The sequence below is a fragment of the Odocoileus virginianus genome, chromosome 26, assembly GCF_023699985.2.
Source record: "Odocoileus virginianus isolate 20LAN1187 ecotype Illinois chromosome 26, Ovbor_1.2, whole genome shotgun sequence".
Classification (NCBI taxonomy): Eukaryota; Metazoa; Chordata; class Mammalia; order Artiodactyla; family Cervidae; genus Odocoileus; species Odocoileus virginianus.
In genome coordinates, this window is record NC_069699.1 from 28709618 (window position 1) to 28997975 (window position 288358).

The following is a 288358-nucleotide window of genomic DNA, read 5'->3' on the forward strand; positions in this document are numbered from 1 at the left end:
AGTATAAACACAACTGGAGAGAAAATAACAATAACCATCAAGTGTTGTTAAACGTGGAAATAACTATTTTTTTTATATTTTCTCTTATTAATCTTCACTCCAGCCCTCTGAGATGGTCTAAAATTATTTGCCTGAGAAGCTATTACATATCCCATACCCTTAAAAAATGATGAGGAAAATGGCATTTTAGGCTTCTTTCCCCACAGTGCATAGCATTTATAGTTTCACTGTATAATTCTCGATTTTTGGCAATATGTATATAGATAAGATGTTCTCTTTTCAGGGATTCTTCATCTCAAACTAGATATGATTAAATAAAAAGTTCAGGAGACAACAGAAGAAATAAATACTCAAGGCTGTTATCGAGTCTTGTATAATAATCCTGATGAAGAGATTAAATTTGCCACTAGTTTTCACTAACCAAAGTTAAGATACGCCTCTCATGTTTTGGTTTACTTTTCTTTTTTCTGCCTACTGTTACAAAAGAATAACTCTCATAAGCCTTGTTTAGGAAACACACAAAAATCCTTAGATGGCTTTTAAATTCTAATTCAACTATCCTCATCCAAGCTACAAAGAGAAATTTAAATCTGTTTTTGCTTAGGTAGGAAAAAAAATGCACTGATTTACATTATTTGAGTAGTAGGCCAGTAAAACATTAGTGAAAATCCTCAAGTAATGTCATTAAAGAAAAGAACGAAGAGGAAGAGCAGGGGAAAAAAGGAGAAGGAAGAGGAGGAGAAAACACTGCTTCCTTTCAATAAGCATATAGTATGTTTTCGAGCACAGCCAAGTAATAACAGAAGATTTCAGACTACAGACTTTAGAGGAGTCCCTTTCTTTTTCACATACGGTCTGGCTATGAGAGGTGCAGGGCTGGAGGACGCTGTGCCACAGTCAACGTCGGGCAGCTGTCTCCCGGTTCCAAGCAGCTGTTTCAGCTCTCCCTCTTTTCCAGCCCATAGGCAGTAAGACATAGAGGGCTGCTCACATCCTATTATCCAGGATTCAAGGACATGGTCTCACCTAGTTGCAAGGGAGGCTGGAAAAAAAGGAAGTGAGCAACGTGGCTAGGTGCTGAGCTAAAATTCAGAGCATTCTATCATTAAAAGGAAGAAGAGAAAATAGAGACAATTATCCGTCTAAGTCAGAGACCAGAGACTGGAAATTATGGCCCGAATCTGACTTACCACCTGCTTCTGAACAGCCTGTGAGGTGACTGGCCTTTACAAATGAAGATTTACAATCAATTTGATCAACATTTACAATCAATTTAGTTAGTGTCAGGAAACACTAACTTCAAATTCCAACTAAGCCAAAAGTTATTCCCCTCAAAAGAGAACTCCTTTCTTTTCATGAGTAGATCTGAGCTACAAACACAATACTCAGTTTTTACTATTATACTTTGAGGCTCACCAATAAAACATCTGTGGTAATTCATTTTCTCTCTTTTTATACAAGTGGTGACATACTTTCCTTGATTTTGCCTCTTGACTTGCAAAGTCCACAGTATTAAATATCAAGCCCTTTAAAAAAAAAAAAACTCTGTTGACCCCAGTCACCGTCTGAGCTGGACTAAATTTGTGGAATTCCTGCAAAGTACAGAAAGAATGGCTTACCAGCGGCAGAGCAAAACAGAACCCCATGACCCCAAGGAGTCTGGCCTGTGTTTCTAATCATAGTAAAACCTCTTTAACCAGGTCACCAATCCGGGAACTTTTTTATAAGCCAAAGTCCAACGGTGGGGGGGAGGAAACTAGGGGAGAAAAAAAAGTTTCTGTAGAGCCCAAATGAAAGCAACGAAGTTTGCACTGCACACGCAGAGAACACCCAGATCTTCATATTTCACGTGTGTCTTCCTCATGCAAGACACACTTCTGTAAACTGATAATGACTCCAGTGGATTAGCAGCTCACCTGAACCCACTGCAGAGTTTTAGCAGTAAATTTGAAGGGTTGGGGAAGAAAGAAGACGAGGTAAGAACGCTGCTCTCTCAAGGCTTTTCATTTAAAGCCCGCAAGCTCCATTCCATCTCTGAAGCCCCAAAGGACACCACTGTATCCCAGCTCAAGGAAGTAATGACCTTAAAGATGGCCTGTGCCATCAAGCACAGGTTAACATTACATTCCTTATATTCTGTTTCAAGAGAGAGAGAATAATACGCGAGAGAAAGTTTACCATCAAAAATGATGAAGATGAACTTTCCTAGTGGTCCAATAGTTAAGAATTTGTCTGCCAATGCAGGAGACAGGGGTTCTACCCCTGGTCCGGGAAGATCCTATGAGATGAAGAGCAACTAAAGCCTGGTATGCCACACTACCGAGCCTGCACTCTAGGGATGGAACGAAGCCGTGGAGTCCTCAAGCAGCAGCAACGAGAAGCACGCACGCTGAAAGGCGGAGAAGCCCCAGCCTTGCCAGGACTAGACAAAGCCCGCACAGCCACCAAGACCTAACGCAACAAAATAAATAAATAAGCACTGGAGAGAAATTTTGGCCAATTAGAGAGACTGGTTATCTAGAATCAATTCATAGGGGGCTTTTCTTCTTCCAAGAACTCATGTAAATAAAACATGGTAATGTACTTGTAAGGGCTTCCCAGGTAGCTCAGTTGATAAGGAATCTACCTGCAATGTGGGTGACCTGGGTCTGATCCCTGGATTGAGAGGACCCCCCTGGAGACGGGAATGACAACCCACTCCAGTATTCTTGCCTGGAGAATTCCATAAACAGAGGAGCCTGGCAGGCTACAGTCCACTGGGTCACAAAGAGTTGGACACGATGAAGCGACTTAGCACAGCACAGTACCATGTGCTTATAAACAGGTATTTCCATAATCCTAGCTAACAGTTGATTTTAACCTATAACTTTTTCCCAACGTTACGTTTTTTCGTTTTAAATAAGGCTGTATTTTTATTGACAGTATTATGGCAAGACTTGCCAGTCCTGGCCTACTAGTCACAAATATGATTATTTCATACGCAAGTGACAGGAAACAAGTTCAAATTGGTTTAAGGAAGGAAAGGGGAAGGTGACGAGAGGGAGCAGAGAGGAAGGGGGTGAAGGGGAAGAAGGAGAAGAGGAAGAAAAAATGGAAGGAAATGGGGTGTTAAGAAAACGCAAGTGGAGCTTGCTTTATGTCAAGTGGTCAATACTCTCTACTCTGAGGAGGTAAATTTTAATCTGAAATGTAAATGATAAGGAGCCAATTGTCAGAAAAGCAAACATTAGATGATCACAGGCAGAAAGGACATCTGAACAAGGGCCACAGGAGGCCCACCTTTCAGCGTGCAGGGTTGCCCGTTTCCACTCAAGAGGGGCGGAGGCCACCTGGCTCAAGGCGGGAGGTACGTGGCCTGCCTATGTCCCCTGGCCGGCCAACAGTCATTGGTCCAGGAAGATGCCTACTGGCCAAATCAGGCCAAGGAGACTCTGGAAGGACGGAAATGCCTTTTCTAGGCTGGGTGATAAACAAGCAAGGGTGGTTTGGGGCCACTGGTCATTTTTCAATCTCACAGGGAAAGTCTAGTTAAGAATGAAGGCCAGAGAAAGGAGAGCAGAAACAAGAAAGAGAGCCACTGACTCGGAGGTTTCGTTTGGGCATCTGAAGTCACTACTGCAAGTTTCACTCCTGGAGTTTTTCTGTATGAATCAGTAAAACCTCCCTTTCAGTTTAACCCAGTGGAGTTTGGCTTCTGTCGCACATAACTGAAAGCAACATCACAACGCAGTGGGCTTTGGAAATGACAGAAGTAAGAGTCCCTACGTATTTAGAGGACTGTATACTTCATGAGTCCCCTGGACATCTTATTGAAAAGCTTCGGTCTTAGGATATCCATCTGGCAGAGGATTACGTGATGGTAGTTGTTGGGGGTGGGGGCTGGAAAATAATTTATGAAAACCTAGCCATGAATGATGAAGAGGAGGGAGATACAGATATAGGAATTCAACACCTTCCTTCTCTCCCTTCCCCTCATACTGTGGTTAAGGTAGAAGGAAGAAAAATCCTAAACTGGTACATCTGGGAGGAACAAGAGTTTAGAAAAGGGAGAGTTTGCCCAACCCCTCCAAAGGTACAGTGATGAGTATCTGTTGTTCTGCCTGCCTAAATTCCTCTCTGCCGTATTTTTAGAGGAGCATCACCATCTGGAATCTGGGTGAATCTCACCTCCCTTTCTCTTGGTTCACATAGTTTAGGTGCTGACCACTGAATCTACTGGAGTGGACCCACATGACCCAGAGCTGTCCATTTGGCATGTCCCATCCTTGAGCCACGGTGGTCATGCTCAAGTAGGCCTCTTCAGAACTGACACGGGGACTTGGCCTTAGCAACAGGGAAGAGGTGTTGGCTTTCAACTGGACTTTGGAACTCCCAGAGGAGTGCTCATGGAGAAGATTCACCTGCAGAGAGGAGGGCAGAGTCAAGAAAACTATAGAGGGCCTTCTCTAGTAGTTAAGACACTGTGCTTTCACTGCAGAGGCATGAATTCGGTATCTGGTCAGGGCATGAAGATCCTTCATGCCATACTGCACAGCCAAAACATAGAGAACAAAACCAACAAGCACAAAAAACTACAGAGAAGCAGAGAGATGCCTTGGTTAAGCCCTTGAACTCTGGCACACAGGAAATTACAATCACCGTTTAGACATCTTGGTGATGGGAGCCAATAAATTCCTTTCCCATTGGATAGGAATTCCTCTGTTCATCATTTATCCCCAAGCGAAGAATGGAAACTGAACAATATGAGTAAAATAAATTTCCAATCTCATTTGTAAGGAGTGGAAAAGATGTGTTAATGTGTTTTCCCTCAGACTTTGTAATACTGGGCATTTCCATTCTAGAACAGTCTTAATAAGTTAACATAATATACTTCAGGTACCTGATGATTAGTGTAGATTTTCTGGGTTAGCCTACAAGCAATTAGTAACTGACATTTTGAGATTTAACCTACAAGATTTGGGGCTTCCCAGGTGTCCCTCAGTGGTAAAGAATCTGCCTGCCAATGCAGGAGATGAGATGCAGGTTTGATCCCTGGTTCAGGAAGATCCCCTGATGTAGGGCATGGCAACCCACTCCAGTATTCTTGTTGGTAGAATCTGTATACAGAGGAGCCTGGTGGGCTATGGTCCATTGGGTCTCAAAGGTCAAACACGACTGAAGTGACTTAGCACACACACACACACACAGGATTTGCCTACATTAAAAAAGAAATCATTGACAAGACTGTAAATTCTGAATTCTTCCTAACTTCCTTCCACCAAAAACCAATGAGCAGGACCTAAAGTTATAAACAAATTGCACTGTGACCAAGACCTCCACCCTCTTTCCCAAATTATCAGGTGTCTCTGTTTAAAGGAGTGAGAAACATGCATTATAAAGGCCTTTAAAAAAAAAAAAAACACTTATAGAAAGGGTACACTGAATATGAGCATAACCAGAATTTATATATTCACTAAAAATCAAAACACATATTACTTTTTGAATCCAGGAATAATGATATCTGAATGGCAATAGATTCCTTAACCAGAATTTTATATTTTCATTGGAAATGAAAACCTAAGATAAAATGCTTACTCATGAATAATAATGTTTTAATGACAGCATTTTCATCCTACAGAACAATAAACAAATGTAAACACACTTACCTTAGGAAAACAGAAGAAATTTACCTTATCAGCTCCATATAATTTCTGCAAAATCTCCAGAATTTTCCAAATGACATTCTCTGGAACTATTAACAAGCATTTTATACACATACATATACACACACACACAGAGTCAAAAAGATTAGGAGACGTTACATGCTATTTCCAGTCCTGAAAACCCTCATGCACATTTTCATATTTCAGAATGTGAAAAGTCTTGCAGTAGATAACTATTATAATTAGATTAACACGGTATTGCCCAAAGTCAACTTTCAGAAAATTAACTATAACATTTTGCTTCCTACCACCACCTCCAAACTCCTATTCCCCAAAGCAACTTTTGGAACAGCTTGTGGAATGAGTTCCATAAAGCAAAGTTTGGGAAACACTAGTTTACTGGCTTCTATCTACACAGATTTTGCTGTCTGAATAATATGTAAGGAACTTTGAGTGACAATTGCACCCATTTGGTTATAACTTTAGCTGACTCCATAATTAGAAATTTAAAATGCAAATTTTTCAAAAGCAAACTGCCTTTACCATTTAGACATGTTGCTGAGATTTATTTGGACTTGGGTACAGTCATATTACTTTCCAGTGTATCTGGTAGAGGTAATAGGCTCCAAAGATCTATAAATATTGAACACAAATAAGATTAGCCATGTCTAAATTTCATATATAAACAAGTCTGACAATTTTAATATGGTAAATGTACTCTGTATTTGGTGGGAAGGGGGAGGTACGTGGCTCTTGGGAAAACTGGGAATGGAATGGAAGCTTTTTCATTTATATTCTGCACAAGCTGTATATGACAGAGATTCATGTTAGCATGGGAGAGGACATGAAACCATGGCTATTGGGCTTCAGAGGTGGCAGCAGAGAATTAAGACATCATCGCCATCTCTCTCTAAATATAATGAAAATCTAACTTTACAACACTCCTCTTAAATGAGCTTTCCTCATGCTACTTGGCTATGCATTAAATCTTGGCATACACAAAAAAATAAAAACACGGTGGTTCTAAAGGTTCATTTATGTTGGCTGGATTAGGAAGATTAACTCCTCAGATGGTGTTCTAAAGAAGTCATCAAATGTAAGTATAATTGAAAATAAAAACCTGAAAAACATTTACATACTGATAGACAAGTGAACAGATAGGATTATAGACAAGATATCTCTCCTTAGATACATGACACCTGTGTGTATCATAAAGGATTAAAAAAATAATTCTCTAAGGAATACAATAGAGATTCCAGTTTCAGTAAGGTAGATTTTCTGGAAATAGCATTTCTCACAGCAGAGGCATATATGCAGAGCAGAAAGGTTTAAGACAAGTTAAATTTTAGGTCATTTGTGCTGAAGATGTTGTTACAATGTAGTAAATTGGATTTATTGCTAGTGCTCTAAAACATTTTAATCCTGGATCCTAGAGACAATAACGTCCTCTTCTCCAAAGTAGCCTGTGGGTTCCGTCACCTTGCCAATTCACACAAACATCAGCCATATACTAAAATACAGCATTTCTCAAAATGTGCATGCTGCTGTTGACACATATGATGATTTTAGGTGACCCAGGAGTATTCTTCTATTTTAATAATGAAAGTGGTTATGATGATAAAATACAAATAGCTATACATATTGAATATTTACCATGTGCTGCCAAGCAAAAATTCTAGCTCAATGATTTGAATACTCTTCACAAGACTACTTTGTGGTAGCTGCTTTTATTATTTCCAATGAACAGAAAGAAAATGGAGGCACAGAGAAGCTAAGTAAATTGCTCAAAATCACACAGCTGGAAACAGGCAGAGATTCAAAATGAGTAAATTTACCTGAAGTCTATGCTTTGCCATTTCATGGATCAATCTGTTTGCTTTTTAAGTGGGTTTGCTTAATAAAGATTTAAGAAAGGTAAGTCTTTGGGTATGAAGTACAATCACACAAGCTGTAGGCAAATGTCTGATGTTAAGATAACAATTTGGGATGGGGAGGGGTGCGCAGAGCTAGAGACTGAGGATCCTTATAGACTGTGAACTGAGTGTGTACGAACAGGTCAGAAATTTGGGTTAAAGTCTGGGTACAGACTCTCTGAGGTGAAAAGCCCAAACTTTCAACTTACCTGCTTTCATTGTGGTCCAGGAAATTCTCTTGTTCAGATAGGAAATCTTCCTACTTTATGCATTTTTAAAGACATCACACAATCACATGTCTATGGAAAATATAAATGAGTCAACTAACTCTGAAAAAGAAAAGGCTCAATTATTGTATATTACAATTTAAGGGGGAAAAAAAATCAAGCTTAAGAAAAAGCTGACCATCAAATTAGAAACATTACGGGAAGTTTCTTGCTCATTTTCTCCAGAGGTTAAACCAGATGATTTTTTTAAAAGGGCAGAAGTTTAAGGTCTAGCTAGGGAATAGAGACATGTTTTGTCTGACACTTTCCAATTCAAATTCAACATTTATCAAGTGATTATTAAGTACTTAAAAAAAAAAAAAAAAGCCAGCCAGGAGCTGACAACCTGGGTATACCAAGCTTTCATTATCACAAATTTGTATTTTAAAAACCCAATACCTTTTTTGTAAATATGCAAGAGTTTCTCTGACAATTTCTCTCTTTGTAAAGTCACCTTTCACTGAAACATTTAAAATAAGCTCCTATATCTAAATGAATTCATGGCATTTGGAACTTTAAAAACTCCCCAAATTCAGAGTGGGGAAAAAACTGGATAATTACAGTTCATCTGAGTGCAAGTCATAAAGTAATCAAAAAGTAGTATCTTAGAGAGTGGTATTTAAAATTTAAAAAAAAAAAGTGCTTACCGGCATTTTAAAATTTTTCATGCAATTTGTTATTCATTAAGTCAGAAGAAATTGTGCACTATTTTTTTGATAAGGCAAACAATATTCAAAATTGGCATTAACCAAACACAACTGGCCACCACTATGTGAAAAACCAAATGCTTTAATGAGGCTATCAAGAACAACAGTTCAATTATTTCATTGGATACATTAATATTGATCCATAATATACAGTGCTATGGACCATACAGAAATTATTGCTGCATCCAACAGCAGGTGACTAGTATTAACATTACAGTACCAAGCGTCCGCAAGAGACAGTCATTTGTCATTTATTTTTTCAAGAAATAGGGTTTTTTTTAATATACTGTTATCAACATCAACTTTCCCCAGTGCATTTTTAAAAAATATTAATAAGTGCATTCCTTTGTGCTTTATTTTATATCTTTTAGCTTCCTATGTATTTTATTTGTTCTTATTGCTTTAATATTTTAAAACAACCAGAAAGAACTCTGTCATCCTATGTATGACCAGGTTGGTTGTATGGTTTTTTGGCAAAGTCAGAAGGTTTGGTATTTCCATTGCCATACTCAGAGGCAGGTGTACAAGTTTGGCATTTTGGTTACTCCATACGGAGGCCCAACCCCGAGTCACAATTGTGCACTCAGGGATGGGGGGAGTGGTGTGGACCGTTCTCCTTGTCACAAACAGTGAGCCCAAACCACCACCTCTTGGCTTAGCTAGTCCCTAAAACATATGCACACTCTATTTGGCAAAAAAGAAATAAATAAAACCACCCCCGAGGTTGCAGCATTCCCCTGAGCTTGCTCACCTGTTCCCTCCCAGAAACTGTCTGTTAAGAAGGGGATGGAGAAGCAGGCGATGGTGAGCTCGGGAGCTGCGAGTGTCAGGGCAGTGGTGCAACATGCCATGCTTTCTTTCAACAAAGCTTTCTATAAGTTGGCTTAACCCTGGCCAAATTCCCTGGGCCATGGGTGAGTCAACCTTGTTCTATTTTTAAGAACTCTCACGATCAGCTAAGGAAAACTAGCATCATACCATTGCAGTCTTTGACTTTTGCACCCAGCTCCCCTCCCCCCATATAAATATGAAGAGAAAAAATAGACAATGCTATGATTGTATCAATGAACACTATGGTACAATTAGCTGTTCATGCAGATTTGCATCACTATTCTAGGAAAAGAGCTATACAATTAAGAGGGGTTGAAAGAATGGGAACTAATTTTCCCTACCCCCTTAAGTCATAAAGCTATAAAACTGATAGCATCATCAATGTTTCCAAGGATTCTCATTGCCCAACGTGCATGGGAACTATGCAGTTGATTATTTTCATGTAAGCCATCCATTCATATATCTGACAATCACTCCTTCCCCCTGAACCCTCCAATACCCATCACCAATTCACATTTGACATTTAAACTGTTTTTCTTAAAACAAAAACAGAAACAAAAAAAACCCTCCTGAATAAGGTTTCCTGATGAAAGAAGTTGGCACTCTGTCACTAAAATTTATCTCATATTAAAAATATCTGAAGGAAAACTGGAAGCTCTTCTATTGTCTACATAGGCACCATGCTACACGTCCCTCTTGATTATAGATACCATCTTGAAACTTTCTCCTACATTACAGTTCAGTCAGTGCTAGAGACTACTGCTATATTTAAGGCACTTCATTCTGAATGGATATGCTTTATGCCACTTGCTATTCAATCGTAGGCTGCTACTGAGAAATTCCATTCAACAGCCTGCCTCTTAACACCATATGTCATCTGTATAAAACATCTAGGCCTGATAGAATATATGTGACACTACTGTTATTGCATAGGACTATACAAGTAGATAATGCACTGAAACTAACTTTACAACATTGCTGTTTGTTAAAACATTGTTATCAAGTAACAGTAATTGGCCAATACAGTATTTCTCTCTTTAAAAAACATTCAGGTTTGCTGAAATAAACCCCAATTTAAATGACCATAACAGGCATATTAACGCTATGGTTATCATTCTCCAAGAATATTGCTAGTTTTATATCACTAAAAATAAATATGTAAGTTGTTTCTCTTTTGAAAGCCAGTTTTAGCCTATTTATACTACACCTTAAATGTGTGGAAAAACAGTTCTGAGTGAGACTGTAATATACAAAATATTCACAAAGCTCTCTTTAAATGCAAGACCTTGCATAAAAGTTTTCTTTCGTGTGTGTACAAAGAATGCGGAAAACCACTAGTGAGTTGTAAAAATATTGAAAACTTGCAATTTTAAGATGCATTTTCTTACAAATTAATACAAACATAATGAAAATAACAATGATAATAAAGAATCTGTACAAATCAAATGAACAGTAAAACATAATTTAAAAATAAAAAGAGTAAAGCCAATTAGAAATGTGCCCAGTTTGGTTTTCTTATCAAAAGTGAAATTGAGAAAACAAAACAACTTTCAGTGCTCCTCAATATTTTGCTTTGAGAGGACATTAATGTCCATTTCAAAATAAAATATATCTCATGAAAAACTGAATCACATTCATTGATGAGGAAAACTGTAACAGAGCACAGAGTGAAGAGGAAGATGAGACTCCATGTTTCAGAGCCTTGGTCTATATCTCCTTTCAATTCAGTTGCACCTAAGGTATTGGTTGTTTTCTAACCAGACAATCCACATGAAAATGGCTGCATTTTTTTTTCTTTTACAGAATACAGTATTTTTTTAAAGAATTTGCAGTATAAAGACTAAATGATGCTAAAACGGTACTGTATCTTTAAGGCAGTACCAATGAAACAATACATTTACAAAATGGAAAAAGGTTAGTACCGATTCCTTTTTTCTTCTTTCTTTTCCCCACCCCTCTCCTCTCTGTCTCTTTCTCTCTCTCTCTCCCTTTTTCTCTCTCTCTTTTTTGGTTGCTTTACATTCTTTCAATCAAACTTTACATTTCATTTCCAAGGAAGTTACAGGCATACAGATAGCAAACCAAGTTTCCCCTGAATAAAAACGGACAGAAATTTTTCTGACACAAAAATCCTCTTGCTCTGAAAGCTAAAGTCTGGGTATAGTCAGTTCACAGATACTGTACACTACCGTACAATACTTTGGAGGCATCTGTAGTTGTAAAATAGAATATACAAGTCTGTTTCACAAAATTCTAAAAATAAAATATATCCTGGGCTAGTGATAAAGCATGAAAAAAAATTTTTTTTTTCATATTAAAAGAAAATGATCAAGAAAAACCCCTTTCAGGTAAATTATTAAATCTGCTGATCAAGAAAGGAAGCAGTTTGTGAGAAAGCGGAGCGGGGAGAATTTGCTAGCAAGCGTGCTCGGTTTCCTCCATGCTCATACTGCTCCTTCGGCTGCTGGTTTTGGATGCTCCGGGGGACACCGAGGATAGAAGTGGATCAGTTATGCCAACAGGAGAAAGGGTATCATCCATGAGGATGTCTTCCAGTTTGGACCCCATTTTTGTGGGGACGCTGTAGGCTTGGCTGCTCTCGGTCCCAGCTCCAAGGCTGTTGCTGAAGCTGATGGTGCCGTCCGTGAGATCCAGGGTGGTTGTGCATGTGAGGTCTCCGTGATGCTGGAGGAGGTCTTGGTTGCAGTTCTCAAGAGCGGGTTCCTGCTTGATGAGCCGACTCACCAGATCTGGAGAGCAGAGACCCGTGGATGGGACAAGGGAAAGTCCGTGAGCTCGAGCCTGCATTTCAAGTTCCTAAAAGGAAAACAGAAATCAGACGCTTGACAAGGTGGAGCACAGGGGATTTCAGGACAGTGACTATTGAACATGATATTACAATGATGGCTAGCTGTCACTATGCATTTGTCCAAACTCAAAGGATGTGCATTGCTAACAGTCAACCCTTAGGTCAAGTAGTGATAATTCTGTGTCAGTGTAGATTCATCCACTGTTAGAATGTCTCACTCTGGTGGAGGGTATTAATATCAGGGGAGGCTATACACATGCAGGAGTATGAGGTATATAGGAACTCTCTACAACTTCAGGCCCATTTTGCTCTGAACCTAAAATTGCCATAAAAAGTAAAGTTGTTTTTCTTTTTTAAATCATATTCTTGGAAGACAATAAATTGTTAAACATTTTTTTCCTATTTCAAATTAATAAGTGTCATATTCTTTTAAAGTACAGAGTATCACTGGTAACATATGAAATGATTTTTAAGGTGGTATATGGATTTTATTATATATTAGGGACAGTCTCTCATACACGTTAATGTTCACAATGAAGATAAGTCAAAAAATATAAAAACAAAATGTGAGCTGATTAAAGGAAAATATTCAGTAAATAATATAGTCCCACGGTCCCTAAACTGTACAGAGATATCCGTGGGTACTACAATAAACTCCCAGGATATTGGGACTATTTTAAAGTTTCAAGGGAAATGCACCTTACGGTGAAAATGATCAAACTCGATATAGTTTTATAGGTCCAGTATTAGATTGTGCTACATTACTTCCCTCATATCACATCAACACAGAGCCAGGTCTCAGATGGTTACTGTGACTAAAAAGGAAAACAAGCAAACAAAAAAACCAAGTCCTGCATGAAAATTAATGTGGAATGGGAAAGGGGGTGACAGTGTCCAAAATGACTCCAAGGCTGGAAAAGCCATGCCCCAACAGGCACACACATCTCACTGGTTGTAACATGGTTATTTAAAAATAAAATGAAAATATGATTTTTCTTTCAATTTATACATTTTATCTTCTCAAATGGTTACTAAATTGTTAAGACCTAACAATGGTAGGTATTTCTTTGGCTTAAGGTGCAATGAAAAGGTTACTATGATACTAAGGGCACTGGGAACAAATAAAGATTGGATAATAATAGCAAAAGGTATGACAGTTCCATACAAGTAACTAAAGTCACATCATTTAACCCATCTCATCAAGGCAAAGGGAGTTATTTTGTTTTAATTCCACAAGAAAGTTCTTATGTGTAAGCGGAACAATCTCTTCCTACAACTTTGTCACATCCTTCCTATTATAGACTGAATTGTGTCCCCTCCCCAAAATGACTGGAGAAGAAAATGGCAACCCACTGCAGTATTCCTGCCTGGAAAATCCAATGGAGAGAGGAGTCTGGTGGGCTCAGAGGGTCATAGTCCATGAAGTCGAAAAAGAGTCGGACATGACTCAGTGACTAAAAAACAACCCTCAAGTCATATGCTGAAATCCTAACCTCCACTAACTCAGATGTGACAGCATGTGGAAATAGTGTCTTTAAAGAGGTGATTAAGTTAAAATGAGATCTTTAGGGTGGGTCCTCATCTAATATGCATGAGGAGCTGCAAGGACACAGAGACACAAATAGGAAAAGCCTTTCAAACAAGCTCCTTCCTGTCTCCCTTTCTGAGTATCCTTAAGTGGAAGTCGCTCAGTCGTGTCTGACTCTTTGCGACCCCATGGACTATGAATCCCCATGGGACTCTCCAGGCCAGAATACTGGAGTGAGTAGCCTTTCCCCTCTCCAGGGGATCTTCCCAACCCAGGAATTGAATCCAGGTCTCCCACATGGCAGGCTGATTCTTTACCAGCTGAGCCACAAGGGAAGCCCAAGATACAAGAGTATCCTTAGATCCCCCATAAAATGAGCCATATAGACAACAATTGACCCCAAAGAGCATCTTGCTCCTATGTGCCAATGCTATCTTCCTATGTTTCATGATGCAATAAATAGAATAAATATCTGAAGCAAGTCACCTTGCATCAGGAGAGAAGGCAAAGGACACAACAAGTCAAACCTCTCAACCTTTTCCCACAAGCCTAGAAACACATGTCATGTTCAGCCTGTATGAAAGGCTGTCTGATCTGCAAGGGCATCCTCTAGATTCAGTACAAGTGAGAGACAGGAGTCTGAGATGTCACAACAGTATCTGTATGTTCCTCCACGTGATTTCCAGACACACAAGTGTCCCTGGGCATCATTCTAAAACCATGAGCTGTTTAATAATAAAATTCCAGTCCCAGTGATATTAAGGATTCATGGTCTTTCTTCTGTGAACATTTTTGCATGCATCACTTAGGGTGAAAATGAAAGGAATCCCTTAGGCTCAAGCTGAACACATGCACTACTGTAAATCTACACCCACATGATAAAAGCAGTGCCCCCACACTTGTAGTATGTCTTAAAAAAAAAAAAAGTTGAATGAATAGAGGCACACATCTTATTCTAATCTTTTGTTATTTAATTTAAAATGTTTACCAGCCAATTAAACTTTTACTTAGATTGTTAAATAGTGTGACAAGTCTCATCTAGAAAATTCAGGTTCACTGCATGACAGAGCTTTCCTAATTAATAATGCTTTCCATGATACACAAAAGTCCTAAAGGCTGCTTCACTGGCACTGGAAGAAACCCAAGACATAGACACCATGCAATCTACAATTCATACTTTTCACAGTATTTGTATTTTACATGAATGGATATATTTGGAACCTAAGTGACTAAACAACCACAATAAAGCATCTGGGCACAACATTTCACCAACCAATCAACATGTAACTTTGTTTTATATGTGTTTCTGTTTAAAGACACCTTGTTTACAATAAAATCATTGATTTGTTAAACCTAGCCTCTTTTTCAGAATAGTTATTATATGCTAATATTTGTATCAAGATGCAGATGGTGACTGCAGCCATGAAATTAAGAGACAAAAAGTAAGAAAAGTAATGATCTTGGAAGAAAAGTAATGGCCAACCTAGACAGCATATTGAAAAGCAGAGACATTACTTTGCCAACAACAGTCCATCTAGTCAAAGCTATGGTTTTTCCAGTAGTCATGTATGGATGTGAGAGTTGGACTATAAAGAAAGATGAGCGCCGAAGAATTGATGCTCTTGAACTGTGGTGTTGGAGAAGACTCTTGAGAGTCCCTTGGACTGCAAGGAGATCCAACCAGTCTATCCCAAAGGAAATCAGTCTTGAATATTCATTGGAAGGACTGATGCTGAAGTTGAAACTCCAGTACTTTGGCCACCTGATGCAAAGAACTGACTCATTGGAAAAGACCCTGATGCTGGGAAAGATTGAAGGCAGAAGGAGAAGGGGATGACAGAGGATGAGATGGTTGGATGGCATCACTGACTCAATGGACATGAGTTTGAGTAAACTCCAAGAAACTCTGGTGATGGACAGGGAGGCCTGGCATGCTGCAGTCCATGGGATCACAAAGAGTCGGACATGGCTGAGTAACTGAACTGAAGTGAATACTTGTATAAAGAAATAACACATTAGTATGAGTTGCTTTTAAAAATGGGTATATATACGAAGTGTAAGAGACTAAAGACCTGTGGCTAATTATTGAAGAGATGGAACATAAAGTAAGCAGCAAAAGCCAAAAAAGGAAAGAGGGTAAGGGGGATTTCCAAATGACACATAACCTCTGTTTCACTACCAAGATTCTAAAATGTTCTCCAAAGAAGAAAACCATCTTCTGCCTCTCTGATCTGGGACTGAGGATCACTGCAGTGAAATGAGAGATGTGACATCTAGAAATGTTGAAAGTGTTGTGGGGCATTAACGAGATCAGAGATCATAAGTAATCTGCTCTGTTAAGTAAATTTAATATTGGGGTATAAACACTACTAGATAGCCTTTAAAGTGCCATATTCTGCATTGCTATTCCACAATTATTTGCACTGGAAACATGAAAAAAAAAAAAAAAAACCATTGCTATGTGGCAAAATTGGGTACAAATAAGTCCATCTACTCAAGAAGAAGATAAAATGTCATTCACTCTTATTGGTTGGTTGTGTTCAAAGTAAGCAAGTAAAGTAAAAATCACTCTTGCCAACTCCTTTAATCATAAGCAAAAAGTAAGTTTTTCTTTCTCCAAGACAGTTTGAAAGGAAGTTGCATCTTTATATTTAGCATGAAAAGCCAAGCAACAAAAAACCACCAGAAGCTGATATGAAAGGGGTCCCTCATCTCATGCTTACACTGGTATGTATACTCCCTCAATGGAATGACATAAGAAGCCCATGTATTATGAAAATCATTTTTCTCCCTTTAAGAGTAAGTTAAATATATATATGGGAAACTTCATTATCTGGAACAATTTCTGAAATTTATATACTGATGATAAAATTTTCAAGGTGTCCCCAGGTTCCCTATAAACATGAGCTTTGACCACAGACTGCACCTCCTCCAATACGAAGACACCTTTGTACTTAACAACTACTGTGAGTTGTCATGATTTGCAGTAGTTATAGCTATGGACTAAAATCTGTGCCTCCCCCGCCAAATTCATATGGTGAAACAATTCCCAATAGGATGGTATTTGGAGAAAGGGTTCTGGGAGGTGATTAGGTCACAAGCAGGGGCCCTTCACAAATGGGATGAGGCCCTTATAAAAGACCCCAGAGAGATCCTGCAATCCTTTTGTAGTGTGAAGTTATACCAAGAAGGCAGCTATCTATGAACTAAGAAGCAGGACCTCAATCCCACAATGAAACGGCCAGCATCAGATTTCCCAGCCTCTAGAACTGTGAAAAATAAACGATGTGTAAACCTCTCTGTCTATGGTGCTTTTCATCACATGAGAATGATTGGTCAAAGACAGTTATGTGCTCCAGAGTTGCTATGAACACTGAATTAGTGAATGCTGAACCACTGCTCCTGGTGAAAACAGAGGATTACTTTCCTGCAAGCATCTGAACATGAGCTCCCCCAGTGGTTCAGCGGTAAAGAATCTGCCTGCCAAGGTTTGAATCCTGGATCTGGAAGATCTGCTGGTGTCGGAAATGGCAACCTACTCCAGTATTGTTGCCTGGGAAATCTCTTAGACAGAGGAGCCTGACAGGCTACTACAGTCCATAGGGTCGCAAAAAGAGTCAGACGTGACTTATCAACTAAACAACTATGATAAAGCATCTGGGCACAACATTTCACCAACTAATCAACATGTAACTTTGTTTTATGTGTCTCTGTTTAAAGACAACTTGTTTACAACACATCACTGACTCATTAATATTAAACCCAAGGCCAACAGGACCACAACTCATGCCTAAATGAAATAAATCTCCCTAAAGCACATCACAGCCTTGCTATGCTCAGAAAGATGAGAAAGGACTTCAGGCCCATGCTCACAGGCCACCTTAAAGAGCGAATCACCCCAAAACCCCACAAAATGTGAACACCATGACACTGAAAACACAGCAAAAAGGACGCCTGTTTATCGTATGAGCTTAAAGAAGAAGACAGAGCATTGTTCAACCTTAACTTGGAATAAACACAACAGCTAAGTCACATTTGCCACTCTGCCCATCTGTGAATGAGCACGTAAGTGCCACAAGAGTCGTATCTGGGGTTTCAAATAACTTTTTTGCACGGAAGCAAAAACACAAAATAGAATCCACAAACAATGAGTACAGACTGTATGAGGATCACGTTAAGTCAAGTCCCTACGGCTCATTATACCCCATCTTCGCCATCTTCAAGTCACCTTCACCCTGCACACGCCTGGTACCTGTATTCTGAGTAACAAGTGCCGGTTGGCGTGTTCCAGCTTCTTCTGTCTGTTTTCAAGCTCTTTGGCACGTTGCTGTTCCCGTTGCAACTTTCGGATATAGTCCACGGATGCTTTTAAAATGGTTCCCTTGTTCCAGCGCATGTCTCTGGAAAGAAAATGGAAGGTAACAGAGAGTTTCAGTGTTGGATGCTCCATGAAAATTCAATATTCAGAGCATTCAGTTTCTCAAGATGAAATAACAATTAGAAGTTGAGAATCACTATCAAGGACCAAGTGCTAGTCCCGTGCTGGACACAGTCTACTCCCATCTTCTACCTCATCTTACTTCAACCAGACAGGCGCCTGGCGAAGGAGGACCACTGCGCATGTGCTGAATCAGAGACGATTCAAATAGCCTTCCGTCCGAGAGCTACGGGAAGCCAGAGTCAGGACTGAAACTTAGGTCTGCTGATGACGACGTCAATATTCTTAAAGACTATATTCAATAGTTATAGCTTTCTAGGATTATAAAATTAAAACAGAGTAATATACAGTTAAAAAAAATTCTACGAGATCCCACTACTTAATTGTATGCATCATAAAAGTGGCATCCTTGGGTTTTATCACGAATATTCATACGCTGGTTATAAATTCTCTCAGTCTCCATGTCCTCATCAATAAAATGGTGATGCTATGCTTTGGTGAGCAGCCCCATAGGTATGTTGCTAGAATCAAAGTAGACGCTGTATACGAGTATGCTGAGAAAAGTCTAGAATACAGTTCCAACAATGCAGCAGGCTCTGTGCTAGGATTCAACATTGTAATTACCACAGCTACCTTTAAATAACATTTACTGACTGACAGGTACTTTTTAAAGTGGTTTTCTGCTCATTTAATCATAACAACCTTAATTGGTAGATATTATCCCCATTTTATAGACTGGAAAACAAAGACACAAACAGGTTAAGTAATTTGCTCTAAGTATACAGCTAGGAAATGGTCGAGCCAGGAAGCCTGGAGCATCTGGCGCCAGACTCCATGCCCTAAACCACCTTCCTCTCAAGAGACTGAGTCCTCAAAACAACTAGACTAGATAGAAATAGAATACTTGGGGAGAATTTCCTCCCCAAGTCACACATCTAACAGGTTTTCTAATTCAAACGCAGGCAGCCTGAGCTTGCTGCCTTTTGGTTTTTAAACACTATAGCTCTAATGCATTCCTATATGAGAACGTTAAAAATGCCATTAAGGTGTAGGTAAGGTGGTGGTTTAGTAGCTAAATCATGTCTGACTTTTGCGACCCCTTGAACTGTAGCCTGCCAGGTTCCTCTGTCCATGGAATTTTCTAGGCAAGAATATTAGAGTAGGTTGCCATTTCCTTCTCCAGGGGATATTCCCGACCCAGGGATAGAACCCATCTCCTGCACTATAGGTGGATTCTTACCAACTGAGCTACCCGGGAAGATGTAGGTAAAAGTGAGTTGAAAAACTTACAGCACCCCAGAAAAATCATTAAGAATAAAATTATAACTACATAGTAATATTTCTATAGTGCTTTAAATTAACCTGAGCTCTTTTATAGAAAATATCCATGCTAATAATGACAATGGTAAAACCAAAAACAATTTTATGTATGGAAAACCTCCTGTGCCATAATCTGCAGCTGCTAAAAGCAGATTGGAAGTATCAGCTGGGACATGGGAATGGTGGTGGTTTAGTTGCTAAGTCATGTCCGACTCTTGCAATCCCACGGACTGTAGCCTGCCAGGCTCTTTGTCCATGTGATTCTCCAGGTGAGAATACTGGAGTGGGTTGCCATTTCCTTCTCCAGAGGATCTTCCCGACCCAGCAGTCGAACCCAGGTATCCTGCATTGCAGGCAGAATCTTTATTGACTGAGCTATGAGGGACACCTCGTAATCTATAGCTGCTAAAAGATCAGAAGCATCAGCTGGGATATGTGAATGGAGGAACATTAAAACAAGCCACCAAGTAATTGATCCTCACATGGGTTAGATGGAGAACAAAACAGAAGCTCTCCCACGACATGCTGAGTTACAGCCCCTGGAGAACCCCCTGGGGTTGATCCCTGGGGTCTGGGCACCAAAAATGGCAACCCAGAGAGGTGTCCTGAGATGCTAAGAGTGAGTACAGAGCCAACCTGCTCAGGGCTACAAGGAAAACAACAGACCTGCCTCAGCAGCCAGAGAGAAATCAAATCATGATGAAAGATGCCTTCACTAGGCCAACAAGGTGAGAAACCCGTAATTAAACATGAAAGCAGATACTCTGGGTTTAAGAGGTGATGATTCTAATCACTTGGGCTTCCTTGGTGGCTCAGATGGTAAAGAATCTGCCTGCAATGCAGGAGATGTGGGTTCGATCCCTGGGTTGGGAAGATCTCCTGGAGGGGGGCATGGCAACCTAATCCAGTATTCTTGCCTGGAGAATCCCTACGGACAGAGGAGCCTGGCAGGCTACAGTCCATGGTGTCACAAAGAGTCGGAACAACTGAGTGATTAAGCACAGCATTAAAATCACTTACCTTGGGTTTCACTTCCTTGTGAGACCCAATTAATTAATTATGCTTTGGGGTTTTCAATGTTGTTTTTTTTTGCAATGAGAGCAATTTTTTTTTTTCACACAGAAGTGTAAACAGATCCCCAATACATAAGTCACTAAAGGCAGACCTAGTCTAGGGTAGGAGAGGGTGTGGGGCTGAGACTGTGATCAGCTTGACTATGTCTCTATAGCAGCCCCAAGGTCTGTGCCAGAAACCTGGCATAGGACAGAACAGATGCGGTCTGCTGTATCTTAAAACAATGCCTACAATTAAAGATTGTTATCAGTTCAGATTATAAACACATAAGTATTCTAATACAATAAAGAAGATATGCAAATAGAGGCTTTCACTGCAGCCCCATAATTTCGTAATATGTTGCTAAAGAGATCCATGTGCTGCAGTTTAAAAGAATATGCTAAAAAGTGAAAGCTGATAAAGAACAGGAAAATGGGAATTCAATTTCAACTATCATGCAAGACTGACTATAGGAAATGAAGGTCACAGCCCCTTCGTAGGATGCATTTGTGCTGCAGAACTGAGAATTTGAATGTTTTGAGTTTCAAAACGGCTTTCCTTGAAACCTGGGAAAGTGAAATGTTGATGACGGAGACTTTGCTTGAACATTCATCAAAACCACCTTAGAATGGGCAATGGTTTTATTTTGTCACAAATTCTCTGACAATAATGTGAATAGCAAATTTAATAAGCCTTGCATGAATAATGCTTGATTTCATCTTTACATTTTATTAGGTAGCTAAAAGGTCATATTCAGAGGCTAATTTCATAGAATGCCTGTGGGAGCCATTAAAATGTATACATCTTTGAGCCCTTTACTTCAAATGGGCCAATTTCTAATGGATAAAAATTGTGTATTTGTTGTCCTATTTGCTGACATGGCTGGTAGGAAAATTATCTTTACAACCGTTATCTCTGAAAGAGCGCATTAGAGACTGGAAGCTGAAATCCAAATTAGCTGACCGGTGCTTATAAGAAGATTAAAAATTTCTTTTTTTCCCCTTGATTGGTAAAACAAACAAAGGGCATATAATTTGGGGGGGGGGGAAACTGACCTTTTATCTACTGAAGATTGTTAAACTTGAAATCTCCAATATCAGCTCTCAGTGCCCATATTGTATGAGTTTAAAAGCAAATAAATAGCCAACAAATCCTCCTTTATCACCTACTGAAATCTCTGTCCAGTATGAACTGATAAAATAATTTTTTAGTAGTTCAGGGTTTGTCAAAGATTCTCAGATTTCACGAAGTCACCTTCCCACCTCCAAAGTTGAACAGCTCACGTCCAATAATCTTTTTGAACTCAGTTCACTCCTCTTGAGATTTTAGTTTGATGAACCAACCAAAAGAAAGGAGCAAGTGGTATGCATAAATGAAACCAAAGGAAGAAGGGATACTTCTTCAGTTTTATCTGCACACTTTTTGCAACATATGAAAAAACATTAAGGTACGAAAAAATATATGATGCAATTGTACTCACGGATCATTTGACTTGGGAATCAAAGTACCTAGTTCCTTAATGCGGTCATTTATGTTAAATCTTCTTCTTCGTTCAACTTCAAGAAAAGAGCACAGGAAAGGGCTATTAGTAACGGTGCCATATACGCATTTAGCACATCTCATTAAAGGCATGTGTGTATTATCTCTGCTTGGTTGGGACAATGGAAACCTGAATCTATATTTTCCATTTACTTTCCTGTTTTTGGTACTGAGGTTAAAGCCTTTTAAAAGATATGCTACCTTGGCACAGAACTGTATCACTTATGAAGCCCTGAGATTATAATTTCTCATTTGACCCTAGTAACCTCTGAAATTGGAGCTACCATCCTCAGTTACAAATGACAAAACTACCTAGGTCATATCAGAGAGCTGACGAGGACACGGTAAGTGGAGAATAGCCTGACACAGTAAGTGGAGAATAGCCAGTACTCGACCCTGATCCTCCAGATGGGGGCAGCAAGTTTTCCGCAAAGGGCCAGATAGTGAGCTCTCTGTGGCCAAACAGCAAAAATAAGCACATAATTAAGTACCTACACAGCAAAAGACAAAACAGATTTCCATAAATTTTGTGTTGAAAAAATTCAAAATGTACTAATATTAACTGAATATGATTTTTGATGATGCAAGTTTACTAACAAGAATCACTGGATATTGAAACTTGGATTTTATATAATTTTCACATATCATAAAATATTATTCTTTGGACATTTTAAACCATTTAAAAATGTAAAAAAACATTCTCAGTCTACAGGCCATACAAAAACCCTTCCTCCAGCCCAGGAATACCCAACAGAAATATAATGCAAGATTCACATGTAGTTTTTAGTTTTCTAGCAGTCTCATTAAATGAGTAAAAAGAAAGAAGTGAAATCTACTTTAATATTTTTATTAAACTCAATATATCGAAAACATTATAATATCAACATGTAGACTATATAAAACTTTATAAATTAAATATTTAACATCCTTTTATTTGTACTAACTTTTCAAAATCCAGTGTGCATTTTATACTTGCAGCAAATCACAATTTGAATTAGGCACATTTCAAATGCTCAACAGGCAGACATGTCCACTGGCTACAATAATGAATAAAGTAATCCTAGAAATCAAGCATCTTCAACTATACTATGCATCTTAACAGCATTCTTCTTTTATAAACCTAGTTGTATGTTCAAATGAATAATCATCTTCTTGGGGGAAGGGGGGTGAAATAGTAGGCATATGACTTAATAAATGTTTTAAATTTACCTAGTCTGAAAATAAATTCCAAATAACTTAAAGTCTAATAAATTGGATTAAAGGTATTAATATTTTACTTTGCATATACAAAATCTAATATATATTTATATTTGACTTACTAACATTCTGCATGCTTAATAAATAGTATTATTCACTACTTTCTCAATAAATATTACATTTTTTTTAAGCTGAGTGATTATTTCTATGATTAAATTAGTTATGCATAACATAGTCTTATCATCAGACTTTTATAAAATAGAAATAGTAAGGGATAATCACTGGCTCTGAAGAAGAAATTTTTGGACCTCTGATCTAGCTAACTTCTTCCAAAACTCTGAAGCATGACATGTTTTCTTTTTCCAAGTATATAACATTCATAAAAAATCAAACATTACTGAAATACATAAAATGAAATAAAAGTCTCTAATCAGCCAGATACCACCACTGTAAAACTTGTTACATATCCTTGGTGATTATTTTTATGTTCTAAGAACAAGCACACACGTGGCCTAGGGATGCACCCAGGAAATAGATCTTGAGGCTCTCCTTGATCTACATCCACTTCCTGGTAACCTCATTTAGGATTATGGTTTTGAATACCACATGTACAATGATGACTATCGTATTTGCAGCCCAAACATCTCCCTGGAACTCCAGACTCATTAGTCTACTAGTAGAGACTTATGAAGGTCATATGGAAGTCCTCCATAGGAAGGTCCAGTGGGCAGCCCTGACACTCCAAACCTCAGCCCCTGATCTTCCTTTTTTCAATAAGAGTCACCCACGGGCTTCCTCACCTCACTGTAACTCCATCTTTACAGTTGCTTAGGGCAGAAACTTAGAATCAATTCTGTAGCTCTATTTCTTTCACACCTATATTCAATCCATCATCAAAATCTGCTGGCTCTCTCTGAAATACTTCCAGAAGTCATCCATTCAAATCCCTACTGCTGCCTGATGGAAACCATCAGTATCTCTCACCTGGATTATTGCAGTCCTCCAAAGTGGTACCTCTGCTTCACCCAGGCCCTTCATTCCCTGCCCCCATTAGTCTATCTACAGTGCATAAGCTGTGAAAACACGAGTCAGAGCTTGTTAATCTCTTGCTGAAAACCCTTCAATTGCTTGCCCTTGACGTGTCCTACAGGATCTGGGAGTACCCATCCCTCTGATCTCATTTCTCTTCCTCTCCTCCTCTGATCACGTTTTACTGTGACTCATCTGTGTTCCTCCTATCCTCAGCTTCATGAGCTTCTTGGTCTTCCTCAACCAACTGAGACACACTCCCCACATTTAGGGCCTCACATTGCTGTTCCCCCTGCCTGGGACACTCTTGCCCCAGATAACTGAAAGGCTCTGCCCTCGCCCTCCTCCAGCAGTGACTCAAATTTACCCATGAGCCCTCCCTGACTGCCTATTTAGAAGGGACCCACCTCCTCTCGTGCCCATCCCAACACTCCACTCCCCTATCTGCATTCTGCCTCCTCATAGGACTTTCTGACATTTAACATCTACATATTTCATTCATTCATTCACTTAATCACAGAGCTCTCTACCATCTAACATTTGCATGTTTCTATTTATTTAAATATGCTTAGTCATTGATGCCTTCCAAGTACCCATAGGAGCCTAGCACACACTAGGCCTCCAACAACTATGAAGCGAATAAAGTATGACATCACTACAGCAGAATTACACAAAAACCCATTCTACATCTATCTTTTCGCACTTACCAGTGCATTGTTGACACCTATTATCATCAACATTTGTATGTACTACATTTTATTTTTAATTCAGTGCCTCCCTCCCAACTATGTTTTTACTATAAGTGATATCAGCTTGAAAAAAAATGGCAAAATATGTGAAACTGTGTAAAGAAAAAGTAAGAAATAACTCTTCACACCATCCAACATCTATATGCCTGAATGCCAATGATAAGGCTGACTCCTAGATTTTCTTCTACACGTACACACACACACACACACACACACACGCATACAAGTGTGTTCCTTTTACATAATGGGATCCTAACACATTACTATGCTGTTTGCTCTCCTCCCTCAGTAATTCATTGTAGACAGATGAAACAGACCAACACCATTTTTCTTAAGAGCCACAGAGTGTCCTTTAATAAGGATGTACCATAATTTATTTTTTACAAATCCGCTACTGGTAAATATGTAGACTATTTCCAATGTCCCCCTTCTTTTTCAAAGGTCTAACGACTATTTTTGCTAGTGATCGCATGTACTTTTTATTCCCCTCACAGTACTTAGCCTATGCGGAAAACACCATCTGCATGAATCTGTTTGCTCATCCATTCTGTTCACCTCTGACTCACATGTAAGCTTCTCAGGGTAGGAGACAGATCTGTCTGCCTGGTTCACCTCTGTAGAAAAGTGCCTTATACATAATGGGGCTCAAAAAGTAGCTACGCATGAGTAAACGAATGTAATCTTTAGCCCATTTTGGCAGGAACTCTTACAAGACAAATTCCTAGAAGAGGAAAAGCCAGTGGGCAACTGAACCTTGAGTATTAATTTCTAATGGTTCAATGACATCTTAAGACTGCTTTATTGCCCTCAGAGTTGGAGCTGATAATGTTTGCACTTTACAGACAACCCTGAACTTGAGAGTTCAGGTGACGAAGTAAAAGCAGATACTGTTTTTGCCAACATCCAGCTTAGTTTTCCACATTTCAGTTGAGGAGACGCTTTAGAGACTGCCTCATTATCTCATTTCTAATGTACCTGAAAATAAGAAATATCTTAGAGTAAAGTTACTTGGAAACCAGAGGAGACTTTAGAAATATTAGTCAAAATCTCTTGGTTAATAGGTGAGGAACGTTTCTTCTAAGTGAAAGGGTAACTGGGAAGAGCAGGATCTGTTCAAAGAAAACACACAGACACAACCGCCTTCCCCTAAGGACTTAGCAATTCCATTTCCTAGCATCCACCCTGGAAAACTAACTCCACTGTACACAGAGAGGCACGTCTGCAAATGTTCACTGTGGCATTGTTTATAATAGGGAGAAACTGGAAACAGAACTAACACTTAGTAGTAGGAGGATTACTAAATATCACAAGTCACATGTGGAACACCATGCAACAATTTTTTTTTTAAAGTAGATAGATCTAGATGAGTAATAGCAAAAGGTCTTTAGGACACACTGTTGAGTAAAAAACCAGGCATCAATATGAGACTGTTTGTGTTAAATCACAGACAAAATCATTCTATTACAATCTCTGCGTGCATAAGGGTGTGTATTCTTAAATACACAGGAAAAGGTTGCAAAGACAAACAACAAATTGAAAAAAAAACCCAACAATGATTATTTTTAGGGCTCAGAGAAAAACTGTGAGCTTATCCTATCATTTTTACATGGACAAAGTGCTTATACATAACTTCATCCTTAAAAATCAATTTAGGAAAAAGAGGACAAGGGATCTTGAGATGAGAAATTCACACAGACACAATTTTCTACTTCCAAGTTCAACCCTTTTTTTTTTTTTTTTGCAGCCTCTTGAACTTGTTTATGTAACAAAAATCTTGACTTTTCATAGGAAAAAGCATAAAGATATGATCAAGAGTAAAGTAAGCATGTAAGAAAGTAATTTTAAACATTAGAAGACTTCTATTTTTTCTGTTTTAATGCTTAATTATTTTTATTTTACAGTACTGTTAGACTTTTAAAAATCACTTCCTTATAGAAAGTTATACAACAAATGGCAATTCTTCTACAGATAGAAGACCTTTTTTAAATTTTTTTAATTTTTAATTTTTTCCCATTTATTTTTATTAGTTGGAGGCTAATCACTTTACAATATTGTAGTGGGTTTTGCCATACATTGACATGAATCAGCCATGGATTTAAGAAGACCTTTTTTTAAATCACAATTGAAGTCAGAAATTTGGAAGGCTACCACACCTCACTCAATGACTCTAGATGTTTCATTTTTTTCTTTTAAATCTCACTGGAGAAGGTGATTCCATAACCCACTTTTGTTAGTTAAGTTCCAGAGTGAGCAACTTATAATTGGGTAGTCAGGGATCAAGATTCCCTCTTACAAAAAAAAGAAAAAAAATCAGTCCTCAGGATACTGAAAACAAGTGTGTGTATGTGTGTGCATATAATTCACTTTAATCTGAGATTAAAATAGGAGACAAATTATATACTTGGGTCTCTTCAAAAAACAATTTTCTTCCATAAAATATACCTTTAATAGGCAAAATCAATTTCTCTTCAAAATGCCTGGAAACTTTTTGATATAAGGAGGAACATCAACTCCAATGTAATGAACATAAAACCAACTTACTCAAGTTGTGATTGTCCTTTTTCTGTCTCTCTTTGGCCAATGCTCTCGCTTCAGACTCTGTGGGGAAAATACATGTTGTGCACATGAATGAAGTCATTAGAAATCAGAACCTTTCAAGGAACACAGTGGTATAAACTAAAAAACATTTCATTGTCTAAACAAATGGATGTTTATCTGACTTAACTATAAATAAAAAAGAGTTTAAAAATTTTTAACTTTGAATCAAAGACTTCGTTTTTTTTCCCAAAAGCAATATATATTCAACAAATGCGAAAACTTAGCTTCTACAAAATGGTAGAAGATCAGTTACAAAGATGTCTGACAGGCTGGAACGACAGGTATGAACAACAAAAAAATAAACAACCAGAGATTATGAGAAGTTGCTGTCAATAGAGGATTGTCAGCAGTCAAATTTTCTTTTCAGGCAACAGCACTTTTCAGTCTTTCTTTGATGTGTTAACACTGAGACAGAAACTGAGGCAAGAAGCTCCTAAACTGGATCTCTAACTGGTTCACGGAAATGAACTCATTATTTAAGAACTTTGAGCCAGGTTCCATCAGAACCTGTTAGAACGAAATGATTCAATGACTTCTAGGGCAACTATTTACTAGTCTGAGTTTATAAAAACAGAAATAGGCATTTGGGACAGAGGCATTGAGTGACAACTCCATTTGATCTGTTTGCATAGCAACTCTGGTGCGATCTCTGCGATAAGGGATTATTTGCTGCCTTACAGTAAAACGAAACAAAGAAAAACAAATCAGGTTGCTGGACTAATCCTGGGGATTCGGGACTCCTCTGTTACTTTCCTTTCAGAAGTGATATAAAAACATGACACTATCATAATTCAGAATTGTATTTAAAAATAGATATCTTTTTGGCATAATTCATAGCCAATTATAATTCATTATTATAATGTATAACAGATTAGGAGGTCCGATTTGCTGACTCGTAAGCCTATTTTTTTGTGTCTAGCGTGCTGCGTCCCAAGCTATCAGTGTTCAGAACCTCATTTCTTTTCCCTTTACTCCTTTTCCTGTCATTTTACCCTTGTCCAGACTGGATCGGTCATTTTCTAAGATACCAGTGACTCTAGAGGTACTGTCTGTTATACCTGCTTTTTAAAAAATTTAATAAATGTACACCCTCTTCACCCATTTCTTATATCCTCTTTCCCCCTGCTGCTGTGGTGTTCTTTCTGAAGAAATAATCATATACATAATTCAAAACCCCATTTTACACTCAAGAATTTTATGCATGTCACTCTAACCACGTTTTATCATTATTTAATACAAGTTTCATTTAGCTATGTTTTCTAAAACTTCATCGTATTATTACTTCCTGATACGATATCTATGTGTTTGTTGGCTTTTGATGGTTTTTATGTATTTATTACTCATCTTTTTAAAAACCAAATCAATGTCTCTCTTTTTTTAATGTCTTTCTCCTGCCACAATTTTCTGAACTTTTGTTTTTGTTCTTTCAAAGACACACTTGAATGGAACAGGAATTTTTTTGCACCAAATCTATATTCCATAGTCTCAGTCCATTCAACAAATCCTGTAGGATGCAAGGATCAAATAATAAAAAGGGTTCAGATGAGCTGAAGGCCATAAAATCCAGCAGGGTAGAATGCCAGTTCTAATGCAGTTTCATCGTGTTTTAATGGCCAAATGCCTTCCCTAAAGCGTTAAACAAAAGTGGCGAAACAGGTAATTTCACACTTGCCTCAAGAGCAAACGATACCCACTGCTCCATTTGATAAATTATTTTTTCAATCTGTGAGTGAATCTTTTGCACGTGATAGAGCAAAAGTAACAGGAAGCATCTTAAGAGGTAAGAAATACGACCTTAGTCTGTCCCAACTGTGGGTCTGAACGTGTGTCAAAGGAAAATTCAGACCAGAGTTCTGAAACTCAGATGCTACTAAGGGCCAGGAAAAATCCAGACACTCATCCTAAAGGGGACAGCGGCCACAGACACAATGATGGCAGTCATGGAGGAAGGCGGGGGCCGATTCCCAGCATCTCAAGTAATACTGGAAACCAGGATTTCCAAGTATAAATACTCCACACTAAAACATAGCTCAAAGTCTTAGCAAGACCTAAAAACACATGTGTGTGAGTTGGAAATAGTTCTGGAGGTCACGACTTGGATAACTTTGCTGAACAGAACACGAACTGAAAATCTCCAGTGAGAGGCACATTTGCTGAGTATTTACCTGTGAGCTCCCTTTTTATGTTGGGAAGGTTGGCTGGGCAGGAGTTACTGATGGTGAGGCCTGGGGGTGGCAGGCCTTGATTTCCATAAAGGTCAATCAAGTTTCCAGAGACAGGTAACTGGAAAGAGAAAAAAAACAGGAACAGAAATGAATCATTGAACGATTCCTAAATTAGTCAGCTAAAACCCATATCCTATTCCAGACTGTATTTACACATATATGCCATTGATACTAGGTATAAAACAGAAAACTAATGAGAACATCATGCTGACTAGCCCAGGGAACTCTACTCAACACACTGTGGTGACCTGAGTCGAAAGGAAGTCCAAAAGGGAGCGGACAGATGTACATGTGCAGCTGGTTCACTGTGCTTTTCAGCGGAAACTAACACAGCAGTGTAAAGCAACTATACTCCAAGAAAAACTAATTTAAAAAAAAGAAATGATTTCATGTAAAAAATATTTGTTAATACAGGAAATGAGATGTTTACCATTTCATTCATTCGCAGATATATGGTCTCCTTAGGGGTTCCCTTAGAGTCAGGAAAGGAGGCAGAATCTCACACACATCACATCACTATACAACCCACTGGATAGGTTTATCACGAGCATCAAGACAAAGGATAATGTGGTGAACTCATTATCTATAGCATCAAGTAGCTTATGGTAGATGTTGAGTAAATACTGGCTATTATTATAAGTTGTGTCCTATGTGGCATAGCTTTGTAGCCAAGTCCGGTTTTGCATCAAAGTCAACTTTCTTCCTTCCTTTTCTTCCTCTCTTTCTCTACAAAGCAAAGTAGTGAAAAGTGTCTTCTTATTGGAAAAGAAATGGTATCCGTACCATTATACTAAAAAGGTATTTTCCCTGAAACTGAAATCTTTCACAAAGCCACAAGAGGGAGCCCATTGACTTTCATAAAAGAACAAAATGTTAACACTTAAAAAAAAAAAAAAAAAAAAGAAATACTGAGCCTTTCCAAACGAGCTTAAGAGTGTTTGTCTTAAGTGTGTTCTGAATTTAATATTTTTCAAGCAGTGAATCTGTTTTATCCCAACAATGACTTCCCTTTGTCACGTATGCATTTCCCTGTGACTACCTCTCTGCTATGAGTTTGATGTACCCAGTTTTATAAACATATGAGATCCAAGACATTTCTTTTTCCCAATCCCCGAAATAAAGGTCTAAGTATTAATTGTTGGGAAACAGTTAAGTGATCTCACTACTTCCATGACAGAAACTTCCCATTTCCAGCTTAACTCAAATAATTTCTGAAACTATCATTACCAGGTGAGAGTTTATGTCTTTCAGCTCTTCCTTTACTTGATTATACACTCTGAATTTTTTACTGAGAAAAGTAAATGCAGATAGCATTTAAGTATGATTAAAATACTCAGTAACGCAGATGTACCTGGTAGAGGCTATATCACAATTTAGCATGTGTCATTCTTTCAAATAACCACTAACATACAGATTAAAAGATACCATGAAATAAAGATAGAATCAAATGTGCTTCCTCCACTGGCACCCACCAGGTATCGTATTCCTGTCATGACTTCTAAATAAACACTCTAAGAGCTAAACCCCTAGCTAGAGATGGGGGAAGACTGCAGAGAAGATGATGTTTTCCAACAGGTTAACTTGACACTTGCTCTAGTATGATTGGGGTTGGGGGCTGTTCCAACAGACAGATCAGCAGAACACATCTCTCTTCTCCACTCAGTCTTCTGTTCCTTTGTGAAGACAGCATCTAAATTATGCATATGAAATGGATTACACATATCTCACTATATGAACATATGAAAATGTGATAATGTAAAATGCCCTTGAACCGTATTTCAAGGTCCTCGAGTTAAGGAACTGATAAAAAAGTGACCGTGATTACTAGCTGTCTTTTCACTTAGTGGTTTTATATGAAACAGGTCATCTTCTCAGGTCAGCCTTGCCCTGTGAGTGTTTAGTTTTATTCTTGTCCAACTTAATACAGCAAAGTGAAAGAGGCTCAAATGTCTCAATATAGCACTGCAGAGTCAGAGAGTCAAAAGTTTAAAGCTGGTATGACATCTGGTAAGACTTCGAGATTCCAAAGCTTTAACCTCCTCCTGGTTGTTGCTCAGTCATGTCTGACTCTTTGAGACCCCATGGACTGCAGCACTTCAGGCTTCCCTGTCTTCCACTGTCTCCTGGAGTTTGTTCAAGTTATCTTCCTCTCCTTCTGGAATTTCAGATTTGGGAAGAACTATCGGGTATTAATAAACCAATAATGTGACTTGAGATTCAATGCCACAAACTAAAAACAATTATTTCCATGGCTTGAGAAATAAAGATCACATGTGCAGACTGTGTGCAAAGCATGCAACTGTGTTGTTATGATAATTTGTTAGGAACAAATAATGGGCAAGTGATAAATACAACTAACTTTAAAAAAACCTCTAAGTTAGCACTGGATCAATACTGAACAGATATGTTCTATTATAAACTTCTCCAGGATAAGAATATATTTTCTAACCACAATCTAAAGGAAGACATTATGTGTACATATACTTAATAAATGTAGACTCACAAAAAGAGAAAGAGAGGGTGAAAGAATTGAAAATTGGGATGAGACAAAGAAAGACACAAGGGGACAGGTGGAAACAGGAAGACAGAGACACAAACACAAGACTGAGGGAGAGAGAGATGGATGAACAAGTCAGGTGAAAGTGGCGAGAACTCAGAAAGAAACGGATTGAGCAGGGGTTAAAAACTACAGAGAAGACTGTGTGGACGGACAGCAGGGCTGACCAAAAAGAGAGATGAATTAAAATCTCTGGAACAAGACGCCTTATCGGGCAACTCCACTGAGGTCAAACATCATTACTTCCAGTTGAAAAGGCAGCTTATAACCCTCTGGAGAGTTCTTGAAAAGATTTCTCGCTTAGGCAGCTTTTCCAATCTTGCTGGTTAGGAGTGGGCATCATAGAGCCTGCTGGGATATTTTGCTGAGGAAAACTTAATTTTGTGGGTGCCTACTCTGAGCCAGGCACAGAGGTTAAAAGGCACTCTGTGTAACTTATCATGCTGACTTTACAAAAAGGAACATCAAGGTTACTCTGAGTGCAGGTTTTTGATAGGAGGTTCACATCGCATGTTAATTGTATTATTGGGAGGAGGGCAGGCTCAACCTGCTGATAATAATCAATTAAAAACTGCAATTTTCAATTAATCTCCAAATGAACCTGAGCAAATAAAAACCCAGTTGCTCACTAACTGTGGGTACTCAAATTTACAAATGAACAGCGCAGCCATTTACATCCTGGGCTAAGGAGCCAGTGACTCAGGTTAGAAGCCGCCTGTCTCTGACCCGCCAAATGATATTAAACGCTGTGAGGTGAGATGTCCCTCTCTGAAAAGTAGCAGTCATATCATCCATCTCACAGGGGTTTGTAAAAAGTAAACAAGATAATGTGGGTCAAACAGGTGGTGCAGTGATCAAGAATCTGCCTGTTAATGCAGGAGATGCGAGTTCTATCTCTGGGTCGGGAAGATCCCCTGGAGAAGGGAAAGGCAACCCAATCCAGTATTCTTGCCTGAAGAATTCCATGGACAGGGGAGCCTGGCGGGCTACAGTCCACGGGGGTCACAAAGAGTTGAACATGACTGAAGACGCAGGCACAGTGAAACAGAGTACCTGCTTTTAAAGTGACTGATAAACTGTTTCGTTGTTCAGTCACTCAGTTGTATCCAACCCTGTCCACAGGGATTCTCCAGGCAAGAATACTGGAGTGGATTGCCATTCCTTTCTCCAGGGGAACTTTCTGACCCAGGGATCAAACCCGGGTCTCCTGCATTGCTGGCAGCCTCTTTACTTTCTGAGCTACCAGGGAAGTCACAGTTTTTGGGCAGTCAAACTAATTTTCACTTTGATTAACAGAACTATCTGCCATATGAATTGCCAAGCATCCCGTGGATTGCAATGCAGATCTAAGCACAGAAATGAGGGGATGTGTGCAGCTGAAGTGACCACTCCATATTCCAAATATTTTTCCATTGGGGGTGATTTTGCCCCTTTTTCCCAGGGGACATTTGTCACTGTTTCGAGACATTCTGAGTTGTCACTGTGGGATGGCAAGGTGTGAATGGCCTCCAGCGGGGAGAAGCCAGGGATCCTGCTAAACATCCTATAACAGACAAGACAGTCTCCATAACAAAGGATTATCCATCCCAAATGTCAACAGTACCAAGGTTGAAAGACTGTTCTAAATGATGGCTTAGGGCTCTTTATATTAACAGCCGTTACTTATGAAAGCTACTCAAAGGGAGGCTGATTAAAATAATAAGGATTTCTAACTAAAAATCAAGTCTCCTAGCCATGCAAATTTATGAAAAGACACAGTGGTTCCCTTTATCATTTTGAAAAATTCCCCCATCACCACAGTTAACTTCATTACTAGGTCAAAATAACACTTTTAAAGCTAAGGAAGAAGAAGCACACCTTCTGTTAGCATGAATATATTGTGTCTTTACGGGGTTTTTATCCAGCACATTAACCTGATGGACAAGATTTCACTTCCAGTGCCCGAGCTATACAATGGACAGATAAAAGACACAGTCCAACTAGGACAAATAAAGAGAAGGTAGACACATGTGCATATGTTCCCTAAACTTTGTCTGAATCAAGTTCTTCAATGTCCTGCTCCACCAAAATGAATATTTTTCCAAGTAAATGATAATTGCAAAATGTTATTATTTTTTTCTCCCTGGATGGTCCCCTTCTCTGAATATCAATTAAGTACTGTAAGCACAAGTAAACTGGGACTTTTATTCTTTGTTTGTGATGGTACAAGAGGGCCCTTGTGCTCTCAGAATAGTTATTTCTAGACTCCAATTCCCTTAGGATAGTTCCCTCTCTAGGATAGTTTCCTCTCTAAGTGTTCCTTCCACTTTATTTTTTAAAGCAGTTAACTTGAAATAGACCATTTCAAAGAATCAACTAAAAGGAAAAAATGCCCAACATAAAGAATATTAAGTTTAAACTCCACTGTGGGGAAAAAATTAAAATGTTAGTAAGTTGCAGTAGTTCTACTATTTAATTCTAACAACTAATACCCAACTTTATCAAGAATAAAAGCTAGTAACTAACATTTAGTGACGGCATAGGTTCTGTTGTTTAGATGCTATTATGATTCCCATTTTCCAGCGAAGGAAAGTGAGGCAAAGATAAACAACTCACTCGAGTATGTATTGCATTCAGATGTCTAGCTGAGAGTCTGTGTTCCTAACTTCTGTGTTAGAGTGTCTTTCTGCCAGTTGTAAAATGCCGCAATAGTTCAGCGTGGGAAAGCTCTGATATGGAGACCACAGAAGAGAAATGGGGACCAGGACAAAGTCAGTAACGCCTGAGGGTGCTGCAGGTTATTCTTCTCTTGACTGGGAATTCATTAAAGTCTGCCCTGGGGATTCCTTCTTATCTTATCTAACTCCCCTGAGACAGTCTCTCTGCTTCTGAATTCTCCTTCCCCTTTCACAGGCTGAAGTGGTCTCCTTTTCTAAGCTTGTAAGCCCAGTGAGACCAGGAAGGAGACTTGAGTCATCTGCATCCACAGCACCGCACCCGGTGCTGGTCACATAGGAGGCATCTAACAAAGGCTACATCAATCTTAAAGTGAGTTCAGGAGCAATCGGACTAGGATATCTATTCCAGGGTAGACTGACCAAGGAGACATCGGTATGCAATCTAAAGGTTATGTCTTCAGAGGGTTGTCACAGGGACAGATTCTCCACGGTGCAAACTGGGATCCACATCCACAGAGAGACTCACTATGAGAAATATTTCCATTATTGAGCATGATATTATTCTAACATAGATAGAGTTGACATATTACAGGTGCTGAGTGAATATCACCCAGATAAAATACTATCAAACTTATTTAAACTATAATAAATTATATAGAATAATTTAGACATTGTTCAGTACAAGTTATGTTTCCAATGCTAAATGCTGTACATACTTTATTTAGGGTTTCCTGGGGGGCTAGTGGTAAAGAGTCTGCCTGCCAATGCAGGAGACAGGGGTTCGATCCCCGGATTGGGAAGATCCCCTGGAGAAGGAAACGGCAACCCAATCCAGTACTCTTGCTTGGGAAATCCCATGGACGGAGGAGCCTGGTGAGCTACAGTCCGTTGGGTCACAAAAGAGTTGGAAAGGACTCAATGATTAAACAACAACAATTCATGTCAAGGAGAAACAGTGGTCAGTTCCATTTTACAAATAGAGAAGTGGAGCACTTCAAGAAACTAAGTAATGTGCAAGGTCAGGCTGTAAATGGCAGACTTAGGATTTGAATCCAGGTCTGATGGTAAATCTTCAACTCCCAACCACTGTGTTACACTGCTTCCCTTATAAGTGTGGATTTGGAAGCTTTCAAGAAACTGAAAGCCTGATATTTCGGAGGGGAATACAAAGGACATGCAAGAGGAAATTAAGGCAGTGAGTACTAGGTTAAATCAGATGACATCTGAGGTCCTCATCACTGGGGAAAATTTTTTAAAAAAGAATAATTTAAAAGAATCATGTCAATCCTATAAGTTCTCCTGAGTATGCACAGGTATCCATTTGATGCCACTGGAAAATTACCACCCTTGTCAGCAAAGTTCTTCTGAAATGACTTGGCCATTGCTAATTAGTGCTGCAAGGGGACTGCTGCTGCTGCTAAGTCGCTTCAGTCGTGTCCGACTCTGTGCGACCCTATAGATGGCAGCCCACCAGGCTCCCCTGTCCCTGGGATTCTCCAGGCAAGAACACTGGAGTGGGTTGCCATTTCCTTCTCTGATGCATGAAAGTGAAAAGTGAAAGTGAAGTTGCTCAGCCATGTCCGACTCCTAGCGACCCCATGGGTATATTTAAAAATTATAAATTCCTGAGCGCACGCTCCTCCAAGGTTTCTGCTCCTGTTCGTCCTAGGATTCTGACTACTGACAAGCACAGCCTGCCGCACGGGATGCATAAAGCTGAAAGCAAGAGGGATCCACAGAAGCTGATCCAGGGCTCAAAGAAGGTGGGACGAGTTTGGCATGGAAACATTTGTTAGAAATAATATTTAGTTCTTTCAAAATGGGGGGGGGTGAGTTTAAACGGGTAGTAAATTGACAAAACTAAGCAATCGAGAAAAAACTCAGAGGTTTTGAGGGGAGTCCTTACTCCTCAAGACTTCAAGAAGGTGACTTAAATGACTGGATCAAAAAGAAAATGTAACTATAAAAAATTGGTTTTCTAGGGATTTTGGTAAAAATAAGTAAAAGCTACCATGTTCCCTTGCCAAGGAAATTGATCATTGGAATCTAGTCTTTAAAAGAAATTCTGTGGCTAAAAAAAAAATATGATCTAAAATTCACCATTTTTAATTAAGTGTACAGTTCAATTGTGTTAAGTATATCCACATTGTTGGGCAGCACATCTCTGGAACTTTTTCATCTTGCAAATCTGAATTTCTATAACCATTAACAACTCCCTTTCACCCTCTTACCACCATGGAAGTTAATCTTTTAAAAACCAATTACTACCCTGTTTAGGAAAAGCATCTTAGGAACTTGTGTAGAAATTAGTGATTTTTACAAGATGACTGCTCTCATCTACTGATCCTGGACTTCAACTGCAACATTTCCATCCTCCAACCAATCTTGCTTGCTTCAGACTGGCTCCCACAATCCAAACCAGCTCTGGCCAATCTATCCTGTAACTGTCCTGAACTCACTGGTTTGTATATACTGATAGATTTGGTCAGTTTGTGTCAAGTCTGAAGTCAAGGGGAGATTCTGTCAGCAACCAGAGTCCTCTGTTTAGTCCTGAATGGTAGGTTCTTCCTCCAATTCCAGGTCTTGTCTCCTAAGTGTATAGTTACACCACCCCCTAGATTGTCCAGCTGGTGAATATATTATGCAGTGTTAAATATAATGCATCCTTAAAACTGTTTGTCCATTTTATTTTCATTTCAAAAATCTGAACAGAAGGCTAGCATATTCTTGAACTCTTGGTAAAATTTAAATGTTAATAAAAATAGTATGCCCCCCAAAACATACTAATTACTAAAGAATATGACAGTCTCATGGCATTGCTTGCATAGAAAACAGAAAAGGATGGGACTAGGCATTCAAAGACGTACCGTGTCCCAGCTCTGGCACATCTAAGCTGTCAAACCTAGGGCGACACAAGCTAACCTTTCCTAACCCTGAAACGGAGGGCAATGATAGCATCCCAACATGACTCAAGGAATTCCTGCAAGAATCGAGTAAGACACAAATGGAAGGAGTGAAAGAAAATAAACTCTACAGGCAAGGCTCCAACTGCAGAGAGGAATACTTAACAGAGAAGAGCAAATATGACCCCTGCTTAATGAACTAAAATTAGAATAAATTTGCCATTGAAAAGGGGCAAACTGAACGTCACTTAATCACCTGTCAGTAGTAAGGGATCTCCTTTAAAAAGTGCATTGTGTTTTCAGGCCGACCAGAAAACCACTGTAAATAAAATAGCACACGGTATCTCCCTTGGCAGCAGTGTACTAAGTTGGGCATCAGATGTCAAGGGGAGTTAGAAAACCTAGCATGTTATTGAAAGCGAACTTGGACTCCAGGGAATGTAGAGCTTTATTATGGGGTTACTGATAAACTCACGAGAAATTCAGAATTTCTAATGTCTGAGTCATTTATCTGTGATCTTGAGATATTTCTCTGCCTCATGAATTAACTTCTCAATGAATCACTTGCAAAGAGAAACTGAAAATTCAGGAACAGGGAAAAAGTACTGGGAATAATATCTCAAGCTTTTCTTTTAGAAAAATAAAAAGATCACCAATACCGTATTTGCCATTTGCAAGGCGGGATCCATCAAGCCCAGGATTTCTTCATTATAACTTGACTCTAGGCTAATGATGTCATCAATTACATCATCCATCTGAGGGAAAAAGGCAATGGAAGAGAGACAGATTTAAGCAAAAACTGTGCAAAGCAATTCAAAGAGAGATCCACAGTCTTTCCTAATCTAAAGAAGTAACACTCTTTAGTTAGCGTCTAAGAGATAACTGTCTTCTTCCTCTCCAAAGGAGTACATTATTGAAGACCATTAATGCTAACGGGCGATGAGGAGGATGATACATGCAACCGGCACATACTGAGTGATTACTAGGTGCCAGCCACTGCGCTCGGGGCTTTTTACGGACTAACTGATCTACCCTGACAATAACCCTACCAGAGTAGGTGCTGTTATTACAGCAACTTTTCAGGTGAGATACATGAGAAGCAGCTTGTCCAAAGTCACACATCGAAGAAGGGTTAGAGCCACAGTTTGAACTATGCTTTCAACGGTTGTATAAAACTGCCTGCCCTAAACAGGAAAGAGGAACCAGGAAACTTCATCTTGAATGATAGCTGCCTTTTCCTTTTCTCATCTAAATTTATATCCAATACATTTCCCACACCTTCCTTGGAGTAAAAAAAACCCACAGATGGCTATTCAACCTTTTGTTCCCATAGGGGTGTGTGGGACACTGTGGCTCCCAGGCCGCTGGTTAGCCCTGCACTAATCTTACAATGACTTGTAAGCTAAGTCTCTCCTTGTATGCCTGCCAGTGAGCTTGGCACTCCCGGAGGAGAGCAACAGGACAAGGTTATCATTACAGTCGCGGAGCTGACGTTCCCTCTAGATCAATTTTATTTCTGAAGTACCAAAACATCAGTCACGATAATAAACAACAGTGATTACACGTGTATTGCAACAGTTGCAAAGACTAGCCTGTGAAAACATTTCTTCATAAACATCTTATGTATTTGATCTACTTGGTGTGTGTGTATGTGTGTGTATGTGTGTGTGCACACGTGTGCGCGCATGCAAACATCTGCTTGGGTCTTAATAGTGCTTCACAAGTACACAGTGAAATCCCAGAACTCAGAGGGATGCTCCTGTGTGCCTTTTTGCCATAGTTAAAGAAGACAGGCTTCAACATCATGGGGCTTCTCAGAACCCTGGCTCTCCCGCTTTCTGGTTTGGATCACTGCCCCTAATCTCTAAGAGTCACAGTGTGCCAATCTGTAAAATGGGGTTAATAATACTCATGCCCTTATTGGATTCTTGTGAGATTTCAGGAGAAACCATATGAAGTGCTCACAGTGCCAAGAATACAGCATACATTCAAAAAATGAGTGTCACTGAGCAACTCCAGAAAAGAATAAACGGAGGTCAGTTTTGAGTAACTGCCAGTACTGTTTCCTTTCCAGGTACACCAACTGTATGTCCTGTTTAAGAAATGACTTTGCAAGTGAATTGGTAAACTGGAAAATGGGCCGGAAGACTTATGAGCAACCTTTCTTTATAAATGTTTAATCTTTTTTTTTTTTTTCAGGGAAAGGAAATTAGTGGCTTTGGTGTGGGAGAATTTTTTAAATAATTTGTTCTCTTATGAAAAGAGTCATACATGTTGATAAAAAGCAAAAAAAAAAATTCTTCCTCTTATATATCCATGCACACATTTAAAATATACAAATATAATTAATATACGGATGCAACATAATTTATATATCCATTAAACAGGATGTCACAGAAGAACTTTTCATTGCTTGGGAAAATATTCATGAATTATCATTAAATGAATAAATAAAGTTTCCAAATATATTTTCCATGAGATTTCATTTTGTAAAACTATGTAGATCTCACACATACACACATCTTGGTTTTACAGATATTCTGGCCAAGTTGCTAACCCATAAATTTGTATAACATACTTTGATGATGGTATCTAAATGAAGTACAGCAGTTTACATTTTATTTATTAAAATTTATGTATTTTAAGCACTGTTTAACACCTTACGGCAACTCAGGGGAAAATACATTTTAGTATCATTTCCCTAGTAGTTTTTAAATCATGAGACATAATGAAGAAAACAGCACTGTTCATAGCTTTCTCAATTGAAAAAAAAAAAAGATCAATGGGGGGTGCAAAAATCCAAAGTCATTAGGAAGGTGTGATTAGCCACAAATATAGATCCTCATCACAAAGTGTTATATCCTTGGGCTGCCGAGTCATTCAGTACCTGCATGCACGATGCTCGTGAATGTGTGTTCATACTTGGGCATTCGCTCTCCGCCCTGTTTTGCTCTTCGAACTTATAAAATCCCTGCAAAAACATAAGCAAAATCAGCCCATGACTTGGATTTGCAAATGACTGTTCAGTGACATATTCACACGAGGTTGATGGCGTAGCAACAAGATGAACTAAGCTCTCCAGTAAAGTGGAATGTGACCAAGAAATGAAATAAGGAAGGAAGAACTTCCATCAAATCAGTCTGACAGATGACAAGCATGGACAGAGAAAAATAAGATGGTTGGTTTGGGCAAAAGGGAGAAGACAGTCCCTCTAGAAATTAAAATCAACCAAACTTTAGAAGGGTTACCTCTGAAGTCACATGAACATTTCAGAGGACAGTCAAACTCCATTAAAATGATGCTCATCATCTCATAATTTGGAAATAACAGGCATTAAGTCACAACTTGCCTTTTAGGTACACTTCAAATTTTGGTGCCACAATTAGCTTTGAGGTATGTTTGAGTCTTGTCTCCAACCCAGCCTTTATAAAAAGCAGCTTTCACCAGCAGCAGCAATTTATTAAGGAAACCGAATTCACCCAGCAAGGAAATCTTTGCTTCTCTGGTAGATTCTCATGTACTATATTCTTCCAATCCAGCCATGCACACTCTGTGTTTTTTTTTTGTTTTTCCTTTCCAGCTCAGGGAGAAATAAAAATAATATTCTAGACATTCACAGCAAGCGGAACTTCTAAACTGCCTGTCCGACACCTTTTCTATTTTTACTGTCCCTTTTCCACCTTCCCTTCTCTCCCTGCATTTTCAATGCTTTGTAAATGGAAAGGCATGGAAGAGAACACTCAGCTGATAGGAGGCAAAGGGTCCTCGCCTCCGGGTTCTGCTCCGAGGGGGCCAAGTCCCCTGCCCGGAGCCATAACCCAATAAGCCAGTTACAGTGACGGGGAGGAGAGGCTGGGGGATGACAGCTAGCATGGGGAGTCTGGGACAAAGGCCGGTGAAGGTGGCCACGCGGACAGACTAGAGTCCACAGTCAAGTGCAGGAGGGAGATCCAACAGACAGTCATTCAGTGTAAGAAAAAGGAGAGGGGAGGAGACATGAATTACCTCTTTTTCACAGTTGGAGTTAAGTGTAAGCATAGCCATGGGGCTGTTGGGTGCGCTGCTCCCCGGCACTGGTGGCATGACATGGTCGCCAGGCTGGTTTGGACATGGCAAGCTCAGGACTTGGTTGGCATGTTTATTTGCTAAAGTGGTAGAAAGGTACTGCTTTACCTGCTGCCTTTGGGCTTGCTGTATGTGGTACTTGGTGGGGTTTTCGAGGTGGGTCTGCACCTGAACATAGCCACGGAAGGAAGAGAAGAAAGTGTTGTTATTGGTGAGTTTTGGACAGCTCTTCTTTTCAGGCACAAACATGAGACAGGCCAGTCCGCCAACAGAATAGATTATTAAGCCCCTATTAGGTACCAGGCACTGTGCTGATGGATTTTGCTATTATTGAAGTTTAAAGGCTAACTCTTCGGATTTGGGTTAATACCCTGCCTGGTTTCATTTCCCTGCTAATTAACGGTCCATCTCTTTAAAATCTTGTGCCCTTCTTCTCATGCGTAATAGCTAAAAATCTGCAACTATCTGTAGGATAATAATTTTCTCAAACACACCTGAAAGAGTTTATTAAGATCAAAACAATAATCCAGAAGAAGGTGTATAAACTTATTTCAGTTTTCTTTGGCAAATATAACAGCTTTCTGTTTTGTTTAAAAAAAAAAAAAAAAAAACCTCCTTTAGAAACAACTATAAAACGGTTGTAGAACATAAACAGAAACATTCTGATGATTAAATCAACCAGTTGCAGATTAATTCTTCCCACTTTCATTTGGACATGAGTATTCAACATTTTAATTAAGACCTTAAACTCAACATAAAAAGCAGTTCCACATGAAGTAGTTTCTTTCAAATACAGAAAACACTTCTATAGATGTGTTTGTTTTTCTTTTTTTTTTTTCCTTTGGATGTGTTTTTAAAGGCATGTATATTAAGCCACCCAAATATTTTCACCTGTTTCTTATAAGACATTAATAGAGAATATGAAGCTTTTAAACAAAATCAATGATACTCAATATAGTCACTTTTTTCTTGAGAAACACAATTTAATCTTACGAGCTATGAATAGGAGTCATGGGGAGAATACAGCCACACACAAGGGGGAAAAAATCCTACTAATATTTACCCTGTTCACAACTACATTGGATCATTGCTTATGGCATCAAACGATAAACAACATTACATGGGAAGACACGTACCAACTGAAAACTGTGTGTCTACAACAGTAACACGAAAAGGTGAAACACTCGATTTATTAAGTACATTTCAGAGGCTGAATATAAGAATAAAGCTCACCTGATAGTGATTATATTCTAGCATTTCCAGCATAACCACGTTTTAGGTGGCCCCAATCCAACGAGAAACAGTAGACTATTCGTTCCCTCTACTCTCTATAATTCCGATTCGTAGGCTGGCATAGAGAAAGCACTACAAACGAGGTGCCCCAAGACACCACCGGAAACTTCATCACAGCAGCCCTGCTTATAATAACCTAAGCTAATTAGTTATGCATGTAAAAAAAAAAAGTTCACACAAAGGGCTTTTTTTTTTTGGAAGCCCTACGAGTTTGCTCTTAAATATTGATATCAACCCCCCCATCCCACCCAGCTTGACGTCATGCTTTTTTTTCATAAATATAAAAGAACCTTTTTTAAGGGATGAGCTATCAAAGTCAAACTCGCTGTCAGATCAAGGCCAATTCACTATTCATCTTTAGTTCCAGTAGTATTAATAGACAATGCTATTTCTCTTTCAGCAATAGGTTAAGAGCTAGATGCCCTCTTTGGAGAACACGGCCTAAAAGCTACACAGAGACTTTTCTGATGGTTGAGTAATTCGGCCCCTTCCAAACACGGAAAGACTGGCATTTATTATGTGGGAGTCCCTGATGAAGTTTCGAGTTCAGCAGTCTCACCTTGCATCCAGGTCTCAAGGTGCATCTTATTCTTAGCTGGATAGATAAATAAATTTCCTCCTGATCTTGCATCAGGAAAAGGGGGAGCTATTCTAAATAGAAAAGGAAAAATACACATATCCACAGAGGCACTTTCGGATATATATTTACATGGAAAATAAGAAATACACATCTTCCCAATTTAGTCCTCAAATTAGGAAGCATGACAATTTTCACTGAAAATCTTGTAATGTAATTATTGGTGCTAGAGAAGAATAACATTTATCATATACACAACTGGTGTATTTGTATATTTGCTCATTTATTCATTCCATTATTTAATGTTATTATGTGCTAATCCTGTTCCAGGCAAAGAATGAACATTATGAGCAAGTAGATATAATTGTCAGCTTTATGACACTGAGAATCTGGGGTGAAGCAAAGGACGAAAAACACAAACAGATATATATTTAAAATTGTGATAATAGCTGATAGGCACTTGCTGAAATGGTGAGATACTTTTAAGTACAAGAATTTGAAATTCAATAATTTTGTCCAAATGCCCAGGCTAATAAAGTCCTTTAGTTGACAATCTCAAGTTGTTTCAAATGACTGATCTAACGTGCACAGAAACGTTTTAAGTTTCATAAAGGGTCCAGACATGATAATGATGAGGACAATAGACATTACTAAAATAAACATAAAATGAGGGCAATGGGTGTAATGTGCTTATTTCACTATTACACTTAAAAAAGAAACGGCTGCACATTTAAAAATAAATGTTAATTCACTGGCAGATCCTTATTCTTTAAATGAATCAGAATTTCAGGCTTTAGTAAGGAAAAAAGCAACTTGTTGTCTTTCAGCACTGTCAGGAAGGTCTTTACTATAACCAGGTTGGGGTGCTCAGAGTGGGTGCTCAGTATTGTTTCCCTTTTACTGTCAGTTTCTTTTTAAGTTAAGAACAGACCAGCTACAAACATTATGGAGAGGACAGAACATCCCCAGACATCACCAATCCAACACCTAAACAGGTAACATAAAGAGGTCATGATCTGTGGGGTTATACACAGACCTCACAGGACTGGTGAGGTCTATAGCAAACTAGAGCACACGGGCTTCATGTAAAAAAAAAAAAAACAAAAAACAAAAAAACAGCTGACATAATCTGTAACTGACTGTGGCCCTGTGGGAATACCATTCCAGTTGAGTTACATTTTTTTCCATTTTTCAGTTTAGCCTGCAACCTGAACTTGTTTTTTCAATGAAAACTCCAAGATTATGAAAATGACACCTAATTGTTTGATTTTTCATACTGTATAAGACAAACCAAACACACTTGTTGGTTGGACTCAACAGAAATGTGGTCTCTGCTCTATGCTGTCCACAAGGAGACTCTTTCTTTCTATATTCTGGAGCCCAAGAATCCAGGAACACCAAGGTTCTTAAAAGTTAGTTCTTCTTCTGAAAAATTAGTATCAAATATAGGCCATTCCATACCTGGTGTTTCTCTGAGAGGCACATCGTGCGTGGTGGCACAGTCAGCAGAAGAATTAAGTATTAGAAACTTGGGATCACATTCAGACTTCGCACCTTACTACTTATGTGACCTTCTGCACATTAACCTTTCCAGGCCTTTGTTACTTCATATGCTCAAGAAGGGTGATAACAGAACCTGCCTGCTAGAAGTGTTCTTGGCATTAAATGAAACCACACTTCTACTAGGCTTAGCAATCCATCTCAAACAACAGTTTTCAAATTTTCTTTTTTGCCTTAGAACGCTTTTAAACTCTTGAATTTCTTGTGTTTATGTGGGTTATATCTATCTGTATGTATCATCTTAGGAATTAAAACAGAAATTTTTAAAACACAAGATAGCTCACTAGCATATAGTCCGCTGGACATGAGAACAATGATACTGTAATACATTATGTAGCCTCTGTTAAACTCTTCTGTATAGAGTTATCCTTGGAATCCACAGGGATGGGTTTTAAGACCTCTGCAGATAGCAAAATCCAAGGATGCTCAAGTCCCTAATATAAAATGGCATAGTACTCTCTTTGAGAGATGAGCATTAAAAAAAAGGAAAATAACATTTTGTTATTATTATAAAAGTAGGTTTGACCTGGTGGAATGGCAGAAGTCTTGGACACTCCCAGGGTTCTCGGATGACACTTTGAGAAGCTCTGATCTACCTATAGCGTTGTATCCACCCCATCCTAGCCATGCTACTGCCCACTGTGTTGGTGGTATATAACAAAGCCACTGTGTGTTTTGCTTGCCTCAATTTAAAAACACTAATTACCCTAATTTCTTATAGCATTGCTTTTGTTGTTGTTCAGTCGCTAAGTCATGTTCAACTCTTTGAGACCCCAATGACTGCAGCACACCAGGCCTCCCTGTCCCTCACTATCTCTGAATTTTCCCAAGTCCGTGTCCATTGAATCAGTGATGATATCTAACCATCTCATCCTCTGACACCCTCTTCTCCTTCTGCCTTCCATCTTTCCCAGCATCAGGGTCTTTTCCAATGAGTTGGCTGTTCGCACCAAAGTACTGGCCAAAGTATTGGAGTTTCAACTTCCATAACATTATTATGAGGCTCTATACTATGGTCTTTTGACTGCTTTATATGGCCACACTGTACATGTGGGATCTTCATTCCCTGCCCAGGGATCAAATCCTCGCCCCCTATTAGAAGCGCAGAGTCTTAACCACTAGACCACCAGGGAAGTCTTTCCTTTCTCTAAATTAAAAGCCATATAAATGTAATGTTCTGTCTTCAACTGTCCTAAACCATAGATTTTTAGTTAGTGATTTCCCTCTCATTCATTTTTAAACAGCCAAACAGGGATGCAAATGAAAACACATGTGGCATTAAACATTGGTATGATTTCCGAATTTTTGTAGGTTTTTGTCCTTCAAACTAATTGTATTATAGAATTCAGATGCCAAAACTTGGGTATTGTTGAGAAGTTGAAGTGCAGACCACAAAATAAAGCTGGATTACTTCTCACTCTATCAAAACACCATATTTTATTGACATAACTTATATTTCACATAAGTAAGTATGTGAGCTATCCGGGTCAAGGGCAAAAATCCAATGGCTTTGAAACTTAACTTTTCTGTTATTACTACTGTCTTTTTCCCTTTTTCCTTCCTTCATTCAGATCCTGAACTGATAGCAAAAGAATGGGAATGAATCACTTTCTAGCTGTCACAGTTTAGTTTCACCACTTCCCAGGTGACACTGACAGGCTATTTCCCATCGGTTTCATTCTAAAGACACCCTGGAGCACATCAGTGTAAGATGGTGCCTGCAGATACCATCAAATTGGCTGACAAAAGAATTCACCAAAGGAAACAAAAATCCCCATCTGATTGATATCCACTGCCCTTCTATTACCTCTACTATTTGTAGATCAGAATAAAAATAGAATTGAATGAATAGTCCCATAATTCTTTACTTTATAATGGATTTTACTTTTTGAACAAGTCAACAAAGCTTTTAGATTTCTCATTTTGTGTTTAGACAGAGAATGTGTTCTTTTGTTCAGTAAGTAAAAGAAATATTAAAATGGATTAATTCAATCAGATGCTATCCACTACCACCCCCAAGGGCTTCCTTGATCGCTCAGCTGGTAAGGAATCTGCCTGCAATGCAGGAAACCCTGGTTCCATTCCTGGGTGGGGAAGATTCCCTGAAGAAGGGAAAGGCTACCCACTCCAGTATTCTTGGGCTTCCCTGGTAGCTCAGACAGTAAAGAATCCATCTGCAATGAGGGAGACCTGGGTTATATGCCTAGGTCGGGAAGATCCCCTGGAGGAGGGCATGGCAACCCACTCTAGTATTCTTGCCTGGAGAATTCCCATGGACAGAGGAGCCTGGCAGGCTACAGTCTAGGGAGTCTCGAAGAGTTGTGACGAAGCACACGCAGCACAGTACCCCCCAAACCGCTATTCTCTTCACACTATTTTTAAAGGACAATGTACAGAGATGGTCACTAATGTAACCATCATCCCTTAGAACACGATGAAATGGAGAACATTCTGAAACAGCTAGCATTCTGAAATGACTCACCCAAAGTCTTCCCCAGGGTCATGTATGAGAGGTGACAAGATTCTTTTCAGTCCCACAATTATAATATTACCATGAATGAAAACAACGGCCCAGAACGCAAGATCTCATTCAACAATGTTTTCACTGCAAACTGGACAAAGTTCTCCTTAACAAAAAAGACAGACAACAAGCATACAAATCCAGACCTAAGACAGAAGAATCAAAACCATATGCAGACAAATGCAAATGCTAGAAGAGGGTATGGAGAAAAGGAACTCTCCTACACTGTTGGTGGAAATGTAAATTGGTATACACACCACAAAGAACAGCATGGAGGTTTCCCCAACAACAACAACAACAACACCCCTAACAACAGGGTGGCCATAAGATCCAGCAAAATCACTCCTGGGCATATATCGAGGAAAAATGAAAATTCTAATTTAAAAAGATACATGCACCCCAATGTTCATAGTAGCACTGTTTACAATAGTCAAGACATGGAAGTAACCTAAATGTCCATCAACAGATGAATGGATAAAGAAGATGTTGTATATAGACTCAATGTAATATTACTCAGGCATTCAGTTCAGTTCAGTTGCTCAGTTGTATCTGACTCTTTGCGACCCCATGGACTGCAGCACACCAGGGCCCCCCTGTCCGTCACCAACTCCCAGAGTTTACCCAAACTCATGTCCATTGAGTCAGTGATACCATCCAACCATCTCATCCTCTGTCATCTCCTTCTCCTCCTGCCTTCAATCTTTCCCTGCATCAGGGTCTTTTCAAATGAGTCCATTCTTTGCATCAGATAGCCAAAGTATTGGACTTTCAGCTTCAACATCAGTCCTTCCAATGAATAATCAGGACTGATTCCCTTTAGAATGGACTGGTTGGATCTCCTTGCAGTCCCAGGGACTCTCAAGAGTCTTCTCCAACACCACAGTTCAAAAGCATCAATTCTTCGGCACTCAGTTTTCCTTATAGTCCAACTCTCACATCCATACGTGCCCACTGGAAAAACCACAGCCTTGACTAGACGGACCTCTGTTGACAAAGTAATGTCTCTGCTTTCCATATGCTGTCTAGGTTTGTCATAACTGTCCTACCAAGGAGTAAGAATATTTTAATTTCATGGTTGCAGTCACCATCTGCAGTGATTCTGGAGCCCAAAAAATAAAGTCTGCAACTGTTGCCACTGTTTCCCATCTATTTGCCATGAAGTGATGGGACCAGATGCCATGATCTTAGTTTTTTGAATGCTGAGTTTTAAGCCAATTTTTTTCACTCTCCTCTTTCACTTTCATCAAGAGGCTCTTTAGTTCTTCTTCAATTTCTACCATAAGGGTGGTGTCATCTGCATATGTGAAGTTATTGATATTTCTCCCAGCAATCTGGATTCTAGCTTGTGCTTCATCCAGCCCAATGTTTTTCATGATGTACTCTACATATAAGCTAAATAAGCACGGTGACAATATACAGCCTTAATATACTCCTTTTCCTATTTTGAACCAGTCTGTTGTCCCATGTCCAGTTCTAACTTTTGCTTCCTGACCTGTATATACAGATTTCTCAAGAGGCAGGTCAGGTGGTTTAGTATTCCCATCTCCTTCAGAATTTTCCACAGTTTGTTGTGATCCACACAGTCAAAGGTTTTGGCATAGTCAATAAAGCAGAAATAGATGTTTTTCTGGAACTCCCTTGCTTTTTCGATGATCCAACGGATGTTGGAAACTTGATCTCTGGTTCCTCTGCCTTTTCTAAATCCAGCTTAAAGATATGGAAGTTCACGATTCACGAATTGCTGAAGCCTGGCTTGGAGAATTTTGAGCATTACTTTACTACTGTGTGAGATGAGTGCAGTTGTGCAGTAGTTTGAACATTCTTTGGCATTGCCTTTCTTTGGGATTGGAATGAAAACTGACCTTTTCCAGTCCTGTGGCCACTGCTGAGTTTTCCAAATTTGCTGACATATTGAGTGCAGCACTGTCACAGCATCATCTGTCAAGATCTGAAATAGCTCAACTGAAATTCCATCACCTGCACTCGCTTTCATCGTAGTGATGCTTCCTAAGGCCCACTTGACCTCACATTCCAGGATGTTTAGCTCTAGGTGAGTGATCACACCATCATGATTATCTGGGTCATGAAGATCTTTTTTGTACAGTTCTCTGTGTATTCTTGCCACCCCTTCTTAATATCTTCTGCTTCTGTTAGGTCCATACCATTTCTGTCCTTTATTGTGCCCATCTTTGCATGAAATGTTCCCTTAGATTCTATAACTTTCTTGAAGAGATCTCTAGTCTTTCCCATTCTATTTTTTCCTCTATTTCTTTGCACTGATCACTGAGCCACTCAGGCATTAAAAAGAATAATACAATGCCACAGGCAGCAATAAGGATGGACCTAGAGTTTATCATACTAAGTAAGACAAACACCATATAGTATCAGTTATATGTGCTAAGTCACTTCAGTCATGCCTGACTCTTTGTGACCCCATGGACTATAGCCTGCTAGGCTCCTCTGTCCACAGGATTCTCCAGGCAAGAACACTGGAGTAGGTTGCCACTTCCTCCCCCAGGGGATCTTCCCAAACCATGGACTGAACCCATGTCTCTGACATTTCTTGCATTGGCAGGTGGGCTCTTTACCACTAGGACCACCTGGGAAGCCCTTATCACTTATATAAGGAATCTAAAAAAAATAATAATAACACAAATGAGCATATTTAAATGAAAGAAAACTGATTCTCAGACATGGGATACAAACTTATGGTTTTCCAAAAAGAAAAGCAAGGGTCGGGGGGATAAATCACGAGTCTGGGATTAACAGAAACATACAACTATACATGAACCAGATAAACAACAAAGATCTACTGTACAGCACAGGGAACTATATCCAATACCTTGTAATAACTGATAATGGAACAGAATTTGAAAAAGAATATACACATATATTCTTTTTCAGATTTTTCTTTCTTGTACAGCTGAAACTAATACAGCACTGTAAATCAACTATGCTTCAATTTTTAAAAATCATATGCAAAAAAAAAAAAAAAAAAGACCAGTACTTAAATAAGTGACCACAACTGATACAGCCAGGTCCTCTCCCCTATCACAGAGATCTGCCCACCAGCCCAATTAGGCCTGCTCTCTGCTTTTGCATGGCCTAAACACCAAGGATAGATTTTTACAGTTTTAACTGGCTGAAAATCATGAAAAGAAGAATGATATTTCATGATACATGAGAATTTTATGAAATCCAAATTTCAATGTCCATAAATAAAGTTTCCCTGGCACACAGCCCCGTCCATTCGTTGACATGTTGTCCATGGCTGCTCCCACACTACAGCAGCGGACCCACGTGGCTCCTAGCCTAAAATATCTACTATCTGGATTTTTAGAGAAAATGTCAATCCTTGCTCTGTAAGAAAGTTTTACCAATCTAGAATTCAGTTTTCCTACCATGGTGAAGTTTCAGCAAGATTTGAAGAATGAGGTGATTTTTTCAAAAGAGAAACACAATCTGCATAGATAATTTTATAGTTGTTTTTCCAAACAACTGGACAAAGGAACAGAGGATATGCTTAATTATCTTTATTTTAAAGGCTATAAAACAAAAACAAACTCTAAAAGGAAAAGTGAAAAGGCTCGCCAGGTTTAGAAAACAAACTAAGGGCCCTGACTCCTGTGCCCAGTAACAAATGACAGAACTCCTTCACTGCTGATCAATTTCCATCAAGGACTTTAAATGAGTAAAGAGACAAAGATAAACTACATCCAGGAGGGTACTCCCATATCCTATGCATGCTAAAATATGCATGAATTTATATTGCATTGTTTTTGATCTGCAGAGTTTAACACCATTTCCTGTCTTACTACTTTGCAGAGTCTCTGAATTCAGACAGATGCGTAGGAAATGGGCACATGAGGAAAAGAAAGCCAATCTATTTTTCTAAAACTGTGATGCTGTAATAGAATAAAGTAGACGGTGCTACCAAAAGTTCCTAGCAAGCTTCTTATCCTAAACTAATGACCTATAAAATAAAAGACTTACTATAAACTGCAAAGTGGACATGCTTGGTATTTAGGACAAACAATATTCAGCAGTCTTAAAAAAATAGGTTGTGGGGGAAGTATTACTGTAAGAAAACTCATAGTACATATATTATTTGTTCTCTCTCAAACTAAAATAAACCCAAGGTCTGAGTATTAAAAGAACATCAAGTGTTTATCTCAGCCAAATAGAAATATGAGAGATTAAAGGGTGGCAGCCATCTGCCTGCAGAGTATGAATAATCCCAGGTTAAAAACACCACTTACAGAATCAAATTCCTATAAGAGGAGCAGCAAGACCCAATAAACTTAATCCATTATTCCCTTTAAGAGAAAACCATGCATTTACAGGTCCTGCATTCTGAGGACCATATAAATCATTATGCACGGTTATATCATATTAAATATAGCAGGATGTTTTTTAAACACAGAAAACAGAATTAGCATTCATTCAATCAAAACTGTATACCATGTACCTGATGCTGTGCATTTTATATTCACTCCCAGGTCAGGTCAATTTAAAATAAAGCTAAGAAATCACTTGGATGGCTTATAAAGTATTCTTTTGAAAGCCTCTTCTCACAATTTTTTAAAATCATATGATGACGACTGATTAAATACAGAAGGAACTATAGACTCTTCAGATGTTCATAGGTTTAACCTCTTATATTGAATTGCTACTATTCAGAGTATACCCAATTGTCCTCTTGCCAAACACAAAAAGAACTAAATATAGGGTTGGGTGCAAGTCTTCATGTCTAAATAAATCATTTAGGATGTTGTTAAGTGCTGTGTGATTCTGTAGGTCTGGGGTAGGGCTCAGGATCCTGCATTTCTAATAAGCTCCCAGGTGAAGTCTCCCCTGCTGGTCCATAAACCACACCACATCCTGAAGGCGAGGCTTTAATACATTTTCCCTTCAGCTTCTGCTCCTATCAAGAGTTATATCTTCACCATTCTCTCACCAAATACTGTCTACCAGCCAGATGCCAGGCAACTGTTTTCATCAGACACAGGCTGTCCAGGGGCAGGCCTCACCCAGAAGGTGACATTTAAGTACAGGTCTATAGTTGGGGAACGAGAATAAGCTAGGCAGGAGATGGGTGGAAAGAGCAACCCAGCAAAGTACAAACGTCCTCAGGTATGAACAAGCCTCTCGTGTTCAGGGAAGAGTAAGGAGGCTCTTCACACGCACTTTCCTTGGATGCTTCTCGACAGGGTTTGACACTTGCCTGGGTTTTCTCCTGCCCTGCCTCTTTCATCATTTCTTCCCAGTGGCCTCTGCTAGTTTTCTCCTCTTCTGTCCTTCTTACATGTCAGAGCACCCTAAGGTTCAGAGCTTGACTTCCTCTCTCTGCAAGCACAGCCCTGGTGCTGAGCCAAGCTCCTGGGTTTAAACACCTGGTTCAGACGTCCTGAACTCCACAGTCACCTCCACCGGCCTACTCCACTGGAAGGACTGCAGACACCTCCCCTCCCAATCAGCTCCGGCCATGCTCTTCTCCGTCTTAGCAGATGGCAATCCCATTCTTCCATTATGTTGAAATGTACGAAATTAAAATAAATAACAACCTTCATCTGGTTCAGCCTAGTTGCTCATTTCCAAAACTGTGGTCATCTTTATCATCTTCAATTCATTTCTTTCCTTCACATCCTACATCCAATCCATCAAGAGGCACTGGTTTTCTTTTCAGGATATATCCCGAATGTCACTAATTTTCATCATCTTTACTGTTACCACTTGATCCAGGCCATCATCATTTCACATTTGGGTGACTGAAAAGCCTCTTGACTCTTCCACCTACTATGTGCTCTCTTGCAGCCTATGTTCAGTATACTGTGTGATCCTTGTAAAGCATGTCAGATCATACCACTCCTGTGCACAAAAAACCCCTCTCCAATGACTCCCTATTTATCTCTGAAGGAAAAAAACTCCTTACAATGGCCTACAAGTCCCTAAACCAGAGCTGTCCATGGGCTTGTTAGACATGCTCATTCGTGGGCTCCACACCAGAACTGATGCATCAGAATCTCTGAGTGAGGATCAGAAATTGATGTTTTAACAAGCTCTCCAGGTAGATTCTTATCCACAACAAAGTTTGAAGACTCCAGCCCACTGTGCTCACCTCCCCCTCCGTCATGGGGTCCTCTCTCTCTGATCTTATCTCCTATAACCATCCTAAGAACTTAGAAACCCCAAACCCCTCCCTGCCAGTATCTCCACCCACCGCTATCCTGTTCTCTGTGTCTAGAACATGGCCTGGCACATAGTAGGAGCTCAGCAAATATGTAGAGAATCGATGATTGAGTGGAGGCAGTGGGGCTGAAATGCATGAATGAGGGGAGAGACTAGAAAACTAAGGACAAAGGGCATCAGACTGTTTAGGGCCTTGGAGAGGTTGGAAGTCAGGGTCCTGACAGATTCTGGAAACGTCCTGAGGGAATGGAGAAGTGGTAGACTGACTCTCTTCTTGACTAATTCAGAAAACCCTGGAGGAAATGTCTCCAAGCCAGGCAGATGATTCACAGTGCAACTCCCTAATCTGAGGTACAAAACGTCCTTCTCTCTGAGGGCAGACCCAAAGACTGCCAACTTATAGCTCTTATTCATGATGCTTAGGGCCCTGAGGGTCTAACACATGTGGCCAGCAGCCTGGACACTTGTCTCTATCTCTAGCTTCCCTCACAGCTCAGTCAGTAAAGAACCTGGCCTGCAATGCAGGAGACCCCAGTTTGATTCCTGGGTCAGGAAGATCCACTGGAGTAGGGATAGGTTACCCACTCCAGTATTCTTGGGCTTCCCTTGTGGCTCAGCTGGTGAAGAATCTGTCCGCAATGCGGGAGACCTGGGTTCAATCCCTGGGTTGGGAAGATCCCTCGCAGAAGGGAAAACCCTGGAGGAAATGTCTCCAAGCCAGGCAGATGATTCACAGTGCAACTCCCTAATCTGAGGTACAAAACGTCCTTCTCTCTGAGGGCAGACCCAAAGACTGCCAACTTATAGCTCTTATTCATGATGCTTAGGGCCCTGAGGGTCTAACACATGTGGCCAGCAGCCTGGACACTGCAGTATTCTGGCCTGGAGAACTGCATGGACGGTATAGTCCATGGGGCTGGAAAGAGTCGGACACAGCTGAGCGACTTTCACTACACTGTAGACCTCTTGATCAGCCACAGTTAAAGCAGAAGTCCTCAAGCTGGTGGCCCATAGGCACAGTCCACAGGTATGTCTTAATGGCCTACAGAGTATTTAATTAAAACTTGGGAGTTTTCATAGCAAAATTTTGGATGTCTGGTTTCTCTGAATACAAAGCAAGACCAAGCAACAATGAACAACCACACAGTGGGCCAGCAGGGGCAGAGTTGAGAAGCAGCTGCCTTCCTTTGATGCGACTCTTGCTCTTCATTTTGCCACTTTCTTGTTGTTGTTCAGTCACTAAGTTGTGTCCACCTCTTTGTGACCTCATGGACTGCAGCACACCAGGCTTCCCTGTCCTTCACTATCTCCCAGAGCTTGTTCAAACACACGTCCACTGAGTCGACAATGCCACCCAACTATCTCATTCTCTGTCGCCCCCTTCTCCTGCCTTCAATCCTACGCCCAGCATCAGGGTCTTTTCTAATGAGTCAGCTCTTCACATCAGGTGGACCAAGTATTGGAGCTTCAGCTTCAGCATCAGTCCTTCCAGTGAATATTCAGGGTTGATTTCCTTTAGGATTGACTGGTTTGATCTCCTTGCAGTCTAAGGGACTCTCAAGAGTCTTCTCTAGCACCACAGTTCAAAAGCATCAATTCTTCAGCACCTCAGCCTTTTTTATGGTCCAACTCTCACATCCTGTATATGATTACTGGAAAAACCACAGATTTGCCTATACATACATTTGTCAGCAAAGTGATGTCTCTGCTTTTTAATATGCTATCTAGGTTTGTAATAGCTTTTTTCCAAGGAGCAAGCGTCTTTTAATTCTGTGGTTGCAGTCACTGTCTGCAGTGATTTTGGAGTTCACGAAAATAAAATCTGCCACTGCTTCCACTTTCTTCTCATCTATTTTCCATGAAGTGATGGGACCAGATACCAAAATCTTCATTTTTTGAATGTTGAGTTTTAAGCCAGATTTTTCACTCTCCTCTTTCATTTTCATGAAGAGGCTCTTTAGTTCCTCCTTGTTTTCTGCCATTATAACCTTTGTATATCTGAGGTTACTGGTATTTCTCCAGGCAAGCTTGATTCCAGTTTGTGATTCATCCGACCCAGCATTTTGCATGATGTACTCTGCATATAAGTTAAATAAGTAGGGTGACAATATACAGCCTTTACATACTCTTTTCCAAATTTGGAACCAGTCTGTTGTTCTATGTCCAGCTCTAACTGTTGCTTCTTGACCTGCATACAGGTTTCTCAGGAGGCAGGCAGGTAAGGTGGTCTGGTACTCCCATATCTTTAAGAATTTTCCACAGTTTGTTGTGATCCATTCAGTCAAAGGCTTTCAGCTATTCAGTGACACACAAGTAGATGTTTTTCTGGAATTCCATTGCTTTTTCTATAGTCTAACATATGCTGGCAATTTCATCTCTGGTTATCATTCATTCTGATACTTAAAACGGCCCTGATTTACTCATTAATCTGCTTGACTCCTAAAGGCATTTAAACTGGCAAACTGCCTTAGCCTTTCACATTCCATATTCCAGGAGGTAGTTCCAAATCCGATGCAACGATGGTAGCATAAGTGGGCCTAGAATACGCTAAATGAACAATCTCATATGATACAGGTGAGAAAATAAATTGATACTAAGTTTTAAAAAGTACATGATCATCTAGCAATTCACACTTCACACAACTTTTCTAAGGTAATCATCAGATATAAGGGCAAAGATTTAAGAACACAGAGGTCCAGCAGAGCATTACCTAAAAAGAAGAGGGCAAATTACTACCTTAGGATCCACTGCCTATTTTTGTAAATAAAGTTTTAGTGGGACATAGCCACACTCATTAATTTATATATAGTCTACAACTGTTTTCAAGCTATTACAATACTATACTGGAGTTGGGTAATAGACCTTACATCCTCCAAAGTACACGGTATTTACTACCTGGCCCTTTATAGAAAGTGTGCCAACCACTAATCTCTAATAACAAAATACTGGAAATTAATATCAATACAAAGCAATGCATTCAAGTAATTATGAGGGAGCTATATGAGTTCAAGTTTCCTCAACCTCAGCACTATTGACCCTATGTCCAAGTATTTCTTTGTTGTGGGGTTGTATGTGTATTACAGGATATTTAGCAACATCCTTGGCCTCTGCCCAGTGTATGCCAATGGAACCATTTCCTCAACACTGGTTGTAACACCCAAAAATGTCTCCAGACATTCTAAATGTCCTTAGGGTGAGGGGGGGGAATTGCCCTCAAATAGTTGGACACAATATAGACAGTGAAATGTGTATTTTATAAAACTATTTAATGAGAGGAGAAGTTTATCATATAAGTAGGTACACAAAACAAGTTAGAATCACTACATACTCTGTGACCCTAAACTGAATTAAAAATGCTTTTCATACATATGCACACACACACACACACAAACCAGTTACAAATCATTCAGCAGAAATCTTCAACGTGACTATCTCAGGATGATTAAAGTATAGATGACTGTTATCTTATTGGTTCTTTTAAATATTTTCTATAATGTCACAAAGAGTCAGACATGACTTTGCAACTGAACAACAACAATAATGTATATGATACTAATTTTGTAATTAAGAAAAAAAAATCTATAAATTCCACAAGAATTAAAGCCTGTGGATCTGGACAAATAAAAATATATCCAGGCAGAATTTCTCTACTAAAAATTTTGAAAACCAGAAATAAACTCATGAAGGCATTATATAATGATGAAATCTGCCTCATTTCAATTTTTTTTCTTTAAATACTAGATTAGACTAAAAAGACCCCTGCTACTTTTGAACTTTTTGGTCTAACAATCAAGCCCAGACTGTTTGAGTTTGTACAATGTCTGACACATTTTTACGGTTTTGTAAAGGGCTGCAATTACGTGATTCCGTGGTGTTCTTATAATAAGAGCTCATTGTAAGGACTGGCCAGCTGCCCCCACCCCAATGGGAGTTGTGAGTGCAGCATTCCACGTGCTATAACTTTTTTTTATGCCCCAGTTTAGCACTGCCTCCAAATCGCAGACGCCTTTTTGTTTCAGCACTTCTCCCCCCAAATGCCCCTATTGTTTGCAGTTTATCGGGTATTAGAGATCATTATGGCACAAGCAGCAAAACTTTTTCAGAAGGACAGACACTCTTTAAGAAACTGGCAGTGGTCAAGTTTGACAGAGCTGAAAACATTGCCCTGGGCCTAAGCAAAAGGTCAATCAGAAATCAGAGCTGAATGCTGCCGGTTTGAAGGTCAAGTCCACACGAGCTGAAAGCTGGCAAAAAGCAGCCGCCTCATAATAACAAGGACTTCAGGGCCTGGATCATGAGACCAAGGAGGTCCTCCTGGTTTTTGAGGAAATGCACTGTCTCGGGCAATTCCCAAGACTGCTTGTACACATTATGTGATAAGCGAATTCCAGTCTGGAATGAACAACTTCAACAATTAATAGCAGCAGCTCACAACTACTTCTGACTGAGGGTTTTATGTGCAGGTGCATTGTAACTACCCCACCGAACAACCTAGCCATTCGTTCAACCAGCATTTACAGAGGCTCAGAGGATAAAGCAGCCACTAAGGCAGAACTCCTGACCCCACAAAAGCCATAGTGAAGCTGGGGAGGCAGAAACAGACACGATGGCATCAACAAAGAAAGAAGAACTTCATACAGCAACACAAGTGCAAAGCAGAAAAGAGAAAGGAAGCCACTGGGAGAAAAGAAGGCTACTCTGCAGTGGGCACATTCCAGCCGAAACGCAAATGATGGGAAGGAACCAGGTATGTTGAGAATCAGAGGCGCTTAAACCCTGAGCTGGAAGTAGCTTGGCATCTTGGAAGAATGAGAATAACATCAATAAACAAGACCGAAGGGCTGGAGCAGTGGCCAGGTCAGCGCATGAACTGAGAGAGGTGGTCGGGGCCATATATTATAGAGCTTTGTAGGCCTCAGAAAGGAATTTGATTTTTCTTCTCTGCTACTTATAAGAAGGTTTGGGCAGATTTCAAGCACAGAAGTGACAAGGCTTGATGAACATTTGTAAAATATCACCCATGCGGTTAGATGGATGTAAAGGAACAGTGAACACAGGAGGAATAATTAGGGGGCTCCTACACCTACAGAGCCTCTTGATGAAAGAAAGTGAAAGAGGAGAGTGAAAAAATTGGCTTAAAACTCAACATTCAGAAAACTAAGATCATGGCATCCAGTACCATTACTTCATGGCAAATAGATAGGGAAGCAATGAAAACAGTGGCAGACTTTATTTTTTTGGGTTCCAAAATCACTGCAGATGGTGACTGCAGCCATGAAATTAAAAGATGCTTGTTCCTTGGGAGAAAAGTTATGACCAACCTAGAGAGCATATTAAAAAGCAGAGACATTACTTTGCCAACAAAGGTCTGTCTAGTCAAAGCTATGGTTTTTCTAGTAGTCATGTATGGGTGTGAGTTGGACTATAAAAGAAGCTGAGTGCCAAAGAATTGATGCTTTTGAACTGTGGTATTGGAGAAGACTCTTGAGAGTCCCTTGGACTGCAAAGAGATCCAAGCAGTCCATCCTAAAGAAAATCAGTCCTGAATATTCATTGGAAGGACTGATGCTGAAGCTGAAACTCCAGTATTTTGGCCACCTGATGCGAAGAACAGACTCCCTTGAAAAGACCCTGATGCTGGGAAAGATTGAAGGCAGGAGGAGTAGGGGATGACAGAGGATGAGACGGTTGGATGGCATCACCAATTCAGTGGACATGAGTTTGAGTAAGCTCCGGGAGTTGGTGATGGACAGGGAAGCCTGGCGCACTGCAGTCCATGGGGTCGCAAAGAATCGGACACGACTGAGCAACTGAACTGAATACCTACAACAACAAATAGCCACATGTCGGGCTTCCCAGGTGCCTCAATGGTAAAGAATCTGCCTGCCAATGCAGCAGACATAGGTTCAATCCTTGGGCTGGGAAGAGCCCCTGGAGAAGGAAATGGCAACCCACTCCAGTATTCTTGTGTGGGAAATCCAACAGATGGAGAAGTCTGGCAGGCTACCGTCCATGGGGTCACAAAAGAGTTGGACGCAACTTAATGAATTAACTACAACAGTAGCTACCTATATGAAAGTTGATGATGCCTTGGATTCACTTACTAGGATATAGTTGGATATGAGATATATGAGCTACTAGCTCTTGTCTCTAGCTGCTTTTTGGCTTCCATCAAATCTAAGAATAAAGAACTTTCTTACACAATGCTATGAAAGGTCTCATATCAACACCAAAAGTAATTATACATGGTGTGCATGGTTGCAGAATACCCCATGTACATGTTTGGAACACACAAGCTAATGTATGGCCAATTGTCAGAGTGCAATGGAGAAAGGCAGCCTTGTCTTATATCTGGCTACAATCTCAGAGAGATTCAACCTCAAATCCTAAGCAAGTTGCTTAAATGCTGTGAACCTCAGTTTTTCTATCTATAAAATGGGTTCACAAATACTACCTACCTAGTAGTTGATCATTTTGTTGATTAGTTGAAGTGGTAAAATGCATGAAAAGTGCTTAGCAGGTAGTAAATGCTCAATAAATTAATAACACCCTCCATTATTATTAGTTCTGGATTTTTTGTCTTCACATTCAAGTAAATCAGTGTTAGATCATTTAACTCATCTGTCTCAAAAAAGAAAGAAAGAAAGAAAGAAAGAAAGAAAAAGCCACCCTGAAGGAGAAGTGAAGTGTTAGTCACTCAGTTATGTCCAACTTTCTGTGACCCCATGGACTGTAGCCCACCAGGCTCCTCTGTCCGTGGGATTCTCCAGGCAAGAGTACTGGAGAGGGTTGCCATTTCCTTCTCCAGCTGGAGAGGGCAAAAATGAGGCGGCAGCTCAGCCTGTTTCACGTATCCTTTTATCTTTTTCTGACTCAAATATCACTGATGGATGCCAAAGGTAAGATTAAAAGAGAAGAAACAAGAATCTGGGGGCATTGGACATTTGCTGACTGGAGTATCATACAGAAGGCTCTGTGAAATCTTTTTTCCTCTCCCACTTCCAAGTAAGTTAGCTCAAGTACTCATTCTTAATTGGGGCCTCAGGGAAAGTGGAAACCCCTAAACATTATATGAAAACTTTTGGCTATGATTTTTCTAGAAGAGGTTTAACAATAAAACATACAAAGATGAAATTACATATATAATTTGCAGGTAAGAAGGAGATATATACAGAAAACAAGATGACCCATTAGTTGCAAAACTGTTGAAGCTAAGTGATGAGTAATATGAGGGATTCATTATATTAGTCTCTGCTTTTATTCAACTTTGAATCAATCTCTCTGCATTCATACAGCACAAAGAAATTGACATACTTGATATTATCATTTGTATTCATTTTCTATAAAAACAAAAGTCCTATGGTAGCCTATTTACTTAGCAAGCACTTGGTCAATCTAGTAATCAGTCTGGTATACCACAAGCTTAAATGTCTGCTTTTTTGCTTGCCAGTCTGGATCTCTGCCTGAAGCTTTCTTCAAAGGAAGCTGACACTCCACATTCAATGACTAGGTCACGGATTCACCACGTCATTCCTCTGTAGTGTTGTTATCCTGAGCACCTCTGAGAGAAACATTTTGTTAACGGAGCAAGCTGGATCTGCCTGGGTAGTATTCTCACTGATAAAATCAGGAGTATGTATTTCAGCCAAAAATAAAATATTTTAAAATTAACTTGCGGGTGTGCTCAGGTGTGTCTGCCTCTTTCTGACCCCATGGACTGCAGTCTGCCAGGTTCCTCTGTCCATGTGATTTTCCAGGCCAGAATACTGGAATGGGTTGCCATTTCCTCCTCCAGGGGATCTTCTCTTAACTTGTGCAGAGGGAACAAAGCTCAAACCAGACCCTTTTTAGTCAAGCTTAGGACTACCTCTTTCAAACCAAATGGCCAATGGTCTACATTTGTGTCACAGAAAAAAAAATAAAAAATAAAAAGTCAACTGAAACTTGAGCTATAAAGATATTTAGGAGGAGCTGTATTTTCCTCATTTTAAAAAAGTTCATTTGCCAAAAGAAAAGATTTATCACACTCTACAATGCAAACTTTCAGAGGGATTTAAAATTTGCTGCAAAACCATAAAAATGTATAAAGATAGGACATATCTATACAAAACCAATAATGTAACCAACATAGCCCAATGTAACTTTCTTTGGGTGACAAAATAATGGATAAAATGTATAAAGAAGAAAGGGACAAAATACTTCTTTCAAGAACAGAAATGGGCATTTTGAAAAGAGGAAAGAATATGAGAATATACTGGGGTTTCTCATAACAAAGAAAAACTATTAAAAAGTGAAAATGAAGTAATTATTGAGCACTCATACGTGGTGGTTTGGTCACTAAGTTGTATCTGAATCTTGCGGCCCCAAGGACCTTGTCCATGGGATTTCCCAGGCAAGAATACCGGAGTGGGTTGCCATTTCCTTCTCCAGGGGATCTTTCTGACCCAAGGATCAAACCTATGTCTCCTACATTGCAGGTGGAACTGAGCCACCAAGGAAGCCCTATATATCACATATATACCAGGGAGCAGCCATATACCAAGTAATTTTCCTAAAATTTTTCAACAGATTTTCTTATTTAATCTTCACTACAACCCTATGAGATAAGGGCTGTTGTTATTCCCGTTTTAGGGTTAACAGCTACCCACTCCAGTATTCTGGCCTGGAGAATTCCATGGACTGTATAGTCCATGGGGTCACAAAGCATCGGACACAACTGAGCAACTTTCAGTTCACTTAGGGATGAGAAATCTGAGGCTGACTCCCGACCACTACACTAAACACTACTATGTGATGAGGTATCTGCAGAATTTATATTTCAGCATAGTAGCACTGATTATGAAACTGTAGTATGTGAAACTGTAGCTTTGCAGTATGCTTTTCTCTTGAAAACTTGATTTCACACTTTCATTATAAATAAGCCTCTCTTTAACATATGATGATCGCCGGCATGGACACTAGGCATTAAACCAATGTTCGACCTGATTCCTAAGTGAACAGAATGAAAACTGAATTTTACAACATAGAATCAAAGGGAAAATTTCTTATGGGAAAGTTGCCTCAGTACGTGGAATAATTTAAGGGTTGATGCTTCTTCCTTTCTTTCTTCCTTTTCTGGTGGGAGGTGGGGGGATGTGTGTGGGAACGGGGGAAGGAGGGGTTGGCAGGCAAACAGAATCTTTCAGACTCAAAAGGAATTTTTGTTAGTCCAAAGCATCTGTATCATGGGATTTTTAAAGGAAAGGTTAAAACAGTGTACAGTATAGTGACTGATGTCTTTTATAAAAAAGAAAATGAGCTACTGTTAACACTAAAATGCCAGTTGCCATATACCTAATTATAAACCAGTATCAGGGGAAAAAAAAAGTTAGGCAAGAGAAGTGTGCAGATTACTCTTTGGTTAAATGGCCCAATGCACTATCTGGTTTGGGGGGAAAAAAAAAAATCAAAGGCAATGGGTTAGTCAGTTCCCCAAAGTCTTATCTTACATGTAGTAGAGAGAAAGAGGGATCTATCCCAATGTGAAAGCAGCCCCCTCATTCCTCTCCTTAGCTTACCAACGGAGGCTTAGGGTGGGGACAGAGGAAAAGCAAACTCACACACAAATGTACACATTTTTAGATGGTCCAACCCTTTATAACAGTGGTTTTCAACCAGAGGCGATTTTTCCTTTCAAGGAATATTTGGGAATGTCTGGAGACATTCTTAGCTGTCACAGCTGGACAAGGGGGTGGCTGCCACTGGCATCTAGCAGGTAGAGACCAGGGATGATGCTAACATGCCGCAGCGCACACAACAGCCCTTCACAACAGAGAATGACCCGGCCCCAATCCCGACATTGGAGAAGCGCTATGCTAACAGATGCTGTGTCGATTCACCACCCCAAACCTCTTTGAGGGTAGATTTCAGGAAAAAAAGGCAATAAAACCAGTCAAGCCAAAGGAATAGTGTATATATGGCATAAACAACTGATGTGCTTTCTTCTTGTATCTGAATTTCAAGCATGCATGGGTATTACGTCGCTTTAATTGTGTGCAACTCTGCGATCCTATAGACTATACCCCGCCAGGCTCCTCTGTCCATGGGATTCTCCGGGCAAGAACACTGGAGTGGGTTGCCATGCCCTTCTCCAGGGGATCTTCCCAACCCAGGAATCAAACCCATGTTTCCTATGTCTCCTGACTTGGCAGGCAGGTTCTTTACCACTAGTGCCATCTGGGAAGTCCATCTGAGTTTCAGAGTCAACAGTTATTTTATGTCTGGTCATAACAAAGGACACGCAAAGGACACTTTTCAGTTAAATGGAAGGAGGAAGAAATGCTATCATCCCTGTGAAGAACTTAATTCAAAATTCGAGACTTGAGCTCTAGACAGTAACGGAGTGGGGTGGGGAGGGAGAGGTAAAATGAGAACTATCAATATCACACAGTAATGATCAACTATGCCCAAAAACTACACAGAATGAAGAAACATTTGTAATGATTCAAAAAGCACACTGGGAGTTGCTTAGGCGTCTCTGAGTGCACTGGCAACTGTGAGTGCCTTGGCAATATCACTTAAAAGTCTTTTCTATCTGATAAATGCTAAAAGAACATTACTGCACTTGCAAACAAAGTCAGAGTCCATCAGTTGTTGGTTTTTACAATGTTTCACACAAACCCTCCTTACCCTCCTAAACAACAATAACGAGAAAAAATAGTTTTCGTTTATTCACTTCCTATATACTTAAAAAGGAATTATTTTTCAATATATTTTTAACAACTCCTGGGAATTCCCTGGAAGTCCAGTAGTTAGGATGCCATGTTTTTACTGCCAAGGGCCCAGGTTTGATATCTGTTCAGGGGACTAAGATCCCACAAGCTGCATGGTGTGGGCCAAAAAACAATATGTGTATATATAAATAAAATAACTTTAAAATATATTCATTTATAATTTTTATATGACACATAGATTTTTATTTTCTAAATGCTTTTAAAAGGTCAAAATAGAAGTGATGCAAACACTGGTATCTTTTAAAGCTAAATAATAGGGGAGAATGAGGCTGAATATGCTATTCCTACTTTGATGTATCTTAGAAATTTTCCTTCAAAAAGAGTCATAAAAAGAGAAAAAAGTTTAAACAGCTTTTAGACATTTAAACACACACACAAATGCTGCCCTGGATGTTTATTAGAAAAATTAATTCTAATGATTTTCAATTTCGGTCTTAAAGATTTCAGCTCTAGTTTTATTTTGCTATTTGCCTCCTCTTCCTCTACATTTAAAGAAAAAAAAATTCTGTAAAATACTCAGAAGGATAAACAAACAAAAAGCTAAACTGGAAGAAATTGCACTCATTAAACTATCATCTCCAAAATCTTTTGTCTCAAATGATGCCTGCAACACATAAATGTGGCTCTAAATGACCATAAATGGACTCTTAGCAAAATAAGTGATCTCAACTGCAAACTGAAGATGCCGTATATTGTCTTTTTTATCTAATTAGCACTCTAGAAAATTCTTGCGTTGCAATGCCTGCATTTGAGTGTTGTCTCCTCTCCCTTTAGCACTGAAATCTGTAATGATGCAGTTATATTAATAACTTTACTACTGAATATGTTTGCAAAGTTATCATTTGATATACAATGATGAGAGACAGAGAGAAGGAAGGAGGGAGGAGAGGACAGAGGGAAGGGAGAGGGACATGTTTTCTTGAAAAAATAGAAATGATTAAGGAAAAGCATGTCACGAAAGGCCAGATAGTGCAATATTTTTTATTGGCTTTCCTTTAGATCTGTGTGTGTTTGCAATTGTGTGTGCTTAGTTGCTCAGTCATGTCCAACTCTTTTGTGACACCACAGACTGGAGCCCACCCGGCTCCTCTGTCTATAGGATTTCCAGGCAAAAGTCCTGGAGTGGGTTGCCATTTCCTCCCCTAGGGAATCTTCCTGACCCAGGGATCGAACCAGCGTCTCCTGCAGCTCCTGCAATGACCCCTGGATTCTTTACCACTGAGCTACCTTGGAAGCCTTTACAATACGATTATTTACTTAACAACAAGCCATGCAATGTTTCACATTCAAAATGGGAGAGGGTAGGAGACTGAGTTTTAACACAATTTTTACCCTCTCGGCTTAAAGAAAATTACAGAAGAAAATTTACTTCTGTGAAGCATCTCTTCTATATAAGGAATAGGCGCAGGACTTGATAGACGAGAACCTTATTTGATGCTCACAGCAATGGTCAGTGCTTTCACTGGTCTGGTTTGCAGATGAGGGAGTGGAGAAGAAAGGTTAAATAACTAGTCTAATATCACTCACTTGCTCTCACACAGTCAGCGATCTAAACCCAAGTTTGCTGGGCTCCAAACCAACCAAAATAAGCAGGATATATCAAGGGTTCACTTCTCAGGAGTCATCAGTACCCTGCTACAAGTGATGTGGAAAATACACTTGTTTAAAGACCTCCAAAACTGTCACCACAAGAAGGAATGTATCAGAGAAAAACCACTGAGGGGACTGTATTACATTTATTACCACCCTCAAGACTAGGGAGGAAACAAATATTTTATCACTTTCATTATTAAAAAATGTAACGTATATATTTTGAGAAAATTTAAAACATAAAGATGAGAAAAGGGAAGTGGAAAAAAAACCCCACAGAAGTAATTCCATACAGAGAGATAAATCCTGACAGCATTATAACATTTATCTTCCTACTGATCAAGGTAGAATTTTAATGTGGTCACAGTCAATGTCAGTAGGACTGGAACAAATGCTATCGTGGTCAAAATGACCAAGGCTCCATCTTCCCTAAAGATTTCTCCCTGGGCTCTTAACCCCTAAATCCAATATCCAGATGTAAAAGCTTTAGATATGAACATATTCACCTTATTATTTTTCACAATAATGAAAATGTATCAGTGATCTCCAGCATGAGAAGAACACAAAATATATTCATTTTTATTATCATGCAATTATTTAAAATGATACATAAGGGATGTATACAGCAACACAAAAACACACAATATTAAAAACAAAACGTATACGTAAAACTATAAAACCTATAATTGTACTGACACAAAACCTTGATTTTTTTAAAAAACTAAGAAAATCACATTCCACAATACTTATTATATATGAATAATGGAACATGATATTTTTATCTCCTCTACCTTTCAAACTTTCTGGTATGATTATTAAAACAGTCAGCCACGTTCTTTTGGCTGCAGGGCCAGCCTTACACTAGAGAAGTGGGGAATCATAATTCTTTTCTGGCCTCTCCTGCAGCGCAGGGGTGAACACGTGACTCAGGGTCCACCAATCAGATGTCCTTGCAGAGGACTCAGGGGCCAGAGACAGATAAGCAGTAGGCCTTCGTGGGGATGGCCGTGGTGGGGGAAGACTGGGTTCCTGGGCCCCAGGGGCAACAAGGCAGGCTTCAGTGGTTGTGATGCAGACCAATTCCATGCTGTGGTTTGAGGTACTGCTGCAGCTTCATGGCTCCAAGTCTGGTTCTCTCATCTACCTAACAACTCTGCAGGAATCCCAGTGTGCTGTCAACACATTTCTTTTAAAATTAACCAATGTTGCTTAATGTCACTAGCTATTAAAAACTCTAATACAGAGCTACAGTTTGACTCCTTTCATAAATACATATGTGTAGATATGTTATAAACACATATAATGAATACAGAAATAGGTACATCTGTATACAGGTGTATTTATTTACATATATATAAAGGGGAATATTCACTCGTTAATGTTTAAGTATTAGGAACTTCTCATAGAAACAAGAACTATATGGTATGACTCATTTTTATTATGCCTGGCTGTGATGTACACTTCATGCATTCAAAGGAATATAAGCTGTGGTTTTAGAAAAGAATTCTATAGTATGGAAAAACCACAATTGAATGCATTCCCGAATAACTTCTTCCTGATGGAACCAAGTGAAATGAGCTGCTAACATTTCTCCCTGGGCTGCATACTGTAATTAAATGTAATCTGTGGAAGCAGGTAGTAAGTATCTATCCAACTTCATAGAGGAAAAAAAAAAAAAAAAAAGAGCAACTGATAATGTTCAGCAACCACGCTTGGATCTATGTGTTGCATAGCATTTGACCCATGGAATACAAGCATGGTTTGGATATAAGGAAAGACACTTATTTTACGATGTTTCTGTTCCATTAGAATCTACTAAACTAGAATTTACATCTCCTATGCCCGGTATAACACATTGCTCATAGCAGGTATCCAATAAAACTGCAAATACTTAATGGATAATGAACTATCCTGAACTGCTCATAATTTTTACAGGTTAAGGCCTCTGTTGTTGTTCAGCTGCTCAGTCATGTCCAACTCTTTGCGACGCCATAGACTGTGTAGCTCATCAGGCTCCTCTATTCATGGATTTGTCCAGGCAAGAATACTGGAGCGGGTCACCATTTCCTTCTCCAGGGGATCTGCCTAACCCAGGGATTGAAACTGTGTCTCCCACCTGGCAGACAGATTCTTTACCACTGAGCCGCCAGGGAAGCCTTTAGCCCCCAGGGAAGCCTTTAGCCCCCTAGAGGAAGACAACCTCAGGGTTCCTCTTAGTTTCTTATTTAAACAACCAGTCAACTATTACAGTCCACCCACGCGAAAACATCCAGCCTTTAGCAATCACCCTCGCTCATTTATTTTCTCATCAGACACTGCACAGTGATGGCAGTAACTCAATGCTCCCGTGGGGCCAGTAAGTGTCACTACTGCCACCTCACAAGTGGACAAAGCACCCCTAAGTCAGAGGAATTGATCACTTCTACACAGACAACAAATACAGAAAAGAGTGTCAAGGTCATCTACTGGAGGGTGTTCAATATGTGGCCCAGTTTATGTATCTTCTTCTGAAAGGCAAAATCTGACTTTGAAAACAAAATGGTTCAATTCTGGTAGCAAGTATTGATGAGTATGAACTGTGTGTGCATGTGGAGTCCATCTGTCTAATAAAGGAGCAGGAGGGAGGGTAACCACAATGGAAACAAACGGAGAGGGTCATGATGACACTTTCTCCCAAGAATAAGTATTTCGTTAATTCACATTTCAAAAGGAGGACGAATTCTGCTGTTTAAAGTGCCCAAATCCATCGTGTCACAGTCAATAAAAAGTGCAATATCAAATCTATATTGCATCCATGAAAGCCGGTTACAGCCTTCTCATCGTCCTGGGTAGAGAAAGGCTGAAGAGACAGCAGCACCAAGACATTTCAAGGGCCTGGATCCCATCACGCTATTAGCATGTTTGTTAGGATGATATAAAATCACCGGCTCAGTTTACACGCCAGTGACACTCGCGGAACTGCCGGCTCTACCCTCCTGTCCAATGAGCTGTGCTATTGTTTATATCCCAAAAGAGTTGGCTACATTATCGTAAACGAGATGCAGTTAATCCCCACACCTTTTGCTCAACTACCTCAAGGGCTGAAAACTGAGTCACCTTCATGCAGACTCAACCATGTCACTGCTCCAATACCTCGGCTTTTCTTTGGAACCTTAGAAAAACCTTACGCTGCAAATGCAGGGCAAATTAGAGCTCTCGAAGAAGAATTTATCTCCTCAAGAGAAACAATGGCATAAAACCTGAAAGCAACACACTTCTTATATTCAGGCAGAAATGTCACTCAAACACCGAGTATGTTGCTCATAAAACAATGATAAAACAAGCTCAGTAAAAATCTGAAAACAATAAAGACAAACAGAACCCACCATTAACATTTACTAAATACTTTATTTGCTTGCATAGGCATTATCTCATATCTCATATTGTATATCTCATATCTCCTTATTATTATTATTGCTTGATGGCATTTATTAACTACAGTGATAAAGCACACTCAGTTTCACCTCTCTAAAGATTCCCATCACATATTTTCCATTTTGCCAATGGGACAACACATCTAGGACATGGAGAGGCAGAATTCCATGCAATCTGATACCAGTGTTTTTTGCTCACATATTCCTGAAACATCTCCTACACCAAGGCAGAGTTAGGAGCTGTGACTTTTAGAAGGAAACAGAGTTTCTGAATTCCAACTCTAGTCAATGGAAAGGATCACTGTGTCTCAATCAATGGCAGTTCAACACCACCACTCCATTAACCATTGACTTCCCCCCAAAAAAATGTTAAGAAAGAAGCTTCCAAAGATAAGGCTGCGGCTTGACGTAGTTAACAAATGAGCTGTCTTCAGAGAAGAGGACCCGATCTGCCTCATCATCCATGAGTGGTTCATGGTCAGAAGCAAATCTCAGGTCACAAAAGGGAGTAACTACAATCAATAGGCTAACAGACCAATCACATTCATGACTTTGAATTCTTGGACCCAGTGTTCTAAACCAGACTTTGCTTGTCATCAGAAACCATGAGGGAATTTAAAAAAAAAAATAAAGACTGAAGGGGTCCTTCCAAAGTCTAGGTCTAAATATAGCTATATTTATTTTTAAAAGCTCACCAAGTTATCTCAATGATTAGCTAGCTTGGAAATCACTACTCTCAACCACAAACTAGATCCACTTCCTAGGGAAAGCTGTTCTTATGATACACATTGAATTTTCATCTCTATGGCTTCAAAATAATTGAAACTAAAACCCAGAAAATGTGGTCGACTTAAAAGGAAATCAAATTTCTAAACTCTTTGAAGACTCAGAGATCATAACTTATAACCTCTAAAACAAAATTAGAAATGATGAAACTTCATAGAAAATACCATTATTGCATTATTTTAATTATTCTGTACAGTTGTAAAACAAAAAAGTAATTTTAACATTCAAAACCAAATCCATTTAGATTGAGGTTTTTTGTTTTGTTTTTTACCTGAAAACATAAAGTACATATTAAAATGCTACAGACACAATTCCAGCTAAATATGATGAACTGCCAATAAACAACTCCAAAGGCAAGATCTTTAAAGGCAAAGACTTGAATGTGTTGCCATTTTGGTGTTCCAGAGGTTATAAGTGTAACAAAGACTGCACAGTAATTAAAAGTAGTATTTTTGTTAGAAGATCAAGCCAGTGTGTACTCTATTAAAAAAAAAAAAAAGCCTCAGGCTGGTTTTCAAAGGGGTCTATTTTATACCAGAATAACCTATGAGCTATCTGTTTCACCCTTCATTTAGAGGAAAATATAAATCATCCTCACAAGCCCATGGACAGCTAGATCACTCAAACACAAAAATCAAGAAGTAAAGACTGAGTCATGGATTAAACTGCAGCTTTTTTCAGTAAATATTTATTGAGTTTATGGTATGACCCAGTACTATTTTATATGCTGAAGCCCCAGCATTAAGCCAAGATCCATGTCCTCATGCAAAACTGAACTTTAAGAAGAAACACATTAAGTATGAAAAGATCATGAACTTATATAAATGGAAAGATGAGGATGCATAAGAAAGAACCCATCACTGGAGAAACAAAAGATAAAATAAGAAAAAGGAACAACCACACAACATGAAAGCATTTCTCCCTCACAGATATTATAACTCTGCTGTAAAAGGTTTCAATTTCACCAGTGGCCACCTATCCACTTTCATTTTCACCAACCATGGGCAACAAACTACCAGTCAAGGCCCTTCTCCACTGCCAGCTGGACTGGGGACGCATCTCAATTTCCAATACAAACAGCTCCAAAGCAACCAGCATTCCTACGGCTTGCCCCTACCTTGCCAGACTGGGCCAGAGATCCATTTCCTTCTATTAGGGTCTGCCTGGTGGCTTCAATGGTAAAGAATCTGCCTGAAATGCGGGAGGACCCAGGTTCAATCCCTCGGTCGGGAATATTTCCCAGAAAAGGGAATGGCAACCCACTCCAGTATTCTTGCCTGAAGATTTCTGTGGACAGAGGCTACAGTCCATGGGGTCACAAAGAGTCCGACACGACTGAGCGATTAACCCTTTCATACTTCATGTAGACACACGTAGGCACAGACGGGCCTACTCCAAATCTGTAATGCTTGCATTTATAAGGCTGACTCACACTGGGATAAATAGTCAGCTAACTGCCTACAGCAGATGAGTTTTTTTTTTTAATTTAATTTTTATTGGAATATAGTTGATTTACAATATTCCATTAGTTTCAGAAGATGTACAGCAAAGTGAATCTGTTATACATACACATATATCCATTCTTTTTTTAGATTCTTTTCCCACATAGGCCATTACAGAATACTGAGAAGAGTTTCCTGTGAGATACAGCAGGTCCCTGTTGGTTACCTATTTTATAGGCTAGAAAGTCAACTCAAAATACACTGTGTTTTGAAAACTCAAAGTGCTACCCAGGCTTTTCTGTAACTCTCCAAATGAGACAGGTGGTGACAAGCAAATGCTTGTTTTCACAGTTTAGTTAGTTCATCTCATTACAACTTATAAAGAAGCATGAAGCAACTCACAACAGGACCAAGTGTCCTAACAAACACGTGATTAGATCATGAGCCACCGGCAGAAAAATAATTAGGTGATAGCTAACTTTCATGGGCTCATGCACTATTCACTCAAACTGCACTGTGACAAAGCCATTCATAAAGATACCTGAATCATGCAGGTTGGGAGAAGGATGGAGGATGGGCAGAAGAGTCGAATCAATGGCATAATGGCTAAAAAATTGGGTTTGTCAATAGAAAACTGTGCTCAAAGCCATGAAATTTATCTCAACTTTGGAAAAGTGGAAACTGTAAAAAACTGTTATAAAAAAAACATAATTTAAAAAAAGAGCCAGGATACTTGCATTATTAATAACACACTTTTTAACAACACACTATTCAATATTTAATAACACACTATTTTTCTAAGGAAAAATGCTGAAATTAAAGTTAAATATTACTAAATCACTCTGATTCTCATAGCAGCATTACGTACAACTGCCAAGATATGCAAGCAACTTAAGTGTCCATCAAAAGCTGAATCAATAAAGAGGGTGTGGACACACACACACACACACACACACTGGAATACTACTCAGCCATAAAAAAGAATGAAAGCTTGCAAACTGCAGCAACATGGATGACTCGGAGGGCATTGTGCTTAGTGAAATAAGACAGACAGAAAAAGGCAAATACTGCGTGATATCACTTACATAATAAAAAAAAGTGCAACAAATTAGTGAATATAACAAAAAAGATGCAAACTCCCAGAAAAACTAGTAGTTACCAGTCAGAGGAGGGGAGGCAGGAGCAGGGTAGAGCAGTGGGAGGTATAAGATAAGGGGAGTAATATAGGCTCAGAGCGTGTATTGCGCAACATGGGGGACGCAGCCAATACTCTGCAATAACTGTAAACAGAGTGTAAACTTTAAAAACTGTATTAAAAAGAACAACAAAAAAAGACTGATCACAAGTTTTTTTTTTTTTTAATTATTTTGTTTCCTACTACTGCTAATTTGGTTAAAGAGCTATTTCTTTTATCCAGCTGATCTAAGAATATAATGCTTGAAATTACAATCAAAACCCAAGTTATAGACATAAACTTACACTCTAACAACTTCACCCAAAGATCTCAATGTACTTCACACATATCTCATTCCATCCTCACAAGTTTTTTGTTTGTTTGTTCATTTTTCCTTTTAATTGAGACAACTTTTCTGGGGAGATGTGCAAAACGGGACTTCTAGTGCCTAACATATTTTAAATTCCCTTTTCCTATGTAGGTAATACTTTCCCAGGCAAATTCTTCTAATTTCAACAGTAACAAATGCAGGACTCCCAGAAAGGGCTATCTCTGAAGTAGACACTGTATAATCACTTTTTACTCTATCTGTCACATTTTCCCTTAGGGAGCATTGCCCCTCATCCTTTATATGCCTTAATTATGTTCCTTTTGTTCTTAAAATATCTAGTCAAATATTTCCCAACTATTCAGAACGGTAACTTCCTATTATTATATTCACCTAGGCTGCTTCTTCCTTAATGAAGAAAGAGCTGGCCGAATGTTTCCATCCACCCTTTTTTATCCTTTTCTATCAGTTTTTGTCAACTTTAGCCCAAAAACAAGGTCACTGGTTTACCAAGTGTCAGCCAGTGTCGCCTCATGAGTCAACCAGGATAAGCACAGAGAACAAAGCTGTGGGAGGTGTTTGGATAAACAGCACCAGGAAGGATGACAAGAAATTCAGATAAAGAAGGCACCACATGTATTATGCAAAACTAATTAAGGAGGAACTCTTGGGGGAAAAAGAGAGAAAGAGGGTTTAGAAACAGGAGAAGATAGGACAAGCAAGACAGGAAGCATCACATTTTTTACTTTTGTGGAGAAAGGCTATCTATTATTGATGCAAAAAATAACACAGGTGCAACAGGGCTGGGCAAAGTGAGCCTTAACTGAGATCAGAGGAAGGGGTCGCCCACTTACTGTGATCTGAAAGGTGGCAGAGAAAGCCCCCACCACTGCCCGCCAGGAGCTTCTCTGAAAATCCATCATTCCTCCCCTCCCCCCATGCCAGCAAAAGTCAAGTCCTGTTAACACACAGACGTCTTGGAGGAAATTATGTTAAGTTACTCTCAACAAGTCTTTCTTGATTCATCAGGTCTAAAAACAGAAGTAGAGAAGTGGGCAAATCTCTGAAAACACAGGTCTGCTTTGAGGTCATGTCCCCAGTCAGATCCCAAGGAGGGACACCACCCAGAGGAAACTCAAGCCTAAATAAAGCCAGTGGCCCTTAAAATCACTTCTGTCAGAAGTCACCTGCATTTTTACCTTCTTTTTGCCTACAATTGGCTGATCCAGAAATCCAGGCCTCCTGAACTGACACAGTCAACAAAGGCATTCTTCTCTTCAGGTGATTCCAAGAGAAACTTGGATGCTGTCCTGCCAACGCAGCAGGGCTTGTAGAAGAGCCGTGTTTGCCGGAAGAGCTTCGGTGCACACACTCTCATAGGGTGGACTGACCCCTGACCCCCACCCCAGGACGAGACCCCCTCTAAAGATTACCTGCCCGTGATAGCTCAGGAGGAATAACAGGATCACGTTCTCTCGACCAACAGGAGACAACACTTCCTAAACTTAAGTCTGCTGACCCTGGCCAACACCCTTCCACGGCTTCTCACTGCTCCTGGGATAGACATGAATCCTAAAGATGGCCGGTAAGGCCCCGGTGGCTCTGCCTGCCTTTTAGCCTTGGACGACACAATGCTCAGCCTCACTCTCTGCCCACAACCACCCAGACTTACTTTCTTATTTCCTGGAGCTGCCAAGCCCTCTGGAACCACAGAGCCTGGCCATAAGCGTCCCTAGGCATCCTGAAATGTTACCTCCCCACGTGAGCTCACAGAGTTGACACCTACGCTTCCTTCAGCTCCAGGATCACTTTTAGGGAATTCTTCCCTGCACAAACTCTTCCCTGCTGTTTGGCTGTATATTCTCACAGAACATTCTTTCTTTCCTTCACACTTGAGTTTTAAATTGTCCATTTGTTTTTTCGGAGTGGTGCTAGGAGAACTGTGTGACTAAGTCTATTTCCACAACTTTACAGTAAAGCTTCAAGTTGTCCCGAAGATTCACAATGGCTCCTGGCCAACCAAGTTATGTGCCTAAATGTTTTAATAGCAAAGAAGGAGTGGGTGTCTTGGGAAAGGGGTCAGCCAACCAGAGCAAAGGGTCTGAACAAGGGAGGGAGGAGAACAAGTCCTATGTGTGGTTTTCATCAACACTGGATCCCTACTACACAGATGCTCAGTAACTGTTTGTTCAGTAATTGAATGGATATATACTCATTTCCCTTTCTCCTCTGTTCATCCTACAAATTGACAGTTTCATCTTTCTTCCGCCACTCCTCTCAGTCTATTTCTTTCAAAGGTCACAGTTGACCTTCCAGTGGAACAATCCAATAAACATGTTTCAATCCTTCACTTCTTGGACACCTGAAGACTTGCCCAAGTGTCTACAACTGATCAGCTGTTCTTCTACCTCAAAACTTTTTTGTGACATTAGGTTCTTCAAGTTTTGCTCCTAGTTTTTGCATCTCTTCATAGGTTCTCCATACTTTGTCCTTCTCTAGTTGTGTGTTCCAGAGTTCTTTTCAAGGCACACATCTTTCTCACAACACTCTCTCCAGTGAGCAAAAAACTCTCTCAGGATAAAAGTACTAGACTATAGACTACTACATATATATGTGTGTGTATACACACACACACTACTGAGTCTCAAAAGTCTCAAGTTGAGACTTGGCTCTAGAAGTAGAGGGATACCTGTATCCAGATCACAAGAACTTTGCCCATCTCTTCACTCTCACCCCCAGCACAGCTATCCTTTTCTATGCTCTTTGTTGGCTCTCTGCTGCCACGGGGCCTTTGCACAAGCAGCTCCTTCTGTCAAACTGAAATCTATTCACTCTTCAGATCACAGACAAGGTGAAGACAGGAAAACTTTCTCTGACTCTTTACACCAAATCTTCCCAGCTCCCATAGCACCATGGCCTTCTCTTGTGTGGTACCTCGTCAATGCTGCATCATTCCTGTGATGTGATTTACCTTTGCTAGTTTTTTCATTAATTTATTCATTCATTCAGTAAGAGTTGTTTAATGAGGTTTTACTACATACTGAATATAATGTAAAATGCTCAGTTTAGTTCAGTTGCTGAGTCATGTCCAACTATTTGCAACCCCATGGATTGCAGCACGTCAGGCTTCCCTGTCCATCACCAACTCCCAGAGCTTGCTCAAACTCATGTCCATCAGGCTTGTGATGCCATCCAACCATCTCATCCTCTGTCCTCCCTGTCTCCTCCTGTCTTCAATCTTTCCCAGAATCAGGGTCTTTTCCAATGCTCAGAGGTGAACAAGGAGATAAGATCTCAACTCTAGGTTATATGAATCCTAAGTCTATCACTTAACCATGCACAGAGAATAGCAGTCAGCAAACTTTTTCTCCAAAGACGCAGACAGTAAGTATTTTTAGCTTAGAGGGCCATGAATTCTCTGTTGCACTACTCGACCTTCCATTGTAGAATGAAAGCAGTCGTGGACCATATGAAAACAAACGAGCCTGGCTGCATTCGGGAAAGACTTTACAGAACTGGCAGTAGGCAGAACCTGTCCGGTGGACTTCCTGTAAAGCAGCCCCCTGGTTTAGGCCAATTTCTTAATCTCTGCTCAGTTTCCTTGTATGTAAAATGGATATAACACTAGGTTTTCTTCCTTCTCCTTTTTCTCTAGTAAGTTTCCATTCCCTTTATCCTTTAATTTTTTTTTAAACTAATGCTTTCTTCCTATGTCTCCTAAGGCTTCTAGAGTCAATGCTTTCATGATTGATTCCCCCAATTATTGCAATAGCCTTCCCCCCCCCAAATCATACTCCTCTAAAACTGATCAATCTCCCACCTCCACCAGTGCCCAGAGATATCCACCTGATATCCATCCCTCTCTTTCTCTAAAATGAAAACAAGTGAAGAAACACACGAAAACAAACACCAACTCATGTCATCAGTGCCTACCCAAGACCCGCTACACTGGATCCAACCGCCTCAGGCTTTTATCACGTGGCCCCTGCTCACCCAAACCAGCTTCGCTTCTCAAAGCCCTCTCAGTCTCATCTTTCACTATCTCTCATGTCACTGCTCCGCCCCAGAATCCAGAACGTATACTGTGGGTTCATACTTCTCCTCATGCTGGGCTCCCTTGTCCTAAGTCCTTCTGGAATGACTCTACTTGTTCTTCAAGGCTGCCCTCAACACAAACCTCTCCAAGGATTCTCTCCTCGCCTTCTGAGGCAGGACTGCAGTCCCTCTGTGTGCCCACGGCACCTCCCCACGGGCAGCCTGACGGGCTTCATCCCTGGAAAAGGGAACACTGCAGCGTTCGAAGGCTTGGAGGGCACCAGCTCATATTTGTGCAGAGTTCTTGCCTACTTGTCCTTCAAGACTCCGTGCAAAGGCAATCACCGCAGGAGCTGTGCTGTGTACTTCACATACGTTAATTCATTACATGATCACAACTCTGACGTCGATTCAGGTGTTCCTGCTCTAACTCCATCTATAAGTCCTGGAAAAATGTCACGTTCTGCAGAATCACACACTATGAATAACATGGCATATAGGAGAAGAGAAAATGAGGGGCAACTCCTCGAAACCTCTGGACCTTTGTAACCAGAGCATGCGTAACGACAATCAGTTAACTGTAATTCCACACTAGCTGGTTAAATTTCTACTGGTGGTTGCAGCCAGCTTCACAGACAGTTTTCAACCTTGAGCCTCCGGCTTCCCTCCCTTCAAAAAGGTAGATCTTGGATGGTAAGTGCTTCTAATGTAGATCATTTCTTCAAAAATGAAAATCTGATCCTGGCTACAGCCTTTGTTGTGAGTGCATTGAGATAATACAGAGAGAGATGTCTCTACGGTCTGCACTCAAATCTTCTGCAGAGAATGCAGAACCATGGAAAAGCAAGCAGTTTCTGAAGCCTAAATGCTCCTAAAACTGCAGGATGCTTTGTACTGCACAGATACCTGGCTTATTGTAAAGTCTTCATCGACAGCTAAGGCTTTCTCTTTACATATGATTAAGCTTACCCTGGACTGCTTCAAATATTTACATGCTGTGGAAAAGGAACAAAAGGAATTTCGTGTTACAGCAGAGTGAGTTCTTTATCTGCCAAAAAGATGGGAGCTATTCACATTAAAAAAACATACTGCAACAAAATAGGATACACCGACACTATGCCCATATTCTAGATGAGGAAACTAAGGTTTAGACCAGAGACTAAATTACCTGCCCCAAATTAACAAAGCTTAATGACAAGGCTGGGGATTCAAAGGCAAGCCGTGTAATTCCAGATTTGTGCATTTAAGGAAAGGGAGAAGGAAGGAAGGGACAGTGGAAGGGAGGGAGGAAGGGAAGCGGAGACAGGGAGGGAGATTAACATCTACAAAGTTATCCTCCAAGGGCAGGGAAATAAAAGACTGAAAAAAAGCAAAGCTATTGAGAGAAAAAAGTCAATTCTTTCTTTCTCTCTTTCTTTCTCTCAAGAGATTAAAATGAGTATTAGTATGTAAACTAAAAGAAAAAATAACCAAATAAATATATGTATACAGAAGTGAAACACGCGCTCCTGCCCTGGTGCTCACTCATCAATCATGGACACCTTCAGCCTCAACTCATTTCTGCTTAAAGTAGAACTCAAAGCAACAGGACATTCTGTAACCACAAATTATGTCAGAAATGGCTTTTTGTGCTACAGATTTTGGAAACCTAAGAATTAAATATTTAACATGGATTTTAAGATGTCTGTATAAAAAACTCGTGGCAGTTTGGTCAACTTCCTCACCATCTATTTCTAATAAGTCTATGCTCAGAGTCTCTGCTTAAAAGGCCTTCAGGAAAGTCTCAAAGATGCAAGAAGTGATATTCAGGATTATCATCACCATCATATTCAAAACACACAAAGACAAAAATAATAAAACAACAAAGTAACAACAAAAGAGGTTTGCCAAGTGACTCTTTGCCACCCTCAGGGAGAAAAACTACTGTGAAACTCTAAGCAAAAAGACACTGGAGGGTCTTTATTATGACAACTGTTCTGTGTATCTATTATTTAAAACAATCTTAATGTTTCTTTCTTTTAAGGACTTTTTAAAGTCATCCTTTGTGATCTTCATCTTAATGTGAATGAAATTTCAGTCATCTGTAGGCGGTCATCTCTCGAGGAAAAAGTAGAGACAGTTCCTGGATGTCAGTAAGGCTCAGACCAGCTAGTCAGATGGGGAGACTGGGGCCCAGAAAGCAACTTCTCCAAGGTCATACTATGGATCCACACCTGGGCATGGATACTATTCATGGATGTTTGATTTTAGGCCTGAAGTGTCGACTGTTAAGGAGTCAATGTTGTAAGATAGATTGAAGGGAATGTCCTTTCTTCTTATCTCAAGATAGTACATATCATAGAAATAAGATAAATGGTTTAAAAACAAAAATAAAGGTCAGCAAGCAGTTAGTAGTAAGTACAGAATACTCAAGGTGACATGCTTCTGAAAGGTAAGAAACAAAAAAGATTAAAATTATATATGTTATAAGCAATAGGAACTGGGACAGCAAGATCTTAGACTAGGGGGAAAAAAAGGCAGATCATGTAAAGAAGAAGCCAGGTAATCCCAGAGCATACGAATCAAAGCACTTACAGACTATATAAAAATACTTATGCAATTTGGTTAGTGATGAAAACTTTCTGAACACAGATAATGATTCGCATCAGTTGACTGGCTCTACAAAGTGGGCCCTGGGGCTCGGAGATGAGAGGCTGTGATTAAATGTATTTTGAATCTCTAATTGCCTAAAAATAACAATGCTTATAAAAGTGAACAGCTAATAAAATTGTATATGATGACTTATTTTTAACCAGAGTTCCAGATCCAAAACTGATGACTTCTCAACCTATAAGCTGAAGCTTAATTTCAGAATCAGAACAGTCTCACAGCCTTTGACACCTATTAATATTTCTTCAAAATTTAGCCTCACTTTTAGCCACTTTTCCCAGAATTTTCTACAGGTAGGTATTTAACTGTTGCCTAACTTGGCTATCAATCATCAAATCAAATTCTAAGAATTTTAAGTAATGGGTAAAATCTGGGGAGAATTTAAAAACTGTGGTCAAGCATCACACTGCCCTCCTTTAAAAAAAAAAAACCACTGTTAAGGGAACCTGCATAATCAGGTGATTTTTAAGAACAAAAATTCCTTGCTGCTAAAATGTAACTCAATAATCATTGGCCAAAAGAAACTTTATATGCCCCATCTATGTCTAGAGAAATTAATTCCAGATCAACTTCCCTCATTTTTTGCTAAAACATTAAAGTTTTGAGCATTTCTCAAGAACCCATTGGTGGTTCGATCACCAGGGACTTAGTGTGTGACTGTGGTGGAAATGCTGATGGCAGTGACCAAAATTAATAAGTACTGTGCTAGACATAGTGCTAAGTGCTTTGCAAGCATCATGTCACTTACTTCTCACAGTAACCCTATGAGGTAGGGACTTTTATTATCCTTTTCATGCAGACAAGGGCACTGTGGTTCAGAAAGGATTTGGGCGCTGCCCATCTCACTCCAGGGCTGAAGCCTTTAAACATGTAGACAGCAACCAGAGGGCAGATGTGGCATACAATCAACACCTTGAGGCAAGAGTTCTTTGAATTTTAACTGAAAAATGGAAACCCTAACAGAAAAGTAAAGTAGGTATGGGAAACAAGGTTCATGATCAGTGCAGAAGTTCCCAAGAGGTATCTTTAGGTTACTTCTGATTTCCTCCTCCTACGAGAAGGGAGGTAAGAAGATAATACATGTCTTTAGGTGGAAGAAAAGGGCACTGCATGGCTTTTATGTGAGCCATGCTTCTTCTAAGGCTGGACTTCGCTCCACGTGCTGGGTGTGCAAATTAAGGACTCCAGTATTAGAAAGAGTTGGTCTTTCCGGTGGAGCTTCCAAAAATGAAGGTTTGTTTTATTCAAAGCCAGGGGGCAAGCTGGCTTCATGTACTGGATATACTGCCTTCCAGCAGAAAACTAATACTGAAAACAGAAAAAGAAGAGGAAAATACTTTCTGTTGATGTCAATGGTCCAGTGTAAAAGGCCAAGTGAAGACTATGGCCACGTCAGTAAAGACCTTTGATGTCAGAGACTGACCATCAAGGGCCTGCTGCTTGTGAAATGATAGATGTTAGGGTCCCTGGGACTCTGAAAAGGGCATTCTGTGTTACCATTAACTACATTCAATTTGAAAAAGAGGAAAGTAGATTCCAAAGTAGAGCTGAAGTGACACTTGAGAGTTTAAGAAAGTTTCCTAAAAAGAAGTAGCTCTTAACATTTTTTTAAAAGTCAAATACTTCCAGGCCCTGTTTTATTAGGAGTTGTGCTTTCAGTTTTTGCTGATCAAGAAAATGTGCAAAAATAAAGAATAAAATGAAATATATAGCCTTGGTATCAATTTCTACTTTGTTCATTGTGGTGGCATCAATGTTTGTTTGAAAAAGAGATGTCTAGGTAAGTGAGATAGATAGTTTATTTATAAATGTTTGTGGACAAATGGATTCATTCATGCCTCAGAGTTCCTACAAAGTCACAATGGCTTCTAAGGCTTAACGTGGGCACCACTGTATAATTTTAGTTTCTTATTATTGTTTTATCCCCAATTCATCTCCCCAAGATTTTGCATGATTAACCTAGTTTTATCAACCTTGTGAAAATATCTGCAAATAATGGGATGTACCCCATGTACAAAAGACTCTACAGAGAGCTACTGGATGTTTTGCAACTTCCGCTGATCAACTTGACCGGAGAGAAACATTTCTTTTGCTTGTCTTCCTCTTCCCCTCTCTCCTCAAATGAAGGGCCTACCAATTTTACCACTGTTGGAGATTTTCCATAACTCTTTATATGTTTACTTTAAGTCTAAGAGGCTGACTTTATTTGCATTAGCATTTCTCAATTTTTCTTATGTTTCTTACATATTAACTTCCAGGTTTCTATAGCAGTGCTTCTCAAACATGAGTCTGCATTAGAATTTTCCAGAGGGCTGGCTAAGACAAGTTAATGGGCTCTGTCCTCAGGGTTTCTGGCTCAATGGGTTTGGAGTGAACTCAGGGAATCTGTGTTTCTAAAGAGCTCCCACATAATGCAGGAGATCCAGATTCCAGACTACATTTTGAGACCCACTGAACTACAGAAAACTTTGCTGGAAACACCTTTTAGAGTTAAGTTCTATACACCTTAGATTCACGTCAAGCTGAATAAGAATTTTACATCAAAATTAAATGTCCTCCCAGAATGTCCTAACTCTCCTATCTATGAGACATTAGGGGTCCCAAGTGTCGGTAAAAATCAGCACGACATCCCATACTCTTAACACTGTATTATGAATTCTATCAGTGTTTTGTAATTAATGAACTGGAAAAATTCTTTGGGTATGTGATATTAATATAAATTTGGAAAGCTACTGAGAAAATTGAAATCAACATTACAGTGGCATGCATGTTTGTTAACATATTACTTTTAAGATAATTATAAAATTAAGATAATAATAATAATAATTAATAAATAAATAAGTAATAAACATTGAGAAATATGTAACTCCAAACTCAGGAAATCATAACTTCTGACAACAGAAAGATTTTTCTTTATGAAACTCATTGCATGGTTAATATTTTTACTTCTTTGATTTTCTCACTTACGCAACTGAACAAAAATGCAACTTGACAGGCTCTTAGTTTTTATATGAAGAACACATCAAATCTTTCCAACAGAGTTTACTAATTCCAGTATAATCAACTCATTATTTGCATTAAGAATGACAAAGTATATAAAAAAATATAAATTATCATTTCAGATGTGTTTTTTTTTTCTGGTTTAATAAATGGTCAGAAACTAGTACCAAAACAGAAATCCTGGGTGCCTGGTAAATAAGAAAAGGAGGAAAAACCGTTTCATGGGATTATCAGCTATGCAGAAAATTCCTAAAAATATACTGCAGGTTAACTGAGAAAAGAAACATCCTTAGCAAAGTTAACAAAAGTAAAAATCACTTATAAAACTCCTTTAAAAAAAAAAAGTAGGTTTCAATATCCTACTTGTTCATTCAGCTACTATGTAATATATATTTAAAGAAGAACTAGGATTAATTGATAGCCTTTTCCTTCAATGTCTCTTTTTGTATCACGAACATTGATGAGATGTTTATATGTTCCTGAGGCTTTAGTCAGCTTGAACACACTGCACAGGTGCTATTTCAGTGTGATGTGTGTAGGTTTGAGAAGAAACTGGATTGAGAGTATGAGTAAGATGTGTGACTAACAAGTTAAGAGCTGTCGCGGCTCAGGCCTGAATGGAAGGTGGTTGGCAGAGATGGATCCAAATGCCGTATTTCCAAGCGTGACTCCGCTGTGCCCTCCTGGGAAAGGGTGTTCTGACAGGAAATATCAACCACATCTGAGATATGTCAGCTAACCTGGGCTCCAAAGGGTTGTTGTGAGAATGAAAATAATGACTAAAAATGGTTTGATCTTTTTTGGTGGGGAGGAAGGCAGTGGGAAAGCAATCGTGCTGCATAGGTATAATGGCAGCAAATAAAGATGGCAACTTGGAGTTGGGAGTGATAATTACTATACCAATATTATTCATTATTAAACAACAACACAGCAGAATCCTTGACTGAGCATTTTCCATCTACCCAGCTACACAGGCCACAGCCATGTGGGCTACTGAGCACTGGAAATGTGGTCAGTGTGACGAGGATTTTAAAAATTCTTTAAAAAGAAAAAATAAAAAATAAAATAAAAATTCTTTAAAATTTAAAGAATTTCAAATTTTTTAAAATTCTTTAAGAATTTCATTTTAATTTAAAGATTTATATTTACCTTAGTTATTGGAAATCAGTGCGTGGACAGGAATCTAGCTTTTCAACTGTAAATCTCATAAAATCAAAACTGATGGGAGTAATTCAATGAAAATTTAGCATCTAAATGGCAATGCTTCTATAGGTGTAAAATACACACTTGATTTTGAAGACTCAGTATGAAAACTTAATATGGAAAAAAAAAGTGTGAATGCAAAAATCTTGTTAATTCTTAAATTGATTATATGTTGAAATGATAACATTTTGGATATACTAAATTAAATAATACACAGGATTAAAACTGATTGCATTCCTTTCTTTTTACTGTGGGCTACAGCTCACTGGATCGCAGAGTCAAGACAGGAGATAGCGACTAATCAACAATTAGAAAATTTAAATTTACACATGCAGCTCACATTCTATTAGATAATGCTGCTTTAGGTGAATTATCTCATTTAACCCTCACAAAAATTCTCCAGGTCAGACACTATTACTTCTCTTCACAGATAAGGACACTGAGACACAGAAAGATCAGGAAATGTGTCTAGGGTCACCCAGTTAAGTATTGTGGACTATTTTATCTGCTTCAGATGCTCCAATTTTGAGTCATCTAATCTAATCCCAGATTTTTCAGCAAGGATGCTGATTATAGTCACATCTCAAAGCATAATGAAGTACATCAACTGGCATTAAGGGGAATCTGGCATCCAGAGAATACTTTAGTGCAGTGTTTGGATACCAAGGTTACAAGGCTGAAGTCATAAGGTTCTGTACTTCTCATAAATTCAATCTTTTAAGATTAACCTGGCTGTCATAAGTATCACCAAACACTTAACAATGCAGGAGGACCAAAGGCCATCATGACAGCCTGTCTTACCAGACGAAGGATTCAAATTAAATTCCATCAAATCACACTGAGTCAATATACTCTGACAAGCACCTCACATTCAAAACCCCTAAGAGCCTGGAATTTTTTTTTCTAATTTGCACCCCCCTTTTCTTCACCAAGAGACAAAAGAAAGCCCAAGAAAATGCTGAATGGGGTAAAAGAAAATGCAACAAAGTTAATAGGGGACTTCAGAATTTGTAAAAACACAAAAAACAAGAGGGCGCGTTTCCATCGCTGCACAATATTGCTTTTGTTAAGAGCCAAGTCTCAGTCTTGAAACGTGTTGGTAATAAATCAGCAGGCATTATTTTAAATCAACTGGTTTTATGAAATAAGCCAAGAGTTGAAAGAGGCAGGACTAATTACCAACATTCCTTGATGAATTACTTAGCGGCGTGTGCTAAGTCAATGTGCGTCTATGTCTTGATCCCCAATTTTATCCCGTACTTATTTCCCAGGAGGTAAAAAGAACATGTGGCTAATTAAAGCACCGATCTCCACAGCCAGAAGTACTCAAGGTAAGATTCCTTTCGGGGAAAAAAAAAAAAGAAAAGGTTCTTTGCTGGTACTTATTAATCTAATTTTTACTACTTCACTAGAAAAACAGACCTAATCTTGTCACCTTTAGGCAGTCTGAACTACCATGCAGTGTTCTGAAAAAAATGTTACATATTTGTAATTTAGCCAATAAGAATTTCTTAAGCCTTTCCTAACCAGCAGGAATGTCTCTGGTTTGTCGCTTCTAATTAAGTCTCAACAAAATTTCTAGCTCCTAAATTTTAATTATACAAAACTCCGGCCAACAGGGGAGATTATGACAAAGTTATGCGTGGTGTAAGGTAGTAGAAATCTGAAGTTTGCTTTTCATGTTGGGCCTCTTAACTTTTTAAAATTATTCACAAACTGGTGATTCAAATCTTTTTATTAACTTTTAATTTTCGGGATCCTCACACCTTGCTATTTTTCCTTTAGGGAAGACCATGTAACAGGGAGTTATGCAATGTGCACATGTCTAGTAAATTCACCTAACAGAAGAACTGGGCTGCTCAAAAGACTTATAGGCCAAGAAAACTTCCCTAAGACTCCTAATAAAATGCATTCAGAGAAGCCCGCTTAATTATATTAAGAATGTATGCATATACTCTCCTGGTTAAAAAATAAAGCCTTGACCACCAGTATCTCCAATTCCAAAAACTCATCCCGGATATAACAAGTAAGAACAATTTGGTATAGAACAATCTAGGTCCTTTTCTAGAATATTGTCTAGTTTTTAAACCAGTGATCACAACTCTTTTTCTAAGACCATTCTCTACTTTAGTAACCTCCTATTTTATCTGCTTCACATGCTCCAATTTTAATTCATCTCATTTTTGCACAACAATAAATTAATAGGAAAAAACTTTATAAACAGGGTCTGAAAGACTAGTGTATTGTTGGGAGTTAAATTTCCCTTAAAGTTTAGGCTGATGCTCAAAGAAGTCAATAACAAGAGACATATTCAGGGCAAGAGCCAAGATACTAGTACTGATTGCAGCTCTAAAATTGTGCAAAACCACTTACTAATTTACATATTTTTAAACACTGATCCCAGTCCCTTATTTTAGTAGGGCAATGTTAAAATTAGATTTTGCTTACACATGTCCACAATCTCTATTATTCAAGAGCATACCTATAGAAGACAGTCTTTCAAATCTAAGTCCCTTTTTTAATTGTTAGGATTACGTAGGTAACATTTGTGAAGAAGATTCATGACCTTAACATACAGTAATATAAAATTTATGACAGCTAACATTATTCACTTAAAAACAAAGAGAAAAACAACCAGAACTGAAATTCCAGTTTTAAGTGCTAAAATACAACAGAAGTAATAATACTGCAATGAGGCAGGGGAAGAAAAATTGTAAATGCAACCATAATCCCAGGAGAAAGTTAATATTAAAACACATGTATTGACTCTACCAAACTGAGTATTTCAAAAATCCTTTACAACAATATAAATGTATTAGCAATACACACAGAACTATGAAAGATATGAATTAGGCCAATAAGATAAGCCTGGCCAACAGGATTTTTTAGAATGCAAATCATCTTGAGTTTTGGTTTCTGGATGTTGTTATAGAACATCTCAATATTCTGACCAATAAAGATGACTATAATGAAACTATAAATTACCACCGTGGTCAATGTGGCTAGGCAGTATTTTTCTATAGTCCAGGTCTTCCATCTGGCATATAGTGGCAATTCAGGGGTTCACTTTATTACCCCATATGGATGTCCCCTTACTAATTTCAGATGCTTGAGATCATGTGTCCTTCCACTAAGCCTGTGAAGACTCTCTGGAGTTCTCTCCGACCTCCCACCTGGTTCTAATAGTCCATTACTGGTGACTTTTTGAAATGTTTAGAGATTGTTCTTGAACTCCACAGGAAACAGAGAGGAAGCAAGGCATGTGGTTATAAGTAGATAAGGGAGGCTGATAAGTAGATAAGGTGGGCTTCCCTGGTGCACGGTGCTAAAGAATATGCCTGCCAATGCAGGAGACTCAAAGAGACACGGGTTTAATCCCTGGGTCAGGAAGATCCCCTGGAGGAGGGCATGGCAATCCACTCCGGTGTTCTTGCCTGGAGAATCCCATGGACAGAGGAGCCTGGTGGGCTACAGTTCACCAGGGGTCGCAAAGAGTCAGGCACGACTGAGCACACACGCATGCAACATAGGCTGAGGAGTCTAACTGTGTGACCTCAGTGACAATCTCTTTTTGCATCAGTTTCCCCATGGGGAAGATTGGGCTTATCCTACTTACCCCACAGGGCTGCTACAGAGATACCTAATATAGTGGATATAAAGGATTCAGCTTACCATCTAATACAGCCGATAATTAATGTCTGTGCAGTCACTGCTTGTCCTCCTCGAAGTTGTTTTAGGCAGTACCAGTTACACCAGTAATTCCTATATTTGCTGAAGGTACCAGGCTACCATGTCAGTTGAGAAGTTAAACATTGCTACTTCTGCCTCCTAAACTTTTTCAGGTCATTCACTCTAGGAGAGGAACAACCATCAATGATTAAGACATTAGTGCCATGAAATCCAACTGAGTTCGAATCCTGACTGTACCACTTGCTTCATCCAATTCCGATGAGCTGTTTGACCCCTTCGCCTCAGTCTCCACGTCTGTGAAATGGGGACACTAGTAACGACTGCCTGATGCTGGACATGCCAACCATGACTACGAGTCTAACAGTTCTCTGGGAGACACAGACGAGCTGGAAGGCAGGCGGTACAGCCGTAAGAGCCTAAGTGTTTTCTAAACACAAAGAGGGGAGTTAAGAACTCAGCACAGAAACAGGAATGTTTCTCAAATCCTTTTTGTTTTTTTCATCACCACCCCCTTAAGCAGTGATTTTAGACCTTCTTGTTCCCCCTAATTACCTCTCTCCTAATCCCCAACCAAGGAAACTGTAACAGGTAGATATATCTGCTTATGTACTATGCCCTTTTAGAGCAGCAGTCCCCAATCTTTTTGGCACCAGGGACGAGTTTTGTGAAAGATGATTTTTCCATGAATGGGAAGGTGAAGGGGAAGGTTTCAGGATAATTCATGCACATTACACTTATTGTGCACTTTATTTCCATTATTATTATGCCAACTCCACCTCAGAGCATCAGTCATTAGATCCCAGAAGTTGGGGACTCCTGTTTTAGAGGATCACAAACCATTATAACAGCTTCTATTTTTTGCCTTCCAAGAGCCAATTTTTGCTGCCTTGGGAGACAATATCGCCCAGTTAAGAATGCATGTGCTACACGTCACATCATATTGAAAAGAAATTCCCATTCAAAGGTAGATTAAAAAAAAAAAAGGCCCACTCCAATTTTCAGTTCTCACTCCAAGGCCCTAGACCTTAGCACTGTCCTTAAGTGCTACCTGGACCTCCAGTTTTAGGATTATGAGAACTGTGTAAATTAGAAGAGATTGCACCTCTCAGTATGGCTTCTTTTATCAGCAGAAAGAGAGGGGCTGAGCAGCTGCCCTTCATGTAAACCCACAAGGTGACTTCAGTGATGGCAAAATAGCCCACTGAGATAAATCCCTGACCCTAGAGAGAAGGTGACCCTCCCCCCAAACCTGCATGGCTCAGATGTCCACTGACCACGGTGGACCCGACCCATGCCCTGAGGAGATCACACCACCCAGATTCTATGGTACCCCTCAGCCACAGAAAAATGGCTGTGTGCGCACAGTGGAAGAAATCACTTCCATCTTGTGTACCAATATTACCAAATGAGGAGCTTTTCAGGCGGTGCTAGTGGTGAAGAATCTACCTGCCAATGCAGAAGACGTAAGAGACACGGGTTCAGTCCCTAGGTTGGGAAGATTCCCTGGAGGAGGCCGTGGCAACCCACTCCAGTATTCTTCCCTGGAGAATCCCATGGACAGAACAGCTTGGTAGGCTATAGTCCATAGGGTCACAAAGAGTTGGACACGACTGAAGCAACTTAGAATGTACACATGCATGCATGTTACCAAATGAATATGGAATTACAGCTGATATTTCAGTGTTTCCAGAAAAGTGGAATTAATTCATAGGCTTAGCTATATCAAGGCTTACTATTTTGCTTTACATAGTTGCTCCCCACAGGGCTGCTTTTTCAAGTGGGCCAGGCCCAAAAATCTAAACAAAGATGATTTTCTTTCAGCCAGAATTCACTGCTCCTTCCTAGTTACTAAAAGCAGCAGAGGCAGAAAAGATATCTGAGATTAATGAATGCACATATACTGAGATGGGTGCCCTACTTAGCCTGGGTTAAGTTAGATTTAGATTTCCCCAATGTAAGGCAACTTCATGGAGAACTTTCTTGTGCCAGCCCGTAGATTAGTAACTCCTTACCTACGGTGGTATGGTGTGCATTACATTTGCATGGGAAGCAAATGGGTCGCCAGTCACTGCCAAGGCAAATGAGCACACATATCACCAGAATGATCTAAGTGTTTCCAGTACACACGGTAAGAAGTCCCTATTCTGCCTAAAGAACAGAAAGCTTTTTTTCTTCCCCTTTATTTTTCATTAGTTGGAGGCTAATTACTTTACAATATTGTAGTGGTTTTTGTCATACATTGACAAGAATCAGCCATGGATTTACATGTGTTCCCCATCCTGAACCCCCCTTCTACCTCCCTCCCCATCCCATCCCTCTGGGTCTTCCAAGTGCACCAGCCCAGAGCACTTGTCTCATGCATCTAACCTGGACTGGCGATCTATTTCACACTTGATAATATACATTTCAATGCTATTCTCTCAGATCATCCCACCCTCACCTTCTCCCATAAAGTCCAAAAGTCTAGGAACAGGAAGTTTAAAGCAATATTCTCAAAAGTACAGACAAGATATTTCTCTTTCAGAAAGAAAAGAAACGATTTGTCTCACTTCACTTGAAAAGGTGAACAAATAAAGATAGGGCTTACATCTACCTGATCAAAACTGCCTAATACATTTCTTCAGACCTCGCTCCCACAGAAGGGAACTGTAGGCTGGAAAGCAGCAGAAGTCAGGAAGGCTGCGCCCTGGACTGTCAGCAGCTAGTGTCCTGCTGGATCCCCCTCTACACTGTTTAGACCAGTTCTCAGTTAACAAGGACTGTCTATAATTTTTGTTTTATTTTATTGGAGTATAGATGATTTACAATGTTTTATTAGTCTCTGGTGTACAGCAAAGTGAATCAGTTATACATATACATACATCCCACTCCAGTGTTCTTGCCTGGAAAATTCCATGGACAAGGAGCTTGGTGGGCTACAGTCCATAGGGTTGCAAAGAGTCAGACATGAGTGAGACACACACACATACATATATCCACTCTTTTTTAGATTCTTTTTCCATATAGGTCATTACAGAATACCGAGTGGAGTTCCAACAAAAATGAGTTTTAAAGGGAAAGAAAATTACCTTATGTGTGACATGGAACACAAAGTGATAACGATCCAGAGATTCAAAGGCTCTGTAGGGAAAGAAGGTCTGTAAGAGGATGAAAAGATGTTTGTGAAACCTGGAAACAGAATCCCTTTGTCCCCGAGAGAAGATGTGGCCTTGTAGACACAGTGTTTGATCCAAAAACAAAAGGACACCAAAGTTCATAAACAGTCCTGAAATTGAAACTCACAGAATGTTCATGTAAGTCACACTGACCGGTAACAAAAATATATGCTGGCCCATGGACTATGGGATTAGAAGAATTCTCAGGTTTCCTTTCTTATGTGGTCAGCACCTCTAGCAAGATTCCCTAAGGGGATAAAAGGCAAGCCGAACTGAGACACACTGCATCTCTTCCCACTTCTTTTGGTCAATAGGATGCTAATAAGGTTCTATGTTCCTGCCCAAATAAATCCGGAAGAAAATCAAATGCTTAATGGGGCCTGGGAGCCGTTCCTTCTTCTAATATAACCTACCAACTCACTCATAACTCCACACACGTTCTTCAAGTTTCTGTATTATATCTAAAGAATAAGCCATACCTTGACAATTCAACACCAAGCAGCAGATTTCATAAATTACAGAGAAAGGCCAGCAATTCAGTCAGCCACCTTTTCCTCCATTAGTGAAATTTCCTGGAATATAGGTTGTTGGACAGGGTAACAAGAAAGCAGAACACCCATCCATCCTGGGTTGCTAGAATCACTATCTAAATGAGATGCCATACCGTAAGCCATCCACCAAAAAAATACCAATGTGAATTCAGTTCACAAGATAGAGGGCCCTGGCAAAAATGTGTTTTAATACCTGATGAATAGCAAGCATCACTTCTCATTCTGCAGTAATCTAATTCCTTGGATTATCCAAGATGATTTGGAAAAAAAGAAAAAAATCTAAAAATAAATTTCTTGAAATTATTTAAAAGAAGATATTCTGAAGTTACCAAAAATATCTATTTTTTTTCCTTCAAATTCATATAATCTTTCTCCTAAGGAGAACAGAAAAATTCAATATACAATTTATTCCCAAGAGAATACCTTGGCTTTAAATTTTTTTAAGTCCAAGGAGGAAAAAAAAAAAAAAAGGAAAGGAGGCAGAGAGGGAAATCCTTGAAAATTTCCTATACATTTCTAAATAGATAAATGTTTTCAAATTATAAACTCTTGTTTTCAACTATACACTGTCAGAGTCAGGGGGAGCAATTCCGCTGAACCTGCCAGTTCAAGATCAGAGCAATCAGGTATTTTCATAATCAGTCAGAGTTAGAGAGATGACACAGGGAAAATGCATGCTTGATGGATGTGCGAATGAAGACGCAGAGGTTGGTATGCGATGCTTCCTCAGCCATGAGACTGTGTCCACAAGGCCAATCCCAGTTCCTCTGTGTCTAAAAGGATCCAGGTCAGATTTCAGATCTCAGGCTTGCTTGTCAATAAAACTACCTGTGCAGAAACTACTTCCATTAATGGTTCTTAATGATATACTTTGTTAATTCACAGTGAGAAATACAGAGTGCATATTTTCACTATTGTGAAATATATATTGTGCACTTCAGATACTGGTTCATTTATGACAAAGAAACATCCTTAAATTACAATACCCAACTGAATAGGGCTGTTCTTAAGAAACCTAGAGGATATATCCAATATGTGAATACATACAACAATAAATTAACCACTCCAAGTCACCTAAAATAAAAACCAATAATAGGAATAATAGGAATAAAAAAAAATCACAAATTAATTAAATCAATGTAGAAACCAGAGGCTAATCCTGCAAAGTTTCATGAATTTACGGACTGAATGACAACCATATGAGAAATAAGTAATGCAAATTTCCAATCCCTATGACTTCCAAACACTAGTCCTAAATTTACTAGAAACGGTCGACAATTTAAAACATGCTTTATAAACCTTCATATTTTAAGTATAATTCTGCAAAAGAAAGGGGATTAACCAGAAAATACTAATTGAGCTTTTCAAAATTATTCAACGCACCAACAGCAAAAATGTTCGTAACATGAGTTTGTGTGTGTGATTTTTCTATCAAGCTCTTGTAAACCAGTGAGAGACGGGAGAGATTTACCCAGGATTCTCTGGCACACGCTAGAGAATGTCTAACTGCACACATCTACCTCCACTGAGAAGCAGGTATGTTCTGTCCTAGCAACTTAAATCTTTAAAAATTAAATGATGAATTTACTGAGACTATACAATTAGAAAAAAATATTTATTCAATATCATCTGTGTCATTATGCACAAATTAGTACACTTGGTGTTACTCCTTGAAAATGCATATTCATAGAAATGTGGGTCAAGATTAAGCAAATTAACTGCTTTTCTATTAACCATTTACTTCATAATATATGCTTATGATTTAAAAAGTATAAAAGAGAAAAGAAAAAATAACCATCTTTCTCTCACTTACCTTTCTGTAATAAATGATTCATATTTCCATCCACAAAACTTTCAAAAATATGCAAATTATTTTTATAAAGTACTAAGTATTTAAGTATTTGAAGTAATCATGTATATGATACTCTCCTTTAAAATGTAATTTGAATCTCTTAGAATGCCACCTTATATGGAATCATGTTTCTGCTTGGTCCTCCACATAAGGACACTATACACAAAATCTGTCTAAACAGCTACCAAACCTACCCACATTGCTATGCCCTACACCTCTTAATATACTTTGCTACTTTATATAACTGAAGTATAAAAATGCACAAGTTAGAGATAAACTAAATATGAAATATACATTTACCGTTTGTTGATTTTTATTTAGATTAAGTCTCTGGGTTCTAACAATATATTTGTGTTTTAACTTTGGACATATTTCTAACATAACTAAATAGGGCGATAGAGTTAGGGCCAGTGTTACCAGGACATAGTAACATATAAGGAAAAATGGTTATATTATTAAACCAGTTAGTATAGATTTTAATTTTAATCATATCACAATTACATATTTTAAGTAATAAAAACTTTTAAAAATGATGTCCATTTTTAAAATGAAATAGAAATAATGTTTCAACATACTTGGGTAATTTCTCTTTCATCGGATATAATTGCCTTAATAGGAATATAGATTTCAAGTAATATACTTTAATAACATTACCTTTGATTTAGACATAAACCACTACTAACACAAACCTGTGTCATCTCTTCTAAAATCTGTTCTTCAGCTTAAAAAAATAGACTACTAAAGTAAATAAAACAGACATTTCTCTATAACTTATTATTACTTAATTCATATAACTTTAAATAATCTAAGATATAGCTAAAAAAAATTATGACTCTTGTGAACAGCAGACTTAAATCTTAAATAAACCTTAGATCTGTAAAAACCTGCTGGTTGCCAATTTTCACCCAAGCAGAACAGAAAGTTTAATGTACAATCTACTTCCAAGAGAAAAACTTGCCTTTACTTGGAAGGTGGGGTACATAAAATATACATTAGGTGTGGCAATATTCAGAACTTCAGTCATAATAGAGTAAAATTTTCTGCTAAACCATTTCAATCATTTTCATCCAAACAGAATTTTAATATCAGTTTCTCTATGACATAGTTTCAGTACTCCATCACTACATTTCAAGAGTCTTTGCAAATAATAAAACAACTGGATTAAAATTTGTTTTTAAAGAATCTCTTTCCTTCTTTCTGGTAGAGATGATAGATTGCTTCCCAATTATCACACAGCATCCCATTTGCTTTCACAGTATACTTTAAGTAGTAAAGATGTCCTTTCTGAGCATAGGAATGATTGCAAAGACCAACAAAGAATCACCGGCGGGTAAAGTTCACTTTGTTTAATGAACAGTAACACTCGGGACTCTTCAGGATGGATCAATTAGGTAATGGGATTTTAAAAATTAAGAAGTAAGGAAGTCCTACTTTTCTTTTAACTTCACTTGCATCAGTCACATTTAAGAGTTGGAATGTTTAAAGAAGGAGTACCTCCCAATGTGATTGCAGGACCCATGTGTGAGATGGAATTCTATTCTTAGACTTGTTACAATTTTCCCTAGTAATTAGGAAGCTATATGTCCTGGATAGAATGATGCTAACAAGCTCCTGCAGTTTCTACTCTAGCAAGAAATCAAAGGGACCCAAAACAGACAACTCACTTCAGCTAAAGGATTATGCAGTCTGGTTATTAAAGCTAAGCTCTTCTACCATTTTCTATCTGAAGAGACTTTCTAAAAGAGTCAGATTCTACAGCCAAGATTATTTACTCAAGAAAAAAGAAAACTCAAGAATGGTCATGGAATGTATTTAGGGGAAAAAAAAATATATATATATATATATATAAGTTATTAGAAGAGGCTCATTTCAGATAACTTGTACATTTTTAAACTTTCCCAAAGAAAGATGGGAAGATATCATTATAAAAACCATCTATAACCTCCTGGTAATTTCTCATGGGACATCAACACTCTTCCCCCCATTTAGAGAGGGTTACTATTAAATTTACAGTTAGTTGGAATCTTTCTTTGGAAATACAAAGCCATGTAGGAATCAACGGAGCTGACATTTACAAATATGTTTCAGATGGGTCAATATAACCAAATAAACATGATGAGACAAACAGAACACCTAGCAAATGGAAAATGCAGAAGAAGAGGAAGGCTTGGCCCAGCCAACAAGAGCGACACGCACATACCTTAAGGACTTCCATCGGCACCTGGGTGGCAGAGGGGAGGGTGGCGGGCGCGCTGACGTTTATGGCTGGAGTCTGACTCACAGGCACTCTCTGCTGCATGAACTGGGCCGCCTGCAGCTTCTGCTGCTGCTCCCTGCGTTCCTGCTCCTGCATCTGCTCACGCATGAGTTGCTGGCGTAGCAAGATGCGTGATGTCATACTGGAGGAGCTTATCGGAGGCTTGGAGGCCCCAGGATGCTCCTCGGAACTGCTGTGGGGAAACAGAAAAACACATATTAAGTTCCTAATGAGAACTTCCATTTGCATTTTGGGGTATCCTAAATTGCACCAAACTATGAAATGAGCCTGTGCAAAATATAATCAGATCGCAGAGTAGTATTCCACCTAATTGAAAATCAAGAGCTGACAGAATTTAGGTTATCAGTAGTTGAATTAAAATAAGTCGGCTTGATTGCATCGAGGCATTTTTATCATACAGCTTATTTTTTTTTTTTTGACATTTTATATCGCCTACTACTCATCACCACCAAATATAGTGCTGCCATATGAAGTGCCAAGAAGCAAGGCATCTTAATGGTACCCGGAGTTTCACATTTAAAAATAATTTGCTTGATTTCCTTTTATAGTTGAATCTAGCCAAATAACAACTCCTGTATATTATCTAAATTCCTTGAAGATATCTAAACTGTTTACTAACACACAATAGTTCAAAGAAAAGGTGAACTCTGTCATGGGGAAATTTTTCTACAATACAAGAAGTGAAGTCATTAAAGAAGCCTTTGGACCAGAATCTTAACACTGAACTCAACCTCAGTCTTTAAGAAAGAGGGCAGAAGACAAGTTAGTTTGACAACTCCATTCTTCTTTGCCTGGTTTTCTTTGTACAGTCTTTTCTTCTGATTCTTCTTGGCAAGTCCTATCTAACACGTATTCTATGAGTTCCCTATGAGGCCTGCCTCTAATGGTGCTGGTGCTTACTCTACCCAAAATCATTTAAGAAGCTTAAATACTTGTCACAAGTCAAGAAGAAAGGACTTCTTGATTTTCCTAAATATAGATTCCTATTGTTTATCTTGCTAGCTCTATGACATCAATAAGTAAATAAATCTCTCTCTGCCTTAGTTACCATGTCTGAAAAAGAGGAATAACAATATTTTAACTTATTTACTCAGTTTTCAAAATGGGAGATGCTTTTTAAATGTCTTTTGCACCATTTATACTCGAAAGCCCTACCTCTTAGGAATTTTGTGAGGATTAAACAAAATAATGAATGAAATAATGCACATAAATCCCTTAATATAATGAGTGCTATGCAGTACTGCCCCAATAAATGTTTGTTGTTGCAATTACTATTATCTAGAAACTTTCATTGTTTCTAGTAATATCATTTTCTTAAAAAAAAAAACAGTTTAGGGCAAAGAATATAAAACCTTATTTAGCACCTGGAAACAGAAAGAACAGTAATATTTAGGAAATATTTATATTCACATCAAAGTTATTCTTCCAGAGAAGTATCTGTACCTTTAAGCTTCTTTCCTTGAACATAAATCCCAATATCATCCTTATCTTCTAACAAAGGCAAAATAAAGTCTTTAAATTACTGACAAGTCTCATAAACTTCTTAAAGCTAACAATCTTCAAATTCTTCAGGTTAAAAAGTACTAGAGAATAAAGAAATGTTTGCATTTCACCTTCACATAATTCCAGAAAACTATATAATAAAAATTATACTAGCACTTAACTCATTACTTAGCACAGAAACCTGGTTCAATAGCCTATGAAAAGTTCATATAAAATAATGCTGTTAATATATAGTCATAAAAAATGGTATAGAGATATGGTTGTGAATTAAAACTATATAATACAGTAAACTTAGGAAATCCTGCTATTAGAAAGGTATGATTAAACTTAAAAAAATGTTTACTACAAGAAAAATTACAAAGATAATGCTACCCTGAGCCATTGTGGGAATATAATACCACAATCCTCTAAGAAAACGACAATATTATCAACTGATTCAGAAATTTCACTGATGGATAACTTTCCTAGGAAAATAATTCAAAACATGCAAAACCTGACATTACAAAGCTGTTGACAAATTGCACAGTATTCTGTCCACTAACATGGGCATGATTACGTAAATTATGAGGGGAGGCGTGGGTTAAACAATACAAACTTTCAGTTACAAGATGAGTAAGCTCTGAGGATCTAAAGCACAGCATGGTATCTATAATTAACAATCCTGCATCGTACACTTGAAATTTCTGAGAGAGCAGATCTTAAGTGTTCTCATCACACACAAAAATATGTAAGTAACCATGTGAGGTGATTAATGTGTTTCACAATGAATACATGTGAAAAATCATCCCACTGTACACCTTAAATAGTTTTGTTAATTATACCTCAATAAAGTTGAGGAAATAAAACCATTCAAAAGATTTAAGCATAAAACAGGTTAAAAAAAAAAAAAAGTAAATTATGGACTTCCCTGGTGGTCCAGTGGTTAAGATTCTGCATTCCCAATGCAGGGTACACGAGTTTGATCCCTGGCTGGGGAACTAAGATCTCCCATGCCACATAGTGCAGCCAAACAACAAAAATAGTAAATTATGATACATATAGATTTGATAATATACCTTTTTTAAAAAATTGCTCAGCACACAGCAAAGTGCAGAATCCATGTCCTAAGACAATTTAAAAAGTAGAATCAAAAGTGGATGTCCATTCTAATCTAGAATAAGTAGAGTGTATGTATGTACACAAATACACACATGACTAGCAAAAGGATGAGAGTTGCCAAAGTGGCAGTGGGATTATAGGTAAATTTCTTACTCTTTACTTTTCCCCCTATAAACCATAACGTCACCATATTTTTTTCAGTGGCAGGATATATGTCACTAATTTCAAAACATGAGGAACATGAATTAACTTATAAGCATGAAGAAGTGACCTGAGTGATCAAAGTCACCGTTTGGCTAGAAGAGACTAGATCCATCCTAGAGAGCATTTTGACAAACAGGATGGGGAAGTGCTGACTTGTATCCAGCACACTGGTTCTCTTGGAAGTCTTCAGCATCCCAGAAGACTTAGACCCTCTTTCCTTTATAGTTTCCTACAGATATACAAAGACTGAACAATGCTAATACCCAGTTTATTACTTTCATATCATGCATTCATCTACACCATAAAAATACCCCATCATTCCTCAGAAACACTCCATTCACCTGCTCAGGTTCTGCTAAAAGAGCACCGAAAGAAAATGCATTTTTCCCACTTCTGAGTATGAGTTCAGAGCTCAAATATACTTTCCTAAACTCAGAAAAGAAGGCTATTTAAAAATAAATAAATAAATAGATGGTCTTGCTATTCAAAGCCTGTCAGGTTAAAACATTCCCAGAGAGACTGATCCTTTTGATAAAAACAGGAGCAAACCTTTGTGCCTTGGCAAATGCAGCTGTGGAAAAATCGCACTAATTAGCTGCTCAAGACAAGCCATTGGCTGTGATAGCAGGGGAAAAAAATCCTTTCAATTAACAGTAAAGCATTCTTGAGACGTCTTAAGTTAAAATTACTAGTCATCAACCTCTAAGGTTGCAGACTTTAAAGTCAACAACAGTATCATTTAAAACATTTACTGAAATATCCTATTAGGAAAAAAATTACATATTTATATGGTAGACCCATATAAATAAATTAAACCCACACACAAAAAAATCTAGCAAGGCTCAGCTAATTGACATTTGAATAAGTCTTCTCAAAAATAAGGAAAAAGAGTCACTTCACTGCACACATACCCTACTGGATATTTCCATGTTAAAGATGACTCTCAGATTCTCAGCTTTCCTCGATCTGTTAAACATCACTTCCTCTTAGAAATAATTGAATCTGCAGTTATCACCCTATTGACAAAAACAAATATAACTACACATCAAAATGTCAGCAGGTCACATGAGCAAGTTTTAAACTCAAAGTCGAGTTTTATGTGAGAACATTACAGATGGCCAAGAGCTTATTTTTAAAATGAGGACCTGATGCTTCAACTACTAACAATAAGACGAGTTGTCTCAATGTATTTAGTTTTAAAAGCTGACCGAACTCATCCAGGGCCCATGAACCTCCATGTGCATTAGGTGATCCTAATTTCATCAGTCTGATTCCTTTTAATCAGATTATGTAAAGGTCATTTATTCAACAAATAGCTATTGAGGGTTTCCCCTGTGCCAGGTGCTGGGAATACCTGGTTTCTAATCTCAATGAGTTTAAAAGGCAGGGTCGTGTAATTTTTTTAAGATGCCTTAAAATTAAGTCAAGTATCTAGACTATTGGACTCTTATCTAGTTCCATGTGGGAAGGTGTACATCTCACCACAGGAAGTCACCCTTTGAAAGCCAACTGAAAGGGAGGCAAATGCCTTAACTGGCACTTACCCACATCACTAAGAGCAGGCAACTTCCTGGAAAACTGGGAATTGCTCAGTGGTGACTCAAGGAGTATGGCCATCAATTGGGACACAACTTCTAGTTCAGTCACTGCTGACCAATCTGATCTTTAACAAGCCACTCAACCTCTCTGAACCTTTCCAAAACCCACCTCCTAAATGTACAACAATGACTGAGGGAGCAAATGCCATCTAAGTGATAGTGATAGCACATCAGCTAGGATATGGGCACTTAGATAAGTAGCCATAAACATGACCTGGGTTCCTAACTTGATGGCTGAATTTACATTTTTAACCTTCAAAGTCTGACCCTTCTCTGTGATGGTAGAGATATGTGGACATGTGCTCTGTGAATCACTGGTATATTCATAAATTCAAAGAGTTAATTCCTTTGCCTTCATCAGTGACTTAAATATATCAGAAATCTCATGAAATCCAGTATCTTACCATCGAAACAACACTTGCCTGACCAATCCTCACCTTTCATGGTGATGCCAATACCCCTCCACCAGACCTTAGGAATCAGTCTTTGGTCTCCAAATCACAATCATCCAAGACATGAATCTGGTTGTCAGCTGCAACTTAGCCTCTAGGCTCAAGGAGCTGATGCACTTTCCCCTGCCTTTCCTCTCATCAATTCCTCAGGAAGAATACAGTCCTGGCCTTTACTACCTTTACTAACCTGTGACCATGGCCAAGTCAGTCAATCTCTCTGAGCTCTGGTTTTCTTTATTTATAGATTGTTTAATACATTTGCCTCTTGGCATCATAAGGAGGATTAAAATTTGTAATAGAGGTAAAAAGCTTAGCAGAATAACCAAAACACAATTCGGACAAACTGGAAAAGAGTTAAAACAAGTAGTAGTCAGAAAACACGAAACCACGAATAAGCTACTTCTTTTTTATGCAAGAAAGTGAATTTTTATAACCTGTATGCAAGCGTGGATCATAGAATATCTGCTTTTTAAGGTTTAGGCAATCCCTTTTTGATTCAGAGAATTTGACAAAGTTTGAAGAGGTGGAGAGAAGATAATCTATCCTGAAGTTCACTCACAAAATATAAAGTAAAACTCCTAGTATTTTTCTCCAGGAAAAAGGAATCTTCATTATAATCAATCAGTTGATAGAGCTCAAAGCCTATCATCTGCCTGCACTGGATACAATGTAATTACGTCCAAGAAAGCACAGTGGCTGATGTTCACATAGACAGTGAAGACACAGGAGGGCATGATAATTAACCTTAAGCACAGGTAAGAAAGCTATGTCAGAGACAGCTTAACCTACTAGGGTTTCCAAATGCAGAAGGCTGACTGCCACAGGATCAGCTGAGGACCCCGCCTAAAGTCAAAATGCCCAGGCTCCATCCCAGGAACTTTTGACTTCAGGTTAGGTAAAGCTCAGGAATCAGTATGTCTACAAAAACTATGCCGCTGATTCTGATGCCAGGTTTGGAAACTAGGACCCCAAGATCATCCATTTGTTTGCTACAAGTGCCGGGACATGAACCCATATCTTTGATTCTTAGACCACAACACTTGCTTCCATGTCTGAGGAAATGCACATTCCATTCCCAGCCTCTGATAACTCCGACAAGAGCTCTGAAGGGTCCTTCTGATGCTGAACCCAACATGTTGAATGGAATGAAATGGGAAGGACCACCCACTCCTGCCAAATGGGCTATAAAGCCAACGAGACAAAAAATCTGTCCAAATACTGCCAATGGATCATTATGGTTACAACACAACTATTCTATCATAAGGGACACTACATAAGAACTTACAGGCCGAATCTATAAAACTGCTGTTCTGTCAGCAAACAGAGATTTTTAAGAGTCTTTAGAAAGAAAGTCCAAGTGCATAAATTACCAAAATAAGAGTCAGTAAATAGATATATCTTTTTAAATGGCAGTCTGGATAGCTAACATTTTAATATTTATTTATTTAATTTACTTGGCTCTACTGACTCTTTAGTTGTGGCACGTGGGATTTACTTCCCTGACCAGGGATCAAACCTGGGCCCCTGCACCAGAAGTACAGAGTCCTAGCCACTAGACCAACCAGGAAAGTCCTGGTATTTAACGTTGTCAAAGGATTAGTTATTTCCATTATCTTAACCTTTCCATTCTTTCCAAAGTCATTGCTCTATAAGTATAAAGATGACTTTTGATGAAAAGTATAAAGATGACTTTTGATGTATGGTAGAAGCAAGTACCAATAAGAATATATATACATAAATATAAGAAATATATGGTGTATCTGATATATGATATATATGATAAACATATACCTCACTTAAAATAACTGAGAGTATAACTCATGTAAATGTGAAAGTACCAGACTTCACACTTTGGCTTCAAAAGTGGAAATCTTGTGGACTTCAGCCATCACCAAACTTGGTTGCAGCGGTCAAGAAAAAAAAAAAAAGAAAACGTGCCAAACGTCCAGCTTTTCTTGGTAACGCTATCAGCTCAGACAATAAATGCTACAGGTTTCTGGCACAGAGGAAATAAAAAGGCTTGCGAAGTGCAGCTTGTCTTTCTCCTCTTCTTTCCTTCAGCAAATATCTGAAGGTCTTCCAAGGGCTCTGTTCTGCTAGACATGAGACCGGCTTGGTGTCCAGAGTGGACTGCACACCCACCCTCTGGAGTTCTTTACTCTTTGTTGTGCCTAAGGAGGAAGGTGTTCTAAAAAAGCAAGAATCGCCAAGTTAAAAATATGCAAGTTAAAAATCCTACATCGTCACTTTTCAACACCTGGAATCCAATTAGTTTGAAAAAATCGTAGGCTCTCTGTATCTATTCAGGATTAATACTCTTTAAGCTGGACCTTCGACAGGCACCAGGAAGAGTATCTTCAATAATTGATGATATCAAAATCAAAAAGAAGCATAATAAGATTTATATTAGTATTTTTCAAAGAAACATAATAAGACACCTAATATATCAATACATTTCAAAAGAGGGTACAAAAAAAGATACCCTGGAGTATAGGAAGAAAAGATTAAAATTTATATAAAATTTATTCATCATTTTTATTTTCTATTTTTATACATGTTGTATATTATAATATCGGGCTTCCCTGGTGGCTCAGAGGATAAAGAATCTGCCCAGGTTTGATCCCTGGTCAGAAGATCCCCTGGAGAAGGGAAAGGCTACTCACTCCAGTATTCTTGCCTGGAGAATCTCATGGACAGAGGAGCCCGGCGGGCTATAGTCTGTGGGGTTGCAAAGAGTCAGACTCAACTAAGCAGTGAACACACACACATTATAATATAGCATCAGTATAGTGACACAATTATGACATTTATAAGTAAAATAAAACATGTTGAGAGAGCCAGCTTGAAAAACCTTACTTTAGGAGATATGACCCCAAATGTTTGAGACCTCTATAATATTAGCCCAGTGTTCTTCCAGGCAATATTTACCATCAGATTTTTAAAAATCTGATTATATGCACCCCGCCCAAATAGATTTTCTTACTTCTATGCACTCCAACCAAGGAGTATCTGTTACTGAGAGCTATTTTCAAACAAGGATATGAGGGCGCCATTTCCTTCTTTTAAGGCCATGACTGTCCTCCATTTCCCACAGATGCCACCATGCCTTTCCACACTCTTCACTCTCAATTCCTTTCTAGGAAATTATTTCTGGCAGCCTACTATCAAAAGGTCATAATGCAGATAAAGTAGACAGCCCCACACTCAAGCTTCCTATCTTTCCTATCAAGCTGCATTTCACTAGATCACATTCTAGAATTCCTGTTTACACTGTCCAACTGTGGAATCTCATTCACATCTAGATGCCATAATTTAAGACTCAGAAAAATCCATTCCTTACAAGGTATAAGCAATTGATATGGCATAACAATATATCCCATTGCTGGTGGGCTGCCGTCTATGGGGTCGCACAGAGTCGGACACGACTGAAGTGACTCAGCGGCAACAGAGCAATTTAAAAGGAACAAACTTTTATCCAAAACTATAGTTGGTAAGGAATCTGTCTGCAATGCAGGAGACCCACTTTCTATCCCTAGGTCGGGAAGATTCCCTGGGGAAGGAAACACAACCCACCCCAGTACTCTTGCCTGGAAAAATACATGGACAGAGAAGAGCCTGGAAGGCTACGGTCCATGGAGTCACAAGAGTCAGACACACCTTAGTGACGAAACCATCACACCACCATGACAATCTAATGAGAGAATTCAGACATGAGTGTAAAGTAATTGGAAGGATCTTTTTAAAGACTGAAAAGCCTTCTATCTCTACTTGAACAATCGCCCCAGTCACGGGTGTGCTCTGTCCACGTGTCAAGATAGCATCACAACAGGTGAGAGAAGATTCTGAAGCCTTAGACTGCCATCACCTAGCAATTACTACATGTCTAGGACATATCCTGGATGTGAGAGTTGGACTGTGAAGAAAGCTGAGCACCAGAGAATCAATGCTTTTGAACTGTGGTGTTGGAGAAGACTCTTGAGAGTCCCTTGGACTGCAAGGAGATCCAACCAGTCCATCCTAAAGGAGATCAGGCCCAGGTGTTCATTGGAAGGACTGGTGCTGAGGCTGAAACTCCAATACTCTGGCCACCTCATGCGAAGAGCTGACTCATTGGAAAAGACCCTGACGCTGAGAGGGATTGGGGGCAGGAGGAGAAAGGGACGACAGAGGATGAGATGGCTGGATGGCATCACCGACTCGATGGACATGTGTTTGAGTAAACTCTGGGAGTTTGTGATGGACAGGAAGGCCTGACGTGCTGCAATTCATGGGGTCGCAAAGAGTTGGACACGACTGAGCAACTGAACTGAACTGACTGAGGACATACCAACCAAGATGCAAAGTTTGCAAAACTGTGTGGAAATCAAGGCAAAAGTACCAATTATGATCTCAGGAGCAGTGAGTATATGCACTTGTCATGATCTAAAAGCCAGCCTTACAAATAGTGGTAATGATTTATGGTGGTCACATGTTACTTATGCCTGCTCACCATACTGTCTCATTTCTTTGAGAAAGTACCCTAGTTTCATCCTGAAAAACCAGCCCCCTCACATTCCATTTATGAGGCAGGTTATGGTGGTGCTACTAACTCCAGACCTAGAAACACAACGTGGGTTTGATCAATCAACATACCCATCAAATGGGCCTGTAATCTAAAATGATCCAATAAGAGGTAGCCCAATGCCTTTGACTAGAACTACTGGGATAAAAGACCTCTAATTATACTAAGGTTTGAAAAGATGGTAGGATATAAATCTGGAACTTCCTGGACCTATGTGGAAAGAAAGGCAAACTAGAAGAAACAGTGATATGAACTGAAAGAAGGAACAGAGGCCTAGAGAGAAGGAAGAATGTAGAAGAAGCCAGCAAGTGGGTGACACAAAGCATCTGGGTCAAACCATCCCTGAAGCCTTATAACCCTGGACTCCGGATATAGTGATTTACAAGGGACTCTCAATCTCCATTTCTGTTTAATCCAGTAGGATGCGCTCTGTTAAACCACAGTACATTTTTGTGTCATTTTAGAAAATATCAGTTATTTGTTTAAAAAAAAAAAATCAATGTTTTGGCCTAAGAGCTACAACTCAAACAATCTAGCTATCCATTCTATTTTGCCCGTGTTTTGGCTGGTACACTGCCACTCACATTTCCCACCTTTTCAAGGGGTAGACTGGCTTCATGCCTAAGTTTTGCTAGTGAGACTTCAGCAGAAAGATCACGTGGTTTGTTCAAAAATTCTTCCTAAAGAGATACTCATTTTGCCATCATGTCTCTTAGAATTTAGTTGTAATGGCTGCAGCTCTAGCAGCCACTTTGGACCATGAAGATGAGACCCAGACTTAAGGATAGAGCTGGAACGTTCCTAGCCCCTCATGACCAGATAGAGCTAGCTCTATGAGAGCAGAGATTTCTATGCTTTATTCACCAGCACCTAAATTCCCCATCACCTAAAAGAATATTTAGCACATAGTGGGATGAAATAAATATCTACCTAAAAAGGGAAATTTGGTATCTCTATCCTAACAAATAACCCACCTCTTAAAATCAGGTAACACTAGAACCTTAATGCTGGACGACCTTTAGTAAAACCATTGCTCAAGTCATCCAGTGACAGAGAACAGTCTTTTCCCAAAAATCTCAGTTCTAGAGACCAACTGTATTAGTTTAATTATAAGACAAAGTTTTCCTCCATATTTTAAGGTTTCTCAAGTCAGAATAGGTCATATTATATATATACATATACATATATTCAGTAGAGCTTTCTTCTTTCCTAAACAGTCATCTTATAATCAATAGTAAATCAGATACAAGGAAACCCATTTGCTAGACAAATATTGTGACACTGGATTAGTCATAGCCACTCAAAAGCACAAAGGAGTTATAGTTTGGATAATTCAGAAATCTGAGCATTGGAGAAATACAATTAAAAGGCCACAGGAAGAAACATCAATTCAGTCAGTATCTGAAATGAAAATCCATAGAATGGAACAGAGAAAAACAGAAGCCACGTACCCAGAATACCTCTGTTGAAATTCCAGCTCTATCGTTTCTCAGTGATAAGACGTGGCCAGAATCTTTCACCTGCCCAAACCTGAATTTTGTCATCTACAAAATGGAGGTAGGAGAAAAGTACTTTTGTCAAAGAGCAAGTATGAGAACCGAATATGCTAATGCAAGTAAGATTCTTAGAACAGTGGTCAGCACACCCTGCAGAAAGTAAGTAAATGTTAGGCAATGGATTCTTCTGTGTGTGCTGGGCTTCAATTCCCAAACTGGTACTCTCTGAGCTTTCTAATAATTTGAATCTATTGAAAACTGACAAGTTATTTTCTAGGAACCCAAATTCTTACAATGCTGCCTTCTGCTATACTGTCTCTTTGCTTTCTAGAGGCAAATACAAAGGAAACAATAAATTCACAGAGTGTACCCTCCCCAAAAGAAGAGGCAACAAGAAGTTAATGAGCAGCTCAGTGAACAAGTTTTGTCAAAGAGATGAGCTAAGAATTTCATTCTGAGAGTTTATAAGGGAAGCATGATCCTATGGCCAGTATTTTAGTCAAGCAGAAAAAACCAAAATCAATTAAGCAAAAGTAGTTGAAATTAAGCATTACTTTGGATATAAATTCAAGGATGACATCACTACTATCCTAAAGCTAAATGGCATGTTTTATCCATTTGTAACATCCATTAATTTGCTTAAAAATAATATTTCAAAAATTACTAAGTTATGGAGGACATTCTTGTGTGATATGAACCACAGAGAACTAAGTAGTATCTGATTTACAAAGGATAAAATTGTAACATTTCTAACCTGATGACATTTTAAATACAGAATTATGTATATACACTATTCATAAAATGTTCTATCATTTTAGAGAGATGAGTAATTAAACTGTTTTAATGACATATACAGTTTAAAAAATCTATAAAAGCAAACCATACAGCAAAAATAGAACAAGACACTAGAAAACAATTTAAATAATTATCAAGTCTTTTAAAGATGTATCCACTGAACATTAGGAATTTTACCACAATTACATTTACAGGAATTTTATTTTTTAAGAATCAAATTCTAAAAATAGTTCTGCTACTTTTAGTATTTTTCCATTATTCTTGCCGTCTTTAAACACACCTTCACAAGCTGCTGAACATAATGCTTTTCTGACTTAATCAGAACCTCTCTCATGACCCAGGAACGTTCAGTAAATAATTATTAAGCTCCAGAGGTGGCTTTTGCTTAAGTTGATTTGCTTGAATGCCTATTCACTTAGGGACATGGCTTTTAGTATTGTTTTCAAATCTTATCACCTAACACTGAAAGTAAATATTGAAGGAAATGGGGGGGAGGGGGGGGCGGGGAGGGGAAAGCTGTGATCCATTTAGCATTTCTCCATCTTTCTTTGAAAAGTATTTCTTTGAAAGTGTCAATTTCAAACTCGTTCTACATTTCTATGCCAGAGAGATGATTCTGATGTTTGGATGTTTTCTTTTCCTCTCAAAGAGGAAAAAAAATAAATAAATATAAAGAAATGCAAATGAAATGTTTATTAATGCAAGTATACTACTCCACAGTGTGGGGGAGAGGGGAGAAGAGAAAGCAAAAAATCCAAAGTGTCTGCAAGGGGACAATTCTGACCAATGTCACTGAGCACACTCATTTTCCTGAAGAAAACCCTTTTACAGTCATCGCAAAGCCCGGCTTCAGACTACCTTAGTAATCATAAATCAAGCTCTGCTATCACTCAGATTTTTCCAGCAGTCATTTTTGGGGCATGATTAATTTAAGACCAACATTCCATTTCAAATGAGAAAGCAAGAGCTAATGGACTAGCATTTCAGTACCCCCACCCCACAAATTACTTGTTATCCTTGTCCCAGTCACCTACCAGAGGTTACAGCTGAAGCCGATTAAAGCCACATCACAGAGTAACAGTCCCAGAATTTTTAACTCCCGATAAAACCTTCCCTTTCTCTGTCCTCCCCTTAAAAACACAAAATAAAAAAACAAAACTCCTGCCAAGTGGTCCCAGGATTATTTCCAGAAGGAAACTTCACTTACAGATAAAAGCTTCCAAAGGAACAAGGCATGAACATCTGAACTCTAAGCGCCTCCATCTTTTTCCTTTAAGGTGTTCTCCAAGCCCTTGGCGAGAGTGAAAGTCAAAGTTAGTTCTGGCACTGGCTGTGTCACTAGGGGTGGCTCCTGATAAGGCCCTGGAAACTCCAATCCAAACACAGCTCGTGCTACAACGGTGCCCGGTGTCTGTCTGCAACAGCAGACCTGTTTAATCCAGTACCTACTGTACCTGCAGGACAAAAAACTGCTGCCTCACCCTGCAACAGGGGCTTCACGAGGACCAGGGCACCACCAGAAACCCAAGCCAGCAGCCCGGCGACACCCGGGATGCTCACTTAGCCCTCTCGGGCACCGGTACGGGTACCGGTGGGGGCTTGCAGGGACTGCGTGTTATTAGAGAACGGGAAGGCAGAGGTAATGTTACATCCCGATGAATTTCTAACACGGAAAAGAGCCACAGAATCCAGGAGGGCTGTGGGACAGCTCATGTCCCGTCTCCACTGGGGAGACCTCTGGCATCAGCTCATCACACAGCTCTAGCTGCTTTGTATCTGTGCAAAAGCATTTTTGGAACTGGAGGTTGATCACTGAACATGCTTTCCTGCTGACAGGCTCAAGATCTGGGCAGCATTCCTTACCCTCAGACCCCAAGAATATAAGGAGTGCTATCCCTTGCTCAAGTCTTGGTGGAAATCAGACACAATCTGCTTCTTACCGTGGGCAGTATCTTTTAGGACATCTTTAGCCCATACCTCTGCATATTCTTAAATTGTCACCCAATTAAACTCTGAACTCACTGCAATAATAACAGATACTCTCAAAAGACACTTTAAAATTCTGAAATGACAGTGTCAATAATATCAAATATTGATGTAGCTCCTACAGACTCAGCACATCAAAGATGTCATGCAAATTTATGAAAATGTCTGTTCCTCCCTACACACAATTCAAAGGTCAGAATAAAGACATCTGATATGGACTAGCTGTGTACCCTGGGCAAGTTACTTCACTTCTCTGTGCCTGAGACTGTCTTCAAAGTAAATGGTGGGAAAACAGTGCAATCTCTATAAGCCATACTCAAACTTGAATTTCATGTGATGAAGTGATCTTTCTTTAGTTTCCCTTTAATAATGGGCAATATCCAGCCAGAAGTCTCAGACAAGCTATTCCTGGCCCTTTGTATTCTTTGTTCATTTTTCTTTTTTGTTGAATAAATATTTATGGAACACCTACTACGTCCCAGGCACTTTGCAAAGTCTTGGAGCTTCAAGTCTAATGGGACAAATAGTAAATAATCACCCAAGTATTTAATGTAACATGATAAATGTGACAAGGAACTGGGAAAGCTTAATATGTAAGGGTCAGGAAAGGCTTCCCGTAAGCAGGGACCTCTGGGCTTCGATGTGAGTGGGGGGTAGCAGTTATGGGTTATGGGTGTGAAGGGGGGTTGGGGGAAGAGTCTTCTAAACAGTGGTAAACATGAGCAAGAATCCTGAAGTGGGGAGTTAGAAGGAAGCTCCACTGTGGCTGGAGGTCAGACAGCAAGAGGAATCATGGTTATCCACGAGACTAAAGCAGTGGCTACGATCAGACCATCAGGACCTGGGAGACCAGGGAAGAGTCACTGATCTTCCAAGATGAACAGGAAACCATTGAGAGGTTGTAAGCAGGCTCAGATGTGTGTTTTTAAAAAGGTCCCTCTGGCTGCCGTACTGAGAACCACCCAGAGAAGCAACAAGATTAGCTACTGCCATAGTCCTAGTCAGAGGTGACAATACTTCATGGAGGTGAGGGGAGGAGATGTGGGGAAAATGGACAAGAGTGGAGAGAAGTGGATGAAACAGGTAGATTACTCGTAATGCTAAAGACCAATACGGAGAAGAAATGTGGGTGGGGTGGGGAAACCAGACCCCTGATGAAAATAATCGTGCTCGTTATTAACAAGTTATTGAGGACTTTCTACATACTGGGTATTGTACTGAGCTCTAGCATTAACAGATGACTAAGATGCTACACGATTCCCCTCACTAACCTAGTCCACACCTTGCTTTTCCTGCCTCTAGCACAGTAGAACATATAAATCAAAAACACAAGTTTTGGTGTCAACTTATTCAGATTCAAATCCCACCACTTACTAATCTGTGACCTTGTGCAAATTTACCAAACTTCCCATGCCCCAGTTTCTTCACCCGAGAAAGGGGAAATGATAAACAGCTATCCCATAGGTTACTGTTAAAACTGAAGGAAATAATATGTGAATATATGTAATGTGTATGGTACAGTCTAAGGAAGCAAGCTGTACCCTTGCTCTCTGACCTCCAGCCACAGTGGAACTTCCTTCTTCGACACATTAAGATCTCAATTAAAAAAGTAGCTCTTACGATTATGATTATGGTTTAAACTGTCTATTCTGGATGCACACTGACTAACCTACAGAACCAATGGAAATTCAACAGAGTTGGGGGAAAAAATAGAGAAATTTGAAGATCAAAGAAAACAGAGAGGTTAGGAAATTACCATATCAGAACCTTTAAGTGATGATTTTTTTTTTTTAAAGACCAAGCTGGACTATCTTCCACCTTGGACTCTATTTGAAGCTGAATTAAGTTACACGGTTCCCGGTAAGTTTTAGAAATGAAACCCTGATTTATTACATGCTTACACACAGGGAAAATTTGTACCCTCCACAGGCTCTCAAATGTTGATCATGAAACCAATGGAATCAATTCCAGCCATTCCAACAGGGACAGTGCGCGGTGCCAAATTCTCCCCTGGCAGGTTCTGCCAATGACATCGCCTGATATTTTGTCCTGGACAATCTACCAACCCAAGGAGGCTATCCATTGACTGTTTACATAGTTTTTAAGTAAAATTACTTTCAAGGGGCATGAAAGTACTTTCAACTTATTCATGGTACCTTCAGAAATATCTATGTCATGCAAATGTTCTTGGGGAATCTCCCTGAGCATAGCAATGAAATACCCACCAGCAAATGGAATAAAGTTTGACATACACCTCTGATAAAAGCTATAAAATTCATGAAACATTACATACATTTTCATAATCCTGTCCCTCAAGCAGTCACACAATCATTTAACAAATGCCTTCTTAGTGGCAAGAAGCAGGTCTGTTCGGTTTACTGTTGTATCCCTAGAACCTAGTAGAATATACAGTCCACAATTGATGTTCAATAAATACATTGACAATGAATTAATCTATAGTGTGTAAGCAACTCTCTTATTCATATTTCTACTATTCAGATACATATCCTAAGTGCATATACACATATAAATGTATATGTATGCATACACACAGACACATAAATGTATATATACACGCAAACCCTAAAATTTAAATACAAAATATGAACTGGTAGAGACAAAGGAGACAAAGGAAAAATAATACTTTTAACATGAAACACTGAGTGTAGAATAAAAATACTACCTGTACTCCAATATAATTCAAATCTTAACTGCTATTCCTTGCCCTAAATTCCAGCAAATCAACTAGAGTCATCAGAATTCTTATTGACCTTTTCCAAAGAAAACTGTAACAAAAATGGAACTTAAAACTATCAAACATCCAAGTGACAGCCATTTTTTTTTTTAAACTAACTTTGGGCCTCAATCTTTTTGGAAGGAAAAACTCAATCACTATGTTGAATGAGTCAGAGAAGAGATAAGAGGTTTTACTTGTTATCCTGTCCAAAACTCAGCTAAAGAAAAGTAGAACCACTCTTTTAACACAGTCAGAATCTTTCTTATTTTATTTGGATATCATATGTTTTATTTTCCCCAAAGAACATCATTGTCTTACATCTTTCCTTCTGACAGCTACTGCTTTTTTCAATAAACTACTTCTCACCGTCCTAACAATAATTAACAGTTGAAGACGTAATACATGCCAACCACTATACTGACTTATGAACTACATGCTACATACAATTTAGGAAGCATCTAGACATAATGTTTCATTATGATCCCAGCCAACGGTTCACCAAACCTGCATTTCTATCAGAAAGACCTAGGGACCATTCTCCCACTACCATCCCTTTAAAATCAACTCAGAAGCATTAAAAAATACAAATGTCAAGGATCTTCCCCCAAATAAATGACTGAATGGGACTTTTCAAAGCATTGTTTCAAATTACAATCTTTTAAAAAGATTCTCATAAAAGACTAATATGAAGTCAGGCCTGGGAACCACTACTCTATACCATATTTCAACATACATAATTATATATAATATGTTCTATGAAAATTATCTCTGCAAGAGTGACAGGAAAATATCCAAGATTCTCAAGTTCCCTTTATCTTTTGAAATAAGAAGTCTTTATTTGTATAGTCTAATGTTGTAAAGTGTCCGCTTGGAATTATTATACAATGGATATGCTTTGAATGTTAAGTGAAAGTCTTATTATGAGGTAATTAACAAGTATCGTGAAAGTGGCTGCAAAACTCAAAAATTTCTATCCAGAGTAACAAACACATCTGGCTCTTTCCCCACATGCCATCGTGCTCATGTTTTGGAAAGTCAGATGTCACCAAAAGGCCCTTCTACTCAAACATTCACTGATGTGCCCAGCATTTGAGAGATGTTTCTCAGTGCTGTGGGGAAGATAAAGAAGAAGATGTGAGAGCTTCTGCTTCTCTGGGGCTCACCCCAGGGAAACTCCAAACTCACATACACAGGCCCATGGTTAAGAGTGAGAAGCTGGGGACAGACAGAATGGCAGTTTCAGGGGTTCCTCTCCACCTTTCAGATGCAGTCTCATTGGTTTTGTGCTTCTTCCCCAGGGAGGGCTTCCTCCCCCAGCCCATCCTACCTAAAGAAGGAACATCCACTTCTGCTTCTTACTCTCTCAGCAAATGCTTCTTTTTTTGTAGCACTTAATCCAACTCCTAATCATCTCTTTTGTTTGTTTGTTTGTCTTTTATCCTGGAGGGCAGGGTCCTTCGTGTGTATTGCATTCTCAGTGCCTGGCATAGAATAAGTGCTCAAAAAACTTTTGTTCAGTGAACGATGGATGAATGGATGAGTGAAAGGAAAGGTGAACAGGTGGAAGAGTGACAACATAAAAAAAGATCAGGAGAGGAAGGAGCTATGAAATATAATTTGATGACAGCATTTAATTAATTAGGAAGTCAACAGGCAGTAGTGGGGCTCACGACTGTAAACTTCTCATTTGGAAGCTTTCAGTTGCTGAACACAACTCATTTTCAAGGGTCAAGTAAGAGGATACAGAGCTAAAGGAACTGGCAACCCAGTAGTTCTAATTTGAAAATACTCACAGCAGGACTGAAGGAAATTTTTAATGACTATGTAGCTGCAGAAATAAGTGTTCAGTACCACTCAATCACATTTATCTCTTTCATTCTGTTTCTTTTTTTTTTTTTTCTACTACCAAGAACATAATCTCCCTATAACAATGATGGGACAGCATCTTCTGAAACACTGCTCATTGTAGCCAGCTCCCAAAGAAGCCCTTTAAGGGTGAAAAGGAAAATGCAGACAAGACCAAGATGACCCCAGGTAAATTTAATCTAGGGTCCTGTTGACATTACCAAAGAACTCTTTAGATTTAGAGGAAAAAAATAATGCTTTTTAAAACTATTTAGAAAACTCTGTCCTGAGAATACAAATGTAATCTACAAAAAGAGGCACTTCAAATGCTGGCTGAAGTAAATTTTTAAGCAATTAATGAAGGGAGAAATATTTGAAATAATAGTTGGTCTTTCATAAATAATCAATACAAGAGATTAGTTCCTTACCTTGAGCTCTCTGATATTATCTGTTAGAGTTCACTTCAAAAGAAATACTTGCTCTCCAGTAAAGGCGATTCAGAGGCTGTTTCTTTGCTATCTATCAATGGCAGTGGGGTATTTGCAATAAGCAGAACATAATCCACAAAAAAAGCCAAGTTCATGAGGCAACACAAACTTGAGGAAGGAAACACGGATGGAGATTATGCTGCTTTGATGGCATTTTCTCAAAAAAGAAATTTAGTAAAAATGCAATTACTTTCCTTATCAAGTAAATAAACAGAAGAAGATAAGGCTGTTGCCATGGAGGCAGGGATGCAGTTATTCACACTAAGACTTTATAATAAGTCAAATCTCCCACTTCAGGACTTTAAAATCACAGTGTTTTCCTCTCAATTCAGTGGTGAATTCCTAACTTATTTAAAAAGAAAAATACAGATTTCTCTTTCACTGTAGTAACTTTTTTTTTAATTAAGTAATTAAACTGAATAGCAAAGAATCACATAGAGTCTCTGCTATCCTAATGGTGTTGAGGATGGAAACCGGAGGATTCAACCCTGTGGTCATCATGAAAGACATCAGTTTCATTCTTCTTCCAAGAGTCAAGATATTAAAATATTTTAAAACAACACAAATTCAGCTATGATAAGTGGCCTCCACACACCCCCTGTGCTGAGGTCCTGGCTACCAAGGCAGGTGAGTCCACCCTTCCCCGGATTCTCACTCGACATCAACAACTGAAAGAACCACCTGATCCTTTACGGCTCAAGGGGAACTGGAAAAGCGATGAAGACAGAGAAGAAACAGGCACTTTGCCGATTAGCCTTTCTGTTCCATTACGTAGGTTTCATACTTGTATTATAAAAACTGAACTCAAGGTAGAGATAGATTTTCTCATGGACAGTTACAACACTATGGTGGAAGGCGGTATGAAAGTGCGCCAGGCGTGATAACTCTCATCGATACAACGTGTGGTTAGAATCCAGGGCAGGGGCTTTAGCCTGTGAGGGGTCCACTATTTCATAAATAAGTGAGTAGTTGTTTAAGTCTCTCTTACTTAACAATATAAACTTGGCATCATCTTTCAGCTGGAGACAGCATTGTGTGGTGGTGTACTGTAGACACACACACACACCCCAGGCACTGTGCTCACCTCGCAGCTTTAGCCTGGGCAACTCACTTCATTTCTGAGTCTCGAAATCTGCATCTGTAAAATGGAGATCTCTATTACATCACCTATTTAGTACGGTATGTGACTAAATGAAGTGAGGTATGAAAAGTACCTAGCCAGTGCCTGCAAAAAAATCACACTCAATCAATATTATGCAAGGGAAAAGGACATTTTCAGAATACTAGGGCGTGAGAAGTGAGTCCGTGGAGCCTCAAAGAACGTCAACTTGTAGAACAAATCGAAGTTATTATTGAGACAAAAGTGAAAGGGCGCCCCTGGTGATTCAGTGGTAAAGAATCCACCTGTCAATGTAGGAGACACAGGTTCGATCCCTGGATGGGGAAGATCCCACATGCCACGAAGCCAACTAAGCTTGTACCCCACAACTACTGAGCCTGTGCTCTAGAGGCCGGGAGCTGCGACTACTGAGCCCACGTGCCCTAGGGCCCGATCTCCACAACAAGATAAGTCACCACAATGAGAAGCCTGCACAATGCAACAAAGAATAGCCCCTCTCTTCACAACTAGAGATAAGTCCCTGCAGCAACAAAGACCCAGCACAGCCAAACGTAAATAAATCATTTATTAAAAAGAGACAAAAGTGAAAGTGTTTTTGAAACATGGAATTTGAAGATGATGTGCAGATTGAAAACAAATGTAAGCTCAGAAAAGGTCCAGAGATATTTGTGGATAACATATTCATTATAACAAATCAAACTTCTGTGTCCAAAAGAAAGATCTCCATAGGTTAAATTTATGTCAACAGTCAAAATTTCCCAAACTTCCAAAGCATCTCAATACTTACCCTTACACTAATGGCATCCTGTTTCAGTTATGCTGAACAAATAGGATTTGAAATGGGAAAAATAATATTTGCACAGGAATCCTTCCTGTATGTTGATTAAATATAATCAATCACAATAAACTTGATACACAACAGCATTCTGCATCTAATTTACACTCTAAGGAGTCATTCCTATAATCAAAGAATATATTTATGTTGATAGTAAAATGTTAAAATAACCAACATTTTAAATTAACAGCCTGTGTAATTTCAAGTAATACTGCTATGTAGTGACACAAAGGAAAAAAGACATCTTTGCTGACAAAATTCAGTTCAGTTCAGTTCAGTCGCTCAGTCGCGTCTGACTCTTTGCGACCCCATGAATCGCAGCAGGCCAGGCCTCCCTGTCCATCACCAACTCCCGAAGTTTACTCAAACTCATGCCCATCGAGTTGGTGATGCCATCCAGTCATCTCATCCTCTGTGGTGCCCTTCTCCTCCTGCCCCAATCCCTCCCAGCATCAGGGTCTTTTCCAGTGAGTCAACTCTTCGCATGAGGTGGCCAAAGTTATATGTCTTTAAAAAAAAATAGTGCCTATCAGAACGATCTAATTCTCGCTTTGACATTTACCATGTACTTATTACCTGCCAGGTATTACAGATGAGGCCGGTGATAGAGATTCAGAGAATCACCACCACTTTCAATCAAGCTTATTAATAAGCTCCTCATATCAAGAAACACTAGTTCATTTTTAAAAGATAAGGATATAACATTATAAAGCAATTACACTCCAATAATAAAATTTTTTAAATTTCAGAACAAAAAAAACATACATATGGGCAAAATGATGAATAAAACCTAGAAAAATAAAAAAATTCTTATTAAAATTCATTTATTCAACAAATCTTTACTGAGCACCTACTTGTCCCAAGCACTACTGAATATGCTTGAGATACATTAATGATATACCATGGTCCTTAGATTATGAAGTCAGAAATGTTTTGGAGTAATTCTGAATGCTCAAATCAGTTATTAATTTAAATAGGTAATTTGGAAATTGCATGAATTTACCATCTTAAAGTACCATCCACAATGACATTTCCATTAACAAAAACATTTGCTTTCTAATACTAGATCAAGGATCAGTGCATTTTCATTTCCTAGTGTGCCAGGCAGAAAATTTGAAAAATCTGAAAAAATCATGAGATCATATCTCTGCCTCTTTTTTTAAAAAAGAGAGAGGGGAACAGAGAAGGCAGAGAATTCATCCTATCATCACACTGATAACTGTACCTTTTATTTGCATATCATACCTCATGTTTATTTAAACGAAGAAACAGAGGGAAATGGAGTGAGGTCAGTAACTTGCTCAGAATCAAGAGGTTGATGAACTGCAGATTCAGGGTCTGAAAACTCCAAAGCCCACAGGCTTCTCACTATGGTTCTCTGCTCTAAGTTTCTGTGAGCCACTCAACAATCACAAAAGCAAACTAATTCTAAAATTAGAACCTTGCAACCTGGAGTTGCCACTTTAGTTGCCTGTTCCCTACACCCTACACTGGTGTCTGAATTCCAAGAAGTTCATTCTGTTTAGTTCCCTCTTCATTCTTTAACCAGGCACAATTCCAGACCCAATGAAAGAACCCAATAACTAGTTGTCAATGGGTTAAATGAATAATGAATTGACCATGGTGCATTTTCTGATCACTTCTGACTATGATCTACCTTTTAAAAAAACACAAGCAGGACATGAAGCAGGCTTCCCTGAATATTTACACCAAGCGTTGAGTTAAAATAATAGCATTCACTAGAAACAGAAAAGAAACACACACTGCTTGTCCTCAATTAACTTAAACTAGTTGGAAAAGAGAGTGAGAAAATATGAATATCAGTACAATTTCTTCTCGTTAATAGGAGAAGTATAGAAGTGTTCAGAAAAGAAAGAATTATTGAAAAAGGGTTTTGAGGGGCAGACAAGCTTTGGACTTTGGGTGAGCATGACAAACTCTTCTGGAAAAGATGGCAAATTGTGAGCAAAGTTTCTCAACATGTGGGATACAGGATGATCTCAAATGGAGACACAAAGACTCCACATTAAATGACCATGGAATTACCCAGAGAGAAAGGCCCTTTCAAATTTCTTCTCATCCCACGAAAAGTGTCTGTTTGATGCTAACATGTCTTCAATCTTGCAATACTTGCCCTTTTTAACAAAAAGAGTTCAGATCTCAGACTCAGGCCCTTCTTGAAAACACATCCAGTAAGGATCTAACTGTTTTCTTCCAATTTCATTATATTTATTTTACACATGCACCCATCTGTCATTGCCATTTATTACAGAATTTCCTTTCAATATGTATTTTTAATTTATTTAAGCCATCATATGGAATGTGGGGACAAAGGTCATGAAGTTAGGATGAGTATGGCTCAAATTTGGGAACCCTGATTAAGAGAAATGAAGACTGTGCCAGAACCCTTCCGTGGAAACCAGATCAAACACAGCCCACAAATAGTGGCTACTCTATTGCAGTGAGAAGCAAACAGCTACAAAGAATTCCAGTCTGATAAAGAAAATCATGTAGGGCTCTGAAATCACAGTACATGGGCCTAGCCCTCATTGCTTCCTAACTGTGGAAAATGAACATGACTGACAGATAGGATTCCATACAGGAAAACCAGGGGCCAGGCCAAGGAGGACTGAGAATATCACAATGGAAGTGGACAAGCCACAATTGTTGAAAGTGCCTGTATACAAGACCTCCATCCAGAAAAAGAAAAGAAAAGGCTATTAGAACAAAATGTCAGGCATGCTGGATGTTGATGCTTCGATATATTACAACCTCTCCTCTTCACACTGTGAAGGTCACTTTTGCCTGCATTATCTTCTGGGGCACAAATATAGCTTATAGTCCATCTTTGTTTTAGTTTAACTTTTTAATCTAATTTCATCATGAAGTACCAAAGGAGATCCCCAGAATGGAGTTGTTGGTTTTATTTTTTTTTTCCCCCTCTAGCTGTATAATACTTTCATACACTAGATGGAGCCAACTTTATAATGCTTTGGGATTCACACACAGGTTTGTGCTGGACATGAAAAAATATTAACGCACACATATGGAATCTAGAAAGATGGTATTGATGAACATACTTGCGGGGCAGCAATGGAAATGCAGACATAGAGACACATTGTGGACACAGTGGGGGAAGGAGACGGTGGGATGAATTGACTGTAGCATGGAAACACATATATTATCATATGTAAAATAGATAGCAAGTGGGAATTTGCTGTGTGACAGAGGGTGCTCCACCCAGTGTTCTGCGACAACCTAGAGGGGTGGGATGGGCAGGGAGGGGGCAAGGAGGGTCAGGAGGGAGCGGACATGTGTATACCTGTGGCTGAGTCATGTTGATGTATGCCAGAAACCAACACAATATTGTGAAGTCACTATCCTCCAATTAAATAAAATTTAAAAAAAGAAGGCATGGGAGAACCAAGTACCACCTAAATATATTTAAAATTTTAGATCAAAGTTTTAAAGATCAAAAGGTCCCATCATTTTACCACTCTGCCTATCTCCCGTAACTCTTAAGCCCAAATTAATATCAAACTATTAACAAAGCTGTAAAAATATATCCGAAATATGATCATCTTATAGTTCACCGGCACTTTTAATTTTGGTTTACTAACAAGTATTTACTATAGTTTTTTAAACTGATTTAAAAAAAAAAAAAGTTTTTTTCTTTGCTTTGGGAGAAATGGAAGCAATTTATAAATGCAATAAGCATGACTCATCAGACCCATAAAGTCAACCTCTAAGATAGGAGGGGTAAGAGCTAGGGAGCGGCAAATACACAGATACTCCTTCTAGGCTGTCACAGCCCCTGAGCACAGAGAAAGCACCCGCCCACAGGAGGTCGAACGGCCAGGGCACTTGTAAGAGGAAACGGCTGATCTCCAGGACCAGGTCCCCTGCCAACAGACTAGAATATTCCTCTATCTAACCTGGAGCCAGGATGGGGCCACAGGGAAGTAAGAGGAAGGTTACAGTGATGATCCTCACCCGTCAGTCATGGAAATAACTCAATGCCTTTGCACTGAATCCTAATTCTTTAAAATCATGGCTCTCCAATGAGACCCTTTTGTCCCCAGGGGACATCTGACAATGTCTGGAGACACTTTCGGTAGTCACAAATGGGGACCCGGGGACTTCCCTGGTGGTCCAGTGGTTAGGACATCACCTTCCAAGTGCACGGGGCAGGGGTTCCATCCCTGGTTGGGAGTTAAGATCCCACATGTCTCCTGGCCAAAAAAACTAAAACATAAACAATACTGCAACAAATTCAATAGAGATTTTTTGAAAACTAGGGTGCCGGGTGCTATTAGCATCTAGTACGTAGAGACCAGGGATGCTATTAAACACCTTACAGGGTACCGCACAGCCCCCACGATGGAGACAATCCAGCCCTCAATGTTCAATAGTGCCGAGGCCGAGGAACTATTTTAAAGTAAGCAGCTCTGCCAGACAGGAGACAAAGGAGCTCCAACTCGTAAACGTTAAATAAATAAACCAAAATTTCAGGGTGTTTACCAGACAGCTTTTAAAGCCAGTAGGGCAAAGTACACTGACACAGTGGACTTACACTTCAGACACTCCTTGGGCAGCCCGTCTGGGGTCAGAACAACACCCAACCCCAGTCCCCCGAAAACCACCTATTGTTCCCTTCCCGCAGTTTTGTCTTTTCCAGAATGCCAAATAAATGGGACCATTTAAAACACAGACTTTTGAGTCTGACTTTTTTCCCTTAACAAGTATATTTGAGTTCAATCCATGCTGGGGCAGGTACTGGTATCTATTTGCATGTTAATATTCCACTGTATGGATGAACCACGGCTTACGTGTCCTTTAACTGGTGAAAGGACATTTGGCCGTCTCCAGTTTTTGGTGATTGTGAATAAAGTTACCATACTTCCTAAGACTTTTTTTTTTAAAGAGTATTTGCAAATAACTCACTGAAGGTCATACAGTTACCAGAGATGTAAAGAAAAGGTATACATTAAAAAAAAAAAAGAAAGAAACTATGGGAAGATAGGAGTCAAAAATGTTTCCCCTCATGTCAATGCACCCAGCTCATGATACATTTTCTGTAAATAGATTTCACAAACTACTTTCTCTATATTTAGTGACCATTAATGGGCCAACTAAAGCACTTTTCTAAAGGCTGCTTTTTGCCACCGTGACCCTATGGCCACACTACTATAAATAACACGCATGCCGGGATCTGTATACAGGTACTCATCGGTGCTATACGCAGACTAGTGGCTATGCCCTGCTGGTCTCTGCCTTTCATCTGACCTACTGGACTTACCTGAGACCCACAGAGGGGACAGTAAGTGACAGGTCTGGCACTCGGGGGTTCCAAGAACATGCAAGGAAAACGGCTACTGCAACAATTATGCAGAAGGGTGGCTACAGCTGCACTTTTTTCTGTTGATTTAAACACAAAGAAGCATATGTCCAAATCCTCGGGGGGCAGAGTGCCCACATCACAAATTTCCATTAGCTGGCACTTCATGAACCTAAGACACTACACAGCCAGGGTTGAGGCCAGGGGGAAAGGAAATGCCCAAGAGCAACATTTCAGGGAGGTCTCTGAGTTGAACCTGTCACCTTGACTAGAGAAAGCATGCTGGTTTTAAGCTCTGAAAACTCAAAGTGGTATGATAAACATTTTTGTAATATCACCACGATAGTAACTAGAAAAATCAAGAGAAACTCATCCTCTAGCCCATTTCAAAAGTTCTTCAGTAATAATAGTAATAGCAGCTAATTATAGGTAGTATGCAAAGTACTCTTGTGCTAAGCATTTTACACACCACACCTTGAGGTATTCCTCAATAACAACCCTCTAACAGCAACACGATTATGATGTCCCTTTTACCAATGAGAAGAGTGAGGTTTTGAGAGGACTGAATCACTGGCTAGACTGTTTGCAGAGGAGAAATTCAGTCCAAGGCACAGTCTGGCTCTAGATCCTCTGTTCTTAACCTCCAGGCCAGAACCCCCTGGTCCTACTTTTAGAGACATTCATCTATCCAGGTACTTGAAAAAAAAAATGTATCATTACAGCCATCCAAGGAAATAAATACAAATAAGATATGCTCCTCCCCTTTAGGTGCTCATTACTTGGGAGGAGGACAGAGAATCCTATAAATAGTATCTTAAACTTTTTGGTCAAATATTTTTCTGATGCTCATATGAAAACTATGGACTGTCTCAAGAAAAAACATTCACATAGGCACAGACACAAAACTGAATGCTGGGGGCCTAGGAATCCCTGGAATACTTAAGTAGCTGACTACTAGCTGCAAAGTGTTTTGATTAAGAGAGGAACAAAATATTATGAGAACTCAGAGAAGAAAGCTCAGGATATGGAAGTCCAGAAGATAAAGAATTCACTAGCAAAGGAAGGATGGAAGGGGGACTTCAGTGAAGAGGTGCATGCATCAGAAGGCTGGTGGCAGAAAAGAGACCTAAAAAGGAAAGAGGAAGAAAGCAAGGAAATAAGTAGCAGATTGCTAAAATATTCCAGGTAAGAGTTTCCTATTTCTAGGAAGGATGTGGTGAGAATGAGCTACCCGACCAGGCTCTGGGGTCAGAAAGAACTGAGTTCACATCTTAGAGAGAGATAGAAAGACAGAGAAAGAGAAGAGAGAGAGAGAGAGAGAGAGAGAGAGAGAGAGAGAGAGTGTGTGTGTGTGTATATGCAATGGAATACTACTCAGCCTTAAAAAAGAGATGAAATCTTGCCATTATCAACAACATGGATGGATCTTGAGGATATTATGCTAAATAAAACAAGACAAATGGAAAAAGACAAATACCATAAGATTTCACTCATGTGTGAATTTTTTTCTAACATGAACAAACCAAATCAAACAAAGGTATACATACAGAGAACAGAGTAGTGTTTACCAGAGAAAAACGGGGTACAGGGGGAGGCAAAATGGGTAAAGGGGCCAACAGTATGCTGACAGATGGAAACTAAACATTTGGTGGTGAGCACACTGCAGTGTATACAGAAGCTGAAATACAACACTGTATATATGAAAGTTATGTTATAGACTAATAAGAATATACAAATACAGGTAGACCTCAGCAATACCTTGGGCTCGGTTTCAAACAACTGCAATTAGGCAAATATCACAATAAAGCAAGCTACATGAATTTTCTGGTTTCCCAGTGCATACCAAAATTATGTTTACACTATGCTAGTCTATTAAGTGTGCAATAGTATTATGTCTAAAAATATATATACAAACTTCAATTTAAAATTTTTTATTGTTAAACAATGCTAGCCACCACCTGAACCTTCAGTGAGTCATAATCTTTTGGCAATAGTAACATCAAAGATCACCATAATGAGCATAAAATAGTGAAAAGGTTCAAATATTGCAAGAGATACCAATTGTGGCATAGACACAAAGTGAGAAAATGCTACTGGGAAAATAGTGCTGATAGACTTGTGTGATGAAGGTTTGCTGCAAGCCTTCAGTTTGTTAAAAAAAAAAAAATATATATATATATATGTGTGTGTGTGTGTATGTATGTATGTATGTATGTATCTGCAAAGTGCAATAAATAGAAGTACAAGAAAACGAAGTCTGCCTATCAAGTCCCCTGCAATGAGAAAGAAAGAAAGAGGGAGGAGGGGGAAAGGGAGAGAAAGAGAGAGGGAAGGAGGAAGAGGAGAGAGAGGAAGGAAGGAAGGAAAAAACTGAGTCAAAATCAAGGTCTGCCCCCTCTCATTAGCTGTATAGCCAGGGGATAGTCGAACCCCTCCAAGCCTCAGTTTTTTTGTCTGTAAAATGGAGACAAGAGCCCCAGCCTCACAGGTGTTGTAAGACAATTCATGGAACAATGTGCCTTGTGTACTTGACACAATGAACATGTGTGAGCATTCAATACAGTGTAGCCTTTATTATTAACAGCATCATCACTGCCATTTTCCGCCCTGGCCTGATGCAAACATAGACTCCCACAGAGAACTCCTCCAAAAAAGTGTCAGAAATGAACTCCCTGATTCATGTTTGGGACAATCTGCTACATTCTTAAGACACATGAAGCACTGCAGAAGAATTTCTACCCAAATAAAGCCCCAGTGCAAAAAGTCACTAGTAAAACACTGTCTGTATAAACTCCTTATACACTTATACTCAATTACTCATTCTCGTTAATCACATAAATACATGAGAAGCACACTATAGAGGAGGGGGAAAACAAATTATGACAACTGTTGGGATAAATCGGGGGAGGGAGTTGTTTTGGTTTTTAATATCACCAGTGTTGGCTTTTTTCTTAGGTGAGAACAGAGATTATTACAGCTACACACAGACATTACATACTATTGTTAATACTATCATGTCCACAACAAGAGTATGAAGACATAAATTCTTGCAAAGCCTTTCTGCACACAGTTCACCCATATCACCATTCCTGGCACGGCATTACTGTATAGAAAAGGAAAATGGTACAAAAAATTATACCCTACTCTTCCTAATCAATGTGTTTTCAGTAATATTTTATTTTAGATTCTTCACACATAGAGGAGCTAACGTAAAAGCAATACACTGGAACCCATCCATGAATGCTCGAGGAACTGTGTGGAGAGTATTTTGTTTTGATTCCTCAGCCATGGTAATAGACAGAACATTTATTAAACCCTTGCACTTAAAAATGTTCCACGGCCAGCCAATATTTGCCAGAATGATATTGCCATACAGTCAGCACTGGAAAAATAAAGTCATGAGAAAACACAACCATTCTCCTCTTCCCCAGAAAGCTGGCCAGGATATCTGCTTCCCCTTGCCATCGAGGCTGACACCTGCTACAAAAATCACAATGTTCCCCTCATTTGAAAGCACACGTGCACAGGAAATCAAAACAGAGGGGTTTCAGTGGTCCTCCCCAAACTCAGCAGATGGTTAGAAATTCACCAAGCTTCCTTCCACCTTTAAATCTGTTCTCCTTCAAAAGCACAGTAATAAATCATTTCACACCATTGAAAATGGAAATAAGCAGTAGAAAATCTAACTGTCCTAGAATAATACTAAAGTAGAAAAGTTTGCTCATGAATTGGGGACAGAGGGAGGAATCGAGGCTGACAAGAGGACCGTGTTGCTAGCACATCATTAAATATGAATGTGATAGCGAGAGCTGATAGGTTATGAAGCAAGAGGAATGTAACCATCACACTTAGAAATTGCCCACATCTTAGTAGAACAAAACAAGGATTCACGTTAGGAAGGGGTTTCTACACGGCTTTCAGAAAACCTGATCAATCCTCCAGAAACTGCACGAATGCAGTCTCTGAGGCATACACAAACTAGACAAGTGTGAGTTACAAAGCAGACCCTTCTCTCCATCTGAAACCTGTCATATATGAAGCTTCTAATAGCATTAAAAGTCATCAGTTACTGATGCCAATATAGTGGAACTGAATTCTTCTCTACCTCTGTTTCTGTATCTGCTAGTTATTCTTCCCTATAAGCGACACAGTCCATGAGGAAGGACACAAGCCCTGGACTCACACTCTTGTATCTGCCACTAGCTCTAAGCCTCCATTTCCCAGCTGCAAATGAAGAACATAAGTAAATGAGTTGAAGCAAGTAAGACATTAATGCTCAGTCTGATCCTGACACCACGGTGGGTCTTTCTTGGGAAGAAAACAGGCAGAATGCAGTGTGACTCCAACATTGCTTTATCAAAGAAGTGAAAATGTATGCCGGCTTTGATTTTATTCACTCTTTAACAAATGTTCATTAAGGTCCTACTATAAGCCCACAGGGACTCTGCTAGGAGTCAGGACATACCAATGAATAGTAACAGATACAACAACAAAGACACAGTTCAGACCCCTTTCCTCCGTCATACATATTCCTCAGTGGTACTCATAGATGCAGCTTGCTGAGCATAAAAACTGTGGAGTCACCATTCAAGAGAAACTCTCAGCACATATGCTTCAGAGCTGCTCATGTTCATTGTCATTAATATGTAAGCCTGTGACATACACTTAGCTAAGACTATGCTTTTGAGATCCTTCAAATCCTTCTATAATGACTTATGTGTCCATCTGTTAACTGCATATATATTTACTCAACATTTACCAAGAGTCAAAGACCAGATCTGACCTTGGGGAGAGACTAATGAGGAAGCCACAGTCCTTCTTAAATGCAGAAACTTGCATTTTAATGTGATTTTTTTCTATTGAAGTGTAGCTGATGTAGAATACTGGTATTAGTTTCAGGTGTACAACATAGCAATTCATTTTGTGTGTGTGTGAGGATGAGATTGCATTACTGGGTATATTTCCTGTGCTATACAGTAAATCCTTGTTGCTTACTTATTTTACATACAGTAGTTTGTGTCTGTGAACCTCATATAGAGTCTTGCATTTTAGAGATGAGTGCACAGATGTGGTCCAGAGGGTAAATGCAACTGACCCTAATTCATACCATTAGGAAGCGCAGCACTGAAGCAAAAACCATGCCTAACACCAAATGCAAGTGTGCCCCTCCTCAGGGATCTTACTCTCACTGCTATCCCCAGGGTTTACAAGGTCTTTCCCAGAGAGCCATATGGCTCACTCCTCAGCGAGTGAATTCATCTCTTTATTCAGAAGGGACCTCAGAATCCAGCTCTAGCCTATGAGCCCCAAATGAAACAGGAACTCTTCCTGGCTTTCTTCTTCACAGCACTTACCACCACCCCTAACAGGACGTAAACTCCAGTAGGTATGTATCTGCGCCCATTTCATTCACTGGTCTATGCCTAGCACAGGAACATCACCTGGCACACAGTAGGTGCTCAGTAAATGTGTTGTGTGCACAAACACAGCGATCTTTTGAACTACACTTTTAGGCACACCCATACCATTCCTGCTGAGGAAGCCTGCAATTCTGAGACTGGGGAGAAGAGAGACAGTGGTCAAAAGTCAATTCACGAAACATGAATGCCACGGAAAGAGCTGAGTGGCTTGGGAAGGTGACTACCGCAGCAGGAAAACATGCCACAGTGTGGTTTATGCTAACAGCAGACGAGTTAGGGCGGTGCATGGACAAGGCCTTAAGCAACAACAGTCACATACAGAGAAATGGAGGGACACGGGGCATATGGCATTCATCGTCAGAGTCACCCAGACAAGAGAGAGTGGGACGGTGTGGTGAACTAGACCTAATTCCATGCAGGCTGAATGTTGGCCCATATGTTTGGGTCTCCAGATTTTTCAAAGGAATATGTAAACACTAAAGAGAGTACAAAAATTAATTTTGATTGGTCCAGAATTGTTTTCAACACTATGCGAGCTACACGAACATCTAACAGCCAGATTGAGAACAGGAGGTCCCCAGACTAGCAAAGACTACTGACTTCTCTGACCCTGTCCCCGGAAGTCACAGCAGTGCCCCATGCACCTTCTCGGGGTCTTTGCACTTGGCAGATAAACTCTAAGAAGGTTCATGGTGGCCTAATCTTCCCTCTCAGAACTGCATGAACAAATATTCCGACTTACCTAACTTTTCAGTTCTTTTTTAAAAAAATTTTATACTGAAGTTAAGATGATTAACAGTGCTGTGTTAGTTTCAGGTGTACGGCAATGTGATTCAGTTATATGTGACCTGTATCTATTCTTCTTCAAAATGTTTTCCCATTTAGATGATTATAGAATATTGAGTAGAGTTCTCTGTGCTATCCAGGAGGTCTGTTGCTTACCTCTTTTAAACATAGCAGTGTGTACACATCAATCCCAAACTCCCAATCTATCCCCCCAACACTTCTCCCTGGTAACCATAAGCTTGTTCTCTGGGCCTGTGAACCTGTTTCTATTTTGGAATTTTGGGAATCTTAAAAAATGATACAAATGAACTTATTTACAAAACACAAAATTTTCAGTTCTTAATGCATGATGATGGGAAGCCAATGCATCTTAGGTACAAAACAATGCTTTCTCAGAGTCTCTGTGCACAGTTACCAAAGCGAAACAAAACCCTATCAAGGAACTGCAGAGCTCTGCATGGTACTAGAATCAAGGAAATTCTAAAATAGGTCAGAAAAGAGCTGAAATTGTTTTAAATTCTTACCAGGCAAAAAATAATGATCGGAGGGGAAAAGTCACTCTTTTACTTTTCTTTATTTATACCTTGTTTCTTCCCCCCTCAAAAACTCAAGGCAGCTTACATAAAAGCACACAACCCCCCAAGATAAAACAACAGAAAACTAATGTGCGTGGGTGAAGTAAACAAGATGAAAGAAAATTCAAAAAAAAAAAAAAAAAATTAAATGACCCTAGGAATAACATTAGTTCACAAAAAGCAAATAGGAGCCTGCATATTTTCTAAAGGTAAGTCACAAACTGCTTTCTAAGCCACTAGGCACCACGTCCGAGGTCTACACAGGCCAGGCAGTTAAAGTAAGGAGGTAAAACAAAGGTAAGAGTGCCCACTCTGTTGTAAGGGAAATGGCATTACTTTATTGGATCCCATGGTTGCCATAGAGACACGTGATCCCAGCACTGCTAGATCTGATTTTTCAGTAAATGCTGGAAATCCAAACACACTTGTGAGAAATCTCATTTTCCAGCGTTGGCAAACTAGTTTTTCTTTTGGTTTGGGGAAAAAAAAAAGTATGGGTTAAAGAAAACATGCCTGTGGCCATAAAGAGGAAGAAGACATGATCAGTTACATGACTAACTGTATCCATAAAACAAAACCCTAAGTTGAAGAAGTACAGTCATTTGTGGTATAAAAACCAGAGAGACACTTCTTCCAAGAATCTTTATAAAGAAGACACTGGAACATCCATCCACAAAAGAAGCACCCCATACAATCAGGATTCATGGGTTATATCTCATGATGACCTTCCAGGGGGGTTAAGAGTATAATACTAAGTGTCATGTAACAAAACTAACTGCTGAGGTTGAGGGGGAAATCAGGGCAGGACAGATTCTCAGGTTTAGAGATTTTGCTAGTCTAGATTATTTCAGGTATAGGTATTACAGTAGATTGCTCTTACCTACTTTTTAACCAATGAATCCTACTGATAAATATACAACTCTCATGCTTTTCTTTAACGTTATTTGACAAATCAAAGTAAAAGCTACCTTGCGAAATGGCTTTTTTAACAACACTGCCCTCCTTCCTCATTGTTTCAGAGGATTCAGAATAACAGATGAACCTCTATCCTTCAGACAGTAATCCATAAGTATTGGTTTTTCACAGAAGCAATCTGAGAAGCATTGAGTAGCATCATGTACAAGGTTAGATTCCCTGATGAGGACCTGGAATGAGGTGCCTGTTAAGTTCATTTGCTTTACCAGATAGTCTATCTAGTAGTAGGACTGAACTTTGTGAATGTTGAAGAACCTGCCAGTCATGAGCCAAGGAAAGATACAAATGTAGAACCAAATGTTTCCACAGGGAAAAAAAAAAAAATTGTCCTGTATCTCTTCCAGGTCACGAACAAAAGGACACACAATCTCTAGGCCACACAGTGATGGTCCCTGGAATCGCTGGGGTGCTAAAAGGGCAGTTGGGTTCCAAAGTAGGCTCTTGACATGCCTAGAACTAGTGCAACTTGATTTTATCTATTTCATATAGAGCTAGTTCTGTTCTGATGCTCATTTTGAAAATGCAAATCTGCTCAAACATGACCGATACATTAAAGGGCAATTTGAGCATAACCCACATGAACTTGGTTTGGTCACCAAGGAACAGTGACTGAACACAGAAAGCCACACCCCACTGAATCAAGCAGTGCAGAAAGACACAAGATGTACATACTGCAAACATCTGCCCGCTACTTCAGTTTACCATGTGTATGACAGACCACAACCACCCAGCACTTTGCTACAACTTCCCACCCGATTTCAGACAAGCCTACTTACACCACTTCACCAGAGTATACAAGCTGCAACCCTTCCCACAACTCCCTTCACAAAAAAACACTAGATCTTTTCAAGGCAAAGCTTGAAAAGTTGTGTTGTATTTGCATACTGCTTAACCATTCAGGAAGTGTAAACTCTTTTTTTTCTATGGTCCTATCTTCCCTTTATGCTCTTGATGAAGTTTTTGAGTATTGTACACCTATAGACTACAGGGGTCCCTATAGACTCTGTACTATCTATTGTATGATTTCCCATTATCTAGTAGTTTTTGTTTGCTTAAGTCTTTTTTAGAAATGTGTATGTTTTGCTAAAGCAGACGATACTGGGATACTAAATGTTATTCGAGAAAAATAAATGATTTCACTAGAATATAAGTTTTCCTCGAAGCTGTCATGTTGCCCAACTCCAGGGAACACCACTGACATCTGATGTGTATCATTTCCATTATAAGTTAACTCAGCATTTAACAAATTATTATGGAAGGCCTAATATGTGCCATGAAAGCACTACATTTCAAAGGATGCATGTGCTCACTTTGGAAAAATACATGAAAGCAAAAAACTGTATAAAAAATAAAAATCATTCATTGTCAAAATACGTAAGCATTTTGATGTTCTTCCTTTCAGTCTTTTCTCTTTGCACATATAAACACCACTATCCTTGCCACATGCACTATTTTGCCTGGCCTGTTTATCTTAACTAGGCTTTAAAACTGGCCTGCCACTTCTTAACTAAATATGTTTACATTTCTTTAAAAAAAAAAAAAAAGTGTTGCCAAATTGACTCAATCATTTAACATTAACTGAGCATGCACTATCTGCTGAGCAACGTGTTACATACAAATTAGAATATTCAATAGATTGGGCTTAGCCACCCAGAGACTTTCTTAAAGTTTCCAAATCTGGCATAGTTGCAACATTTCTTGCCCTTAAGATTAATTACTATTTATGTTCTAGTTCTAAGATTGGTTAAAAATATAAATTATATAAATAGCACATTTGGAAAAGAAAATGGACTTGTATTATCAGCCGCTTGAAAATTACAGCTTCAAGAATTGCATTCTGCCCTTGTATCTGTCACCTTTTCAAATATTGTACCACCAGAATTAATGATACAAAACAAAGCTGTATTTGAATATTTCTAAGTAGTAAATACACACATTAAAACGTCATGAAGACTGCCTACTAATTTTCCCTCTTTATCTCTTCCAGGAAGGTTATTTTAAGATTTTATTTTGCGCGTGTGTGATGATGGATTTAAGAGTTGAGTAAATTATGAGGAAGATAAAGATAGATACAGATACACCTAAATAAATGTGTGTGTATAAAAGACTGGCTCAAATATGCGCACGTGTGTGTGTGTGTGTATTTTCTTGAGTTTTCTTTCCTACAAACTGTGAAATATATATGTCATTCTATATATTTAAGTTAAATTCGCTAACAAGCAACTAGGTGTAGAAAGCTGTTTGGGGTTGCATCTTATCTTGTCAGTTGATGAGACGCTGAGAAAGACTAAGAAATGAGGGCAACAAGGACAAAAATCAAAAGAGGTGAGACAATCCAGACACATAATGTGCTCTGAAATCACTAACTGATTTTACTCCTCTCTATAAAACATTTTAAAAATAAAACAATTATATATTTTTTAAAATTAACTACTTAGTTAAACCACTATTCAGGTCCCACACCAGGGGAGGGAGGGAATATTCGCAAAGGTCACAGGGTTACATCTTCAGAGGCCATTCAGGTGCCAGCCTTCACCACACTTTATGCTTCTCTGTCTCTCTCACTGAAAAAAGACCAACGTCTTATTATGATAGCCATTTCCAGGTGGTAGTGAGCTAAGCCTCTAGCTAAGATTTCTATTCCTTTTAAAGTACCTGTGTGTGTGTGACATGATGGATTAAATATTCCAGCTCGCCCCCAGGCTTTTCTCAAACGTCATACCAATTCACCTTGAGGACTCATAGAAGCAGTCCTGGAAAGACTGCATTTGCAAAGGCACAAACGTGAAGCCCATAACTTTTCCACCAAAGCACGTTTCAGCTGAAGAGTCACATCCTAGCAAGCCCTGGAAGGAAGGCCTAGGAGAATGGTCTGAGTTCACCGTCAGCAAGGGAGAGGTCTCCGGGCAGCCTCACATTTTATCTCACATTCTATTCTCTAATATCCCCTTGCTTTTATCAACAGGAAACAGTTCTTACATTACTGACTAGTTGAATTACTGAGGCTTTTGTGCCTGTATCCCAAATATTCAAGAACTACAGATGCTGTGAAAAAGATGGGCCATATTAGCCTCCAACCCCATGCAGACCTGGTCACTAGGTTTCAGACTTCCACTAAGAACATAAATGCTTTGATTTTTTTAAAGCTCTAATGTGCATGTTTAAAAAAAATTCAACTCCAACCCCCTTACTCCTTTTTATCTATCAGTGTTTCTTGAGGAAGATCAATATTCCCCATCATGGGTACTAAACATTAATGGACAGAAATCTTGAGGCACATCCCCTTCTGAGCCCAAAGAGATGTCTCTGCCACTCGGAAAAGCTCTCAGCCCCCGACATGCCCCAGCGCTCACATCACAGTGACCTCCTCCAGCCTGGAGAGGAAGGGACATGGGCAATACAGCCAACAAGCATGCCGGGCAGAGATGCAACTGGGCTCCTCCAGCCCAGGCTCGTCGGTACCCTCTTCCATACAGAGAGCTACTCAGACCCCATCATTCACCAGAGTGTCCTACAAAGATACAAAAAAAGATAAAGTCCTTAACTGTGCTAGATACCGGAAGGAAAAAAAAAAAAGAAAGCAGCCACAAAATGAAAACTGCCTTTTTAAAGTAGCTATGGTTAAACATAAAAAAAAAGGAAAAATCACATGCTTTTGCTCCCCATACTATAGCTGATGAAAAGGGGCATTTAACATCCAGTGGGAAAAGCAATGTTTTATAATTTCACCAGCAACTACTACAAAGCTCATTTGTAAGAGCTTGGCGAATCCTTACTTCTTCTAACCTCGAGAACCAAAGCTTCTCTGAGGTCAGAATCCAGGGACTTATTCTAATGTTGAACGTTCTCCTGAGTCCCTTTAAAAGAGGAAAAAAAGGGAAAAGTTAACTTCACATTGACTGATGCATGACATTGTTTTAATCCAAAAAAAATGTGCAAGTCCAAACCATTATAACATGTCATAAAGCATCAGTAATAGCCACTCAGCAAGAACTGAACCATTTTTAAGGTCATAAACAGGCACATAGAGCACGCTACACTAATTTATTAGAAACATCCTCTTGAAAAGAAAGGGTCACTGAGGGCTCTGGTTCAATCACACTGCTCTCCACACGCCAGCCGCAGAACTTACATATGACCTTTGCAATTCCCCTTGCAAATCCTTTCAGCACTCAAGACATTTCACTTTAAAACCTAGGGGGAGGTGAGGTAAAGCCATAAAAATCAGTAGCAGGAACACCAGAATATGCTGGAATAAGACAAATGTCTTTCTCACAGAAAGAAAAGCAGGCACTGTTAACAAACGCAATCCAGTGCAAAAGGCAACGAGTCAGCTCTCCTTGACCACGTATATTTTAAACTCAGAAAAGCAAAATCAGACTTACCCTGGGAAGCCATCCTATAGGCTGACTCAGTAAAGTAGCCTGTCGACAAGCCAAAAACAGCTACAAACCAGGGCTCCAAAAACTCACTGGGTTTAATCCTCTCATCCACCTACTGACCCCTGCCAGTACGTATGCATCTGGCTTTTGTTGAAGCCACTTCTGCAAACGTACAGAGGATGAGTAATCGTTCAGACTTCGTAAAACATGCCAAACCCGTCACTAATAACAGCAGTTTCATTTACTCATCACATTTTTGAGTGCCTTGATTTTATTTTTTTAAGCAAAATTAGTGTTTTTGCTGATGTAAATTCTCTGTCACTAGACCATGCACACATTATCCAAAAGGCAATAGGCTGCATGGTGTGTGCATAACGTTTTCTGGGTCCCTGTCAGCAGGGAGAAATGCTGAACTAATCTGTAAAGGCATAGCCTGTTTGATAAACTGTCTTTTAACATGAATAATACTGCTACTTTCCTAAATAAAACCTCTACCCAATTATACTCTTTCATTGAAAAAGGCAATCACTTTATTATAATAATTAGAAATACTAAAGAAGAAGATACTCAAGCATAAATTCATCTTTCACTGGCATCCCCATCCAATCCTTTCTCTTAGAGATAATCACTATTAACAATATTCAATGTATCATTTCAGAAATTTCTATACACACAGTACACATCTGTATACACACACACACACACACACATTCTTCAGAATAACTCCTGGGGACTAATGAGTCTTGGATGTCAGAATTTTCTACATTTTGTAACATATTAAAGTATATACAGAGTGTGATATCCCTAGAGAGATCAGGGCAACAGCTCATAATCAAATGTACTAATATTTGTGCCAGAAAACATGAATATTCAATTAAGTGAGATAATAAAGACTATAAATAGCCTCATGTCATTTCAGGTCAGGTAATTCTTCTAAATGGGATTTAAAAAAATCATTCAATACTCAGAAACTTTTGAATTTTGGAACTGTGGATAAAGGATTTCAGCACTATAGGTTTTCTTCCAGTTACTTACCAAGTTTTGAAAACTCTTCTTTGTAAAAAAAAAAAAGGCTCATGATAAGAAATGTTTAAAATGTATCTGAATAAGATTAAAGTCACATGTAAAAGCCCCACCACACAGAGAACTGAGCTTTAACTCACTCATATACTGAGTGCCTCCTAGGAGTACAGACTCAATACTCTTAGCAACTGAACAACAACAATAACACACTAAAAAATTAAGGCAAACACAAATCCTGTTCTCTTTTTAAAAAATTTTTGCTGGAGTATGGTTGGTTTACAATGTTGTGTTACTTTCAGGCATGTAGCAAAGTGAATCAGTTATACATATATTCACTCTTTTTCACATTCTTTTCCCATATAAGCCATTACAGATTATTAAGTAGAGTTCCCTGTGCCACACAGTAGGTTGTTAGTTATCTATTTTTATATATATAGTGTGTATATGTCAGTTCCCATCTCCCAATTTATCCCCCACTCTTCACCTCTTGGTAACCGTAGGTCTGTTCCCTATATTCGTTCTCCTACTTCTGTTTTGTAAGTAAGTTCCATTTGTACCTGGGTTTTCTTTTAAGATTCAACATATAAGCGATATCATGTAATATTTGTCTTTCTCTGTCTGACTTACTTCACTCAGTATGATAATCTCTAGGTCCCTCCATGCTGCTGTAAATGGCATTATTTTGTTCTTTTATTGCTGAGTAATATTCCATTGTATACAAGGACCACATCTTCTTTATCCAATCCTTTGTTGATGGACATTTAGGTTGCTTCCATGTCCTGGTTATTGTAAACAGTGCTGCAGCGAACACTGGGGTGCATGTATCTTTTTAAATTATGGTTTTCTCTAGGTATATGCCTAGGAAGAGGATTGCTGGCTCATGTGGTAGCTCTATTTTTTGCTTTTTAAGTCACCTCCTTACTGTTCTCCATAGTGGCTATTATCAATTTACAATCCCACCAACAGTGTAGAAGGGTTCCCTTTTATTATTTTTTTAAATAATAATATATACCTTGAAAACTTTCCTGAAAAAGATATGAACTCTTTCATTTGCTCATTCATTGACTCAAACATTTATCTGAGCTTCTATTATATGTCACAAACTGTGCTAAATACCAAGTACTTTGGCAGCCAAATGTAGCATATAAAACTACCAGACATCAGATTAAATCTGAGTTTCAAATAAACTAGACATATTTCAGTATAGGATGTCCCACATTTGAGACATACATTTTTACAGATACAGTTTTTAAGTATTTGAGATATACTCACGCTTTTTAAATGTTCCATATTTGGATAGATTTATATTAAAGTATTACTCATTTTGACCTGAAACTCAAATTTCACTGGATATATTTCATGTGCATGAAAGAGGCAGAGTCCTTGCCATCATGAACCCTCAGTTCAGTTAGGAGTGGAGGAAGGCCGGTGGACAGGTAATAAATAGGCAACCAACTACACACAGAGTATAAATAGAAAAAAAGGGCTATGGAGGTGATAAGTTGAGCAATTAAGATGGAAATGGTTTCCCTGGTGGCTCAGTGGTAAAGATTCTGCCTGCTAAGGCAAGAGATGCGGGTTCGATCTCCAGGTCGGGAAGATTTCCTGGAGAAGGAAATGGCAACCCACGCCAGTACTGCTGCCTAAGGAATCCCATGGACAGAGGAGCCTGGCGGTCTACAGTCCATGGGTTCACAGAGAATCAGACACCACTCAGCCAATAACACTTTCACTTTCACACATAGGTTGACCACCAACGGTTTCCTTCTTCAGAAAGTCTGGCAGCCACCATCTGTCTGCAACCTCATGAGAGGTCCAGAGCCAGAACATCCCTGGACAGCCCCCCTGAAGGCCTGACCCACAGAAACCATGGCAGATACTGAGATGATAGTTATTATTTTCAACCACTATGCTTTACTATGATTTGTTATGCAGCAATAGGAACCAAGTGTTGGCAAGAATGGGGGCTACTCAGAATTCTCAGCCCCTGCTGGTAGAAACGTAAGTCGGGGCAACTGCTCTGGGAGGGTGCTGGTGGTACCTAAGAAAGCAGACTTACATACTCCCAGAGCACCACGCCCTCTCCCACTCCCACTGTCACTGCTACACTTTCGGTTCTCACCAGTTCCCACAATATAGCCCCTTCCGCCCTTCTCTGCTGGATTTGCAACATCCCCACCACCAATTATATACACGGCCCCCAGACTGATCTTCCTAAAGCTCACCTTTCATCATGCCAATCTGCAGCTACAAAAGTCTTCCATATATAAACTTAATAAACATTTGCTGGTTGATTACTTGTAAGAATCTAATCCAGGGAGTTTTACTAACTTGGCATTGAGGATGAAAAGACAGAATGCAAATAACCCAGGCATTCAGAGTTTACAGGCAGCTCCTTGAAATGCCCTCCAAAAGAAAAAAAGAAAAAGAAACCATTGCCAGAAATTCCAACTGTTGTGAAATACATATGTGGAAATACATCTCAAGGACCTATTACTTACTATCCATTCAAATAGAATGTCACCAAAGATTGAGTACTATTATCATGGTGACAACCAAGATCAGATTTGCATAGCGAAGAATAAATTTCAAACCTGAAAGCTCTTCCATCACATGGAAACTGTAGACAAACAGTGTATAGAAAATGAAGAGGAAGAAAAAGAGAAAAAGGAAGACAAGGGAGGACAACCTTTAACCTTCTCCAGAATGTTCTGTTAACGCTCTGCTCTTTGATGATTATCTGGGACTGCATCATTAGTGGTGGTAACAATGGGAGGGAAAAACATAATAACTTTAACAACTGTCATTTACTCTGTGCCTGCCACGTGCAGACATTATGCTGAGCCATAATATACTTATACTGTTATCAGAATTAATGCAATCAACATTTATGCCAGACACAGCGCTTTCCATTTTGCGAGAATCATCTTATTTCATCCTCACAGCAATCTTACTAGGTTAGATATTATTATTATTCCCATTGTACAGATGAAGAAACTGAGGGAGGAAGACTGCTGGTCTCTCCAGCTTGTCTAAGTCTTAACCATGAACACTTGGAGAGTCCAGCATAAAGTAAGATTCAACAAACAGTGAAAATCAGTAAGAAAAAGATGAAACTGCCTCATGGGAATAATTGACATGTGGAAAGAAAAATAAAATATTGAAAACACTGAAAGTCAATTTATGGCAACATAAGAACTGAGATTCATGAAACCACAACCAACCGGATTGAAATACACAGAGCAACATGAGGAATCTCAGCTAAACTGGCAGAATTGAAACTCCATGTTGTACACTTTGAAAGGAAGAATCAGATCCCATATGTATTCATCAAATTATTCAGTGTATATCAAATATACACTGAACATATACTATGTGTTAGGTCCTGTTTGAAGCATCGGGGATACAACAGTGAAAGAAAGAAAGAAAGAAAGGGAAGTCGCTCAGTCATGTCCAACTCTTTGGGACCCCATGAACTGCATGGATGTGAGAGTTGGACTATAAAGAAAGCTGAGCACTGAAGAACTGACGCTTTTGAACTGTAGTGTTGGAGAAGACTCTTGAGAGTCCCTTGGACTGCAAGGAGATCCAACCAGTCCATCCTAAAGGAGATCAGTCCTAGGTGTTCATTGGAAGGACTGATGCTGAAGCTGAACCTGAACCTCCAATACTTTGGCCACCTGATACGAAGAGCTGACTCATTTGATAAGACCTTGATGCTGCCAAAGATTGAGGGCAGGAAGAGAAGGGCACCACAGAAGATGAGATGGTTGAATGGCATCACCAACTCAATGGACATGAGTTTGGGTAAAATCCAGGAGTTGGTAATTGACAGGGAGGCCTGGCATGCTGCAGTTCATGGGGTCGCAAAGAGTAGGACACGACTGAGCAACTGAACTGAATTGAACTGAACTGCAGCCTACCAGGCTCCTTCGTCCATGGGATTTTCCAGGCAAGAGTACTAGAGTGGGTTGCTGTTTCCTTCTCCAAGGGATCTTCCTGACCCAGGTATCAAACCCAGGTCTCCTGCATGGTAGACAGATGTTTTACCATCTGGGCCACCAGGGAAGTCACCATACAACAGTGAACAAGGAGACAAAAGTTTCTACTTCTATGCAACATTAGGGTGAGAAACACCATATGGACAATAAAGTTAGTAAATAACTAAGTCATCTAAGATATTAAAGACTGAAACATCTGTTAAAGACAGCAAGTGCCAGGACAGCAAGTGCACTAAGGACCAAGATAGGGACAGGAGAGGGATGTTATTTTGAACACAGTAGTCAGGGTAAGCCCAGGGTGTAACAATGGGGCAAAAGCTTAAAGGAGGAGAGGAGATGAGCTCTGTGGATGGTTGGAGGTCAAGCATCCCAGGTGGGGCCAGGCCTGGCACCCTGGAGCCACAGTGAGGAGGCAGGTCTAGTCACTGCAGGAAAAGACCAAGGGAGAAAAGAAGAGACACAACCAGATGAAATAACAGGAGCCAAACTGCAAAAGGCTCTTGGCCACTGGATATCCATGCTTCTTCAGCTTTGAGGGTCATGAATTACTCGTATAAGCTGAAGAAAACTAGAAGACCTCATCCCCAAAAATGCACATACCCTAAATGCACTGTCCTAATTTCAGAAAGCTGATATCTCTGTCTTAGACTCCCAGGATCTGAACAAAATCCTAAAGGAGATCATAGTTCCTCCAGCTTAAACAAAGAGACAGCTTGGAACAAACTCTATATTTAATGACATCCCAAAGGCGGACAGCATTTCAGGACAATGGACACCAAGGTTCCTCCAGGCTCTGAGGCTTCGCTTGTTCCATTATCCTCACCAATTTGGGGAGGTCATGCTCAGCACCAAGAGCCCTGAGGGAAGCCAACTACATGTGTCCCCTGGGGACTTTCTGTTAGTCACAGGGTTCAAACACAAAACTACATCAATAGTGACCTTAATATCCATAGAGTAGAGGAATGCATGCAGTCATAGCCCAAGGGGAACTGGGTGCACTTGGATTATCAACTGCCTTGCAGTTCATACGTGTGTGTGTGTGTGTACACAAATGTGTACACATATATTTATATATTCCAATTCTTTTCATATAAGCTAGAAGAGAACAGAAATTGGTTTTTGTTTTGTTCCATTTTGTTTTGTTACTGATGAATTCCCACTGCTTAGAACAGTGTCTGGTCCACAGTTAAATGCTCAATAAATAAAGAATGGCTGAATGAATGATTAAAATCTTTGGACTTATTTGCAAATAATTTGATGCTCTATGATGCAAATAATTTGATGCTCTATGATGCAAATAATTTGATGCTCTATGATGCAAATAATTTGATGCTCTATGATGCATCTCTTGATGTAACAAGAGCATAGTATTCCATGTCCTAAATCATGCCTATGTAAGAAAATATACAATGGAGAAAAGACAATCTCTTTAACAAGCGGTGCTGGGGAAACTGGTCAATCAGCTATAAAAGAATGAAACCAGAACACTTTCTAATACCATACACAAAAATAAACTCAAAATGGATTAAAGATCTAAATGTAAGACCAGAAACTATAAAACTCCTAGAGGAGAACATAGGCAAAACACTCTCTGACATAAATCACAGCAAGATCCTCTATGACCCACCTCCCAGAGTAATGGAAATAGAAGCAATAATAAACAAATGGGACCTAAGTAAACTTAGCTTTTGCACAGCGAAGGAAACTATAAGCAAGGTGAAAAGACAGCCTTCAGAACGGGAGAAAATAATAGCAAACAAAGCAACTGACAAAGGATTAATCTCAAAATTTACAAGCAGCTCATGCAGCTCAATACCAGAAAAACAAACAACCCAATCAAAAAGTGAGGAAGAGACACAGACAGACATTTCTCCAAAGAAGACATACAGATGGCTAACAAACATATGAAAAGATGCTCAACATCACTCATTATCAGAGAAATGCAAATCAAAACCACAATGAGGTACCACCTCACACCAGTCAGAATGGCTGCTATCAAAAAGTCTACAAACAATAAATGCTGGAGAGGGTGTGGAGAAAAGGGAACCCTCTTACACTGTTGGTGGGAATGCAAACTAGTACAGCCGCTATGGAGAACAGTGTAGAGATTTCTTTAAAAACTGGAAATAGAACCGCCATTTGACCCAGCAATCCCACTCCTGGGCATACACACCAAGGAAACCAGAATTGAAAGAGACATGTGTACCCCAATGTTCATCGCAGCACTGTTTACAATAGCCAGGACATGGAAGCAACCTAGATGTATATTGAAAGATGAATGGAAAAAAAGTTGTGCTACATACACAATGGAATATTACTCAGCTATTAAAAAGAATGCATTTGAATCAATTCTAATGAGGTGGATGAAACTGGAGCCTATTATACAGAGTGAAGTAAGTCAGAAACAAAAACACCAATACAGTATATTAACACAAATATATGGAATTTAGAAAGACAGTAATGACGACCCTGCATGAGAGACAGCAAAAGAGACACAGGTATAAAGAACAGACTTTTGGACTCTGTGGGAGAAGGCGAGGGTGGGATGATATGAGAGAATAGCATTGAAACATGTATATTACCATATGTGAAATAGATGACCATTCCAAGTTCGATGCATGAAACAGGGCATTCAAAGCCAGTGTACTGGGACAACCCAGAGGGATGGTGTGGGGAGGGTGGCGGGAGGGGGGTTCAGGATGGGGGACACATGTACACCCATGGCTGATTCATGTCAATGTATGGCAAAAACCGCCACAATACTGTAAAGTAATCAGCCTCCAATTAAAATTAATTAAGTAATTAAATTTTAAAAGATTAGAAATTATACCACCTTTCTGCCTTTGTCATGGAGGTTTCTCACCAATGCTTCTCAAACCATTTGCAATTTGTGGTTGCATCAATTTATTTATTTTTTTTTAATTTCAAATCCAACACAGACCAATACTTTTGTAAACTACAATGAAAATGAATTCTAAGACAAATGAAAAACAAAACACACACACAAATATGCAAGCCCAAATATGTATTAGAATCAAGAGACCTAAAATCACTCTCTCCAATTGCTATAAAGGTTTTTGAACACTCGGTACCTGTTCATATCTCACTGATGACTGACATGCAGTTCATGAACCACTCTAATCCATGGATCATACTTGCAGTAGCAAGACTCAGATCACAAAACACACAGATAGACATACATGTATGTTGGAGATTTCAGTATTCAATTCAGATGCTAACAATGCATTTGCTTTTCAGCTGATAGAGAAAAATAGTGTTCTGCTTCTTAATACATTTCTGTCAGATACTTATTTCAACTAACTAGGAATAAAATTAACAAGTCCATGATGCTCATAATATCAAACTCCAAGAATACATTAAAACACTGACTACACCTCACTTAAAATTATCCCAAGATTTAAGCACAAAAATTAGAAACAGATTGTTCTTTTTATAATAGATCCTACATTATGTAGAACAATTATAATGAGATGTGTTTTGTGTATTTAAATAAGATGGTGATTTTATATTAATCCATTTATAAAATATGGTCTTTACATATTTATCTTCTATATTTATATCTGCAGCTTTACAGAAACATATTTATTGTGCAAACTAGTATAAAGAGGTTTTTAAAATGCTACTTAAATGATACACAAAACATTTGACCAAAAAAACACTGGGCCACAAATGTTTTCCTTTACCTATTCTAAGCTTGTTAGCATTTCCTACTTGAAAATTATCATTTATACATACAATCTAAATAAAATAGGATTAAATATAATTTATAAACAAAACTGATGTATGACACTCCTAAGAAGTAAAGAGGCTTCTGTTTTCATTAAAATAACATAAGATTGATGAGGGATACTAGCCAATCCTCTTAAATTATCCTTTGTCTAAAAATACAACATTTGAAACTATATAAACATAATCCTGAAATGTCTAGCCATTCACAAAGCTTCCTTAAGTCAGGATGAGTTAATGATCTTCACCAAAGTCCAACTAAACACTGGATTAGTGCATTCCAGAGGAAAGCCTACTTGAGGCTAAGCACGAAGTCAGTACTCACTGACGTGGCAGCCAGGTAAGTAGACGCTACCTTTGGGCCAATTATAAATGAGGGCAAGAACAATCCTGATGGTGCTCCTAACAGGAATTTTCTAGAGGTGGGATTCAAGACAGTTGCTCTCAAGTTCCCCAGAGCTTCTATCATACCGTCTGGTAGGAGGAGTAAATGGTTATTGAATTACAGAAAGAAACTGTTGATTCCTCATTTCTTACAGGTCACTGAGGCTCAGGCATACAAACTTCTTATTGCAAGGACTTTGCATCTTTGGGCAAAGCAAAAAAAAAGCAAACGTTATTCTAATGGTGAGCCTCCATGGCAAAAACTGAGATGGTAACTCAAGAATGAAATCTGCTGAAAACTTTTCTTCAATCCCTGCCCCTATACCTGCATTATAACAGGCAGGTAATGAGTATAGCGTGGAGAAAGGAAGAGAGAAGATAGAAAAGATGCAAACAAACAAGTGCAAGCTCTGAAAAACATGAAAACATGATGCACAAGCAACAGCATGCAGACAGTGAATTACGTTGATGCTTTGTTACAATTTAAAAAAACAATAACTTGAAAAATACTAACAACTTCTATTCTTTCAGAGCTTATTATATACCAAGCACTGTGCAGAGCATCCATCATTTCACACAATTTTTTCCAAAATCCTGCAACACTGGTCATGATGCTCCTTACAAATAAGGAGACGGGCTTAAGGATGTAAATAACTTGACTAGGATCAAAGTTAGTATGTTTGTCTGATTTCAAGCTTTTGCCCTAAACTTCACACTTCTCTGACTTCTAATGTCAAAACATTAAAAAATAATAATGAAGACAAATGTTCATACTTGTAAATGCCCCAAACTAAAAAACTCCCCAAGTGCCCATCAACAGGAGAATGGGTAAATTTCAAAAAAAAAAAAAAAATGTATTTGAAGGAATACCATATAATCATGAAAAAAACCAACTATAACTACCCACAGTAACCCAGATGAATCTCTCAAACATAATCATGATGAATAAACACCAGACACAGGCCAAGCACCTAAATATGACTAAATCCATTTCCATAAAGCACAAAACTGGCAAAATTAATCTATGCAGTTAGGAATCAGGGTGGTGGCTACTGTAGGGTGGGGTGATGACTAAAGAGTACAGGAAGGGAGCATCTGGGGTGCAGATATCACCTGATTCATTGATCTGAGAGCTGAATAACTAGAGTTCAATTTTTAAAAAAAACCCATCATTCTATACACTTAAAATAAGTATGCTTTTCTCTACACACATTACATTCAATAAAATATTTTTTATCAAAAGAAGATGCACCTACTTAAGGCATTTTCTACTTTACTCTTTTAATGTATTTAGACTCAAATATTCTTTGATAAAGCACATACTATATTTCCCCATGCTTTAGATATCTTAAGTACAAATATAAGAAAATAAATCATTTGAAGAATGATATAATACCATCTATAGCAACATGGATGAAGCTAGAGATTATCATATTAAGCGAAGTAAATCAGACAAAGACAAATATCACATATCACTCAGATGCAGAATCTAAAAATAAATGCTACAAGTTTATTTATTTACAAAAAAGAAATAGACTCACAGACATAGAAAACAAACTGATGGTTACCAGAGGGAATAGAGGAGGGAGAAGAGAAGATAAATCTGGAATGTGGGATTAACATATACACACTACTATATATATGAAACAGATAAACAACAAGGACCTACTATATAGCACAGGGAACTATATTCAATATTTTACTAACCCATTAGTGGAAAGTAACATGAATGTATATGTATATCTATATATAAATAACTGCATCACTTTGCAGTACACTTGAAATGAACACAACATTGTAAATTAACTGTATGTACTTCAATTATAAAGTAATTACAAAAACAGAAAAATCATTAGAGATTTGAAAGTAAATATATTGGAGTTGGGAGAAAACAACCGACTAGAAGTTTAAAAAAAATCTGTCTTGGTGTATTCTCCTGCTGTCTAAATGCACACTCTTAAGAGGAAGGTATTTAACCTCACCTGTGGTCAGCTTCCTCATCCAAAAATGGAAGAAATCAGACCCAATAATCCTCACTGGCACCTCATTCTAGTCCTTTTTTTTCCCTGAGTGCTGTTCTTGCTTGTATCACACTGATGCAGCACTCACACAGAAAATGGGAACTGCTTGCAACCCTATCACATGATACAAGGTAGAAGGAAGCGGACTTGACACATACATTTAATCAACCTCTGATTATCCATGTAGATATTGCAGCTCTGCAGACAATCCCCAGGAACTGAATTAAACCACTCACCACTGGGCCCCACAGCAGCCTGTTCACATATCCTGAAGCTCCCACACAAAGCAGAATGGTCAATAGGTCCAACAAAGTCGTGTGTGGATTTTTAACTCTAGGATCATCAGCACCCTATGTCCACAGGGTCGCACAGAGTTGGACACGACTGTGCACGCATGCACGCACACACACGGGCACCACCAGCCTCCACTTTTACCACAGATAATTGCAGATTTTCAGTTTTTCCTAAGATTTGGTCATTCAATCAGAAGAACACTGAGAATTAACAATAGTTTATAACATTCAGATATCACGCTCCTTTGTACAAATTCCTTAGACTCTCCTACCTACCTGCTTCGTGCAGTGCAAGAACGAAACCTAATTCTGAGGGTGGAACACTGTATTAGTCAGGATCCAATCAGGAGACAGAAACCAGAGAAATTTGAATGAAGAAAGCAATTATTAACTATCACAGAATTAGCTAATAAGAAGCAAACTCTAATATAGGAATGGCAGACATAAGCAGCTGCCACGACCCTTAGGCTCAGGGTCCTCCTCCCCAGGGCTGAGACCCAGGAGCTTTCTGCATGGGAGGGAATTCACTGTGGTCCCACACATACAGAACTTACTGGACTCTACCCTCTGGAGTGCCTGGGAAGGCTATTCACAGAGAGGTGGCCCACCAGAGACACTCTGGTGAGTAGACACCTGCTGCAGAAAGGAAACTCCTTCCCCTTGCAACGTCTCTCCAGCGCCCTCTCCTGACAAAGCTTAACATCATGCCAACTGGCAAAGGAAAAACATCTGCAGGGTCCAGATCCATTTTCATACAGCAGGCAATAAAGGGTGAAAGTGGATCTGAGAGACAATAAACTGATAACTAGAACACATCCTATAGCAAGCAATTTCAGTAAGTGCTAATAACCCAACACTCTCCATGCAAGCCACAGATGCTAACTTCATCCTATAAGAACTGCTCTGGCTAAAGGTGACAAAACTGATCTGGAGGAAGGAAAATTCTTTGTCAAGAGGCAAAAAAATCTGACAATAGCAGCAGGATAACAGAATTACTTCCACATCAGGTGCAGAGTTCTTGTCTCCTGGGATACATCTAAACTGTCTTTTTTAAATTTTATTTTTTTACTGTATACTGAGCTTGTCTCAAATCATTTTTTAAATAGTCCTTAGCCTGGCACAGTTTTGATAATACCAGTCTTCTGACAAATGATGACAGGCTCTGAATATCAAATCACTCACTGAGCCATAAATAATGTTGCTCATATTTTTGACCTTTGCTTAGCCATTCACACGAACGTGGTAACTGTTCTGTAATACGATAATTTCAGGCCTGTGTTTGTATGTCACTCATGGCCTTTTGTCCAAGCTCTGGTCATTTTGCCAACCAAAATGCAAAGCTGGAGTACATCTTTGGAACCACAAAAAAAAAATCATACTCATATCCTCAGAGCACAGGATTAATGATCAGATAGTGTCACAAATGATTCCAACAACAGGAAAGATTCAAAATAAAGGATATGAGCAAACCCAATAACTCACTTTGGTACAGATCACAACATGCAGGCTTTTGAGAGAACATCAGATCTGGAGAAAGACCCTGATGCTAACAGAAATAGAAAAATCATAATCCATATTTCCAGAAGAGGGGAGAAAAAAAGCATGTAAGATTAAGGTTCAAAACAGAACTGTATGGAGCACACAAGCAACTAACCTTAAGTAGGAGGGTACAGAAAAGCTGACTGAAAAAGCAGAATGAAAATAAATACTCCCTGTGAACATCAACCTAATTTAGGACTCAATAAGCCTGAGCTGAATAATCAATTTCAATTGGGGCAAAAAGAGACTTTGGAAAAGAAATAAAACAGACCAGCAAGGAAATCACAGGGACAAGCAAACAATGTTTTATGTTGGTGGGCGGGTGGGTGGGGGGTGAATTAAAAATCTGGGAAATAACTTAGTCACCGTTTTGCCACACAGTCTGGGGAAGAAAGAACTGAGGCTGAGACACATAGAAGCTGCTCTGTTGCTCTCTACCTCACTTAGCTGTTTTCTCTTCCTGGGACTCAGCTGTCCAGTGTCTTACTTCCATTAGATTGTGGTTAGGTTTGGTCTTTTTATCTCCATAGGAAGGTACGCTCTGTGAAGGCAGAAATGTCTCTCTTTTTTTAAACTTTATTTCCCCAGTATCTAGGACGGTGCTAGGAATGGAACAAATACTCAAGAAATACCTGTTCAGTGAACTGACAAAACCCAAGAAAGGAATTTCTATATTGGGTTTTGATTGATTTCATATATATATATATATATATATATACACACACACACACACACATATACATATATATGTAATTTGGTTGATTATATATCCAGTATCAAGTGTTACACAGCAAACACATTCTAAACCAAGGGTCACTAGTGATTTTAGGCTTTGTGTTGCATGTTTTCTTGTTTTGTTTCACCTTAAGTGGTTGAGAACAAGTATTCATTGTAAAAATCATTCTTAGTTCCATAGCTAATAACACACACATACACACGATCAAAGCAATCTGGCTTGTACTTCTGCTTTCATGGGTAGATTTTTTTTTTCTTTCCTATTCTAAATAGAGAATTCAGGAGTTAATATTAGTCTTGCTGCTACCTATTTACATTTTTTTTCTAATTTTTTCAATCTAGTTCAAACCTGTTGAAGGAAAACAATAAATTCAAGGGCCTGAAACAATAAAATGCAAAGTGAACAAGTTCAGAACAGCAAGAAAGAAGCCACCTTGAGTCCAAGTGCATGGTTCCTGCCATCTCTCCTTGTTTCCCATACGTCCTAGCCACTAGATTTTAAGTTTCAGCAACCTCATTAATTTGTCAAGCTTTATGACTCAAGCTTAGGGGGTGGGGGAGAGGGCAGTGACCCATGAAACAAAGACTTCAATGTCTCCAGAAGCTGAGAAAATTCCAGCATTGTCAGGGCAGATACTATTTATAATCCAGTTAAAGTGTACGCTCCTAAATGCATTTTCTACGGCGAATATCCGACCCACACTTCTGAATTCCTGGCTTCCTCAATGGTGAAGAAGGCAAGCAGCTGAAAGTCTGAGGACTGAGAAGGGAGAAAACTGAACTCCTTGCTCTTACTATTTTATAACATGCGGCATCATGTGACAGAATTAAAAGGTTCCTGTTCTTGACTCACCTTTGACAAGAAAGTGCCTCATTGCTACGAGCTTTGCACTTAAGTCACTGGAAACATGTGGGGTTGGAAAATATCCTACAACACACACTTTAGGAGAGAAAAAAAGTTATGGAAAACTCCATTTAACTTTTTTCCAGAAAAATGCACCCACACAGGAATAGATGCCAAGCAACCTTACTGAATGTGTGTATGTGTGGCCCATCATTGTGCACATACGCTACGTTAACCCTTTTCTCTATGGCACAAGAGTAGGGCTCTTCGCTACAGGATCTTGCCCCACTGCTGTCCAAGGGGCCGGATGCTAGGCAGCCCGGCGCTGCTCCAGGGGCTCTGTAGTGATTGATGACGGTGGACTCTGCAAGCCCTGCACATTACCTCCACTCCACTCATGGATCCCAACCAAATTAATTTTCTCCTGTGCCAATTCCATCACATCCCTTGGGTTTACAAAGAAGTTTTTACCAGGCCATCAGAACCCAAAAGGGAATGAACATTTTCGTCCTGGCAGGAACTTAAAATAGAGCTTAAAAATAAAACAATGGAAATGAATTTTTAGCTCTGCAAAGCTCTTAGTCTCTAGAAATTTCTTGTACAACTGAAAAAAAAAATCCTACTCCTGCTCTTACTGCTCCATTTAAACTGCAAGTTATGAAGAAACTAATGGAGAAAGTCTGAGGTTTTCATTCCAGATCTGAACTGACATATCAAACTAAACAGTCATGTCAAAGTATAAGTGGAACCAAGTTTCATGTACATCCCTGGTTAACAGTCTAGCCCAAACAGCACTGCCAAACAGAAATATAAAGTGAGCCACAAAGGAAAATTAAAATTTTATAGTCACCATATTTAAAAAAAAAAATGAAGCAGGTGAAATTAATTTTCTCTTATTTCACTTAGTGTGGCCCAAAGAGTATTTCGACATCAATCAAAAATATAAATTACTACTGTGATATTTTACATGTTTTTATGTTTTTGTTTACAAAAACAGGTGTGAATTTTATACTTGCAGAGCATCTCAGCTTGAAATAGTCACATGTCAAGTGCTCAAGAGTCATGTGCAGCCTAGGCTACCATATTGGACAACAGAGCTCTAAAGGCTTCTCCTATGTTTCATTAAGCCCACTCTTCCAATCCAGAAAGTTCTAATTGCAATAACAAAGCTATCATTGGCAGGAGAAGATATTCTGAGCAGTGTTTCAACTTCTTGGACAAGTTCACACCTGGGCTTCACTCTCCGACACGTCCACACTTGGGGCCATCTGTTACAATGGAATGATGCCCACGAGAAAAGAGGTTACCAGCTTCTAGAACCAGACATGCAACCACAGCAAGAAGATTCTCCTAGCTTAAGCAAGTTCCAAATCCTGAACTTCTGAACTTCGTTTTTCCCAGCTGCTGCATCTGGACATTTAGCAGAGCTTAAATTAGTACCATTTTTGAGATACTGTCTTTGAAAGAGAGCAGGGGAAAAAAAAAGGAGTGAATTTTTTTTAGGATGGGCCTTTGAAGAAAAAGGTTAAAGGAAACACAAGCTAACACTGGAAGAGGCACTGTGCCCTTCATATGCCATTTTTTAAAAAAAAAACACATCGAGGCTTAAAAAGTCCCTTCGGTATGAACTGTTTATTCCCATCATACCTTCAACAGAACAACTATAGTCACGTTTCTGAGAACACTGCAGTCTTCTGATGTACATACGTATGTATCTATTTCTTCTTGAAGGTGAATCCTACTGAAATTTTAATCTATTAATATCACAGGATTAGAAACACAAAGCTGATGAATGCTGATTTTCATTTGAAACACTCACTCTTCTTTGATTTTTTTCCCCAAACCATGTGCTAGTTGTTAGAAAATTTAAAAATCAATTTTTAAAAGAAAATTAACCTATTTTAATGCCCACAGATTCTAATATTACTTCTCTGACTTTAAAATATACCTTTGACTCCAAATGCTCTTAATATTTTATGAAAACAGTCATAAAATATTCACAAATACTTTATTAAAATGCAGTATTTTCCATTAAAGAACTTAAATATCTAGTGAGAATATGAAAGCCAAAAGCTCAAACTGTACTTCATTGATGTATTCATTCAACAAATATTTATTTAGTGGCTACGTTACACCAGACACTACACACATACTACAGAGGTGCTGGAAAAGGAAAACAGACATGGCCTCTCCTTCAGTTTGGTTCAGTTCAGTCGCTCAATAGTGTCCGACTCTTTGCAACCCCATGAATCACAGCACACCAGGCCTCCCTGTCCATCACCAACTCCCGTAGGGTTAGTGGAGCTTAAAATCTAAGCTGGAAGATAAATAAGTAAGTAATAACAGTAAGAATTACTGTTAATTAATTAATATTGGGGAATTATAGAAAGCAGACAGATAAGGAGAAAGAGAGAGATGGACGGAGGGAGGGAGGCAAGAAATTAAAGACGATAGACAGACAGAGAGACAGATAGATGTGTGTGCATGCTCAATCGCTAAGTCATGTCTGACTCTTTGCAACCCCATAGACTGTAACCCACCAGGCTCCTCTGTCCATGGGATTCTCCAGGCAAGAATACTGGAATGGGTTGCCACACCCTCTTCCAGGGGATCTTCCCGACCCAGGGATCAAACCTGCATCTCCTGAGTCTCCTGAATTGCAGGCACATTCTTTACCATTGAGCCATCAGGGAAACCCAGATGGATAGATACACAGGTACATACACACATACATACATAAAGGCAGGACTATTTGAAGCAAAGACCTGAGGGATGTATAAGGGAGTCAGCCAAAAAAACAGAGAAACAGAGAGGGAGTTACAGACGAAGGGGGAAATTAACTGGAAACACCTAGAATGAAAGCCAGGGAATGAACAGGAAATCTAAGAGGTAACAGAACAAAAACAAAAACAAAAAAAAAAAAGAAGAAGAAGAAAACAAGCAAAGTCTGGCTGGATGGCAAAAAATAAAAAGTAGATGATGTTTAGGAGAAGCAAACGGAGTTGGATGGAGAAGGGGATGGCAACCCACTCCAATATTCTTGCCTGGAGAATTCCATGGACAGAGAAGTCTGGCAGGCTACAGTCCATGGAGTTGCAAAGAGTCAGACACGACTGAACCACACAGGCACGCATGGAGTTGGGGGGCTTCATATATCCCTTTAATTTGTACAGACTATGTCCTAGCAGTGAGACACCAACTTGGAGTCTGAAGATTCGAACAGCTCAGAGGAGAGGAGAATAGATGGAGTGCATGGACTGGCCGAGGACTGAGTCCCTGCACTCCGATACCCAAAATTCACACTGAGGGAGACCTACCTAACAAATTTTATCCTAACAATAACTATCACAAATAAATATATACAGATGGAGCAATACTTCTGACCTCAAAGCTTAACCTTATATTCTGCAATTGTCCCAGAGTAAGATGAAATCTAATTTAGTAATCATATTCCTGGAAACATTCCCCAAAGTCTTGATATAACATGAACTAAGACACTGAAGCAGAGTTTTAGTTCCAACTTGAACATTGCTGTTATTATATAAACAAATATAATAATGTTTTTATCTTAAAAACAATTAAGATAAATATCCAACAAAGAATGTAACACATTCCGGTGTAAGCACCATTCAGATCTTTAGATGTTATTCCAATATCTGACTCAATTCTTGTCAGAAACAAAGTATCAGGGATTCAATTCAAGGCTTTTTGTACCCCTGCCTGTTCTCCCTCACATCCATTTCTCTGCTTAGAAAGGAACTGCTTTCTTGAAATTGCTGTTTCTTTTCAGCTTTTTCATGCACACACACACACACACACACACACGCTCTCTCTCTCACACACACACACAAACCCACATTTATTATAAATACATGATAATGTTCTGCCCATATTTTAAAACTTGACCTAAGTGAGACCTATCTTACCCATCATACTGCACTGTGTGTGTTTAATTCAATAGTTTTTTAAATAAGCACATCAAGATTATGTGAAGGGGTAAGACAGGTTTTTAAAATTATGAATCATATCAGCTGTACCAAACGAAGATAAATATAATAAACACACCTTATCACACAGCCTAAGAAATAAAACATTAAAGATATAATCAGGTTAAAAAAATATATAATCAGGTTAATTTTCAAAGGTATTTTGCAGAGTCTTCAGGAGCTTTGCATCCCTAAAGGCTATATGAGTAGTTTCAGAACAAGCATCAACTCATGTGACTACCACACCTAGAAATCATTAATGCATTTTTCTGTAACTTCTCTGACAGTTCTGCAAGCAGAGGGATGGAAAACGTCCATGTTCTCCTTGATCATATCACACTTCAAGGACAATTAACTGCCACAAGAAACTCAGTACCTTGACTTTCTAACCTAATAGCATTTTCTTCTCATGTAATACCCTCACTTAATGGCACAAATACAGCCAAATACCACTACCATCACTATCATCATCATCGTAGAATAAGCTTTAACATGTGTCAGGAGCTATACTAGGCATTTTACTTGCACTATCAAAAATAATGCTCACAAAACCCTGTGACTTAGATATGACTATGTCTATTCTGCAGATAAGGCAACCAAGTCAGAGAGATGTTAACAAGTTGCCAAAGATCAAAAGATAGTAAAAGCTGGAGACTAAATTTGACAGCTACATCAACTCCTGATCTTAACTACTACATAAAAATTACATAAGAAAAAAAGTCCATTTTCAATCATGCAGAGGAACATTATCTACATTATCTCTCCCATTATAATTAACTAGAAAATTAGACAAAATATATAAACAACAGCTTTCAGTCATTAAACAACAGGCAATTTGGGACTGTGACCCCTGAAGGAAAAGAAACAAATGAGATGAGCAATATAATCACCTAAGAGTTCTGCCTAGAAGTACTTTCCAGACTGTGAGACAGTGAGGAGCAGCCGAGGCAGAGCAGAGCCTCAATGAGCTGAGAAGGAAAGGTTGGAATTTGGGGAGAATGAGGTGGGGAGAATATGTAGCACAGAGTAAAAGAAAGAAAGGAGCTATGCAATAATAATAATAATAATAATAAATCTAGAAAATGTCCTTATAGATCTCCTCGAGTCTTTGGTTAAATAGCAATACAGAAATGCAGAGAGTCAAACTCTTGTCAGGCTGAGCAAAGACTAGCTAAGTATGACTACAAGGAAAAAAACATCTACTGGGAAGCCATAAGCAAAACAGCTTTCAGAGCTCACAAAGGACTGGGAAACAGTCAAGATCCAACCTGCCCGAGCGGAAAAATTTCAGTCAACACCTGCTTTATTCAGTAGAGACTCTGTTCTGGAGAGTAAACAGGGCCTACAGGAAGACTACGCAAGATCCACTCTCACAAAAAACAAAAACATCGAAAGAATCAAGCTGATCCCTGAGTAAATTAAGGTGACAAAATCCAGAGATACAAAAGTGTAATACTCCCAATGGCTATCATCAAATAAAATATGACTATACCTGTGGGCAGGAGAGACTTAACGCAACAGGCCTGGGTTGCTCAAACCCTGCACATTTCAAAGGCAGGTCTGTCTGCTGGATTGACTTTCGCTGGCTTCTAGGAGATAACCTCTGAGCCCTTGGCATGGTATGCTTAATAAGAGTGTTTTTTGTATGTCATGAGAAATGCTGGGCTGGATGAAGCACAAGCTGGAATCAAGACTGCCAGGAGAAATATCAATAACCTCAGATATGCAGATGACACCACCGTTATGGCAGAAAGTGAAGAACTAAAGAGCCTCTTGATGAAAGTAAAAGAGGAGAATGAAAAAGTTGGCTTAAAGCTCAACATTCAGAAAACTAAGATCATGGCATCCAGTCCCATCACTTTATGGCAAATAGATGGGGAAACAATGGAAACAGTGAGAGAATTTATTTTGGGGGGCTCCAAAATCACTGCAGATGGTGATTGCAGCCATGAAATTAAAAGATGTTTACTCCTTGGAAGAAAAGTTATGACCAACCTAGAAGCATATTAAAAAGCTGAGACATTACTCTGCCAACAAAAGTCAGTCTAGGCTATGGTTTTTCTAGTAGTCATGTATGGATGTGAGAGTTGGACAGTGAAGAAAGCTAAGTGCCAAAGAATTGATGTTTGTGAACTGTGGTGTTAGAGAAGACTCTTGAGAATCCCTTGGACTGCAAGGAGATCCAACCAGTCCATCCTAAAGGAGATCAGTCCTGGGTGTTCATTGGAAGGACTGATGTTGAAGCTGAAACTCCAATACTTTAGCCACCTGATGTGAAGAACTGACTCATTTGAAAAAACCCTGATCCTGGGAAAGATTGAAGGCAGGAGGAGAAGGGGATGACAGAGGATGAAATGGTTGGATGGCATCACTGACTCAGTGAACATGAGTTTGAGTAAACTCCAGGAGTTAGTGATGGATACGGAGGCCTAGCATACTGCAGTCCATGGGGTTGCAAAGAATCAGACACGACTGAGGGACTGGACTGAACTGAACTGAACTGAATGTCTGAGGTCTTGAGCCACAGTCTTGGGATGATCATCTCTCTCTGTATGCCTGAGGCCATGGGCTATGCTATACAGTTTACCAGAAAAGTTTACCCTAGAAGAGGTTTCCTAACTTTTGTTACCTTTTCAAACTTTTTTTCCTAACTTGTGTGATTTAGGGTGAATACTTGTTTTTGCTGGGGTGGGGGGAGCTGGAGCTTTGGGGAGAGTAAGGTAAAGTCAGAGCAACTAAGACCAGTGACAGGGGCACAACATGACTCCCCCCAAAATTCCAGGACACCAAGGCTCAGGTAAATATCTTCAGTTGGCAACACTTTGTATGTATTATTACACACTGTTGCTGGAAAATTAACTGAATCCCAGTGTGACTCTGGTGGGAAGGGACACCTGCAAGGATTGCACTTGTTTCCACAAGAACCAGGAAGTTAATAGCTGGCACATTTGGATATAAAGATACCAACATTTTAGACTACAGAGAAAAGAGAAAAGACTTACTGAGTAAATCAATAAATCAATACTTAAGTTATACTTTATAAAACATACCACAAGGCTAGATACTGTGAAAGCATCACATTGGGAAGATGATCAGAAGTCTATGGAGAATTGAGTCTTTGAAATCAGCAAGTTGCCCTGTTACACAGTGATCTGACAAATGGTAGGTAGCTTTTTTTTTCTGGTTTATAGGAGCCAATCATATACTATTCAACCCATGGGAAGGTTAAATGAAATAATACTCAATCACAATGTTGATAAGCATCTAATATCTTCCAGCAGCACTTAAATACTTAATAGCCCTCCATCAAGTTACCGTAGTTAATGCCTCCTTAAAAAAGAACAAGTCAGCAATCCTCTTCCAGTGCCCTATTACAGAATTTTATCTATGATCCTTAAGTATTTTCACTTTTTGCTCGTAACACCAAGCAAAAAACAAGGCACCCTCTGAAAATAACTGATTTTCCATTACACTTCATTCTATAAACTCTAATCAACTTGTCAGAAAGTCTTTAAAAAGAAGTTGTGCATACTCCATTCATACTTCACTGGACATAATAAACTTAATACCTCTTAAATAAATTTTAAATACTTGGCAGTGAGATAACTCCATAAAAGCTGCTAATGACTCAAGAAACTTGTGGTTCAGTGTCAGATCCAGGAGCAGCAGTTGGTGATCTTCCTTTTCTGCTAAAGCAACAGAAAACAATTTGGAATGCAAGGAAGAATGGCACAGGGGAAAAAATCTATCAAAAATCCTGACGCTTTTGTTTCTGACATAAACTGAATTTATAAGTGGCTCCAAGAAAGAAATGATATTCATGCCCAAATATATTAGGAAATGTAACAGTACTTCCAGAAGGGAAAAATTATCCCACTAAGTGTAAATAAGTATATAAAGGACAGGAAAGACTTTGTACACCTTCTACCTACTACCAACTCAATTATCCTTTTATTTTACTTTATCTTTCTTAATGACCCAACTGTGTCAATGAAAAGTTATCTTATAGAGTAAGGAGGAAGGATGGGAAAATCCTGTCTGTGCCCGGCTAAGTATGTTCACTGCAGGGCCAATTTCCCTCAGTCATGAACTCTGGACACCCTTCCGATTCCAATCATAAACTTTCCCACTGTCTGGCAAGCCCACTGAGTGGGAGACAACAAAATGATTTTAGGATGTGCCAACTGAGGATAAGAAGGAAACCAACAAGCTAAATCCTTAGCACGCATGACCCAATCCTTGCTCCTCACTGAACCCAAAGAAAAACAGTAACTTGATCATCAACTCATAATACACAGAATTGTAACCCATATTTGCTACAGAACTTAATGAAAAAAAAAAAAAAAAAGAACTGTACCTAAAAATGTGTATCAAAAACCCTATCAGACAATTTAGGCAACAAAAATCTAGAAGTTCTAAGAATGAAATAATAACCAGCAAAAGAAAAATTAAGCTGTGAAAATTAAAAATTGACAGAAGGGAAGAAATAGTTGCATGTGTGCGTGCTCGGTCACTTCAGTTGTGTCCGACTCTTTGCAATCCTATGGACTGTAGCCTGCCAGGCTCTCTGTCCATGGGATTCTCCAGTGCATTGCCATGCCCGCTGGAGACACATACCTCCATGGAATGGGTTGGCATGCCCTCCTCAGGGGATCTTCCTTACTCAGGGATTGAACGCCTGTCTCACGTCTCTTGCATTGGCAGGTGGGTTCTTCACCACCACCGCCACATGGGAAGCCCAAGAAACAATCTATTGAGAATCAAATCAAATACCAAAAAGCTTGGTCCTTCAGACACATTTTATAACTCAGCCTCTCCTCTGTACTATCTCTTGCCTCTGAGAACAAACATCTCAAAACCTGCTAGCCCCTCACTGACATGCCCCTTTACCTTTTCAAAGCATTTCTGTAAGTGTAATCTAACTTTCATTACACCATGCCTATGAGACTGCACCATTCCCATTTTAGACCAACCCGTTAGTGTCAAGCACCTTGGATAAGGTCACCAAGCTATTTTGGGACAGAGCTCGAACTTATTCGAACTTACTATCCTCATTCTTTCCACAATATTGCACTATTTTGCTTCTTCTCCTTACCCCATTTCTATTTTTATCCTTGCCCCATTTGTTTCTCCAAAGTTTCTACTAACCTAATGTTCTACGAGAAGCATATGGGGTTGCCAGGGACAGAAACCCACCGAGGGGAGTGCAAAGAAGGAGAAAGAATAAGGACACGGCAGACCACATCACAGATACCTGAGGACAGGAGTTTTACAGCTACGTCCCTGGGGACCGGAACTGGGATGAGGTCAAAGACAAAGTTCTCCTGGCCGTGTCTTTCATGAGTCACCTTGCTGCACTCTCAGGACATCCGTGCCTCGCCCCACACACCGACCCCACTTAGTCTCACTTTACACAGTCAGCCCCACTCCACACACGGCCCAAGGTAATCACCAAGCTCCCCTGCCCCTTCCTCATCTTTCCATGATGCAGACTGTAATAACATTCTCAAACTCTCTCAAGAGTGAGTTAGCTGTCTCTTCGTCAGATGATGGCCCGGCCGACTTTGGTTGGGTGTCTACCACTGGTTTGATTAGCTATGGGAAAGGGAAAGAACAATATGGCAGGCCAGGAAACTATTCTGGTAACAGGTAATTCACAGACTGGGGCATTAACATCCTACATTATAACAAGAGTTGAATGCTAGTATGGATATTTAACCAAATTCCTCATTTTAAAGATGAGAATATGGAGGTCTGCATGGTAAAGTGACTCATCTAAGGCCACAGAGATGCACCGTGGCAGTCATGCCTACAGTCCACATATCTGATTCTTTGAAGCCACAAATTTTACTCTGAAACCTATCATCAAAACTGGTCAATCCATAGTTAATGACAGAGCTGTCGCTCACATCAAGCTAAATATCCTGATAAGTCAATAGCAAATCTATCATTAACCACAATGTATAAATACTCATGAAATACACCTACCTTTAAAGCAGTACACCTCAGCCATAGCTGCCCCTTAAAATCATCTGAGGAGCTTCTTAAGAAATGCCAGTCCCCATGTCCCGCCCTAAACCAATTATATCAGAATCGCTGAGGGCATCCTCCTGACACTGGCTCTGTAGCTTCTAAAAAGCTCCCCAGGTCATTCTAATACGCAGAGTTCAGAATCACTGCTTTACAATCTTAAAATTAATGTGCAAGCACATCTATAGAAATTCTTCAACATCTCTAATCCAAATTCAAAATCCGACAAATAGTAATTTAACAACACACTTTAGATCACAAGTTTTACACAAAATTTGGATATCAACAATTAGTTACCATGTAGTACTCATCTATATTCTTAACAAATATAAAATAGATTATAAGCTCCATTGCCATCCTCTGTCATATCCCATACAGCACTTTACATTCTTGATGCTTAACAAATGTCTGTTGATCATACAAATAAATGAATGATCTTATTTATCTCTCACAGTGGCCCTCGAAGGTGGGCATTCTTATTTCCTTGTCACGAATGAGGATTTTTAAGCTGAGAAAGACCCTAATACAGTGACACATGTGCTCCACTTATCATACAGAAAATGCCAAAATCACATGTCTTTTCAGAGAATTAATCAAAACTGACCTTTTGATCAAAGATCAAAACGGTTATTTCATACAGATGGCCAATGGACACGTTAGAAAATGCAAACAAAACTATAATGAGGTATCACTCCAAAATGATCAGAATGACCATGATTAAAAACCTACAAATAATAAATGTGTTCACCATAAAAAGAATGAAATAATGTCATTTGCAACAACGTGGATGGACCTAGAGATTATCAAACTAAGTGAACTAGAAAGACAAATACCATGTGATATCACTTAAATGTGGAATCTAAAATATGATACAAATGAACTTATGAATAAAGCAGAAACAAACTCACAGATATAGAAACCAAACTTATGGTTACCAAGAGGAAAGAAGGTGGGGAAGTATAATAAGGAGTTGGGGATTAGCAGATACAAATCACTATATATAAAATAGATAAACAACAAGGACATGATGTATAGTACAGAGAACTATATTCAAAATCCTATAATACCATAATGGAAAAGAATATGAAAAATGATATATATATATATATCATGTATAACTGAATCACTTTGCTATACACCAGAAACTAATACAACATTGTAAATCAATTATATTTCAATAATTCTTTTTAAAAAACTGATATGTTAAAAAAGTCATTTTGAATACTAGCTCTATTATTTAATTTCAAAATCTGAGCATACTGCCACCAAATAAATCTCAAGACTGTCCAAATTCACACTGAACAGTAATCTAGGAACTCCACTTATGGCAAACATAGTTTAAACATAAGCCACATATCTAACTTAAGTTTTAAGAATTGAATAGAAAAAATTAACCATGTTTAATCTAAAATATGACTCAAAGCTTAGTAAAAGAATAAGTTGGCGAGCAGTAGTCAATAATTTAGTAGTCACCTAAGTTATTCCTAAACACTGGTCATTTTCAATATCAAACCCTGCTAGAAGTTATCAAAATCTGGACTAAGCTTTTGAAAAACAACATCCAATTCTCCTGGCTAGCCAACACCAGGCTCAGGATGAAGGACCAAAGGTAAATGACGCTGCTTAATATACTCAGCTCTAAAAATAAAAGAAAACCAAAAAGGAGGTGACAGTAGAAGAAAAGGAAAATTTCTAACATATTTCCTCACCTCTAATCATTTGATCAAACAAATGAATGAATGATGCTATTTATCTCTCATAGTGGCCCTTTTAAGCAAAAAAAAAAAAAAACTAATAGAAACTGGATCTCTTGCATAAGATGGAGTAAAATCTCATAATTTGCTGAGATTAAAGAGCTAAAAGCTAAACAAGAGAAACCCATACAAGAACCTGTGCTACTTCTTAACTAATTGAAACAATATTTTTGGGAAAATATTCAAGACACCATCTTAAAAATCTCAGAATGTTTCTTATATTAATATTATTGCTGATTTTGGCAGTACAGTAAGATTTTGAATCTGAACTAAGATTTTGCGAGATGGCCCCAGAAACTGCTTGGTTCTGCTGTTGCTAAAAAAATATGCCCACATATCAGCAATAAAGGCAGAATGAATGAGACATAATCCAGAGTGTACAAAAGAGCAAACTGCTACTAACAACTACTATTTCATCATCAGGCAAATACATAAATAATGCCTTGAGCCTGGTGTCATGCCACGTGCAAAAGCAAAAGTCTTTCTTCTACCCACAACATTATGTTCTACAGAGAAAGATATACTTAGTCCCCTGGTGTTTATACACATTCACATGACCCTGTGGGGTTTTATTTTTTAATTCATAAGCTCTGTTACATCACACTTTAAGATGAGCAACAGCCTTGTAAAAGAACCACGTGATAAACCAGTTGGGTCCAGTGTCTAAGAGGCACCCTGATGATAGATGAAGCATCTGGGCATCCTTACCTTAACCCCTTCAATGTACCAGGGTATTATTTAGAAAATTATTGTTCTAGTACCCTAAATGATACCTTAGCCATGCTGCCCTACAGGCTAATTGAAGAGAGATCAAGATAAGAAGCCAATGACACAGCAATACTGGCTGGAATCATTCTATAGCTCAACTCTTGCATAAGAATGTAAGGAACTGTACTCTCCCCCACACACAGCTCATTCCACCACACACTACAGAGTACGCTGATGATGCCAAATAGTTAAGATATTTTCTGAGTCTCTGACTTCTCAGGAACTACGTCCAGTCACTTCTCAGAAGTCAATGAAGCTAGCTCTTTCTCTTCTGTGGTTTCTGCTCAGTGCTGCTGATTTTAATTTATAAAACAGGCTGAGTGGACACAAGAGAACTGCGTATCATCACAGGTGGAAAACAAAACAATTCCAAACAAACTTAACCCCCCATAAGACTAGTGTTTCCAAGTCTTTTCGAGTTTTGCTCCTAGATAACTCTCAGATTCACTTTAAAGTCCCCATTATCTCTCAGATGGACTAACACAGAAACTATCTCACCACTGTCCCCAGATTTTCCTCTTGCCCCCAGCCCTGCTCAATCTCTTCTTCACACTGCAGCCCAAAGGATCTTTTCAAAATCCAAACTTGATCATATGATCCTTCTACCGACTTGACCCCCCCCCCCATTTAAAATTCTATAACAGCTTTCCATTCTGGTTGGGGTAAAGATCTAAATCCTTCCAAGCCCCCACACGGTGTGGCTTCTACCAAGCTTCCTAGCTTCATCTTGCACGTGCTCTACAAGGAGGTGCACGATTGCATCACTCCGGTCTTACTGTTCCTGGAACACACCACACTCCCCTCCCACCCTGAAGCTTTTTGTACATGCTTTTTCCTTCCAAAATAGTCTACCAGAATGCAGCATAAAATTTACCTCTTTAGGAAGGCCTTCCCTAACCCCATGACCAGGTCAAATTCCCTTACTCCATGGCCTTCTATAATTTTTTCGCAACTATAAATTGGTACTTAACATCTGATTATTGGATTAACTTTCATCTTCTTCATTGATTACCAGCCGCATGAGGACAGAGACCATGCCTGTGTCAACTAAGGTAACCCATTAGTCCCAGTGTTCGTGGAACAGTCCCAGTTCACACTTGCTGCTGTAGAATAATTACTAAGTGTACCACCTTTGCCTTACAAAAAACCCTACTATACTAAAACTTATATGGTTGTCTCAGTTATGATCATCACTGAATCCCCGGTAACTATTGCTACAACAGCTATATAAAGTAATCAATAAATATTGATTGAACTACTAATGAGTATAAAATCTAATGTAATCTTGAGATATACTCATATCAAGAAAAAAAAGATCTACCAAGTAGCTTTCCAACATACCAAACTGCTAAACAGAGACAACTATCGAAGTTATGCATGCATGCATGCTAAGTCGCTTCAGTCGTGTCCGACTCTGTGCGACCCTATGGACAGCAGCCCTCCAAGGCTCCTCTGTCCACAGGATTCTCTAGCCAAGTCTTAACAGCCTTTGGCACTGAGAATATTTTTCTAGTTACTAAATACACAATACTTCAGATCAACTCTAGAGAAGCACCATTGTGTCCATTTTATTCCAAAATGGGTCACTGGAAGATCAACTGCTTTGATGAGGTCCGTACCTCAAAGGCTATATAAATAACACTTTGACCCAAATAAAGGTATCAAAGTGGTTTTTCTACCACAGAACTGCAGTAAAAAAAATGTTCTGCCTTAATTATTGCACTTAGTAAATGAAGGTGTTGCCTGTATATGTGTCACTGTAGGCAATCAAGACTCCTCACATTCAACCATAGTGAGGAAGAAATTAAATTACATCTCCATGTATTAATTGGCTTTAACCAATATAAAAGGCCTTTGTTGAACAACCATCTTTGACAAGGGAAATGTATAACTAAGCATAGGGCATGTAAATATCTGCTTTGGGCGCTAGCCAGCATTTGATCATTAGATCCATCAAAGCAGTAATAATTTAGGTGTGAACTATCTCCTGACTATAGCTCTGAATTCCCCACTAATCAGACTAAAAGAAGTAAGAGATCCACAGACTGCCAAAGGCAATAAAATAACATCCAAGCATTCCTCAGGTCTGAGGTGTGTTATGTCATCCCTAACACAACTCCAGAGAGCTACAGTGCACCACAGGAATTTTATATAAAAGAGAAGTCAGACAATAAGACCACCAATCAACACACTGGGGGAAATCATATATATTAAGAGAGAGAATCTGGCCCAGCTAGAAATAATTTTGGAGAAGCTTCCTCAAGAAAAGGCAGGCCACTTCATTAGTTTTTCTTTACACTGAAAATTCTGAACAATCCATGTGGCCAAGATAAGAATCTTCAACAGAGAACAAGACAGAGATGAGTTTGTAAAACCCTTTTCAAAAGGAAGCAGGACATCAGAATTTCCTTGCATTACTCATTTTACTGCCTTGTATTTTTTTCCTGCCTTAATTACGCATGGAACCAATCTAACAAAAATTGTGGTTTTAATTACAAGTCCATAGGCTCACAGAATTTTAAAAGAGTTCCATCTTCAAACTCTCAGAGGTTTGTTATTTATACAAAGCATCAGAGAGAAAAGCCTGAATTTTCTGCATATGGGTTCAAGGACCTACGTATAAAGGTCCATCAAGTCTTATTGCTACATGCACAAATTTATAGCAAACTAAATATATTTTTCTAAGATAGAATCTTTACCTTTAAATTATAAACTGGCTCTTGACCCTCAATGTTAAGAACATTTTATTATCAAATGAATTCAACATTAAAAAAAGAAAAAGCCTCTCAGTTAAAAATATAAAATCTAAATCCCTCAGTTTATGAAAAAATGTTTAGTACCACAAACAGATAATCTACACCCAAAATTTGCTTCTGCAAGGTAGTTTTTCACATTACTAGCTTATATGACATGAACTCATTCATTTGTAGGGACTCACTGTACAGTGAATAAAATTAACATTCTTCTTGCCAGCATAGCATGTACTGTCAAGTGGGAGAGACGACAATACACAAGCTAATAAGTAAATGATGAAAATACATGATCGCAGATATTCTTAATCACCTTGAAAGAAACCATCAGGAAGCTGTGATTTAGTACAGCATCAGGGAGTCAGGGAAAGGCCTCATTCTTTTTCCCTTCACCCCAGAAAAAGAAAATAAATTTGTAAATCATCAGAGTTCATGGGGACTATAGAGAGCTTCTTGTTCTTAGTTGAAGTGCCTTTAAAATACTAAATCAGATCTTCAAAAATTATAGGTAAAATCATGAATATTTGTTAAAATATTACTTTAAAAATCTAGTTTTTAAACAAGAACAACAAAAAAAAGATCCCAAATGGGGAAAAAATCCAGAGGATGTTACATGTGTGGCAACAGAATGAATGATTTTTCTAGTTTGAACTGGTGAGCTAAGAAGGCAAAAGGAAATTATCAGATCAGAAAAAGGTATAAGATAAAATTATGTCATTTTATAGACTCAGCTTCTTGTTAGCTTAAATCAAACAAGCTTGAAAAGTCGGAGAGTGATTCCAGTAACATCTGTCTCTACAATACACCCAGAAACTGGCGAGCTTTAATTGAAAGCTAGATTTAGAATCACCAGGAGTACACATGCAATACAGCTGTGAGGCCTCCGTGTATACTCCACTGTGCTTTCCCTGTTCTAATAAGTAGAACAAAGTTGCTTCACAAGTTTTCAAATTCTAGGAATAAGATTTCCACGGTGAAGTCAGGATGACATCATGCCGCCCCTCCACGAGAGAGTCAACACCCCAGGGTCTTCCTTGGACTCAGAATTTCCTCCCCAAGGATGGTCTCTGCACCCAGGGCCCCTCTGAGAATCTTCAGGGGCTCTAGAAAAGCAGAAGAAAAAGAACTTGCAAGGAGACACGTTATACGGCATTATACCAAATGAAAAACCTTGCCCTCATAGGCTACAAGTGCAAACCACATTTTGAAATGATCAACTCTTAACTACACATGTGTATATAAACTTTTCAAAATTCCAGGTAAAAACTATACACAAAAATATCAAATGCTAATGTGTATTTTTTTATAGAGATTTAAACATTAAAAAAAAAACACAGCAACAACAACTTCTTCAATGTTAGACAATGGAAGAACCACAGAAGAAAAAAAAAAAGGTAAGTGGTAAATAATGGGGCAAGGTCTGAGGGGACTCAGAATAAAAAGTGGGGTGCGGGTGGAAGGCTCAATCCCAAAAGTGTGCAGACAGTTGAGAGAGATTAACTGTTGACATGAGGGTCAGGGGGAACAAACTAAACTGGCAAAAACTGATCAAGAAGCAAAATAAAATAACAGAGTCATGACAAATGGTAATGTATTTTCAGAACCCTAGAAAGATTGTAGAGTCGGCCATCTCATAATGAAGAATTAAGCCGTTCAGCGCGTGTACTTTTAAACTGTTGAAACAGCTCGGACTACACAGGAGTGACCAATGAAACTGCTCCATGGTGCTGACTCAGTCCTTCCTTCTGGATGGGACAGGGTACATCTGCCTCACAGACTCTTTCTTCTATATAAATTAGAACAGAAACAAACCAAAAAAAAAAAAAATTAGCCTAGCTCATCCATGATAAATATACACTGCTAAGAAGGGACTTCCCAGTATTCAGAAACTGTCTGCCTCTTCATCGCCATGGGAAAATCTGTGGTTACTTTGAAAAAAAAAAAAAGAGCTATTCGGTCAATGAAATTCTTAATAATGCAAGCAGTAATTCTTGCTTTTTCATGGGGTAAAAGTACAAACTGTTAAGACTCAAGGTTTGCTTGTTTGTTTGTTTTATTGAGACTTTCAATGGCTAAGTCAAAGATCTCTCTTGGTAAACGTCACATTGTACTTGAAAATATATGGGTTATTTTCAAATATCTTTTGATACTGATTTCTAACATAATGCCACAGTAATGAGAGAACAGATTCTGTATGATTTCAATACCTTTAGACCATGACACTTCTGCACCTTGCTTTATTTCCCTGGATATGTTTCAGTGTCTCCTCGTTTATAGTCTACGGGAACTTAACAGAATTTGTGCCCTGCTGTTGTGAAAAAACTGTACAAATCTTAATTATGTTGAACTAATTCATAGTAATTTTCAGGTCTACTATATCCTTCTACTTTTCTATTCATTATATTGATTTTTGAGAGCCTGATACTGAAACTGCAAAAAAATCTTAATTTACCTACTAAAAACAGTATGTAATATGCAGTAGAACTATGTGTAACTTTGCTCTGTATTTTCCAAGTCTCCTGTAAATGTATTACTGTACTTTTATAATCTACAAAAAAGAAAAACAAGAATCAAGGCTTTTGATGTATCTCTTTGAGAATGTGTGTGTACACATGTGTACATTCGTTTTCTGTCATTAAAGGAATTTCTATCAGAATACAGGCATTTTTTAAAAGACACATTTGTTTTATTCCAGTCTCTTTTTATAAGTCAGGCAATTTTTTTTTGAGAGAGAGAAATTAGGTGTTTTATGATACGTCCCACAAAGCCCAGCAAACTCTCTCATACTCAAATAATTATTAAGAGTAAACCACAAGGCTCAGTCGATATCCAAGAAAGATTCTTCCTTCCCCAAGCAAAAACCTCAATTCAAAATTTGTCTGAAACACAGACCAACACATCTTCTGTTTCTAAAAAGATCTTTACTGGTAGTAAGAATGATAAAACTGCAGTTTCTTTCTGCAGGCTATATAAAGATTTATGGGAAGGTCATCCTGGTAGCTCAGCTGGTAAAGAATCTGCCTCCAATGCAGGAGACCCAGGTTCGATACCTGGGTCAGGAAGATACCCCTGGAGAAGGGAATGGCAACCCATTCCAGTATTCCTGCCTGGGGAATTCCATGGACAGAGGAACCTGGAGGGCTACAGTCCACGGGGTCACACAGAGTCAGACATGACTGAGCAACTAACACACACACAACAGAAGACACACTTCCCTGAGCATTAAGTACCAGGACCTAACACAGTTCCTAGCAAGAAGATACCACGGATACATGCATTTATTTGAGCAGTCTATGAACAAACAAAGAGATCAATGTAAGGGTTCAAGTGAGACCAATTCACAAACTGGATTTTCTTATACTGAACCTTTTTTTCCCCCACTTCTTACACTACATTTCAGAAATGTCCTCTCCCACTTCCGAGCTGTCTGCTAGAGGAACAGAAGCTGCATGAGAACGCAGCCCACGGAGTCGGTGCTCAGTAAGCGTGTGGAGAATTAATGTCTGACACATGGATTAAAACGTGACTGGCCAATCAATACATGAATGAATGAACAGTGAAAGAATAAACAGATGGTGGTTCCCCCCCACATCACCTCACTTTCTCTGGACTTGGGTTTGTCACCTTCTCATGAAGCTGTATTTGAGTCTCAAGCCATCACCCCATCTTAAAGGGACTTGTCAAAACTCACTTTATTTCACTCCCTGTATTCTCATGAAGAGATGAAAGTTTCAGTGGAAAATAGAAACATGTGGTTGAGAAAAGTTGGTTCAAATCCTACTCCTCTTCCTAAAAGGTTCGTGACTCTTGGCCAGGGTCTCTTCATCTTGGCACTACGGACATTTCGGGCTGCACAGCTCTTTGTCATAGAGGCTGCCCTGCGCGGCGTAGAATGTTCTGCGGCCTCTACTCACCAGGTATCAATATCACGCTGCACCCCAGTTGTGACTACCAAGGTCGCATCTCTAGATGTTGTCAAAAATCATCCCCAGGTGAGAACCACTGTTGTAGGCAAATTTCGTGATTAGTTAAGCCTCATTTTTCTCATTTGAAAATGTGTGTTGGTTGGACTTCCCTGGTGGAGCAGTGGATAAGAATCTGCCCACCAATGCAGTGGACATGGGTTCAATCCCTGGCCTGGGAAGATTCCACACGCCACGGAGCCACAAAGCCCATGTGCCACAACTACTGAGCCCACACTCTAGAGTCTTCGAGCCTCAACTACTGAGCCTGCGTGCTGCTAACTTCTGAAGCTTGCATGCCTCAAGCCTGTGCTCCAACAAGAGAAGCCTGCACATGGCAACCAGAGAGAAGCCTCTGCTCACTGCAACTAGAGAAAACCAGGCAAAGCAATGAAGATTTTACAGAGCCAAAAATAAATCAATCAATACTTTTTAAAGTGTGTATAATACCACTTTTCTTAAGTAATGGTTGTAATAATTAAATGTCAAATAACTATAATTACAAAAAATCTGACAACAAGAAGACTATAAATATTATTAAAGGGCCCATTATGTGTCAGGAACCAAATAGAGGGAGTCATTTAAATTAATCCCCTTCAATCCTCACAACACCCATATGGACTGTGGACACTCATTTTCACCATAATCACACAAATGAAAGTTGTCACATCCAAGAAACAAACTGAAGCTATCTGACTCCCCAAACCCAAGCTCTCACCCACCATACTCTGCAATATTCTGCAATCAATCTCCAAACACAGCTTGTCATTCAGTAGGCCATTAACAAATATCTGTATGCTTCCAATGTTTTCCTAATTTTATTTCCCCAGAATAATCAGAGTTCGGTGTGTTTCCCTCCTGCACGAAATCTGGATATGATGTCTTAAAATCCTGTGTCAATTATATCTCCCATATCAATTATATCATAGTTGCCTCTTCCATCCTTAAAATTACTGAGCTCCTCCTGCCTGATATATGCTGCAAACACTTTGTGTATGTAGTATCTACTGGCATCAATGCTCTGTACTCAGCTGTAAGTTCTGAAAGATCAGAGATTGGTTTCCACACATAAAAGAAGTCTCATTACATGTTTGTGGGTGATGGTGTTGATCTTATACTAGAGAATAACAAAAATATATTTCTATTGATTTGACACTGTCAAGGTTTACAATGAAAAGCCATATAGAGAACATGGGAAAGGGTTAAGACAGCTGAACTTCAACTGAAATTGAGCAATTTTATTTTTTCAAATGCTAAATTACATCTAATGAATGGAAGGAAAAAGAATCTATAATTGTTTAAGCTGCTTAATGCTGGGCCCTTGGCATGATGCTTCCATTTGAAACAACAGGAAAAAAATTGGTTTGACTAATATTAGCAGAGCTTTTTCCACAGGACTTAAAAGATCTTAGATTAGTCTGTAAACGAAAAATCACCATAGTAAGAGCATATGAAGAATAAGAATTCAAAGTTTAAAAAAAAGTTATACAAAGAAAAGAAACCAAACCAGAAGGCACACACATTTTTTATTACCAAATTTCTTCTTTTGACTTTTCTGTAAAATGATAAGTTTCTATAATTTATACAGGAGAATATTTACTTGAGGCTTACTTTAGTAGAAAAAATCCTAATTTGTAGGCCATAACTGCTATTTTCCAGTTCAGTTACCTTCTCTAAGCATGTTGTGTCCCAATTATAAAGTAGTATTTCAAATACTATTCAAGATTCCCTCAGTCCTACCAAAGGTTCATTTCAAAATCTAATCCTAATAAAAATGACAAGAACAATAACCATTTTTTTAAACGAAAGAGACAGTGATGGGGGTCAGGGGGATGAATGATCAAGTCCCACCAGAAACTACCATTTAAAAAGTCAGACATTCACTCAGTCGTGTCCAACTCTTTGCAATCCCATCAACTGTAGCCCACCAAGTTCCTCTGTCCATGGAATTCTTCAGACAAGAATACTGGAGTGGATAGCTATTCCCTTCTCCAGGGGATCTTCCCAACCTCAGGCATCGGACCCAGGTCTCCTGCAGAGCAGGCAGACTCTTCACCATCTGGGCCACCAGCGGAGTCCAAAGACCCCTTCACAGACCCTAAAATGGCTGTAATTTAAAAAAAATAAATAAAACTGCAAATAAGAAGCATTGGCAAGACTATGGAAAAACTGGGAACTGGAAACTTAGTACATTGCTAGTGGGAATGTAAAATGGTACAGTTGCTGTGGAAAACAGTCTAAAAGCTAGTCAAAGGGTTTAACACAGACTTACAATATGACACAGCAATTCCACTCCTAAGTAACTACCTGAGAAAAATAAATTCCAACACAAAAATTTATACACAAATGCTCAGAGCCTCATTACTTATAACAGCTAAAAAGTGGGAGCCACTCCCACTCCAGTCCATCAACTGGAGAATAAAAAAACAAAATGTGGAATAGTCCTACAATGGAGTATTACTTGGCCACAGAAAGGAATGAAGTACTGACACATGCTTACAACAAAGATGAACCTTGACAACCTCATGCTAAGTGAAAGAAACCGGATACAAGAGGCCATACGTTGCCTAATGTCATTGATATGAAACATCCAGTAAGCAAATCCATAGAAAGCAGATTAATGGTTGCCAGGGGACAGGGGAAAGGAAAGTTGGAATTAACTGCTGAAAAGTACAGGGCTTCTTTGGGAGATAATGGAAATATTCTGGAATTAGATAATGGTAACTGGTGCACAAGTTGTCAAACTAAAAACCACTGAAGTGTATACTTTAAAATAGTGAATTTGATCTGTGAATTATATGTTAATTTAACCTAACGCTAGAAAAAAAGGTTGGAGACTAAAAAAAGAAAAACACTCAAAGATAAGCAGTTAGTTCTTCATCCCCTGCAACCACCCAATACCTGACAGTGGTCTCAGCAGAGTTTTCCGCCCTGAAAAATCACTCTGTCATTAGTGACATGAACAGCTGAAATGAGAAGTCAGTGGTGAATCTTTAAACAATAGAAATGGGTATGGGCAGCCGAGGGAGGGGATCTAAATCCATTTCAGAGTACTGAAATACACACACACATACACAAAAAGTGCACTTTTGACAGAAGAAACACTAAGATAGGGAAAGAAACTGACAAAGAAGAGGGAGTTTACCGTACGAAGGGAAAACGACAGCAAGTCTACCCTGCCGTTGTCTCTGTGCTCATTTCTGGTGTATCGGTTTGTCTGTGTAAATAAAGTGACATGGCATCCTAAGCGGGGGGGGGCGAGAATCCTACAAATCAGACTCAAAAAACAAGACCAAAGGCATAAACCAGAAAAATAAGAACTATAGCAGAGGAAATACATGCACAATTTTCTATCAAGTCACCTCTCAGTTATTTCCTCTTTCCAATCCTCCACAGCTATTTCCTGCTAAGCTTCTTCCTTCCTCTCTGCATTTCTTCATTTGCACAGTTTTTCCTCCCTGCACAAACACACTGTTCTTCCTCGGTGGCGCACCAGACCATGAACTAACCTGAATTCCCCAGGGGTGAACCTCACACCCCACGACCGCCTCTACTTCCTCAAATATTGCCCAGTTATTTTCTATTCCCATCTCAGTCATGCATCCAGTCATCCACTCCCTCCCACAACAGATGCATTATGAAGGGGAACTAAACCAAGAGCCAGTGGTTATCCCAATCTGACACTATCTCTACTGTCTCAGAACCTAGAGTTGGGGATGATGGTGGGAGATGGTGCTCACTTCATTAAAGTGAGCACAAAAACATGTAACATAAGTGACTTCAAGAATTAAGTACAAGGACCTATGAAGGTATTTAATAAGGGGATGAGGAGGGAAGTAAAGAAGTATAAGGAAATGGGAAAAGAGGAGAGGACTATTTCAAAAAGGAAAAAACAGCATATGCAAGGGCCCTGTGCAGGGAAGTAGTATAACATGTGGAAAGAAATAAATGAAGTCTGTGGAGGCCAAAGCACAGACATCTATTGCAAAGTAATGCGGGGAAATTGAGGTGGGAGGGGAAGGGCAAGGCCAGATCATGATGGAGGGTCTTCATCCCAACATCAGGAGAAAGGTTAAAGGGCTATGACAGCAACCCAGGGAGAGATAACAGTAGCTAGGCTATAGAAATGGCAGCAGAAATTCTGTGATGTAAACATATTGTCAAATAATCATAAAAATGATAGTAACAACAATGATAGTGACAACGGCAGCTATCATTTGGTAAATGGTTATGATGTGGCAAGACCTGTGCTATATACTATAAATACATGGTCTTTTTTCTTCACAACTCTGAATGGTAAATATTAGTATTCCTATTTTACAACTGAGGAAGCAGACTCAGAGGGAGTTCACTGACCTGGATGAGATTCCATGCCTCTGATATGTGATACAAGAGGAACTGAATAAATCTGCCTGGCTTCCACTAACACAACATAGTTTACTTACCATAAAAATAATGTAAAAAGATCCATTATTAAGGAGCCAGAAACAGGGCTAGCATGTTAAAAAGCAATTGGGTTTTTAATCTTTTCAATAATTGTGTCATATGGGCAGCAGCATCACCACTTTACACATGGGGAAACTGAGGCGGGGCAGGTCAGCTGTGGGCATAAATGAGACCCATTAACAGCTTCCAGCTCAGTAAGCCACAGAAGTGGGATCTGAATGCAAAGAAGACAGCAAAGTTTGAGCAGGTCTTTCAATCAAGATAGAGATTGATTAAAAACTAAAACTGTGAGTCATCACTGTATCTATAATCTGTTTAAAGGCCTCTGGAAAATCTAGAGCACACGTTGTTTCAGAAATTTACACTTGTATTTTTATTGTAATCTCTGACACACAGCACTGGGAGTCCCAGATTTGTATCACTACATATGTCACCACACCCCTGACAGCTCATAAAGATAACCTTGGTTATAGATGAAAAAATACTGAATATTTCCACCAAGATAGGCAGAAGAAATGATCTTGACAATTAAGTCAAATGTGGAATTATATTATTTTTCACTATTTGTATACTGAAAGTAAAGAGTCTTCCTGCAATGCAGGAGACCCTGGTTTGATTCCTGGGTCAGGATGATCTGCTGGAGAAGGGATAGACTACCTCCTTCAGTATTCTTGGGCTTCCCTTGTGGCTCAGCTGGTAAAGAATCCACCTGCAATGCAGGGGACCTGGGCTCGATCCCTGGGTTGGGAAGATCCCCTGGAGAAGGGAAAGGCTATCCACTCCAGTATTCTGGCCTAGAGAATTCCATGGACTGTATAGTCCATGGAGTCACAAAGAGTGAGACACAACTAAGTGACTTTCACTTATACTGAAAGTATCAGCATTTCAAAATCAAACTGAAAATAAATGTCACTTATAGCCAAACAGAACAATGTCAGATCATGAGAATTTAAGAAAACAGAAAAGCGTGAGAGAGGATCCCTGAATTCCCAATTATTCAACTATCATGAACTGTATCCCTTCAAATACAGAAATCTCCAACAGGATTGTTTTTCCCTCCCACTGAGTCCAACAAAATTGAATACCCTTCCTGTTTAGCCAAAAGAATCCTTTTTTTCCTATAAATTATTCACTCCCCCAAATTATTTAATGAATGATTCTTAGTATAATAGTAGATGCTATAACAAATGTTCATTTATATGATTTGTAGATATCACCACCCAGACAACAAGTACCTCTGTGAACATGAAGAATGTGAGAGCATAGGTTAAAAAAAAAAATCCTTAGGCACAAAGATTGGCATTTTATCTTTCCCTGTGTCACCCTAACCTTCAGCTGCTGTGACAGATCTAATCCAGTTTTCATTCGAATGGCACTAAATTGCTTTGACAAAAGCCAAATAAAAGGTATGCATTATCCTTTGGGCCAAAATACAGTGCAAATTGCTGAATACTGCAATTAAAAATAATTTCTAAACTTAGAGCAGAAGACTTTCTCTTTGCTAATGCACCTAGTGCTTATCAGAGACAGAAAAACCTACAATAAAAAATCTCCTAAAAAGTGGCTATCTTTTCTGCAATCTTTATTGTCCAGACGTGGTCTTGGTGCTTCTGCTTTAATAGTGTAACCCCCAAGCATCACTTGTTGGTGGCATTTGCTGAAGTATTTTTAAATGTTTAGTTTGTTGTCAAGGCAACAGAGGCAGACTAAGTAACAAGTCAGTCTGTCCCAGGACTTGTTTCACAACCATCCCAAAGAGATGTTGCTTGTCAGCTTCACAAGCTACAGTGAATCCAAAGGACATTAAAGGTTTTACTACCTGGAAAATCATTTCAAAAGAATCCTCAAGGCACTGAAAGAAAAAAATCCTGTCAGATCATATCTTCTTTTTCCACTGAAAAGAACAACTGCCATACTCTTCAAAGGAATACCAACTAAATTCAACCTTTGAAAATAACAACAGATAATTAAAATTATTTCATAAACAAAGGTGATGAAATTTATGTGATTTATGATGTAAGGAATCCCTGTTCTATATAATATGGTATGGTATGCATATGAGCAAAAATAAAGAGAAATCACACCACCAAAGAAGACATACAGATGGCCAAAAACACAGGAAAAGATGCTCAACACCACTAGTTAATTAGAGAAACGCAAATCAAAACTACAATGAGGTATCACCTCACGCTGGTCAGAATGGCCATCACCAGAAAGTCTACAATGACTGCTGAAGAGGGTGTAGAGAAAAGGGAATCCTCCTACACTGTTGGTGGGAATACAAATTGATAAGCCACTGTGGAGAACAGTATGGAAGTTCCTTAAAAAACTAAAAATACAGCTACTATTTGATCCAGCAATTTCACTCCTGGGCATATACTGGGGGAAAAAAAACATAATTCAAAAAGATACATGCACCCTGATGTTTATTGCAGTATTATTTCCAATATCCAAAATATGGAAGCAAGGTAAAATGTCTATCAACACAGGAATGGATAAAGAAGATGTGGTACATATATACAATGGAATATTAGTCATAAAAAGAATGAAATAATGCCATCTACAGCAACATGGATAGACCTAGAGACTGCCATACAGAGTGAAGTAAATCAGAAGAGAAAAGCAAATGCCATATAACATTACTTATATGTGGAATCTAGAGAAATGTTACAAATGAACTTATTTGCAAAGCAGAAACAGAGTCAAGATGTAGAGAACAAACTTGTGGTTACCAAGTGATGGTGGAGGAGAAGAATTAGAAGACTAGGATTGACATATATACACTACTATGTATAAAATACATAACTCATAAAGAGCTACTCTATAGCAGAGAACACTATTCAATGATCTGCGGTGATCTAAGTGGGAAGGAAATCTTAAAAAAAAAGAGTAGATATATGTACACCTATAAGTGATTCACTTTGCTGTACAGCAGAAATTAACACAACACTGTAAAGTAACTACTAACTCCAATAAAAACAAATAAGAAAAATAAAAAGCCCTATAACTTCCCTCTTCAAATATCACAGAGGGTAAAGCTTCTTCAAAACAAACAAACAAAAAAAAAATATATATATATATATATATATATATATGTATGTATGCAGTTAAAATAAGCAATGCTATTTGTTTAGTGGAGGGTAAGGAGGAATCTGTAAACTGAATTAATCAATAGGGGATTTATATGAAGAATGATAAAACCATACTATGAAATATACCAGACTGAAAATAACGATTTTTAGGTAAATGTACTGATTCGGAGAGAGAGCCACAAAGTAGCGTCCGGTGAATAAAGTTACAGCACACAACATGAGTCCATTTCTGTGAAAATTCAAACCAATGGGACTTCCCTGTTGGTACAGTAGATAAGAATCCCACTGCCAATGGAGGGGACATCAGTTCAGATCGCTGGTCTGGGAAGATCCCATGTGCCCGGAGCTACTAAGTCCCTATGCCACAACTACTGAACCCACGCTCTAGGGTCCTCATCCTGCAGCTACTCAAGCCCAAGCACCTAGAGCCTGCGCTCTGCAACAAGAGTAACCTGCACACCACAAGCAACAGTAGGCCCTGCTCGCCACAACTAGAGGAAGCTTGCACAAAGTCCAAAAGACCTAGCACAGCCAAAAATAAATAAAGTAATTTCTAAAAATTCAAACAAACTTTTCAATCTATGGACCTTGTTTGCATGATCAAGGAAATGATTGAGGATACACAACAAATTATCAATATTATCTCTCTGGCAGGGCTGGATTCAAGATGGTGAGGAAGAAAATTAACATGTTTTTCTTTATGCTATTATTCCTTTGGAATTTAAAATATATACATATATACAGAAAATTGAACTGAGGAATGGAGGGAGGGAGAGAAGGATCAAGGAAAGGGAGGAGGAAGAGAAAAGAGGGAAAGGAAAAGAACCAGAGAACAACTCTACAACGTAGCTGACAGCAAAACTTGAATCTGTTGTTCCTGTTTTTTACCAGTGAGTGCTGCTGTTGACCAATATAATGGATAAAAGCAGCCAAATCAAATTTGGGAAAGGAACTCCAAAAGTCTGTCACTTTGTTTACTTTCGGGTCCCTTCAGCGAGCAAAGCAGTTTGGTTTAACTGGCTTGTTCTGTTTGATTTCTCTGATTTGCTGCTCGGTGTGAAAAATTCTGCACCAGAGAGTGATGGGATCAACTACAGTCATATCTCATTTCAGTAACAGAGACACCCACTTCTCTAGATGACAGCCTCACTTCTGGCAAGCGGAGATAAGGATTCAGAGTCTCAGGGCACAGCAACTTAATTACCTTAATTCTCATTATCAGAAAGTTCTCCGAATACCTCCACTCTACTGGTACTGGAGACTGAGGCTCCTCCACTGCTGCTATTATTCAACAAAAGAAAATTAATTTTTCAAGTTCTAGGACACAAACAAAACAGACCCAGCATGAAACATACAGGCATTTCTAATAATGCTCCCTGCACACACACTCACACAGACACACACAAATGTTATGCAGGGGGTAGCTTTGAAAATTTTGGCAACTGCTGCCTCTCCAGTCTCCTTACAATGGACACCACTAGCCCTATCTTAAAAGAGTAAATAATTCGATTTAAAAGATACAAGATTTTTAAAATTGGGTCAGTCTGAACTTTCCAATAACCAAAAGTTTTACACTTTGCACAAGTAACTAGTTTTAACTTCATATGAAGAGGCAGGCCCTTGGGTCTCTAGATATCTTTCTATAGATAGACATTTCCTTACTGATGGCACATGAAAAGATCAGAAAAAAATATGATTTGTTTTTGCTTGCAAAAAATGATTTATGACCATACTATTGATAGTAATCCAGCACTAGTAAAATGAACTAAGGAACATGTACTTTTCTAAGTTATGACATTCAAGGAACCACCACACTATTAAGAAGAAAAACAACTTGGAGAACTTTTCAGGGGTCAGGGAGCTTCTTTCCACCCTGAGCTGAATCACAGTGGCGAGGGCGGATTTCACAATACCCCCAGGGTCTGTAAACACTGGCGCCAATCATAGCATTTGCCCTGATTAGCAAACTGGCTTCAGACCCATCAAAAACTTTCACATTTGAAATTTAACACATCTATATTTAGAACATGACTGGTAGGACATTTGCTGCAAGCAAAACAGCTAAAGGAAAAAGAAAAAAAAAAAAAGCACTGAGTCTATAATGTTCTTAAAGAAAGACAAGAGATCAGAACTCCCAGACCTAAAACAGAAGAGGCTACTTAGTAATAATGGCAGAGCCTAATTAGCGGAGCATCCACAGTACAATATCAGTAGTAATAGGGCATTAGGGATTAAGGAGTTTAATTTAAAACCGACAAACAGACCAGAAAGTTAGTATATGAACAGTTGACCCTTGAACAACATGGGTTTGAACTGCTGGTGTCCACTTGAACTTTTTTTCAGCAGTAAATACTAGAGTACTACACTATATGCGGTTGAATGAATCTGCAGGTGCAGAGGGGCAATTTTACGTTATATATGGATTTTCCATAGCGTGGGCTCTCCTAACCTCTGGACTATTCAAGGATCAAATGTACATGAGCCCTTGGACTTGATATAAGTGAAAAAAAGGGAATGAGAGAAAAAAATGTAGTCTGTTTCATGTCCTATCTATAAAGAGGTTGCTCCTTAGTTCCGGTCATTTGTTGACTAGACAAGGCCCAATGTACAGATTTTCCAGTTTTCCAACAGAAGCTTAGAAGCAGAGATTTTAACGTGAAATTTCCTAATTCTTTAAAATGCTGACCACTGATTCACATTTTATCCAAAAAAAGATTATGAGTCCATATGAATATACCTGTGATCCATATTCAGCCTGTAGGCTCAGGGTTTATAACTTTAAGATGTTCAAATAACTCAATTAAGTACTTAAGTCAGTACCAGAAGACAAATACAATTTTTTTCAATTCTGATTAAAACACACATCATAAAATTTACCATCTTTTAAGTGTTCAGTTCAATGGTGTTAATTACATTCACATTACTATGCAACCAATCTCCAAAGCTTTTTCATTTTGCAAAACTGAAACTTAATACCCACTAAAAAAAACTCCCTTTTTCCTCCAGCCCCTGGTTACCACCCTTCTACTTTCTGTTTCCAGGAATTTGACTATTTTAGATATCTCATATAAGTGAATATATAACAGAATTCCTTCATTTTTAAGGTTAAGTAATCTTCCATTCTATGTATATACCAAACTTTGTTTATCCATTCATCCATTAATAGACACGTGAGTTGTTTCTACCACCTGGCTATTGTGAATAGTGCTATGCACATGGGTGTGAAAATCTCTCTTTAAGACCTTGCTTTCAATTATTTTGGATATATACCAGAAGTGGAACTGCTGATTCATATGGTAGTTCTATTTTTAATTTTTTGAGGAACCACCACACTGTTTTCCACAGTATTTGCACCATCTCACGACCCCCTCTAACAGTGTACATGGTTTCTAATTTCTTCACATCCTCACCAACACTCATTATTTTCTGAGCTTCTTTTTTAAGGAGGGGGTGGCTGGTTGGTTGCTGTTGTTTTTAATAATAGTCATCCTAATAGGTGAGAGGTGATATCTCATTGTGTCTTTTATTTGCATTTCTCTTAATGACTAATGATGTTAAACAACTGTTCCCATACTTGTTGGTCATTTGTATGTCATCTTTAGAGAAATCTCTATTCAAGTCCTGCGCATATTTTTTAATTGGGTTGATTATTTTTGTTGTTGAGTTAAGACATTCTTTATATATTCTGGATTAACCTCTACTAGATATATGATTGGCTGATATTTTCTATAATTCCACAGTTTCTCTTTTTAATCTATTCATTATGTCCTTTGATGCATAAAAGGTTTTAGGTTTGATGCAGTCCCACTAGTCTATCATTCCTTTCCTTGTCTGTCCTTCTGGTATCATATTCAAGAAATCATTGTGTAGTCCAATGTCATAAAGATTTTCCTCCTTATTTTGCTTTAGGACTTTTATAGTGCTGTATCTTATATTTAGATCTTAAATTTTGAGTTAATTTTTGCATATGGCAAAACACAACTTCATGTTTTATATATGGACATCTCCCAACACAACTGGTTAAAGACACTGTCCTTTTCCCATTTTGTAATCTTGGCACCCCTGTTAAAGATCATCTGACCATAAATGTTTATTTCTGAGCTCTTATTCTATTCCACTGGTCTATCTGTGTGTCTTAATGCCATTGCCATGTTGTTTAAATTACTGTAGCTTTGTAGCAGGCTTTGATATCAGGAAGTGTGAGTCCTCCAACTCTGTTCTTTTTCAAAATTGTTTTGGCTATCAAGGAAAATGCACACTTTTTATTAAAGACTCTTTGATCATGTTTTTCCAAGATTCATGCTAGGAAATGCTCTTTTTCAATCCTCCACCATTACTAGACTATAGAAATGCTAACTTCAGAAAGATTTAAACACATAATGCAAGTTTGCCAAAACTCCAAATTAACATTGGACGTAATATCCTGGCTTGAAAATAGTGGAGGGAATAGTGATCAAGAGAACAGAACTCAGAGTCAAAAGATCTATATTTTAGCTCCACGATTTCCTCTCTATGTGACCTTGTACATATTATTTAATCTCAGTTTCCCCAACTATAAAATGCAAGTAATGATAGCATCTCCCAGGACTATAGAGATGAACAAACAGAACACTGCAGATAAAGCACTTAGCACAGTGCTTTCCTGTCACACAGTCAGCACTCCGTACACTTCCGGCTACTACCATCAATCTTGGAATTCATGCCTCTCAATATTAATGATTTTATTTTTACCAGTGGCATAATTTTTATGAAATAAAATGCAATGTCAGGCATCTAGGAGACCAATGTGGAAACAAATATCCTTTATTTAGTAAACCTTGAAGTTCAATGTCAAAAGCAAGGAGCAGTCATGCTGAGATCAATAGGAAGAAGAGAGGAATAAAGCTAGGGTCATTCATCCTGCCTTAATGAAACCTCAGATTCACTCACCCAAAACGCATTTGGTATTAAAAACCACTAGCAGACAGAGACTAAATTTAATGCTTTACAAATTAAAAACCAAAACACCACACCATTCAACAAGCTAAAAAGAAGAGAATCCCTTAATTTGGTCTGTTGTAGCCTGTACTACTAAGAAAGAGACAGCTTGAAACTAAATCCCTTGTAAGTTAAATCTTGACCTAGCTCTTTTATTCATTAACTGGTCAGTTTCACATGTAACTGCTAACATGGGTGAATAAGAGAAAACTGTCCGGTAAACGGTGTCATGAGTCTCACAGTTTAACCCTGCATCCGTTCTCACTTACTGTGGAAACCATCTGATTTTCCATACCTCCTTTGCAAAGTCACATGCCACCTCAGAATGGAGGAGTGGAACATGGCACAATTGTCTACACCCATCAGTCTAAACCCATTCCTTCATCAGAGGCACTGGCTAATGCATGGGAACATAATCTAAGTTTGGGTAATAAGAAAGGTTTGGTCTTCTTTCTTGCTATTCAGAAACAGCCTCCAGAAATACATCTAATCTCTCAATCTCTCTCATCTCTGGATGTGGAGGGAATAAACTGCCTCAGGAATATCTGGCAGACATCTGGACATGAAGTAGAACCAAAAATAGACTAAAGGGAATTAGTAGCCTCAGGAATATCTGGTAGACAGACATCTGGACATGAGATAGAACCAAAAAAAGACTAAAGGTGACATGTCACCATGAAGGCACAGTGAATGCACAGAAATCAAGCCCATGATACTAATAACACCAGGCCTCTGGGTCAAAACTATCCTCAAGTTCAAACCAACCCTAAAAGGACCTGTACTCTCCACCTTAAGGAACCAGTAAATCTCCTTTCTTGCTTGAGTTGGATTTTGTCATTTACAGCTAAACGGATTTTTACCTGGTACACTGATAAAAATGGATTTTTACTAGTACAACCATACAGCTAAAACAAAACTTTTAAAAAAGCATACACTACCAAGGATGCGTGCCCAGACATATGCATTTGGGTCTCTGGCCTCAGCTATTTGGACCTCAGAAGGACAAGTCAGTCACACAAACATAAGGCTCCCACAGTCTTACGGGGAACTCAACATCAACACTGCTCCTGTTGTGACCAATCATCTCTGTACTAGGCTATAAGAGCCTGAAGATTTGACTCTGGGGAGCAATAAACATTTTGCAGATCTATCTTCTTCCCTCCCTCCACCTGAGTAAATTAAACTAGTTAATCTGTCCTGCTAGGACACACATTTATTTTTCCAAGTTAACCAAAATAAAGGAAGTCTGGATATTTGATATGACATCATGAAGACCTTGGACTTCAATAGCGTCTTTCTTTAAAGCAGCTCAAAGAGTTTTATGGTCATTTACTGTCAAGATTCCCATAAAGTAGACAGAAGCAGGTATCCATGCCCCTGGGGGAAGCAAGACGGAGCCCTGATGAAGGCCACCAAACACTGGGCAGTGAGAGAATAAAGCCACATTCTCAGGGAGTCTGCTCTGCTTTGAAAATAAATCATGTCTCAAAACTGCATAGGGGAGGAAGCAAAGTCAGAATAAAATGATTCTCTTGGTCGTCATTTCCCCAAGGGCACACACGCAGGTATTTTCCCTTCACTCCTCCTGCTCCTCGACAAAGGCACATGAATTCTGCAGTGAAGTGACTCCGAGAAACACTGGACACAGATTAACAAGTGTGTTGACTGCTGGACACTTCAGAACCTTGAATATGCTGATGCACGTTATGATGCTTGAGAAGGTTAAACAGGTAAACAGAAAAACACACAAGAACTAAGACTGGGGCCTGGCACATATATTCACGCTCAGTAGATGTCACCAGAAGGGGCATTAGGAGGAGTCCAGTGCCTGAGGCCAGACTGCTTTGGTTAGGCTCCCACCTCGGCCACACAATAGCAGGATGACCTTTCTCCATCAGTAAAACTGGGATCAAAATAATACCTTATAGGACTGGTACAACAAGTGCTTAAAGTGCACACAGGAAGCATTGAGTGTGAGGCGCTCTTGGTGGTTTGGTTGTTAGAAGGTAGTTTACTAAATTTACTTGACCACAGAACTGTTGTTTTTTTTTACATAAAGCGTCCCTTAGCATTATTACCTGCTGACCTCTGCACTCTAATCTTAAAATATATTTAATGTCCCTCCTGCTCCTCTAAGGAGATACAAATCTCCCTGGATGTGTCTACCTGTCTACCTCTTTCTCTCCTACCCAACCCTCCCCCTGGCAAGATTCCTTCTATCCCTCGAGAATTCAGTAGGCGGACATGGTCTCAGGCTGAGGGTCACACTCAGTTTCCGAAGGCTGAACTTTCTCTCTCACTTAAAACCTGAACTCGTGAAAAATGAGAGGGAGTCATCGGTCCCTGGATTACTCAGTAAAAAAACTGCTAAGTAAAAACTGACTATGATGTGATTTAAGAGGGGGTGGGGCAGCCGGCAACAATGTGCACTTCAGTCAGAAAGAATGTAGTGTGGTTGTTAAACAGACACATGTGGCCACCCAAGAGATCAGAGTTCAAGTTCCACTTCTGCTTCTTCCTCGTCTGTCTTTGAGACGATTATCCGTAATATGGAGATGAAAGATGGAGCTTAGTTCATGGGACTACTGCCAACTTAAATGCTATAATGCATGGAAGGCACTTACAGTGATGGGCAAGGAGGGAGCATCAGTAAATGCTCAACCGGCTACTGCTACTAAATTGTTGCTGCTGCCACGACTGTTATTTCAGGACACCAGTGCCCCAGCACACCGCGACTCACTGCCACTAGTCCTCATGAGAGACACTCAAACCCCTCACAGGACAACCCAAATTACAGTCAGGGCCACGTGCATCAGCCAAGCTCCACCAAGGGTTCTCTGCCAGTACAAAGCTTTCATGAGAGACACAGAGGGGAGATAAGAGATTTGTACCATTGGGGGAGGGGGGGAAAAATCCAACCACAGCACTTGGACAAAAAATAGCAGGCTGTCACTTGTGTTAACCAGTCCAAACAAACAAAAGACAAACAGTGAGGTGCTAGAGCCTACAGTCCAGGCCAGTCTCTCCCAGGCTAGAATACAAGATGCTCGAGATTAACCTGAGGGCCTCCAAGAGGAAACAGACCTTGAATCGGACACTTCAGAAGGAATCACCACACAGTTTCTCTACTTTATAACACTTAAGTGATGATTTTCCTTTCATAGTAAAGAGGAATATTATAGAAGAATCTGCTTCTAACATCATGGTCTGGATTAGACCACTGGATAATCCACTGTCTGGATACCTTTAGAAGCATCCATCTGAGTCACCTGGAAAATTCATACTCTCTTGGAATCCAACAAGTTATTTACTATGGATTAAAGTGGAGACAATCTTGCTAGTTCAACTTCGCAACAAAGGGATTTCTCTAATACTGGAGAGGAAGGGAGGGAATTCACCTGTCAGGAATACTTTTGGTTAAAAATGTCCTATTACTAACAATCCATTAAAACCTCTAGTTTTATGACTCTTTTGTATACTTAGAGGCCTAAGTTCTTGACACCATACACTGAGAGAGTCGCGACTGCCTATTCTGAGATCCCAGAAAATCCTCAAAAGGATTTCTCAGAGAATTCTGATTCCTTACACTCACCCCAAAAACTAGCCTCTAGAAACTCGGGTTTTCCAGATGGCTCTAGTAGTAAAGAACTGCTGGCTGATGCAAGAGACTTAAGAGACACGGGTCCCATCCCTGGGTCAGGAAGATTCCCTTGAGAGGGAAATGGCAACCCACTCCAGTAATCTTGCCTGGAGAATGCCATGTACAGAGGAGCCTGGCGGGCTACAGTCCATGGGATCGCACAGAGTCAGACACAACTAAAGTGACTTAGCATGCATGCACACATGCACTCAACTCTGGGATTTATAAAAAGGACGCGTCATAAGTTGCTGAAACCATTGATGACAATACCCACTATCAAAGAAAGCTATGGTTCATCCTGAGAAAAGAACAAACAGCATGTTGTTCCTTCCTGGAGATTTACTGTGGAGAATAGTGGGCATTTAAGAAAAAACAAACGCTCTTTCCCAATGGCTCCTTTTATACAGACCACAAAAGGAAAGATGGAATCGTGATATTGCTAAAATAAACAAAAGACTCCTATGAGCAATTTTTTTAAAGTACACCATTAGAATAGCTCTTGAAATACTTTTAATATATTTGATGGAGGGGGCGGAAGACAAAAGACAGACAAGAGGAAAATGAACCAGGACAGAGAAACTTTAAATTTAATCTTTATTCTCCTGTTAATACATTTCACATCATGGATCTCAAAGGATGGTGTGGTGAAGAATCACAAAGGAGCTGGAGTACCAGGACCCAGGAATTCACATTTTGACTGTGCCCCCAGAGATTTTGACGCAGGTGATCCTGGGACTACACTGGGCGAAACACTGCTTTTAGACACATAGGGTGAAACATTCTGAATTATTCAAGACAGCCTTTATCAGAACCTTGCAGATAAGTATAGTAAGTTATCCCATAGACCCTGACAAATAATTCAACTAGAGTCGGGAAATATTCAATTCTTACACTCTGAAAGCAACATTAGCTGACATGCCATTTAAACAAAGGCTCTATGTGGATACGTGTGTATGTATATGTGTGTGTGAATACACATATACATATGTGTTTCTATGTAAACAGGTGACTAGGTATACTGTAATCAAATAAACCACCTCATCTTTCTTTCCTACCTGCCTGACTTGAACTATTAGTCAAGGATAACAGGGATTAAAAAAAAAAAAAGATGACTATCATACTGTCTGCAATTTAATAATGTACAGATGGGCAAGAGAGATGAGAAGCATTGAAGCAAAATATAATTTCTGGCACTGGAACTTGCCAAAAACCATCAGGGGCTTCCCAAGTGACTCAGTGGTACAGAATCTGCCTGCCAGTGCAGGAGACATGGGTTCAATCCCTGGGTTGGAAATATCCCCTGCAGAAGGAAATAGCAACCCACTCCCGTATTTTTGCCCGGGAAATCCCATGGACAGAGGAGCCTGGTGGGCTACAGTCCATGAGGTTGCAAAAGAGTTGGACACAGCTTAACAACCAAACAACAATAACAAACCATCAAAGGATACCAAGTCTCTGCTTCTAAACCAGCACTGTTCTCACACTTGGAGGAAAGAACCCATCTATTTACATGCATGGATTTAACTGGACTATCACTCTGACAGAGAAAGAGAATTTTAGTTGCTACCTGGAAAGGAAGGAAGAAAGCAAAAATGTGTTTTTTAAGAGAACTGGTCTCCACTCTCACTCTATAGCACATTATACTGAAAGCAGCATAAATGAGATAAGAATAAATTTTCTTATCAGTAATTCTCTAGTGATGTTTAGGGCTCTATTCTCACCAATGTCAAGGAAATTAATTAACTTTTGTGTTCTCTTAAGGATCTCTTAAAACACATAGCTAAAATATAATCCCTTTTACCATTTACCATTTGTAATTTCAATTCATTCAAATTGAAAAGTCCTAGATTTACTGAAGTAAATAGAAATAAAACCTATGGAAGGCCCAGTGGTACTCTGAAAAAGGTTAAGAATCCTGAGACAAATAAACATAGGTGGAGAATATTTCATTAGGATGATCTAGAAAACAGAAAAGGCCCATGATAAAACAGGCTTTAAATGGTGAACTGTTACACGCAAACATTCCTCTAAAAATACAGGGCGCACCCTCTGCAATGTTGCTTGAATTTGGAAATCAGACAGAACTGGATTGAAATCTCGGCTTGTCACTTAATTAGCTATGTGACTATGGGCATGTCACACAACCAAACCTGATCTCAGCGTCTTCACCTGTTAACTGAAAGAATAACAGTAACTATATAATAGAGTTGTTATGAAGATAAAATTAGATAACACATGTAGTTCTTAGCACATAATAAGCATTCAATAAATGTTAGCTTATTATTATTCTATTATAAGGGTCAGGCATGTAGGCGTGAGGGTAATTTGACCTTCGCATCCACTGATTGACAGGGATGATTAAAAAAAAAAAAAAAGTTTAAGAGCTTATGATGCTCCCTGTCAAGGACCCAAACAAGTAATTCAAAGTGGCTCATGTATTATTAAAAGCCAGCTTCACAAACACCTCTCTTAATTATTGAGGTTCTTCCAGGGCAAGCCCTCCATGTAAGGGCCACTTGGGCGAAGCGATACACAACGCCTGGAACTGCCATTCCCAAATCACAATCGGAAAATACCCCTTATATGGGTTGAACTGCGTGCCCCTCAAAGTTTTATGTTGAAGTCCCAACACCTCAAATGTGACCTTATTTGGAAATAGTATCACTGCAGATACCATTAGTTATGATGAAGAGAGACAGGAGTAGAACGGGCCCCTAATCTAATATGACTGGTGTCCTTATACAAGGGGGGAAATGTGAACAGAGAGAAGCCAGGTGAAGACTGCAATTATGTCACCAGAAGCCAGGAGGGGGGCTGGGAACAGATCCCTACCTGGAGCTTTCGAAGAGAGCACAGCCCTGCTGACACCTCAACTCCAGATTTCCAGCCTCCAGAACTGAGACAACACATTTCTCTGGTTCAAGCCACTCAGTCCATGGTACTGTGTTTCGGCAGCTCTCACAAAGGCATAAACTCTATGCGGCAGCCTTGTCTAGAGTCCACCAACTGCCTCCCAGAGATCTTGATCCCCAAATCCCCAGCATAACAAATGGGGCTAATATCCGTTTCAAAGGAACTTAAAAGCCCATCACTTGCACGGGTAATCTATTCTGCATGCTTCAGAAACAGCGTCCAGTAAAAAGGAGACAACCTGTCAAAACGCTCAGCCACATAGACTATCCCCACGATGCTGGTGTCCCTGGAATTCAGGAAGTCTGCATGGCAGAATGTTCAGCTCAGCCTAACATCAGCCAAGACTGGTTGCTGTGGCCAAAAGGTATACTGCCTGCTTGGGAGCAGAGGGCTGTTCAGACACAAAGCTTCCACCTTTTTGGATTTGTCTAAGGAGGGCTTCTAAAACTTTTCTGGGTGTCAAAATCGAATGAGAATTTGATTAGAGTCAATGGGAAAACATACTTTGATGCAACATTTGCACACATGTTCAAGGGGCTACAAAGGGCCAGCCTGGTGCGCATGTACGCAGTCCACTGGGCCTGGGCTTAGTTTCATGATCTGCTGTCACCATCTTAAAAATCTTACTTTTTAAACAAGGGGTCTCACATTTTCATTTTGTACTAGGTCCTGCAAATTGTATACTTGCTTCCAGGAATACTCAGAAATACTCAGAAGTGTCATAGTAATGGACAGCTGTCCCTACTGGGGGACAGTAAAGACTTGGGATTCTTATTCAACAGACTTTATTTGAGGGCCTCCTTCCTGAAAGGATACATGATCAGGAAATCAACATTAATTAATAAACTGGTCACATATCTGAAAAGCACACACTCAACCAAAACCAGAATCAGTCTGTCTCATCATTTAGCAGTAGTAGTATTTTGAAGGTGCTAGAAAGCAAATAACTACAAATGAGTTATGTTTCCAAAGTATGTCATACTGAAAATTGAATTTCTCCAGTATCACCGATACCATAAAAGAAACTTAGTATCAGGAAATTCTCAAAAACTTCAGAGGAATAGGGGCTGGTAAGCCGTAGAATTTGCCCTGATTTGCCAACTTATCTTGATCAACACACTCACCAGTATCTGGGTATCGAGACTTCAGCTATAGGTGGTCTCTAAAAACTGCAGTCAGTGAACAAACAGGCCTGAGTATTCATGCTCTTGTGTAGCTGCCTCCCACAAAAAACCTGAGCTGGCCTGAGACTTGCATTAACTAAGAAAAAGAGTGATGCTTTGGCAATTCTGGACCTAATTTTGGGGAGACTGTTAGCTTCCTTTCAATTCTGGAACGTTTATTCTGAAGATCTTCTGAGTCACCATGTACGAAATCCAGTTACCCTGCTAGAGAGACCACAGGGAAAGACTACCAGAGGCCCTGAAACTATAGGCACGAAGACAAAATCCCAATTGTATCAGGGCCCAAGACAGATCACCATATTTCTCCACCCCTGACCATCATGTACCTAAAACTATACAGTACTTCTATGAGGGACCCCAAGCAAGACCAGCAGAAGAATTCCCCAGGTAAGCCCAGTCAACCCTTAGAAGTGTGAGAGATAATAAAACAGCCATAGTTTTAAACTACTACATTTGTATAGTCAAATCTATGGTCTTTCCAGTAGTCATGTACGGATGTGAGAGTTGGACCATAAAGAAGGTTGAGCACCAAAGAATTGATGCTTTTGAACTGTGGTGATGGAGAAGACTCTTGAAAGCCCCTTTGACTGCAAGGAGATCAAACTAGTCAATCTTAAAGGAAATCAACCCTGAATAGTCACTGGAAGGACTGATGCTGAAGCTGAAGCTCCAATAGTTTGGCCACCTGATGCAAGGAGCCAACTCACTGGAAAAGAACTCTGATGCTAAAAAAGACTGAGAGGGGGAGGAGGAGGAGGCGGTGGAAGATGAGACGGTTGAGCATCGCTGACACAATGGACATGAGTTTGAGCAAACTCTGGGAGATAGTGGAGGACAGCAAAGCCTGGCATGCTACAGTCCATGGGGTCCCAAAGAGTCAGACACAACTGAGCAACTAACACACAGGATGATTTGTTACACAACAGTAGATAACTGAAATAAACCCTAGACACTCCTGACATAAGCTCTAAACGTCCCACCGAGAAAAGAGAGGCTAGGAACTGGCAATAATGAAGTCAATCAAGCCCACAGGTGAATGCTAATTGTTTTGTTTTTTTTTTTTAAGTTGTACTAGGTAACATTTAAAAATTGGGAGATCTCACATAAAAATCTAGATTTCTAGCTTCTGAGAAACCAGAATTATCGATCACAATGGGCCTACATTCCCACATGGTCATAACCAGCAGAAGCAGAGTGGTGGTTACCCACTCTGCAAAGCGTTCACTGTCCTGTCCCAAGCAACACAGCTTCACCAGCCCACCTCCCCTTAGTCACATTGCCTGGTCTCTTGTCAGCTCATCTTTTAACCTGATGTTTAGCAGAGACTGGTACACAATTAGTCCTCAATACCTACTTGCTGAGCAATTACACAAGGCATCAAATGCCCTTATCATCCCCATATGACTGCCAAATCCTATTATTACTACTTCAGGTATCCCTTCCCATCCAATCCTATCACCATGGTCTTCATGTCCTCTTTTAGATCATTAACCTCCAAAGGATCTCCTAGTCTCCATGTTGTACCTCCAATCTATTCCAGTCCATCCCTACTATGATCACCCATTTAAAACACAGATTCGGGCATACTGTGGACTCTTCTCAAAAGTCTCCAGTGGATTTCTGCCTGTGATGTTGTACTGGATGGTACCACTGGGGAAAACTGGGCAAGTACTCAGGATCTCTGGGCATTATTTCTTAAAACCACACATTTCAGGAATCTACCACGATCTCAAGACATTTAATTTTTAAAATCTATGGACATTTTAAATGCACAGATTCGCTCACCCACAAAATCCACTTCTATCAAAACTAAATTTGTATGAATTTTTCAAGTGTCTGTGGTTGCTCCCCATCACCTAGAAAGCAAAGTCCAAACTCAGCCAGACTTCCAAGGCTCTTCTCAATTTGTCCATCACTGAAAACAGTAAGTCTCTGAAATCTTCAAACACACCCTGCATGCCACATCCATGTGCTTAGCCTGGGGCCATCCTCCACCATCCTATAATCCCTCTGCATTCTCCTATTAAATACATGGGCTTCCAGTCCTCTCCTCCAAAAGGCCTTCTTAAAGTCTCCCAGCAGTCTCCCAGTTTCCTTATCCTACTCCCCACTAGATATTACTTGCATCTTCAGGGTACCCAGCTATCCTTGTTGGAGGTGTTTTTTCTATAGTTTTGTGATAGGGACCATAAAACTATCTCCTGCTCTCATCCCAAATTTCATAGCATCTTATCAGTTCAGAGAGGTTAAATTCTATTCTCAAGATCACATGCCATAGTGGTAGGCATGAGAGGCCTTTTTCCAAAATCTCTGCACCTTCTGCCCTACCTCAGGGACAGAAAAGTTCTTTATTCTCAGAACCACTCTGAGCTAAAACAGTCACTAGGAGAATTCTGCATATATTAGATGGGTATACTCTCCTGAGTTAAACTGGAAGAGCATAGAGGACAAATATTTGCATCTTACAATACCCTGAATAACCTTACCTTCAAAAAGAATGAACAAACATTTCCTCTCTCTAGTTTTAAACACAGAATAATTATATCCTTCACAGATACAAAAGTCACTGTAAAGGGGATGACATTTTCCATCACACACTCCCTGCTTTTACATATAATGCATATCAGCAAGTGAATGCCAAACGGAATTTTCCTCACTGGCTCTAATCCTAAAGGGGTCCGCTGAGAGAGACCTTATATAAGGAAGATGTGGAATAAATCTGAGAATAAAAGTCTTCCACAGGTTGAGAATTTTAATCAGATAAGGAAAAAGTATGTTTATTATGTTTTAAAGACAATTCAGAGTTACATGTGTTTGAAGGTAACAAACAAAAATACAGTTAAAACTGAAACACACTTTATAATGTACATGTTAATAGGAAACAGTGGGCTTCCCTGTGTGTGTCTGTGTACATATTTGACTAGGTATACTGTAGTTAAATAAAGCATCTCATCTTTCCTACCTGACCAACATAAAACTGTTTAGTCAAAAATAAGCAGGATTTTTTAAATGATGACTCTATCATACTGTCTGCAATTTAATACTGTACAGATGGGCAAGAAAGAAAAGAAGCATCCAAACAAAATATAATTTCTGGCACTTGAACTTGCCCATAAACCACCAGGGGCTTCCCAGGTGGCTGAGTGGTAAAGAATCCACCTGTCAACGCAGGAGACCCCAATTTGATTCCCAGGTTGAGAAGATCCCCTGGAGGAGGAAATGGCAACCCACTCCAGTATTCTTGCCTGGACAATCCCATAGACAGAGGAGCCTGGTGGGGTACAGTCCATAGGGTCACAGGAGTAGGACATAACTGAGCACTCTGGCATTCATTCTGAATGCCCAGAGGAGGAGCAGCCATCTTGCAATCACAAGATGAAAAGCAACAGAAGAAAAGCCAAGATAAATCACTACAAGGATGGTTCTGACATCACAGAACCACTAAAAGAATGGCAGGGGTCACAGAGCCCTGGGTTTCTTGTATGGGAGACATAATGGATCCCCGTCTGTTTAGGTGACTGTTAGCTGGCTATTGCATTTCATGCATGTAAATGTAAACCTGTCTGAAATACAGACTCTACCCCTAGAATCATGCCTGTCTCAGAGCTCTCTCAAGTGTCAGCTCTTCTATCTCATACCCCATGTACAAAGACTATCCACTCTCCCCAAACTCTTTCTCTTCTAAGAGCTTCATTTCTATAAACAGCACTAGTGTTCTACCCACCTGCCTGTGTGAGAAAGCTAAAAGCCATCTTTTCCTCCTCACTCTCTCCACTTTACGTCCAACTGATCACCCAGGGCTGTGCTTCTTCATCCCCAGTGTGTCTCAGCTCCAACCATCTCTACAACCACCATGCTAGTCCAGGACTGCATCCTCTCCAATGTACACGGCTTCTCCTTGGCCTTCTTTGTAACCACCTTCTGCAATCCATTCTCTATGGCCCTGCCACAAGCCTTTTCAGAAACACAAACAGGATCCTTTGACTCCTACTGAAAACTTTCCCAAGCCTCCTCACTGGCCACTGAATAAAGACCACCCTCCTAATTTCGGCTTAAAAGATCCTCCATTGACACAGAACTCAAATTACCTTTCTCTCCAGGTTGCATCCTTCAAACCAACCCCACTCTCAGCAGATATTCGCACACATCTGGAGGAAGTTCTCCCACATACTTCTGATTGAATAGCTTTACTCATCCTTCCAGAATCTAGGAATTCTATTAGCACCTTGAGAGTATCTACAACCTAGGTACAACCATTTGCATTTCTCCCCACAGCTGATTGCTCAGTGCAAGTTCTCACCTTCCATTGAAACACCAGGCACTCCCAGGTCAAACATAAGACAACACCCTGCTTTTCTCAAATCCTGTTTATAGTTCTGGATTACAAATGATGTTGTTGCTTCCCTACCTTTTTAGGTTTTATTTCTTTTTTAAAAAAGGAAGTTGAACTTAAAGATATATTGCAAAACAACACAAAGATGTAAATATGGATACTGTAGACACAGTGACCCAGATGACTAAAGTGGAAAATATTACCAGCACTGGAATCAGTACTTAATGACTTCCAGTGACGTGTGTTATAATGTATGATTATCAACCCTAAATGAGATTTAACAACAGAAATTCAAACAGTGTCAAAACTTTATGAACACAACGTCAGTTAGGATATGAAATAGACACAGACTTGATTTAAACATGGATTAAGAGATGGCTTTTTGTTTTTTTATTATGGAAATTTTAGTTCCTGACGTTTCCTATGACTCATTTTCCATGAATATAAAACTGTCCACCTAACACTGACCCTGACTAACTTTGACCTTTGGTGACCCAGAAAATTGTAAACACATGATTACGAGGCTTTTACTGAGTATTTTCAATATGCTGAAATAGCTCCATTTATATAAATAAATCAACAAGAGACCTCAACATCATTTTCCACATATTAATTCTGTTGATTTCCATAGAGGGTTTGTGGAATTCATTTTAGAATATACATTTTATATATAAGACAGAGACATATTAGCCATAACTTTTTAATGGAAATAATCAAGTGACAGTGATGACAATGATAACAAAAATCTTTGCTGTACCTCTTATTTACTGAGTATTTTCCATGGTCCTTTTCGCCTTTGCCTTTCACTTCTCTTCTTTTCATAGCTATTTGTAAGGCCTCCTCAGACAACCATTTTGCCTTTTTCTTTTTTCCAGAAAAATATCTAATTCTGCTTTACTGACTATGCCAAAGCCTTTGACTATGTTCAGTTCAGTTCAGTTCAGCTCAGTCGTGTCCAACTCTTTGTGACCCCATGAACCACAGCACACCAGGCCTCCCTGTCCATTACCAACTGCCGGAGTCTACCCAAACCCATGTCCATTGAGTCGGTGATGCTATCCACCCATCTCATCCTCTGTCGTCCCCTTCTCCTCCTGCCCTGAATCTTTCCCAGCATTAGGGTCTTTTCAAGCGAGTCAGCTCTTCGCATCAGGTGGCCAAAGGATTGGAGTTTCAGCTTCAACATCAGTCCTTCCAATGAACACCCAGGACTGAACTCCTTTAGGATGGACTGGTTGGATCTACTTGAAGTCCAAGGGACTCTCAAGAGTGACTATGTAGATCACAACAAACTGTGGAAAATCCTTGAAGAGATGGGAACACCAGACCACCTGACCTGCCTCCTGAGAAATCTGTATTCAGGTCAGGAAGCAACAGTTAGAACTGGACACTAAACAACAGACTGGTTCCAAATCAGGAAAGGAGTACATCAAGGCTGTATACTGTCACTCTGATTATTTAACTTATATGCAGAGTACATCATGAGAAACGCTGGGCTGGATGAAGCACAAGCTGGAATCAAGAATGCTAGAAGCATCAATAACCTCAGATGTGCAGATGACACCACCCTTATGGCAGAAGAGAAGAAGAATTAAAGAGACTCTTGATAAAAGTGAAAGAGGAGAGTGAAAAAGTTGACTTAAAACTCAACATTCAGAAAACTAAGATCATGACATCTGGTCCCATCACTTCATGGCAAATAGATGGGGAAACAATGGAAACAGTGAGAAACTTTATTTTTGAGGGGCTCCAAAATCACTGCAGATGGTGACAGCAGCCATGAAATTAAAAGACGCTTGCTCCTTGGAAGAAAAGTTATGACCAACTTAGACAGCATATTAAAAAGCTGAGACATTACCTTGCCAAAAAGGTCTGTCTAGCCAAAGCTATGGTTTTTCCAGTGGTCATGTATGGATGTGAGAGTTGAACTATAAATATAAAGAAAGCTGAGCGCGGAAGAATTGATGCTTTTGAGAGCCCCTTGGACTGTAAGGAGATCCAACCAATCAATCCTAAAGGAGATCAGTCCTGAATACTCACTGGAAGGACTGATGTTGAAGCTGAAACTCCAATACTTTGGCCACCTGATGCGAAGAACTGACTCATTTGAAAAGACCCTGATGCTGGAAAAGATTGAAGGCGGGACGAGAAGCGGAGAACAGAGGATGAGATGATTGGATGGCATCACCAACTCAATGGACATGAGTTTGAGTAAACTCCAGGAGTTGGTGATAGACAGGCCTGCCACGCTGCGGTTCATGGGGTCACAAAGAGTCAGATGCAACTGAGCAACTGAACTGAACTGAACTCCCATTGTTCAGGCCCTATGCTAAGCACTACACATATACATTATCTCGCTGATCTCTAACAAAACTTGGCACTACAATTAGAATTATCCCCATATTACAAAAAAAGAGGAAACATAGGCTCAGAGAAGTTAGTAATTTCTTCATAGTCGCATATCTGGTACATGATGGAACCTTACAAACCCAGACTAACCGTCAGCAGAAACCAGATTTCTTGATCACAAATACAAACATCCACATAGCATTTATCGTGTACCAGGAGCTGACAAACAGTTCATCTTCACAACAACCCGAAATAGCAGGTATTATTATATTCTCATTCTTCATATGAGGAAATTCCAGCATGGAAATGTCAAGTTACTAGGTCAAAATGATCCAGAGGATAAGCTGCAGAGATTCAAGATTCACACCCAGGCCAGGACCTCCAGGGTATAAACCTTTAAACCACCACCATGTCCGCTGTACTATCCCCCAAGTAATGACATCCTCAGGGCATTTATCACATGCTAGGCATTGTGAAACTTTCTATACATGATCTCATGAAATCTTCAAATAATTCTGAAGTAAGTGGTATTTTTATCCCCACTTTTCAGATGGAGGTTCTGTGGCTCAGAGAAATCAGTTGTCCAGGGTCACGAAGCCAAACGCCACATTGGAGAATACAAGGGCAGCGGATGGGTTTCGCTCCCCACCTCCCCAGTTCCTTTCCTGAGGCATGAGTGGCTGGGAAATAGTATGCATCAGACTTTCCGCCTCTGTAAAACTATTCAGTTCGTATAGTCTAGGGTGTGACTATTCATAGATACCTTTGAGCTAATCTACCGGGAGCCTGTGCAACCACAGTGCATACTTCAGAACAATGCATGCTTTCTCTATAAATTAAACACACCAACCTAGCTTGGGAAAAGACCATCTTTTCGATATAAACATTAGGAATAACTTGGTTTTAAAAACAGAGACAGTCTCCTGTTGTTGCCTTTCTTTTTTGTACCCAGTATGAAACTTTACTTCTTCAACAGAAAGTACCTCTTGGTGTTCCATTCCTATCCACTTAAAAGTTCCATCATTTAAACCCAAACAAATCCCTCCAAAAATACATTATGAATCTTATTAAGAAAAAGCAATTGTTTCATTATTCATTTTTAATAAAAAAGAAAGAAGCAGTATCTAAAAAAAATTAAACCTCATTTCTGGAAACAGAATTAAGTAATAAAAAATGCAACTACAGCAAAATAAACTGATAAATCATGGCCTAACATGGCAGGCCCACACCAATTAAAGAAAGCTGATTTGTGTATGTCACTCGGTTTTTGGTTTTTGCAGAGACAACTTTAATAAAATTCCACAAGGCCACAAAGTCATCTGGAGACAAAAATCACATCCTCAGCATCCTCAATAATATACAAAGTCAATAACAGTTGTTACCCTTAGCCAGGATAGGCACAGACATTTAATATGAATAGACAAGAGAAAATGCAGAGTCTGCCTTTTAATCATTCTTTCATTTATGGACTCATCTAATCAACAAATATTTATACAATGTCTATTCATGGGCTAACCTCTGGGAACACAATGATGAACAAAACAGCCACACTCACTGACTTCATGGAGTGGGAAGACAAGGCATTGAAGACATGGATGAATATAGTATCATTATGTAAGTAATTGAGTATGTAAGTAACTAGTATGAAGGAAAAGATCAGGAAGCCATAAAAGAATAACACAACAAGCTAATTTAGATGAGGGGGCAAGGAGGTGGCTTGCTTTAAGGCAACCTTTAAATTGAGACTGAACAAGGAGCAGACAGTAGGCAAAAGAGTACTCAGAAAGTGTTCATCTAAGATGGCAGAAAGAATGTGTGCAAAGACATAAGGTAGAAAAGATGAAAAGGAAGCAGTGCCGTGAGAGTCAAGACCTCCTGGCTCTAGTTCCAGCTCAGCCACTAACCTGGTAAAGTCATTTCACCCTTCCGGGCCTCGGTTGCTCCAACAGCGTTCATCAGCACAGTCGATGGCCTCCTAAGCACCACCATAGGGACGGCTTACATGCTAAAGAGATGGCCTCATTCTTCTCAGAGTCCTGGCACTGGTAACTATGGTAACTCCCATTGGCAGAAGCACCTCCAGCAACCCACTCCCGAAGACACACAAGGAGACTCGATGGAAGGAACCTCTGGCCAAGCAGCAGCCCTGCCACCTCCTGGGAAGCTGTGTCCAGAATCCTCAACCTGGAAACTTACGATATCCCTAGACTGCCCAAGACAAGGCCAGTTAATAGAACACGAGGAATACATTGTGTCAGTGGGTAAAAATGCCTGGGGCTCCAACTAACTCTTGACCAAGAGTTCAAATGGGAGGCCTGAGATAAGCCGAGGCTGGGGCAATACTTCCTCACAAGGGAGACAGAGCAACTGACCAGCCGTGCACCTCGCAGGGGCACCTGTCTATGTGGGATGCTAAAACATCAAAAGAAGTGGAAGAGATATTCTGCTGGAAAGGAGGAGGTTGAGATGCCCAAAGGACATTCTCCAGTCATAAAGATGGTTCCTAAACTGCCTCCTAAAGAGAGTTAATTGTAAGACCTTGAAACTCTAAACAGTATGATGCAAATTTGGGGCAGAGCCAAGTTGCTTGGTGCTGTAGATGAGAGGCTGCCGGCCTCTGGCACCTCCCACCTTGCATGGCACAAAGTCTAACTGGATGGTGCAAACAAACTCAAAGAATACTAGGGTGAAAGTTCACCTGATAAGTCTGCTGAGGACTCCCACGGGCCTCAGGCTGACCATGACTTCCTGCCCTCTTTCATGAACATCACCTTGCACGGTACTTTCTTAACCAGACCTGTCTCCTCCTCCTCAACTCAGTGAGCGCAGAAACTGTCTCTTGTTAGTCACTCGACCTCAATTGATAGGTCACTGTAACAGTGAGGTATTAATAAATCAGCTCTATGCTGTGTAACCGAAAACTAGCATTAAGGCTATATGATAAAGCATTATAACCTGTGTTAATCCAGGCTAAGAAGTCTGCAAGCCATCTTTAACATCAATAAATAAAACTACTTCATAGTCTATAAGGTTTTCAGTGTGAGATGTTTACAGAAAAATTACAAACAATTGAATACAGTGTAGTGTGAGACTTCATACATCTGAGGTCCTGCTCTGAATATACACAGAAATGTCATCAGCCACAAATAGGAAATACTCAAACACATTAAGATGATGGGGAGGGTGAGAAAATCAATGAATGCAGAGAAGCTATATCAAACCACCCTGGAAGGTCATTTGCAATTATCTACTCCACCAGGCTTGTTTTCCTAAGGAGGAAAAAAAAAAACTTGAAGCTCAGAATGCTGAACGAAAATGCCCCTACCTGGTGACAAAACCATGGCTTAAATGATCTTTGAGTTCTTAGATCATTGTTTTCCCTAGCACACTGGGCTGCCACTTGAATTAAATCATATCATGTTACTCCTCTAACTGGAAATCGGCAAAGGCTCGCCATTTTTCATGAGTAAGTGGCAAAGTGTGTACAAACGTCTACAGGGTCTTCCTCCATTTGGATCCCATTTCTTCTCGTGCCATTTCTACCACCTACCCTTCTGCTCAGCCGGTCTCAGCCAAGATGAGGGTCATACTGTCCTTGAATCAGGCACCCTCTTGCCCAGGGCCTATGTCCTAATCCTTCCCTCTGTCTGCTGAGCTTTCCCCCTAGATAATGGCATGATCCACTCTCTCATCTCCTTCAGATCTTTCCTCCAATGCCATTTCTCAGTGAGGCCTTTCCTCGCCCACACAACGTTAAATTACAAGTCACCCCAAAACCACCCATGCTGTATCTTCTCTACAGCATGCATTGTCATTTAACATTTGTCTTTTATTTACTTATGCATTTGTTTCTACAGCTCTCCCCTCCCTGACATGTAAGCTCCTTGAATACAAGGATTTTCCACAATTTGGCTCACTGATCTGTTCTTCAAACCTAGATGAGTGCCTAGGTAAAAACCTCATAAACATATGTTGAATAACTGGTTATATGGATTGATGGATGGAGTTCAAAAGAGGCTCAAATTCAGAGAATTCAAGAGCTGTGAAATGCCTCACAGGGTCTGGCAGCCCCTGGGAAACAGCATGGGGCCTGGGTGTCATCTACCATCACTATGTGCCCACTCCAGAACTGGCATCCGCTGATACTGTGGGTGAAGGATGGTAAACGAACAAAGTGACACGAAGACTTGTCAAAGCAAGTACCTGTGAGGCTGCATGACTGCTGGTTAGAAAGGCAACTAACAATCCAGAATTTTTATCAGCAACAAGATGTTCTTACATGGACAGATGCTGAAATCACCTCTGAATTGCTTCCCTGTGCCCCTCAGCTTAAGTAGAAGGGGATGGTTTGCTCAGATTGGACATCCCAAAAAAGAGACCAGATTTCAAACACTTTCTGGCATGAACCAACATTTGCCATGAAGCCTGAATGGCTGGCACAGCTGAACCTCCATGCATCATTCTAAATATAAAACATCAAGCTTCAATTATAACTTAATGACAGATATATAAAGGAAGATACTAAGAACAGCCAAAAACAAGGCAATAGGAATCAAGGCGAGATACTAAAACTGCATAGTATTTGGCCCACTCATCAAGAAAGGAGCAACAATGACAACATTCAGACAGACCCAAGCGAACATAAGCAGTTTATGGTCTTTCATGTTTAAGAATCTAATAAAGGTTTGCATCCAGGTTGTATTTTACCCACTAGAACCTGCAACAGCAAAAACATCCACCAAGAACTACCTGTCTGAACTTGAAAGACACCGGCTAATCCTAATTCACAAACATGAAATCCCAGGGGTCACTAAATGCCTTGCTAATTTCTAGAGAGCCCAACAAATAAATAAACTGAAAACTAAAGTTTTCCATCCCCAGCCTCAGTGGGCCCGCCTGTGCGCTGGACAAGCTACCCAATCCAATGCTCTTCATGATATGCCTTTTTATGATCTGTTTACCAATGTGAATCCCCTGGTACACTCAAATTAATTTCCTGGAGAATCAGGGGTGATCTCTATAATCACCAAATAAGAGACAGCCATTTTCTAATAGCATTAATTTCACACAGAATCATTTCAGAAAAAGAAAAAAGAAAAATTGTGAGAAAAGAACTGTTGAAAAATATTCTAGCATTTACTGAAATGGTAACTCTTACTTTCCAGTTCCCGATATTTCCATAGTTAAATCTAAGATGGGGATAGCTCTTCTCTTAAATCCACAAAAGCTGAAGTAGGTGTGTGTTTATTACATGCCATCTGTAGAAACCTCCCCACTTGCTAATGGTACACTGCTGGAGAACCATTTGGGACCATTCAAAACCATTAGGGCTATTAACTCTGACTGTGGCCAAGGCTAGTAAACAAATGTCATCCCAACAGGAAAAGAGTTAAGCTGGACTTCAAAGTCACATAAGCAAATATTCCCGCAAGTCTGAGTGCCTCACAAAAAGCTTCTCATTGAATTCTTCTGCTGTTGGTTTTGCCCAATTGAAACCAGAGATATCACTGGAAATGTTCATGTCAGGAAAAACCCACATTTAACTGGAGTGACTTGCAGTGTGTTTGAAGTGACTCACAGGAGTCGCTAAGCGCTGCCCGGGTCTCTCAGGCCACCTCACTCATAGCAACAGCAGGTGCACAAAAAAATATTTAGGGAACCCACACGGAATGTGTCCAGCTCCTCCTACATGAAGTCAAGTTCCTGATCTGGAAATTCTAGACCATAAACAGTCTCACAAAAGAGAAGAAGTCACAGCCAGTGGCAGTGTTATGTATATTTTTGTCAGGTCTAAATAACACATTCTTTTCAAAGTGCGGCTGCCTTCATGCTAAGACTCCACCTAGAACACTTCATTTCCCAAATGAAATCATTCTCATCTTTGAAAAGTTCTCTCCAGTATGACCCTCCAAGAAGCCCTTCTTAATACAGTCGGATCCATTCCTACTCCATTTGCTTTTCAGATTTAATCACTACTTACATTCAACCATCTGAGATCTGGCTTTACTAGCCCAGACCCTGGCTTTATTTATTCTGTTTTGTCATAATGGTTACTGCTCCACTTAACACTAAGGATCTGGGGGAACAGAACTTTTCAATTCCTCTCTACCCGTATGCAGTTGCTTTACATACAAGAGAGACTATAAATAAATGCTGGTTGAATGGAAAGTATCTTAGTCTTAGATTTAATTTTCTCAACATCTCCAACTAGTCTAATAGCTTAAGAACCAAACCTACTGAAAAATTAACTTCAGTTTTAAGTATAATGAAATCACTCTTAAGTTATTAACCTATTACGTTTATTTTTCTATTTTGGAAAGGCAGGCCAGCCATTGGGTACGGTCATCCCTAGACAGGCAACTCTAAGACTAATGAGGTAATTTCCTTCAATGATGAGGTCTTCAGGATTCTCTGGAATTCACACCTCCCCATTAATGTGTCATGATTAAGACACAGTTCCCCCTGGGGACAAATGCCATTTCAGAATTTTCAAGCAACTCCTCACTACATACTCTCAGGAGTCACCACAATGTCAGTGTGCCGGTCCCACTACTCTTAAAGAATTAGGAGGAGATGATTTACTACAGACAGGAAATGTCCCATCAAATTTGTATAACTAGTTCTAAACTCATGTTCCAAGTGAGTAAACTCACTATGTTTGCATAAGCATTCATATACTTTTCAGTGAATTAAAAAAAAAAAAAAAAGGATGAAAGAATAAAAGGGGTATTACCCCAAAACTAGGGTTGCGAGATCACACAAATAAAAATATAGAATGCCCAGTTAAATGTCAATTTAGTGATCAAACAATAATTTTTTAGTATAAGCATGCCATGAAATATTGGGGGAATGTTTCTACTAAAAATTATTCTCTGTGCAAAATTCAAATTTACCTGGACATCCAGTATTTTATCTGGCAATCCTATTCCAAACTCAGAAACTGTATTTTTTTTTTTTTAAAGAGAGAGAGAGAGAAAGAAAGAAGAAATCACAGAGCAGTGAATGTATTTGGTGATGGCTTAATTTTCAGAAAGAATACAGTAAGTCATCAAATAGCATTACAGAACATTTCAGAACGCTCGAGATAATGATGCAGGAAAAATAGCAAGTAAGTTATACTGAGTACTATGTGCTGGGTACTATGCCAAATCCTTATCTCATTTAATTCTTACTCCATCCTCAAGAGGTAGTAACTATTACTATCATTACTATAAATGAAAGCCAGATGCAAGGTAAACAAATTGCCCAGTGTCACAGACTAGTAGGCATAGAGTCAAATACAGACAAGTTTAACGAAAGGTCTTACCTGCTCAACAGCTGCCACATTTTACAGGTGAAGAAACCAAGAATCTCAGCACTTGGCCCAACCTCACATAGCTGCTCATCAGTGCAGCTGGGATTTGAACCTCAGAGAGTCTGTATCCAGAGTCTTAGTCCTAACAAAATACAACCTCTCCAAGTCATGCAAAATGGAGAAAGTCCCTTTGCCACTTAAAACCAGTTGCAATTACCACTGTCATGTCAGAATGCTTCATCTTCAAAGAACAGAGAGTGCTTAAACCTAGAATGGCCTCCTCGGAATTCTTATCAGACCCATCCCAGCTGAATTTTGACTCCTTATAATCTAAACGTTATCCTGAGTTAGATGGAGAATGTGGAGAAGAGTTCTAATTGGAGAAGAATTTGTTGTTACTGTCGTTTCTGTACCAAAACATTTCTTTTAAAGAAGCCACTTATCTGATGTCAACTAGTCTTGCTGCCTAGAGGCAAATTCTTCCTCCTGTACATGAATCCCAAACACAGGCTATAACCTGGAACACAGACATGAAGCAGCCACCTGAGCCAGCTTCGAGATCCAATTATGTGTGGAAAGATCACAAGAGCGAAGACTTTTCTGCTTGGATCTGGAACTAAACAAACAGGATTACTGCATGTAAAACATCAGAGTTCAGAAAATATCAGAAAGTATCCAGAACTTTACCTGTAGCAAACATACTATGGGAACTCTCATATTCCTTATTTGAAGTGTTTGTCTACCTCTGGAATGAAGACAGATGTCTTTAATCAGAGAAAGAGACTCTGTGTGTGTGTGTGTGTGTGTGTGTGTGTGTGTGTGTGTAAGCATGTGCAATACAAGGTATATATAATACAATGCTTATCTAACTTCAACCTCAAAAGTTCCTAGAGGGAGCAGAAAACATGTTGGTCAGAACATGAGCTGGCTTCAGGAAAAGGAGGGGTTGTCTATGGAAAGAACTGACACATAGAATTTTTCTCATTTAACTTATAAATACATAATAATCTATAACCATCTGAATAGTAGACTGTGTCTTCTGTGAGAATATAGACTTTTTGAGGGCAGACACCATGTCTACTTTATCTGCTAATGTGTTTCCCAGATGTATGGTACAAAACAGGCACCCAGTGATGTGATGGATAAATGAATGAATGAGCATCACTGTTGCCACCAGTAAACAGTGTACACACAAATCTTACTTTTGCCCTCATTGCCCTTAAAATCTGTGACCAAGGTATGTATCCTCTCACAATCACGACCTCCCTTCAGAGCTAAATGGCGCGTGTGCATCACCATCTCTCACAAAGGCTATTAAGCTGGAACCATCCTAACTGGCCTCCGTGACACCAGACCTTGGCCATCCTCCAGCCTATTCTTCATCTGGCAGCCCCAGTGCTCTCCATTCGCTTAAATCCAGCCCTGCTCCCTGGTGCTCCAGCCACACTCAAAACTTTATGAAGTCCTAAAGGCAAAACACTGGGCTGTACTTCCAAGTGTCCTGCCTAGAAAGGCTCTCCTCTCATTTGCTCAGCCATCGTCTTTTGATAACGAACTCAAACTTCCTTCCTTCTATGAGAGTTCACTCTTCCCTTCTCCTCTCAGAGGAACTGACCCCTCCATCTTTTGTCCCTAGAGCTATAATTACAGACCTAACATCACATTCACCTTGGTGAGTTACAAGAAGGCAGAGCCCATGTCTTACAGACTGGCCATTTTAACCCTAGCACAGTGCCTGGAAGGCAATCAGTACTGAACAAACCCTTCCTCAATGGATAAATGGGTTATGGAAAACAAAAGTGGAAAACTCTGTTGAGCTAATCATTTCTTGATCTCTTATTCCACTGGAGGAATATTGTCCAGGCTCATTCATTAAGTTCTATATTTATCTGCTAAATCTACCCGAACAATTATTGAAAGGAGGGACAATGGTGTGTGCTACGGTTGTTTTCATGGTTTAAGTGAACACCTGCTGACCAAGAAACTTCATAGAATGTTGCCAACTTGTACTTGGGATTGAGGCAGCAAAAACAGAAGAACGCCAAATCAAGGAACTGTAGTAAGGGACCTCAAACAGAAGATACTTCTGAGAGAGCAAATAAGTTTTGCCTCTAGTGTCCAGGTAAGACATGGAAGCCCAGAGCAATTAATTCAAAAGGGCCCAAGGCTCCTTCTAGGTTCATGGAACAAAGAGAGGTGACTATCAACAGCATCTACTGAGGAGCAGTTGGGGGAAGGAATCAACAGAGCACCACAGAGCCACCATTATCCAGTTCTTCTCCTTCATTAAACATAAGAGGAGACTCTGTGTGTGTGTGTGTGTGTGTGTGTGTGTGGTCACTCTGGTGTGTCTGATTCTTTGCAAACCCCATGGACTGCAGCCCACCAGGCTCCTCTGTCCATGGGATTTCCCAGGTAAGAATACTGGAGTGGGTTGCCATTTCCTATTCCAGGGGATCTTCTTGACTCAGGGATCAAACCCACGTCTCTTGTGTCTCCTGCACTAGCAGGCAGAATATTTGCCACGGCTCCTCATGAATGGTTAGCTGAGGGTCACATGATTAATGAATGGCACAGCTGGGCCTGGAACCAGGCCTCCCAATACGTGCATTCGGTCAATATTTATTGAGTGACTGTTAGGTTCTGCATGGTGCCATCTGCTGAGATAAAATGATGAACAAAAATATTCACAGTCATCAACCTAGTGAAATTCAGTTTCCTCGACGCCTAATCTGTGACTCCTCCTGCCACCTCATCATGTTTTCTTTCAACTTCCACCTCCCCACTATAAAACTCCCATTTTATTAAATGTAGTGACACAAACATGATAAATATCAAAACTCTTTTTTAAAAAAAATACCTAACTCCAGGTACTTTCCTGGCAGTCCAAGTGTTTAAGACTCCACACTTTCAATGCAGGAAGTGCAGGCTCAATCCTGGTTGGGGAATTAAGATCCCACAGGCTGTGTAGTGGGATTAAGATCCCACATGCCATGCACCAAATAAAACAAAAACAAAAACCTAATGCCAAATATTTCACTCATATTTTAACTATTCTTCCTTTCTCTTTATTCGGTTTATCCAAACTTTTAAAAACTCATATTTAACCAAAAACCCCACAGTGATATTTGAAATATTTTTCAGATAGCTATATCATTCCCAAATCTTATCATCAAAGAATTTATCACAATGTTAGAAGGAAGTGTTAGTTAAGCTTACAGAGACCGTATAATTCAGGTTTTCCAGAGGTTAAACAATTATCTTAATAGTCAGGAACTCAGACCAGTGCATAATAGTTCTTACAGTAAGGGAGTTCTATTTTTAAACCTAATCCAAATCTTACCACTAAAAGTTAAACTAAATCCACTGTATCATCAAACACAACAAAAAAACCAGTCACCATCTTACATCAGATAGTGGAGTGAATGTGTTTTGGGTCTGCAATTTCTCAGTTTAATCCTTTTCTCTTTAAAAATGAGAAAAAATAATTAGTGGGAAAGTTAAGCAGAAAAAATGACTGCTCTGAAATCTTAAATAATTCAGCCCAAAAAAAAAATTTTTTTTCTTCAAAGAAAGTAATTGACCCAAAAAGAAGTATTATCTACCTATAATTTTCATTTAGGAGTTTCCATTTTGACTCTGAAGGAAACACATTATTTTTCAAATTCATGGTTCAAAAAATCCCAAGGCTCCAAGGAACACATATTTCCATAGAGTAAAAAGACACATTTGGGTCTTATTATAAAAAGGACATCAGAAAACAAAACTAATACTATGAACAAACAAATCTTAGCTAAAACTCATTGAAATAATCCAAATGGTTTCCATTCCAGGGAAAATCGTAAGTCAGCAGTTTGCATACGGCTGCCTTTTCTAAATACACAAAATAAGCAAAAACACCACCAGAGGAAAGTGCAAATGCTGAACCCTTTCTATTTCTGTTTCCATGGACTGCAATTCGATCAATATTGCCGCCTGCAGAGCTCCAGCACCATTTACGCATACATCCAAGTGGCCTCCGAAGTCCCGGCCCAAAGACTCCTAGACAAGGTTCAGGGAGCCCTCAGTCAAGACATTCTGGACTCCAGGCTCCAAATGCTAGAACGGGTACTGCAAAGCCAGAAAAAGTCATCTTTGAAGGTACCGAGCAACCAAGAACTCTCACCAAGAACATTCAGATTCTAAATAAGAAAACAATGGGGACAGAGGCAGGCATTCCTTAAAGGACAAAAGACTGGGGGGGAGGGGGGGAGGGGGGTCAATGAATCACAACCCTTCACCTAGTACCATTAACAGTCTGTAGCTGGCGAAGGACTGTTGAGTAAAAATATTCTATATAAGGAAACTTAAGGGAAGTATTCAAAACCCTTTACCCAGGATAGAAGACAACTTGATGTGCAAAATCCTAAGTGGGGAAAGACTACCTGAGATTGAGAGTACATGAGGTAGGTAGCATCCTAAAAATCAAACTATTTTTGAAAAATAACATCAACAGAAAAGTGCTGTTTTAACATCAAGGCAGAGAACTTACTTCCAAATCCCCATCCTCCTACAGAGCTTGAAAGGACAATAATTAGTCAAGAAAATAGCAAAATGAGGAAGTGGTATTCGCTTACAATTTCTGTTAATCCCCACCAGCTGTAAATTTAAGAAATTCAGTGACATCAGCATTTATAATGGATCCAGCAAAAATGACAGAACTACGGATGGGGAATCATATGAGAGGGGGGAAAAGAAACTTGGGGGCAACTGGAAAACACATCTGAAGATGTGGAAAATTAATTCACTTTGCAGTGAATCACTTCAACAGCTTCAAACACCATCACTGCCAAAAATAACAGAAAAAGTGGAAAAGGAAGCATATGCACTCCAAATCTAATCAAACGATCCAGTGGAATATCTGAAAAAAAAAGTCACTGAAACAAGTGAAGTAAACATTTCTAAAAACAAACAGAAAGCCATCTAACTATTCATGAGTGACAAGAACCAAAGATTCGACATTATGCAAAGAGTGTCACTTTTCAAAAAACATTCATGAACGACATGAACTTGTAAAAACTAAGTCACTTTGGTTATTATTTACATTACCTTCTTTGAAGACTGACAAGGAGTCAATTCCATGGTCGCCTTTTCCCCAGAAAGAGAAAACAGCTTCTGAGAAAACCATCACAGTATTTTCACGGTGTCCCATCTGAGTTCAGATGGACCCGGAACAGGTCTGAACTCCCCACACAAATGCCAACCAAGAGATTTCACTGAGGCCGCAGTCAGAGAGAGAAGAAAACCACACCAAGCTCTACTGACCCAACAACCTACAGAAGAGCTGAAAAGACTCACCAGGGCTGCCTCAGCCCTTTGGCTGAACATTGAGTCTGCTGAACTGTCGCAAAAAGGAGATGATTACGGAGATGCGACTATAGCTGCTTGGCCACACGCTTACATGCACCCTCTCTCAACACTAAGAAGACTAAATGAGAGATGAAGTGATAATTAATAGGATTGTTGGCAGCAGGAGCCAACTTCTTGAACAAACCAGTAATTGCTGCCTACTTAAAATGACAGGGAATCCAGCCAGCAAGGAGGGAGGTGCTAACAATGGGAATCGTAAAAGGTTAAAAAAAAAAAAAGACTTTACATCAACAGGTTGCCTGGCTCCCATTCAAAACAACCTCCTTATCTACACATTCAGTTAATAATGACAGCAAATAAATTGAGAATCACATATAGGAGGACTAGAGATCAATAATCCTTCCAGCAATATTACCACAGATGTCAGATTTCCCTTCCACACACTCTCCAACACCCAAAATATCATATATTGATCTTGAAGACAACTATTGACTTGTAAATGATATCACACTGGAGATGAACATTTTTCCCATAAGTGCTATCTATAGTTGACTCAGACATCCTTTGAGGATAGCCAGTCTGTTGAGAAACTTTTAACTGCAGCCACAGACATAGTTTATGCTCTCTATTTTGAAATTAAAACAAGGTCTTGGATGTAACCTCTCTAGGAAAGAAAAGGTATTTAGCTTCAAAGTTTTTTACCAGAATGACTGAACATTTCTGGCAAGGTAAAGGACAGGTAGCACACAGTGTCTGCAATTTAAACCACTCAACCCCAAATAAGAGAGTGCTGATAACCAAACACTCAACTAAACAAGGTTCCCTGTTTAGTTCAGAGAAAACCAGCACCCATCAACACTCTCTAGCAAGAAACAGACAGATATAACTCTAACATCTTCTGATGCCCAGAGACATGAAGAAACAAGGATTCCATCTTCTGCCATGGAGAGATGTCTACAGAGATAAACCAGGGCAGCAGGCACATAGCTTCAAAATGACTAATGTTGACCAAAACGCTTCATAAAATCAACTCAACAAGGAAAGACCTACCTAGCTCATTTGCTCAGGAAAACCCTGGCTCTCTGATGGTGTTGCAAAGGATGACCTGACACTCTACAGAAAACAGATCATTGCAAGAATAAGGGCTTCCTGACAAGACACAGCCCAGAAGTCCTTACTGATAACATCTCTTGGAAATCGCCAACACCTTTTATGGCAGTTAAAGATATATGTGAGGTACTAAATCAGGAACAGAAGCACTGAAAACTCAAATGGCTTTCATTTTTCTTGGTATACATGAGAATTAAGTGCTTTTGCTTTTAATTGTTGGCCTTTCTCCTCTCCCATTAATAAAAAGTAAAAATGCCTTTACATTCATTCTGACAAATCTCTAACCCATTGCTGCTGGAACCCACTGTGTATATGGTTCATCGTTAAAGCCATCAATTAGAATTTTTATAACTTCTTCCTCTCTATTAGACCATTATATCCTTTTATTGAAAATATTTAACTCAATACTTTGCAATGACTAATGTTCTCAACACCCACATGTCAAGGCAGAAGTTATGTTCATTACACAATACTATGATGTTTCAAGACCTTTGGCATTCAAAGATAAACAGTCCAGAACATAATAGACTGGTTACAACTTCATAAAGACATACAGGAAAAGCAATTAACAAGTCAAGTTAGAGGGGTAAAAGAGAGAGACAAATAGAAAATAGCAAGATGTTAGGAACTACATGTGTTCAGTGGGAGACCACAGGAATGGGTATGTAGACAAGACTTTTTGCTGTCACCAACTAAGGTCATTCAAAGAAGATCTTTAGTGGGGAAAGATGAAAAATTTACAGCTTACACACCACACCCTTGTGAATGATTAAGTACACACCATCCCATCTTTTGCTACCTTTCTTGAAGCCTTCACAGCCTACCTCCTTTCAATCATCAGAAACAGCTTTGAAAACAAAAGACAAGGCAGCCAAGCATTCTGCGAGCACCTTTAATAGATAGATCTGTTTATCTTGGATTAAGATGTTCAACCACACCCAGAGTCTCTCTTTACTTCATCAGACACCTAGTCCTGTTTCTCTTCCAAAATCAACATGAGTTGTTGCCCCTGATCTCTTCCTATCCAGCCTCCCCTTCCATGCCTCAATATACACAGTAACCACTGCAGCAGGGTGAGCAGAGCTGACCCACTGGAAAAGACACTGATGTTGGGAAAGATCGATGGCAGGAGGAGAAGGGGACAACAGACAGTTGGATGGCATCACCAGCACAATGGACATGAGTTTGACCAAAGTCTGGGAGAACCTGGCGTGCTGCAGTCTGTAGGGTCGCAAAGAGTCAGGCAGGACTTAGCCACTGAACAACAACTACTGTAGCAGGGCAGATAAGAGGGGAAGCTTTGAAGTCAAACAGTCCTCCAGTTTAAATCTTGGTTCTGCCCTTATTTGAATGACTTTAGGCAAGTGACTTACAATGACCAAGTCTACGTTTATCTATAAAATGGGATCCTACCTACCTCATGGGGCTTCCCTGGTAGCTCAGACAGTAAAGCATCTGCCTGCAATGCAGGAGACTTGGGTTTGATCCCTGGGTTGGGAAGATCCCCTGGAGAAGGGAATGGCAACTCACTCCAATATTCTTGCCTGGAAAACGCCATGGACAGAGGAGCCTGGCGGGCTACAGTCCATGGGGTCGCGGAGAGTGAGACATGACTGAGCACCTAAACACACATACACTTAACCTCACAGAATTAAATTATACAAAGCTAGTAGATGTCTCAATCAATTTGTAAGTAATCTAGATCTGAGCTATTCATTACAGCTAGTTTGGCTTCTTACTTTTCCAATACATGAAAAAACAAAAAAATTACATAGGTAACGTCCTTATCCCAGGACTAAGACAGACAGACAAAGGGAGACACACACACACACAAACTATTAATAAGGAAGCCATGCTTTTTATAATACACAAGGATACATTATAAAAATGCAAAAGGTACAGATGGAACGCAGAAAAAGATGGCAACGTTCAATACTTTAACTGCATTGTTCTACAGTTTTCATTACTTTAATCCCAGTGGGTTTCAGTCTCCAAAATGCAGATGAGATTAGAGCAATAACACAAGACACAGTCTGTAGTAAGGACTTTGAAAATGCTAGGTGCTACTGCTATTATTGTTTCTGTTTGTGTTTCTTTGTTGTTATTAAACTGTATGATCTATCTGCTGTGCCACTCGAAACTACTGGACCTACTGAAAACAATTCTTTTCTTCCCCCCTTCTTAAAAGAATTCCAAGCATTCTCAACAAGCACTCAATTAATGTTTACAATAATGACTGTGCTTATAATTAAAATATGCTAATTTTCAATATACTGCCAAGTCAAAAGCATCACCTTTATGTTCTAGGTCATGAGTAAACTGAGCTTGGTTACTTCAAAAACTGCCTGCAGAATTTCTAAGCCATTTTATTATTGCCTTCTGCTGGATTCTGTAGCAGTGGTCCCCACGATTGTTCTGTACTCTTTTCCCTGGTCCATATTCTCACTTTCCATCATTTAAAGAACAACAGAAATTATATCAAAATAAAGAGCTACATATCTGAACAGTCCCACCCAACTTTAAAGATCTGGAAGTGATAAACCATTTTTATTGTAAATAAACTCATAAAAAGAGAAGATCAGGTGCCTGGAAAAGTTTCATTACTGTGGCTTCAAGTTTAGTCCACAATTTCAGAGCAGACAGTGTTTAAAAATATTCTCCCCACTGAGCATGCTTTTTAGATCAGAGAAAGAATCACTAGAAAACAGTCTCTAATACAATCACTCCTCATCATTCATGGATTCCCTATTTGCAAATTTACCAACTCACTAAAAGTTATTTGTAACCCCAAAATTAATATTTGCAGCATTTTTAAAGCTATTTGTGGACAGAGAAGTGAGAAATCTGAGTCACCCACACATGCATTTCCAACTGAGGTCAAACAAGGCTGCTCTGCCTCCCCGTTTCAGCTTTCACAAGTGTCTTGGGGTGGGGGTGGGGGTGGGGGTGGGGGTTCATTCAGCACTACGCGATTTGCATTCTTATGTTTTCTGTTGGTAACTTTACTGACAACCCCCAAGTCTGGTGGTGGTTTAGTTGTGTCCAACTCTTGTGACACCATGGACTGTAGCCCACCAGGTTCCTCTCTCCTGGGACTTTTCCAGGCAGGAATACTGGTGGGGGTTGCCATTTCCTACTCCAGGGGATCTTCCCAACCCAGGGATTGAACCCCGGTCTCCCACACTGCAGGCAAATTCTTTACCGTCTGAACCACCAAGGAAGCCCCTGCTAGTGCTGAGGTGTCCTCTAGTGGTATTCAGCGTGAGAAGACTGTGAGGTATCTTATGCAGAAAGCACAGGAGTCAGATAATCTCCTTTCAGACATGACTCTCTTAGCCCTTAGTTCAATGCTGTGGTTTAATCACGAAGTCATGTCCGACTCTTGCAATCCCACAGACTGTAGCATGTCAGACTCCTCTGTTAATGAATCTTTTTTTTTTTTTGGCTATGCTCTGGAGTGGATTGCCATTCCCTTCTCCAGGGGATCTTGCTGACCCAGGGATTAAACCTGGATCTCCTATATTGCAGGTAGATTCTTTACTGTCTGAGACACCAGGGAAACCCATTTATACTGGTCATTCTTTATTCAAGAAATTTTTATTGGACATTCACTATCCTGTAGGTGCCCAGGGAATTTACAACTTACATGTTTCCCGGGGCCTTTTTCACGTGACGACTGACAGAAAGAAAATAAATATTTCCTATCAACATATTTATAGGTAGAAGATGCTTGATTTCTTAAAATACACATTCTTTTTTAAACAAGGGCTTCAAACAAGGTGACAGCTAAAGGCTGTCTTCAATGAAATCAGTTTAAAATATGTTTCTCACTTACACTATACATGATCTCTTACATTATCTATGATCTCACTTATATGTGGAACCTTAAAAAAAAAGGGGGAGGTGGCTTACAGATACAGAAAACAGAATGGTGATTGCCAGACACAGGGGTTGCGGGGGTGGGCAAAAAGAGTGAAGGTAGTCAAAGGGAAAAAATTCCAGTTGTAAGATAAGTAAGTCATGGAATGGAATGTACAGCATAGTGACCATAGTTAATAACACTGTATTATAATAAGCAACAAGGATATACTGCATAGCACAGGGAATTATAGCCATTATCTTATAATAACTTTTAATGGAGTATAACCTGCAAAAATAATAAATCATAATGCTGTATACTCGAAACTAATTTAATATTGTAAATCAACTATACTTCAATTTTTTTAAATTTTTAAATAAAAACCAGAAAAACAAAAAATACTGTATTGTATATTTAAAAGTTGCTAAGAGAATAAATCTTTAAAAAGTTCTCATCACAAGAAAAAAATTTTTAGAAAAAAATTTTTTGTAACTATGTATGGTGATGGATATTAACTAGATTTCTTGTGGTGGTCATTTTCCAATATACACAATTATTGAATCATTACATTGTGTACCTGAAACTAATATAATGTTATAAGTCAATTACACCTCAATCAAAAAATAATATTTATACTGACTACATTTTGACTTGGTAATATTTGGATATATTGGATTAAACAGCATATTGTGTGTGTGTGTTCTCAGTTGCTCAGTCATGTCCAACTCCTTGTAGCCCCATGGACTGTAGCCCACCAGGCTTCTCTGTCCATGAGACTTTTCCAGGCAAGAGTACTGGAGCGGGTTGCCATTTTCTTCTCCAGGGGCTCTTCCCGACCCAGGGATCGAACCTGCATCTGTTGCATCTCCTGCAGTGACAGGCAGATTCTTTACCACTGAGCCACCTGAGAAGCCCCATATAACACACTACTTTCCTTTAATAAATATGTCACTTAAGCATATTTCTTTCACAGGGTAACTGAGTCCAAATGCACTCTTTTCTTCCCCCTAGGAAGAGATCCTCTGGCCCAGGATGATCTGCTGTGGCTTCCGTGTTAGCCCTGGGCAGCCACCCATGTGCCAAAAGCAACAGCAGTTTAAGGTTGACCCTCTTTGTTCACCATCATCTCCAGACTCCACAGTGGATTCCATAAATATTTACTGAATATCATTTTACCTCATGGGAAAGGAAAATTTGCCCAAGGATCTTCCAAATCATTCCCAAACCATGACTCTAAGAAAATAGAGGAAGAGTTAAACCTCTTCACGTCCATCTGTTGAGAAGCCCAAGACATAAGTGTACTCTGAAAACTCCCCAAACTGCGTTGCCCATTTCCTCTTCCCTTTAGTTATGCATGTCTTCATTTTCCACTCCAGCCTACACAGCCGATTCATCCTGTTCGCTCACTAAAATGAGGAGCTCAGAAACCCATCAGGCTGGGCAGTTTCTGGCCATCCTTCTCAAGCTTCATCCTGTCCTATGCTCAGGAATTCCCCAAACACACAGGATCTCACCCTCAAGTATCCAACTCACCACCTCTTTCACTTCTGTGTGGGTGTGGGTGTGGATGTGGGGGTGGATTTCAACTACATGCAAAGAGAGAAACTGTCGTTTTCCCTGTTTCTTTATAAAATTCAGGAAAGGAACTGTTGAGCAGAGAACCGAATTTCAAATAGTTCAGACAATACCACAAAAAGACTGCAAATACCCTGAAAAATGCTGCCTTGAGAATTCCATATGTGTTTGTATGAATATATGTCTGGTTTCTGGTAGGAAATGTCTCCCACTGACTGAGAATCAAACTAGTTCCCATTCTTCTGCCCACAACAGCTGATAGCTGGGCTAAGAGGTCCAGAAGACTGCTGGCTGATGACCAAAGGCAAGTCTAGGTTTGGAAACTCACTGCAAGAATCCCAAACACATGAAAACTGACTGTTCGTGCTTAACGAACAGTGACAAAACCATGGTAGTGTCAGCAGCACCTGGGCAGATGAACCACTTCTTTGTTTCCTATGTAAACTCCTAAATTCTAAAGGCAATGACGCCAGTAGCAGCACTTGGGCGGAGCAGGAGGCAGAGAGCAATAGTAATGCAGGTTACAGCAGCAGGTACAGCCAGCATCCACTGCACCATCTACAGATAAATACTCTCACGACCTCACCAAACCAAATCTACCCAGCCAGCCAATGAAGCCAGGACCCTTGTTACCCAGGTAACAAGTCTAAGCTGTAACTGATGAAGGCATCCACTTATGTTGACAAGATAATGGGGATTTTCCTCCTGAAAAAGATGCAGGTTCTTCAAACTAATCTCCCTTTCTGCTTCCCAGTGGTTGGTTTAGCCACAAGTTTTGGGGAGAAACACCGTGAGGCTCAAGCAAAGCATGTCATTGGACCGTGGTGATTGTTCCACAACGTATACACAGACCAAAGTATCATGCTATACACCTGAAATATATAAAATTCTTATTTGTCAATCATACTGCAATAAAGCTGGAAAAAAGAAAAGAAAAGCAAGCTATCATGTTGGTGTGGATATTTAGTCGCTAAAATAGCTATGTGGTGCTACAAGGACAGAAAAAAATTATAGAAGAGTGAAAGATACAGATTTTGAAATTTGAGAACATGAGATATTACGGCTTTTACTGGATAAAGGTAACTGTATAACGAGGCTGTCTTGTGAAATGTGAAAAGATAAAGCAGGAACTCATTACAGGCCAGGTCAAAACGTGACGGGAATGACAGACGCCTGTGTGGACACAGCCGTGGAGTTCAGCTGCTGTCCTACACAGTGCTGTGAAACCTAAGTCAGTGCACCTCATTATTTATTCCTCCACCTCGCTAGTCTATCATTACGATGAAAGGAAACATGTTGATAAAGGCAAAGATTGTTCTGGCAACAAAAGTAATGCTTTACCTGTAAACAGCACATGCTATCTTGAAACACCTCCCTGTTAGGCATCCCAGAGTTGACCACTGTTCATCCTGCATCTGCTCCCAAAGTCCCTCATTCTGAGCCCTGGTGGCTCAGACTGGAAAGAATCTGCCTGCAACGCAGGAGACCAGGGTTTGATCCCTGGGTCGGGAAGATCCCCTGAAGCAGGAAACGGCTACAACTCCAGTATTCTTGCCTAGAGAATCCCATGGACAGAGGAGTCTGGCAGGCTAAAGTCCATGGGGTCGCAGAGAGTTGGACATGACTGAGAGACTAACATTGTTAATTTTTCACTTTTGAGAATCACTGGGCTAGTAGATTCAGAAGCCCAGAGTCAAGCCAACCAAAGGCCCTGATGAGCAAAAAGCGGCAGAAGAACCCTACAGAAGAATCTGGCTAGAGTTGGCCTGGGTTGGAATGATGGTTCTGGATCATCTGACCAAGGGATAATCTGGCCCCACTCCCCTTCTGTTCTGTGAACCCTCTTGTCTTCCTGCTTATTATCTTTGAGTCATTTTCTCTTAGTGCAGTGTCTCAAACTAAAAATTCAAGTAAAAAATTCATTTCATTTCACCCTGCTGGTGCTGTGGACAAAGACACAGTGAGAGCCTGGTTACTGAGCACAGGCTTTGGGCTGGGGAATTAAGTCAAGTATTTCTTTGTAATCCACTCAATTATCCTACAACTTAGATCATACTATTATCCACTCACCCCACTTAGTCCTCTGTTGAAATAGAGGCAAAAGGAATAACTTGCCCAAAGAGAAAAAAATCTAGTAGCTGGTCAAACTGAAATTTAAGTTAAAAATCCTTCTTACTCTGAAGGTTGAACACAGAACTCTAGACTTCTTTGACTGTTTACCGCTCTTAACCAGTTTACAATAAGAAGAGATTCTTTGCCAAAAAAGCATCAGGGCTTTTTTTTCTGGAGAAGGTCAGCGTGCAGCAAAAGAAAAAACAAAAGAATCAAAATGCTTGGGTTTAAGTGGATTAAAAATAAGAAGAGAAAAAAAAAATAAGAGGCTGAATTTCTTGAAAAGTAAGAAGTCCAGATCTACCCTATAGGCCCTGCTTGTCTGACATAACACTGACCTTGCCATGTCCTCTCTTCTAGAGGGAAGGATGGCCTGGTGAGATTCAGAAGGAAGGGGACAATCTGTTATGTCGGGACACCCTAACATGCAACCAAACAGAGGCTGGCTGGTCACAGTCACCCCGCCCCTCTGTTTTGGAAGCTCCCACACTCTACAAACTGTCTGGAATTCATTAAGACAGGAAAACAGGCTGACAGTCGTATTTCAAATTTTATTCAGCAGAAGTTCTGTGGAAAACAATTTGGTCATGCGGGCACAGTCAAAACCACCGTCACTCTGTTTCCCAACCAAATCATTCAGTCAAGTGACTGCAGTGTGCCTCAAGCTTCACACTTTGCAAATCTCCAATAAACTACAGCCCTCTGAGACCTGGGTAAGGGCTCCTTATGGTCGTATAGCCAAGTTAACTCCAAGTCACTCAGAGCTCACATCTGGACAACCAAGCACCCTACCAGGTTTCACTAAGGTACATCTGATCACTAACATTCTAGAGGGAATTTTCCTTTTTTCTTTTTTTAAAATCAGTATGTGATTATTATCAACGACCCTCTCTAGCCTGACCATAACAAGCAACACCCTATTTCTTTTTTTACAAAATATATTCCAATCCAGGGTATTTTTCCTTATGTGGAGACACAGGACTTATGGTAAAAGCATTAGGGAAGTGTGTGTGCATCAGCAAATCCTGGGGGACTTACTGAAAGACACAGACTGCTGGGACTCCCCAGCCACAGTTTCTGATTCAGAAGGTTGTGGGTAGGGGCTGCGAATTTCGAACAAGTTACTAAGGGACACTGAATCTGCTGGTCTGGAGGCCAGATTTTGAAAATGATTGCACTAAGGTGATGGTGGTAGTGGTGGATGTACTGTTGTTGTTTGGAAATGGGGTGGTGATTATAATCAGTGAACTGGAAATAGGAAGCAATGCAGAGAGGTGGGGTTCAGACAATGGATCAGCTCAGGCAGCCCCCATTCAAGTGGCAGAAAATTCAAATTAACCACATTTAATCAGAAAAAGAAGATAAAAAATAAATAACAGAAAAGACCAAGGATAAACCTAAGCAAAGACAGACATAACTCGATTCAGAAGCCAAAACGCTACTACTAGGACCATGGTGATGATGGCTAGCTATCCACCAAAAGTGGGTTCTCCTTTCTAAGTTAGGGGTTTTGCTGCTCAGTTGGGGTCTCTCTTTCCCAGTTCCCACCCCAGCATCCAGACCTAGATATGCAAATGGACCTTGCCAGAGAATCTGAGCAGAAGTGATGCCTGTCACTTTGGGATTTAAGTTATGCCTTCTCCTCTCCTTTCCACCACCAGGCACAAAAGATGCCACGGTTCTAGGCAATGAGAGAACCAGAAGATGGAAAGAGCCTGGATTCTTGATTTGTCACATGGAGGAAAGCTGTCTGCCTACCAGGAACTACGACTTATATGATTATCATCTGCCACTTTGTTATAGCAACCAACGTTAACCCAAAAGAAGGACTTAGTTTCTCTCTGCCTCCAAGTTAGGGCTTCATTCTAAAACACAACCACCTTCCCAAGTTCAAGATCAATGGAAATAAAAGGAGACTCTCAGTGAGCACCCAAGCAAATCCTGGGATTCATTACGTTAGTCTACATGTAACTCCCTGAAACTGATCCCTGTGATACAGAAGACTGGCCGAGCCTGTATCAATTTCTCCACCCCAAAGCCATGAAACTCAAGCATGCAGGCTAAGCATGTGGGAAGGGGCTGTTACAAGAATTTGGAAAAGTGACTATGGGCAGGCAAAATAAAAGTGTCCACTAGGGGAAACACATGAGGACAAGGGAGCTGGCTACCAGTGAAATCTGATTAGAAAGATGACAGGTGTATGAAACCAAGAGTAAGAAAGAGGGATACCTCAGCCAGCAGAGTGACATGTATATCACTGACTCCAGAAATAAATACCAATCAATTGTTCTTGCCATTCAGCCCCTTGCCATTAAAGCGTGCATTTTAGCAACTGCCATACTGTGATCGATCAAGCGAATGGCATCAAATTCTCTCTCATTCACTTCTGAATCAACAGTGATATAAAGCATCCACACACTATCAATAGCAACAGGGCTGCATTTCACGACCCCGTCATTTAGCATTTATACCTCTAGCCTTCATCTAGATGAGATGTGATTAGTGTTTATCTACCTAAACACCAGTGGGTAAATGACCATGCCAAGGTGATGCAAGATGTGGTTCCAAAAAGTCTATGCACGGATTGTCCCCTCCACAAGCCAGGGGCCAGTTTCTCTCACAGGTTACTCTCTAAGCACGCTGCTTTGAAGCAAACAGGCAAACTTTACTTGGAATGTCACCAGAAATCGTGCCAGCTGTTTATATTTTTAGAGACTCTTTTACATAAGCTATTGTAAACTCTACCTTGAAAAATGAACAGACTTTTCAAGAATGCATAGTTGGTGTCATCATTTCCCCTTGAAAGGAAATGACCCTAACTGGCCAATACTATTTTAATGTTTATTCACAGTCATTATGCTTATTCACAGTCATTCTCTGCCCCCAAGTATTATAAATTGGTTGCAAAGGGTTCTATTGGCTGAGGTGCCAATTTTCTCAAGTTACGCAGTTATGCAGGTTTAGTAATAACACAGAGCAAACTGACCCTGAAATAATACCTTTTCATTTTTTGCTAAAAGATTTCTAACGCAAAAAAAAAAAAAAAATTAAACAGAAGTATACTCAGTCGTCTTGACAGAGAATGGATTGTTACAATATTGGAGTGCCTGTGAATACCACCTCCAACTGTTTGGGACAGGTTCAGGCAAGAGGAACAAGGTGGCCACATCTCACTGAGGTGCTCAGGTAGACTTTATAGGGACTGTGCTAGGTTCCAAGTTAAACAGGAAAATCACCCTTATGTTTTCTGTATGCTTTTCCCTTCATCAAGTTTCCAATCTCCAGTTATAAAAATATAATGTATGTTTTGAAAAGCATGGTTTTTTAGAACCAGTTAATATTTAGGAACACATCACAGTAAAGGTACCAAAGTAAGTACAGCATTCCTGTCTATTTTATCCTGATCTGACATACAACCTCAACTGCTGGGCTCAATAACTTTTCTCTGCCTCAAATCTTCTTCCCGTGGAAGCAAGTTAAGCTTCCCAGAACGAAAACCCACCCTACAATAGCTGCACATGGTCCCATCAGTGAGGACGACCACCCTTCCCATCGGCTCTTGACCTTGCGGGAAAGTAGGGGAATGTGTGTGAACGTGTCAGCAAGTTCTCCCACTCAGGGGTGGGGGTGGCCAGGGCGCAGGCCACAGAAGCCTTCCTGAAATTGCTCAATAGCCCAAAATTGTCTTATAGAAAGACACGATTCTACCAGTGCCTTCCCTAAAACTTCATCTCACCACGTTTGGATTTAAAGTATTTGCTCCCACGCAACCCAAGACCCTTTTCCCGTGGACACTTGAATCAAAGAACACAGCTACTGAAATCTGAATGCTTTGAAGATTTCTTTCTTAAAAGGGTGAATAAAAACATGCCATGGCCTATGGATGTCAACTCGCATGGAAGCTGGAAGTGGCGCGTGGGAGGAGAGGCTTCTTCTTTTACTTTCTGCACGAACACTGACATTTTCACATCAGTGTAGACAGGAAGCATGTGACCCAGGGGCTGAACACAGCCCTGGGAGTCAGGAGTTCCACGCGGGTCATTTGTTTGTGGTGTGAGTGTGTCTTTGCTGAAATTGATCTCAGGCTTTACTTTTTAATCCAGGTGACTTGGCCCTCTCCTTTGCATCAAAGATGCAGCCAAAAACTGTTCCTAAACTAAACATAAAGGAAGTATGGACAGACCAGAATGATCTCAAGGCAACAAAAGTGAAATGAGCAAGAGGACAATTCAAGTAAGACGATCCTGGAAGAAAGGAAGAATAATAAAAAATAACAAGACCCATATCCACATTTAGTCCAGGGGTAGATTTGCCAAGACAAGCATAAATCTCTGACTCCCTAGACATTAGGAAAACATTTAAGACTAAGTTATAGACACTTATTTATGGTGAAGATTAATGCCTGCATGTCTTTCTCCACTGTTCATATATTACCTTAAAATTACCTTGAACCGGTCCTATATGTCTTCCTAAGCACCTGTAAGGACAAGCCTATGGTTAGCTCTTTTCACGTATTACCTTTCATCTTCACAGTGGCCTTGCAAGGTAGTTATCACTCCATCTTACACAGGACGGAACTCAGACTCAGACAGGTTGGAGAGCTTGTCCAAAGTCACACAGCTAGCGAATGGCAGCACCAAGATCTGCACTTTTAACTCAGACATTTGGTGCCTCAAAAATCACTTCCTCTATGAGGTCATTTCTAAAGACCCATCCAATAAAGCACCTTCTTTCCCACACACTCTCTATCAATGACATTCTATTTCGTTTTCCTAGCATGAAAACTTGTCTTCTTCATCTATTTGCTTCATTATCAGCTATACCTCACACCTCCAAGATGAGAGCACTATGCTAGCAGGGACCTAGTCTGTCTGATTCTACTTTTGATTCCCTACACCGGCTAAGAGCTGTTACATGATAAACAATAAATAAGTGTTGTAAGGAAGGAGAGAAATGAGGTAGGTACAGAAAAGAAAAAACAAACAAATCCATGTCCCTCTGACCCCAAAGTTATACTGCCTTTGCTGAAAGTGACTGAGTGACATTTTAGAAATGACCTGGGGAGGACGACAGGGGCTCATGATTTTGGGGTACCATTTATTTCCTGGTGGGTCTTTCTCTCACCATTGCCTCCACTTCTTGAAGCACTGCATTCCTCTGGAGCCTGCCCTGGTTCAACCTCTGTGCAAACACTCCAAAGGTGTATGTCTTTAACCTTCACAGCATGCATCAAAGGCCACAGGAAGGAAGACGCAGCAAAGAAAGAAGGTAGCCATGTTTAAGACCAGACCTAGAGACACAAGGAGCCTGGTCCTCCTCCCCAGTCCTTAGGAATAGAAATAGGATGTGGGTGTTTCAACAGAGATACCAGATCTGCCCGCTGGTCCTCTTGCCCTCAGCTGGCTCAGGAAAGATGCAGCCTTCATGGCTTGCTGTAATTCCTTGCCCTCAAGTACACAGTGTTCACCAGACTCACAAAAACCTCCTTATAAACTCCACATTTGTCTTTACAACATGAAAAGCTTGGGGCAACCTCACTGACTATCTCTGACCCGCCTCTCTGACTGTTTTCTCCAAATAATGCATACTTGGAGATGAGTCAAACATATTTTTATAATTTACTCTGATGAGACAGACCTAACAGCAAAGTACATTTTATACTTAAAACACATACACAAAACAAATGAAACTCTTGCTTACCGTCCTTGAAAAATGACCAAAAAAAAAAAAAATTTAGCCAAATTTTTCTATTATTTATCCTAATACTGCCAGTTCTGAAACAAAGCAGTTGGAAGGGGAAATTTAGTAACTTTGATTTGTCCCAAGATACATTTTTTTACACTGAGGTCCTATTCCTGACAGTAAGCACATGTGACCTGTTCTAAAAAAAGGATATTTTCCACTTCTTGCACAACTGGAGCAGATATAAACATCAGCCTGTGCAAACGGCACCGCAGAACTCAAAGGGAATTAAACACACACACATACACACACTTAAATAATTCTATAAATAGCAGTACTCGGGAAAAGGAAATCTCCAATAACACACAAAACCAACACTTAGAATCCCACTTTAATCAAGTTTTCCATCTAATCATACCACACAAGCAATTTGCATAATAAGATCTGAACATCTGCCAGGTTAACGTACTTCAATCTTGTCTATTTTGCTTCAGATACATAATTCTGCACTTGCTTTAGTGTTGTGATGAGGAAATTGCAATCATGGTAAAATAGGAGAAAAGGAATTGATATTACTAGCGTGTGCTAGGCACGCTACAAAGCACATTTACACATGTTATCTCAGTTTTAAAACTTCCACCAATCCTAAGAGGACACTTGTAGAGATTCCACTTCACAGGTAAACAAATTGAGAGTCCAGGAGGCCGAGTCGAGCTATGAACACAGACACACCAATTAAGTGGCAAAGTCACGGGCACTGTGCTTAATTAAGCATGGCGACTTCTGAACCTGTCCATGTGCATCCAGTCTCTGCCACCCCAGGTGCCCACACAGCATGAGGAAAAGCTGGGACTCTGGTTAGAAGTATAAAGGCAGGAATGTATCCGGGGGTGCAGTGGTTAAGACCCCATGCTTCCAATGCAGAGGGTGCAAGTTTAATCCCTGATCGGGGAGCTAAGATGGAAGCAATATTATAACAAATTCAGTCAAGACTTTAAAAATGGTTCATATAAAAAAAAATTATGCCTTCCAAGGCATGTAACATTTTATTTAATGTTATAAAGAAGTATGCTTTGACTATTGCTTGACATTCAACGCCAAAATCAAATACCCTTATTTACTGACAAAACTCCACCCCAGTTTCCCTTCCTCTATTACGTTCCCATGGCTCAAGCCCCTGGTTATCACACTCCGTCCTGTATGCTTGGCTGGATCTGTGTGTTCCCTTTCCTCCCACTACACAGGCGAGTTTTGGAGAAGGCACAGCACAGTCAGGCCCCATGCCTTTCACAGGGCAGCCCAGAATAGTGCACTGGAGCCCAGGACCAGAGCCAGAAACAGGCCCATCTAATCGTCATGCCTTAGCTTCCTTCTTAGTAAAATGACAAAAGTAAAAACACAAGCACCCAAGGTTGAAGTGAGACTTAACTGAGTTAATAGAAGTAAAATACCCTGAATCATTCCTGGCATGTAGTAAGCACTGCATGTTATTTGTTTTTAAAATTATAATCCACAACATTATTGTTCTTATGTATTATTATCATCTCAAGCAGGGTGTGCAAGTTAACACATGTAAAACCACCCAGGACGGGGCTGGCACGCAGTGTGACCTCAGTAAATGTTAATGGTGTTCATTGGAATGAATTTGCAGGTACTCAATAGATATGTGTAGAATATGAATTTGTATGTATGCAATGATGCCACAGATGTTTTGCTTTTGTTTTTTTAAACCAGAAACTGTTAAGGACTGCATCAAAATTATAAAACACAAAAGATTTATTTGCAGCACCTCACTAAGGGGGAAAGCAAAAAGATTTTACTAAACTTAGGATAATTTTATTGCATAACAACGCTGGCCTTAGAGAAGAAAGCCAGAGTCAACCAAATGCAAACACACTCTGGAAGGTCAGGACTCACTGCTAAGTAATAGAGAAATAACAAGAACATCTGCTAACATTTACTGAGCACTAAATATGGGCCCAGCATCATGCTAATACTTTTCCATAGTCAATGTCACAATTAATGTCCTTAAGACCCTTAGGAGGCAGGCCCCTCAGTTGCCAGATGAAGAAACTGAGGTTAGAGGTCACCCAGCCTCCCCAAGGTCACTCAGCTTGTTCAGGACAGACAGAAATGACAGAACAATCCTCTTAAATCTCCATGTAAAGTAATTCTCTGCAGATTAGATAGAAAAATCAAGAAAACTTTCTGAAAACAATAAAAGATGGACAGTTCAGTCTTGCCAAGAATGAACGATCATTCATTTCATTTTATAAATGAAAGGGTATTTTTAATAGGAAGATCTGGGTGCATGCAAGGTTGCTTCAGTCGTGTCTGACTCTTTGTGACCCTATGAACTGTAGCCCCCCCGGCTCCTCTGTCCATGGGCTTCTCCAGGGAAGGATACCAGAGTGGGTTGCCATGCCCTCCTCCAGGGGATCTTCCTGACCCTGGGATTGAATCTCTTATGTCTCCTGCCTTGGCAGGCGAGTTCTTTACTAATAGTGCCACTTGGGAAACCAAGGAAAAATCTCAGAATAAATCCAAGAAATGGTGGTGGCTTTACATGGAAATCCATGCATGTGAGCGTGAGTTTGACACAACCATCTTTTCTTTCTCATCTAAATACAAATCTGCAACAATTTCACACATCTCTCTCTGAATCAGCATCTGGGAACCATTGCTCTATCTCATCCTGCCAATATAAACCTAATACTCCCTTTCATTCCCATTTCTAATTTGTGGGAAGTTAAAGCACCATTATCTAAACCATTATTAAAACTTTGAGAAGAGGAGAAACTGGAATTAGTTTAAATCAATTCTGAAGTCTGTCCAGGAAAAGGGCATTAGCAGCTACAAAGCCAGAGAATTTAGCACCGACAAAACTATGGCCACCTCATGAGAAGAGTTGACTCACTGGAAAAGACCCTGATGCTGGGAGGGACTGGGGGCAGGAGGAGAAGGGGACGACAGAGGATGAGATGGCTGGATGGCATCACCGACTCGATGGGCATGAGTTTGAGTAAACTCTGGGAGCTGGTGATGGACAGGGAGGCCTGGCATGCTGCAATTCATGGGGTCGCAAAGAGTCAGACACGACTGAGCAACTGAACTGAATTGAACTGAAACGAAACAAAAGAACCATAAACCTGGAAGATGCTAACATATTTTTTTAAAAATGTTTTTCAGGACCTAAAGCCCTACAGAGAGTCCCTTCCCTGAAAGGGACCCATTCAATGGTTCCACATCTGACCCTGACCTGACTGTGCTCATGTGTGATATCTGGGTTCACCCTCTCATATTTGGCACCTTTCCTCTGCCACCCAACCATTCGTGGCTCATTTCCAGGAGAATACACCAAGGTTTCAAAAACCTTTGGGGAGGATCCAAACTACAAACATTTCTTCAGGAGACCCCTTTCTCTTGTGTGTGTGTCTCTCTATGACACAGCTTCTCCAGTCATTGTGACCAAAGCGGGGTTCCATCACCTAAATCCACTGGCTTCACATTCCTAAAGTCTAGGAGGTCTGGGTTAGGAATGAAACTGTCTTTCCTCATCAAACACTTGCACATCTAAGCCTAGTCCAAATGAAGACTATATAAACTCCTCTTTGGAGACAGCGTGGTGGATACCTATTTTAAAAGGAAGGCAGCCTTGAATGCAAAAACCAGAATCAAACGGCCCATCCGGAATCGAATACAAAGAGAGAAAACAACAGATAGTCAAACAACAAAACACTATTGTGCCAGGCATTGTTCTAGGCCTGTTAATCTGCAACAGGGGTGAGTCTATGTCCCATGGACATTTGGTGGCATCTGGACATATTTTTGGATGTCACAACTTGAGGAGGGATGCTATGGCCTTGAGCAGGTAGAAGCCTGGGATGCTATTAAACATCCTGCAATGCCCAGGACTGCCCCCACAGCAAAGATCTATCCAGTCCAAAGAGTCAACAGCACTGACGATGAAGAAACTCTGTTCGAGGTTCTGGGGGCACCACAGTAAACCAGGAAGACCCAGAAATCCCTGTCCCCTTGGACCCTGCAATCTAGTACAGAGAAACACAGCATACCTGGAACCCATTAGAAAATGATAGACTGGGTCATAATGTAAGTACTGCAGAAAAAGCGAGCAGGGGAATGGACACAGAGTTTAGAGGGAGAGACACAGCACAGAGTGTGTTCAAGGCAGGGATGACATTTAAGGGAAGACATGAAGTCGGCTGGGGAGGGAATGAACGCTACTGCTCTCCGGACAAAGACAGAAAGTGCACTTGCTGGCCCCAGCAAGTGCAGCTTACAAAGGGCCAGAGGTGGAGAGGTCTGGAGTGTTCCGGGAATGGTGTGGAGGCTGGCTGCAGCAGAGGCGGCCAGGAGAGCAGCAAGTCAGCGCTGACAGGGAGCCCGCCCATAAAGCGGTCTGCCTTGGACCACGGTAAGGGTCTCGAGTTTTACTGATACCAGGGAGGGTTCTGAAGCGAGAACATGATGTGATACACTTAGCATTAGGTTTCTCAACCTCAGCAGTAACAATCTGGGGACAGATGACTCTTCATTGTGAGACTGTCCTGAGCACTGGAGAATGTTCAGCAGCATTTCCACTCTCTACTTACCAGAGGCCAGTAGTAATCCTCATCCACTGTAGCAACCAAAAATGTCTCCAGACATTGCTGAACGACCCCTGAGTGGGGCAAGCCACCATTCAGGTTGAAAACCAGTTTTAACATAGACATTGTGGCTCCTGTGTTGAAAAATCCACAGAGAGGCAGCAAAGATAAAGGTAGGAGACCAGGTAAGAGATAATTAGACAGCGAGGCCAGGTGGCAGTCTGAACCAAAGTGGGAGCGAAGGAGTTGGTGACAAGTAGGCAGATGCTAGGGGCATCCCTGGTGGCTCAGAGGGTAAAGAATCTGGCTGTAATGCAGGAGACCCACATTCAATCCCTGGGTTGGGAAGAGTGAAAAATTTTCACTCGATTATTAAACAATAGCTTTACAGTTTAGAGAATAAAGAAATCAACAGCCTAGTAAATTGGGCTTCCCAGGTGGTGCTAGTGGTAAAGAACCTAGCTGCCCAATGCAGGAGATGTTAAGAGACCGGGGTTCAATCCCTGGGTTGGGAAGATCCCCTGGAGAAGGGAATGGCAATCCACTCCAGTATTCTTGTCTGGAGAATCCCAGGGATAGAGGAGCCTGGCAGGCTACAGGCTATGGGGTCGCAAAGAGTTCGACACAACTCAGCAATTAACAGTTTTCTTTCTCAGGAGGATTCTAGACATATCTTCAACTCCAAAAGACAAGGCAGTTGCAGCCATATTCCCCTTCTGATTTCAACTTTTTCCAACCAAGATTATAAGAAGGGAGGTGCCCAGGCAAAGACTTAAGACAAAAAGCCACGAGGAGGGGGCCCTGAACATGCAGCCCTTGTAAAGTCACACCACAGATGTCGATGACAATACATCAGACAACTGTGGAGAACTGTACTATAGGGAAATTTTGCCAACCCCATATATTTATTCACAGATTTTATTTCACTGGTTTATTTCAAAGAGCATGTGTCTGCTCCACAGACAAGTTTTACAACTTTTTTAATTTAGCCTTCCTCTGTGCACCGGTTCCATCCTGCACCTGTTTCCAGCTTCAACGTGTGAAACCAGCGCTTCCCACGTCCCCGAAATTTTCCTTACACGTGCAAGCTAGCTCCTGAGGATGCTCAACCCTTGCAAGTCTTTTTTTTTTTTTTTTTGCCAACTCTGAAAAAGAACAGGCCCCAAATCCTCCAACGTGAGTTTCATGGCATTCATCTGGGTTTTTCCAGATGGTATTTTCCTCACTCTCTCAAATTTATTTAATGTTATGTATCAGCTACCATCAAAAATGTTCCAAACAGTCCGGTTAATTCATTTCTTTCAGGACTACACACACACACACACACACACACACACACTCCCTCCCTCATTCTGGCCGTGTAAGCATTTGCTTATAGAAGCAAAAGCAGAGACTGCTCGGTAAAACACTGGTCCCTTCAGCCGAATACAGATAAAGCCCCAATGAGCATAACCAACAATACCCTTTACACACTATTACTCCACACCCCCAACCCCCAACACACACAATCTAGGCTCACACACAAAACAGCCATTATGAAGAGAAACCACCAACTAAAGGCTGGTTTTAGGCAACTAACTGCATAGAAGGTTTCCTTCCAATCTCCGTGAAGCAGCTGCCAAGAGGCTACTTCAGCCACCAGTCAATCGGTGTGCTCCTGGCAGACTTTCTTCCCCAAAGTGGATTCAGAGCCTGACAGCCCTGAAGGAAACGAACCTAACTTCACAAGTACCAGTCCCCGGTGCCCCAGCAGCTATGATCACACCCCTTCACTCCCGATTCAGTCCTTCCTTCACCACCATTTCAGGCCCCTCTCCCCTTCTGCCAGCCAGGCCCCTTCACCCAGACACTACGGACGGTGAGGGGCGGGCAGGGAGGTTTGAGGATGCAAAAGCACCGCTGAAGCGTCCGGTTACACCCTCATGCTACCTCACAACTGAGGGGTGGAACTCTCACCGCCTCAACGGACCACCTCTCTCTTAGTAAACACTGGAAATGTCCCGAGTGGCCGCAAGACAGAGAGGAATGAAGACACCCAACCTGCTCCAAGGGACAAGCAGGAATGGACGCAGCCTAAGAAGCGGGCACTAGGGCTGGTGCGACGCCAGACCAGCAGGTGTCTTCACTCTCCTCCCGAACAGTTTTAGACGCGCCCAGAGAATTAAAGACGTGTCGCGGCCCAAGAGCGGTCACTCGCTAAATCTCCGTCTCAAAAGTTTTTTGCCCCTCCAGGGAAGGCCTGCATTTGAATGGGACCCCAAAGCCTGGGAGTTCCACCTGGCCGAGGAGACACGCCCCCGCACCTGGCACCCCGCCCCTCCCGCACCGGGGTGCCGGCCCGGGAAGGTCAGGGGCGGGGCTCGGGAAACCTCACCTGGAGGCGGCCCGAGGTCGGTTTTCCCAGAGGGGCCCGACTGCTAAGCGGCCGACAACACAGGAGCGAACACCGCGCTCGATCCCACCGCGAGCTCTCCCTCTCCCAAGTTCTCAGCCCCCTGGGATTTTCAGAAAAGGGGTCCACTCGAAACTCACCCAGACCGCGTCCCGGCCCGGCGCTCCTTCTCCCCCACCTCCGCGTCGGGGCACTCCCCAGCCCCCACCCGCTCTCCGCTGCTGGAATCCCCCACCGAGGGGTCCCCTCGGCTGTCCGGCGCTGCCCGCCGCGCCCCCAAAATGCGCTCGGGCGGAGACCCTCATTGGTGCACCTGGCCGGCCGGCACGGCCCCCAACTGTGGGGGGTCAGTTCGCCCTCTGCCCCGGGGCAAGGGCACGGGGTCCTTGTCCCAGAGTCCGGGCCAGCCGCTTCCCTCGCCTCAGAGTGGGAGGCAACGGGTCCTCCAGGTGCGGGCCGCGCCTCCCTCCAGCTGTCACCACTCACCTGCTCTTCAAGGGTTGACTTTTGAGTTCGTAATAGGTTTTGGGCTCTTCGTGAAACTCCTCCCCGACTTCGAAATCCGGCACGATCCCCGATTCCGACTGCATGGCTCCAGCTTCCCGTCCTCGCACTGCTCCAAAGTGAGAACCGAGCCCGGGGGCGGAGGTGAGGTGGCGAGGCCTGGGTCCCCCGAGCGGTGCGCCCCCAAGCCGTGCAGAGCTCAGCCCGCTGGCCCGCGCGCGGCCGCCCGCCCCGGCGCCCGGAGTTTACACTCGAACCGGGACGGGAGGGGCGGCTGCCCGGCGCCGTCTGGGATCTGTAGTCACAGCCGGGCCGAGTATACCCGACTTGCCAAGAGAGCCGCTCGCCACAAAACTACAATTCCCAGAAGGCTAAGCGAGGGCAGCGGCAACGTGGGAGACACCGCTAGTCCAACTCCTGTTTGGATTCATTGTCAATGTCAGCAGCTCCTCTCCCTTCTCTCTCTCCACTAGATTCAAGGGTACAGACTTGACCATTTAATATTACTAAGAATGGACTCAGCTTTGTTCTCCTACCATCACTCCTCCAAGCTCACACATTCGCGAGGGCACGCCAAGTCCTTATTAAAAAAAAAAAAAAAAAATAGTAAAGGGTTTTGGCACTAGGAAGTTTCAGCCTTCAAGTCTCTCTCAAATATACTTTATATCAGGCTACATGTATTACAGCGCTGCTGCGACAAATCAACCTGTCCTCGATTTGGAACTGCGTGGAGGAACTTTCCTTCACTCTGTAAGTAAAACAGTACAGTGGAAACTGTTCTTGTGCGTCCCTTTCCTGTAACTAACTCAGTCAGTGCTTTTACAACTCTTCATCCAGTTGAATGACTCTCCCCTTTATCCAATTAGCCACTTTTAATCCAAAGCGGCACTTGAAAGGTGCAGTTAATTTTAAAAGGCACAAAGTTACAAAACAGCGTCGTCACTGCCTGCTTTTAATTTCTTAGTTGGCTGGGACTTCCAATGAAATCGTCCTAACTTTACAGGAGTGAAGTTGTGGGGCACATAAAATGTACAAGTGTCAACTCCCCCCACCCCCACCACAGCTTCCCGGCACTCACTTAGGTAACAGATTAACAGACACTGTTATGGCTCATTTGAACTTACAGTCTTTCCCTCTGATTAGTTCCAGTAGGGTATTTTTCTTTCTTTTAAAAGTGTTTGAAGGTACCAGGGAGGAAGTAGAGAGTTAGAGGGTGGCTTTTTAAAGTTCTAAGACCCACAGTTGAAATCCCGAGTCCTTCTCTAAAGTGCTGTGTAATCGTGAGCTTGTCACTTGATTCCTAGAAGCCTTAATTTCTTCATCTATAAAAAAGGAGATTGCAAAATCTGTTTTTTGAAGATGTTTCGAGGTCAAATGCAAGAGAATGATCTGTAATCTATAAAAATGCTGCTCAGTGGTCATTGTTTTATTTGTCAGCTCTTGAAGATATTGCTTAGACTAACACTTCATCTGTGAGTTTATCCTTTCAAAAGTAATAAATGATCATCCTGCGAGAAAATTCTAAGGAGGCTAGACTAATGACCGGTACCTCCCAGGAGTTGGCTGTTTGCTAGTTAGCCTGGATGAAACATCACATTAGGACCGTACCAGTAAAATATTACAGAACCTGAACACTCCTGTGGAAAATAGGCTTTTTGTGCTCATGAAATAGGATCCCAGATTCCATGACAGATACTACTGGAAATTAGACATTAAAAGTTAAAAAAAAAAAGTTATTCTCTGACAGAAAGAAGAGGAAACATAAAACATGCAAGAAACATTGAGACTAGACTTGTAGTCTTATCTTGTTTCTCAACTATAGATGACTAGAATATGGACTTCCCTGTAGCTCAAATGGTAAAGAATCTGCCTGCAATGCAGGAGACCCAGGTTTGATCCCTGGGGTTGAGAAGATCCTCTGGAGAAGGGAATAGCAATCCACTCCAGTATTCTTTCCTGGAAAATCCCATGGACAGAGGAGCCTGGCAAGCTACAGTCCGTGGGGTCTCAAAGAGTTGAACATGACTGGGCAACTAACATTACTACTATTCGGAGGGGGTGAATATCATAATAACATGGGGGTGTTACAGGAATTTAAGGGGTATGGGCTAGAGACTCTTTATGTCTTGCACAATGACAAACTTTCTTATCTAAATATCATCCATACCTGTATTGAGAAACACTGGAATCTTCTTAATCTTTTGGTTCACTGGAAACCTTTTAATATGAGGAAGGCCACTGACCTGCTCCACAGAAAATGTGGATGAAAACAAGATTCTTGTGCCTAATTTTAGTCCATTGACCTTCAAAGGCCATCAAGGACTTCGGGTTCAGTTCAGCTCAATTCAATCGCTCAGTCATTTCCGACTCTTTGCAACCCCGTGGACTGCAGCACGCCAGGCTTCCCTATCCATCACCAGCTCCCGGAGCTTGCTCAAGCTCATGTCCATTGAGTCAGCGATGCCATCCAACCATCTCATCCTCTGTCATCCCCTTCTTCTCCCACCTTCAATCTTTCCCAGCATCAGGGTCTTTTCCAATGAGTCAGTTCTTCGCATCAGGTGGCCAAAGTACTGGAGTTTCAGCTTCAGCATCAGTCCTTCCAATGAATTTTCAGGACTGATTTCCTTTAGGATAGACTGGTTGGATCTCCTTGCAGTCCAAGGGACCCTCAAGAGTCTTCTCCAACACCACAGTTCAAAAGCATCAATCCTTCGGCGCTCAGCTTTCTTTATAGTTCAACTCTCACATCCATACATGACTACTGGAAAAACATAGTTTTGACTAGACGGACCTTTGCTGGCAAAGTAATGTCTCTACTTTTTAGTTTTCTATCTAGGTTGATCATAGCTTTTCTTCCGAGGAGCAAAGGTCTTTTTGAATTATAATGAAATAGTCCATTTTGTCATTATATCCCACAGTGACCTGCTAGACCTAAGGGATCACAAACCCAAAAGGGAATAAACTGTCAGGAAAGCTAAGACACCTGAACTTAGCTCCAACTAAGTAAGCTTGCCCTGAGGTACACACAGATAGCTGCTATTTTTTTCTCCTTCACCTTTTCTTCTGATCTCATCCTACTCGGTCCAGGAAAACGACTCTTTTCATCACCTATGGTCAGGTTATTGATGACAGTGCCATCTGCTACCCTGTGGGAATAGCTATGAGACTGGTCCTGACCCACCCGGGGGCCATTTTCCTAGCCATGGTGATTCCTTGAGGGATGGACACAGTGTCCTACTGTGACTAGAAGTCCTCCTTGAGACTCTGCTCCTGGGGCATCTTGGGAAGACTGTCTGATCTTAGAAGCACAGTGCTGGAGGAAAGGAAACCTAGAGCTTATTACTTATGGCCACAGAGAAATGGCCATTTTTGATCAGCAGTGAAGCTGATAAAAAATGAGAGAAAATGAGACAAGATCAACAAAAGGAAGCAGAAACAAGCCAACTTGAGAAAAGAAAAGAACAGTAACATTGTTTCAGCTCCCCATTCCAACCATATCTGAAGTCAGATATCCTTGGACTTTTCATATATATGAACCAAATTTTTTATTTTTGCTGTAACTTAAAAACGTTCAAAGTAAAAATGCACTGGTTATGAACATGGTATTCTGTTAGGTACCCAGACTACAAGAACGTATCTGACATCCTTCCTGCCCTCAAGAGGCTCAAAGTTCAGAAGCTGAGTCAGGGCTTGTAGCACAATGAGAAGCCACACCCAAGGTGGCAAATGTTAGGCAGCAGATAACTGGTGTGTGATTTATACTTTACGTTCATTTATCTCAACAGCTATTTGTGAAGCACCTACTCTGTGCCAGCCACATTATGTGCTAGCTATGGGGGAAACAGCAGTGATGAGCCACCTCTATCCCCTGTATTCAGAATAGGGTGCCTGTCTTTTTAGGAATAGGAGTGAAAATTATTTCATGGATAAAGTGACAGGTAAATCCTACAAGTGTCTGAAAAAGAAGCAACCACTGAGAGCAAAAAAAGAGATGCTTCTTGGAGGAGAAGTGACTAAGCTCCAAAAGAAAGAAAGAAGGAGGGGGAGGAAAGTAGAAGAAAAGAAAAGGAGGAGAGAGAGAAGGAAGGAAGAGAAAGAAAAAAAGGAAGGGAGAGAGTAAGAGAAAGAAACCTATGTATAAACTATGAAAACTACCACCAATTCCCAGGGGGAAAAAAAGAGAGAAACATGTTAATAATACCACAAGGATTCAGAAGTTGAGAAATCTACAAGACATTGAGAAATCTTCAAAAAAAACAAACAGCATGAAATAAAGGGGAAGGAGGAACTGCTATAGATTTTTAAATATTTAAAAGACATATTAGGTACATGAATTAAATCTCATTTTAAGAATGATTTTGGAAAAAAAGAGACATATCACTCAAACACATTTTGGAGGCTTTATCTGAGTTCTGATTTGAACAAAGCAAAGAAGATGATTAATAAATAATCCAATGCAAAATTTGTGAAGCTTAGATCTGAATATAAATTGCAACATAAATGGATTAGGAAAAGGCTGGCGGAGGTATGAAGGGCGATTTAAATGAATTTAGGAAAGGAAATCTGAGTCTCAAGAATAGCTGATTGCCATGCAGCAGTTGAAGAGACACCAGGGTTAAGAGCTGAGCAATGAGTTTGAAGAGAGGCCTCCCTGGTGGTTCAGGTGGTAAAGAATCCCCCTGCAATATTGCAGACCTGGCTTCAGTCCCTGGGTTTGGAAAATCCCATGGAGAAGGGAACAGCTACTCACTGCAGTATTCTAGTATTCTGGCCTGGAGAATCCATGGACTGTGTAATTCATCGGGTCACAGAGAGTCAGACATGACCGAGCCACTCTCACTTTGACCTTGTTAAGAACTTCTAAAGAAAAATTATTCAGGCACTTATTAAAGAACAATAAACCCAGCGTGATTCAGGGGGACTATTGCCTGAATAGGAACAGCAGCAATGGGTGGGGTTTTGCAGTAGAGGAAACACACTGGGATCAACTTCAAACACAACAAGAAAAAGTTGGAGATTTATATCCAAGAAACAGTGTATTGGGGTATGGAAGGTGGTCAGTGGGTAGCAGATTACTAAAAAGGTAGTGTAACTCTTTGGTTAAACTGACCTAACAGGATTCTTGCTGAAGGCAGGCTAGGTAATCAGATATTTCCTGGGGGATGGTGGGGATGAAGAAGGTGATCAGATATCAGGGTAGGGGGTGCTGGTTAAACTGACTTGACTGGATTCTTGCTAAAACTGGTCAATGCTAGTGGAAGTCCAAAAGTCAAGGTCTAACTGGGAAGACAATTCAGAGGCAACTAACTAAAGTTTAGTCCAGGAGAGAGATTCAAAGCAAAGAAGTGTCTTTTATAGGGAATATAGCCAATATTTTGTACCAACTTTAAATAGAGTATAATCTCTAAAAATGTTTTAATCATTATGCTGTACTCCTGAAACTAATAAAATATAAATCAACTGTACTTCAATGTTTTAAAGTAGAAAAAAAAATTGTTTCATTATTTTTTAAAAAAGAGATGCCTTTTGTAGCTCATGAGCCCCAAGGCCCCTACAGTTCAAGGAGTCGCAAGAGTTGGACACGACTTAGTAATTAAACAACCCCCACCATGTTATTATTACATATTTAATTTCAAAAAATATTCAGAAGAATATCATACTGAATACACCATTTCATCACATACTTTTCCCTTTCATGTAATATGAGTAGCTTTCCTTACCCACATCATTTTAATTTTTTTTAAATACACTTTCCATTCAGTAAATTTGCAAGAACTTATTTTTCTAATTTCTGTATTGCTGGACTTTTAGATTGTTTTCAATTTTTCACTATTATAGGTTATTTCACTCCTATCCAAGTAACTAAATCTTTGCTCCCATCCACAATAATTGCCTAGAAATTAAACTGCTAGGCCAAAAAGCAGGTGTGCTTTTGAAATTTTTCCAAGAGGAATCTTTTTTTTTTTTCCCTAGAGGAATCTTTTTAAAACACAAATCTCATCTTGTCTTTTCCTTATTTTAAAACTTTAGGATTCCCCACTGAATAACACCAGGCTCTTTGACATTGGATAACTGGCTGTCTATGTCCTGGCTCCTCCTATCACTTCTGGACCTCCTCTGAGATCACTCCCTGACTTCCATATTAAGTAACTCCAGTGACCCCAATCTGCTGAAGTTCCTGGAATATGCCAGGCTATTTCTGTCTGGAGCACCTTTCTCTCCTCTTTTGCCCAACACACTCCTTCAAGACTCAGCTCAAATGTTACCTTCTCCAGGAAGCCTTGCTCCATCCCACCAACCTTCACCAAGTTCCCAGATTGGTTTAAGGGTCCTGTCCCTAAGTTTTCGAGATATGCTATCTGCAGTACCCAGTCCTGGAGTCATCTGCTTAACTTCTGTACATGGCTCCCACCACCCTAAAACCCCTCCTTCCTCCACCACCACCCCCCACCACACACACACCCCCAATGCACTGCTTTCCCTGCCCAGACGATGAGCTCCCAGAACGCTGGGTCCATGCTCACAATGAATGTTTAAAAACTGTCTATTGAATAAATGAATGGATTAGCCATCGTGTGAAAGAAAATATGTTTTCTAGCAAACACACATTGTTCCTTTTTGTAATGATAGCAAGGATATTGCAAATGAAAATAGAATTTTTAGTAGGTTTTCCACAGTGTCCATTTGTACTTAGACAAATATTTATGAAACAAAATAACTAATTTCTTCTCCAACACTAATGCTCTATCTTAGTCTCAAATGATTTATCAAAGCAGAATTTAGCCTGTATCCCAGTGGCACGGTTGATAAGGAAGCTGAGATTTCTTCATTAGAGCAACAAGCAAACACGTTTAGACTTGCTCATGGGATATCTGGAAAAATATGCTGGAAAATAACCGAATGAATCATATTTAGCACTTATTAAAGGAACTAAAATCAGAAATCGAAATAAGCCAAGATACATGCACATTTCCTGTTGTGAAGATTGCAGGGGTAAACCTCAAGGGATCTGATGTTCCCAACCAAGTTAACACAAAACATTGTCAAAAAGTTTTAAAAGACAAGGACTCATTTGTCAGGTTGCAGATGAAAATATATTCATCTTTATTTCCTCCTAGAACTCAGTAAGGAGTAAGGATTCAGTGGGCTATTGCTGAACTGATTTGTCGAAAGTAGTGTGCTAAAATATCAAGCCCCGGGGATCAAAGGTCAAGTAGCTGGAAAAAAAAAAAACAAAACAGAAAACTTCCAGCCTAGGGGCAAATGAAGAAGAGGAAGTCCCCAGGGACTTATTTCTTAGAGATGAGGAAAGGAATTAATATTAATTCCATAGGGATTTATACTTGTAAAACACATAGACCAGTGGTTAGCATATGACATACTCCATACAAGACTTTTGTAAAGTAAGTAAAATAACTAAATCTTTATTTCTTTATTCATTTAAAAAATATCTTTGTAGTACTTATTCTGTGCCACTCCTCTACTGAGAAAGACTGGTTGACTGATTCACAAAAGGTTTCCAAAGTTTGTTCAACTTAGACAAAAACAGGTTTAAATGTATAAACAGTGACTTTAGCCACAAAAGTCGAAGATGCTTGCTCCTTGGAAGAAAAGCTATGACAAACCTGGAGAGCGTATTACAAAGCAGAGACATCACTTTGCCAACAAAGGTCCATCTAGTCAAAGCTATGGTCTTTCCAGTGGTCATGTATGGATGTCAGAGTTGGACCCTAAAGAAGACTGAGGGCAGAAGAAAGGACTCTTTCGAGTTGTGGTGCTGGGAAAGACTCTTGAGAGTCCCTTGGACTGCAAGGAGATCAAACCAGTCAATCCTAAAGGGAATCAGTCCTGAATATTCATAGGAAGGACTGATGCTGAAGCTCCAATAATTTGACCACCTGATGCAAAGAGCTGACTGATTAGAAAAGATTCTGATGTTGGGAAAGAATTAGGGCAAGAGAAGAGGGCGACAGAGGATGAGATGTTTGGATGGCACGTGAGTTTGAGTGAATTCCAGGAGATAGTGAAGGACAGGGAAGCCTGGCGTGCTGCAAAGAGTGGTCGCAATGAGTCAGACAGGACTTAGTGATGGAACAACAACAAATACTCTGACTTCCTTTTCTGTATCAGAAGGGCCACTGGCTGGCTATCATCTCTGGCTCCACCAGTAACCAGCTGTGTGATCTTGAGCAAGATAGCTGAAGCACCCTAATTCTCAACTTTGTTTTATGTAAAAATGGGGTGATAGTACCAAATTGGTGTCAGTGAGAATTAAATAAGCATCAGTATAATACTCTTTGCTTTATATTGTCTGCAACTCATAAGAACTCTTGGCTAACTTTATATTATTAGGAATCCACTGATGTCTGTTTAAGGCACAATAGAGAACAGAACACTTTCTGTTTCTGTTTTAAGATCTCTTCTTGCAATTATGAAATAAATTACAGTTTGGAAAAGTACATAAACCATAAATGTATTCTTTTACAAATAATGATCTTTGTCCACTTATAACTTCTATCCTCAGAGAGGTGATCACTTTTATAGTAATCATTCCTTCTTTTCTTCTACAGTTTTAACACCTAAATATGCCACCCTAAGCCATATAGTTTATTCTTGCCTATTTGGGGGCTTTAGATAAATGAAATTAGGCTAGTCAGCTTCCAAGATGACCCTCCAGTGATTCTGGTCTCCTGGTGATCTCTCCCTACATTGAATCAGGGCTGGTTGTGTGATTTATCTCTGGGGCTATCAAAAAAGTTAATTGCAACTTATGTCTAGGTCTTTCAGATTGGTGCATCTGTGAGGACCATGGGGAAAGTACAAGAGGCCCAAGTAAACAGGAACTGAAGTCTCCCACCAAGAGCCAACACCAACTAGCCAGACTTGTGACTGAACCACATTGGAAGTGGATCCCTAGCCCAAGCCAATCCTGCGGAAGACTGCAGACCAAAAGAGCATTGGCTGCAACTTCACGAGCAACCCTGAGCCAGAAACTCTCCAAGCCACTCCTACCTCTCTGACCCACAAAGCCATGAGCGATAATAGTATCTGTTGTATTAAAGCAAGAGGTTTTGGAGTAATTCGTTATAGATAAATAGATAAATAATAGATAAGTAGATAAATAACCAGAAATTATACAGCGTGAATTCTTTCATATCTTGATTCTTCTACTCAACATTTTTAAGAGATTCATTTATATGGTACTGTGTGTAACTTGATTTCTATGACTGTATAGTGGCTTATTGTATGGATACATTTAGTTTGATTTTTATAAACATTTTTTGTTGTGGTGGGGAAGATTCTGTAGGGCTTGAGAAGGGGTAATTTTTGATTTGGAGATAGTTCATGGGCATCCCTGGTGGCTCCGTGGTAAACAATTTGCCCGAAATGCAGGAGATGCAGCAAGAGCTGCAAGTTCGATCCCTGAGCCAGGGAACATCCCCTGGAGAAGGAAATGGCAACCCACACCAGTATTCTTGCTTGGAGAATTCCGCGGATAGAGGAGCCTGGCGGGCTATAGTTAATGGGGTCGAGAAAGAGTCGAATACTACTTGGTAAATAAATAAACAAACAAACAAAAAACTCTGCAGGTAGGGGAAGGGAGGATAAACTAGCATTTGCCACCTCTGAGGCCAAATTTACCATTACTAGCCCAAATATCTTGAATAACTCAAAACAAGAAGTTTTTGGAATGATCCTTATCTCTCTTCACTATAAACATAGTCATTCTGAGTGATAACCTTTCTTGTCCTTCATATCATCTGAAATAGACTCTAGACTCCACTGCCTGTCAAATAGAGACTAGAGGAAAGAATAGTATGCATACATGCACCTGCCTGTAATATACTTTCCTCCGACTGACAATTAAAGTAAAGCAAACATGCTTTCAACCTGCTCCAGACTCAGGAAGTCATGTTTTCTTAATAGTTAGGCTGTTGATCAAGCAGGAGTCCTGAGTACCTCCACCCCACAGCCACCTGGTATGACTCAGCCCCTTGCACTCTCCCACTGTTTCAGTAGGACATACAGACTATGCAATGGAGACTGCAAACCTGTTACCTGGGGGGAAATTAAAACAAAAGTTCCATGGCTCGGAATCTGTATTACAGAAATACTCTCACAAAGGTGCGAAGATGTGCACACATGAATTTTCACTGAGATGTTTTTCATTATTTTGAAAAACTGGGTCTATGGCAAAGGGGCTGTAGATAAATTATGATGATTCTTACAGCTGAATTCTATGCAAGTATTAAAAATAATTGAGACTGAGCACTATGAAGAGACATAGAGGTCCAACATAAATTTTACATGAAAAAAAAATCACATTGCAAACAATACACATCAATTCTATTTTCATTTAAGAAACAAACTGTGTGTGTAATGATGTACATAAATTAAACCACTAACAGCTATTATTAGGGCTGAAGAAGGAATTATAGAAAAATTCACTTTCAAAATCACACATTTTGGATTATCTTTAGTGCTTGACATAGGACCTTCTTTTACCCATGCCAACCAATTATTTCTACCATTAATCAAAGAGCCATGAAAATCAGACAGCATGAAAAAGATGAGCCATAAGTGATTAAAGTATATATTTCCTTTATCATATTCCCTTTTTAAAAATTTCACGAATAATATATTTTCATTTTTGAAGACTAGAAGGCGGCTACAATAATCATTTTAAAAAATTATCTGTAGTTGATCTACCAGAGGGAAATACACTTAGCATTTGCCCGGACAGCGGTCCAAACTTTTGTCCAAATGTTACTATACAGACACACATATGCTGGCCTCTTCTTTTGTAACTTTTGTAATTTTTCTTCAGGATATTTTAAATAGCATTTTATATTAAAAATAAACTCATAATAATGATTAAACCTAAACAGTATTCCATTACCTCAAGAATATATCAAGTAGTTGTTTATAACAATTCTTGGATTTAGAGGTAAATTTTTACTGGGTTTACAAAATACCCAAAGCATTTATGAGAAATTATATGCACAATGTACACACATTTTTCTAGAAAGGGAGCCTGCAATTCTTCTCAGATTCTCCAAGGATTAAATAATTTAAAGAGGGGAAAAAAAAAATAAATAAAGAGGGAAAAAACAGAGTTGAGTGACCCTATGTGATATCTGCACAACAGATGTCGTGACTATATAAACAATTCCTTCTTGATCATTTTGTTTGTATCCAGTTTGCACTGTTATCAACAGTGCTATAAGTAAATCTAGGAGTTTTCAATTCTGATGTTCAGGAAAACATGAAAGGTATGGAGTACTGCAATATTATTGAGACTCCTTGTGTTGAAAAACAGTTGAACGTGCTCCAGTTCAAACATCAATACAGAAGACATTTTCTTAGAGTCATCAAAGTAGAGATTAGAAACCCCTAGACACTGAAACCCAACAAGCTCAATTATACAAAGCCTGTCACTGACTGCCAAACCTAAGACAGGGATCAGCAGAAGAAAAGCAGAAAACTCAAAACAGAAAAGAAGAGAGGAAAAAGATAGGAACAGTTCAGCCATTACGAAAATAATAAAATAATGCCATGTGTAGCAACATGGATGGACCCAGAGATGATCATACTTAATAAGTGAAGTAAAGAAAAAGAAAGGCAAATATCATATGATATTGCTTACATGTGGAATCTTAAAAAGTAACACAAATGAACTCATTTTCAAAACAGAAACAGACTCACAGACAGATAAAACAATCGTATGGTTACCAAAGTGGAAAGGGACGGGGGATAAACTAGGAGCCTGAGATTAACATATATACACTACTATATATAAAATAGATCATCAACAGGACGCACTGTATAGCACAGGAACTATACTCGATATCTTATCATAACCTATAAAGGAAAAGAATGTGAATTCACATACACCTGAATCTAATACATTGTAAACAAACTGTACTTTTTTAAAAAAAGAAATGGAAAAAAAGATAGGCACAGGATGGGGGTAAAGAAAGTAGTGCAGTTTTCTGAAATTACACCAGTTTTTTGATTGATTCAGCCTTCCTTCCTTTTTTCCTTCTTCCCCTAAAAGCACCTCCCTTTCCCTTTGGGAACTGCCCCACCTCCATCACAGGTGGTATTGGTACATCTGTCAGTCAACAGTATCCAGCTCCCTCTGGTCAAAGGAGTGAGCTGCTGTAACCTAGACCAAAAAGCTTCTCTCCTCCAGAAAGCTGAATCTCCTACAGAAATCCCAGGAGGGAGGAAAATTGGAGCTGAGTCACCCAATAACAGTACCCTACAAAATCAACCCATGGGTTCTTGCTACAGAGATTCCCCCAAGGACCCCAGGTTCCTGCCCTTCCCCAGATACGATTATTCAACTCTGCCTTCTGGTCTCCAAGTCTCAACAATATTCTTCCAGTTAATTCCTTCTTTTTGCTTTAGTTAGTGAGAGTCAGTGTCTATTGTTTGCAACAATGAAAACACAAGTCCTAATACAGTTAGAATTAGACCCATGGCCCACCCTTTGATTTTTTTTTTTTTTTTTTTTTTTTTGGCTGTTTAAAGCACAAACACACACAGGCCCAATAATGCCAAGATACTGCTAAGGTCTCACAGCTATTGGTGACAGAGGCAGGACCAGGCACAGATCTGTCCTCAATAGAACATAAAAATCTTAAGAACAGAAGCAGGATCTTGTCTCATGGTGAGAATCCCATCCCTAAAACAGTGGGGTGGACAACTTAGCTTTTCAATAAAATGAATGCTGTTACTGTTGTAGAGTCACACTGTCTTTGTTTCTCGACTTAAACACAAGAAGTGTCCAAGATATACCGTTAAATAAAAAAACACACTTTGCAAAATGCTATGTACTGTGTGATCCTATCTTTGTCATCTGAAAATGTATTGTAATATTTATAATTGCATTGTGTAAAAAAAATTACCTGGAATTAGGTTCCCCCATTCTAACTGTTAAGAGTGGTCATCTCTGGCAGAAGAAAAGAAAAAAGCATTCAAAAAAAATGTTTCAGTGTTATTTGAATCTTTGTAGCTTAAATATATCACTTTGTGATTAGAAAATAATTGCTTAAATTCAGGAAAGGGAATAAGGAAAAAGATAGAAAAAAGGATGAAAAAGACACAAGGATAAGAAAGATGAGAAGGAAGAAAGTAAAAGGGAGGAAACAGAAGAGGGTTAGAAGGCAGAAGGACAGTGACATTCCCTCAGGGCACCCTGCCATGGACTCCTTGGTGACCCTCAGGATTATTCACCTATATTCCATTTCCTTCCTTCCAGGCACATGGTAAGACTGAACTTCCCACACCCTTGAAGTTAGACTGAGCCATGTGTCTTGCTTTGGCCAAAGAAATGTGAATGAAAGCAAGTCATGTCACGGCACCCAACTCCCTCTGGTCAAAGGCGTGAACTGCTGACCCAAGCTAGACCAAAATGCTTCTCTCATCCAGAAAGCTGAATCTCCTACAGAAACCCCAGGAGGGAGGACAGTTGGAGCTGAGTCATCCAGTAACAGTACCCTACAAAATCAACCCATGGGTTCCTGGTACAGAGATTCCCCCAAGGGCAGAAACCTTTAATGGTGAGTGATTTATCACATGCTCTTCCCTTATCTACAGCAATCACTGACGGTAGACACCCCTTATGGCCTGGGTCCCCAAGTGAGGCTGACAGGAACACAGCATCCGCTCAACTCCAACCCATGATGGATATGGAGCATAAGAGATCTCTGTTACAGCCAGAATGTTTGTGTCCATCCCCCACCTCAAATTCCTACGTGGATGCACTGCCTTTGGGAGGTAATTAGATGAGGCTGTGAGGGTGGGGACCTCAAGATGGGATTAGTGCCCTTCTGAGAAGACAGCCCTCTCTTCACCTCTGTCAACTATGTGAGGACACAGCAAGAAGGTGGCTTTCTGTAAGCCAGGAAGGGAATCCTCATCAGAACCCAACCATGCTGACACCCTGATCTGAGACTTGCCAATCTCCAGAACTATGAGAAATAAATTTCTTTTGTTTAAACCACCCAGTCCATGGTATTTTGTTGTTGCAGTGCAAGATTATTATTACAGTCTCCTACAGAAAGTCAATGCTATGTCAGCACTAATCAAAGAGTCCAGGGCTATTTCTCTAGCATTGCTTACGCCATTCTCTCTCACCTCATACACCACCACCACACCCACCTTATTCTGCTGAGCTTATACAATTCTTTTAGAAGTTGTCTGAGTGTTTCATGATGCTACAGCTATATTTTCCACTCTCTTTTGTAGGCAACCAGCTCCTTTTTTTCCCCCCTTTAAGCAGCCTTCTTGGACTATTCCATCTACCCACATATAAGTCTAACCTGGATCTCCTTCCTAAAATGTCTGCTATCACCCAGGGCTTGTCACTTTGCACATTTTTTGTTTGGTTGGTTGGTTTTGGAGAACTTTTTTAGGTAACTTTTTTTTTTAATTTTTGCATAGTACCTAGAGTTTCCGTATTGCATCCACTCAACTTCCTCTTAAGTTAACATACCCATGGTACATTTATCAAAATTAAGAAATTAACATTCTTATAATACTATTAATTAAATCACTGACTTCATTCAGATTTTCCCAGTTTTCCTACTAATGTTATTTTTCTGTTCCAGGATCTAATTCAGGATATTACATTGCATTTACTCAGCAAATCTCCTTAATCTCCTAAAGTCTATAGTTTCTTACTCCTTTTCTTTTTTTTTAAGACCTTATAAGTTTTGAAAAGTACTAGTCAGGTATCTTGTAGAATGTCCCTCAATTTGAGTTTGTCTGCTGTCTTCTCAGAACTAGTCTAGGATTATGGATTTGGGGGAAGAATATGACAAGGTGAGATAAGCTTCTCATCCACACCACATCAAGAGTATATGATATCAATATGATTGATCATTAGTAATGTCAACCTTGATTGCTTGGCTAAGCTGATGACTACCATATTTCTTCACAGTATTGTTATTATTTTTCCCTTTCCATATTTTTTTCTTCAAAAGAGGCACCAAGTCTAGTACACACTCTAGAGAAGGAGAATTAAGGTCCAACATCATTTTGGATGGGGCTTCCCTGGTGTCTCAGTGGTAAAGAAGCTGCCTACAATGCAGGAAACCCGGGTTCGATCCATGGGTCAGGAAGATCTCATGGAGAGGGAAATGGCAACCCACCCCAGTACTTTTGCCTGAGAAACTCCATGGACAGAAGAGCCTGGCAGGCTACAGTCCATGGGGTGGCAGAGAGTCAGACATGACTTAGCGACTGACAACAACAACAATCATCTTGGATGCTCTCTCTCTCTCTCTCAGCTCTGGGGGATGAGCTACCTCCATCAAGTAAGCACCCCAATGGAGAGGGTCATACGACAAGGAACAGAACCCTCCTGCCAATACAGGTGAATTTGGAAGTGCATTCTTCAGTCCCTGCTGACAACTTGACTGAACACTCATGAGAGATTCTGAGTCACAAATACAGTCTCAAATTCCTGAACCCTGAAACTATGTGAGCTAATACATGTTGGCCATTTGGACGGAGGAGTCTGGTGGGCTGCAGTCCATGGGGTCACTAAGAGTCGGACACGACTGAGAGACTTCACTTTCCCTTTTCGCTTCCATGCATTGGAGAAGGAAATGGCAACCCACTTCAGCATTCTCGCCTGGAGAATCCCAGGAACGGGGGAGCGTGGTGGGCTGCAGTCTATGAAGTCGCTCAGAGTCAGACATGACTGAAGCGACTTAGCCACAGCAGCATTGTATAGTAAGAGATAACGGGTTCACCAGAAAATACTTTCACTTCTCTTGGCTTTTCCAGCCTTATCTTCTTTGTCCTTTCCTCTCTTTTCATGTCATTCCTCAACTTCTTGCCCTTGACTGAAATGGCTACTGAACATCTTCCTCAAGCCACCAGACCACCCTGAAGAACAGTCTCTCAGTTTTTAAATTCTAGGGACAGAGAAACCCATTGGCTCTAAATGGGTCATGTGACTGACCACTCTGGTCCAGTTAATGTGGATAAAAAAAGTTGTAGAAACATGGCTGCCTGGGGTCCAAGCTGCTGTGTGTATGGAGACGGACACCTCTCAGAGGAAAAGGGTTAACATGGACCTGGTGGACACACCTCCAGTATCCAACTCTACATGCCTCACACTCTCAAAGGAGTGAAAGATAAAACAAAAGTTTTCTTCTGGACCCCAAAATTCAGGAACTGATGATGAGAGACAAAAGTGTGCAATGCTGGTGAACCTCCTCAGGTTCTTCCAAAATAGGCTATACCTACATCCATATGGCTAGACTGATTCCACCTAGAAATGGCAGGAAGGATCTTTCCAGAAAAGGGATGACTTCAGAGACAAATGTGTGAAGTGTAGCCTGTTATGTTATAAACAATGGAGTTCACAGCTATGTAACCTCAGTCTCCATGGACATCCAGGGATCTTTTCAGTAAGTCTTTGATTTGTCAGTAAGGTGAGAGCTCTGACAGGGATTGGTTTAAAAATAAGTACGCCGTGGGTGAACTGCTTGAGGCAGAGAGTGAACAAAGAAACAAGTGTCAGGATGAGTTACTACTAGGCTTGGAAGGAGTTCCCTTAGGGTTTCCAGATGTTGAAGACATCTAGCTCACTTTACTAGCTGGTATCCAGAAACAGCAGGATATTAATGACCAGTACTGTTGAAATCTAGCTCTCTGCCAGGAGGCAATGGAAAAGGCAAGAGCTGTGTCATAAAGTAACAGTCTACAAGAAAATACAATTTCTGACACTGTACCGAAATACGAAAATTAGCTTTTACAATGTGAGAACTGCCTGGGATTTTCAATTGCTTTGATATTTTAATCTAGATGTGATTAATACACACACACACAGACACACACACACCAGAGCAACTGGAAAATATATAACATATCCAAATTTCAGAATCCATCAGCAACACAGGTTGTGTGAAACATTTATTTCAATACTGTTTAAAATAACCTTGAGATAAAGGATGCAAACTGAGGGGCTTCCCTGGTGGCTCAGTATATAGAATCTGCCTGCCAATGCAGGCGACACGGGTTTGATCCCTGATCTGAGAGGATCCCACATGCCATGGAGCAACTAAGCTGTCCACCACAATTACTGAGCCAGTGCTCTAGAGCTGGGGAGCCACAACTACTAAGCCCATGTGCCACAACTGCTGACACTCCAGTGCCTAGAGCCAGCGCTCGGCAACAAGAGAAGTCACCGAAATGAGAAATCTACCAGCACCACCCTCTAATCTCAACTAGAGAAAAAATGCCCGTGCAGCAATGAACTCCCAGCACAGACAAAAATAAATAAAATTTAAGTAGGACGTTAGAATTACATTTTTCAAAAAAGGATGCAAAATGAATCCCTCCCAAGTGCAAAGTTATCGTGTTCAGCTCACAGCTAGACTCTTGCTAATCATTCCCTCCAGATTCAAAAGAGGGCTGATCACATCAATAATAAAGACTGCTAAAAGAAAAACCTCCCCAAATCTTCTGAGTCATCAGGTTGTAGCTGGAAAACAGCAGACATGAGCTGCAGAATTCTATGGGTTTAAAAATAATCCTTTTTACTTTTAAGCCTCTCCTCTTGAATTTGACTGAAGAATTTCAGTACTCCTCATAGCTCTTATCTTTAGAGAGAGCATCACACCACATCAGGAGCAATAATCCATGCATTCCCTGGTGGCTTAGACAGTAAAGAACCCACCTGCAATGCAGGAGACCTCAGGTTCGATCTCTGGATCAGGAAGATTCCCTGGAGAAGGGAATGGCAACCCACTCCAGTATTCTTTCCTGGAGAATCCCATGGACAGAAGAGCCTGGTGGGCTACAGTCTATGGGGCCACAGAGTCGAACAGGACTAAGCAACTTACACAAACCACGAGGATAATGCTTAACCAGAGAGGGAACACTCAGGAGACACCAGAGGTGACATCAAGTAGCATGTGTGGCTGGGCTCTCGTTGGTCCTGTGCCTTTTGCTCTCAGCTCCATTCCTTAGGCAACAACATTCCTCAGGCTCTGTTGGCCTCTGGCTTTCAAGCAGTTTGGCCAATGGGAGGCAGTGGTGCAAGCCTGAAGGACTAGAGGAGGGCAGAAGCTGCTATTCTTTCCCTGGACTCTGAGTCACAGGGTACCTCTGACATAGTTGTGTCTGCTCTATAGCTTCCTTCCTACAGGAAAATCCCTCTCTCCCTGACCCCAGTTCCTGCCTGGCAGCCTGTTATGATTCCAGCTTCCAGCATATGCCCCCAGATATTGGGCTTTGCTAACTTATACCAAGTAACTTATGTGGAAACTTTCTCTCTCCAGTCCTAAGGCTAGGACCAGCTTCCTAACTATTTCTAAACTCGTGTCCCCTCTGTCATTTTTCAGTTATTTCATCACCTGTGTAACCAATCCCCTACACTAATTCCTCTGTTTGATATACCTAGTTACTGTTGTTCAGTCACTCAATTGTGTCTGACTCGATGCAACCCCATGAATTGCAGCACATCAGGCTTCCCTGTCCTTCACCATCTCCCAGAGCTTGCTCAAACTCATGTCCACTGAGTTGGTGATGCCATTCAACCATCTCCTCCTCTGTCACCCCTTCTCCTCCTGCCTTCAATTTTTCCCAGTGTGGCTGCAGTCACCATCTGCAGTGATTTTGGAGCCCAAGATAATAAACTCTGTAACTGTTCCCATTGCTTCCCCATCTATTTGCATGAAGTGATGGGACCAGATGCCATGATATTAGTTTTTTTAGTGTTGAGTTTTAAGCCCACTTTTTCACTCTCCTCTTTCATTTTCATCAAGAGTGAAAGTTTCTCTTCACTTTCTGCCATAAGGGGGGTGTCATCTGCATATCTGAGGTTATTGATATTTCTCCTGGCAATCTTGATTCCAGCTTCTGCTTCATCCACCCCAACATTTTGCATGATGTACTCTGCATATAAGTTAAATAAGCAGGGTAGCAGCATACAGTCTTGACCTACTCCTTTCCCGACTTGGAACCAGTCCGTTGTTCCATTTCCAGTTCTAACTGTTGCTTCTTGACCTGCATACAGGTTTCTCAGGAGGCAGGTCAGGTGGGCTGGTATCCGCATCTCTTGAAGAATTTTCCACAGTTTGTTGTGATCCCACACAGTCAAAGGCTTCAGAATAGCCAATGAAGCAGAAGTAGATGTCTTTCTGGAACTCTCTTCCTTCTTCTATGATCCAGTGGATGCTGGCAATTTGATCTCTGGTTCCTCTGCCTTTTCTAAATCCAGCTTGAATATCTGGAAGTTCTCGGTTCACGTACTGTTGAAACCTAGCTTGGAGAATTTTCAGCATTACTTTGCTAGTGTGTGAAATGAGTACAATTGTGTGGGAGTTTGAACATTCTTTGGCATTGCCCTTCTTTGGGGTTAGAAAGAAAACACCTTTTCCAGTCCTGTGGCCACTGCTGAGTATTCCAAATTTGCTGGCATATTGAGAGCAGCACTTTCACAGCATCATATTTTAGGACTGAAAACAGCTTAGCTGAAATTCCATCACTTCCACTAGCTTTGTCTGTAGTGATGCTTCCGAAGGCCCACTTGACTTTGCATTCCAGAATGTCTGGTTCTAAGTGAGTACACCATCATGGTTATCTGGGTCATTAACATCTTTTTTGTAGAGTTCTTCTGTGTATTCTGGCAACCTCTTCTTAATATCTTCTGCTTCTGTTAGGTCCATACCACTTCTGTCCTTTATTGTGCCCATCTTTGCGTGAAATGTTCCCTTGGTATCCCTAATTTTTTCGAAGAGATCTCTAGTCTTTCCCACTCTATTGTTTTCCTCTATTTCTTTGCACTGATCACTTAGGAAGGCTTTATTATCTCTCCTTGCTATTCTTTGGAACTCTGCATTCAGATGGGTATCTCTTTCCTTTTCTCCTTTGCCTTTAGCTTCTCTTCTTTTCTCAGCTACTTGTAAGGTCTCCTCAGACAACCATTTTGCCTTTTTGCCTTTTTTTTCTTGGGGATGGTTTTGATCACCGCCTCCTGTACAATGTTACTAATCTCCATCCATAGTTCTTCAGGCACTCTGTCTATCAGATCTAATCCCTTGAATTTATTTGTCACTTCCACTGTATAATTGTAAGGGATTTGAAAAACACTAAATAGTCTAGTGTTTTTCCCTACTTTATTCAATTCAAGTGTGAATCGGGCAGTAAGGAGTTCATGACCAGAGCCACAGTCAGCTCCCAGTCTTGTTTTTGCTGAGTGTAGCTTCTCCATCTTTGGCTGCAAATAATATAATCAATCTGATTTCAGTACTGACCATCTGGTGATGTCCATGTGTAGAGTCTTCTCCTGTGTTGTTGGAAGAGGGTGTTTGCTATGACCAGTGTTTTCTCTTGGCAAAACTCTGTTAACTTTTGCCCTGCTTCATTTTGTACTTCAAGGCCAAACTTGCCTGTTTCTCCAGGTATCTCTTAACTTCCTACTTTTGCATTCCAATCTCCTATGATGAAAAGGACATCTTTTTTTGGTGTTAGTTTTAGAAGGTCTTGCAGGTCTTCATAGGACGGTTCAACTTCAGCTTCTTCAGCATTAGTGGTTGGGAAATAGACTTGGATTACTGTGATATTCAATGGTTTGCCTTGGAAACGAACAGAGATCATTCTGTCATTTTTGAGACTGCTACCAAGTACTGCATTTCAGACCCTTTTGTTGGTTATGAGGGCTACTAACCCCTCTTTTTCTTCTAAGGGATTCTTGCTCACAGTAGCAGATATAATCATCATCTGAATTAAATTTCACCCCTTCTGTTCCATTTTAGTTCACTGATTCCTAAAATGTTGATGTTCACTCTTGCCATCCCCTGTTTGACCACTTCCAATTTACCTTGACTCATGGACCTAACATTCCAGGTTCCTATGCTATATTGCTCTTTACAGGATCAGATTTTACTTCCACCACCAGACACATCCACAACTGGGAGCTGTTTTAGCTTTGGCTCTGTCTCTTCATTCCTTCTGGAGCTATTTCTTCACTCTTCTCCAACAGCATATTTGGCACTTACTGACCTGGGGAGTTCACCATTCAGCATCATATCTTTTTGCCTTTTCATACTATTCATGGGGTTCTCAAGGCAGGAACACTGAAATGTTTTGCCATTCCCGTTTCCAGTGGACCACGTTTTGTTAGAACTCTCCACCACGATCCTTATGTCTTGGATGGCCCTACACAGCATGGGTCATAGTTTCATTGAGTTAGACAAGGCTGTGATCCATGTGATCAGTTTGGTTAGTTTTCTGTGATTGTGGTTTTCATTCTGTCTGCCCTCTGATGAATGAGGATAAGAGGCTTATGGAAGCTTCCTGATGGGAGGCACTGGCTGTGGGGGAAAGTGGGTCTTGCTCTGGTGGGCGGGGCCATGCTCAGAAAATCTTTAATCCAATTTTCTGCTGATGGGTGGGGCTGTGTTCCCTCCCTGTAGTTTGGCCTAAGGGTATTCGTGGTAATGGATACACCCAGAGTACTTCAATTTTCTTGTCTAGACCCTAAATGATGCAGGGACACAAAACCAACAGCATGCGTTCAAAAGTCAAAAGTAACAAAACTATATGATTAAAGGAGTAATTTGGATAGTCCAAAAAGTGTTCACAGAAAGCAGAATCCAGAGAAGTCTAGAGATTAAGTTTTCCTGTGGTGCATCATAGTTCCCACTATGACCCTTCTTCTATATCTTGACCTTATAGCTTCAGTGCCTACAAAGAATGGTCTTTTCCTCTTAGTATTAGCCAGGCAAATTTCTGAGGACTTATTAAGTTATGACATGGTTGGCATAGGATGCTGCTTTCCCTTACTTACGATCTGGTCAGCTCTGGCCCCAAAAGAACTGAGCAAAACAATAATGGTAACTGACATGCATTGAACAGTAACTCTGGGTAAGGAACTTTTAATCAGTTATCTCATTTATTCTACCTCACAACCTCATAAGGCAGGTATTATTATTCCCATTTTTTTAAACGGGGATTTTCAGACTTAGAAATTAAACATGCTATCTCTGAATACGGTTGTCTACTGCTGCATCTTCTGTGAGGATTGCACCTTCACTGGTCCTGCTCCTCCTAGAAGTCCCAGGGAGGGAAGGTTCCAGAAGATACTGAGAATAGTGGAAGATCCAAAGGAGGTATAGTCCATAGGGTCGCAAAGAGTTAGACACAACTGTGCGGCTTTCACTTTCACTTTCAGAGGAGGGAGCCTGGCTGTGGAAAATTTTGCAAATGAGGGCCAGGAGGTACATTTAAACATTAATTGGATTCTCTGCTAAGGGGATGATGTTAATATAAAACATACTCTTTGTTGTTATTTAGTCCCTAAGTCATGTCCAACTCTTTGCAACCTCATGGACTGTAGCCCGTCAGGTTCCACTGTCCATGGGATTTTTCAGGTAAGAGTACTGGAATGGGTTGCCATTCCCTTCTCCAGGGGATCTTCCCAACCCAGGGATCGAACCTGCATCTCCTGCATTGGCAGGCAGATTCTTTACCACTGAGCCACCAGGGAAGCCCATGACCTTTGTAGGTAGTAGCAACTGATTCACTTTGAATTCCTTTTATAAGAAAGGCCTTGGCCTACTTCTAGAGGGATCTGAAGACATTCTCTTAATTAAAATAAACAGTATTAATATTGTGTTCAGAATCTCCACATGAGCACCATTATTTGAAGCCCATTGATAATTTCCATCATTGAAAAAAAAAAAAACCGCAAAGTTACCAAATTTAGAAACTGAATAATAAACTCATTACCATCTACCTCCTCCTCCATAAAAAGCGTATAGAAAAACCATTTGGGTTATTTTTATTGCAAGCCTAACCACAGCCCAGTGCACTGCAGTGATCTTTCTTGCGTGTCATGTTGAAAAGAGTACATACACAGTTTTCACAGAGTGATAGGTAAGATCATCTTCCTATACAGATATCTGCTAAGGCTTTTTAAAAATTTCATTGCACCTGTTCAAAATTAGGACCTCTGAGCTTTTGAATAGGTCAGCAAAAAGCAAAACTTGAGCCCAGGATTCAAATCCCCTACACACAGATGCACATGCACATGTGCACACACACACACACACACACACATCCATTCATACAGTTGTATGCCTCCATTTAACTCCCTTGATGGAAAGCAGAAAGTGTAAATCTATACCTCTACTTAGGGATAAGGATCTGATCTGGAGAATGAAGGATTAAAATGAAGAATTTAAAAATACTGCACAATGAGAACAGCAACCTCTTAACAAACCCTAACTGTGCAGAACTACAGGTGGTCCAATGAAGTCATGCTGCCACCACTGACATGAACCCTTTACACAGTCCTGCCAGCTCCATGGAAAAGAGCATTCCTGAAGGAGGATGGAGCTCAGGGTTGGAAAACAAGAGTGCTGTACTATGCTCAGTTACTTCAGTCATGTTTGACTCTATGTGACGCCATGGACTGTAGCCTACCAGGCTCCTCTGTCCATGGAGTTTCCCAGGCAAGAATACTGGAGTGGGGAGCCATTTCCTTCTCCAGTGGGTCTTCCTGACCCAGGGATTGAACCTGTGTCTCTTGCATTGCAGGTGGATTCTTTACCGTTGAGCCACAGGGGAAGCCCTAGAAAATAGGGAAACCCACTTTAATATTTGGTATACATTAAAAAAGACAAGAAAAAGTATCCCTTCTCCCCCCTGTAAATAGAAAGTATAATAAGAATGTCAGGGGTCAATTTGAGCATCTTTGGCTTAGAATCTGAATGCAATAATGTGCCATTTCATACTACGAAGAGGAATTCTGAGAAAGGTAGAAGATGATCTGAATCTGGTTTAGTTTCAAAATTCAAATTGATTTCATTAATTTCCAAATTTGATGGTGCTGTAAACAGAATGCTATGGGAAAACCTAAAGGCTTATAACTCTGCAGCCTTGGGCCCATTATTTGATCCCAACTTATAAAATGGGCATATTAACCCTTGCCTTACAGGCAGGGGATTTTTTAAGAGTTAAACTGAAAAGTTTTATTTTCCATCATGATACTTCCTAAGGTAAAATGTTATTTACTCTAGTTCCTCATGAAAGTTACATTCTTCAGATTTTCTGAATACTTTAAATTTTCAGTATAGTGAAGTGAAAGTCGCTCAGCCACATCAACTCTTTGTTACCCCAAGGAATAGTCCATGGAATTCTCCAGGCCAGAATACTGGAGTGGATAGCTGTTCTCTTCTCTAGGAGATCTTCCCAACCCAGAAATCGAACCCAGGTCTCCCGCATTACAGGTGATGCTTTACCAGCTGAGCCAGCAGAGCAGCCCAATTTTCAGTATAATTTTCTTAATTCTTAAAGATGAACCTAAGAACAACTGCTTGGGGGAAGTGGGAATTGGAGCATGATTTTCTTTCTGCTTTTTATAGCTGGAGTAAAATTAATATAGCTAAGGCTAGTGGGGAAAATTTCAGGAGTTACACAGTTTACAAAAATAATGGTTAAGAAGCACATATTAAACTTGCTTATGTTTGATAGTTAGAATGATACAATATCTTCAGGGACTGGGTTTGTGTCAAATGTTTCTTCTTATTTTTAATATTTAAACAACAAAAAAGAAACCCAAAGTGCTACAACTTAGACAAACCCTGAATAATCTTCCCAAATGTAGCATGTTATAAACTTCATTGCTTTTTATTATTGATACAATAGTTAAGAATATACTACAAAGGAAACATGATGAAACAATTCCCAGGGGAAGCAAAGACTTCCAGTTTCCCTTTTGGTTTAAGTCTTTCGCTCAGTCCTACCATGGGAATGCAGCCAGACAGGTCCCTCAGACGTTCATTAGCGCTAATGGGAGGACTGTAGCCAAGGCATGCAGGGTAAGTGTGCAGCTTTGGAAGTGCTGGGTTATTTGGACCGGACTAGAAGCATCTGAGTAATCAGCACCTTTAGCATTTGTCATTGGGGTACCTCTTCTTTTTCAAAGAATGTATTCCTGTTATTTTTTAACTTGGTCTTCATATTTTTTTGAAAGCAGAATACTTTTCCAGAAATGAATAAAATGGTAGATTATTTTACTGTAATTACCAGACTGGCAGAAAAAACTGAATCCTTTCCGTGTTCCTTTTAGATACAGAAGGTAGGTTTGGAAGAAAAAAAAAAAGGTGTCATTAAAGAAGCAACAGCAGTCACTCGGACTTTGTTTCAGAAAGTCGATGACAAAGACACTTCTTCTGCCAATGACTTTGACTGATCCCTAGAGTCTCGATTTGGTGGAGACCGCTGCTGGCAACATGAGGTTGGACCAGATGACACATAAGATGGGACATAAAAGTACAGATGAAAAAAAGGAAAAAAAAAAGTACAGATGAAGCCAAGTGTTCATGTTCTGATATGGCCTCATGACTCATGATGTGACCTTGAATAACTCCTCCAACACAGCTGCCCTGTCTGTCCAATGGGTAACAAATTCATACTTCACAGAGTATTGAAGCTCTATTAATTTATAAGGTGAACTTAGAATTGTTCCAGTGATGTTTGTTAATCAGATATTCAGATTTGGAAGCAGGCAAAGACATTCTATCCCACCACATTCTGAATTACAGGACAAAGAACCTTAAGCATTTTGCAAGTATCTCAAACTACGAAGGCTGTTTATAGTCTTGACATGTTTTGACAGTTGCCTCAATGACCATAGCCTTTAATGAGAATCAGCTACAACAGATATACCTTAATGACCAATGCTGGCCCTTGATGGAACAAATGATGCTTTTCGATAACCTAACTGATTAGGCCTGTGTAGTTCTATAGATATGATGACATATATGAGTTCAAAATAGGAAGCTTCTTGTGTCATGAATTTGAGGAAAACAATAACTAGAGTCTGAAAATGTATTATCTAACATTGGAAGTAAGTCAGTTTCTTTGATGGCACAGCAGATTAAATAACAAATTTTTAGGGGCTATACTGTGCAAAACCTTTTCTTTGAAGTAGAGGGAATTGATCATTTTTTGTTTGTTTGTGTGTGTGTGTGTGTGTGTGTGTGTGTGTGTGTCTATTTTTGCTGTGTACACTGGTTGAATTCGCTTATGTTACAACTTTACTGTAAATACCTTGAGGACAAGAACTGTGTTTCTAATGCCCACTACATAGGAATAAGTACTTAGAGGGTACTTATTAATGGTTTTTGTTGTTAGTGCAGTAACTAATTGCAGCTTTTAACATAATTACTGTGTAGAGCAGCTTTGAGCCATTGAACAGAAATATGCTGGGTCAGTGCTCTAGAGTCCTTGACAAACACAAGGAAGGATTCCGACCAGTCTTCATAGCTCTTGGTTCTGAGTCCTCTCAGCTCTCTGCCCTACTTCAGGCTGACAAATCTCCCATCCCACTCTCCTTGTCCAGTGGCCATAGTGAGTCTTTGGGGAGGCAGACACCAGTAAGCCACTCCCTCCAGTCTTGCTTGGCCCAAACTCCAGTTCACCACTCTTTCCTTGTGACTCCGTGGCCACACCTGTGATTTCATGTCTCTAGTTCCACGAGCCAGTCTGAGACCTGCTCAGCTCTCTTCATCTGCCAAGGTGGGGTGTGCTGCCCTTGGGAGTGTGACCCACAGATCTCCAAGTGGAGGGAGGGTTGTAGACAAAGTCTCAGCCACTGTATCTGACATGCATCACTGTGTTTGAGCTGACGCTATGCTTCCTGTGGCCAGGGACTGAGCATGGAGGGATACTGAGGCACGTCTGTTCGTGGAGGGCACAGAGCTTCTCTGATGGGCAACTTTGGCTCAAAGGCTTCTGATGGGCTTGCCAAAGTTTCCTTGGAATTGCATTTAGAACCTCCTCCTCTTTTTCACTGGGAACAGATTTGCAACAAGGTCACCTATCCTCTCCATTTTCTCTCACAGACATTTCCCCTAATGAACTTTGTCCATTTAATCCTGCATTAGTATTTGTTTCTGAAAGGACCCAAGCTGACATAGTGAAGGTGGGCTTTTACATTAAGATGGCAAACTGCTTGTGGGGGATGTCGATCTTATGAGGAGTTCTGGAATGAGAACAGCCCTTCAGAGTTGTCCCCCTGCCCCAGTGATGTGGCTCTTAGGGCCCTGAGTTGAGAAGGATTCTGAAGACATGGGCTTTAGGCTAATGTGCTGCCACTCCTTTCTGTCCCTGACAGTCCCTGCTAGCTGATCATACATACTTATGAACCAGAGCAGTGCTGAGTGAGCAATCAGCCGTCAGCACAAGTGCTACGGATGTCAGGCTCTTATTATGCTTCAGACCTGACCGCAGGACCTAAACGTGAAAGTGGTGTGTGACGACTGTTTGATTTTTGGAGGTTCACGCCTTCACCAGGGTTCCTTTGTCAAGGTTTTCCAACAACTCTCGGAATGCTTGCATGTTCCACGAGTCTGGGCTGCTTAATGCACGCCATCTCCATTAGTCATCCAGTTCTGCATGTCTGTTCTCACCACTTGCCACTACCACAATGGAGAAGGCCGTTTTCTACCACTTCTAACTTCTTTATTACATGACTTTGAAAATTGTGTATTAAGTGAATGCATGTACATAACTCGAAAAGTCTAACAAAGACAGTCCTTAAAGTTTTAAAAATTTTAAGTTATTCCTTGCACTGCCCTTCATTTCTGTCCCCCAGAAGCAATGCCTCCTTAACTCTACTAGCTGCCTCCCCTAGTACTTACTTCCTTATTTCTAGAATTTTGCATGTACTAAGGTATCCACTGACGTTTATACACTTATACACACATACATACACTTTATACACACATACACTTATACCCACTCCACTCCAAAACCAAGCAATAATATATAGACATCAGAGGAAGCATAATCTGCAGAGATGAAGATTTTCATTGAATAAAAGAGTCTTATATGTTCTTATAGTCTTATATGTTCTCCTGCAGAACAGTTAAAATCCTTAAGACCCTCCAGGAAGGGTCTTCCATCATATTTGTATATCAGTGTTTTCCCCCTAACCAAGGGACATTTAGTCACAAAATAATGGCACGTGTCCATCTCCTGCAAACAGAAAACGGCTCCATTGGGAACATTTGTAATCCTAGGATTTGTTTTTCCATGTACTAGAACCTAATATTTATAGCCAATGACTCTGAAATCAATCACTAATGGCTTCAAATTCCAGTCATGTATCTTTCGAACAGTGAGTCCTTGAGACAATTATTTCATTTCCTATGGTTCAGCTTTCTCATCTGAAAATGGGAAGAGCTAGAGAACCCAGCGTAGAGAGGTGTTGCTGAAGTTAGCTGAGGAAATTCATGTGAAAGATCTTCACACAGTGCTTAATTTAATAAATATTAACCACCATTATTATTAATTAAAAGTGTAGCTGTCTTTTCTGCTTTACAGTTACAATACATTGAGTAATTCATTGCTTATTTAGATAGGACATAAGTGATGTAAACTGAAAAATCTAGGCTGCTATATGGAGACTACCAATTAAAAATCATGGATGTCAGAGATCAGAGTGGATGGTTAGCCCCAGCTAGTAAGATGATCCCCTTATGTGGTTTGAATCCCATTTCAATGAGTTAAGAAAGAGGCCTCCAATTCTGCAGGGGTTTTTTTGGTTTTGTTTTTTTTTTCTTCTTCTCCTGACATGAGGGAGAGGCTTCAGGAATCCTTGGCCAATTTAAAGCTTGACCAATTTAAACCTGACAATTGCCTGCCAGTCTGCACTGTTCAAAAGATGAGTGATAATGAGGAGTTTCCTAATTACTAGGGTTTCAGGCTTGTCAGATTATAAATCTCTTCATGAGATGTAGCTAATTGGTACTGTCAAGGAGAGAAATTTAGAAAGACTTAGATAATAAGCAGATATTGAATTCAGTTTGGATGACTATTTTCTATTGTTTCTGGTCATAGCCCTGTTATATAATACATCTCCCATCTCTCTGCTCATGTGTTGGAGGGTTTTGTCCTTCCTCCTTCTTCCTCAGTGGTACACTGATAAGAAGTGAAGTTTGTGGGATATTATTCCTTCTCGTCTCTGGAGGGTTGAAAAAAATCTAAACCTAAAGTCATGTAGATAGCATTTCACTAGATTAGTTTTTAAAGCTCAAGAACCATGTTTTGTGAGAGGAACCTGGATTTTAAAAAATGGAATACAAAGTTCCAGCTCTCATCTTGCTACTTTATAACACATGGGAACAGGTGTAGCTTATGCCCCATCCCCCCCCCACCCCCAGTCTCAGATTCCTTTCTGTAAAGCAAAGCAAGGAACATCCACTTCACAAAAGTTTCTAAAAGGTAAATTAGATAAACACAGAAGTGCAGTGGCTGTCCATAGGAGGTAGTTGGTAACTTTTTACATTAAGAAAGTAGAACTCTCATTAGGTAGGTTTTTCGGGGTTTTTTTAAAATACAATTTCCAGGCACATCTTTTTGCTCTGAAAAATAGTGTTTTTATGGCTTAAAAACTCATCTTTCTTTTTAGTGGTGAATAATGTTCCATTGTCTGAATGTACACAGGTTATTATTTTTCTATTTAACTACTGAAGGACATCTTGGTTGCTTCCCAGTTTGGGCAATCATGATTAAAGCTACTATAAATAGCTGTGTGCAGGTATTCATCTCTTCGGGTAAATACCAAGAAGCATGACTGCTGGATCATATGGTAAGGGTATATGTAGCTTTACAAGAAACTACCAAACTGCCTTCCAAAGTGGCAACTTCATAGTATTTTCACATTATCATGAAATCAAAGTCAACTTTTAATTTCTTTTCTACCATTTAAAATATAAAAACCATTCCTTAGTTGTATAACATACAAAAACCAGTGGCGAACTGGATTTGCCTATCCTAATTTGTTGACTAATGTCATCTAATATAAATGACATTTTTCCCCCTTCTTTGGCATTAGACAAACATTGATCTTAGCATCAGAGTTCTCATCTTTAAAACGGAGGGGTCAGTGGGCCCAATAGAACAGAACTGCTTGAGAATTATGTTGAAAGATTTATATGGTACTCTTGCGTCTCCATACACTAATACATGCACATTTTCTTGGTGTTTTATGAGTCAGGATTCTTTCAAGTGAGTGAGTGAAAGTCGCTCAGTTGTGTCCGACTTTTTGCGACCCCATGGACTATAAGCCCATCAGGCTCCCCTCTGTCTGTGGGATTCTCCAGGCAAGAATACTAGAGTGGGTTGCCATTCCCTTCTCCAGGGGATCTTCCCAAACCAGGGATCAAACCCAGCTTTACTGTTTTATCTTCTCTTAGTTTTGCTTCCTTTTGGTCTTTACCCTACTGGGGTCTTTGGGAACTGTGCGTATGTGGAACAGCATCTACCATACTGCTTCATTCTAGCTTAGGCTGGATTTGAAAAGCCAAAACAGGAAAACGCTTAAGGAGACCTGAGACTCTCACAGAGAAGTAAATTAGAGCTGCTGTTTCTTTTAGCTTTGCTTTCCTGTTCATTTTTTTTTTTAATGTAATCTCTCCTTTTATCAACCTTCATCATTTCATACTGTAAGAAAGTGAAATCACTAGAGGCAGATAACCTTATGAATCTGCTGAGTGTGAAGAGAAAAGTCCATGGTATGGATGAAAGGATTAGAAGGGAGACACCTAACTCTAGGGGTGTATGACTCAGGATTCTTTCAAGTGCAAGTAATAAAAATCCAATTCACACTGACTTCAACAATAAAGAATATTTATTAGCTTATATGGGCTTTTCATGGTGGCTCAGATGGTAAAGAGTCTGCCTGCAATGCAGGAGACCTAGGTTTGATCCCTGGGTCGGGAAGATCCCCTGAAGAAGGAAATGGCAAACCACTCCAGTATTCTTGCCTGGAGAATTCCATGGACAGAGGAGCCTGGAGGGCTACAGTCCATGGGATCCCAAAGAGGTTGAACATCACTGAGCGACTAACACAGCTCTCTACATTGTTAGCTTATACAAACAAAAAGCTTAAACACAGCTGCATCCAGAGGTTTAGGGAACGTCACCGAGGACATCCTTCTATGCAGTTTTCTTCCTTGTTGACCGTACTGTCAGACATCTTCTCTTCCAAGGATGGCATCTGGCAGCTCCAGGCTTACATCATCCCAAGTTTACATTCAGTGTAAAAGGAGCATGTCTCTTCTTCAGGTGCTCAGCAAAATGTCAGAATTAGCTATGACTGAACCAGTCTGGCTTGGCTTAGGGTAAACAGTCATCTTTGACTATTATCACCATGGTCACATGGATGATATTTTGCGGTTGGGATCTCTGTCACACATCTACTTCTGGAGCAAAGGGTAAAGGCACGGTGAAAGCAGCTCCATTCAACGATATGAACTAACAGCAGCAGGAAGATGCTCCTCCAAAACAAAATCACCATGCTATTTTCTGATTAAAAAAGAAGAAGAAGAATGGACTTGGGCAGCAAAACTCACAGATATAAACTTCAGAGTTCTTAATCACAGATTCTGGTATCATTGAGAGTCTGGCCTAATTTCTTTCCAATGCCACAGCAACGAAATGAGAGATATTTGCATAACTGATGATTCTGTTTTTGTAGTTGTTGATTTTATTGGGTGTTTTGCAATGTTTCAAAGAACTGTGTCTTTTCGGTCTTTATGTTGCTTGTCTCTTCCAAGAGAAATGACTTCAGAGAATTAGATCGCTGAGATTTAATCTCTCCCAAGAGGCCTAACATGAATAGCATGCCCCCCTCTTGCACCATTTCTTTATTCTCAACAAATTCCTTCCTTCCAATGCGTCTACTAGACACTGAAAACTCAACCAAAGAAAATTTAAGCTTTCAGATCAACCAGCAGGCATTTAGTGGGTATAATAAAGAGAAGAACGGACCTCAGAATGCTGTTTCATCCACTGCTTTCAGTAAGGATACAGTTAGATCACTCAAGACAAATTCCCTAGTGATAGTCCAGAAACCCAGTCTGAGATTTAATAAACACACAAAAGTATACCCCATAAACTATAACCATTCATTGTAGCAGGATCGATGAGGGTATTTCTTTAAAATCTCTGCCCTTTTTTGGCCGCTAAAATGTGCCCTCTAACAACCACGCTCCAATTGAAAATAAATATTTTCTTTCAAAAAGTGGACCCTACTTTGGTTCTTTCCCTATCTGCTTCTTCTCCTGTCATGCTCTCATTCTTGCTTTGTATCTCTCCATGAATCATGTTCTTTCTTCTCCTCCCTATTTGTCTTCTCCAGCCTCAGAGCTTTTCTCTCTATATACCTGCTTCTTTATTTATTTCATTTGTTCTCACATTTCAATGATCACTTCACTGGAGCTGGGGTCTCTGGACTGGTCACTTCCCACCAGAAGCTGTATTGTCCATTTGCTCCAGTGAGCAATATATTCACCATTTTTCTTATGTGCCATAATATGTAAATTTTGGGAAACAGAGTTGTAACTGCCTTCTATCCAGCTTTCTTACCATCACCAGGCTAATCCTTTTTTTTTCATGCAGCTAATGGTTTCTCGCTTAGAAAACTACCTCATATTTTATTCTTCTCTCAACATCTTAAGTTTCCCACTGCACACAGTCCAAAAATTCCTACCACCTGAGTTAAACTTGCTTTTCAGTTTTCTGCCCAGACCTCTGCAAGAAATACACTTCTGCCAAGTGGATTGACTTAGCATCTTCTAAGAATGCCTTATTATTTTTGCCTCCCTGTCTCAGGATAAGTCTACCCTCCTAGAAAACTTCCAAACCCCAACTATCCTGCAAATCATTTCAAGTTCCTCATCCTCCATGAAGGCCACCAGATTATTCTGGTCCATAGTAATATGTCTGTTTTGCCTCTGACCTCCAAGAAGGTACTCTCTGTAATACTATGCTGTTCAACAGAATAGCTGTTAGCCTCGTGTGACTATTTAAATTTAAAGAAAACTAAAATTCAGTTTCTAAATCACACTAGCTGTATTTCTAGTGCTTAGTAACCACAATGACTAGTAGCCACCATATTGGACAGCAGAAATATAGAGCGTTTCCATCACTGCAGAAAGCTTTATTGAAAAGCTAACTTTATATTGGCTTCCCTGGTGGCTTGAATGGTTAAAAAATCCTCTTGCAATGTGGGAGATGTGGGTTCAATGCCAAAAAAAACTGAAGTTAAACAGTTCTATGAAGACCTACAAGACCTAGAACTAACACCAAAAAAAGATGTCCTTTTCATCATAGGGATTGGAATGCAAAAGTAGGAAGTCAAGAGATATCTGGAGTAATAGGCTGACTGTGCCTCAGATTATAAACTCCTTATTGCCAAATTCAGACTTAAATTGAAGAAAGTAGGGAAAAACCACTAGACCATTCAGGTATGACCTAAATCAAACCCCTGACGATTATACAGTGGAAGTGACAAATGGATTCAAGGGATTAGATCTGATAACAGAGTGCCTGAAAAACTACGGATGGAGGTTAGTAACATTGTATAGCAGGCAGTGATTAAAACAATTCCCAAGAAAAAGAAATGCAAAAAGGCAAAATGGTTGTCTGAGGAGGCCTTATAAATAGCTGAGAAAAGAAAAGAAGAGAACGGAAAAGGAGAAAAGGAAAGATATATCCATCTGAATACAGAGTTCCAAAGCAAGGAGAGACAAGAAAACCTTCCTAAGTGATCAATGCAAAGAAATAGAGGAAAACAATAGAATGGGAAAGACTAGAGATCTCTTCAAGAAAATGAGAGATATCAAGGGAACATTTCATGCAAAGATGGCACAATAAAGGACGGAAATAGTATGGACCTAACAGAAGCAGTGGAGAAGGCATTGGCAACCCACTCCAGTACTCTTGCCTGGAAAATCCCAGGGGCAGAGGAGCCTGGTAGGCTGCAGTCCATGGGGTCGCAAAGAGTCAGACACGACTGAGCGACTTCACTTTCACTTTTCACTTTCATGCATTGGAGAAGGAAATGGCAGCCCACTCCAGTGTTCTTGCCTGGAGAATCCCAGGGACGGCAGAGCCTGGCGGGCTGCCGTCTATGGGGTCGCACAGAGTCGGACACGACTGAAGCGACTTAGCAGCAGCAGGCAGCAGCAGCAGAAGCAGAGCTGGTGATGGACAGGGAAGCCTGGCGCGCTGTGATTCACGGGGTCACAAAGAGTCGGACACAACTGAGCGACTGAACTGAACTGAACTCAACAGACGCAGAACAGAATAAAAAGAGGCAGCAAGAATACACAGAAGAACTCTATAAAAAAGATCTTAATGGCCAGATAACCACGATGGTACAATCACTCACCTACAGCCTAACATCCTGGAGTGAGAAATGAAGTGGGCCTTAGGAAGAATCACTACAAACAAAACTAGTAGAGATCATGGAATTCCAGCTAAGCTATTTCCAATCCTAAAATATGACGCTGTGAAAGTGCTGCAGTCAATATGCCAGCAAATTTGGAAAACTCAGCAGTGGCCACAGGACTGGAAAAGGTCAGTTTTCATTTCAATCCCAAAGAAAGTGAAAGTGAAAGTCGTTCAGTCATGTCTGACTCTTTAGGACCCCATGGACTATCCATGGAATTCTCTAGGCCAGAATACTGGAGTGGGTAGCCTTTCCCTTCTCCAGGGGATCTTCCCAACCCAGGGATCGAACCCAGGTCTCCCACATTGCAGGTGGATTCTTTACCAGCTGAACCACAAAAGAAGCCCAAGAATGCTGAAGTGGGTAGCCTATCCCTTCTCCAGCGGATCTTCCTGACCCAGGAATCAAACCAGGGTCTCCTACATTGTAGGTGGATTCTTTACCAACTGAGCTATCAGGGAAGCCCAAAAAGGTTGCCAAAGAACATTCAAACTACTACACAATTGCACTCATTTCACACACTAGCAAAGTAATGCTCAAAATTCTCCAAGCTAGGTTTCAACCTGGAACTTTCAGATCTTCAAGCTGCATTTAGAAAAGGCAGAGGAACCAGAGATCAAATTGCCAACATCCACTGGATCATAGAAAAAGAAAGAGACTTCCAGAAAAAGATCAACTTCTACTTCTTTGACTACACTGAAGCCTCTGACTGTGTGGATCACAACAAACTGTGGAAAATTCTTCAAGAGATGGGAATACTAGACCACCTTATCTGCATCCCGAGAAATCTGTATATGCAGGTCAGAAAGGAACAGTTAGAACAGGGCATGGAACAACAGACTGGTTCCAAGTTGGCAAAGGAGTATGTCAAGGCTATACATTGTCACCTTGTTTATTTAACTTATATGCAAAATACATCATGCAAAATGCCAGACTGGATGAAGCAGAAGCTGGAATCAGGATTGCCAGGAAAAATATCAATAACCTCAGATATGCAGATGACACCACCCTTATGGCAGAAAACAAAGAGGAACTAAAGAGGCTCTTGATGAAAGTCAAAGAGGAGAGTGAAAAAGCTGGCTTAAAACTAACATTCAGAAAACTAAGATCATGGAATCTGGTCCCATCACTTCATAGCAAACAGATGGGAAAACAATGGAAACAGTGAGAGACTTTATTTTCTTGGGCTCCAAAATCACTGCAGATGGTGACTGCAGCCATGAAATTAAAAGACGCTCGCTCCTTGGAAGAAAAGCTATGACCAACCTAGACAGCATATTAAAAAGCAGAGACATTACTTTGCTGACAAAGGTCCAACAAGTTAAAACTGTGGTTTTTCAGTAGTCATTTATGGATGTGAGAGTTTGACCATAAGGAAAGCTAATTGCTGAAGAACTGATGTTTTTGAACTATGGTGTTGGAGAAGACTCTGAGAGGCCCTTGGACTGCAAGGAGATCAAACCAGTCCATTCTAAAGGAAATCAGTCCTGAATATTCTTTGGAAGGACGGATGCTGAAGCTGAAACTCCAATACTTTGGCCACCTGATGCAAAGAACTGACTCTTTGGAAAAGACTCTGATGCTGGGCAAGATTGAGGGCAGGAGGAGAAGGGAAGGACAGAGGATGAGATGGTTGGATGACATCACCGACTCGATGGACGTGAGTTTGAGTAAGCTCCAGGAGTTGGTGATGGACAGGGAAGCCTGGTGTGCTGCAGTCTGTGGCGTCACAAAGAATCAGACATGACTGAGCGACTGAACCGAACTGAAGTTTATTCTAGTTATTTAGCATTTAGCCATTGTTTCTGACTCTGGGTTGTCTTTTCCAGGGCCAGTTTCCAATTGCCTCACTGCTTTGTTGCCTCCTATCATACAGCCTGAAAAACTTCTGTTTTCAGACTTCCTTCAAGTAGACTTGTCCAGATCTGGCCAAAGCCTATTGGGAGGGCAACAAGTTCTTTATATGATCAAAGAGAGAAGTCTTCAAGGAGATCTCTCTCATTAGATACCCTGTTCATTGCCTTTGGACATGTCCATGTGAGGATTTATCTAAACGCGTAGCAGATATCTCATGATGCTGAAGGAAAAGAAAAACCAGAACTATCTCAAAAACTCTTACCCCTGAAATGGTTAAACCATGGAATCAATCCTAAGACTACTAATGCCCAAACATCTTGGTATGTGGTCAATTACATCGTTATACTATTTAAACCTCTATTAGTTATAATATTAGTTGCAGTGTTAATTCTTAGGAAATAACTGCACCCTTAGTAAACATGCCTATGTTTAGGCCTTGTCTCTTTAAAGACATTGCAAAACACACTAAGACAAGAATATCCTCATAGTGTCTCTCTGACTCATCCATAGCACATAGTAGGTGCTCAGTAAACTCAAGGGTGCTTAATGATATCTCACTGCTCCTAGGCTGGACCAAGGGCTTGCAAATTTCTCTTCCGAAATTCTCTAATCTTAGCCTTTGTGAAAGTGTGTCATTTTAACAACAGCAACACTTCAATCTATATTTGTACCTGAAAGTTACACTGGAAAGGTGAGAAAGGAAGAAATATAGTTCTTGATTTTTACCTCTAAGATACACCCAAGACATATCAATTACAAAAATTAATCTGGTAGCATGATATTAGCAACAATTTAAAAGGAAGCTTTTGAGCCTCACTGAAAGCTCTGCCAGGTAATTTAGTCACACTTAGCTTTGAGAATCATTTGCAGTGTATGGTGTGTGTGGTATGATGTGTGTGTGTATCTGTGTGTGTGTGTGAGACCGTTGTGTATGTTCTCCTCAATGGCTTATTATCAAAGACATATGAACTAAAATAGGATATTATTGAGTCCACTTTATCTGCTTAAGCCCTATGTTTTCTAACCCATGTTAAAGTTCTACATCTTGATCCAACAGGAATTCTCATTTCATTCATTTATTAAACAACAATCATTTGAGTACTCAACAGACACCAAAGATCCAAAAATGAAAAAGACACAAGCTCTGCTTTATTAACATTTTACGGTGCTACCAGTTATAAATTTATCCCCTTTGATTCACTCTCCAAACCCGGCAGGAGGGGTCCTTCATGCCCCCAGGTATGATGCTAGCTCTAAGGCCAGTTCTAACACTGTAAGTGACTGGACCACAAGGCCAGAGCTAGTCCCCGAGCTAAGACTGAGCTGGATTTTCTAGAACCGAATCTCTGAGCTTGATTTTCTTAATCCTGATTTTTCCTCCCTTCCATGCCAGCAGTCATTATGGGAAAAAGTTTTTGGAACACTGGCTCTGGAATCAAGAGTCAGATTCCTACATCTGCATTGTGCTAGGTGGGATAATGATGAAATACACGAGCATACTAAGCCTTGTTTCTTTCTCTACAAGGTGGAGATCATAATAATACTTATAACAGCACCTATCCCACAGAGTTAGTGGAATTATCCAGGACATAATCTTTTCAACGACTGAAGCAACTTAGCAGCAGCAGCAGCAGCAGTCTTTTCAATTAGCAGTATTAAGTGCTCAATAAATGCTAGAGTGTATAGTAAACCATTTCAAAGCATCAGTTAGTATGAACCAAATGTATGGTGCAAGGAGGGAAAATATCTGGAGGAGATCATATGTATTCACTCCAGATTAAGTGGACAGTGGGCTAGCTGGGATCAGATCAGAGATGCCCCTTTCTTCTGCAACAAAGGGCTGCACTCAAACTCGCTTCCCATGGAACCAAGTGTAACATCCCATAGGCTCCAAGGTCTCCAGGTACTGGGCACGTAGTACTGCCAGAACACTCCTTCTGAATAGCTGATCCTCAAATTGAGACCACCTACTGCCAGGAAACCTGTGATGTCAAACCTGTTCCCTGCCCCATAGGAGAGAATACAGTGGAATACCCTGATCTGGTGTGGACTTCTGTGGGATAATGAGAGACTGGGGACTCAGGCCTTCTCTTCTCTTGCTGATCTTGTTTAAGTTGCTCCTTTCTCCAACAAAGACTATTTATTTCTTAAACCACAGAGTTTGTCTTGAACTCTAGTGCATGACAGATGGAGGCTCAGAGGGGACCCAGCTTATCTAATAAGTAGGTGTAAAATAGATGCTAACTGGATGAATGATAATTGATCATAAAGCCTAGGGAATCTGCAGGAAAAGAACCAAACAAGCTTTGAGAGAAAGATCATCCAGAGAAGCTGAGGATACCATAAATGAAACATAATTTGAGTCCTAAATTCCCCTTTCCTCATTCCATGTATGTATTCCCTTCATACACAATATTTATATTTATGATTTTTGTATTCTTTTTCTTAAAGGAGTACCCCAACTGTACAAGTTTCAAGCCCCACAGACCTTGGCTGTGATTGATCAGCAATAGTGTCAAATGTAGCATCCTGTTACATGCAACCTCTTCACTTAACATATGAAGAAACTGAAGATTGCAGAGCCGTGACTTGATTTTTCTTGGCCCCACAATCAGGGTTGATAATAAGAACTTTAATCTCCAGTCCCCATATTTGTATCAGCAACAGTAATGAAGCAACAGATCCAGCCCTTCTTCCCTCCACCCCAAGAAACAGGTAAGATTTCTGAACTAGTTTTGGGAAATGGTTAAGTTGCGGGGAGGCGGGCGGGGGGGGGGGGGGGGGGGGGGGGCGGGGCGGGGCAGGTTGGTGGGGGGTGGAGTAAGACAGAGTTCAGAGTTCAAGCCTTAGTGATAACTGTACCTGTCTCATTTAGCCACTACAAGGACTCAATGAATTAATTCATGAAAGCATTGAGAAGGTTGGCCGGCACATAGAAAGCACTCAATAAATGTTGGGAGAAGGATTGGAACAGCATGCTTCTCGACTATCTTTATCCTTCTGGTTCTAGATCAACCTGCACTTGGGATGAAATGAGTGTTTTAAGCTCTGTTCCTACCACCAGATAGTAGAGATGTAAGAGATGAGCCCAGGACTTGCTTCAGGAATCAGGTTCAGAAGTTCTTTCTCTGTCCCAGGAAAAGGGCAGAGCAGCAATTCCATGAATGCGAATTCTTGTTTAATGAGATGCATCCAGGTCTAGACTTGAGCAGAATACTTATGAAGTCTCGAAGTGGCTACAGATCAGGCTACTTTCTTCAGTTCACTTTTACCAACAAAAATAACTATTTAGATTTACTTCTTTCTCATAGGAGTCCATCTTCTCCTTACTTATCAATTGAGGGGAGCAAAAGTAGGAAGAGAGTGCTGCTCTTTGGTTTCCTTCAAAGAGAAGTCAAATCAACTCTGTACTTTAGGACAACCAATGCCAAATGGAGTGCTCTTTTAATAGTTGAAGTCAGAGGCTTTCTGCTTCCCTGCTATGTTGCAAGGCAGAGGAATCTGCTGTGGCCAGAGCTCCAGGGCCAAGTGTCAAGGTACACCTGGTGCCTCGCAGGCCCCATAGAGCCATTCTTTGCTGAGGTCTTGCCAGCTCCACACTCCCCACCCAGGGCATGGCCCGTCGGTGAGCATGGGTTCTGGACTTACTGGTGGGACACACAGATCCTTAGCTGTTGAAAATGCTGTTCCTTCTCTCTCTTTCGTTTTTTTAAACACTCCTAGCACCAAGTATCATCAATCAGTTATAACCTAACTATTCTCTCTGCTGTGTCTGGCTGCTTTTACCTCCCATGGGATTTTATCAAACACTTTTTGCTTCTATCCCAATCCAACCTTCTTCTTTCTCAGAGCATGAACTCCGCGGTTGAACAGAGTTAAAATCTGAGATCTGTTTCTTCCTGGCAGTGTGACTTAGGCAAGTCAATTAACCTCTCTGTGCCTAAGTATCTGGATCTATAAAGATAACAATAGTACCCACATAATAGGGTCCATAGGGTTGCAAAGAGTCTGACACAACTGAAGCAACATGCACATAGTAGGGCTGTTGTAAGGATAGTATGTTAACATATATGCGAAGCTTTTGGAATATTCTGCTATGTAGCCAGGTGCTGGTTATCATCTCTTAGTCTGCACCAAAACCCCAAGAGGTAAGCATTATAATATCATTTTATAGACTGGGGTGAGGATATACTGCTACCCTGGGAATTGTGTAGACATTGATTTCATTTATATTAGGTACCAAATTCCCATAGAGGTTTTTTAAAAGGGACTTAGGCAATATCCAAGCTTATTTTTAAAGCTGGAGCAAATTATTCTCTAAGTATAATTAAGCACTTTTGAGAGTCCAGTAGGGATGATTATTCACTAATAAATGGTAATCTTAGTAATTCAAGATAATTAAAAAAAAATTTTCCCTCTGACTGATCCTCAGGGAGAGACAGCATTTTCAAACAGCTCGAGGATAGTCTGTAAAGCTCAGGTAATGCGATTCCTGTAATTTATTATTTATTTACACTTGGGCAGGGTCTGACTCAACTGGCAGGACTTAGGCCATTACTTCATTAATGGCTCATTATTAATCTCATTACTTCCAATATCTCTATTTTGGTGACAGGTTCCCAGATCTTCTGAGACAACTCTAATTTTAAAGAGCCTATTGTGTTCTCCTTCAAATCATCAAAATCTCTCCCAATAAAAATGCCAGTATCAGAGCATCTGAAGACATCTCCGAGACTGATAGAGGTACACACAAGTAGAATCGTCTTTTTACAGCGTGTACATGGATTTCAATTTGGAAAATACGCACCCCAGGCCCCATAAATTATTGAGGTAGTAAATTTGAGAGCAATCATGAAGGATGTCCCAGTGTTAGGAGAGTCTGGATTATGGAAGCTGAGACTCTCTCTTGGCTGGTTAGTTGAGGGACCACAAGCAAATTGCTTAAGTCAAGTTTTCAACTTGGAAAATGAAGGTCTGCAGGCCTCTGCCCTTTGCCCTTTTTCTACTTTAAAGCAAAATGTCCAGGTGACTCTATAAACTGGCAACAGAAAAACAAATACAGAAGCAAATGCTGTGTTTCCATCTTGGGCTGAGTCAGGAGTTCTTGGTTAAGACGGAGCTGATATTTATCTGGTATGTACTGGTAAATAACAGCTGTCTTCCTTTCTGGTTAGGCCAGCATCTCTGCTGTCTGCTTCTTCTCACCCTGCTCTGAATTTTATATATTGTGGTGACACCCCTCTTTTCCTCCTCCCCTCCTTAATTAAGAGAGTTAAGGTGTATGTGAACTCTGGGGTCAGAATGACCTGGGGCTGAATCCTGACTCTGCATCCCACCAGCGCTGTGATCTCGGTTACTTAAGCTCTATTGCCTCCACTTCTGTAGAAGAGGGACAACAGCAGGCGCTATTGGACGTTAAATAAGCATCAAGCTCAATGTCCGGCAAAATGTACATGTTTGCCATTATCATTAAAGCAAAAAGAAAAACCCTCAGAGTCTTCAGGTATAACATGATAAGCAAAAGCCTGTGCAATAGGAGGATTAAAGGAAAATCTAACAGTTGTGGAGAAAACCTACCATTATAAAAGGGAAAATTACACCGAGAAGAAGAAATGTAACCAAAATTTAAAATTTGCCTCATCAGTAGATAATGAGGCAGATAGATAGAGGTAGATAGGTAGGTATCTAATGAGGTAGATAGATAAACTGAATATTATCTATATTCAGTTCAGCATATCAAGACAACTACAGAATATCAATTTAACCAAATACATTGTAACAGATTGATATTGGGAGGGTGAGTGAAGGAAACTTTTAACAGAGCGAAGTTCATATGTGCCATAAGAGGCAATCATTAAATACCAAAACTGATTCATCAATAAAAAGCAGCAGGGCTTCCCTGGGGACTCAGTGGTGAAGAATCTGCCTACCAATGCAGGAGGCACAGGTTCAATCCCTGATCCCGGGAGACCGCTCTGCGGCCTGTCCTCGGCAACAAGAGAGGCCACCAGTGAGAAACCCATGAACCACAACTAGAAAGTGGCCTCCACTCTGCAACTAGAGGAAAACCCAATCAGCAACAAAGACCAAACACAATCAACAGTAAATAAATAAATACCGATTTTGTTTTTGGTTTTTTTTTTAAAGAAAAAGCAGCAAAAGCAAACCATTTAGAAAGGTGGACGGAAACACAGGAAGAAATAGCAGAAAGTGTTGCACATGGCTGGTGAGCTAGACCCAGGTCAGGCAGCTCCTATTTTTTTCATCATTAGCCTTACAGCACAATATTAGTTAGGATTGTACAAGGCTGCAAGTAACACCAACAGCAACAAAATGCATGCCAGTAACAATGCTTAAATGTAAGAAAGTCTATTTTTCACACCAACAGAAACAGAATGTATGCAGGTAACAATCACTTAAATATGAGAAAGTCTATTTGTTGCTCAGGTGAAATTTCATAGGAGTATACCTCAGTTCTGGTGTGGGAGCTCCATTCCATGAATAAAACTCAGGAGAGCAAAACTCCTCCCAGCTCACCACCCCTAGTAAGCAGCCTTCCTTTTTGCAATCCAAAAACCACCTTTCTCCCAATAAGGTAGAAAAAGAAAGTGAAGTTGCTCAGTTGTGTCTGACTCTTTGTGACCCCATGGACTGTAGCCGTACCAGGCTCCTCCATCCATGGGATTTTCCAGGCAAGAGCACTGGAGTGGGTTGCCATTGCCTTCTCCAGGGCAATAAGGTGGGGAAGGGATGAAAAAGAGACATGTCAGGTTAGGGCCAGCAGTCTTCTCAGGAAGGCTCCTTGAAGCAGTCACACTTGTACTTACATCCTGTTGGTCAGAACCTATTCCATGCCCACACTGAGCTGTGAAGGAAGCTTAAGCACAGTCATTAGTGTTTATCTGGGACAGCCACACTCCTGACTACAGATTTCCTGTTGTGGAAAAACAGGGGATTGGATATGGAATACAACTAGTTGTTCCCACAGCACTTACAGACAACTTTAAGTTTCTGAAACTTTAAATAAAATCTAAAGCAAACCAAATACAATACCATGTGTTACGTGGTAGTTAAGGCTTCAAGCTCTAGGATCAGAGGGCTGGGACTGAATCCTATATTGTCCACTTAGCATTCCACTTTTTTATCTGAGCCGACAATTAAAGGAGTTGATCCTAAAAAGTGCTTACAATAGTTGCTAGCATATGATAAACATTCCTTTAGTGTTTGCTTGTTGTGTGGTCATAAACATTCCACAATTATGAAAATAAACAGGTACCTCAGCCTGTGATATCTGAGAAAAAACCAATAAATGGAAGAGCCAAGATAAACAGAACTGAATCTCCAAGAAACATTTAGAGGCTCATTGAGGGAGTAGATTAGATTAGCAAATTCCAGTAAATAACCTTAATAATATTCAAGAAGATACAGTATGAATAAAAAATAAACAAATGCATAGAAAGGAGCAATATAACAATATGAGATACAACTAATACAACTAAGGTACACACTCACATTCTCCAAGCGTCCTCATTTCCACAGACTTACAGTGGCATCCTGGGCCTCAGCCCACCTAATGTTATAGCAACTGCCAGGCAATCATACCACGTGAGGTCAACCAATCACACCCCATAGTTTCTGGCTTCTCCCACCATTTCTGGAAATGCTGTGCTTTCTAGCTTCCCCAGAAGGGAGGATGATATAACCAGTGTTGGAGGTGAATTAATTTCAGTGGAGCAAACTTTGACCAGTGAGTGGTAAGAGATAGGAGAAAGTCGGACCACAAATATGAGAATAATAAACATGCAATAAATGAGTTCATGAATTTTCCTTTCTGCTGAGTATGAAAATGTTAATAAACATGTTCAGAATTTTATATATTAACAATGGAAACTTATGTATACTATTAGTCAAAGCTCCTAAATTAATCATAGAAGAAAATAAAAAAAGTCAAGTTAACAAAAATTGGGAGTATCTTGGGTAATAACAAGCTAGTAAGGAGAAAATAGCTATGCTGTGAAAAACTAACAGTATAAACATAATATGGAAGTTATAATGGTAAATGCGAGGGGAAAAAAAAATCCCAAATATGGTTTTGGCAATTCTTTCTAGGTAGTAAGACCAGGAGGAACATAAGTTTTCATAGTATTATTTCATTGTAAATTTCATAGTATTATTCTACATTCTTTAGTAAAAATGTATAATACTCAGATATTATGTTTCTATAGCTTCAGATATAGATAAATACCTTTTCAATTACGGAAAACTACATAAAGTTTCTTATGTTGGTTAACATGGCAAGGGGAGGTTTTGTCCAAGTTCTGTTCCATGTTATATTCATTTGGTTGTTTGAATATTGATGTGGATCAGGTATGACATTTATGAATAAAGTTATTACGAAGGAAATTAATATAGCAATATAGACAATGCCCATCACTTCTAATACAGCAATATAGACAATGCCCATCAGGAAGTGAGCAAATAGCTAAGGATTAAATGACACAATGTATGTAAAGCATTTAGCACAGAGCTTGATGCCACTAAGTAAGTGGGTAAGTGGCTATTACTGTCATCTTGATATTGCTGATCTCTGGGGTTCTAGTCTTCAATTAACTGAATAGCATCCCACATGAAACTTTCAGAAACAAATCTAAAAAAATTTCTTCCTTCTATCAACTCAGGGGCCAAATATTTTACAAAAACTCTACGACAAATCCTGGTTCCTACCTTTACTTGTGATGAGGTTCTGAGCTTCAGTCCCCTTCTTAGACATGGGGACAAGATGAAACTCAAAGGCTGTAAATGCTACTAGTACACAGCTAAGTCTTAACATGTGAAAGCTACTGTTGTTGCTTTTGTTACAAAGAGCCGTAAATCCAAATCCAGCAAACATACTGAGTAAGAAATACCTTGACAAGCAAGCAGGTCAAAGACAAATTTCTTGAGTCCCTCCTGTGCAACTGGGAAGCACAAGGGATTCATTGTCCAAATTCCCCAAGGCTGCCATCCCCAAGGCTGCCAAGGCTAGGATCTGCTGCCTCCCTGTGGAATTTCATAGACGACACAGTCATCAGACAGGCAGGGCTTCTGGACTGGGATTTCATCACCAAGCCAAACTCAGAAAGACTCCCTGGGGCTTCTGACTGTTTTGTTTGTGGGTTATTAATACGTAAGTCTTTACACAATTGTCACCTTCTCAATGAGTCCTATGCAGGCTCCTCTGTGAAAGGGCAACTCACACCCACTTGCTTGTAATCTTTCACGCTGTTCTAGTGTTTCCCTTTTTTGCTGTATTCATCACCTCACAATATATTACCTAATTTACTTATTCCTATGCTTATTATTTGTTTTCTGTATTTTTCCTTTTACTTCACAAGGACAGAGATTTTTGGAGTTTGTTTGTTTGGTCTAATTTAATTCCAAATGCCTAAAACACTGCCTTCTATACTGTTTACTGCATAGACGGAACTCAGCATTTCTTGATGGAAGGGATGAATGAATGCCTTCTTCTGGACCATGATGTGAAGTGCTTGGGAATTTTGAAGATATTAAGTGTTTTAGTTGCAATGAACATATGTGCATGGAAAGCCACAGTCCATGGTGCCAGATGTAACTTCTAATACAATTCATACTATATAACGATCAGCAACAGAAATGCAGTGACACATATGCAACTTCAGGTTTTGCTCCCCCAAGCAGATCCTGCTTTTTGTGCTTGTGTGTTCATGACCCATGCAGGATTTTGAAGATGAATAAAATGTGAAAGGAAGAACTAATTTCTTCCATGATGATTAGAGGGTAATAAGAGAGAAGAGGGAATTTCATAAATCTTCAAGATTTTTATCTTATACTTTTAGCCAATGTGAAAAACATGAAACTGGCTTTTAAAAAGCACAATCCGAAAGGGGACAGGCAGATCTGAGTGAGATACGAATTTCTTTCTAGTCTAACATAATTCGAGTCCAGGATGTATGGCTTCAAAGTCAGGGCTGGGTTGAAATCTCACCTTTGAGACCTCATATGAGTCACTTTCACCCCTCTGAACTTCAGCATCCTCATGTATCAAATGCATATTACCATTTAATCACTGAGAAATACGTGAGATAATGAATTTGTAAATCAGTCGTTGGTGAAACCCAAACCCCAAGACACAGCTCTTTTTCTCCCTAATTATAGAAAAAAAAAAAAAAAAACTGGCTCAAGTCCACCTTCCTATCTACACTGTGAAATTAAATTTACCTTCCCTGGATTGTGTTCAAGTGGGAAGAAGAGGTCACTTTTCTGGTTGCAGTTTCTTACTCTGGTTCCCTGTTTCCAATGAACCGTGACTGGTCTTTGGCTACTGTTTTCCTTTCTCCGTCCCGTGTTGAAAGAAATATGGAATATTCTGTCACTTGTTCCCCACACAGGGCAACTGTATGGCTCACGTCCAGTAAAAATTGGGGGGAGCAGAAGGGACCTACTTCCCAGCAAAATGCAGCTGCAGTTACCTGTTCTTAAAGTTTTATTAAACATCCCCCATGGAACTCTGTCATCGGATGTGTTTTGCTGGGGGTAATCCCCTCCCAGCTTCCACCCCCCCACCCCCAGCCTTATCCACTTTTTCTTTCTCCCGGCCACCTATAACCTCTTCCTGAATGTGTTTCTAGATACTCGTGACCCACCTTAAGTGAACACTGAATCTACGTCTGCATTTTCAGACACCCACAAAGAGTGTCAGTTCTACAAGAGATGGCTCTGCTCTACAAGAAGCCATCTCACAGAGAACCTTCACCTCCTCGCATAGCGGAGCAGCCACAGAACCTGAGACGTACATCCACTGTTTAACGCAAGTACAAACATCTCAGGTGTGCTCACCATCCCCTTTGCTCTCAGTATGAGGAAGAAGGGAGAACACTTATGCTAGCACCATTAGAAGAAAAGTTTCTTTGCAGTTACACTTTTTCCCTCCTCTGCACCCTGCCAAGCACATGGCTTGTGCTCAGCAAATGGAGCCCTTATGATGATGTTTTCCTTGGGTTGAGATATTTGCAGTTTTGAGAGCAGAAGGCAGAAAGCAAAGCCTAAGACAGAGAAACCAGATGCTGTCTTGGCTGGGTTTTCCCAAAGCAGGACCTGAGATAAGGACTCTGGAAAGTGAAACTGAAGTTGCTCAGTCGTGTCCGACTCTTTGCGACCCCGTGGACTGTAGCCCACCAGGTTCCTCCGTCCATGGGATTTTCCAAGCAAGAGTACTGGAGTGGGTTGTCATTTCAGCAGGTGGTTTATGTGGGAACCAGGAAGCAGGGGGAGAAAACGAGGGGGAAGTAAGACAAGCTGATAATAGGCCTTGAAGACGTGGGTGAGTGCCCCAGGCCAAGGGGCTCCATCACTGGGCAAACTTGGAGGAAGCAGGACAGAGATCAGAGGCCATTTGTCCTGACCTTCACAGATTAGAGTCTGCCTCTGGGGCATATTATCCTGTCTTTCATGCTGCATTTACAGATCTGTCTTGCTATAAGTGGAATCACTGCCACTGTTGTGGACAAGTCCAAAGGTGAAGGGCAGGGCCATTCCTTCACTTGAGCCGGGAGCTCTTGTTCTACCCCTGCTGGAGGTGAATACAGAGGTGGGCACAGGGGGGCGGAGCGGGCTGAGAACAGTATCTGTCCTGGGAGGGAAAGGCAAGAGCACTGGATCTCAGCCCAGACATGGCTACTAATTACTGTTGACCAAGAATTTGAGTCTTCTGTGCCTTTCACCATTTCTGTCCTATCATGGACAAGAGGAAAGAATGACTTTCATTGTGAACACACACTGGGTGTAGATGAATCAATTCCCTGGGAATTCCGGATGGGGATCTTGAACTGCACAAGTAATAAGACAAGATATTTCTCTCTGTTCTACAGACAAGAAAACTAAGACCAGGAGAGCTAAAGGTATATACATATATGCCCAAGGTCATTCAGCTATACTAAGGAAAAAAATGAAGCTTTGAGACCATGCATTTAAAATTCCCAAATCCTTGCTCTTTCAATCATCCAAGATGAAATGGGGAAATCCATCACAATCCGAACATACACAACAGAACACTGCAACACCAGGCAAGCAAAGGTCCTCTCAAAACAGTGCAGATCTGTGGCTGTGCTCAATAAAGCAGTCACCCTTCTGTATTTCCTTCCTTCCTTATTAACTGAGCTGAGTGCAGTCTCAGTCCATCTTTGCTTCTTGTAACATCTGCAGTCAAGAAGCAGGTGCTATTTACTCTTAAGTCCATGCTGCCTTGAGGCCCTTAAAACTGTAGGGGCCCAGGAAGAAGGGTCTGGCAGGCAGAAGGACTGAGATGGACTCAGGGAGGCTGGGAGTTGGGTAACTCATTTGCTAAATTTTGGAAAGCTCCACATTTATATTGCTCAGCTCTATACACACACACACACACACTCCCCGGCTAGCTGCCTCTAGACACACACACACACACACACACACACACACACAGAGTACATATTCCCCCCAGCCAGCTGCCTAACCTTTCCAATCCAATGCAGTGAGTTGGGCTGGAAGCAAGGCTGGCAATTCTTTCCTGTGTCTGAGATTCCATAGGCCACAAGAAACTTTCTGCTGGACCAGATCCTGAACTAGTAGACTTCATATTACTTGGATGTTTCTGTTTTTGTTAACTTTCCTTTTCAAGGGGTATTTTTATGAGTCATTTGCTGGCTTGTCTTCTCCCAAGTCATCTGATTTCCATTTAGATGCTGCTCCAGCTTAACGATGAATTTTCTTTTTCTTTTAAAGTTGTTTTAGCTGGACTTAATTGGTCTGGTACTGTCTCTGACTGAAGTTTCGTTTCTGCTCGTTTTATGGGTGCTGGATGTCTGAGATTCATTTGGCTTAGTCAGCTCTTTATTTTCTTGTGTACTTTCTTACTTTTCACGCCTTTCCCTCCTACTGTTTTGCAATCAAGTAACTAAATCTTCATAGATTTTTCATTTGGCTTTATTTTTCCTAGTTGAGTTTTACTGTTTTCTAAGTGTTTCTTTCTCCTTTATTTCTCAATATACCTTGTTCCTCTCCTGCTTTGGGACTTTGCTGAGGGAGTGATGGCTTTTCAGTCTCCTTGTAAGAGGTTCCTACAGCCTCATTTGTCTTGGACAACCCTGTTGTTCTAGTGTCTGGGCCAATATTCTTTTGAAAATGTCCCAGTTAGTGGATAAATTACATGGTTGCTGTATCTGAAAGTGGGTTTGTTCCACTTTAATATGCAGACCAGGACTGAACATGCTTCGATTCTATGGATACAATGTCTGAAGACACATCCTTACTTGTCACTCTCCATGGGTTTACCTATAGTCTGAAAATGTTCCCTTTCTTTTCCTGAGAGTATATAGCAGGGTAAAGTTGTTGATTCACCCTGTGGGTAAATTTAAACTTGTGACTGGGCACCCAATAGAATATGTCCTTAAGAAAGTATAGTAACTGACTGAAGATGGGAAATGAAAACAGGTAGGGAGAGGTACACATTATTGGTTCATTTAAACTAAAGTGCTGAAATTAAAGCTGCAATATCTTAAGCTCTGTTTCCATACTTTCCCAGAAAACAGGGAACCTGGGGTCCCTCCCTGCATTTATGCTTTTGAAAGGGCTTTAGTTCACTGACCTGGATCTGAATCCCAGCTTCATTCCTCTCTAACTGTCCAATCTCTGACAAATTACTAATGCTTTTCTAGTCTTCTTCTGCCACTTGAAAATGCAGATAACAAAGGGCTGACCATTAGGAATGTTGTGATGATTAAATAACATGGATGTGGTATCAGATAGTGGTGGCCGTTGGACAACACTGTGAATGAACTAAATGCCACTGAATTTAGACTTTAAAATTGTTGATTCTATGTCAATCCCCCTCAACAGAAATTTTTAATTAAAAGAAAAGAATAATGCACGTGAAAAGTTCTCATGCATGGTGGCTGCTATATGGCGTTCTCTCTGCTCTTAATAAAGGGTCAGGCTACTCTGGGGCCTGATTGTCACAGAGCCAGGTTAGCCCATGGTGGGCACCGCACGGTGTCAGCAGATGCCATTCGCGTGGCAGAGCAAGCAAACAGCGCCCCCTGTTGTTGTGTGTGGCAATCTGGCCTGCGGCTTACGAATCTAGATGGTTTGTATGAGAATTCCCTGAGTCAACTCATTAAAATGACCAACATGCAGATTCCACTTCTGGAAAATCTAATTCAATAGTTCTTGGGTGGGGCTCCTGATTTTCATTTTCCAACTCACTCCCTGGGTGAATCTTACACAGGTAAGAATCAACAATTTAAACTCTTTACATCACCCTGTGATCCTTGAACCACAGTCTAGCGAGCACAGTCAAATGGGTCGGCTGGTACTTTAACAAGGATACTAATAATAAAAATGTCTCACAGTTGTACTTTATACTCACGTGGTCCTCACAGGCCTTCTCTCAAGCACTGGGCAGCGCCTCTGATCCTGTTTCACAGATGTGGAACTGAGGTGCAGAGTCCCATCCACGGTCACACAGCTCTCCAGGGGTGGACCCAGGACTGGATCCCTGACCTCCTGACATTCATCCACTGAGACTTTCCTTCCTCTGAAAAGAAAATTATTCTCATTAACTTCCAAAGCACTTTTTCTCGTTTATGCTTCTTGGGAATTTTTCCCCATATTCTTTCTATCTCTTGTCAATTTTTTCTCTTTAAAGTGCTGACTTCCTCCTCAAATATCAGCATTATTCCTCTTCATTTATAATACTTTTTTTCTTTACCAGAGCATTCAGTTGTTTAGTTACTAAGTCATGCCCAACTCTTTGTGGCCGCATGAGAGCATTTCGAGGGGATAGTTCTATGAGTGACCATACAACTTTACAATCAATGCACATGCAATCACCAAGAAGAAAGGCAGAGGAAAGGGCTGCTTAATACACTGAGACAGGAGAAAAGTAAGTCACAGAGGGGTGTGTGTGTGTGTGTGTGTGCGCGTGTTTGCAAACAAATTTATGCAAGTACATTTATGCATTCATATTATCTGTGATGTGCCTTCTGGGTAAGGTAAACGACTATTCCAGTGTGCTGGTTCCTGGAAAACAAGACGTTTGGTTTCAAAACTGGGAAAGTTTCAGGCAAATAAGGATGCACTGGTCACCTTACCCCTGGGCCATGATGGGATTGGAGGTGGGGTGGGTGAGGGGTAGGTGGGAACAGAAATGTGGACCTTCTATTGTTTTCATTAAAACAACCTCTACAGACTTCAGGGCGCTCCAGTAGCTGCTTTGACTTAGCTTTGACTCCAACTGCCTGGGTCCAGCTGAGATGCTGGGTGATCCTATCCAAGGCAACTTTCAGCTCAGAACATCAATTGCCCCATTTGCTAAAATGGGATTAGTGATAACAGGAATTTCCATAGAATTCAGAGAACTGGATCAATTAAATTACTTACAATATTATTTGGTCCATAGCAGGTACTCAAAAAAGTGCCACGTATACAACATATCTCAGGTATTTGAATATTTTATAAGCAGAATTTATTAATTGCATAATTTAAATCACAAAGTCATTCTCTTTTTTTTTTTTTACTTTCAGGGAAACAAGACTTTAAAAAGGGAAAACCGTCTGATATCCTGGCACCGTTTTTTGGCCTAAGTCATAACGATAGCTGTGTGTGTGATTCTCTGTGTCTCATCTTCTAAATATTTTCCACAGCTGTTCTTCTTTACTCTGTTATTAAATAATCTGTTTGACTTCAATTTATCTCAGTTCTCAAAATATAAAGCAGAACCTCTCTTTTGTCACATGTAGGAATGGGTCCAGTCCTACTTATTTGCTTATTCAGACTGTTGATTTCCTTCTTTATCCAGTAGAAAGGGATGGCCAAAACAAGCACATTTCTGCTTTATTTAACTGCCAGCTGTGGCACTTTCTTTGTCTTAAAAACTGTTTCTCACCCAGAGGTGCTTTGAGCGAGACTCAACAATGGAAAACAATTCACTCATCCCTGCCTCGGGGTCCTGTTTATCCTTCCATTGTCCGGGAAACGACCTGTTTGCTTAACCAGAGGGATTTGGGTTAAGCCTGTTCCCAGCTTGGAGTCCCCAGCTTGGAGATCACAATTCTGTGACAATTTTGAGTCTGGGGTTTCCTTAAAGATTCCTCACTCCAGATCTCTCAACGTTTTTCAGTAGGACGGAGGGATTCAAAAGCAGAAAAGTACACCTATTTATTCAAGGTGACAAGCATTTTTTTCTTCACAATAGGACTACAAACAGAACTTGATTTCAGGAGTTTGCTGCTCATTCCAACGTTGCCTTGAAGGCAGAACCTGTTTCATACTTGTACTCTTAAAGAAACAAGTTCTTCTTTTTTTAAATCCAATACAAATGCCACCTGTGCAAATTGCCCAACTTCTTTCTTATCTTTCCATTACTTGTTTTTAATGGCTCTAAAGCAGAAGAAAACAGAGCTGAATGGCTGAGAAGTCAGTTTTGGAGACAGGTTGCCTGAATTCACACCTTGGCCTGGCAACAATAGGGAAGTTCCTTCACCTCCCTCATTTCTAATAACAGTGAAACTGTAGCATACGGGGTCTCTGGAAGAACAAATGACATAGTAAACACAAGAGACCTAAAACTGGGCTTGGCACTTAGGGAACAAACAGTGCTAACTTCCACTGGACACGTGGATGTATTTACATCAGACATGTTGCCAGCTAAAGCCTTGGCTTTCTCTGCCTACTGAAGCAAAAAAAAAAAAACATGGAGACAGAGTTTGGAGGAAATACAGGATATAGAAAGGTGGCTTTAATTCTCAGCCGGCAAAGACTTGTTGGGGGTGTGAGGGGCGCGTGGGACAGAGTAGGCTCCTGTCTCAAGATCTGCCCCCACCTTTCCATGAAGAGTCTAGGGGCTTACATAAGAGGAGGACTTGCAGTTAGGGGTCTGTGGTGTGTAAGGATCTTCCTTATACCTTTGTTCCTTACACCTTCTTCTTGTATTGTTTCAAAAACAGTCATAGGATGGTGTCAGTTACCCAATAATTGAGTCTGCTGGCCCTGCTGCCGCCTTCTTTCTGTAATGCAAAAAGAGAAAAACTAGAGGGGTGGTCTGTGAAGAGAGTGCTGTAAAGGTCAGCACCAGATAGAGGATGTAATTAGCATAGAGTCAAAGGATAATAGGTACAGAATGTAGCCCATGCAGACTTAGGGGCAGAAAAGCAAATTTAGTTACAGGCCACAGATTAGGAACAGTTAAAGTAAAAACTAGAAGTGACCAGGCCTGCTCACAGTTTCCTTTTTTTTTCCTCAGGAAAAAAAAGAAAAACTCATTCCTCTTTTTTTTTTTTTCCTTTTCACTGCAACAGACAGAATAGAGATTTGGAAACTCTCTGAAGCAGGGATAGGCTACTGGGTAGCTAGTGAGTGTTCATGTCTGCCCAGCGCCCTCATTCCCTTCCTCTGGTAACAACTTCAGTCTTTATGAGAATTGCTTTTGGTGGGCTTGCCCACTCCAGCACCAAATGAATTCAAGGACCTACACCTGACAGATCAGGTCCTTCCTCTGGATTTTACAAATAGACACTGTGATCATGATAATGACAGCAATGATTCAAATAGTGAAATCTTTATAAAATGCACTTACTGTGTGTCAGGCTCAGCTCCAAGCACTTTATAAACTTAACCATCATGACAACCTAAGGAAGTAGATCCTACAGAAACAGGCTGGGACTCAGGACACTTTAACGCAGTGCTTGCAACCTAGACAAAAGTCTCCTCTGGCAACTATATAAAAAACCTAAAGGGACTGAGAAATGGAGTATTTCCTGTCAAATCAGTAAAGAAGGATGTCACTGTTATTGCAGCCCTCCAACCTGAGCCGGTGAGCCCTGAGAAAACTAAGGAAGGAAAAGAATACGCGCCATCTAGCCGGCAAACCCTGCAGCCACTCTCTATGGTGAGCCCGGAGGAAGCTCAGGATGTGAAAACACAGAATACTGGCCTCAGATACACGAGGTGCATATCAAAGGAATGACTTCAGTGGGCCCAGACTCCTGTGCTTCCCATAAAAAGAAAAGTGCTAAATTCCTTGAGATATCTCGTCCTCCTCTAATTAACAATGATAACCTTCTGATGTTCAGACTACCTGCCCTTTGTCACAAAACTGCTATAAAACCTGGTCCCCACCTCGCCCCTCCCCGCCCCACCAACCTCCTCAGAACAGCTCTCTCGGTGTTATTTGAGATGCTGTCTCCCGGCTTGAGGTCCTACCAACTCTCGACGAATAAAACATAACTTTCAACTTTTAGGTTGTGAATATTTTTCAAGTCTACAGGACTAAAAATAACTGTCCACATACACAGTTGGGGCAATTATGAACAATAAGATACAAAAAGACCAAAAACCAGCTGTCATTTCTGAGGTGCTAGGAGCAAAAGCAAGGTACCTCCCTCCAACTCCTGGCAACCACTAATCTACTTCATGTCTCTACAGATTTGTCTACTCTGGGTATTTCACATCAACAGAATCATATAATAAAAAGATTTTAAGAAATTATTATTTCCATGCAAGGAAAGGCTTTAGGGGTACTCAAAGCACACACAGATCTGCATGATGCAGAGTTCAATGTTTAAGCATCTTCCTTCTGTAAAGCTCTTACTCAAGCTTTGTGGGTGACATAAAGAGGGATATCATTCACCTTTGGACTTCAAAAAGCATGTATATCATACAGACTGGAATTAAGCTACCACAGTTAGGTTAAAAAAAAATGGTGTAGTACAGACCATTCTATATGGTGCGACCTAATACATAAGCAGTTATGAAAGTTATTAAAGTTCACTTGTGATTTTAAGTCTTTGATGGTGTGCTATTTTCAGAGAATTTTATTGCTTAATATATATACTTGGGCTTCCCTGGTGGCTCAGGGGTAAAAGAGCACACGTGTCAATGCAGGAGACTCTGATTTGATCCCTTGTCCGGGAATATCCCACATGCCTCAGGGCAACAGAGACCACGCTCCACAACTACTGAGGCTGCGCTCTAGAGCCCGGGGGCCACAACTGCTGGGTGCTAGCGCTGCAACTACTGAAACCCATATGCTTTCGAGCCTGTGCTCTGCAACAAGAGAAGCCACCACAATGAGAGAATCGCAACTAGAGATTAGCCTCCACACACAGCAACTAGAGAAAAGCCTGAGCAGCAAGGAAGAGCCAGCACAACCAAAAAATTTAAAACTACATATATTTAATTAAGGACATATTCAACCAAGTAACAAATATCTGGGGGAAGAAATGCCCTCCAAATGTGTCAGACATGGTGTAAAGTGCTAAAAATACAGATTCCCCAAGAGCTTACTGAGTCTAGTAAGAATCTGGAGCATTAGCCAGTCCCCAAAACATTCATTTAATGAAAAGAAGGGAAATATGTTGAAATGTTAAGAGGATCTCCTTCTAGGTTACTGGATTATGGGTCATTGTTATTATTCTCTTCTTTTTACTCTCATATTTTCTAGGTGCTTTTTAAAATGAACTTGCATTGTTTTAATAGTTAGAAAAACAGACTTTGATAAATTTATTCTCTACAGCAAGCTATATATATAGAAAAAAATCCAAATAATTTGTGGTATGGCTAAATGGACATTTTCTATTATTAAGATGATCTTTCATAAAAAGGGTTAATGTTTAAATGAACTTTTTTCTTTTTTGGTTTTGTTTTGTTAAGCCTAAAACTAACTGTTACTCTTTTGTTTGTTTTTAAGAATTAAAGATCTTTTAAAGTGTTGCCTAGCTATGGCATTGATATGTCTCAATTTCAAACATTTGTTTTATTGTTCCCCATACATTCATACTTTGGCCTCTTTTCATTCTGATGCTTAAGAGATTATTGCTTTGAGGAATGTGGTTACTCCAATTAAAACCTTTGGAATAACTTAGGCTATGTAGACTAAGTTTCTTGTTCAAGTAAACATCATTAATAAAAAATTTGCTCTGGGAAATGTGTGTTTTATGTAGTTTTGCAGATTTCTATTCCCTGAGGGGAGAAAGCAATTAAGAAGTTAAAGAAGTACATTTACAGTAGTCTATTTTAGAATAAATGCATTCAAACATATATGCTTTCTTCATTCATCCAGTTACTATTTATTGAGGGATTCATCCATAAAGAATCCACCTGCAATGCAGGAGCCGCGGGTTCAATCCCTGGCTCAGGAAGATCCTTTGGAGAAGGAAATGACAATCCATTCCAGTATTCTTGCCTGGGAAATCCCATGGACAGAGGAGCCTGGAGGGCTACAGTCCATGGGGTTGCAAAGAGTTGGACATGACTGAGCGACGGAGCATGCATGCATCCTGTGTACCAGGCACAGTACTTTGGTTAATTTGTGCAACCCACCTCATAACATAACAAACCAGGATTTAGTTCCTGCCATTTCAGACGTGGAACTTAAGTCTCTAGCAACTTGTTAATCCCCTAAGATCATAGCGCTGCTATGAGGAGGAAGTGAAGTTTAAAATCAACTCTTTTGGATTTCTAAACCCATGTTTTTCCTCCATATTGTACTTTCTTTCATGGAACAATGAGTTAAAAATATATTTTAAAGCAGACTGGGATTTCTTGATTAACACTACTGACATTTTGGACCAGAAGATTCTCTATTGTGGGGGCTGTCCTATGCATTTCAGGATGTTTTGCAGGTTTCCTGGCTTCCCTATAAGATGCTGGTATCATCCCCCAGTTATGATAACCAAAAATGCTTCCAGACACTGCTAAAGCCCCCTGGGGTCAAAGTCATCCCTGGCTAAGAATCATGTACTAAATCATATTCACATTATTCAGAGGGAAAATGATCAGTTTTCAGAAAGATAGAATGTAAAGGCATTTCCAAAGTCTGCTTGAAGGAGCTCATGATTATGTCAACATAAAACAAATAGAAGCAGATATTGGAGATTTGACAATAATTGGTCTGGTGCAGACAGCTCAGTGAGGTAGCTGAGACTCCAGAGCGGCCGTCTGCCAACCTTCCCCTTTCATTCAACACCCTGCCTCTGGGATAACAGCACTGAAGAGTAAGGGTTATGTCATATTTATACAAGGAAAGAAGGCTTTTCATTATAACATAAAGGATAGCATAGTCCTTCAGAAACATTAAATCAAGTGAGATAAAAACCCAGAAAAGCAGTCAGACAGTTAACAAATTTTTTTAGAAATGCCAGCTCAACGATGGTCGTTAGTCTAGACCCCTGGAATTCTCAAAAAAAAAAAAAAAAAAGTAGACTCCTTCATAGAGTTTGAAGTCTAGTAAGGAAGAAAGATATTAGGCAAACGTACTGTGCACAATTAATTAAATAATTAACAAAAATGTGTGGGCTGCAAAGGATGAATCCTTGTTATGTGTTTTGATGCCCTGCCAAAAAGCACACGATCACCATTTATGCTAGGTATTAAGCCACTATATCTGAGCTCCAAATTCTTTTCTTTACATTCTGCCGTCTGGCTAAGCATTTTCCAGATGCTTCCATCAGGTGGCTTCCTGCTGCATTCTGTTAACAAGAAGCTTAACAGGGAGCTCTGAAGGCAGGAGGAACTGAGAAAACAGTAGGCTTTGCTGGAGAAGGGATTTCCTTCTCTCTTTTTGCTTAGTGTTCTTGTCAAAGCTGCCCCAGCCTTTCAGCCCAGCGCAGCAGCTAGTTCCAGCCTCCAGCTCCTTCTGGCAACCCCAGAACAGCTCCATGCTCTACAGAGAAGCCAGAAGCAGATGGGAAGTGTCCTTCCTCAGAGCGTCTCAATTCTGATAACCTCAACTCTTTCCTTTTATTTTTCACCAGCTCCAGGGGATAATTCACTAGTTTAGCTCAGTGCTATGGTTTTTCCAGTAGTCATGTGTGGATGTGAGAGCTGGACCATAAAGAAGCTGAGTGCAGAAGAACTAATGCTTTTGAACTGTGGTGCTGGATAAGACTCTTGAGAGTCCCTTGGACTGCAAGGAGATCAAACCAGTCACTCCTAAAGGGAATCAACTTCGAATAATCATTGGAAGGACTGATGCTTAAGCTGAAGTGCCAATACTTTGGCTACCTGATGTGAAGAGCTGACTCAATGAAAAGACCCTGATGCTGGAAAAGATTAAGAGCAAAAGAAGAAGGGGGCAGCAGAGGATGAGATGGTTGGATGGCATCACCAACTCAATGGACATGAGTTTGAGTAAGCTCTGGGAGTTGGTGATGGACAGGAAAGCCTGGCGTGCTACAGTCCATGGGGTTGCAAAAAGTCGGACATGACTAAGCAACTGAACTGAACTGACAAAGTAGAAGCACAGGTATCCTTGCTGTGAACCAAGGCAAGGAGAAGACAATGGCTTCAAGCTGTCTCTATTCAATGGGGCAACTTCATAAGACAGAATCAGTGGTCAAGGGCTTGGGGACAGAGCAGTGAATGAGACAAAGTCCCTGCCCCCATAAAACTTGTGATCTAGCAGAAAGAGCTAGACAATAAACAAGTCACAAATGAGTCACATGATTTAGTCCACAAGCCAGGTAGTTTACAAGAAGATAAATTCATTTTCCTACAGTTCTGGAAGCCAGAGTCCGAAATTAAAGTTCTGGGAGGGCTGAGCTCCCTGCAAAGGCTCTAGGGAGGATATTTCTTCATCTCTTCCAGCTTTTGGGAGTGCCAGGCATCCCTTGACTTGTGGTCACACTAACTCCTATCTCTGCCTCC

General features: G+C 40.0%; 1 protein-coding gene and 1 long non-coding RNA gene across 8 annotated transcripts; one reads left to right on the forward strand and one right to left on the reverse strand.

Annotated features, from left to right (window-relative positions):
- Positions 1-8590: 8590 nt before the first annotated feature.
- Positions 8591-229774, reverse strand: MITF (melanocyte inducing transcription factor). Of its 7 annotated transcripts, XM_070455687.1 has the most exons (11): positions 229516-229774; positions 96007-96256; positions 42135-42194; positions 41967-42059; positions 40849-40932; positions 38621-38716; positions 29785-29902; positions 27563-27619; positions 21988-22063; positions 17949-18096; positions 8591-12176 (listed from the first exon to the last, which is right to left on the reverse strand). In XM_070455687.1, the coding sequence occupies exons 1-11, from the start codon at positions 229617-229619 to the stop codon at positions 11775-11777; spliced, it is 1488 nt and encodes a 495-aa protein (XP_070311788.1). In that variant the 5' UTR covers positions 229620-229774; the 3' UTR covers positions 8591-11774. The 7 variants fall into 7 exon arrangements, with proteins under 7 accessions (XP_070311788.1, XP_020765892.1, XP_020765866.1 ...); XM_020910233.2 differs by lacking the exon at positions 41967-42059; XM_020910207.2 differs by having other exon boundaries at positions 41967-42194; positions 96007-96253; positions 229516-229773.
- Positions 225511-228871, forward strand: LOC139031237 (uncharacterized). The gene is made up of 3 exons (XR_011483699.1): positions 225511-226465; positions 227294-227813; positions 228621-228871. It is a non-coding gene; the product is annotated as an uncharacterized lncRNA (long non-coding RNA).
- Positions 229775-288358: the final 58584 nt, after the last annotated feature.

What these genes read in the sequence shown, in the direction of transcription:
- MITF (XM_020910199.2), bottom strand. Translation starts at nt 229,619, where the DNA reads ATGCAGTCGGAATCGGGGATCGTGCCGGATTTCGAAGTCGGGGAGGAG. An exon ending in AAAGGACAATCACAACTTGA is followed by an intron (nt 22,064 to 27,562) that starts GTAAGTTGGTTT and finishes CTTTTCTTGAAG; the next exon opens with TTGAACGAAGAAGAAGATTT. An exon ending in ACTTGTTACTCAGAATACAG is followed by an intron (nt 12,177 to 17,948) that starts GTACCAGGCGTG and finishes TTTTCCTTTTAG; the next exon opens with GAACTTGAAATGCAGGCTCG.